The sequence below is a fragment of the Dendrobates tinctorius genome, unplaced genomic scaffold (genome assembly GCF_039654945.1).
Source record: "Dendrobates tinctorius isolate UK_male_01 unplaced genomic scaffold, ASM3965494v1 ptg000134l, whole genome shotgun sequence".
NCBI classification, from domain to species: Eukaryota; Metazoa; Chordata; class Amphibia; order Anura; family Dendrobatidae; genus Dendrobates; species Dendrobates tinctorius.
Genome location: NW_027361802.1, coordinates 6,322,468 through 6,610,825, shown reverse-complemented (window position 1 = coordinate 6,610,825; position 288,358 = coordinate 6,322,468).

Below are 288,358 nucleotides of genomic sequence, written 5' to 3'. Positions count from 1 at the left end.
CCGCACAAAATTTGCAGAAAATACGCAGGAAATCTGCACTAAATCCGCAGGTAAAACGCAGGTCATTTTAACTGCGGATTTAGCTAAATCCGCTTGGAAAAATCTGCAGCAGAATCCGCAACGTGTGCACATACCCTACTGGAATGTCCTGCATGAGTCATGTTGCATTTGCAGAGCCCCTGATGTGCCTAAACAGTAGAAACCCCCACAAGTGACCCCATTTTGGAAACTAGACCCCCGATGGAGCTTATCTAGATTTGTGGTGAGCACTTTGAACCCCCAAGTGCTTCACAGAAGTTTATAACGCAGAGCCGTGAAAATAAAAAAATCGCTTTTTTCCTCAAAAATGATTTTTTAGCCCGCTATTTTTTATTTTCCCAAGGGTAACAGGAGAAATTTGACCACAAAAGTTGTTGTGCAATTTGTCCTGAGTACGCTGATATCCCATATGTGGGGGGAACCACTGTTTGGGTACATGGGAGAGCTCAGAAGGGAAGGAGTGCCGTTTTGGGATGCAGACTTTGATGGAATGTTCTGCAGGCATCATGTTGCGTTTGTAGAGCCCCTGATATGCCTAAACAGTAGACACCACCCACAAGTGACCCCATTTTGGAAACTAGACCCCCAAGGAGCTTATCTAGATGTGTGGTGAGCACTTTGAACCCCCAAAATTAGACCCCCAAAGTAGATGTGCAATTTGTCCTGAGTATGCTGATGCACCATAAGTTGGGGTAAACCACTGTTTGGGTACACGTCTGGGCTCATAAGGGAGGGAGGTGGTGCCATGTCGCATTTGGAGACCTCCTTGCTTACCTAAATAGTGGAAACCCCTCAAGTCTAGCTCCAACCCTAATCCCAACACATCCCTAACCCTAATCCCAACCCTAACCCTAACCCAACCCTAACCCTAATCCCTAACTCTAATCTTAACTCTAATCTCAACCCTAGCCCTGATCCTAACCCTAATTCACACCCTAACCCTAATTTTAATCCTAAACCTAATACTAACCCTAACCCTAATTCCAACCCTAACCCTAATTCTAACCCTAACCCTAACAGAAAAATGAAAATAAATATATTTTCTTTATTTCATTATATTTCACTAACTAAGGGGGTGATAAAGGGGTGTTATTTACTATTTTTTATTTTGATCACTGTGATAGGCTTTATCACAGTGTTCAAACTGTATGTTGAATGAATGAATGAAATCTGCCGGCCGGCAGATTCGGTAGTCGCACTGCGCATGCGCCCGCCATTTTCTTCCCTAAAGAAAATGGCGGTACCCACCAGGGAATGCAGGAGGGCCCCAGGACCACCGTGAGGTCCCGGGGAGGATCAGGGACTCTATTTCTTTTTCCTCTGATGTGCGATCACATCAGAGGAGAGAGAAAGTAAATGCAAAATCGCGGCTTTTTGTATTTTTTTTGCAGTCGCTGTTGTACGGTTAATAACGGCGATCGCAAAAGGAGTGTTGGTAAAAACCGACCCGAATCATGTTCTCCGGGGTCTCCGCTACCCCTGGCAGCCAAGACACCAGAGGAAATCTGACTCTGGGGGGGCATTAAACACTTTTTCCACAGCGTCATTAGGTAACGGCGCTGTGGATTAGGTGCCCCTAACTATCGCCATTAATTTCATGGCCAGCAGCTCCCTGTCGCCAATGGAGTAATGAAAAGGTCTTAGAATAGAAGAAGCAGGGATGCTTCCGACCTTGAGCATCCTTTTGTAAAGGACTGCTCCTGCACCGGCGGAAGAAGCATCTACCTCAAGGATAAATGGCTTATCCACATCGGGACGGTGTAAAATGGGAGCGCCTGCAAAGTGGGACTTTATGGAGGAGAAAGCCTTAGAAACCTGTTCGGTCCACGCCTTAGGATTAGCTCCTTTTTTCGTGAGAGCAACCAAAGGAGCTACCAGAGTGGAGAAGTGGGGTATAAACTGACGGTAATAATTAACAAACCCCAAAAAGCGCTGCACCGCTTTAAGAGAATGGGGTTCCTGCCAGTCCATAACCGCTTGCAGTTTGGCCGGATCCATAGCCAACCCCTGAGCCGAGATGACGTAGCCCAGAAATGGCAAGGACTCCTGCTCAAACTGACACTTCTCCAGCTTGGCGAACAGGGAATTCGCCCGCAGGCGGTCGAATACCCTGCAGACATCTTTCCGGTGGGTGGCCAAATCTGGCGAAAAGATGAGGATGTCATCCAGATAGACCAGCACCGAGGTAGAAAGCATGTCACGGAAGACGTCGTTGACGAAGTCCTGGAAGACAGCGGGCGCATTACAAAGGCCGAAGGGCATGACCAGATATTCATAATGGCCATCCCGAGTATTAAAAGCTGTCTTCCATTCGTCTCCCTCGCGAATACGGATCAGGTTGTATGCCCCTCGTAGGTCTAGCTTTGTGAAGAGCCGCGCCCCACACAACCTTTCAAACAACTCGGAGATCAACGGGAGAGGGTACTTATTCTTTACCGTGATGGCATTGAGACCCCGGTAGTCGATGCAGGGGCATAACTCTCCGCTCTTCTTCTGAACGAAGAAGAAGCCTGCCCCAGCCGGTGACACCGACTTCCTGATAAAGCCCCGCGCCAGGTTCTCCCGGATATATTGGGACATTGCCTCTGTCTCCGGGAGAGACAATGGGTAGACACAACCTCGAGGAGGTTCTGTGCCCGGCAGGAGGTCAATCGGGCAATCACAGGGACGGTGCGGCGGGAGCGTCTCCGCAGACTTCTTAGAGATGACGTCCGCATATTGATGGTAAGGTTCAGGAAGCGTGGAGCGATCTGTAGGCAGCTCTGTAGACGCTACCTGAAGACTGTCCCTTAGACACCTTCCCTTGCAGTCCTTGCTCCAGCCCAGTGTTCTCCCCGACGCCCAATCAATGTGAGGGGAGTGACAACGAAGCCAGGGAACCCCGAGGAGTACCTGATCGATGCCATGAGGCATGATAAGCAAGGACATGGTCTCCCGATGTGAGGGGGACATGGCGAGACCGAGTGGGACCGTCTGATGGGTCACTTGAGATGGCAATGGTGCCCCATCCACCACCCTGATGGTCAGAGGTTGTGGGAGTAATACCAGGGGGATAGATCGACTCTAGGCAAAACTCCAGGACATAAAGTTCCCCTCGGCCCCGGAGTCCAGAGTAACCTCTGCCTCCCAGGTGGAGGAACCATTATCCAGAGTACCCCGGAATACCGGCTTAGGTGAAAAGGGCTCCATCTGGGACTGGCCACCACCTACAACCATGGAACGGGGTCGTCCCTTTGGCCGCTGAGGACATGTGCCAGCTGAGTGGCCATAGTGTCGGCAGTGATAACAGCGCACAGAGCCCCGCACCTGACGTGGCTTAGTACCGGTGCGAGATACCTCCATGGGCTCGATGGAGGTAGGTTCCTGTGCAGAATGGCTCAGCGGTTCGGTAAAAGTGGGAGCCAGGTTAATCTTACGTCTGGATTGAGTCCTCTCCAGCCCGCGCTCCGTGAACCGGAGATCAATACGGGTGGAGACGGAGATCAATTCCTCCAGAGTTGTGGGAATATCTCGGGTGGCTAGAGCATCCTTGACGTGCTCAGCTAGGCTTCTCCAGAACACTGGGACTAACACTTTGTCCGGCCACTCCAGTTCGGAAGCCAATGTCCGAAACCGGACAGCATAATGGCTAACCGAGAGTGACCCTTGTGTTAACGCTAACAGTTGGAGAGCCGTATCGTGCGTGACCCGTGGTCCCAAGAAGACCTGCTTCAGAGCCGCGAGGAACTGAGCAGGCCCCTGAACCACGGGATCATCACGTTCCCACAACGGTGTGGCCCACTGCAATGCCCAGCCAGCTAACAAGGAGACAATAAAGCCCACCTTAGCCCGCTCTGTAGTAAACCGTGCAGCCAGCAACTCCAGGTGAATGGAGAACTGACTGACGAATCCCCTACAGGTGGCGCTTTCACCCGAAAACTTATCGGGGAGCGGGAGGGAAGAGATTGTTGGCGAGGGCAAAAGTGTGGGCACACGTGAGACGGCCTCAGCGACTGTCTGGGCGGCAGCTAGCGCAGCATTCGCAGCTGAGTTGGTGCTCTCGATAGCCACCAACCTGCTCTCCAGCTGCCGGATGTAGCGCTGCAGCTGCTGCACGTCTGCCATTGTCAGCCAGACCCTGGCGCTAGTGTAATGTTAGGACGGCGGAACGCACCAAATATAAAATAACAGGAGGTGCGTTCGCCGCCCGGAGTCCACCGTGCGGTAGGTGACAAGACCGCTGCTGAACAATGGCAGATGCACCTAATCAATGAGGTACTGCGCTCGGGTTAACGTCACCCGAACGCTAAGGACGGCTCTGTTCTGGCACAGAGTCGCAAGAGACAATGTGATGCCGAGACGCGGCTCTGTTAATGTCACAGAGGCCTGCGTGTGGCGTCGCAACAGCGACCAAGAGTAGCTGCGGTTAGTGCAGCGCAGCGGCAGGTAAAGCCGCAGACGTCGGCGCTGAGACACAGGCGCCGACGGACGCTAGTGTAGGCGAGGATCACGTGGCGTGTAGCTTGCCACAGGCTGAGACTGACTATCCAACTCTCTGTCACCATTCGTAATATCCGAGGGAAGGGGTTTCATAATGCATCAGTCACCAGTCCACACATCCATCACCATACACACACAGCATAATATGCTACACTAGCGCATCGCCGAGCCGCCATGCGGGCTTTTTATAGCGATGCGCTTCCGGGACCTTCCATTAGCTTGGGAAGGACCAATCAGATCCGACGTAGGACCTGAGCATTTGACCCCTGCTCTCCAGTGAGAGGTCAAGTTGCGGGCATGCCCAGTAGCACGGCATGAGGACTTAGCCTCAGGAGCAGTTCCCTGCAGAGCAGGTTGCGCTGCTATTGCTGCACCAGAGGTGGCAGCAACATCCACGCTGTCAGAGTGAGTTTGAGCAGCAAGCCTGGCTCGCCGTGTTTGCTGAGCAACACCTGGAGCGGTCGAGGAAGAATGGGAGACCGCAGGATGTCTGGCTCTGGACTCCCGCTGTGCAGTGCCAGGAATCCAACGCCTAACATTGGGATTCACAATAATAAAGCTTCGACTTCTGTCCTTGTTGTGCCACTGCCCAATGTGTAGACATAGTGACTTCAAAACATTAGCCCTAGGAGCTGTATCATGGTTGACACAGTAAGGAGGCCTCAAGAGCCAGACAATTATGAAAGTAGACTACTAGCTTGGTGTGTCCAGGCATAGCCATAGTGTCTCTGAAAATTAGCACAAGGGGCTGTATCATAGTTGATAAAGGAAGCAAGGCAGGTCTGAAGGGCCAAACAATTATGACAAAGCTAGGACTAAAAGCATAGAGGTTGCAGTGTCCAGGCATAAGCCATAGTGTCACCAAAAATTAGCCCAAGGGGCATGATACCATGGTTGATGAAGGAAGAAGGTTCTCACTCTTATCACAAGAGCCTCTGATGGGAAATATTAATTAACGTAACAGTGTTTTTAGCTTATTGTTATTGACCATGAGGTACATGTGGCAAAAGCCGGATTTGAAAACATGTCTAAGAAGAAGAAAAGGGGCTTGTACGGGAAGGGATGGTCGTGATCACCAATTTAAAAAAAATAACGTTTTGGGTGACTTTAGGTTGGGATACTGTCATCTGGAGTTGGGATTTCCCTCTGTAGCATGAGGTGTCCCCTCAGTACCACTGAAAAAGAAGTCCTCTCCCTCATCATTTTCATCATCATCTTCATCCCCCAATGTTACCTGATGATATTGGCTGGGCTGGGTAGGATCACCCATTGTGAAATCTTGCTCCATACCCAGCTGCTGGGCACATTAAGATTCCATTTTTTTCTTCTGCAGTGATTTTTGCAGCAGACATAGCATAGGGATGGTAACGGTGATAATAGCCTGATCACCGCTCACAAGCTTGGTGCAGTACTCACAGTTATCAAGCACCTCACAAATATCAGTAATCCACACCCACTCGACAGTTGTTATGTGTCTTGGCTGAGTCTCAGTGTGACGGGCATGTTTAAGCTGGTATTCAGCAAGTGCCCTCACTTACCCTTGCCAACATATGATATGTGGAGTTCCACCGTGTTGGCAGGTCACAAATGAGTCTGTGGTTTGGCAAATTAAATTGCTTTTGAAGCTCTGTGAGACCGGCAACAGTGGTTGAGGAATAGCAGAAAAGGGCGCAAATACGGCGCACCTTCTCAAGTAGGTACGGTAAGTCAGGGTATGTTTTTATAAATTTCTGCACTGTGGTGTAATGACCACTGTGTCCGCTAGGGGGCGCTGTGTGGATGTCCCAAGAGAGAGGATGAGTGGCAGAATATGAAAGGACCTTTATGTATCTCAAGGTGGGTGTCCTTGAGATGGAGACTGATGCATGTGTTGAGCAGCAGTGATACTGCTGCGGTGCTGTGTTATTGTGTCAGGGAGAAGTCACCAGGTAACTAGGGAGATGGGCAGTCCTAGTTACCTACAAACCCACCCAGGGGGTGTGTTTAGTACAATAAAGTAAAAGACTGAGTGTGTGAAAGACCTGTGATGAGATCATAGCCATGTGACCCGGTGGGCATGGCTATGGATCATATATGGTGGCCAGGGTAGGTCAAATGAGGTGAATGTAGGGACCTGGTTGGTCCAGTGTGGAAGGTCCTGCTAGGAGATGTGTCTCCTGGCACACAGCATGAGAAGTGGCTGTGTGGAATGGCTGCCAGCGTCAGAGAGTTCCCAGAGGAAGGAAAGGAATGTTTGCAGTGAGCTGTAGCAGCCATGAGGTAAACCCTGACGGGGTGAGAAGTCTGTGAGGCTGAAGAGCCTGAGTACTGGACATTGAGACCCTGTGTGACCACAGGCTTAATAGAGGGAAGCTCTGTAATGGATGATATGCTGGTGATATGAACTGTATGTTATTGGTCACGGTTTATGCTACATAATAAACCGCAGGGACTGATATGGTTTTATGGAAAACCTGTGCCGGATGTGATTATTGGGCTGCCAAGCGAGAATCCCCTACCCGAATGACAGCGCTACCTCACAGCACCAATAGGTTCACCACGTGAGCCATACATGGCACGAGTACCAGCTTCCCGAGCTTTAAAGCCGCCACCAGGTTGCGGCCATTGTCGCAGACAACCAGACCAGGTTGGAGTTGCAGTGGGGAGAGCCACTGATCGGTCTGTTGTTTTAGTCCTTGCCACAGCTCTGCTGCAGTGTGTGGTGTTTCACCTAAGCAGATCAGCTTCAGCAAAGCGTGTTTCAGCTTTGCCGATATGCTGCTGCACAGCTCCCAACTTGGGAATGATGTGGAGGGTAATTCAGCATAGGATGATTGGACGTATATGATGAGGCAGAAACCCTGACTGAGGTTGGGCCCACTATTCTTGGCAGGGGTAGGATATGCGATGGTCCAGTTTGAGACTTTGTCCCACCCTCCACCAGGTTGAGCCAGTGTGCCGTGACTAGTGTTGAGCATTCCGATACCGCAAGTATCGGGTATCGGCCGATACTTGCTGTATCGGAATTCCGATACCGACTTCCGATATTTTTTCAATATCGGAATTCGGCATCGGAATCGGAAGTTCAAAGTTGATTGACGGCCTGACGTCATCATGATGCGCGGTGTGTGCGCATCATGATGCGCCGTCATTTCGGGCCTTCCGGGGGTCTCTGCCGGCCTGCCGGGGGGCTGTGTGGACTGCCCGGGGTCGGTACCGGCCTGCCGGGGGGCTGTGCCGGCCTGCCGGTGGTCTGTGCACCCTGTGGGGCTCTGTACCGGCCTGCCGGGGGGCTGTGCCGGCCTGCCGGTGGTCTGTGCACCCTGTGGGGGTCTGTACCGGCCTGCCGGGGGGCTGTGCCGGCCTGCCGGTGGTCTGTGCACCCTGTGGGGGTCTGTGCCGGCCTGCCGGGGGGCTGTGCTGATGTCCAGGGGTCTGTGCAAGCATCGTCCGATGGGACTACAAGTCCCATCTGGCGATGCCTGCTACCATGACAGTGATTGACACATTAGCCAATGATGGGACAGTAGTAGTCCCATCATCCGGCTAATGTGTTAAATGTTAAAAAAAAAAAAAAAAAATACTACATACATACTACATACATACTACATGCTACATACATACTACATATATACTACATGCATGCTACATACATACTACATGCTACATACATACTACATATATACTACATGCATGCTACATACATACTACATGCTACATACATACTACATATATACTACATACATACTACATACATGCTACATACATGCTACATACATACTGCATGCTACATACATACTACATACATACTACATACATACTACATACATACTACATGCATGCTACATACATACTACATACATACATACTACATGCATGCTACATACATACTACATGCATGCTACATGCATGCTACATACATACTACATGCTACATACATACCACATACATACTACATACATGCTACATGCTACATACATACTACATACATACTACATACATACTACATGCATGCTACATACATACTACATACATACTACATGCATGCTACATACATACTACATGCATGCTACATACATACTACATGCATGCTACATGCATGCTACATACATACTACATGCTACATACATACCACATACATACTACATACATGCTACATGCTACATACATACTACATACATACTACATATATACTACATGCATGCTACATACATACTACATACATACTACATGCATGCTACATACATACTACATGCATGCTACATGCATGCTACATACTACATGCATGCTACATACATACTACATACATACTACATGCTACATACATACCACATACATACTACATACATGCTACATGCTACATACATACTACATACATACTACATACATACTACATGCATGCTACATACATACTACATACATACTACATGCATGCTACATACATACTACATGCATGCTACATACATACTACATGCTACATACATACCACATACATACTACATACATACTACATGCTACATACATACTACATATATACTACATGCATGCTACATACATACTACATGCTACATACATACCACATACATACTACATACATACTACATACATACTACATACATACTACATGCTACATACATACCACATATATACTACATACATACAATACATCCATACAATACATACATAGACATACAGTACATATAACATAGAGTAACATACTTACCAATACTTGTCACATTGTTCCCCGAAGCCATTGTCTTTTCCGGAATAAATATTAACATAACAAACCACAAAAATACTCACCCACGATCCGAAGCAGTCCACGAGTGTGTCCCATGACGATCTTGGGTAGAGAACTGCAGCATCAGATGATGCTGCCGTTCTCTACGGGCTGCAGGAATCCAATGACGGAAGGTAGGTATCCTTCCGCACTGTATTCCTCCGCCACTTAAAAAAAAAAAAAGTCCCTAGTCTCACTTTATGCCATTGCTGCGTGGGAATTTCCCACACAGCAATGGCATAAAGTGAGACTAGGGACTTTTTTTTTTAAGTGGCGGAGGAATACAGTGCGGAAGGATACCTACCTTCCGTCATTGGATTCCTGCAGCCCGTAGAGAACGGCAGCAACAGCTGATGCTGCAGTTCTCTACCCAAGATCGTCGTGGGACACACTCGTGGACTGCTTCGGATCGTGGGTGAGTATTTTTGTGGTTTGTTATGTTAATATTTATTCCGGAAAAGACAATGGCTTCGGGGAACAATGTGACAAGTATTGGTAAGTATGTTACTCTATGTTATATGTACTGTATGTCTATGTATGTATTGTATGGATGTATTGTATGTATGTAGTATATATGTGGTATGTATGTAGCATGTAGTATGTATGTAGTATGTATGTAGTATGTATGTAGTATGTATGTGGTATGTATGTAGCATGTAGTATGTATGTAGCATGCATGTAGTATATATGTAGTATGTATGTAGCATGTAGTATGTATGTAGTATGTATGTGGTATGTATGTAGCATGTAGTATGTATGTAGCATGCATGTAGTATGTATGTAGTATGTATGTTGTATGTATGTAGTATGTATGTAGCATGCATGTAGTATGTATGTAGTATGTATGTAGTATGTATGTGGTATGTATGTAGCATGTAGTATGTATGTAGCATGTATGTAGCATGCATGTAGCATGCATGTAGTATGTATGTAGTATGTATGTAGTATGTATGTAGCATGCAGTATGTATGTAGCATGCATGTAGCATGCATGTAGTATGTATGTAGCATGTAGTATGTATGTAGCATGTAGTATGTATGTAGCATGCATGTAGTATGTATGTAGTATTTTTTTTTTTTTTTTTTAACATTTAACACATTAGCCGGATGATGGGACTACTACTGTCCCATCATTGGCTAATGTGTCAATCACTGTCATGGTAGCAGGCATCGCCCGATGGGACTTGTAGTCCCATCGGACGATGCCTGCACAGACCCCCGAAGCCTGCACAGACCACCGGCAGGCCGGCACAGCCCCCCGGAGCCTGCACAGACCACCGGCAGGCCGGCACAGCCCCCCGGCAGGCCGGCACAGCACACCGGAGCCTGCACAGACCACCGGCAGGCCGGCACAGCCCCCCGGCAGGCCGGCACAGACCACCGGAGCCTGCACAGACCCCCTGGCAGGCCGGCACAGCCCCCCGAAAGGCCCGTACAGACCCCAGAGAGGCTGTACAAGGCAAAAACAGGGTTTTTCTTATTCCGATACCGGAAGTCCCATAGACTTGAATGGGACTTCCGGTATCGGAATCGGCGATACCGATACTTTTTTTAAAGATCGGCCGATCCATTCCGATCCGATACTTTGAAGTATCGGACGGTATCGCTCAACTCTAGCCGTGACAGAGATGTATCGTCCTTGGCCACAAGTACTTGTCCACGTGTCTGTAGTAAGGTGGACCTTCCCGGTTATGGTGTTTGTGAGAGCACGCTTTAGATTGTTTAAGATGTGCTGGTGTAACGAGGGGATGGCACAGCGGGAAAAATAGTGCCGGTTAGGAACCGAGTATCGTGGGGCAGCCACAGCCAAAAGATTATGGAAAGACTGTGTCCCCACAAGCCTAAATGGCAGCATCTTCACGGCTAGCAACTTGGCAATGTGTGCGTTCAGTATTTGTGCTTGTGGGTGTGTGGCTTGGGATTTACGCCTCCTTTCATACATCTGGGGCACAGACAATCTGACTCTTTCCTGGGACAAACAAGTGGATGAGCTTGTTGTGGCCTGTGTCTGTGCAACCGAAGCTTGTGAGCAAGAGGTATGATGATCACCCACTTCCTGCCCAGCAGATTGGAAAGGATGTATCACAGGTGTCATGGTCACGTGTGACTGGACACAGGGCCTCCAGCAGGGCGAATTTATATGACACGCGTGACCCTGGATACACCGCCTCCAGTAGGGCGACTTTAAATAATAGAACGTGCAGCTGGATACACCGCCTCCAGCAGGCGAATTTCAGTAGTACATGTGTGTCTGGATACACCGCCTCCAGCAGGGCGAATTTCAGAATAAAGGGGAAAACCAGGAAAAGAATTACAATGGTGGCCCTGTGACATGGAGACCTCCTGCACTCCCCTGAGTCAGTGTCTCTACACTCCTAACGATCCCTAGGCCGGATCCGCACCGGGCGCCGATCAGGATACCTGAAATCCCTAGCTCGCCCTAAACCAATCCCTTACTAGTGAAGTGGGCGGTGCAGAAACTAATCCCACCACTGCACTAAAGCACACATTGAGGAAAGTCACAAACAGGGAAACACCACTTAGCTTTGCTCTGTTGCTAATGCTCCCAGCAACAGAGTCCGACACCTGAGTGCATCTTTTCCTCCAACCGGATCCAAGTCCCACATCTGAGTGCAGCTTTACAGCAACAGAGTCCAGCAACTGAGTGCAGCTTTCCAGCAACAGAGTCCAGAATCTGAGTGCAGCTCTCTTCCAGCAACAAAGTCCAGCATCTGAGTGCAGCTTTCACCGTAGCTGCCATTCCACCAAGCTTTTCAAGAACTCATCGCTGACACCATTGCTGCCACTCCAGGATTCTGACTGAGCTGCCCGGGACTCTTCTCAAGTTCCTTTCTACACCAAGGATGGTTGGAAAAGACCAATATTACCAACAGTGAGTGAAACCACTTGCTACACCTTTATAGGCAGGACCCAAGGAATCACACCTGCTTCATTATCATGTGCAATAACACTAACCACCACCGGAGGCAAACTAGAACAAAGACACCACTGTGTAATGACCCTAATGGCCACCGGGGGCAAACCTAACTCTAAGCAACCAGCTCAAAGGATAAGAAAAGTTACTTATTCAAAACCTGTCATATCCAACCTGGATCATGACAACAGGTGATATGGCAGTGGTTTGACCCACAGTCGCAGATACTGATTTGGTACCCTGCTGTTTAGCCCACCGACTAGGGTGCTTGGCTACCATGTGTTTCTGCATAATGGTGGTGCTTTGGTTGCCTTTGCCCTGGCCTCTGCTCATCTTCATATGGCAGACACTACAGAGGACAACATTTGGTTCAGAAGGACTATTGGAAAAAAATTTCCAGACAGCGGCTGAACGCACCCTTGCCTTGACTTGTGGCACAGAGGGATTGCTCTTGGCAACAGTTGACACACTTCACACTCTGTACAAACCAGTAGCCCTTGGTGCATTTGTTGGTGCTACGTATCCACCTTCTTCCTCTGTGCTGCTGTGCTGGCTATTCATGCCAACGGTCCAGGTCGAATCGGTGGTGTCATCATCGACCACCTCGTTGTCCATGTCATGCTCCTTCCGTGTTGATATTGGCGACTGGCCAGATGGAAGGTAGCACTACAGCCTAGTACTACTTTGTGTTTTACAAACAGCACAAAAAAATTGCCCAGAGGCTTAAGGCAAGATTACACACCCCAGTCAGTCACCACGCAAGACAGCCGTGCTGCCACTAAAAAGTTGCCCTGAGGTTTAAGGTGAGATTATGCACCCCAGTCACCACACAAAACAGCGGTGCTGCCACTAAAAAATTGCCCTGAGGTTTAAGGTGAGATTACGCACCCCAGTCACCATACAAGACAGCAGTGCTGACTGCGTGTCAGTTGTGCAGTACTGTGCGTGCGTCCTAATCGCTGTGAACACAGCACTGCAACAGCACAAAAAATCTGCCCTGCAAGGGTAAATGATACCCAAGAATAGCTGGGAAAACTATCACTAATCAGTCAATGACCTTATACTTTCAACTCTGACAAGAGCTTTTGGGCTTTAAAGAGGATTTTTGGATGATTTGCACCAAAAAACACATCTCTCCCTAGCAGCTGCTCACACTCTCCCTACACTAGCTGTGTTCTGCATGCAATGTGCAGAAAATGGCGGCGGCAGGGCTTAGATAGAGCCAGGCTATTATGACTCATAGCCTATGATGCTGGGCGGCCAGCCAATCATAGTAATGCCGCCAACAACCAAGAAGGCTGCGGCATTTCTGTGAATGGCAAATGCTGGGTGGGATATCCGAGTAGTGCAAGGTGAGTAGTGAAATACTCGCTATGTTCCGAATACCGCGAGTACTTCACTACTCGCTGAGTACCGAATACCCACGATTATGCTTGCTCATCCCTAATTAGGATATGCAGCAGAGTTTTTTCCTGCAAATCCTGAATGTGTGCACAATTATCCACTTATGTATCTAGGTTCTGGTTGAAGATTTTTTTTTATTACTTTATTTTTATGGCCAATCATCCTTTCTCTGAGGGTTTAGCTGGTTTAGCCCACATTGCTTTTCATCTAATTATGATCATGCATGGCTCCTCTAGGTTGGATTGTCAACAACAGCATTACTATGATAATGATTGTGTTGTTGTCAATATAATATTTTAACTATTTTTTTAATCAGTTTCCATTGTGCTTTGGTGCACATCAGTGTATAAAAAATGTGAAAGTTATTTCTCTTTGAAGAACTGGATGCAACGAACAAAAGAGCAAAAATGAGTCATCACTATTGATCAGGATCATTTGTGTGATCCAGATCATGTGATGATCACGTCACAAATATAGATGAGTGAAGCCGAACTGTAAAGAGAGAGAAATTTTCCAGCTCCAAAATTCAGGTCCCCATTGATTTCTATGCGGTCTGGTTACAGTTCTCTTAGCCAAACCAAACTTTGGACTAGTTCAGTCGAACTCTATGAATGCGAACTTCCATGGGTCTGTTCTTGCCTAGCCATGAACATAAGCTATTTATAAAGTTTGACTTGTTTCTTTGTTTGCATTGTTGGATTAGTTTCTTTGTATGTACCTGAGGAAGAAATTAGACCAATTTGAAAAAACTTGTCAACAAGAATTTATTTTTATTTTTTCACTTGTCTAGCACTGACATGATCATTTCGAACAGCACCCTACATAATCAGCTGTTTTCTCCCATTCCCATAGTGTAATCCATAAACAGTGGAAGCTTGAAACCATTTTAAATTTACCAGATTTATCAAAGTGGTTCATGCTGCTTGATAACTCGGGTGTATTTCGAAATTCTTTTGTCTAAGCTTACACAAACTTTTAGATTACATACTTTGCACCAGGAATGTGGGCCATAAATTTGTTGCTTTTTTGGTTCTCAATGTTGTAAGCTACACCATGCCTCTTTTCATGACACCCCTTTTTTCAGAAACATCAGTCCTCCTTGTTGGGCAAGGCACAGAGAGTGTTCAAAATTAATGATAAAGATGATGCAAATCATGAAAGACAGTTTTTGATAAAATTATCACACATTTAGCTTGACAAATGTAAACCTTTGCTTTTCTTAACGAGAATAATGTCAAATAGTGCTTATAGATTTTGAACCTTTGTGCATAAAGTAAATAACAGTGATATATCAAATTTGGTTAAGGTGAAAGTGTTTTTGTTTAGAGAACTTGCATTCTAAGGTCTTTTGAAATGTTTGTGATCATGAGTTTTCCTTTTGAATATATAACTAGATCTTCCTTTTGTTTGTTTCTTAGCTTATGCAAAGGTAATTTGTCCCTTATGACCTAACAGATACACCGCTAACCACATCCATAATGAAAATCAATTTTACAACACGACTAAGCAATCACCTGTCTTTTTTTCTTTTAAAGTGCTCAACTCTTCAAAAAAGAGGACCTAAGTCTGATTATATTGCCACATGCCTTAATGATCATGCAGACTTGATCATTTAAAAGCTTTTCTTTAAGCAGCTTTTAGAATGATTTTACTATTTATTAACATTATGACACGCATTTCCAGAATTCAGTGTAAATGTTCTGTCACAAAGTCATTACTAATTTTAATCTCTTAGCATGGAGCAAGGCTTTCAACTTTCAAAATTTCCTGGGAGTAATCTCTTTTTTAGGGTACCTTACCCAGTCACATATTCAAAGGTGTAGGTTACCATGGGACGTTTGCGGAGGACATATGTCTGTAAATGTAAAATATTATTATCCTTTCCTGGGATACAACTGCAGTAGCGCTATGTAAGTATCAATTTATCTCGCCTATTGCTGTCCCCTTGTTTTCAACACTAATTTAACCACTCTGAATATATAATCCACAGCCTAAAAAGGCCAGTTACATTTTTGCTAGTCCCTTGATTATCATCCTGTGCAATGCTCTTGTAAGAAGATAGTCCGGACTGGGGGTACCTCTCTTGCGCCAGTTCCGGAAATGTTGGGGCAGTTACCATTGTTGCCCAGGGGAAAGCTTTCCAACCTGGACCGAACTTTGCACTTAACAGCAGGGGACGGGTCTTTAATAAAAGGCGCTGTGCACGAGAAAGGTAGAGGAGACTTTGGAAGGAAGACAGAGTGCAAGGTTGGTGCTCCGTCCCTCGAGTATCATGATAGCGCAGGCCCGCGCTGTAGACTCTCTGCATACAGGGACACTAACTGTGGACAGCAATCTGCCATGTGCCCGTTGTCTCACATCACAGAAAGTTGCAAACTCTTTGGGCTGCCTAAGACAGACCAGGTGACTCTATTAGAACTGTGTAATTCCTCACCCGCCTTCTGCGGCCGAGCTGAGACACGCTCCAACAGTAACAGATTGCTTTGCATTCCATACGATGATCCGTGGATCAAGGACCCCGCTTAGGACAACGAGGACTCACCGCCATCACTGGGAACTAGACCCCCAACTTCTTCAGGACGACACCGGAAACATCACGCGCCACTTGCGTGGGTGCCACTGTTGGAACCTACACCTCTGCAGTCAGGAAGCCGGCGGACTGATAAGTTAACCCTTTCAAGAACAGTTGCTTTACCTTATACCTCACCCTGTACCCATACCGTGCTAATACCACCTCCCTTACTCCCTTGATTAACCCAATATCTTCCTGCATGGAGTATACCTCTGTTAATAAATCTGTTAACCCTTGCTCTGCTTCCTGTCCATCACTGCATCCTGCTACCTGTTCACACTCTCTTAGGTTGACATCACTGACGCATATATATTGGCTGGTATACTGTAATGGTTAAGAGAACAGCCTACGACATGAGAGACTAGGGTTCAAATGCAGGTTCTGTCCTGTTGGGAAAATAAATAATAATAATCTTTATATAGCGCTAACACATTCCACAGCGCTTTACAGTTTGCACATACTTTCATCACTGTCCCTGATGGGGCTCACAATCTAAATTCCCTATCAGTATGTGTGTGGGAGGAAACTGGAGTGCCTGGAAAAAACCCACGCAAACACGGGGAGAACATACAAACTCCTTGCAGATGTTGTCCTTGGTTGGATTCAAACCCAGGACTCCAGTGCTGCAGCAAGAACATACAAACTCCTTGCAGATGTTGTCCCTGGTTGGATTCAAACCCAGGACTCCAGCGCTACAAGGCTGCAGCGCTAACCACTGAGCCACCGTGCTGCCCATAAATTAAATAGACTATATACCAAGGCTCCTAACACTATAATACCTACCTTAGGTGGCTGTTATAGCGTATTGGTTAAAGCCAGGTGGGGTTTGTGCAGTGAGACAGATAGGCAGGGACCACAGGAAAGTTCAAAGCAAAGTTTCTTTAAGATCCAAAAGAATCTTACAAAGGGAAAATAATGTTATCCTCCGGATAACATCAGACAGGTCCTGGGAGTTCACAGCCGATGACTAACGTCAGAACGATGAAGTGAGTTAATTGGGTGTGAACTCCCAGGACCTGTCTGATGGCACTGCAAGCAGGAGAACTTTCTCATGGTGCAGTGCGGTCAGACAGAGAATAGGAGCTCAAAAATCGGACAACACTTGCATGGTCCGAGTGCTGTGCGATTTTTTTTTTTTTTTTTTTCTGTACCCACAGGCTTGCATTGGCGAGTCTTGGTGCCAATCACAGCCTGTTGTGATTTTACATGCACATCCAATACGCCTGAGAAAAAAACGCTGACCGATAGATTAACCCTAGGCTGAGTGCTATGTGATCTTTTCTCGCATAGCACTCCGTCATATTAAACTGTAGTGTGACTCCAGCCTAACACTTACAAAACTTAAAAAAAGTTCTGCACTTGAATAGGGGGCCTGAACATCCAGTGTTTGCCACTCTGCTATGTGCATGACAGTGCAGCAAACACTGCCTCTCATAGGCAGTAAAAGCTTTACCGCCAGTCAGACCACTCTGCTATGTGCATGACAGTGCAGCAAACACTGCCTCTCATAGGCAGTAAAAGCTTTACCGCCAGTCAGACAGCTGCAGTTCCCACGCTGTCAAATGACATTGTGACCCCACAGCTGCAATTGGAGGCAAAAAGTTTCCATCTGGTAACTGACGTTGGTTATCCATCAGCCGGCGCCTGCAATCTAAATAAATAATTTAAAAAAAAAAAACACAAACCAAGCTACCCTGGAAGGGGCGTAACTAAGCAGCTACCTTGGTGTTCACTGGAGCCTCTGATGGTGAGGTCAGGCTTGTGCAGCAAGTAGCTGCCAGGTGCCATTCCAGGGTGGTGTCTGGCTGTGACTGCTGATCCCACTGAGGGGCTGGATTCTGCGAGCAGGTGCGGGCTAGTACAAACTGACACAACGGGTACTATAGCAGGCATGGCTTGAGACACTGTCAGGCAGGCGGGCGTGGCTGAGGCACTGTCAGGCAGGCGGGCACGGCTGAGGCACTGTCAGGCAGGCGGGCACAGCTGAGGCACTGGCAGGCAGGAACTGACTCGGTTGTGACAAGACAGAGACACGGACTGGGACGAGTAGGATATGTGAACAGGTAGGGGCTGTTCACACTGGAGGTGCAGGAACTGGTTCCAGAAGAACAGAACATAGACAGAAATAAATGGTATGAGGGAACAGATAGAGAACAGTTCACACAGAAGATGCAGGAACTGGTTCAGGAAGGATGCAAACATAAACAGGAATGAAGGGTATGAGGAAATGGGTAGAGAGCTGTTCACACAGAAGATGCAGGAACTGGTTCAGGAACCAGCACAGACGGGTAGGACAAGGATCCACAGGATACGGAATGGAAATGGAGTAGAACCGCAGGATTGTGGCACAGAGAAGAACTGCAAGAAATGGAGCAGGGTAGAACCGCAAGGATGCGGAGAGAAGCTGCAATTTGCAGCAAGAGGCTCTGCAGCAGCGGGTGCCACAGAAAAGGAGAGCAGAGCAGAACCGCAGGTACGCTGAGAGAAACTGCAGTTTGCAGCAAGAGGTTCTTTTGCAGCAAGAAGTTCTGCAGCAGCAGGTGCCACAGAGAAGGAGAGCAGAGCGGAACCACAGGTATGCGAGGGGGGGTTGCAGCAAGGCATTCTGCAGCAGCAAGAACGAAGCAAGGCAGAATCACAAGGTATGTGGAGAGAAGCTGCAGAAAGAGGTTCTGCAGCAGGTGCGAAGCAAGGTGGGACCGCAAGGTATGCAGAGGGAAGCTGCAGCAAGAGGTTCTGCAGCAGCAAGAGCAGAGCGGAGCGGAACTGCAGCAGCAGCAAGACAGAAGTAGTAAAAACAAGAGTACCCAGAGCAGGGAAGGAAAGACCACAGACTAGGATAAAACAGACACACATATAGGACAGAGTTCAGACTAGGCAACGCACAGAGCAAGGCACAGAGACAGGGATAAGACAGACACAGGTATAGGATGGAGTTCAGACAAGGCAAGGTAGGAGTCAGTGCACAGGTGTCATGATCCATGTTTCGATCTGTGGCAGATCAGCGCTCATATATAACCATTTTTTTCTTTCAACCCTTTGGCTTAATGTTAGTTTTGCCCCCGGTGGCCCCCGTTGTTACTACAACCTTGGTTGCTTTGCTAATGGGGTTTTGCCCCCGGTGGCCGCTGGGGTTACTACACGTTTAAGTTAGCCAGCAGGTGTTACTACCCCCTCTCCTTCCTATAAAAGGTTGTCAGGTGCTCTGGATCACTGTTGGTTATACTGTTTATTCTCTATCCAACCTTGGAGGAGAGAGGAGCTATTTGGAGCAGTGCTGTTGCAGATCATCTGAGAGCCTTGGTGCTTCAGCTGGAAGCTGTGTCCAAGTGCCGTACTCTGCTGCCTCAGGAGCATTGGCAACAGAGCAAGCTAAGTGTTGCTTATTTTTCCGTCTGTTGTTTTCCTTGGTGTTTATTAGTACAGTGGTGGGACCAGTGTCCGCACTAGCCAGTTCCCTAGTAAGGGATAGGTGCAGGACTAGTGAGGGACTGAGGTATCCTGATCGGTGACAGGTTGAAAGAACCTGTATAGGGAACGTTAGGAGTGTTTAGGGACACAGCATCAGGAGAGTGCAGGAGGTGCCCACGTGCCCATTCCCTATTATAGGGCCCACCATTGTAATTGTGTTCCCAGTGTCCCCTTGTTTGTCTTGTTGTTTTATTTACCGACCGATCAGCTGGTCATGTCACACAGGGCAAGTCACTTCGTGACAACAGGAACAAGGACACAGACCAGGGTATTCTGCCTCCTAGTGGGCAGAACGAGAAATGCGCAAGGCACAGAGACAGGGGTACAGAGATCAGGATATTCTGCATACGGGTGAGCAGAAAACATTGAACAAAGCATAAGGAAACAGATCTTGGTATGAAGCTCCCAGAGCAGGCCGAGACAGGACAGGACCTGGCAACTCAGCACTGACTGAGTAAAAACATGCAAAACACAAGCCGTGGAGACACCATCACATGTTTCTCAACGCAAGCAATGACTAGCCAGGTCTTTCCCCGGGAAGGAACAACCATGGGAAGGGCAGTCTCCAATGAAGGAAACCACCTATGCCAAAACATGGTATCCATCCACAGACAGCTGTTTCGGGGTATTGCCCCTCATCAGTGTGGAGTAGGAAACTGGCCAGTAGGAGCAATGCCTAGCAGAAGACTGTGAAAAATGAGGATGAATGAACTAATGGAGATCAACATCCAACACGCGGAGACACCATCACATGTTTCTCAACGCAGTGATTCTAGAGCAATGCCCCCATCCCTTATGGGAAATATGTAAAAACATGCAAAACACAAGCCACGGAGACACCATCACATGTTTCTCGACTCAAGCAATGACTAGCCAGGTCTTTCCCCGGGAAGTTACAACCACGGGAAGGGCAGTCTCCAATGAAGGAAACCACCTATGCCAAAACATGGTATCCATCCATAGACAGCTGTTTCAGGGTATTGCCCCTCATCAGTGTGGAGTAGGAAACTGACCAGTAGGAGCAATGCGTAGTAGAAGACTGTGAAAAATGAGGATGAATGAACTAATGGAGATCAACATCCAACACTACGGAGACACCATCACATGTTTCTCAACGCAGTGATTCTAGAGCAATGCACCCATCCCTTATGGGAAATATGTAAAAACATGCAAAACACAAGCCGCGGAGACACCATCACATGTTTCTCAACGCAAGCAATGACTAGCCAGGTCTTTCCCCGGGAAGGAACAACCACGGGAAGGGCAGTCTCCAATGAAGAAAACCACCTATGCCAAAACATGGTATCCATTCACAGACAGCTGTTTTGGGGTATTGCCCCTCATCAGTGTGGAGTAGTAAACTGGCCAGTAGGAGCAATGCATAGTAGAAGACTGTGAAAAATGAGCATTGCTCTAGAATCACTGCGTTGAGAAACATGTGATGGTGTCTCCGCAGTGTTGGATGTTGATCTCCATGAGCTCATTCATCCTCATTTTTCACAGTCTTTTACTAGGCATTGCTCCTACTAGCCAGTTTCCTACTCCACACTGATGAGGGGCAATACCCCGAAACAGCTGTCTGTGGATGGATACCATGTTTTGGCATAGGTGGTTTCCTTCATTGGAGACTGCCCTTCCCGTGGTTGTTCCTTCCCGGGGAAAGACCTGGCTAGTCATTGCTTGCGTCGAGAAACATGTGATGGTGTCTCCGCGGCTTGCGTTTTGCATGTTTTTACATATTTCCCATAAGGGATGGGGGCATTGCTCTAGAATCACTGCGCTGAGAAACATGTGATGGTGTCTCCGCAGTGTTGGATGTTGATCTCCATGAGTTCATTCATCCTCATTTTTCACTGACTGAGTAAAGGCATTGCTCAGGCAGCTTCCATCAGGTGGAGCTGCCCTAAATACTAGAGGCCTCTTGGCAATTAGCTGGGAACACCATAGGCAGGTTGCACACTGATTATATAAGAACAAGAGAGTGCCGGCGCCGCCTCCCTCTGCACACAGCCGGGAAGGATGCAGAGAGCAGGCAGGAGGCAAGAGGCATACAGCATGGAGCCGGCAGCAGACAGAACTCATAGCATGGCCTGGAGTAGTGAGTAAGTTAGATGGGGATGGGAAGCCATGCAGTGATGCCAGCAGGGTTGTTATACTGTGTTTGCTTTTTTAAGCAAAAAAGTAAAAGTGTGTTTTTTTTTTTATTTCAAAAGACTTTATTCTGTCTGTGTGTTTTATTTACAATGCAACTATAGGCTTAGTAATGGAGAGTTGTCTTATAGATGCCTTTCCATTATTAATCCATGGGCTTGATGTCAACAGACAATACAAGGGTGACATCAACCCCACAAATATCAACCCCACTTGCGACCGCCACAGGGCAAGTTGGAAGTGCCAGGAAGAGTCAGAATAGGGCCATCTGTTAGGCGTCGGGTTCCTGTCACTGCACAGCAGGAATCCCGAGCCTTGCATCCTACAGTCTGCCATTCCTCTTTGGCCGCAGAGGAACCTGCTCAGCAGACTCGTCGATCCCAGCGCTCTGCTCAAACCAGCTCTGTGGGTTTGGTTGCTGCTGCCACCTCTGGCCCAGCTATAGCAACGCAAGCTGGTCAGCAGCAAGCTACTCCAGGGACTAAGTCCTACTTTCGGTCCACCGATCATGCCTGTGGGACGATCTCTCATTGGAGATCAGAGGTCACATGCTCAGGTCCTTCTCCAGCTCGGATTGGACCATCAGAAAGGTCTGAAAGGTCCCGGAAGGATGCTGATATACTGTAAAAGGTTTGCATGGCCGCTCGGCCATGCGCTTGTATAGACTCAGCATATTATGCTGGCTTTTAACCTCACTTGTATGGATTAAGTGAATAAAGGATTTGCATTTTCACTATATCATGGAGCTGGACATTCATCTTTATTGCTTGTATAGACTGCATTATCAGACTATGAGGAGTGAGTGTCGTATGCATGTACAAATGTCTCTGGTGAATGACTCATTAAGAAACCCCTACCCTTCGTATGCATGTGTTGTGCAGCCTAGCCTGGTAAGCACCCAGGCTTAGGTGTAGGTAGGACAGAGTCTGAGACAGGCATCAGTGTCCACGGTGCACGTGATCGACACTCCATAGTCAGCATCTATAGTGGCGTCCACAGGTGCGACGCAGCGTGCTCAGAAGGTCTAGATGAACCATCAGAGCACGCTAGGGTTGTAAATCCAAAAGTTAGGAAAGAAAAATTAAAAGAGGTAGGAAGTAACCGACTTTAACGACCTTCTGACAAAAGATGAAGAACAAAAGCAATATGTCCTGCAAGTTGGAAGCAAATGCCGAGCATTATATTCTGACGTTTCAAAAACTACTTTAACAGAAGCTCTAGAATAGATTAGATAACTATGTAAAATTATCAACTCATGTAGGTTAGCGTGCGCTGATGGTTCATCTGTGCTACTGAGCAATTTATTAGCCATTAACAACTTTTCATTGTCTGTAATGGTGGGATCAAAAAACGATAATCCCACCAACTCTGCATTCAAATACCACAAATGGTTCGAAAATTTGGTCAGGGCTATTTCTGCAATGTTGTCTAACAGACTATGCAAAATACCTAAATTTTAAAATACCTCAATTTGGATTTTTTTAAACTTTGAGCGACGAGCGGCACGGGTTAACGTCGTTTGATCGAGCTCAAATTTTGGCTCTCTCAATATCTGGAAAGGGGAATCGTTTTGTGGGGTCCAGACGAACAAGATTGTGACATTTTTTCCCCCCATATGAGATCCGGTCACCCTAGTGTACACCCAAATTCCGAGGTGCATGACGGGAAGTACAGAGAGATGACAGCTCCTGCAAATTATGTTATCATGCCCACAGGGGCATAATAATGTGTAAGGAGGGGTGACTAGAAGAAGCAACTAGCGCCCAATCAACTAGTATAAGCCATCATTAACATAGGAAAAGGAGACAATATAAAGGCTTTTTAAAAAACCTTATTTGTACAGAAAAACATTAAGCAGGAATTGTTTGGCAGGGAATATACTCACAAATAAATGAATGCTGATTGGTTGGAGGGCATTGGGCACCTGTGTCATGTTCATGGTTTGTGGAACCACTGTGCCACAGACTGTGGAGAGTCTGGAGGGGTGTAAATAAGCAATCACCTGACTATTCACTAGAGCCTCTGATGGTGAGGTTCGACTTGGCTCCCAATGAATGCCAGGTACCACTCCAAGGCAGACCAACGGTCGCCCAGCAGCTGGACTCAAAGAACCAACTGGATGAAGCAGCTGACAGAGGTCGCGTCAGAGACAGAGTTTGAATCAGAGTGTGCAGCTAGGAGGATTTTCTTCAGAGTGCAGCAATTGGGATTTGCTTCAGAGTGCAGCAAGCAGGATTTGCACTTGGAGTACAACAGGCAGGATTTGCACTTGGAGTACAACAGGCAGGATTTGTACTTGGAGTACAGCAGAACAAGCATTTTTCAGATCTGTATCACAAGAAGAAACAGAAAAACACGAAGAGATCCAGTACTTAATTAAAATATCAAATTTTTATTGAAATATTATTAAAAGAATTTTAAAATAACAAAATGCCCAGTAGGAGGCGCTCAAAAACACCAATTCATAATATAGTCACATAAGTAATGCAATAGCACAGCTACAAATAAATCCTGACTCTAACAGTTATACTCCTTATATTATAATTAATATATATCTATCATCTCCATAAATTTACATAATATGTATAGCAGGATGTAAAAAATACAGGCAATCAGATCAATACTTACAATTCAACAAATCGCCTAATGTCTCAGAATAACTGTGATTGCCTGAAGAAGAAGCTAAGGCAAAACGTGTGTTGGGGCAGGAGGCAGCGCCATTCCTAGTCAGCACAGTCAGCAGCGTCTTTTCCTCACAGGTACAGTCTGTCCCTAAAAAAAATTTCAGTCTGGCTGGTTTTTGCAACAGCATTACAAGAGACTAGGTTCAGACAATCACAGTTATTCTGAGACATTAGGCGATTTGTTGAATTGTAAGTATTGATCTGATTGCCTGTATTTTTTACATCCTGCTATAGATAATATTTAAATTTACGGAGAAGATATACTCCTTATATTATAATTAATATATATCTAACTGTTAGAGTCAGGATTTATTTGTAGATGTGCTATTGCATTATTTATGTGACTATATTATGAATTGGTGCTTTTGATCGCCTCCTACTGGGCATTTTGTTATTTTAAAATTCTTTTAATAATTAAAATATCAAATTTTTATTGAAATATTCCAGTACTGGCTCATCACCTGGCTCTGTCTCTTCTACTTCACCAGCACAACAACCTTCAGTCATAAATTCTTCACTTGGTTAAAGAGGAATTTTCTTCAGCTCCTGACGTATCTTCTCCTAATATCAGCACTGTTGTCGTTTGCTGTGAGCATCCTATTTTTACCAAGTGGAATTAGCCAACCACAACCTTCTGGAAATGGTACCCTGGACGTCACGCTCCCTGATTATACCTTCAATACTCTGTACATGATGTTGTTCACCTTCCTTGGATGCTGGCCACCCTTCATCATTAGTTACCTCTCAGCTGGATTCACTGCTTCATTTCTGCTAGCACACATTCGGAACATGAAACAAGGAGTGTTGGGCTTTACCTGCCCTCAGATGAAGATTTACGTCAATGCTGTCAGGACAATAACTCTGCTCATTCTGCTTTCTGTATCTTATTATTCGGTAGCAATCTTTGGTTTAATAATCCCTTTTAAATTGGATGATCTGCATTTGCTTTACTGGCTCTTTGGGGTATCCTACCCAACAATAGAAGTCGCCATCATCATCCAGTCCAACTCAAAGCTTAGAAAGATGCTCCAGAGCTGGTGCTCATCTACATGTAGGAAGATGTGAAATAAACAAATAAAGATCAATCCAGGATGTGGAGGAGGGGTGTAAAAATCTAACAGAAGACTGAGAGTTGGGAATAGACAGTAAAATGAATTAGATGACCAAAAGTGATGGATTTCCACCTGTGTGGCTGTCATATCATGCTGGGTAGCCAGTAGTTGGAGACCTGCCGTCCACGTAAATCTGATGCTACAATATGTCCTTCAACACTTGAAAATGTTTGGTATTAATACAATTGTCTAATGCTGAGTTGATTAATTTATGGTCAGGGTAGTATCTCCGCATCTGAAAAAAATGGTCCTATTATTCTGGTAAGACTTTGATCAGAGTGACATCAGTTTTTCTCAGACATGGAGAGAGAAAAAAGATTCTCCACCTTTTTCATTCTGTCATCCAAGTGAGGTCCGATTATTTTCACGAACCCATAAACTTGCATTGCCGATTTTGAGGGTTCAAAATCAGACATGTCTCAGAAACCAAGCATTGGACATGTACCCTATAGAATATCATAGCTACGAATACTGTGAAATCCATGCATAGCACTCCTCCAAGAAAGTGAATTATTTTATGTATCAGAGGAACCACATGTGACTTTCACCCTAGTGAGTAGAAGTTACGATTATGGCTCCTCCTGATTTATTGTAACTCACGCTTTGTTATGAATAGAGTTGAGCGAAACGGGTCGAAAAATTTCAAAAGTCGCCGACTTTTGGCAAAGTTGGGTTTCATGAAACGAAACCCGACCCTAGGATGAGGTCGGCCACGAGGTCAGCGACTTACACGCCAAAGTCGCGTTTCAAAAGTTTGTTTTGCACTCTTTTTCAGCCAATCAGGATCCACGGACACTGTGGGCAACGTGATGACATAGGCACGGGTCACCACCATCTTTCAGAAGGGCATGCAAGTGATTGGCTTGCTTTGGTGGGCGTCACAGGGGGTATAAAAGGGCGTGCACGCCGACCGCCATCTTACTTCTGCCGATCTTAGCATAGGGAGAGGTTGCTGCTGATTCTGTAGGGAGAGTGTTAGGCAGGGAAGAAGAAAAAAAAACTGCTTCTGCTGCTAGCGATTGTGCCTGTACTACACACCAGTCACTGTGTGTGCAGTGCAAGGGGAGGCTATATTGTGGTGTATCAGTGGTGTTTGTTGTTGGGCTGCCTTCTAAGGCTTCCTGACAGCTGCATTGCTGTTTACCCACTGCTCTGCAAACTGCTTTTTTAAAAGCAATCCCAATTTTTTTTTTGTCCTTCTGAGGTACTGAGCTGCAAACTGCTTTTTTAAAAGCAATCCCAATTTTTTTTTTTTGTCCTGCTGAGGTACTGAGCGTGCATGTTTTCACACCATACAGCAGTGTACGCTCCTCACACAGTACCGTGTAACGGCTGTTATCACAGCCACAGTGAAGCTATCTGTGTCACTCTGTGAGAATAAGTCGAGGACATGTTCTGTTCTTACAGACCTGCACTCTAGGGAGATTCCTACTCTGCCCAATTCTACATAAACCTTGTAGTTTGTGATACACTAGCCAATTTCTGCCTGTGACATAGCGCTGTGATATTCAGTGGGCCTCACACAATCCAAAAGTGTCCAGTGTCCACAAGTGTCTGCAGAAATTCAAAATCTCCCTTATCCTCTAGTCACTTTGGTCACAGCTGTGCCATCGAGCCTGTGACATAGCGCTCAGATATTCAGTGGGCCTCACACAATCCAAAAGTGTCCAGTGTCCACAAATGTCTGCAGAAATTCAAAATCTCACTTATCCTCTAGTCACTTTGGTCACAGCTGTGCCATCGAGCCTGTGACATAGCGCTGTGATATTCAGTGGGCCTCACACAATCCAAAAGTGTCCAGTGTCCACAAGTGTCTGCAGAAATTCAAAATCTCCCTTATCCTCTAGTCACTTTGGTCACAGCTGTGCCATCGAGCCTGTGACATAGCGCTCAGATATTCAGTGGGCCTCACACAATCCAAAAGTGTCCAGTGTCCACAAGTGTCTGCAGAAATTCAAAATCTCACTTATCCTCTAGTCACTTTGGTCACAGCTGTGCCATCGAGCCTGTGACATAGCGCTCAGATATTCAGTGGGCCTCACACAATCCAAAAGTGTCCAGTGTCCACTAGTGTGAGCAGAAATTCAAAATCTCACTTATCCTCTAGTCACTTTGGTCACAGCTGTGCCATCGAGCCTGTGACATAGCGCTCAGATATTCAGTGGGCCTCACACAATCCAAAAGTGTCCAGTGTCCACAAGTGTCTGCAGAAATTCAAAATCTCACTTATCCTCTAGTCACTTTGGTCACAGCTGTGCCATCGAGCTTGTGACATAGCGCTCAGATATTCAGTGGGCCTCACACAATCCAAAAGTGTGCAGTGTCCACAAATGTCTGCAGAAATTCAAAATCTCACTTATCCTCTAGTCACTTTGGTCACAGCTGTGCCATCGAGCCTGTGACATAGCGCTCAGATATTCAGTGGGCCTCACACAATCCAAAAGTGTCCAGTGTCCACTAGTGTGAGCAGAAATTCAAAATCTCACTTATCCTCTAGTCACTTTGGTCACAGCTGTTCCATCGAGCCTGTGACATAGTGCTCAGATATTCAGTGGGCCTCACACAATCCAAAAGTGTCCAGTGTCCACAAGTGTCTGCAGAAATTCAAAATCTCACTTATCCTCTAGTCACTTTGGTCACAGCTGTGCCATCGAGCCTGTGACATAGCGCTCAGATATTCAGTGGGCCTCACACAATCCAAAAGTGTCCAGTGTCCACAAGTGTCTGCAGAAATTCAAAATCTCACTTATCCTCTAGTCACTTTGGTCACAGCTGTGCCATCGAGCCTGTGACATAGCGCTCAGATATTCAGTGGGCCTCACACAATCCAAAAGTGTCCAGTGTCCACAAGTGTCTGCAGAAATTCAAAATCTCACTTATCCTCTAGTCACTTTGGTCACAGCTGTGCCATCGAGCTTGTGACATAGCGCTCAGATATTCAGTGGGCCTCACACAATCCAAAAGTGTCCAGTGTCCACAAATGTCTGCAGAAATTCAAAATCTCACTTATCCTCTAGTCACTTTGGTCACAGCTGTGCCATCGAGCCTGTGACATAGCGCTCAGATATTCAGTGGGCCTCACACAATCCAAAAGTGTCCAGTGTCCACAAGTGTCTGCAGAAATTCAAAATCTCACTTATCCTCTAGTCACTTTGGTCACAGCTGTGCCATCGAGCCTGTGACATAGCGCTCAGATATTCAGTGGGCCTCACACAATCCAAAAGTGTCCAGTGTCCACTAGTGTGAGCAGAAATTCAAAATCTCACTTATCCTCTAGTCACTTTGGTCACAGCTGTTCCATCGAGCCTGTGACATAGTGCTCAGATATTCAGTGGGCCTCACACAATCCAAAAGTGTCCAGTGTCCACAAGTGTCTGCAGAAATTCAAAATCTCACTTATCCTCTAGTCACTTTGGTCACAGCTGTGCCATCGAGCCTGTGACATAGCGCTCAGATATTCAGTGGGCCTCACACAATCCAAAAGTGTCCAGTGTCCACAAGTGTCTGCAGAAATTCAAAATCTCACTTATCCTCTAGTCACTTTGGTCACAGCTGTGCCATCGAGCCTGTGACATAGCGCTCAGATATTCAGTGGGCCTCACACAATCCAAAAGTGTCCAGTGTCCACAAGTGTCTGCAGAAATTCAAAATCTCCCTTATCCTCTAGTCACTTTGGTCACAGCTGTGCCATCGAGCCTGTGACATAGCGCTCAGATATTCAGTGGGCCTCACACAATCCAAAAGTGTCCAGTGTCCACTAGTGTGAGCAGAAATTCAAAATCTCCCCTGTCCTATAGACACATTGTACCTTGATTTACATTACTATATAGTTTGTTGGATTTTGTCTACATTTCTACCAAAAATGAGGAAGGCTGGTGGAAGAGGCCGTGGAATTGGGCGGGGGTTGGCAGCTGGTAATAATGGTGTTGGTGGTGGATCTGATGGTAGTGGCAAGAGCAAAATAGGACCGAATGCAGGAGGTGTTGAGCCTGCGTCATCGTCTGGCTCCATAAGGCTTCGAAGGCTTAGTTTTCTAGGTGTTGGCAAACCGCTTTTAAAGCCAGAGCTTCAGGAAAAAGTTTTGTCTTACATTGCTGACTCAGCCTCCAGCTCTATCGCCTCCTCTTCTTCTGTTGTAAAAAGTAAAAGCACTGAGTCGTCATTGCAGGCTCATGTTCATGAACCACACCTTTCCTTGTGTCCTTCACCCCAACCAAGATTGAAGGATGACGCAGGCCATACTACTGATTACTTCATGGAGCTGTTTTCACATACCATGCCTGGATTATCAAGTCAAATGGTGAATTACCCAGGCCAAGATGAATCTGACATGGAGTGCACTGATGCACAGCCGCTGATGGATGATTCTGCTGGTACATTCACTCAGAGCACTACATTGTCCTCGCAGTGTACAGAGCCAGATTCTGACCCTGATGAGACTCAGGTGCCCCTTCCCGCACACTATACCACCAGACACGGTGACACTGAGGAAGGTGCACATGACATTGAAGAGGAGGTGATGGATGACCCAGTTGTTGACCCAGATTGGCATCCATTGGGGGAAGAGGGTGCTGCTTCCAATAGCTCAGATGAGGAGCATCCACAGCAGACATCAACATCGCAACAGCTGTTATCTGGCAGGCCCGGAGCACTCCAAAGACAGGTTCCAGAAATCAAAAGAGTTGCTGGACAGCTTGTCCAGAGGGTCAAAAGATCACAGCGTGCTAGGCCGCAAAATGTCTGCCAAAGTAGGAAGAGTGCAGTGTGGCACTTTTTTGAGCAAAATCCTCATGATCAGGCCAAGGTTATCTGTAAGAAGTGCGCAAAGACCTTTAGCCGAGGGAAAAATCTGAAAAATTTGAATACCAGTTGCATGCTTAGTCATTTAAACACCATGCACTTGCAAGCGTGGACACAACACCAAACCTCAAGTGCCACATGTGCAACTGATCACAACGAAGGTAGTCAGCAACGCTACATTGTTTCCCCCACTGTAAGCCCACCGGTTAGCACAGCAGCAAATGTTGAGGTGTCGTTGCAAGGCCACAGCAGTCAGGGAATCCCACTGTTATATCAACGAAAGACTGATTCTAGGCCATCAGAAAGAACACCAACTCCATCACCATCATCAACCCTCTCTCAGTCCGTCCTGTCCACCGCTACTTCCACCATATGCAGCTCTCAAGTCCAGCTCACCCTCCCAGACACTATGAGTAGGTCAAGAAAGTACTCAGTCTCTCATCCGCGTACACTGGGTTTGAACGCCCACATTGCCAAACTAATCTCGTTTGAGATGATACCCTTTCGGTTGGTGGAAAGCGCAGCTTTCCGCGAACTCATGGCCTATGCAGTACCTCGCTATGACCTACCAAGTCGCCACTTCTTCTCTCGCAAAGCCATCCCAGCCCTCCACCATCATGTGAAAGACCGCATTGTCCATGCACTCAAGCAGTCAGTGAGCGGAAAGGTGCACCTCACAACTGATGCATGGTCCAGTCGGCATGGCCAGGGCCGTTACGTGTCCATCACTGCGCACTGGGTTAATGTGGTGGATGCAGGGTCCACAGGGGACAGCGGTGGTGGGACAGTGCTGCCTAGCCCACGGTATAGGAAACAGTTGGCTGTAGGCGTTCGACCCTCCTCCTCCTCCTCCTCCTCCTCCAGAAGCGAAAGCTCATCCACAGAGCGCAGTCGTACGAGCACTCCATCTGCACCTGCCACTGTTGCATACAAGGTGTCCCCCTATCGAGCAGCTAGTGGAAAGCGTTAGCAGGCTGTATTGCAGATGATGTGTTTGGGCGACAGACACACCGCCGAGGTGCTGGCCGAGTACTTGAAGCGACAAACTGAGTCATGGCTGGGCAGTGTACATCTTGAGGCAGGCAAGGTAGTTAGTGATAACGGCCGTAATTTTGTGGCAGCCATAGCCCTTTCAAAACTCAGCCACATACCTTGCTTGGCTCACACCTTGAACATAGTGGTGCAGTGCTTCCTCAAAAATTGTCTGGAGTTAACAGCCCTGCTCCAGAAGGTGCGAAGACTGTGCGCGCACATCTGCCGGTCGCCTGTACACTCCGTTCGTATGCAGAAGCTGCAGCGATTGCTCCACCTTCCCAACCACCGCCTCATTATCGACATTGCAACAAGGTGGAACTCCACCCTGCACATGGTGGAGCGGCTGTGCGAGCAGAGGCAGGCCATAATGCATTTGTGGGAGGATACATGGCCAGGCACTTTGAGAGCAGACATGGAGTTAACAGGTGTGCAGTGGTCGAAGCTGAAAGACCTCTGTAAAGTCCTTCAGTGTTTTTAGGAATGCACACGGCTGGTAAGCGCAGACGACGCCATCCTAAGCATGAGCATCCCACTTATGCGTCTGCTCATGCAAACTTTGACACACCTTAAGGAGCAGGCTTCTGCAGCCAATGTTGATGAGGAGGAAGAGGAGGAGGGAATCCTTGATGACATTCAGCCATTGTCTGCTCAGGGACCTCTCCTGGACGAGGTGGAGGAAGAAGAGGAGGAGGAGGATGGGGATGATTACTTAGGGGAGGAGGATGCATCTCGTGGGGCAAGTGAAAATGTTGGCGTGGCAAGGTCTGGTACAGGGTTTGTGCGTGACTGGAGGGATGTGGATTGGCAAGAAAGTGCTCCTCCAACCAGCACTCGCAGTGCATCACTGACATCGGGAATATTGGCCCACATGTCAGATTATGCCTTGCAGATCCTAAAAAGGGACCCCCGCATTGCCAAAATGATGAACGATGACGACTACTGGTTGGCCAGCATCCTGGATCCACGCTATAAAGGCAAATTACAAAACATCATGCCACAGGAGAACCTTGACCTAATATTGGCTAATAAACAAGCAACTCTGTTAAATCGGTTGCTTGAGGCATTCCCAGCACAGCGGTGATGGTTCTCACACGAGCCGTACGGGCCGGGGTCAGCTTGGCAGAGGTGTTCGTGGTGCACACAGCAGAAGTGGCGTTGGAGACAGGGGTTTCATGACAATGTTGTGGACTGATTTTTCAAGTACCGCTCACACAACTGGTAATACTGCATCGATGGAAAGTGACAGGAGACAGCAGTTGTCAACTATGGTTACAAACTACTTTTCCTCCCATATCGATGTTCTCCCACACAGGTCATTCCCCTTTGACTATTGGGCCGCTAAACTGGACACCTGGCCTGAATTGTCCCAATATGCCTTACAGGAGCTCGCTTGCCCAGCTGCAAGTGTGCTATCGGAAAGAGTCTTCAGTGCAGCTGGATCAATCCTGACAGAAAAAAGGACCCGTCTGTCAACCCAAAATGTGGATTATCTAACCTTCATTAAAATGAACCACGCATGGGTTTCCAAGGATTTTGTCCCACCTTCCCCTGATGACACATAGGGTGACAGAAAAATGGCTTGCTTTGGTCCACCTCTTCCTGGGACTTGACCTATTTCACCTTTTGCATCAGCTGAATGTCCAACATCAACATATGCCACTTTCTAAAACTCCCTAACTGTGCTGCCTCCCCCCCCATGGCCGGGGTCACCACCTAGCGCACGAAACTGTGCGAGTGCCGATGCCCTGGACAGGTGGGTAGGCCGACTCTTGGGCGCGGGCACTGGCACAGGGTCCCTCATAGTGCAATCAAGTGTCTCTGACGGTGGTGGTGCACACCCGCCGTCAGACACACCGCCGTACTATGAGGGGCCCAGTGCCAGTACCGACGCCCACGAGTGGGTCCCCCTTGCTTGGGCAGGGCCCCAGCATTTGCAATCTTTACCTCTCCCTGCTCCTCCGCTGTGTAGTCTGGGCCGTCAAATCCATACTGTGCCTGACACCGTTTGAGCCTGTCTCCTGATGTATAGACATATATTTTGAATGTGTACGCTATCCATACATGTTATCTGGGGATACGGTACCCTTTCTCACCTTTGTGCAATCACGTGCAATCCATACTGGGCCTAACACCGTCTGAGCCTGCCTCCTGATGTATAGACATATATTTTGAATGTGTACGCTATCCATACATGTTATCTGGGGATACGGTACCCTTTCTAACCTTTGTGCAATCACGTGCAATCCATACTGGGCCTAACACCGTCTGAGCCTGCCTCCTGATGTATAGACATATATTTTGAATGTGTACGCTATCCATACATGTTATCTGGGGATACGGTACCCTTTCTAACCTTTGTGCAATCACGTGCAATCCATACTGGGCCTAACACCGTCTGAGCCTGCCTCCTGATGTATAGATATATATTTTGAATGTGTACGCTATCCATACATGTTATCTGGGGATACGGTACCCTTTCTAACCTTTGTGCAATCACGTGCAATCCATACTGGGCCTAACACCGTCTGAGCCTGCCTCCTGATGTATAGACATATATTTTGAATGTGTACGCTATCCATACATGTTATCTGGGGATACAGTACCCTTTCTAACCTTTGTGCAATCACGTGCAATCCATACTGGGCCTAACACCGTCTGAGCCTGCCTCCTGATGTATAGACAAATATTTTGAATGTGTAAGCTATCCATACATGTTATCTGGGGATACGGTACCCTTTCTAACCTTTGTGCAATCACGTGCAATCCATACTGGGCCTAACACCGTCTGAGCCTGCCTCCTGATGTATAGACATATATTTTGAATGTGTACGCTATCCATACATGTTATCTGGGGATACGGTACCCTTTCTAACCTTTGTGCAATCACGTGCAATCCATACTGGGCCTAACACCGTCTGAGCCTGCCTCCTGATGTATAGACATATATTTTGAATGTGTACGCTATCCATACATGTTATCTGGGGATACGGTACCCTTTCTAACCTTTGTGCAATCACGTGCAATCCATACTGGGCCTAACACCGTCTGAGCCTGCCTCCTGATATATAGACATATATTTTGAATGTGTACGCTATCCATACATGTTATCTGGGGATACGGTACCCTTTCTCACCTTTGTGCAATCACGTGTAATCCATACTGGGCGTGAGAACGGCTGGCGAGCTGTTAAGCAAGCTACAGCACCTGTGGTTTGCATACGTAAGTTTTTCATTTTTTCAGGAATGACGGTTAGGCCTAATTCCGGAACTGCGGTTTACCTGCACTTACTGGGAAATCATCGTTCGCGGGTAATAATTGTAATCAGTGATCCCCATCACTAATGTTGTTCAGCGGGTTATCTGCACCTGTAAGCGACAAACGCTTGCCTTTTCAGTGTAGCGCACATGCAGCCACGGACATGTAAGGGCATGACACACCAGTTATTGGCCAATCTCATGTGCCAGAGCCTCACGTGTCCCTCTAGTAAGCCAGACTCGGACCGCGGGGCATGACGGAGTCTCGTTCGTTAATGGAATTAAGCTTGCAATGTGTGCATCTGTTCTGTAGCTGGCATGGTTGAGGTTTCCAAGGTGGAGTCGAATTTAACCGTAGGCTCCACTCCTGGTGGTGCCCTTCTGGACATTCCTTTAAGGTTCAGCTTTGCAACCATACTGCCCACGTAAAACAAACACTTTGCCTTCATGAACGCTGTTTGGAGGATCATGACTCGTGGGAATAACGCCGCCCAATCAGTTAACCTGCTAGAGAGATCGTTCGTTGCTCCCAAGCATGACATCACACTCCCTAGGAAGAAGGTAATGCCACTGTGGCGACCGTACTCCTGGGGGCGACACAAGTGCACTGATGCCCAGCCACTGCTCGATGAATCTGCTGGTACATTGACCCAGACCACTACATTCCCCTCGCACGCTACACGGCCTGAATCTGACCCTGATGAAACTCAGGTTACCCTTCCCATATACAGTTCCATCTTACACGGTGACAAAGAGGAAGCTGCAGATGAAAGTGCAGGTTCGGCCCACCCGCCATCAGACACACCACCGTACTATCAGGGGCCCTGTGCCAGTGCCGTCGCCAACGAGTGGGCCCCCCCTGCTTGCTCAGGATCACAGCACTTGCAAAGTTGAAATACTGTGCAGTGAGATGGAAGATGGGGACGACGAGGAGTCCAGACAAGTACAGGGATTCCCTAGCGAGGAGACTTATTTGATTGTTTTCAATGTTGGGACAGCAATTTTTGGGGAGCACTATACTCTGGAGAATGATAGATGGGGCCCACCATACACTGGAACATTCCAAAGGTGGACATCAGACACTGGAGCAGCATTTACAGGGCCCATTATACACTAGAGCATTAGAAATGGGGCCCATTATGTTTGGAGCATTATTTGGGCCCATAAGACAGTGGAGCTTCATCCATGGGGACCAACATATACTGTAGCATTATGTGGAGCTCATCATATACTGTTTCAAACATTTTATGGGACCAATGATTCTGTATGGAGAAATAGATGGGCCTCGTCATGAGATGTAAAAAGTGAAGTATTTTTCATTGTACTATACCGCTATATCTCTTCCGTATCGGAGCATGATGAGTTGTGGTATGTGTTAAAGGGGCGCTCTTTCGCCCAGGGCACAGGAAAACCTGGAGCCAGCCCTCCCCCCCACAACTGTAGCCAATTAACCCCCATTTTTCAGTGCGTAACTTGTATTATGAAGTTGATTAAGGTTGACAAGCTTAAGTAAGAAGAATTGATGCTTTTGGCATTCAAATGGGCACTGTTGGTGTGTTTCCTGTCCTCCTCTCACTGCCGACTTTTATTCCCCATTGACTCACGAAACGAAACGCGACCCTAAAAAACCAAAAGTCGCTCAACTCTAGTTATGAAGTAATCTGATGTTATGATAAAATTTGATGTTCATTTATTGCCAAAATACATTAAAGAAGCAAGAGATGTTTGTAATTATTAATAGATATTGGAAAACTGATATAGTCAGAATTCCTCATCTGGGTCAATGCGTGCTTGAGGTTCAGAGGCATAACGATCATGGTGGCAGAGGGTGGGACCATGACCAGGTCCATGCAGGAGGGAGGCCGGCCGACGCCAACACCTATTTCACCTGGATGTGAGTCCAAGGACTCACATCCACCTGAAATGTAATGTGGCACAGTGACCTGCCGAGTCCCTGCATTGCAATACATACCACGGGTCATACGGAGGCCGACAGGTGACAGTGTCATGTAGCCGTAAATTGTGCGTCGCTCATTGAAAGCAAGACTGTCAGCTGCCGGTCTTTGTGCTAGCTATAGAGGAGTACGCCGCTCATCTTGGGAATGGCTGAACATACTGTAAGAAGCAGCATTTGTTTTTTAAAATGTGTTAGAGGAGAAGGTTGAACATTATTCCAGAATGAGCCCAAGTGGTGGACATTATTACTGGAATGGGACTGGATGGGGACATTGTACTAGGATGGAGGATATTATTACTGGAGGGTGCCAAGGATGGGTAATATTATTACTGAAAGTAGCCAAGAATGAGGAACATTATACCAGGATGGAACCAAGATGGGGACATATATTAATATATTAGTAGAAAGTGCCCAGGATGTAGGAGATTATACTAGGAAGTGGCCTGGATGGGGACATTATTAGAGGAAGGGCCTTAGGATGGTGGACATTGTAGCAGGAAGGCTAATGGATGTAGGACATTATTATTAGAAGGGGCCCTGAATGGGGAGCATTCTTATTAGAAGGGGCCAATGGTATTATTACTGGAATGGTCGCAAGATGGTGGACATCAGTATCAGTAGGGGCACAGGAAGGGTGACAGTACAGGATGAGATACGTTATTAACCTCATGTTTTATAATGGATTTGAAACTGCAAGAAAAATTAATTGAAACACAATAAATGATATAATACTAAAATGATATTGAAAACACCTGCAACATAAAACATATACAAGTATAAAAGATAGCAGCAGATGTGTAATGTATCATATAATACATCAAAAGTCAATGTGATGTAAACAATAACAGCGTGTTACGTTCAGCCTCCATATTTATGGGAGAACTTCCACCACCCTCTAAACATAGGCTCAGAATGACAGGAGAGTCTCATTTACACCCTGCAGCTTCATTTAGACTCCACTGTTCTTTGTCGAATCCTACCTTTTATATCAGCCTCCTAATACATATGAAGTCTCTGGATAGAAAGCTAAGATGAGCACAGATATTTCTAGAATCAGGACAAGTGTCTGTGCTGTGCACACGTCCTAATGTCGAGAACATGGTCTGGTACCTTTCCATCCAAAGGCAAAAACAAAGCTGCAACTAAGAATATAAAGTCAGGTTTATTGTGAAGATAATTCCAAAAAAGGAGGATCAGACAGACTGATGATTGTTAAAGAAGATAATTCTTACTCCATAACTAAGCTGCGAGTGAGGGGCGCTTGAGACACTGTTACTAACACATAGAGACGTCATCAAGCAGCTTGACTCGACTGCAGGAGGAACGTGTGAAGATTCCAGAAGATTTATTTTCCTGCTGAAATCATGTAGTTTGAAAGTGACGATCAGTCTTTTGATACTTGAATTCTTGTAGTTATGCCCAAATACATTACGTAAAAAAGACTTTTTGGAACCAGAGATGCAAACACATGAGCTTCTGGGATGGCTGACAAACAGTGAATGAGTAAGAAGAATAAAGAATGGAGGAGATACATCAGAACTAGAAGGAGATACAGGGAGAGAGGAAGGACAAACCTCTAAAGAGGGACAATAAAATGACAATGGCAGTTTACATGTGAGGAGAGGTATACATAATAGAAAACAAGTACAATAATCTTGAACAAAACAAGTCACCTACTGGACCAGGAGGAGAGAGGACCCTTCCCGCGAGGGCTCACAATCTACAAGGACTGAAGTTTTAGCGGTCACAGAGCTGACCTTTGGACGTGCAGCAAGCTGACTACGGATCTTATATGCCTGAACCTCTCCTGAAAAGGGTGAGTAAATTCTAATTTATTCTTCTAACAATAACCCGGATAAGACCCTATTGCGCTTTTTGTTCCTCTAGTTTAATTGCAATCTACAAGGGATGGGTGAGGATACAGTAGATGAGCACAGAGCTGGTCATATGGTGGATCGGTGGTTACTGCAGGATTCCTTTTGAATGTTGCCACATTAGGCGAGAGTTTGATATGTTGGGTAGAGAGTCCCAGAATAGGGGGGAAGCGCGGGAGAAATCTTATATATGATTGTGGAAAGAGTAGACAAGAGGGGAGTAGAGAAGGAGATCTTGTGAGGATCAGATGTTACAGTCCCTTTCCATAACCTTTATGCAGAGGTGTAGCTAGGGGTTCAGCTCAGGGGGGGTGAAAAACCTGAGTGGGCCCATAACCAGTAACCCTGATTACAACTCAGGTGGTACACCCAGTGGGTCCCCTCAGAGCAAGGGGCATGGGGCAACCGCACCCTCTGCCCCTCTGGTAGCTATGCCACTGCCTTTATAAAACCAAAGGAAAAAACAATGTTTTTTCCTTTGGTTTTGCTTGCTTTTATGGCCAGTTTGAACATGCTTTTACATCATGCATGTCATTCAAGTCTACTCCAGTTCAGTTTTTTTTTTTTTTTTTGCCACTGCCTTTATGTATTATTTGTCCTCTCTTGCAGGTGCCACCTTGTTGTCTTCACTTGTAAAAATAAACCCCATTGACCCAAGGTTGTCATCACATGACAATAATGAGTCCATGTTGTCAGGGGTTTCTTGCTGCCACTTACCGTGAGTCAGATTCTCCTTCACTCAGCAATGCTGTGGGCATGGCTGAATGTAATTGATGTGACCAAGGTGTAGAGGTAAGATTTTCCCTTTAAATTGATCAGATCAAAGAGTCCACTCCTGACCTTGCAAATGATCGGTTGGTCTGACCATCTAGGATGATGTACACCTTTGTGGTTTAATTTGCTTGATCCTCGGGATGCACGTTCACCGGTCATATCTTTGCACATAATTTGCACCAGAGGCCTTCTCCGCAAACTTCTGTGCATGAGAAGATGCTGTGGTAGGACTCACTGTTTGCTCTGCATCCTCCCTGTCATGCCTTGTGATGGGAGAAGGCGAAAGTGCTGCAGAGTTAGGTTGGGATGGATGTAGCGCTTGTATGTGGTCATTAATGTCACACTCCAAACACTTAATAGTAATTTCATAGTCTTTAGCAAAGTGTTCAATGGAAGCGCAAGATCTGTAGCATACCCCAAAGTTCTTTAGAAGCTCCTTGTGTTCCTGGAGCAGTTTCTTTCTGAAGCCGATGCACTTCTTATGAATGGGACACAGTCTATTAGGGTTTTCAACCTTTTCACATTTGTTACTCTTGTCTGGAGCTGATGATGTACTGAAGGTATGAGAAGAACATCAGTCGTTTTCCCTGACACTGGACCTCTGTGGTTTCTGTTATTAGATCATGGACTCTCTTATTTATGAGATGATAAACCAGGACCTCTGGGATCTCTGAAGCAAACATTTGGGTCAGTCCTACATTCTGCAATAACTTTTATAAGCCCACTGATGTAGGAAAACGTAGGAAAATAACTTGGTCTTCTCTTTTGTATCTTGGCCCAAGTGTGGTCCACTTTTCTTGAATATTGTATGACAGCTAAGAAAATATTGGGTCTCCCCCATGAGCAGTGTCCAGGTAGCTGAGGCCAGGTAGGTCCATGTCTCCTTTGGCCAGCTGGATCTCTAACAGTAGGTGGCTGAGCTCTAAGAATTCTCAGTGGTTCTTACAAGATATTTTTGGAAAATCCTGTGGCTTCAGGACTACCATAGCTTTGTTCTAGTCTCTTCCATGCAGCTATGAGATGAACTGTTGGATTACTGATGTGGACAGTCTCTTGACCCCCTCTGTGAATTGTGGTCTGAGCTACTGATCAGTAGATCTAGTTCTTCAGCAGCAGTGATGGCGAGGTGACTAATTGCGGTTCTAAAGGCACATTTCCAACCTCTATAGTTCTCAGGTTATCATCAAACCTTATGAGACCAGTCTTAGTACTGTAAGTTCACGATGAACCATGTACCTTGCTAGACCTCTCAGTTTTTTTTATATTTTTGGAAAGACAGTTGCTAGCTGAGTGGTATTCATATGATTGGTAGCGTCCTGACACAGAGATGTGGAAAGTATGGTGCAACATTGGCCTTTAGTCCAGTGACTGGTTTGATGTGCATAGTTTCTGAAACATGTGGACCTGGAGCAGTGTGGTTGTCCAGAGTATGATGGCTTGCCCACATATTGGCTTGCAAATGGAGTCTGTGTATTTTGTGTGGGGAGGTGCAGGGGACTGGTACATTCTGGTGTATGAGGGAGGTTCAGGATGAAGTGTTGGCAGTACATTGAACCGACCTTGAATGCAGGATGCAGGAGAAGGATCTTTATCCTGTTGCCTTGGAGGAATGTCTGTGTTGTTAGGAATGATTGTTGAAGACAAGGGTGCCTCGTTTTGGCTTAGTACAGAGTCTCTTGTATGATTCAGAGGGTGTCCTGTATCAAGATCACTTAAACTGGTACTTTCTCTTTGACTACCATTGATAGCTTGTTCTAGGATCTGTAACCTTGCCATGGCTGCGGCATGCTCACATTACCTAACCTTCTCCTCAGATCTGTTCCTCCACATACAATCCTTTTTCTCCAGACACACACCCCACATCATGTCCTATCCTGCTCCCACCTTCTAATGCTCTGTCTACTACTCCTCATTGCTTGCGACGTATCTCCAAATCCTGGCCCTCTTTAACAAATCCCCACACTCATTTCTAACACCCTGCCATGATCTTCTACACGTCTTCACAACCATGATAACCTCATACCCATTCATCCAGCCCCCACTCCCCCAAACCCCTTACTTGGAGCCCTATGGAACGCACGCTCTGTCTGCAATAAGCTATCATTTATCCATGACCTCTTTATCACCAACAAACTCGCCTTCCTTGCCATCACTGAAACCTGGTTCACTCCCTCTGACACAGCCTTTCCAGCTGCGCTTTCCTATGGTGGATTCCATCTCTCTCACACCCCTCGCCCCAGCAACAAACATGGTGGAGGAGTTGGGTTGCTCCTGTCTGATACCTGCTCCTTTACCCCAATTCCTCTGCCACCCTCCGCTACTCTTCCTTCGTTCGAGGTGCACTCCGTCCGCATCCATTCCCCCTCCAACTGGCTGTCATCTACCGCCCCCCAGAACTAGCCATTGCCGCCTTTCTCGACCACTTCACCACCTGGCTACTCCATTTCCTTTCTGCTGACATCCCCACCATCATCATGGGTGACTTCAACATCCCCATTGACACTTCCACCCCGGCTGGCTCTAAACTTCTATCGCTCACGGCTTCCCTCGGCCTCACTCAATGGTCCTCTGCGGCCACTCACAAAGATGGTCACATGCTGGACCTTATCTTCACCCATCTCTGTTCCCTCACTTACCTCAATAACTCACCCCTCCCCCTGTCTGACCACAACCTACTGACATTCTCTTCCCTCTCCTCTCCTACTGCGCAACCCCCACTCCATAAACTCACTCACCCTCGCAGGAATCTCAAACACCTCAATTTACAATCACTTTCTGTGTCCCTTCTCCCTCTTACAGACATAGCTTCCCTTCATGACACAGATGCTGCTGCCACTTTTTATAACACCACAATAATAGCAACCCTTGATTCGGCTGCCCCCCTCACGCAGAGCAAAACTCGAATAATCAACAGGCAGCCCTGGCTGACCAGCCTGACCAAAGAACTAGCGCATACAAGCAGTCCCTTGCCAGCTTTAAGTCCACGCTCTCTGCCGCAAAACAAACTTACTTCGCATCTCTCATATCCTTCCTGTCTCACAACCCTAAACAGCTCTTCAACACTTTCAATTCTCTACTCTGTCCCACAGAACCTCTTCCCTCTCCTCTCATTTCTGCTGAAGACTTTGCCTCCCTCTTTAAGCAGAAGATCGACACGATCAGACAAAATTTTGGCCCGCAGCCCCCAATGCCTCTCTTAGCCGCTCAGCCCTGTTCTGCAAAAGCCAGCTTCTCCACCATGACAGAGGATCAGCTCTCCACCCTTCTGTCAAGATAACACCTCACCACTTGTGCCCTCGACCCACTCCCGTCCCACCTCATCCCTAACTTGACCACAGTCTTCATCCCATCTCTAACACACCTCTTCAACCTTTCACTTACAAATGGTGTCTTTCCCTCATCCTTCAAACATGCCTCAATCACACCCATCCTCAAAAAGCCCTCCCTTGACCCATCCTCTGTGTCTAACTATCACCTGATATCTCTTCTCCCTTATGCCTGAAAACTACTGGAACAGCATGTATATCTTGAACTGTCCTCCCACCTCTCCTCCTTCCTTCTTTGACCGGTTACAATCTGGCTTCCGACCACATCACTCAACTGAAATTGCCCTAACTAAAGTCACTAACGACTTACTAACCGCCAAGAGCAAGCGACACTACTCTGTCCTCCTTCTCCTGGACCTAGCCTCTGCCTTCGACACCGTAGACCATTCCCTCCTGCTACAGACTCTCTCATCTCTTGGCATCACAGGCTTGGCCCTATCCTGGATGTCATCATACATAACAGACCGAACATTTAGTGTCTACCTCTCACTCACCACCTCCTCACCTCGCCCCCTGTCTGTCAGTGTTCCTCAAGGCTCTGTCCTAGGACCCCTACTATTCTCCATCTACACCTTCGGTTTGGGACAGCTTATAGAATCCCACGGTTTGCAGTAACATCTCTACGCCGATGACACGCAGATCTACCTTTCTGGACCCAACTTCGCCTCCTTACTGACTAAAATCCCACAATGTCTATCTGCTATTTCAGCCTTCTTCTCTGCTCTCTTTCTCAAACTGAACATGGACAAAACAGAATTCATCATCTTTCCCCCATCTCACTCTACCCCTCCACCAGACCTATCCATCAATGTCAATGGCTGCTCTCTATCCCCAGTCCCGCACGCTCGGTGCTTTGGGGTGATCCTCGACTCTGTGCTCTCTTTCAAACCACATATCCAAGCCCTCGCCTCCTCCTGCCGCCTCAAACTCAAAAATATTTCCCGGATCCGCTCATTCCTCAACCACGAAACCACAAAAACACTAGTGCATGCTCTTATCATTTCCCGCCTCAACTACTGCAACCTCCTACTCTCTGGCCACCTCTTTAGCACTCTGGCACCACTCCAGTCCATCCTACACTCTGCTGCCCGACTAATCCACCTGTCTCCCTGCTATTCCCCAGCCTCCTCCCTATGTCAGGCCCTTCACTGGCTTCCTATTGCCCAGAGGATCCAATTCAAAACCCTAACCATGACATACAAAGCCATCCACAACCTGTCTCCTCCATACATCTGTGACATGGTCTCCAGGTACCTACCCGCACGCAACCTTCGATCATCTCAAGATCTCCTTCTCTACTCTCCCTTATCTCTTCTTCCCACAACCACATACAAGACTTCTCCCGTGCTTCCCCCATACTCTGGAACTCTCTGCCGCAACACATCAGACTCTCACCATCAACATAAGCCTTCAAGAAGAACATGAAGACTCACCTGTTCCAAAAGGCTACAACCTGAAATGATCCTCAGTCTACTGAACCACCGCACGACCTGCTCTACCCTCTCCTACTGTATCCTCACCCATCCCTGTAGACTGTGAGCCCTTGTGGGCAGGGTCCCCTCTCCTTATGTACTTGTGTGTCCCTTGTCTTACACATGTTTATTATACTTTTCTATATTTCCCCTTTTCACATGTAAAGCACCATGGAATAAATGGCGCTATATAAATGCATAATAATAATAATAATACTGGATCTCTTCATGTTTTTCGGTTCCTTCTTGTGATACAGATCCGAAAAATGCTTGTTTTGATATTGTTTGCAAGTGCCAGATAAAAACATTTTTTGGACTAATTTTTCGTATATATATTGGAGTACAGCAGGCAGGATTTGCACTTGTATGCCACCTTACACAACCTAGACTGAAACAGGAAGGTTGCTCAAGCCTCTCCCCAGTGGAGAGGAAGCAATATATACATAATGCCTCAAAACCATTGACTGGGGAGGAAATAGCAAGTGCACACACTGGCCCTTTAAGAGGGCGCGAGTGCTTGCGCATGTGCCGTTAGAACATGGCCAGAGGCCCGACTGGAAGTGCTGCTTCGGGAGCAACTGCAGCATGGGTGAGTGAACTGACACGCCGGGAAGCTGGCATGGTGCTAACAACCTGACAGGTTCCCTTTAAAGCTAGTCTACAGAAGTAACAAAGTAAACTTGCATAAATATATATAAAGGAAAGGAAATGTTTTTCAAAACATATATGTATGTGTATATATGTGTGTGTGTGTGTGTGTCTGTATATATATATATATATATATATATATATATATATATACATATACACTGCTCAAAAAAAATAAAGGGAACACTTAGACAACAGAATATAACTCCAAGTAATTCAAACTTCTGTGAAATCAAGCTGTCCACTTTGAAAGCAACACTGATTGACAATGAATTTCACATGCTGTTGTGTAAATGGAATAGACAACAGATGGAAATTATTGGCAATTATCAAGACACCCTCAATAAAGGAGTGGTTCTGCAGGTGGGAACCACATACCACATCTCAGTACCAATGCTTTCTGGCTGATGTTTTGGTCACTGTTACGGCTGTAGCTAGTGAGAAAGAGGACAGAAAAAGGTAGCCGGAAGTGGACCCTCTGGGTCACGGTTCCAGAACCCCCGGGGGCGAGTACCCAGGTGAAGACCACCCCCTATACGGGAGCATTAGGGACAAACCTCCAGGGGATAGAACCGTGACAGCCGGAACCAAAGGGGCGACTAGGTAAAAATAGATTGGTAAGGAGGCACAGCAGTATCCGTAGAGTTTGGACACCAAGACACGCTGGGAGCAGGCAAGGTACCGGTCAGGAGAGCCAGGGAACACAAGGACTGGAGGCTGCAATAGAGAAAGAGCACAATGAGGAGTAAGGAGGAGAGGGATGGAGCACAGGATGGTGCAGAGGGGGACCAGGTGGAGGCAGGGAAAGGACAGGGAGGCACAACAGTACCGGAGGCAAGGAAACCCAGGACACAGAGGGCTCAGACAGAGACTGCGCAGGCAGAGCGCAGCAAACAGGTACAAGGAGTAGAAGCAGACAGACACACAGGAGAGGGGGCCTGAAGATACAGCGAACGCCGCACGGGGCAGGGTCACCGCATGCGATAATCAGGCGTCTTACCTGTCCCGACGCCAGGGATATGTAGTGATGGCGGCAGCCATGTTGGGGGCGAAGCCAGTGCATCACGCTACCCATGAGGCAGTGCGCCGGGAAGCTAGGCTGTGGGAAGGTGCTGGAGCCGGAGACCGGGCGCGGGGACGCGCTGCAGGACAGGAGCATGCCGGGTGGAGCGCGCCGAGGGGTGAGGGGATGCAAAAGTCACTTTTGAATGTTGGTTGTGCTTTCACACACGTGGTAACATGAGACAGACTCTACAACCCACACAAGTAGCTCAGGTAATGCAGCTTATCCAGGATGGCACATCAATATGAGCTGTGGCAAGAAGATTTGCTGTGTCTGTCAGCATAGTGTCCAGAGGTGGGAGGCACTACCAGGAGACAGGCCAGTACACGAGGAGATGTGGAGGGGGCCGTAGGATGGCACTGAAATAGCACAAAAAGAGGACTTAAAAATCCACCAATAATACAAGAAAACAGCAAAAAAGCTGAGAGGTTTAACCATCCAGACCTCCAGACAAATGCACTATCAGGATGCAGTGGACCCATATAATTGAGATGGCAACACAGGTGCAAGAATACCGATGAAACAACCGCTCACAGCCGTAGGCCGTAGGAGGGCAACAACCCAGCAGCAGGTCTGCTACCTCCGCCTTTGTGCAAGGAAGAACAGGAGGAGCACTGCCAGAGCCCTGCAAAATGACCTCCAGCAGGCCAAAAATGTGCATGTTGAATAGATAAGTGTGTGACAGCTCTAGTATGTGCCAGAGTAGGTTCCCACACCATGCATGTGTCTGCACAAACTGCTAGAAACCGACTCCATGAGGATGGTCTGAGTGCCCAACGTCCACAGATGGGGGTTGTGCTCACAGCATTACAGTCGCATGATGAAAGTTCAGTCATATGGATTCCGTTCATCCTACTTTTAGGGAGCAACAACAGGCCGAATATTTATACTCGAAGGGTATGTTTCCACAGTCAGGAAATGCTGTGTGTTTGACGCTGCGTACAGCCGCAGCATCCAGATGTTACAGCACAGTGGAGGGGATTTCATGAAACTCCGTTTCCACTATGCGTTAAGAGATGCAGGCGGCAGACTCGCGTAAATGGACAGGCGGCGCGTCTTTCCAGAACGCAGCATGTCTGTTTACAATGCGTCGCCACTATGGGACACATAGCAAGGGGTCAATTACCTGAACAAATTTGGCAGATGGATTTTATTGGTCCACTCAGTGAAAGCAGGGGATGTAACTACATTTGTACAGCTGTAGATACATATTCAGGACTACTGATTGGTTTCCCCTGCAAAGCAGCTACACAATGGAGTACACTTAGGACTTTAGAGATTATTACCCAATATTATGGTGTTCCATTACAAATACAAACTGACAATGGGTCACACTTCACTGGCCAACAAGTAAAAGACTATGCTAATGAGCATAATATTCAATGGGTATATCACATGCCATACTATCCACAAGCTGCAGGGTTAGTGGAGAGAATGAATGGGATCTTGAAATCAACATTAAAGAAAGTGCACGGTGTAGAAGGAGAATATGGCCAGTGGAGAGACAATTTAAGTGAGGCATTACAAATCATTAACAACAGGCCTATTACTGATTCCATGACACCACTAATGAGGATGCTGACACCAAACAGTACATGAGGCACATGTGGTACATACAATTACCTGGTGGAAGATAACTCAAGATGCCAAAATCCCTGAGAGGGCAACTCCTTTGTCTGCGGGATTAGATCTCAGTGCAATAGAAGTGATTGTTGTACCTCCAGGTAAGACTGTTCCAATCTCAACGGGATTAGGGTGTCAGATACCCAAGGGACATTATGGTCAGTTGGCCACTCGCTCTAGTTTTGCTCTAAAAGGGGCAGTGGTGGTAGGAGGAGTCATTGATGCTGACTATCAAGGGGAAATTAAAGTCCTCATAATAAATTTGGGAATAAAGCCATTGGTTATTGCTAAAGGACAGAAAATGGCTCAAATGTTGGTGATTCCAATTGATCTTGCTCAATCAATTGAAGGACAAGCTCCTCTAGAACTGTCTATGAGGGGGGATAAAGGATTTGGGTCATCTGATGTGACCAATGTTGGAGCAAAAATTTGGGTACAAAATAGGCAAGGACCGCCATCTGCGGCGGAGGTTATTGCCATTGGGAAAGACCGTACCCTATTGATCATGAGACCAGGGCAGGAAAAGTGGGAATACATCCCACAAGAAAAATGTTACTTGCGAGAATAACTCTCTTTATTTAAATTTTAGATGCTTGTACAGTGGTGCCTTGGAATCCTTGGAGGGCTGTGTTGGGTCGTTGATACATGGACCCCCGGAGTTAAGTTGACTACAGAACAGGTGCCTCCCTTGCCAAGGCCTGGAGATTGGAATGTTTATAATGTATCAAATAATGGAACATTGGTATTCAACGTGAACTTGACGCTAATAAACACAACAGCATCGTGGATGTATGGGCCGCTATATGAAGAACCCCCACCCTATGACTATCCAGGACGACAACCATGGCCTTTTACAGTGCTAATGAATGGCACTGGAACTGTACAAGTTGCAGCAGAAGAAAATATTGCTTGCTGGGAGGAAGACATAGACAAACTGTTAATGAAACCTCCAAATGTTGGAATAAATTGGACAGTATTTGCTAATTATTCTGATAAAGGACTAAATGCTACGAATTTTAGTTTTCAGCTAAATAGAACTAAACTAATAGTATGTGCCAATATGACAAATAGGGTAATAGCTATTAACCCTAAGCCAAATAGGACGGATGGTGGTATATGGGGAGGAGTATCTAGCTTAAGACAGTACTTAAGAATAATTCAAACAAATGCTTCAAATAATTTTAACTTTGAAGCAGGGTCTAATATAAGTAAAGCTTTGAATTGGACCACTTGTACATTGCAGACCATATATCAAATGCAGCAGAAAACTGCAATGCAAACTCAATTAATGACAGGGAATGAAAAAGTTTGGAGGACCGTATTTAATAATACAATTTCAAAAACTTCATGGTTAAAAATTGAAGTCTTTAAAATGATTTGCAGTGATACAAGTTGTCAAGGTATATTATATATATACAATGTAACAAATCAACAAATAATGTGTAGGTATGTTGTATTACCATTTTTATTGGGGCCCCCAGGGTCACAATGGTTTTGGATGCCTACCATGTATGGTATGTATATTGATGTTAACAATAGAACACATGATTTAAGTTTATGTGAGGATACTTTGGACGGAAAGATTTGCAGATTACATTCTACAGTATATGAACCTTGTCTATTGCAAAATACCGTTAATATCTGTGAATTTACTGTTTTACCTATACGATTCAATTTGTTAGTAGAAATAGCTTCACAAGAAGTTTATGTGGTAACAGATACCCCTATAATACCAGATATGCAAACTCCCTTTGTGGGATGTTTGAAGGATGTATCCACAATACGATGGGAAAATCAGACATTCTTACTAACTCCTGATCAAGTTATACAAGAAACGGTTCAGTGGAACCCTAAACTTTTAGAAGTAAACAATTGGGAATTAAATATGACTAAATTAAGAGATGTTATTACGCATTCAGAAGAGGGTATAAAGATGCTCTCTGCTTTAAATAAAACAATACAACAGCATATAATTAGAACTACCATAGTTGTAGGAAAAATTGTAAAAATGGGGTCTATAATAGCTGATGCTACTTCTCATCATTGGTATGATATATTCATGGGTCATTCTCCCTCTGCTCAAAAGATGCTAAATTGGATCATTCACCCTGTGTTGGTACTTGCCATAATAGTTATGCTCCTTTCAATGTGGAATTGCTATATGGCATACAAAATATTCTGTAGGAAACCAAAAGTACTGATGGTGACCTATGGAAGAGGAAAATAATTCCGGTGCTCAAGGACCGATTGTGATACTTATGTGATATGAAAGATGTATGATTGATATTAGAAAAGGTATCCAGATGGTAGGTAGGTGATCACGGGTCTTTTTATTCCTTTTCAAAAGTATTCAGGACAACATTACAAGAGACTGGGGATTTGACCGCTGAATGACCTCTCTGAGTACATGATTACAACATGCAGAAGGAATGTGAAAAACAACCCTACAGCGCTTGTGTAACACGAGCAGAGCACGAGTTGAAATGTTCACTGCGTAGCTGTACAGCTTGTGTAAACATTACTTGCAGAAGTTGTAGTGCGCAGGACTAGATTCATATCTAGGAACAGTTTGTATATAACCGAGGGAATTTCCACTGGCGGGGAGGGACGTTCCAGGAGACTTATGGACGCATATCTTCTGTGATGGAGTTTTACGGGATATTTCCTCCTCGCCAATCGAGTCCCCCGATAGAGGAGTGATGCTACAATATCCGGTAATATGTTGATGTTTACTTTCTCTATGAATAGATGATGTATTGATCATGTAATGTTAGACTAGTGCTGCTAAAATTCATGTGGAAATTTTTATGTTAATTCATTAATATCTCTGATTTTAATAGAACAAAATACTATTGTTTTACTGAGCACAGACTTCTTGTCTCTTGCCTAATTAGTATATTAGTGAGCACTATGTATGTAAGGACCATAAGTCCATCATATTGGCTCGGTAAGACACCCGCTCATAAAAAAAATATTTAAATGCCTTTTAAAAATCATTGAACTTCCCTAATTCAGATCCTCTTTTCTGTTTGGCACTGTGTCACTCCATTGCAAAGATATTCACATTTGTTTCTTTCAGAGTTCACTATGTGAAATCCCTATTTGTAGTTCAACTGGGCATTATTGGCAGTCTTGTCTGGGAGTTTGCACTTATGTTCCTCCTTTTTAGATGCTGCCAATTACAGGCCCAAGGCTTCTGAGACTGATCGACTGTTATATGGGCTGTGTTCGCAGTGTCTGAAAGGAATTACGGTATACAGTTGTGGCCAAAAGTTTTGACACCCCTGCAATTCTGTCAGATAATACTCAGTTTCTTCCTGAAAATGATTTGCAAACACAAATTCTTTGTTATTATTATCTTCATTTAATTTGTCTTAAATGAAAAAACACAAAAAGAATTGTCCTAAAGCCAAATTGGATATAATTCCACACCAAACATAAAAAAGAGGGTGGACAAAAGTATTGGCACTGTTCGAAAAATCATGTGATGCTTCTCTAATTTGTGCAATTAACAGCACCTGTAACTTACCTGTGGCACCTAACAGGTGTTGGCAATAGCTAAATCACACTTGCAACCAGTTGACATGGATTAAAGTTGACTCAACCTCTGTCCTGTGTCCTTGTGTGTACCGCATTGAGCATGGAGAAAAGAAAGAAGACCAAAGAACAGTCTGAGGACTTGAGAAACCAAATTGTGAGGAAGCATGAGCAATCTCAAGGCTACAAGTCCATCTCCAAAGACCTGAATGTTCGTGTGTCTACCGTGCACAGTGTCATCAAGAAGTTTAAAGCCCATGGCACTGTGGCTAACTTCCCTAGATGTGGACGGAAAAGAAAAATTGACAAGAGATTTCAACTCAAGATTGTGCGGATGTTGGATAAAGAACCTCGACTAACATCCAAACAAGTTCAAGCTGCTCTGCAGTCCGAGGGTACAACAGTGTCAACCCATACTATCCGTCAGCATCTGAATGAAAAGGGACTGTATGGTAGGAGACCCAGGAAGACCCCATTTCTTACCCCGAGACATAAAAAAGCCAGGCTGGAGTTTGCCAAAACTTACCTGAAAAAGTCTAAAATGTTTTGGAAGCATGTTCTCTGGTCAGATGAGACAAGAGTAAAGCTTTTTGGGCAAAGGCATCAACATAGAGTTTACAGGAGAAAAAAAGAGGCATTCAAAGAAAAAAACATGGTCCCTACAGTCAAACATGGCGAAGGTTCCCTGATGTTTTGGGGTTGCTTTGCTGCCTCTGGCACTGGACTGTTAGACTGTGTGCATGGCATTATGAAGTCTGAAGACTACCAACAAATTTTGCAGCATAATGTAGGGCCCAGTGTGAGAAAGCTGGGTCTCCCTAAGAGGTCATGGGTCTTCCAGCAGGACAATGACCCAAAACACACTTCAAAAGCACTAGAAAATGGTTTGAGAGAAAGCACTGGAGACTTCTAAGGTGGCCAGCAATGAGTCCAGACCTGAATCCCATAGAACACCTGTGGAGAGATCTAAAAATGGCAGTTTGGAGAAGGCACCCTTCAAATATCAGGGACCTGGAGCAGTTTGCCAAAGAAGAATGGTCTAAAATTCCAGCAGAGCATTGTAAGAAACTCATTGATGGTTACCGGAAGCGGTTGGTCGCAGTTATTTTGACTAAAGGTTGTGCAACCAAGTATTAGGCTGAGGGCGTCAATACTTTTGTCTGGCCCATTTTTGGAGTTTTGTGTGAAATGATCAATGTTTTGCTTTTTGCTTCATTCTATTTTGTGTTTTTTCATTTAAGACAAATTAAATGAAGATAATAATACCAAAGAATTTGTGTTTGCAATCATTTTCAGGAAGAAACTGAGTATTATCCGACAGAATTGCAGGGGTGTCAATACTTTTGGCCACAACTGTATGATCCCAGTGAAGACTGTGAGGAAACACACAGTTAGGCCACATGCACACGTTCAGTATTTGGTGAGTTTTTTACCCCAGTATTCTGTAAGCCAAAACCATGAGTGGAACGGTCAGAGAAAATGTATAATAGAAACATTTGCACCCCTTCAGCATTTATATCCTGGTTTTGGCTTACAAATACTGGGGTAAAAAACTCACCAAATACTGAAGTGGGCATGTGGCCTTAAAAGATTTTCCAAAGTGTGCTTCAGAAGTAACTAATGTGAATATCTCTGCAATGGAGTAACGCAATGCGAAACTGAAACAAGCTGTAGAATCGGGAAATTTTGCAAGGTATTTGGCTCAAATTTTCCACCATCAAAAAGGCTGTAGCAATAAATATTCATCCATAATCTGTTGCATTTGCATCCTGTATATAATGCAGACACATAAAGATTTCCAAAGTTAATGTGCAAAATTTTTTTTGAAAATTTTTATTACAAAACCTACACTTCTTTGACTAAAGACCATAAATTAAATGAACCATTTTTTTTTCTTTTTCAATTACCTGTTGTCCCTATAAATGTCACTGTTTGCATCCCCATGTAATTACCTTTAGCATGGGATTGCTCTTTAATCATTATCACTGACAGATAAAAGTAAACTTGTTGACTTTCAAGTACATAGAACAAAATTAAACAGCAGTGCAAGATTCTATTGGCATCCATCTCTCATTCTCCTCTCATTACCTAATGGGCAAAACAGATTGATCTGCCATTTCACAATTTGTCATCCTGTTCAGTGAGCTGTTGTCAATCAGTTTCGAATGACAGCTACTTTGTCAAGAGCAAAACTGTCATTACATAGGGAAATGATTTTTTGTGACCGTGCGAATTGAAAGTTAATAAGATAAAATAGAACATTTTTTTCTAAAGGTGTGAATGATAGCTAAAGTCACAAACATGTTACTTTAATAAAATACAGTGAGGAAAGCATGTTTTGTAACTCAAAATGACCTGTAGTTGACTGTATACTGATGGATATATTATTTAAGTTATGATATTATATATCAATATTGTGCTTCGAAGTATTCCAAAAATCCTAATATTTCAAAGCGGTTTACAAATTTTGTTCCAAATTCCTAACATTTAGTATAATTTTATTATAATTGTCGACATAAACGAAATATTAAGATGATGATAACCTATGTCTAGATTGGGAGCCATTTAAAAAAAATAATATATATATATATATATATATATATATATATATATATATCATTACATACTGTTCAAAACAGGTTTTTATATGTATTTTTACAATTTTTTTGGAATTTTTTTTATATCATAATATGTATTCACTACTTCTTGACACATGACGTGCTATTATATCAAATGTTGGGTCCATCATTCTGATCAATGCAATTAAATAGTATTGATTGCTTGTCATGGCAGCCGGGGTCCTGCTAAAACACACTGGATAGAACTCCTGCAAAGACCAGCCTGTGGTTGGCATTCAAAAAGATTGTTTTACTAAATATTTGCAGCATAACGTATAAGTGATGGGACAAGCACTAGTTGAAGTCTCCTAATGGCCTAAAAATGAAGTAAAAATGTAAAAACTTTTATAAAAAACATAAAAAGAATATAAAAATTAAACTCATTCACACTTTTTTCTTTTTAAAAATAAAAAATAAAGAAATAATGACAGCAATGATATTTATTTTCTATGTCAATAAAAGTCTATCAAAATGTAAAATTAATTAACTCAATTAGTAAACACCTTAACAAGAAAACAAATCAAAATACCAGAATTGCATTTTTTTGGTCAGTCATCGTAACTCTGCAAGTTTCAAGTAGTAAGTCACAGGAGGATGCGGCTGCACTCACTTATCTGCAATGTCTATCACCCCTACTGGAACAAAACGTCATCATGGGGCAAGGATGCAGTCACTTACAATTTATTGCATCACTCCACTCTGAACATGTCCTGGATCCATGCTGATCCAAGCGATGAAAAAATAATTATTTTTTATATAAAGTAGCTTTTATTGCATAAAAACCTCAAAACACAAAAAAAATTAATGAGGTATCGCTGTCATCATACTGACCCAAAGATTAAAACTGCCTTATCAATTTTACCACACGCGGAACGGTATAAACGCCCCCCAAAAGAAATTCATGAATTGCAGGTTTTTGTTCATTCTGCCTCACAAAAGTTGGAATAAAAAGCAATCAAAAAATGTCATGTGCCCGCAAATGGTACCTGTAAAAACGCCAACTTGTCCCGCAAAAAACAAGACCTCACATGACTCTGTGGGCCAAAATGTGGAAAAATTATAGCTCTGAAAATGTGGTGACGCAAAAAACATTTTTTGCAATAAAAAGTGTGTTTTAGTGTGTGACAGCTGCCAAGTATAGAAACCAGCTATAAAAACCTGCTATAAATAGTAAATCAAACCCACTTTATCACTTCCTTAGGGAAAAATAATAAAATGAAAAAATGTATGCATTTCAATTTTCCCATTAAGTTTAGGGTTTGGTTAGGGTTGGGGCTAAAGTTAGGGTTAGGGTTGGGGCTAAAGTTAGGGTTAGAGCTAGGGTTTGGATTGCGGTTACAGTTGGGATTAGGGTTAGGATTAGGGTTAGGGTGGGGGTTAGGGGTGTGCTAGGGTTACGTTTGTGGTTAGGGTTATGGTTAGGGTTGGGATTAGGGTTAGGGCTGAGTTGGGGTTAGAGTTGTGGTTAGGGTTGGGATTAGGGTTAGGGGTTTGTTGGGGTTAGGGTTGTAGGTAACTTTATGGTTAGGGTTGAGATTAGGGTTAGGGGTGTTTTTGGGGTTAAGGTTGGAGTTAGATTTGAGGAGTTTCCACTGTTTAGGCACATCAGGGGCTCTCCAAATGCAACATGGCATCTGATCTCAATTCCAGCCAATTCTGCGTTGAAAAAGTCAAACGGTGCTCTTTCTCTTACGAGCTATGCCATGCGCCCAAACAGTGCTTTACCCCCACATTTGGGGTATCAGCATAATCAGAAAAAATTGCACAACTAGGGGTCCAATTTCTTCTGTTACCCTTGAGAAAATAAGAAATTGGGGGCAAAAAGATAATTTTTGTGAAAAAAATATGCTTTTTTATTTTTACGGCTCTACATTATAAGCTTCTGTGAAGCACTTGAGGGTTCAAACTGCTCACCACACATCTAGATAAGTTTCTTAGGGGGTCTACTTTTCAAAATAGTGTCACTTGTGGGGGTTTCCACTGTTTAGGCACATTAGGGGCTCGCCAAATGCGACATGGCATCCGATCTCAATTCCAGCCAATTTTGCATTGAAAAGTCAAATGGTGATTCTTCCCTTCCGAGCTCTGTCATGCGCCCAAACAGTGGTGCTCCTGCAAATGTAATGTATCAACATACTCAAAACAAATTGTACAACAACTTTTGGCATCCAATTTCTCCTGATACCCTTGGTAAAATAAAACAAATTGGATCTGAATTAAATATTTGTGAAAAAGTTAAATGTTCATTTTTTTTAAACATTCCAAAAATTCCTGTGAAGGGTTTATAAACTTGTTGAATGTGGTTTTGAGCACCTTGAAGGGTGCAGTTTTTAGAATGGGGTCACTTTTGGGTATTTTCTATCATATAGACCCCTCAAAGTGACTTCAAATGTGATGCGGTTGCTCAAAAAAATGGTGTTGTAAAAATAAGAATTCACTGATCAACTTTTAACCCTTATAACTTCCTAAGAAAAAAAATTGGGGTTCTAAAATTGTACTTATGTAAATTAGACATATGTGAAATGTTACTTATTAAGTAATTTGTGTGACATATCTCTGTGATTTAAGAGCATGAAAATCCAAATTTGGAAAATTGCGAAATTTTCAAAATTTTTGCCAAATTTCTCTTTTTTTCCCCAAAAAAACGCAAGTCATTTCAAAGAAATTTTACCACTCTCATGAAGTAAAATATGTCCCGAGAAAGCAATGTCAGAATCACAGGGATCCATGGAAGCATTCCAGAGTTATTACCTTAATAAGGGGACAGTGGTCAGAATTGTAAAAATTGGCCTGGTCATTAACATGCAAACCACCCTTGGGGGTAAAGGGGTTAAAGGCAATATGGATGAAATGTATGCAAACTTTTGACTTTGCAGTAAGTAATAAAAATGCCATAAAGCATTCTCTGCCTCATTATTCTGGCATTTGGCAAATTTTAATTACTATGATAATCCTAATTGACATTAAAAAGGAAATTTTTATTCTGATTTCATGTCAAATATTGAGAAAAAAAAAAAAAAAAATATATATATATATATATATATATATATATATATACACACTTTTTGGTGGATCAGAAGACAGCAATGATAATAGATATGGCAGTGCCAAGTGACAGCAACTTCAGAAAGAAGGAATATGAAAATCTGAAGAAATACCAGGTCCTCAAAAGAGAACTGGAGAAAATGTGGAAGGTGAAGGAAACAGTGATTCCAGTGGTGATAGGAGCACTTGGAGCAGTGACCCCTAAGTTGTAAAAATGGCTACAACAGATCCCAGGAGCAACATCTGATCTCTCTGTCCAGAAAAACGCAAAGCTGGGAACAACAAAGAAACAACTAAGAAAAGTGAACTGCCAATTTTGCTTTACCCGCATTATTCCGTATTGTGCTGTGTTTCTGTTACTGTGCTGTGTTTCCGTTTTCCTCTTAGCCATTCTTGGGTGTTATTAGCTATGTGTTTTGGGTCATTATCCTGTTGCAAGACCCTTGACCTGCGACTGAGACCAAGCTTTCTGAGACTGGGCAGCACATTTCTCTCTAGAAGCCCTTGATCGTCTTGAGATTTCTTTGTACCCTGCACAGATTCTAGACACACTGTGCCAGATGCAACAAAGCAGCCCCATAACATAACAGAACCTCCTCCATGTTTCACAGTAGGGACAGTGTTCTTTTCTTCATATGCTTCATTTTTCCATCTGTGAACATAGAGCCGATGTGCCTTGCAAAAAAATTCCATTTTTGTCTCATCTGTCCATAGAACATTCTCCCAGAAGCTTTGTGGCTTGTCAACATGTACAGTCATATGTTAAAGTTTGGGCACCCCTATTAATGTTATCCTTTTTTCTTTATAACAATTTTGGTTTTTGCAACAGCTATTTCAGTTTCTTATATCTAATAACTGATGGACTCAGTTATATTTCTGGATTCAAATGAGGTTTATTGTACTAACAGAAAATGTGCAATCTGCATTTAAACAAAATTTGACCGGTGCAAAAGTATGGGCACCTCAACATAAAAGTGACATTAATATTTTGTAGATCCTCCTTTTGCAAAAATAACAGCCTCTAGTCGCTTCCTGTAGCTATTAATGAGTTCCTGGATCCTGGATGAAGGTATTTGTGACCATTCCTGTTTACAAAACAATTTCAGTTCAGTTAAGTTTGATAGTCGCCGAGCATGGACAGCCCACTTCAAATCATCCGACAGATGTTCAATGATATTTAGGTCTGGGGACTGGGATGGCCATTCCAGAACATTGTAATTGTTAGACTGGGTTTCCTTTCTCCATCTCAGCTTATTGACCTGCTTATTTGTCCTTAGGACGGGAGTCACGTGCTGACCCTACACATCGGTATGTGACCCCTAAAACTTTCTTTTATATTCTTTCTTTCAACATACCTTGCTATTCCTTAACCTATACCTTCTCTCAGTGGTCACTATAGGTACCGCTCCAGCAGCTGGACTACAAAGGCAAACCTATACCACCTATACACACACCCCTAAAACCAAGGACCAAGGTATTTACACCTTATGCCTTAATATTTCCAAGAGCACCCCTTACACACAGCCTCTTTAGATGACCTCACCCTCACTCCCACTCCACTTCACTGTCCCCTAATGCCCCTTCTCAACACAACCCACACACTCATGCCATTCATCTCCTACACTGTCCCATTTACACCTTCACCCAATTCCTCTGCCCAACCTCTCACACGTACACCGTATCACACCACAATACACACTCACTGGCCTCACATCACTATAGGTCCATACATACCTTCACAAAGGATGCATGACACTGTCACCACAATATAAATCACTTATCACTAGGTTTTTTGTTTTATAAAGTTTATACACTGATTTTTGTTCTTTTATTGTATATTCTGTAGTCATATCCCTGATGAAAGCTCGAGATGTAGAGCTGAAACGTTGGATTGTAACACCATCTTTTTCCACAAAAAATAAAATCACAACAAAAAAGACTGTCGTTGCAAAGACTCTACTTTCATGTCATTAGAGTGCCGGGGCTACTCCTATACTTTAAACAAAATTTGACCGGTGCAAAAGTATGGACACCCTTATCATTTTCTTGATTTGAACACTCCTAACTACTTTTTACTGACTTCCTGAAGCACTAAATTGGTTTTGTAACCTCATTGAGCTTTGAACTTCATAGCCAGGTGTATCAAATCATGAGAAAAGGTATTTAAGGTGGCCACTTGCAAGTAGTTCTCCTATTTGATTCTCCTATGAAGAGTGGCATCATGGGCTCCTCAAAACAACTCTCAAATGATCTGAAAACAAAGATTATTCAACATAGATTTTCAGGGGAAGGATACAAAAAGTTGTCTCAGAGATTTAACCTGTCAGTTTCCACTGTGATGAACATAGTAAGGAAATGGAAGAACACAGGTACAGTTCTTGTTAAGCCCAGAAAAGCCCAGAAGTGGCAGGCCAAGAAAAATATCAGAAAGGCAGAGAAGAAGAATGGTGAGAACAGTCAAGGACAATCCACAGACCACCTCCAAAGACCTGCAGCATCATCTTGCTGCAGATGGTGTCACTGTGCATCGGTCAACAATACAGCGCACTTTGCACAAGGAGAAGCTGTATGGGATAGTGATGCGAAAGAAGCCGTTTCTGCAAGCACGCCACAAACAGAGTCGCCTGAGGTATGCAAAAGCACATTTGGACAAGCCAGTTATATTTTGGAAGAAGGTCCTGTGGACTGATGAAACAAAGATTGAGTTGTTTGGTCATGCAAAAACGCGTTATGCATGGAGACTAAAAAACACAGCATTCCAAGAAAAACACTTGCTACCCACAGTAAAATGTGGTGGAGGTTCCATCATGCTTTGGGGCTGTGTGGCCAATGCCGGCACCGGGAATCTTGCTAAAGTTGAGGGTCGCATGGATTCAACTCAGTATCAGCAGATTCTTGACAATAAGGTGCAAGAATCAGTGACGAAGCTGAAGTTACGCAGGGGATGGATATTTCAGCAAGACAATGATACAAAACACCGCTCCAAATCTACTCAGGCATTCATGCAGAGGAACAATTACAATGTTCTGGAATGGCCATCCCAGTCCCCAGACCTAAATATCATTGAACATCTGTCGGATGATTTGAAGTGGGCTGTCCATGCTCGGCGACTATCAAACTTAACTGAACTGAAATTGTTTTGTAAACGGGAATGGTCACAAATACCTTCATCCAGGATCCAGGAACTCATTAATAGCTACAGGAAGCGACTAGAGGCTGTTATTTTTGCAAAAGGAGGATCTACGAAATATTAATGTCACTTTTATGTTGAGGTGCCGATACTTTTGCACCGGTCAAATTTTGTTAAAATGCAGATTGCACATTTTCTGTTAGTACAATAAACCTCATTTGAATCCAGAAATATAACTGAGTCCATCAGTTATTAAATATATGAAACTGAAATAGCTGTTGCAAAAACCAAAATTGTTATAAAAAAAAGGTTAACATTAATAGGGGTGCCCAAACTTTAACATATGACTGTAGTTTGGCAAATTACAGTGTGGCTTGTTTATGATTTTTTCAAGAACGATGTCTTCCTTGGTTGTCTCCCATGAAGTCCACTTCGGCCCATACAACGACGGATGGTGTGATGTGACACTGATGTTCCTTGAGCTTGAAGTTCACCTTCAATCTTTTTAGAAGTTTTTCTGGGCTCTTTTGTTAACATTCGTATTATCCGCCTCTTTGATTTATCATCAATTTTCCTCCTGCGGCCACATCCAGGGAGGTTGGCTATAGAACCCTGGAACTTAAATTTCTCAATATTATGTGCAACTGTAGTCACAGAAACATCAAACTGCTTGGAGATGGTCTTATAACTTTAAAGCTGGTTTCACACTTGCTTTTTTTTGCAGCGCGTTTTTCCCGCAAAAAAACGCATTGAAAAAACGCATACAAAAGCATACAACTGCTGCATTTTTTTCAAGCATTTTTATGAGCATGCATGAAAAAAACGCAGCGTTTTTATGCGTTTGTATGCGTTTTTAGTGTGTTTTTACCGCGTTTGTGTTTTTTCCAAACATTAGGTGGCCCCTCACACTGACCCAAACCATGACTTTACTAACCCTAACCCTGACCCTAACCCTAACCCTAACCCTGACCCTAACCCTAACCCTAACCCTGACCCTAACCCTTAACCAAACCATACTTAACCCTAACCCAAACCCTAAACCCTAACTAACCCTAACCCTGACCCTAAACCTAACCCTAACCCTAACCCTGACCCTAACCCTAACCCTAACCCTGACCCTAACCCTTAACCAAACCATACTTAACCCTAACCCAAACCCTAAACCCTAACTAACCCTAACCCTGACCCTAAACCTAACCCTAACCCTAACCCTAACCCTGACCCTAACCCTAACCCTGACCCTAACCCTTAACCAAACCATACTTAACCCTAACCCAAACCCTAAACCCTAACTAACCCTAACCCTGACCCTAAACCTAACCCTAACCCTAACCCTAACCCTGACCCTAACCCTAACCCTGACCCTAACCCTTAACCAAACCATACTTAACCCAAACCCTAAACCCTAACTAACCCTAACCCTGACCCTAAACCTAACCCTAACCCTAACCCTAACCCTGACCCTAACCCTAACCCTAACCCTGACCCTAACCCTTAACCAAACCATACTTAACCCTAAACCCTAACTAACCCTAACCCTGACCCTAAACCTAACCCTAACCCTAACCCTGACCCTAACCCTAACCCTGACCCTAACCCTTAACCAAACCACACTTAACCCTAACCCAAACCCTAAACCCTAACTAACCCTAACCCTAACCCTGACCCTAACCCTAACCCTGACCCTAACCCTTAACCAAACCATACTTAACCCTAACCCAAACCCTAAACCCTAACTAACCCTAACCCTGACCCTAACCCTGACCCTAAACCTAACCCTAACCCTGACCCTGACCCTAACCCTAACCCTAAACCCCCTTAACTAACCCTAACTCTAACCCAAACCCCTAAATTCCATGGTTAACAAAAAAAAACGCATGTGCAAAAAAACGCATACATAAGCATGCCAATGCGCACATATGTGCACCCATAGACTATAATGGGTGTCTTGCTGTAAAAAACGCATTGCGCGCGCATGCGTTTTTTTGAGGCAAGTCAGACGCACCGAGCCCGAGCGCATACCGCAAAAAAACGCATGCGCGGAAAAACGCGTACAAACGCATGTGTATGCGCACATAAGCGCATCCCATGCAAAGTATAGGAAAAAAAAACGCATGCGCTATTTAGCGCTAAAATACCTCGAAAAAAAACGCAAGTGTGAAACCAGCCTTACCTTTAACATGTTTGGCTATAAGTTTCTTTCTAATCTCCTGAGAAAACTCTTTCCTTTGCTTTCTCTGGTCCATGTTGAGTATGATACACACCATGTCACAAAACAGCACAGTGAGTATCTGTAGCCCTCTTCACAGGCCCACTCACTGATTCCAAGATTGTAGACACATGTGATGCTTATTTGTGGACACACCTTGATTTGACAGGTCCCTTTGGTCACATTTTCAGGGGTATCATCATTTCTGTCCAGGCCTATTTCATGAGTTTTATTTTTTTAAAAATTCTGTGGAAGCATGGTTGAAATGCAAAGTCTCACATTCATTTGTACATTTTCATAGATTTTTTATTTTGTTATTACTTTTGTCAGATTCAAGTTATTTCTGTGACCATTGTGGGTTTTTCTGTCATTAAACGAGGGATACCAAGAATTTTGACCATGTGTGCATATATATATATATATATATATATATTTATGCCCCAATTTTTTTTGCTACCTACTTTTTATAACATTTGAGCATATTTTATGGTACTCCCCTGAGAGGCACTAAAATTATTTTTTATTTTTCTTATTGGAGTTTAATTATCATTAATAAAGCTTTGGATATTTTATGGATCTCTTCATATTTTCTGGAGCTTCCAGGGACCAGAATTTGTGCTTATGTTTGATTTGAAATGCCATTTGGTTTACTTTAGTGGACATTTTTTGTGTTAATATGTATGAGTAATGTGCCTAAAAATATTTTTACTCTACCTTTGTGACTGGGCTAAAGCTCTTTAAAAGATTTAACTGCTCATTCCAATTACAGAACCTCTAAATTATCACGGATGGCTATTCTGTCCCGCTACATCAACTGCTGACTCAGTTGATAAGTGGTTAATTTGCTTAACTCTTGCTTTCCTTGGTACAAGTTTATCAGGTTGCCTATCCGGAATAGAAACCTGATTCTCCATTACACATGTGTATTCAGCAACCCCGCCTGTGGGTGGTTTGAGATTGGATGGCTGAGAGTGCCTCCAGCTCCATTACTTTGTGTTCCAGCAGGTCCCCTCTTAATCATGGTCCCAGTTCGAACAAACAAAAAACTAGAAATGGAGTACAAATCTATTATACCTAGCAGAATTTACGCTTTGGGCCCCTGGTACCAAAGCAACAACATTGGAGAGGCGTTAAAGGGCAAAGTGGTTGGGACTGGCGATAGCAAGCCTCGTAGCAGACCGCTATCTGTATACCAAAGCAAACTCAGAGCTTTCTATCTGTGGCTGCTCTACTGTACGCTATTGAAGATAAAACTTTGGCTCTATGGCTGAAATTTGTAAGCTACTTTGGTAGGGGTATTCTGCCCCATGCTGTGTGGATGACATTTCTAAGCTGATAATATAGGGGTACTCTATCCCATACTCTGTGGATGAAATATCTAAGCTGCTAATGTATGGGGTACTGTGCCCCTTGCTCTGTGGGTGAAATTTGTAAGCTGATCATGTTGGGGTACTCGGTCCCATGCTCTGAGGGTGAAATTTGTTTTCTGCTAATGTAGGAGTACCTTGTCCCATGCTTTTTGGGTTAAATTTCTAAGCTGATACCCTGTGGGTGAAATTTGTAAGCTTCTAATGTAGGGGTACTGTGCCCCATGTTTTGTGGGTGACATTTGTAAGCTGCTTCTGAGGGGGTACTGTGTCCCATGCTCTGTCAGTGAAATTTGTATCTAGACTTGAAGTAGCTAGCCTAAGTCGCTGTGAGGGCACTGTTAAAATTGTTATGTTATTCATTTACTTCCTATTTTATGATGATTGCTATAGTGACAAAATGTATTTAAGTCATTTCCATACTCCCATTTGTTTGCAGGGCAATTGTCCTGCTTTTACTCCATTTAGCTTCTTTTTCAGCCCCCTAGCCTTGACTATGAACATTTTACAGCACCGAAATTTGAGTCCCTATTGACTTCTATTGGTTTTGTGTTTGGGGACAAGTTCGAGGTCAAGTTTGAACCACAATCAAACTTTTTACTGTATGTTCGCTGAACCCGAAAAATCCGTACATCCACGGGTTCACTCATTTCTACTCGTGAGAGGTTCAAGATTAATGAATACAGTGTGAGCACTGGAAAAGTAAAGTAGGTTTGACATTGGATCTGTAATATGATTTGTTGCTATAAGCAACTGCTTAACTTTTTCTTCATTCTAATTTTAATAAATCTCTTCCATGTGCGAACAAATTGCTCATTTCCCCTTGAGTTCTTGTACCTGACATAACAGAAACTGATAATAATTCATTCAGATGGTAGTAATGTGGTTTACATGACTTTTTAAGTTTTCTTCAGACAATCTTACAGGCCACAATGCTGATGGATTTTCTCTCTTTTGGGATAATAAATAGCTTCAAGATAGGACGCTAACAGCAACTACAGCCAAAGGCCCTTTTTGTTGATGTACTCGCATGAAATGAGTTTATAACCTTTCTTTATATACCATTGTTAATAATGCTACAAGGTGTATTGTCCTTTTGTGTTTTTTTGCTCCTATTTTATCTAGAAAATGTAACCTGTGTGAATTCTTTGTCTGATTTTGCTTTAGAATGACATGCTATACTTTCTTTTCAATGGATGTAATGGAACAATTTTGTCTGAGATTATTTTTGACACATTCTTGATGTACATCTGTTTTTATGTTTAAATCAAGAACATTGCTTTTGCTTTGGAATATGTGCTACAATGTGTTTATTCATGCTTACTTTAGACGGACGTCTTTTTGTGTGCATATTTTTTGAATTGATTTGTTGACTACTTTCTGCTTTAAAAAGCAGTCCCAAAGAGAACATAGATGAAAGGGAGAAAAGTGAAAGAAAATTGCAGGAGTATAATAGAAGCTCTATTCAAAGATCCTTCTATCAGAGGTTAAAAGAACAGACATTTGCTTCAAATACTTATTTTGCTATTTTCAACTAGAGACCAGAATAATACTCTTTTATGTTATTTCTCATATCCTAATTTCAAGCATATGCTTACTTTGTATATTTTGCATTTCTTTGTATTTGATTATTTAATGCACATGCTTACACATATTTACAGACAGTTTTTCTTGCGATAACAACAAACTGTAGTTGATTGCTTATGTGAGTGCGGTCTGAAAGCTATTTTATAAAACCTAAACCTTTTATTATAAACACGGAGCATATATTTTTAAAGTAAGTGTATTCATCTTAACAACTCATACCTGGGTGTATTGCATCACTTTTAGGATTTTACTGTACTTGATTAAAATTTTACTAAGTATATATTTGCTACTAAACAATTAACTGAACTGCTTAAATGATTACTTACTTAATAAGATTTTTTTTTTACCAATACTTCAAAGAATAGTTTTTGGTAGCAACTACTATGAGTTTCGAAAAAAGCACTTTTTAAGAAAATAATTGCAATAATAAATGTTTTTAAAAAGTAAATCTACATTTGATGTTTGCTTTTTTACATCCTAAGTCTTTGCAGGAGAAGTATATCTGCAGCTTACCTACAGCAAAATCCACGGAGTGGGGTTCCCCACCTGATGCCACTAAGTCTGCAGATATACCACAGAGTCACCCTCCTCCTCTTCCTGCTCTGACACCATAGTACAGTCCATGTGCACCTCTGGTATCTGAATCTCATCAGGATCACTGCCAACCCAGGTGATTAACATCTGGATTCTGCTCAGACCCTGCTTCGTCCGGCCCTGGATACATGAAAACATTTTGGGCATCGGTGCAGATGCTTTACTCCTCTGGATTATGTGATTTTTTTAGATTTTTTGGACCAGAATGGTGCATCTGAGGATCCCCACAGTTGGTTGGGGGTTTAGAAATTTCTGATGCAGGGGGAACAAAGGGTGATTGGGTGCCTCTTCTGATGATTGTACTGTGTGGGATGTTAAGATGTAGGAAGAAGAGAAGATGCCACTTGATGCAGAACTTGCCATCCACTGAAGTACATACTCTTTCTGAGCCTCAACCAAAAGATGTACCACTGTGCGGCTGCCAAAGAAAGGGAGTCGAGTAGCCCATTCAGTAACAGATGATGTCTGATGTCTTTGGATAGGATAAGATGGTGTTTGTTGAGTTGAGCTTTCACTCCTAACCCCAGTACATGTCAAACACCAAACCCTTCACCCTTCTATCATGACATCGCTTTTTCACACACATGTTGTATGTACCCTTCCCATCTTTTAACCTGCTGTTTCACAACCTTTGGCCCAGAACTGTCAATCACCTTTCACTAAATTAATAATCACCATTTAGTTTATTGATAAGTATAACAGTGTTGTGCAGGCACACTAACGATTTTGACGAGCAAATGTGGCCTCAGGATTCCTCACTGTCACACACTTTTATCCCAAGCAATTTTGATAAGCAAATGGGACTTCCTGGCTAAACCCCAATAATAGACATAACAATTTTTAATAGGAAACGTGATCTCCTGATTCCTCATTGTAACACAATTTAATATCAAACAATTTGGATTAGCAAATAGTGACTCATGGCTGAACCCCTATATTAGGCCTAACTATATATAAGAGGAAATGTGACCTCCTGATTCCTCACTGCATCACAGTTTTATCACAAATGATTTGGACTAGCAAATAGAGACTCCTGACTGAACCTCTATATTAGACGTAACGATTTTTAAGAGGAAATGTTGCCTCCTGATTCCTCTTTGCAACATAGTTTTATCCCAAATTATTAGGATTTGCAAATGCGGCCTCCTGGCTGAAACACTATTTCATGCCTAATGAATTTTAAGAAGAAATATGGCCTTCTGATTCCATTAGGCCTAATGATTTTTAAAAGGAAATGTGGCCGCCTCATTACTCACTGCAACAAAGTTTTTGCCCAATTTTAATTAGCAAATGGGGCCTCCTGAGACTGCAACACACTTTTAGCACAATCTAGTTAAACACTTGAAGATTAATTTAACACAAGACAGGATTTTATCTAGCTAACCGACAAGTTCACCTTCAGTAGCAGCACCAGGAGTGGCCTCTCTGCACTGTAACACTGAGAAAATGGCGAAAGCAAAACAAGATGTCCTCTTTTTATATGGACAGGGACATGTGACTTCGGCAGCCAATCACAGAAGACTTTTTGTTATGACTTCGTGGATGGTTTCTGCGCCATGATTGGCTGACGGAATGTTCACACGTTAAGTTTTTAAATAAAAAAATGAAAGAAAAAAATTACACTCCACAGCTGCTCTTACCTAGACACATTCCCTCTCCTCGTAAAATACATGGCCATGCTCATCACACAGCACCACTATCCTAGACAATGTCAAAACAAAAGCGTTAGTGGAAAAGTGATCAATTACCAAACTGAGACCGAATTTTGCCAGCTTTGAGGAAAAATGCCCGGGAAAACGAACACAAATCTGAATGTGCTACGTTTGTGCCAAATTTGAGATTGGTTTATGTTTTCCGAACATGTTCACTCATTTCTAGCCTTAAGCTGGTGGCACCCGTGAAGGTTAGCAAGCTCACGCACGTAAATGCTTGCCACACATGCTCAGTTTGGTAGTTCAGCAGTTTATTAGAACCTACCTAGATTTGATGCTGAGCTTCTGGTCAAGGTACACCACGTCAGCACCAATATCTGCAAATTGGCTGTAGCTACCGGTGCTCTGGCAGTGCTGCATCAGTACATGCAAGTGCCAGCTCACAGGCTGGTGTTCAACTTGCCCGCATTGTGGAACTCCACACTGCACATGCTGGCAAGGCTTTGTGAGCAGAAGAGACCAGTTGTAAAGTACCAGGTCCAACACACCCATTGGTATTCTGGTCAGCCTCCGCACATATCAACTGAAGAGTGGGCATGGATAACTGGCATTTGTACAGTTCTCCAAGACTTTGAGGACTCTACTAAGATGGTGAGCGGCAACTAAGCCATAGTCAGTGCAACAATCCCATTTCTTTGCCTACTTACACAGTTTCTGCTCACAAATAAACATGAAGCTAGGCATGCAGATGAGGTGTAGATAGAGGTAGATAGGAGACAGTAAGATACTGTCCAGCCCAGCCTTATCTCATCTGCTCAGGGTGGGCAATCAGTAGGTGGACTCTGAGGAGAAGGAGAAACAGGATCTGTTGGCTAAAACAACAGAGGCTAGTACCCACACAACCTTTGTCCTTTCTCTCCTACATGAATGGGCTGAGGAGGGGATGAGAAGGAAGAGGAGGAGGAGATGCAAAGTTGTCATCATGGTGGACACAGGGAAATGTTGGCTGTAGCGAGTTTGGTATACATGGCTGACTTTATGCACCAATGCCTTTACTGTGACCCTCATGTTATATTTAGCTTGGTTAAAAAAGAGTACTGGTTGTTCACCCTGCTAGACCCATGTTACAAGGAGAAATTTACATCTCTCCTTCCTGAGGTGGAGAGGTCTTCTTAAATGTTTTGCTATAGTAGAAGATTATTGTTAAAAATATGTTGAAAAACTTCCCATCAGACAACACTTGCAACAAGGAGGACGCTTCTCTATGCCGAATCACAGAGGAGAGGCAAGGGAGACATACTGCAGTGGCAGGGGTACATTGTCAAAGGCCTGGGCCAATTTCATGACACCATCCCAACTTCCATGGCCTGATTACTGTGTATTTTTGACAAGGAGGGGAAAGTTTTTGAAGATGTCAAGCAATACCTTGTCCATCAAACCAGCATACTCTCTAATTCCTCTAATACCTTCAACTATTGGTTTCCAAAGCTTGGCAGCTGGCATGAGGTGTCCCTCTATGACTTGGAGGTGTTGTGCTACCCTGCTGCTAGTGTTTTGTCTGAGCAGGTTTTTATTGCCACCGGTGGATCATAACAGACAGGCGTTTCAATTGTTAACATAGATTGCTGACAGACTCACTCTGATAGAAATGAACAACACCAGGATTATCCGACACTTTTCTACACCACCAGATAACAGCAGCACATAAAGTGCTTTTAATATTCAATATTTGACTGAGACCTGCCAGTTGTTGCCTTTAAGAGTGTAGAGTTTACCTTTCTTATAATGTTTTCATGGCTTTGCACTTTGTGAGTATAGGAATACATCAACAACACTTTAAAAATAATTATGTTCCAATTTTTTTTGTGGATTCAGTTAGTCATCCATACATTTTAATGCAGTTATTGATATAATATGGTGTTATGTAAACTCCAAAAAGCATTAAAAAAATTTGCTGGGTTAAAATTCTCACCCATACATTATTCTGTGGTCTGGGGTACGTTTCTGTGATTTCTAAACCTTCAAAAAGCATTCAAAATGTATCTAGATTTAATTACTCATCCATAGAGTATTATATGTTCTTAGGCACATTTTGGTGGTATCTAACTCTACCAAAAATTATAAAAAAATGTATTGGTATTATATTGCTCATCAATAGAATATTGCATCGTCTTGGTTACATTTTGGTGGTATAGAACCCTCCCAAAACTTGTAAAAAAAATTATCGGTATAATATTTCTCATCGACACAGTACAATTTAGTAGTATATAACCTTCAAGTAAATTGTTTAAAAATGTATCTATATTATATTGCTTATCCATTACATCTTCTTGGGTACTTTTTGGTGGTATCTAATCCTCAAAAGAAACATTCAAAGATGTATCAGTATTGTATTCAAAGATGTATCAGTATTGTATTACACATCTATAGAGTTTAACATATTCTGGGTACATTTTGATGGTATACTGTACAGTTGTGGCCAAAAGTATTGACACCCCTGCAATTTTGTCAGATAATACTCAGTTTCTTCCTGAAAATTATTGCAAACACAAATTGTTTGTTATTATTATCTTCATTTAATTTGTCTTAAATGAAAAAACAAAAGAGGGTGGACAAAAGTATTGGCACTGTTCGAAAAATCATGTGATGCGTCTCTAATTTGTGTAACTAACAGCACCTGTAACTTACCTGTGGTACCTAACAGGTGTTGGCAATAACTAAATCACTCTTGCAGCCAGTTGACATGGATTAAAGTTGACTCAACCTCTGTCCTGTGTCCTTGTGTGTACCACATTGAGCATGGAGAAAAGAAAGAAGACCAAAGAACTGTCTGAGGACTTGAGAAACCAAATTGTGAGGAAGCATGAGCAATCTCAAGGCTACAAGTCCATCTCCAAAGACCTGAATGTTCGTGTGTCTACCGTGCGCAGTGTCATCAAGAAGTTTAAAGCCCATGGCACTGTGGCTAACTTCCCTAGATGTGGACGGAAAGGAAAAATTAACAAGAGATTTCAACGCAAGATTGTGCGGACGTTGGATAAAGAACCTCGACTAACATCCAAACAAGTTCAAGCTGCCCTTCAGTCCGAGGGTACAACAGTGTCAACCCGAGGGGCGTGGCCTGGGCTCTGAGCATGTAGGAGGCAAGAGCTCTAAGCTCCCACAGTCACACACTGAAGCAACAAAAAAGCGTGCAAAGGGTTAACAAAAAAACCCATAGTGGATCCTATTCTATTCCTGAAACTCTGGTGCACATTCTGAGCCTCAAACTAGGACCCTGGTCCAAAGGAGACCAAAGATATGAACTTTTAAAAGTTTGGGACAGTAGTGGTGTAGGAGAAACAGAGGGACATCACCCTCCCACCATTTGCCTTCCTGGAAGTGACTGGAGTGCTACTGTGGGCTGTATATAAGCCAGGACTGATCTGGAGGTTCATCGCCAGTAATAAGGACAATAAGGACTTTATTTGGAATCCTCCCGGTAAGGCACAACTTGATTCTAACTGACTGCAATGTTTTTTGCCTGCAGGGTGTAGAGGATAATGGCACTGCTGCGGCGGAGGGATACGGAACTATGCACAATCTCCCCTCTGGATTTCTGACTGAGTGCCGCCGAAATCAGGAAGTTCCACGGCCAGTGTGAGGAGAGCAGGGGCAGAGGAGCTGAGCTGGACCCTTTCTGGACTGACACACCGAGGATATAAGCAGAGGACACCGGCGGGGACTACTTTCTTGTCACAGAGCAGAGAGGCGGAGGGATACCACTGGACCCATTGAACAGACATCAGAACGGCTAAGAACAGCATTCCACAGCCACATTGAGGATCGGACAGGGGGCGACAAGCACAGGGGGAGTCTCTGAAGACAGCAGAGGTGAGGCACATCCGAGTTTGGGCCACTAGATTTGGCTGCTGATTAGTGCTCACAGCCGCAATAGGCTTCAATGAGAAGTAGATCCGACCGCTCCCAGCTTCCAGCCTGTCAGCACTGAGTAGACCTGACGTCACAGGCCCTGCAGCGTTCAGTCAGCGGTCTCCCCTGTGACAGGCACAGATACACAACCTGAAACACCTCAAAAAAATAAAAATTTAGGGGGCAACATTAAACCCCCCCTCCAATTGAGACTCTTACGGAGGAAATGGACACTTCCAAATCAAACAAAAGGAAGGGACCAGGCGATCAGGAAAACACTGGGAGTCTCTCATCTGAGGACTCCGACAGTGTCTCAGCTGACTATACTCCAAACACAAGCCCTGAAAGGCAGAAGCCTAGGAGGGATAATGGAGGTCCATTCTGTTCATTTGAGGTTCCTACTCCATCCATTAACTTGGGGGAATACAAGGGGTCCAACAAACAAGCCACTGAAGGATTCATGGCGGATCTCTTCCAGTCCTTCAGTGATGCCCTAAAAGTAGGGTTTGAGACTCAGGCCAAGGCCCTACAGGAAACTTGCAGAAATCTTAGCCAAAAGGTTGAGAAATATGAGGTAAAGATGGTACAGGCAGAGAGGGATATAGTTTACCTCTCAAAGGAAAATTCACTCCTCAAAAAGGAGGTTATTTCCCTTAAAAACAAATTGACGGATCTGGAAGACCGAAGCAGGAGAAATAACTTAAAGATACGAGGTATCCCTGAGTCGGTCTCCCAGGCAGATCTCTCTGATTACACCAAAAATTTGTTTAAAAAATTATCGCCAAAATTGACAGAATTAAGTCAATATCGATCGTATACACCGCCTCCCACGTCCCAAAGGGGTCCCACAGGAAAAACCCAGGGACACTATCCTCAGGGTCCATTTCTTTGAAACCAAGGAGAAGGTTTTAAAATCTTTGCGAGAGGAGGTTCACCTCCTGAGCCTTATAAGGATCTTAAGATTTTCCAAGACTTTTCCTTCAGAGCTCTGACCTCTAAACTTAGGGAACTTAGAGTGTCATATAGATGGGGTTTCCCTACCAAGCTTTTAGTCTGGTATAAAGATAAACACTACCCCATCTGTACTCCACACGAGGGTCAGAAGTTTCTTAAATTCCTGATGGATGAGCCATCCTTTAGAGATAGGGATTAGGATTGATCTTTGTCTTATGTTTGAATTTATTTGGGGGTCACTATTATTTCCTTTTCCTGAACATGAATATTAGTACCCGTAATTACAGTTTATCGTTGTCACTGTTGGAACTTGCCACTTAATTTTTTTCTTGTTTTTCCCCCGATCTAAGGTGAGACACCAACCAGTTTGGAGTCCTCCAGGAGAACTCTCAAGTTCTTAATTTTTTTTTTCTGTATTTCATTGTTCTATTTGTTTCCCTTTCCTGTTTTGATATTGCATTCTTACGATGAAAATTTTATCGTACAATGTTAGGGGGCTCAACAGTCCGAATAAGAGGTATGCGGTATGGAAGGAGATCAACCAAACCCGGGCCGAATTGGTATGCCTTCAGGAGGTTAAACTGGCTTCCAATCGACACCCGGTCTTCCAGCACAAGAACTTCCCACACATGTACAAGTCACTCTCCACAAAGAAAAAGGCTGGGGTCATCACATTGGTAGGTGGCACCGTTCCTTTTCAGCTCATCAAAGAAATACCAGACTCCTTGGGCAGGTTTCATATTCTCATATGCTTACTCCATGAAAGGCCATGCACAATAGTGAATGTATACGCACCCAACAAGGGACACATTCGTTTCTTCAACAAGCTTATCAAAAAAATCGACAAAGTTAAAACAGGCGAACTCATCTTATTGGGCGACTTTAATATTGTCCCAGATAGCAGCATTGATTCATCCTCTTTAGTTGGCCACAAGGTCCCAGCTTTAAAAAACTGGTTAATTCAAAATGAGCTTTATGATGCTTTCCGCTGCTTGAATACATCGTCACGTGAGTATTCCCACTTTTCAGATGTACATAAGACAACTTCCAGGATATATCTTCTACTTACTAACATATTCACTCTGTCCAAAATTAAGGACATTCGCTTCATGCAGAAGTCCATCTCGGATCATACCCCGGTTCTCATTGACTTCCTTGTGGGTCCTCCCCCTGACAAACCATTCCTCTGGAAGCTTACCTCAGCTTTGCTATATATACCAGAGTACAAACAAGAGATAGAAAATGCTCTCTTAAACTACTTCAAGGAAAACGTACCTGGTGAAGTAGATCAGTTCACGGTCTGGAACGCCCATAAAGCGGTCCTGAGGGGGTGTCTTATGCAAATTCTTTCTAAACATAAGAAGAGAAATAGGGAAAATATTACAAACCTACAGGCCCAAATTAATGATCTAGAGAAAAAACAAACAAACTTAAAAGTTCCTTCCCAGACGGTTCAGGCTGAGATTTTGAGACTTAGACAGAGTTTGAGATCTGAAATCTACCAGGAATATGATGCAGTCATCAAAGCATCTAGGTACAAATCGTATGCCTCTCTTAACAAGCCTACCAGGTTTATGATGAGGAAATTAAAAAGAGAAAGAATTAAAAGGAGAATAAATAAGATAGTATCTCCCTTGGATGACCCCAAAACTCACCCTAGGGATATTGTCAACTCGTTTGCAGAATTCTTTAAAAATCTCTATAACCTGAAAGATGACCCCCAACTCGAATTTTGTAGATTCTTTTCTACAGAGTATTGATCCACCAAGAGTCGATGAGCTGGACTTGAGTTATGTCAATAGCCCCTTTACAGAGAGAGAAATTGTTGACGTTATCAAGAAACTGCTGTCCCAAAAATCACCAGGGCCAGATGGCTTCTCTGGAGACTACTATAAATCCTTTTCAAAAGTTCTGGTTCCACAGCTGGCTTCCGTCATTGATCTAGCGTCCATTCGGGGTTCCTTCCCAAAGGAGATGCTAGAGGCAGCAATTATCATGATTCCAAAGGAGGGGGGAGACCCCGAGAGGATACAGAGCTATAGGCCAATATCGCTCATAAATAGCGATATTAAAATCTACTCAAAGATCATTGCAAACCGATTAAAAAACATCCTTCCACGTCTGTTGGCGGATGATCAAATAGGCTTTACAAAGGGCTGCCAGGCCTCAGACGGAACTAGAAGGGTGTTGAATCTGATAAATTTAGCGAACAACCTGAGAACCCAAACTGCTTTTCTGGCACTGGACGCCGAGAAGGCGTTTGATAGGCTAAACTGGCTTTACATAAAAGCAACTCTCGCTAGATTTGGCTTTGATGAGAAGTTTCTATCAACAGTCTTCGCCTTGTACTCGTGTCCTAGTGCCAGGATTTATGCAAACAATTTCCTCTCCGACCCGTTCAACATTACCAATGGCACGAGACAGGGGTGCCCCCTGTCCCCCCTTCTATTTGTGCTTGCCATAGAGCCCCTAGCCGAAAAATAAGAATAAACAATGATATTAAAGGCTTTGAACTGCCATCACAAAATTTTAAAATTGGATTATTCGCAGATGATCTATTCCTCACGCTACTGGATCCTGCAAACTCCATTAAAGCCCTTTGAGTTGAACTAGAAAAATTCTCTAGAGCATCTTATTTTAAGATAAACCCAAACAAATCAAAATTTATAACTCTAAACATGAAACAATCTGAAATTAACAAAATAAAGGCCCAAACCCAGTTCATTTGGGAGGAGAAAGAGATTGTCTATCTAGGGATTAGAATAGCTGGATCAATCCAAGCCACAGTCAGGGTCAATTTAGACAGCATTATAAAGACTATTACAGGCGATCTATCCTTTTTGGCTCAGCTAGAGACTTCCATCTTTGGGAAGATTCTGGCAGTCAAAACTTCTATCCTTTCCAAAATTTTATACATATTTAGGACTTTACCAGTTAGCTTTCCGCACCAAACCATTGATAAAGCTCAAGAGCTCATCCGACTATATATTTGGAAAGGTAAAAAAGCAAGAATATCTGTACACTTGATGTACAAAAATAAAAAACATGGGGGCGCAGGACTGACCAACATATACGCTTATTATCAGGCCTCGCTCATCAAACAGAGCTGGCACTGGTTTACTGAAAACATGACGCATCCAGCTTGGTATGGCTTGGAGAGAGATGCTAGTGATAGAGGTTCCTTGCAAAAGCTTTTCTTTCACTTCCTTCTGCAAAAGCCCAGTGCGAACTCATCTCATCCTATATTCCGGCCGATAATCTCAGCCTGGAGGGATCTCATTAAGCCGACTAAAAATATCCAAAAAGCAGAGCAAATCTTAAAGTTGCCTCTATCTTCATTGGCACTGATGGATGATCTCCCGATACCGGAGGTTTGGGGGAAATCTGGAATTAAAAGGGTGGGGGATGTTTTTAGTGGAGTGGAGTTCCTGAAATTCGGTGAGATGAGGGTTAAATATAATTTACCGTCATCTGAGCTAGTCTTTTACACCATGTTGAAAGACAGAATTTGGAAATTCATAAAAGGGAAGACTTTGAATTATGAAATGCTATCTTCACTATTGTGCAACCTTAAAAATAAAAACCTCTGAAGTCTGCGTAATTTGTATAGATCTGTTGTCAAAGACCTAACGTGCCACAAAAACATATACATGAAGAGATGGGAGTCCGATTTTGGTGCTGATATCCGTCTCGAGAACTGGAACGATGCCATCAAAAACACTTACAATTCCAACATATCAATGGGTCTTCATGAGAGTTATTTCAAATTGTTAAATAGGTGGTACTATACCCCGACGAGGTTATCGCATTTTAACACAGATCTATCTTCCTTGTGCTGGAGAGATTGTGGACACCAAGGAAACCTCTACCATATTTTCTGGGGTTGTTCAAAAATCAAAAACCCCTGGCTTCAAGTCACACAGCACATTAACCTCATTGCTAAGGACTTCACAATTACACCCGAAAGAGCACTTCTTTCATTAGACATGGAACAATTTGATGATTCGGTAAGACACATTATCATACACATCCTCTTAGTGACCAAGACCATGTTAGCACAATGGTGGAAGAAAGCAGAGGTTCCCAAGTTTTCAGGCATACTTGACAAGATAGGCCAATACAGCGATTTAGAACGCAGATTTGCGATTAACAACAATCACATTCACAAATACTCAAAAAAATGGAAGACCTGGAACAACAAATTTCATATCAAATAGACTTAACAAGAGGCACTATATTTTGAAGTTTAAACCTGGGTGCTTTAGTACTGGGATGCTGTATCTCCTTCCAAGAATGTTACCCCATAATAAGGATTGTCGATTTTTTTTTCTTTTATGTTGTTATTCGATATATGTTATTCTATGCCTATTTGTGGGTTTTCTAGCTTTTACATTTTTTTTACGTACCTGTACAAGGTTGTTTATTCCCCACTCCCTTCCCTCCCTTCCTACCTTCCTTTCCCTACCCTGTTTATTTCTAAAAAAAACAATAAAATTATTTGAAAACAACAGTGTCAACCCGTACTCTCCGTCGATGTCTGAATGAAAAGGGACTGTATGGTAGGAGACCCAGGAAGACCACACTTCTTTCCCCGAGACATAAAAAAGCCAGACTGGAGTTTGACAAAACTTACCTGAAAAAGCCTAAAACGTTTTGGAAGAATGTTCTCTGGTCAGATGAGACAAAAGTAGAGCTTTTTAGGCAAAGGCATCAACATAAAGTTTACAGGAGAAAAAAAGAGGCATTCAAAGAAAAAAACACGGTCCCTACAGTCAAACATGGCGGAGGTTCCCTGATGTTTTGGGGTTGCTTTGCTGCCTCTGGCACTGGACTGCTTGACTGTGTGCATGGCATTATGAAGTCTGAAGACTACCAACAAATTTTGCAGCATATTGTAGGGCCCAGTGTGAGAAAGCTGGGTATCCCTCAGTGGTCATGGGTCTTCCAGCAGGACAATGACCCAAAACACACTTCAAAAAGCACTCGAAAATGGTTTGAGAGAAAGCACTGGAGACTTCTAAGGTGGCCAGCAATGAGTCCAGACCTGTATCCCATAGAACACCTGTGGAGAGATCTAAAAATGGCAGTTTGGAGAAGGCACTCTTCTAATATCAGGGACCTGGAGCAGTTTGCCAAAGAAGAATGGTCTAAAATGCCAGCAGAGCATGGTAAGAAACTCATTGATGGTTACTGGAAGCGGTTGGTCGCAGTTATTTTGGCTAAAGTTTGTGCAACCAAGTATTAGGCTGAGGGTGCCAATACTTTTGTCTGGCCCATTTTTGGAGTTTTGTGTGAAATGATCAATGTTTTGCTTTTTGCTTCATTTTCTTTTGTGTTTTTTCATTTAAGACACATTAAATGAAGATAATAATACCAAAGAATTTGTGATTGCAATCATTTTCAGGAAGAAAGTGAGTATTATCTGACAAAATTGCAGGGGTGTCAATACTTTTGGCCACAACTGTATAACCCTCAAAACAAGTAGTCAAAATTTTTATGGTATTATATTTCTTATTCATACAGTATTACATATTATTTAGCACATTTCAGTGGTATACATAACACTACAAAAAAGCAGTGAGAAATTTGTCTGAATTCAATTACTCATACATACAGCTTTTTATCATTTCTGTAGAATCTACTTGTTGTGAAATTTCATTGGTTTCAAATGAAAAACAAAATTGACCTGCTACAAACGTACACTTTCTTAATATATTAATGAAGCCATCTGGTTTTTGCCTTCCAGGGTGTATAGATGACCCTGCTTGTTACATTTGAAAGGTTTTGCACTCTGCATATTGTTTAGGAGTGTAGAAGTACCACAACTATACTTTGCTCACAATATTTGAATGAGGCTCTGTTTAAACATGGGAACTTTACTGAACTTGATGAGGGTAATATACGTGGGATAATGAGTACACAGTCTTAATTTCATTCACAACAAGAAGCCTTTTCACTGACATCATTTCCTTCCACTGTATTCTTCTCCAAAGCTGCTATAGAACACTGTTTTGGCCTACTTCATCATAGTCCTGTTCAGCAAGTTTCTCTACACCCACCCAGCGGCTCAGTGTCCTATCGTTATGGATCTATTGCTTGTGACTCTCACTAGTCCCACAGTCTCAGTCCTTTTTCAGTCTGTACCTTCAGCATTTATCAAGCTCAGGGCTTCTTGTAACATGTCCTCCTATCCAAGGACCCCTTTAAAGTAGAAGGCCATTCTGTCAGTTCCTAGTCATGCTACCTCATTGTCCATTTGTCTGCTTTGTTGTAGTTAACGCAAACAATAGCACTGCACACTTGTCACTTCTTCCGACTCTAACTCTTCTCTAGCTAACCTCAGGAAGCAGGTCACTTGCACTAGCACTAAGCACTCCCCCTATGGGCTGGTACCAAAATTATCTCTTTTCCTGACCCTCAGTCTGTTGCTGGGGAAACATACCCTTTCATCTACATTCTGTTAGGCATCGAGTTCCCGCCATTGCACAGGGGGGATCTCAAGCCATGTCCTCTATGGTCTCCCATTCTTCTTCGGCCGCAGAGGTTCCTGCTCAGCAGAGATGTCGGTCCCAGCATCTTGTTGAGAATAATGCTATGCATTTTGTTGCTGCTGCCACCCCAGGTTCAGCTATGGCATTCAGCATTAGTCAGCATCGAGCAGACGCTCCTAGGACTAAGTCCTGCTTTTCTCCATCTGAGCATGCCCGTGAGACGACCACTCATTGGTGGTCGGAGGTCACATGCTCAGGTCCTCAAGCAGCTTGGATTGGGCAATCAGCAAGGTCTTGCAAGGCTGCAGTTATAAAAGGATTGCATGGCCGCACGGCCGTGTGCTAGTATAGGCCATGTGGAGTGAGTGTTGTATGCACATATGAATGTCTCTGGTGAATGACTCATTATGAAACCCCTACTCTGGGCATGTATGTGTTGTTCAGCCTTGCCAGATAGTGCCTAGGCTGATAGTGCAGGTAGGAGGCAGAGTCAGGGACTAGCTTCAGCCCCAAATAGTGGCTTTGCCTGTACACCACTGGGCACTCGGTCTGCACTCCACGGTAGCCAGCGTCTATTAGTGGTGTTTGCAGGTGGAACGCCGCACTCTTAGTGGGTCTAGAGGGACTCTAACCTGGTGTCTTTGGGGCAGAGTTCTGTAACTGTACACTAGCGCTCACTTTGCCGAGCTCTGTGAGCTTTAACAGGCTATGACATTTATATTCTGTGGTAGTGCGGTTCTGTGTTAGCTACAGAGTCTGCCTCTGTACACACCGGGTAACCTTAACCCGCATGTGTTCTTCTATTATACCGCCATATAGTGTCCACCATTACTGGGCAGCAGGTAACATCTCTGCATGGTGGACCCCGGACTGCGAATGCACCTTATTACTACCTTCTTATTATTTGGTTCTGATTACACATCACTAGAGTTGAGCGATACCGTCCGATACTTCAAAGTATCGTATCGGATGGTATCGGCCGATCTTTAAAAAAAGTATCGGTATCGCCGATTCCGATACCGGAAGTCCCATTCAAGTCTATGGGACTTCCGGTATCGGAATAAGAAAAACCCTTTCCTGCCCTTCTACAGCCTCTCTGGGGTCTGTACGGGCCTTTCGGGGGGCTGTGCCGGCCTGCCAGGGGGTCTGTGCAGGCTCCGGTGGTCTGTGCCGGCCTGCCGGTGGTCTGTGCAGGCTCCGGGGGGCTGTGCCGGCCTGCCGGGGGGCTGTGCCGGCCTGCCGGGGGGCTGTGCAGGCTCCGGGGGGCTGTGCCGGCCTGCCGGGGGGCTGTGCCGGCCTGCCGGTGGTCTGTGCAGGCTCCGGGGGTCTGTGCAGGCATCGTCCGATGGGACTACAAGTCCCATCGGGCGATGCCTGCTACCATGACAGTGATTGACACATTAGCCAATGATGGGACAGTAGTAGTCCCATCATCCGGCTAATGTGTTAAATGTAAAAAAAAAAAAAAAAAAATTACATGCTACATACATACAACATGCATACTACATACATGCTACATTCATACTACATACTACATACATGCTACATACATACTACATATATACTACATGCATGCTACATACATACTGCATGCTACATACATACCACATACATACTACATACATACACTACATGCATGCTACATACATACTACATATATACTACATGCATGCTACATACATACTGCATGCTACATGCATGCTACATACATACTACATACATACTACATGCTACATACATACCACATATATACTACATACATACAATACATTCATACAATACATACATAGACATACAGTACATATAACATAGAGTAACATACTTACCAATACTTGTCACATTGTTCCCCGAAGCCATTGTCGTCTACGGAATAAATATTAACATAACAAACCACAAAAATACTCACCCACGATCCGAAGCAGTCCACGAGTGTGTCCCACGACGATCTTGGGTAGAGAACTGCAGCATCAGCTGTTGCTGCCGTTCTCTACGGGCTGCAGGAATCCAATGACGGAAGGTAGGTATCCTTCCGCACTGTATTCCTCCGCCACTTAAAAAAAAAAAGTCCCTAGTCTCACTTTATGCCATTGCTGTGTGGGAAATTCCCACGCAGCAATGGCATAAAGTGAGACTAGGGACTTTTTTTTTTTTTAAGTGGCGGAGGAATACAGTGCGGAAGGATACCTACCTTCCGTCATTGGATTCCTGCAGCCCGTAGAGAACGGCAGCAACAGCTGATGCTGCAGTTCTCTACCCAAGATCGTTGTGGGACACACTCGTGGACTGCTTCGGATCGTGGGTGAGTATTTTTGTGGTTTGTTATGTTAATATTTATTCTGTAGACGACAATGGCTTCGGGGAACAATGTGACAAGTATTGGTAAGTATGTTACTCTATGTTATATGTACTGTATGTCTATGTATGTATTGTATGAATGTATTGTATGTATGTAGTATATATGTGGTATGTATGTAGCATGTAGTATGTATGTAGTATGTATGTAGCATGCATGTAGCATGCAGTATGTATGTAGCATGCATGTAGTATATATGTAGTATGTATGTAGCATGCATGTAGTATATATGTAGCATGTATGTGGTATGTATGTAGCATGTAGTATGTATGTAGTATGTATGTGGTATGTATGTAGCATGCAGTATGTATGTAGCATGCATGTAGTATATATGTAGTATGTATGTAGCATGTAGCATGTATGTAGTATGTATGTGGTATGTATGTAGCATGTAGTATGTATGTAGCATGCATGTAGTATATATGTAGTATGTAGTATGTATGTAGTATGTATGTAGCATGCAGTATGTATGTAGTATGTATGTAGTATATATGTAGTATGTATGTAGCATGTAGTATGTATGTAGTATGTATGTAGTATATATGTAGTATGTATGTAGCATGTAGTATGTATGTAGCATGCATGTAGTATGTATGTAGTATTTTTTTATTTTTTTTATTTTTTTTTTTTTTAACATTTAACACATTAGCTGGATGATGGGACTACTACTGTCCCATCATTGGCTAATGTGTCAATCACTGTCATGGTAGCAGGCATCGCCAGATGGGACTTGTAGTCCCATCGGACGATGCTTGCACAGACCCCCGGACATCAGCACAGCCCCCCGGCAGGCCGGCACAGCCCCCCGGCAGGCCGGTACAGACCCCCACAGGGTGCACAGCCCCCCGGCAGGCCGGCACAGCCCCCCGGCAGGCCGGTACAGACCCCGGGCAGTCCACACAGCCCCCCGGCAGGCCGGCACAGCCCCCCGGCAGGCCGGCAGAGACCCCCGGAAGGCCCGAAATGACGGCGCATCATGATGCGCACACACCGCGCATCATGATGACGTCAGGCCGTCAATCAACTGAACTTCCGATTCCGATGCCGAATTCCGATATTGAAAAAATATCGGAAGTCGGTATCGGAATTCCGATACAGCAAGTATCGGCCGATACCCGATACTTGCGGTATCGGAATGCTCAACACTACACATCACACTATACACAGCACTGATGTCTTCAACAGGGAGCAGGGCAATATGTCCATCTGCTTACAACAGCAGCACATAAACTGTTTTTAAACTTCAAAATTTGAATGAGGCCCTCCAGTTGTTGCCTTCAAGGGTGTACTGATGACCCTCCTTAGATTTCTTTTCTGGCTTTGCACTGTGTGCAGAGCCATTATGAGGGCAGAAGTACCATAACTACACTTTCAGTGTAGAAGTATGACAAGTTGTTATACTTCTATACCTCTACACTGAAAGTGTAGTTGGGGTACTTCTGCCCTCATAAAGGCTCTGCACACAGTGCAAAGCCAGAAAAAAAATTTAAGGAAGGTCATCCATACAACCATAAAGGAACCAACTGGAGGGCATCATTAAAATATAAAGAAAGTATTGTTGTCATTGTTGTGAGACTTCTGAAAAGCCTGCAGAGTTCCGCAAATAATAAAAATCCACAAATGTGAACATGGACGTATCATCAATGTCCAGTGCACAACACAACAACCAAAATATCAATTGAGTTCGTTAAAAAGTCATATTTATTAATATAATCTAAAAAATAAATGAACCAATTTCATAAACAATTATTTATAAGGTGCCTCACAATAATGAAAAAAAGCCACCAAAGCACAGAAAAATTAATAAACATTATCACGATCCCGCCGCTGACACCGGTATGTCACGGACGGAGGGATGTGATGCACTGCTGGCACATGGCTATCACAGGCGCAGGGGGGCTTATCTTAGTTATCCCACCGCTGTCACCATGTGACAAAAAAAACAGCAAGATACTCTTGCCCTAACAATTTATCGCAGGGGGGTTATTTTGGTTGTCCCACTACTGCTAATAATCTTCCACGAACTGCGAGGATTTGTGGATCTCCCACTTTTCAGTTCCACTTTGGAACTAGCAGCTCTCCGGCACTCCCTTATCCTCAGGTCAGTCAGGGAACAACACCTAGGATAATTAGCCGCCGAACGGGCTGCTTGTTGTGCACGGCGATTAGGCTGCTGCAGTGAGGGAATTATTAATGCTTTGGCCGCAGCCACCTAATCAGCATATAAGTCTCTTCCGTCACTGCCAGCTAGCCCAACCAACCAAAAAACACCACACCGCCACCAGCTCCAGATTTCTCTGCTTAAGTTATAGACTTAATAGAGGGGTTCGAAGCCAATCCAATCAGTAGCATAAATATCTTAAAGGCATGTGTTTGCTTCTAGAGCATGAAGGCAGACTAATAAGTTTTAGAATTTATTCCCAAAAAAGGTGGGCAGTGATTACACAGATAAAAGTTGTTACAAAATTGAGACATTAGATATGTACAATGCAAATATAAAATAAACGGGATTAAAAGCAGAAATCAGACTTACAGTTGCTTAGATGGTCTTAGGCAGAACCATGTGGTGGGGGAGGGGCAGCCAGCCACACGTCTCCACTCATCTGAGGGTTCTTTCAGCATGGACTCTGCAGCTCAAATGACTAACCCCAGGGAGAGAATGCCTTATAGATCTGGGTCCATGACATCATGAAAGAGGCGGTCTAGGGATGTTACTCCCCCTGTTCTAGGAGCACAATTCTGAATACAAAACTTATAATAACCATATCACTCAGAGGGTACCTCATATAAAAAAGCACATGGTATCATTTTTTGTAGTTCGTTGAATATAATAATTCAAAACCAAACATGCAGTAGTTATGACACACCATTTAGAAGGAACCCATTTCTCAGTTTCTGGGGGTGCTAGAACTTCGCAAGAGCCACCGTAGTGAAGCTGGATCAGCGCATATCACGGAAATGTCCGTTTCATTTTTCTGTCACGACCAGAGTCCGCGTTAGGCTTCTTTTAATATTTCCCAAAACTGAATTGGCCTCATGGCTTCAAACAAATACATTCTTCCCCCTGCCTTTGTAGGGAGGGAGGGAGTGGGAAGAGAGAGAGAGAATCTGCACTGGAGTCTCAGATTCCACAGAGTTGCAGGCAGAGAGACACTGGTGTGTGTGAAAGGGCTGTGGGGGAGGAAAGAGGAGGGGGTCACCTCTGCAGCATGTGGCAATCAGAAATCTAATCTGAAGTGTAACAATGGGAGATTCTGGTAGATTCCAGAAGTCATACCTTACAGATATATCGGACAGTATCATTACACCTTCCCCTTTTAGAGTGCGCTGTTGAGGCATAACCTGACCATAATCCACCATGCGCACCTCAGCGGGTTTTCCCCGGCGGGACAACCCATCAGCATTACCATGCTCGCTGCCCTTTTTGTGTTGTACTGTAAAGTTGTACTGTTGAAGGGCAAGGCTCCAGCGGAGCAACCTTCTGTTGGTTCCGGACACTGTGTGCAGCCAGCTCTGAGGGTTGTGGTCAGTTACCACCGTGAAGGTGCGCCTGTACAGGTAGGGCTGCAAATGTTGCAGTGCCCACACCATGGCCAGGCACTCCTTCTCGATGGTGGAGTATGCCACTTCCCTTGGCAAAAGTTTCCGGCTCAGGTACAACACATGGTGCTCCTGGTTCCCCGAGTCGACCTGGCTGAGCACAGCACCAAAGCCAAACTCGCTGGCATCGGTCTGTACCAGGAACAGGCGACTGCTGTCGACTGCTTTCAACACTGAAGAGTTGCACAGGGCTGTTTTCAAAGCTTGGAAGGCTGCCTCGCAGCCGGCCATCCAGTTAACTGTTTGGGGTAGCCTCTGCTTGGTGAGGTCGGTCGAGGGTTTTGCAAGGGGACTATAGTCCTGTACAAACCGCCTATAGTACCCTGCAGTGCCCAAGAAGGACTTCATCTGTTTCTTGGTCCGGGGCTTGGCCAGGATACGATTGTGTCCACTTTCTCCGGCTCCGGACTCATGGAATCCCAGCCTACCTGGTGCCCCAGTTAGTGGACATCGCTCATGCCCATCTGGCACTTTCCAGGCTTGATGGTCAGGCCTGCCTGGTGAAGACGCTTGAGCACCTCCTGGAGATGCTGAAGGTGTTCCTCCCAGGTGGAACTGAAGACGGCGATGTGATACAAGTACGCCAAAGCGTACTCCTCCAGTCCCCAGAGCAGGTGGTTGACCATCTGCTGGAAAGTGGAAGGGGCATTTTTCATTCCGAAGGGCATGACTGTGGACTCGTACAGTCCAAAGTGGGTGATAAAGGCGGATTTCTCCTGTGCCTCAGGGCTCAGTGGAATCTGCCAGTATCCCCGACTCAAATCCTTGATGGATATGTATTTTGCTTTTGCCAACCGCTCAAGCAGATCCTCGATACGTGGCATCGGGTGTGCATCAGAGGTTGTGATGGCGTTGAGCCCTCTGTAGTCCACACAGAACTGGGTGGTACGATCCTTTTTGGGAACGACAACTACAGACGAGGCCCACGTGCTTTTTGACTGTTGAATCACCCCCAGCTGTAACACCTCATTGATCTCTTGGCGCATGACCTGTTGCACCCCCTCAGAGATCCGATAAGGTGCTCGCCATAGTGGGGCGTGATTCCCGGTGTCCACCTCATGAACCGCTAACTCCATCCTCCCAGGTCAGATGGTGAACACGGCCCGGAAGGGTTCAAGGGTGGCCAACAACTGCGACCGCTGGGGTACGGTTAACAAATCACTTATCTCCATGTCCTCAATGGACCCAAAGTCCTTGGCTTGGGCCAGCATGTCCAGAAGGGGATCTTCCTCCCCATCCTCGGGCAGGTTGCAGACTGGTAGGATGCAGGCTTCATGTTCGTGGTGCGCCTTCAGCATATTGACGTGAACGGCCTTGCGCCTACCCCGAGCATGGTCATGTGTGACCACATAGTTGACCGGGTTGAGCTGTTGGTGGACGACGTATGGGCCTTCCCAGGTTGCCTGAAGCTCATCCATTGGTATAGGGACCAACACCCACACCTTTTGACCCACATGGTAGGTTATCTCCCGGGTGATCTGGTCATACCAGTGCTTCTGGTCCGCCTGAGCCTGCATCATATTGTCATGCACCAACTGTGTCAAGGTCTGCATCTTGTCATGAAAGAGCATGACATAATCCACGATGGACACTTCTGTGGGGTTTGGCTCATCTTCCCAGGATTCTCTTATCAACCAAAGGGGTCCCCGGACTCACCTGCCATACAGGAGCTCGAAGGGGGAGAACCCTGTCAAGGCCTACGGAACTTCTCTGTAAGCGAATAGCAGGTGTGGGACGTACCGCCCCCAGTCGCGCCCTTGGGTCGCAACCAGCATGCGGAGCATCTGTTTGAGGTTACCATTGAAGTATTCACACAAGCCATTGGTCTGTGGGTGATACGCACTCGATACCAGGTGCTTCACCTGCATTTTCTCACAGAGAGCCTCCATTAGACAAGACATGAATTGGGTCCCTTTATCGGTAAGCATCTCCCTGGGAAATCCTACCCTTGAAAAGATGGTCACCATTGCATCAGCCACCTTATCTGCCCTGGTTGAAGACAGAGCTACTGCCTCTGGGTACCAGGTAGAGTAGTCCACCACGGTGAAAATGTATTGCTTTCCAGAGCTGCTGGGGACGGCCAGCTGGCCTACAATGTCCACCGCGATTCTCTGGAAAGGCTCCTCTATCACTGGCAAAGGGATAAGGTAAGCCTTAAGAGCAGGCCCCGCCTTGCCCACTCTTTGACAGGTGGTACAGGTGCGGCAGTAGGTTGTGATATCTGTCCCCATCTTGGGTCAATAGAAGTGTTGAGACAGCCGTGCCTTTGTTTTGCTGATCCCCAAGTGTCCAGCAAGTGGAATCTCATGGGCGATCCGCAACAACTCAGTTCTGATCTGATAGGGAACGACCAGCTGTCTTTCCCTCAACCACTCCTTTTGGGATTCTCTGGGTACTGTCTCCTGATACAACTTTCCTCGTTCCCAGAACACCCTCTCCTTATCAGACTCGGAGGTGGGTGTCTCGGCGAGGTCTCAATTTCTCCAGGCTCGCATCTGAGTGCAGAGTGGCCTGGAACTCCTGGCTGGAGGCCGACAGAAGTGACGTCAGGGTTACCTCCTCACTTGGACCCTCTGGAACCTGCTCTGGGTTCGCCTCTTGTTCAGTTTCTCTTGTGGCAGAAGAGGGTCCAGAAGGCAGGGCGCTACCTACGATCAGGGCACTCTGACTGCGCGTGACAGCTGCTTTGTATGCTGTTTCCCTGGGGATTTCTACAGACCCACCAGTTGGCGCTGCTATGGGCTCTACCTCCCCATCCACCCACAACACTTCAGGTGCAGTGCTACTCATGGGCCAGTTACCTTCCTCGGTGGCACTGGTCAGTTGCAGGGCATCACCTTCCTCATGGTTCCCATGCACCTCCCCATTTCTTTGAGCACCGACGCTTGCTCCTGTTAGGGGTTCCTCAGCCATCTCACTCCGCAGAGCGACGGGGCTGAGCACTTTGGTAACTGTGGACACATCTACCGTTTCGAAGAAATGGTTAACAGGTTCAGTCCGCAGAGATACATCATCATCATTCCTAAGAACAGAATGGTTATCAAAATTCTTTGGTACATTTACACCACCATCAGCATCATTCCCTGGGAGAGAATGGTTATTAGCTGCATCACTACTCATCAAGGCATTAGCAGGTAACACATTCAGTTTCCCATCATCATCATCATCATCATCAGGGTTAACGTTACCCTTATCAGGTTGGGAAGGGGTGTCAGGGACGTAGTATGCAACCATCCTCCCCAAGTCAGTCCCCAATAAAACATCAGTGGGCTGGTTTTCGGACACTCCCACTTCCCTCACCTCGCTCCCAGCACCCCAATCAAGAAATACCAGGGCCATTGGCAAGGGACAGTGGGTACCCCCGATCCCGGTGACATTCAGGGCTTTCCCCTCAATAAACTCTTCAGGAGCCGCCAGTCCAGGAAGGATGAGGGTTCGTTCAGCCCCGGTGTCCTTGAGGCCTTTAGCAAAATGGGCCTCCACCTGGATGTGCTGAACGTTGTTATCAATCCTCCCAACCACATCTCCCACCAAAAGAACAGAGGCATTGGGCCCAGAGGCCTTGGCTGGGGGGTTCTTCGGCCTTTCCGGACAGGTGACACTGATGTGACCAGTCCGATTGCAGTTGAAACACTGGCGACTGTCAGTAGTAGGCCTGGTTTTGGCAACAGGGACAAGGCCTCTGGAGGTACAGCTGGTAGGGGCACTGAGGTTGGTTACAGGCTTACCCCCTCTCCAGCTGGTGGTGACTGGCCTCTGTGTCTCTGGCTTCCGGTTGGCCTCATAGTTGTCGGCGATCTGCGTGACTTTGTCCACATTCATTGGTTCTCGGTCCAGGATGAACTGTTGGACCTCCGCTGGGCAGAGATGCAGGAACTGGTCTTTAATCATCAGGTTGCTCCTGCTACTGCCACAACCCCTGTTTGCTGTCATCTAGTGCAACCTTTCATTTAATGGTACAATCTCTGCTCCTGCTACTGCTACAAACCCTGTTTGCTGTCATCTAGTGCAACCTTTCATTTAATGGTACAATCTCTGCTCCTGCTACTGCTACAACCTATGATTGCTGTCATCTAGTGCAACCTTTCATTTAATGGTACAATCTCTGCTCCTGCTACTGCTGCAACCCCAGTTTGCTGTCAGCTAGAGTTGAGCGACTTTTGGTTTTTTAGGGTCGAGTTTCGTTCGTGAAACCCGACTTTTCCAAAAGTCGGGTTGAGCAAGATCGGCCGATTATAGGGAAAAGTCGGGGTCGTCCCGAAACACGAAACCCAATGTAAGTCAATGGGGAATAAAAGTCGGCAGTGAGAGGAGGACAGGAAACACACCTACAGTGCCCATTTGAATGCCAAAAGCATCAATTCTTCTTACTTAAGCTTGTCAACCTTAATTAACTTCATAATACAAGTTACGCACTGAAAAATGGGGGTTATTTGGCTAAAGTTGTGGGGGGGTAGGGCTGGCTCAAGGTTTTCATGCGCCCTGGGCGAAAGAGCGCCCCTTTAACACATACCACAACTCATCATGCTCCGATACGGCAGAGAAATAGCGGTATAGTACAATGAAAAATACTTCACTTTTTACATCTCATGACGAGGCCCATCTATTTCTCCATACAGAATCATTGGTCCCATATAATGTTTGAAACAGTATATGATGAGCTCCACATAATGCTACAGTATATGTTGGTCCCCATGGATGAAGCTCCACTGTCTTATGGGCCCAAATAATGATCCAAACATAATGGGCCCCATTTCTAATGCTCTAGTGTATAATGGGCCCTGTAAATGCTGCTCCAGTGTCTGATGTCCACCTTTGGAATGTTCCAGTGTATAGTGGGCCCCATCTATCATTCTCCAGAGTATAGTGCTCCCCAAAAATTGCTGTCCCAACATTGAAAACAATCAAATAAGTCTCCTCGCTAGGGAATCCCTGTACTAGTTTGGACTCCTCGTCGTCCCCATCTTCCATCTCACTGCACAGTATTTCAACCTTGCAAGTGCTGTGATCCTGAGCAAGCAGGGGGGGCCCACTCGTTGGCGACGGCACTGGCACAGGGCCCCTGATAGTACGGTGGTGTGTCTGATGGCGGGTGGGCCGAACCTGCACTTTCATCTGCAGCTTCCTCTTTGTCACCGCATAAAATGGAACTGTATATGGGAAGGGTAACCTGAGTTTCATCAGGGTCAGATTCAGGCCGTGTAGCGTGCGAGGGGAATGTAGTGGTCTGGGTCAATGTACCAGCAGATTCATCGAGCAGTGGCTGGGCATCAGTGCACTTGTGTCGCCCCCAGGAGTACGGTCGCCACAGTGGCATTACCTTCCTCCTAGGGAGTGTGATGTCATGCTTGGGAGCAACGAAGGATCTCTCTAGCAGGTTAACTGATTGGGCGGCGTTATTCCCACAAGTCATGACCCTCCAAACAGCGTTCATGAAGGCAAAGTGTTTGTTTTACGTGGGCAGTATGGTTGCAAAGCTGAACCTTAAAGGAATGTCCAGAAGGGCACCACCAGGAGTGGAGCCTACGGTTAAATTCGACTCCACCTGGGAAACTTCAACCATGCCAGCTACAGAACAGATGCACACATTGCAAGCTTAATTCCGTTAACGAACGAGACTCCGTCATGCCCTGCGGTCCGAGTCCGGCTTACTAGAGGGACACGTGAGGCTCTGGCACATGAGATTGGCCAATAACTGGTGTGTCATGCCCTTACATGTCCGTGGCTGCATGTGCGCTACACTGAAAAGGCCAGCGTTTGTCGCTTACAGGTGCAGATAACCCGCTGAACAACGTTAGTGATGGGGATCACTGATTACAATTACTACCCGCGAACGATGATTTCCCAGTAAGTGCAGGTCAACCGCAGTTCCGGAATTAGGCCTAACCATCATTCCTGAAAAAATGAAAAACTTACGTGTGCAAACCACAGGTGCTGTAGCTTGCTTAACATCTCGCCAGCCGTTCTCACGCCCAGTATGGATTACACGTGATTGCACAAAGGTGAGAAAGGGTACCGTATCCCCAGATAACATGTATGGATAGCGTACACATTCAAAATATATGTCTATACATCAGGAGGCAGGCTCAGACGGTGTTAGGCCCAGTATGGCTTGCACGTGATTGCACAAAGGTGAGAAAGGGTACCGTATCCCAGGATAACATGTATGGAAAGCGTACACATTCAAAAGATATGTCTATACATCAGGAGGCAGGCTCAGACGGTGTCAGGCCCAGTATGGCTTGCACGTGATTGCACAAAGGTGAGAAAGGGTACCGTATCCCCGGATAACATGAATGGATAGCGTACACATTCAAAAGATATGTCTATACATCAGGAGGCAGGCTCAGACGGTGTTAGGCCCAGTATGGCTTGCACGTGATTGCACAAAGGTGAGAAAGGGTACCGTATCCCCGGATAACATGTATGGATAGCGTACATATTCAAAATATATGTCTATACATCAGGAGGCAGGCTCACACGGTGTTAGGCCCAGTATGGATTGCACGTGATTGCACAAAGGTGAGAAAGGGTACCGTATCCCCGGATAACATGTATGGATAGCGTACACATTCAAAATATATGTCTATACATCAGGAGGCAGGCTCACACGGTGTTAGGCCCAGTATGGATTGCACGTGATTGCACAAAGGTGAGAAAGGGTACCGTATCCCAGGATGACATGTATGGATAGTGTACACATTCAAAAGATATGTCTATACATCAGGAGGCAGGCTCAGACGGTGTCAGGCCCAGTATGGCTTGCACGTGATTGCACAAAGGTGAGAAAAGGTACCGTATCCCCGGATAACATGTATGGATAGCGTACACATTCAAAAGATATGTCTATACATCAGGAGGCAGGCTCAGACGGTGTTAGGCCCAGTATGGCTTGCATGTGATTGCACAAAGGTGAGAAAGGGTACCGTATCCCCGGATAACATGTATGGATAGCGTACACATTCAAAATATATGTCTATACATCAGGAGGCAGGCTCAGATGGTGTTTGGCCCAGTATGGCTTGCACGTGATTGCACAAAGGTGAGAATGGGTACGGTATAACAGGATAACATGTATGGATAGCGTACACATTCAAAAGATATGTCTATACATCAGGAGGCAGGCTCAGACGGTGTCAGGCCCAGTATGGCTTGCACGTGATTGCACAAAGGTGAGAAAGGGTACCGTATCCCAGGATAACATGTATGGATAGCGTACACATTCAAAATATATGTCTATACATCAGGAGGCAGGCTCAGACGGTGTTAGGCCCAGTATGGCTTGCACGTGATTGCACAAAGGTGAGAAAGGGTACCTTATCCCAGGATAACATGTATGGATAGCGTACACATTCAAAATATATGTCTATACATCAGGAGGCAGGCTCAGACGGTGTCAGGCACAGTATGGATTTGACGGCCCAGACTACACAGCGGAGGAGCAGGGAGAGGTAAAGATTGCAAATGTTGGGGCCCTGCCCAAGCAAGGGGGGCCCATTCGTGGGAGTCGGTACTGGCACTGGGCCCCTCATAGTACGGCGGTGTGTCTGATGGCGGGTGGGCACCACCACTGTCAGAGACACTTGATTGCACTATGAGGGACCCTGTGCCAGTGCCCGCGCCCAAGAGTCGGCCTACCCACCTGTCCAGGGCAACGGCACTCGCACGGTGTCGTGCGCTAGGTGGTGACCCCGGCCATTGGGGGGAGGCAGCACAGTTAGGGAGTTTTAAAAAGTGGCATATGCTGATGTTGGACATTCAGCTGATGCAAAAGGCGAAATAGGTCAAGTTCCAGGAAGAGGTGGACCAAAGCAAGCCATTTTTCTGTCACCCTATGTGTCATCAGGGGAAGGTGGTACAAAATCCTTGGAAACCCATGCATGGTTCATTTTAATGAAGGTTAGATCATCCACATTTTGGGTTGACAGATGGGTCCTTTTTTCTGTCAGGATTGATCCAGCTGCACTGAAGACTCTTTCCGATAGCACACTTGCAGCTGGGCAAGCGAGCTCCTGTAAGGCATATTGTGCCAATTCAGGCCAGGTGTCCAGTTTAGCAGCCCAATAGTCAAAGGGGAATGACCTGTGTGGGAGAACATCGATATGGGAGGAAAAGTAGTTTGTAACCATAGTTGACAACTGCAGTCTCCTGTCACTTTCCATCGATGCTGTATTACCAGTTGTGTGAGCGGTATTTGAAAAATCAGTCCACAACATTGTCATGAAACCCCTGTCTCCAACGCCACTTCTGCTGTGTGCACCATGAACACCTCTGCCAAGCTGCCCCCGGCCCGTACGGCTCGTGTGAGAACCATCACCGCTGCTGTGTGCTGGGAATGCCTCAAGCAACCGATTTACCAGAGTTGCTTGTTTATTAGCCAATATTAGGTCAAGGTTCTCCTGTGGCATGATGTTTTGTAATTTGCCTTTATAGCGTGGATCCAGGATGCTGGCCAACCAGTAGTCGTCATCGTTCATCATTGTGGCAATGCGGGGGTCCCTTTTTAGGATCCGCAAGGCATAATCTGACATGTGGGCCAATGTTCCCGGTGTCAATGATGCACTGCGAGTGCTGGTTGGAGGAGCACTTTCTGGCAAATCCACATCCCTCCAGTCACGCACAAACCCTGTACCAGACCTTGCCACGCCAACATTTTCACTTGCCCCACGAGATGCATCCTCCTCCCCTAAGTAATCATCCCCATCATCCTCCTCCTCCTCCTCTTCTTCCTCCAACTCGTCCAGGAGAGGTCCCTGAGCAGACAATGGCTGAATGTCATCAAGGATTCCCTCCACCTCTTCCTCCTCGTCAACATTGTCTGCAGACGCCTGCTCCTTAAGGTGCGTCAAAGTTTGCATGAGCAGACGCATAAGTGGGATGCTCATGCTTAGGATGGCGTCGTCTGCGCTTACCAGCCGTGTGCATTCCTCAAAACACTGAAGGACTTTACAGAGGTCTTTCAGCTTCGACCACTGCACACCTGTCAACTCCATGTCTGCTCTCAAAGTGCCTGGCCGTGTATCCTCCCACAAATGCATTATGGCCTGCCTCTGCTCGCACAGCCGCTCCACCATGTGCAGGGTGGAGTTCCACCTTGTTGCAATGTCGATAATGAGGCGGTGGTTGGGAAGGTGAAGCAATCGCTGCAGCTTCTGCATCCGAACGGAGTGTACAGGCGACCGGCGGATGTGCGCGCACAGTCTTCGCACCTTCTGGAGCAGGGCTGTTAACTCAGGATAATTTTTGAGGAAGCACTGCACCACCAGGTTCAAGGTGTGAGCCAAGCAAGGTATGTTGCTGAGTTTTGAAAGGGCTATGGCTGCCACAAAATTACGGCCATTATCACTAACTACCTTGCCTTCCTCAAGATGTACACTGCCCAGCCATGACTCAGTTTGTTGCTTCAAGTACTCGGCCAGCACCTCGGCGGTGTGTCTGTCGCCCAAACACATCATCTGCAACACAGCCTGCTGATGCTTTCCACTAGCTGCTTGATAGGGGGACACCTCATGTGCAACAGTGGCAGCTGCAGATGGAGTGCTCGTACGACTGCGCTCTGTGGACGAGCTTTCGCTTCTGGAGGAGGAGGAGGAGGTTGGAACGCCTACAGCCAACTGTTTCCTATACCGTGGGCTAGGCAGCACTGTCCCACCACCGCTGTACCCTGTGGACCCTGCATCCACCACATTAACCCAGTGCGCAGTGATGGACACGTAAATGCCCTGGCCATGCCGACTGGACCATGCATCAGTTGTGAGGTGCACCTTTCCACTCACTGACTGCTTGAGTGCATGGACAATGCGGTCTTTTACATGATGGTGGAGGTCTGGGATGGCTTTGCGAGAGAAGAAGTGGCGACTGGGTAGGTCATAGCGTGGTACTGCATAGGCCATGAGTTCGCGGAAAGCTGTGCTTTCCACCAACCGATAGGGCATCATCTCAAACGAGATTAGTTTGGCAATGTGGGCGTTCAAACCCAGTGTACGTGGATGAGAGACTGAGTACTTTCTTGACCTACTCATAGTGTCTGGGAGGGTGAGCTGGACTTGAGAGCTGCATATGGTGGAAGTAGCGGTGGACAGGGTGGACTGAGAGAGGGTTGATGATGGTGATGGAGTTGGTGTTCTTTCTGATGGCCTAGATTTAGTATTTCGTTGATATAACAGTGGGATTCCCTGACTGCTGTGGCCTTGCAACGACACCTCAACATTTGCTGCTGTGCTAACCGGTGGGCTTACAGTGGGGGAAACAATGTAGCGTTGCTGACTACCTTCTTTGTGATCAGTTGCACATGTGGCACTTGAGGTTTGGTGTTGTGTCCACGCTTGCAAGTGCATGGTGGTTAAATGTCTAAGCATGCAACTGGTATTCAAATTTTTCAGATTTTTCCCTCGGCTAAAGGTCTTTGCGCACTTCTTACAGATAACCTTGGCCTGATCATGAGAATTTTGTTCAAAAAAGTGCCACACTGCACTCTTCCTACTTTGGCAGACATTTTGCGGCCTAGCACGCTGTGATGTTTTGACCCTCTGGATAAGCTGTCCAGCAACTCTTTTGATTTTTGGAACCTGTCTTTGGAGTGCTCTGGGCCTGCCAGATAACAGCTGTTGCGATGTCGATGTCTGCTGTGGATGCTCCTCATCTGAGCTATTGGAAGCAGCACCCTCTTCCCCCAATGGATGCCAATCTGGGTCAACAACTGGGTCATCCATCACCTCCTCTTCAATGTCATGAGCACCTTCCCCTGTGTCACCGTGTATGGTGGTATAGTGTGCGGGAAGGGGCACCTGAGTCTCATCAGGGTCAGAATCTGGCTCTGTACACTGCGAGGACAATGTAGTGCTATGAGTTAATGTACCAGCAGAATCATCTATCAGCGGCTGTGCATCAGTGCACTCCATGTCAGATTCATCTTGGCCTGGGTAATTCACCATTTCACTTGATAATCCAGGCATGGTATGTGAAAACAGCTCCATGGAGTAATCAGTAGTATGGCCTGCGTCATCCTTCAATCTTGGTTGGGGTGAAGGACACAAGGAAAGGTGTGGTTCATGAACATGAGCCTCCAATGACGACTCAGTGCTTTTATTTTTTGCAACTTCAGAAGAGGAGGCGATAGAGCTGGAGGCTGAGTCAGCAATGTAAGACAAAACTTTTTCCTGAAGCTCTGGCTTTAAAAGCGGTTTGCCAACTCCTAGAAAACTAAGCCTTCGAGGCCTTGTGGAGCCAGACGATGACGCAGGCTCAACACCTCCTGCATTCGGTCCTATTTTGCTTTTGCCACTACCATCAGATCCACCACCAACACCATCATTACCAGCTGCCAACCCTCGCCCAATTCCACGGCCTCTTCCACCAGCCTTCCTCATTTTTGGTAGAAATGTAGACAAAATCCAACAAACTATATAGTAATGTAAAACAAGGTACAAGGTGTCTATAGGACAGGGGAAATTTTGATTTTCTGCACACACTAGTGGACACTGGACACTTTTGGATTGTGTGAGGCCCACTGAATATCAGAGCGCTATGTCACAGGCTCGATGGCACAGGTGTGAAAAAAGTGACTACAGGATAAGGGAGATTTTGAATTTCTGCAGACACTTGTCGACACTGGACACTTTTGGATTGTGTGAGGCCCACTGAATATCAGAGCGCTATGTCACAGGCTCGATGGCACAGGTGTGAAAAAGTGACTACAGGATAAGGGAGATTTTGAATTTCTGCAGACACTTGTGGACACTGGACACTTGGATTGTGTGAGGCCCACTGAATATCAGAGCGCTATGTCACAGGCTCGATGGCACAGGTGTGAAAAAAGTGACTACAGGATAAGGGAGATTTTGAATTTCTGCAGACACTTGTGGACACTGGACACTTTTGGATTGTGTGAGGCCCAATGAATATCAGAGCGCTATGTCACAGGCTCGATGGCACAGGTGTGAAAAAAGTGACTACAGGATAAGGGAGATTTTGAATTTCTGCAGACACTTGTGGACATTGGACACTTTTGGATTGTGTGAGGCCCACTGAATATCAGAGCGCTATGTCACAGGCTCGATGGCACAGGTGTGAAAAAAGTGACTACAGGATAAGGAAGATTTTGAATTTCTGCAGACACTTGTGGACACTGGACACTTTTGGATTGTGTGAGGCCCACTGAATATGAGAGCGCTATGTCACAGGCTCGATGGCACAGGTGTGAAAAAAGTGACTACAGGATAAGGGAGATTTTGAATTTCTGCAGACACTTGTGGACACTGGACACTTGGATTGTGTGAGGCCCACTGAATATCAGAGCGCTATGTCACAGGCTCGATGGCACAGGTGTGAAAAAAGTGACTACAGGATAAGGGAGATTTTGAATTTCTGCAGACACTTGTGGACACTGGACACTTTTGGATTGTGTGAGGCCCACTGAATATCAGAGCGCTATGTCACAGGCTCGATGGCACAGGTGTGAAAAAAGTGACTACAGGATAAGGGAGATTTTGAATTTCTGCAGACACTTGTGGACACTGGACACTTTTGGATTGTGTGAGGCCCAATGAATATCAGAGCGCTATGTCACAGGCTCGATGGCACAGGTGTGAAAAAAGTGACTACAGGATAAGGAAGATTTTGAATTTCTGCAGACACTTGTGGACACTGGACACTTTTGGATTGTGTGAGGCCCACTGAATATGAGAGCGCTATGTCACAGGCTCGATGGCACAGGTGTGAAAAAAGTGACTACAGGATAAGGGAGATTTTGAATTTCTGCAGACACTTGTGGACACTGGACACTTGGATTGTGTGAGGCCCACTGAATATCAGAGCGCTATGTCACAGGCTCGATGGCACAGGTGTGAAAAAAGTGACTACAGGATAAGGGAGATTTTGAATTTCTGCAGACACTTGTGGACACTGGACACTTTTGGATTGTGTGAGGCCCACTGAATATCAGAGCGCTATGTCACAGGCTCGATGGCACAGGTGTGAAAAAAGTGACTACAGGATAAGGGAGATTTTGAATTTCTGCAGACACTTGTGGACACTGGACACTTTTGGATTGTGTGAGGCCCACTGAATATCAGAGCGCTATGTCACAGGCTCGATGGCACAGGTGTGAAAAAAGTGACTACAGGATAAGGGAGATTTTGAATTTCTGCAGACACTTGTGGACACTGGACACTTTTGGATTGTGTGAGGCCCAATGAATATCAGAGCGCTATGTCACAGGCTCGATGGCACAGGTGTGAAAAAAGTGACTACAGGATAAGGGAGATTTTGAATTTCTGCAGACACTTGTGGACATTGGACACTTTTGGATTGTGTGAGGCCCACTGAATATCAGAGCGCTATGTCACAGGCTCGATGGCACAGGTGTGAAAAAAGTGACTACAGGATAAGGAAGATTTTGAATTTCTGCAGACACTTGTGGACACTGGACACTTTTGGATTGTGTGAGGCCCACTGAATATGAGAGCGCTATGTCACAGGCTCGATGGCACAGGTGTGAAAAAAGTGACTACAGGATAAGGGAGATTTTGAATTTCTGCAGACACTTGTGGACACTGGACACTTGGATTGTGTGAGGCCCACTGAATATCAGAGCGCTATGTCACAGGCTCGATGGCACAGGTGTGAAAAAAGTGACTACAGGATAAGGGAGATTTTGAATTTCTGCAGACACTTGTGGACACTGGACACTTTTGGATTGTGTGAGGCCCACTGAATATCAGAGCGCTATGTCACAGGCTCGATAGCACAGGTGTGAAAAAAGTGACTACAGGATAAGGGAGATTTTGAATTTCTGCAGACACTTGTGGACACTGGACACTTTTGGATTGTGTGAGGCCCACTGAATATCAGAGCGCTATGTCACAGGCTCGATGGCACAGGTGTGAAAAAAGTGACTACAGGATAAGGGAGATTTTGAATTTCTGCACACACTAGTGGACACTGGACACTTTTGGATTGTGTGAGGCCCACTGAATATCAGAGCGCTATGTCCCAGGCTTGATGGCACAGGTGTGAAAAAAGTGACTACAGGATAAGGGAGATTTTGAATTTCTGCAGACACTTGTGGACACTGGACACTTGGATTGTGTGAGGCCCACTGAATATCAGAGCGCTATGTCACAGGCTCGATGGCACAGGTGTGAAAAAAGTGACTACAGGATAAGGGAGATTTTGAATTTCTGCAGACACTTGTGGACACTGGACACTTTTGGATTGTGTGAGGCCCACTGAATATCAGAGTGCTATGTCACAGGCTCGATGGCACAGGTGTGAAAAAAGTGACTACAGGATAAGGGAGATTTTGAATTTCTGCAGACACTTGTGGACACTGGACACTTGGATTGTGTGAGGCCCACTGAATATCAGAGCGCTATGTCACAGGCTCGATGGCACAGGTGTGAAAAAAGTGACTACAGGATAAGGGAGATTTTGAATTTCTGCACACACTAGTGGACACTGGACACTTTTGGATTGTGTGAGGCCCACTGAATATCAGAGCGCTATGTCACAGGCTCGATGGCACAGGTGTGAAAAAAGTGACTACAGGATAAGGGAGATTTTGAATTTCTGCAGACACTTGTGGACACTGGACACTTTTGGATTGTGTGAGGCCCACTGAATATCAGAGCGCTATGTCACAGGCTCGATGGCACAGGTGTGAAAAAAGTGACTACAGGATAAGGGAGATTTTGAATTTCTGCAGACACTTGTGGACACTGGACACTTGGATTGTGTGAGGCCCACTGAATATCAGAGCGATATGTCACAGGCTCGATGGCACAGGTGTGAAAAAAGTGACTACAGGATAAGGGAGATTTTGAATTTCTGCAGACACTTGTGGACACTGGACACTTTTGGATTGTGTGAGGCCCAATGAATATCAGAGCGCTATGTCACAGGCTCGAGGGCACCGGACTATGGGATGGAGGATATGTATGATGGGTATATGGGCACGGGACAATGGGATAGATGATGTGTGATGGGTATATGGGCACGGGACTATGGGATGGAGGACATGTATGACGGGTATATGGGCTCGGGACTATGGGATGGAGGATGTGTGATGGGTATATGGGCACTGGACTATGGGATGGAGGATATGTATGACGGGTATATGGGCACGGGACTATGTGATGGTGGATATGTTTGATGGGTATATGGGCACGGGACTATGGGATGGAGTATATGTATGATGGGTATATTGGCATGGGACTATGAGATGAAGGATGTGTGATGGGTATATGGGCACTCGACTATGGGATGGCGAATATGTATGATGGGTATATGGGCATGGGACTATGGGATGGATGATGTGTGATGGGTGCATGGGCATGGGACTATGGGATGGAGGATGTGTGATGGGTATATGGGCACTCGACTATGGAATGGAGGATATGCATGATGGGTATATGGGCACGGGCCTATGGGATCATGGATATGTATGATGGGTATATGGGCACGGGACTATGGGATGGAGGATAATTATAATTTGCTATAACTAACCACAGTTAGTTACTATGCCCGGGCAGCGCCTGGCTCTTCAGTCAGTGCATTATAAAATTGATCTTCTATTTTCTATGAGATCTGTAGGCATAGTAAGATATATGGATACGAGTCATTTGCATTGATGTGGCATCCAGTTTAATATGGCAGTCATTTTTATGCCTATCATCTTTATTTTTATGTCTGAAAATATAGGAATCATTAAATCTAAAACAATACCAGCTTTCTAATTTACAAATCTATTCAGTTTTGTGAATACTTGTGTCAATATAGAAAAGTTTCGGTAAGTAATAGTACATTTTGCTTCTTATTTCAATGTGTCTATATTTTACACAATGAATGGAAATGACTAAAATCTAGAAATGAGCAAATCTCCAGAAATATGATTCAGGCAGATTCTTTCAATTAAGGGAGGAAATTTGATTTGCAGTGAATAAAGTCAGTGTGAATTGAATTTGCCAGGAATAGGTTAACCCCTTCCCGACCTGTGACACAGCGTATGCGTCATGAAAGTCGGTGCCAATCCGACCCATGACGCATACCCTGTATCATGACTTCAAAGCCCCCCTGCGGGTCGGATGACCGGGGTCAATGAAAGGTCACCTGACCCGCAGATACGGGGGCTTTGTAATTCACCACAGTGGGCGTGGCTTCGCCCCCACGTGGCTATGATTGCTCTGATTTGCTGTTAAAAGTGAAACAGCCAATCAGAGCGATAGTAATATTTCATCAATGAAAATTGATGAAATATTACAATCCAGCCATGGCCAATGCTGCTGTAGCTTCAGACTTGGCTGGAGGCACCGATCCGACCTCCCCCACCGGCGATCACCCCCCACCACTGAATGACAGCAGTGATCTGCTGCCGCTGTCATCATCTGCCCCCCCTCCCATTCCCTCCGCTCCCCGCCAGCTTCCGATCCCCCCTCACCCCCCTGGTACGTCCTGAGTCCCCCTGTCGCTCTTGGTGTCCCGCGGGTCCAGATCGTGGGAGCCTCCATCTTGGAAAATGGCGGGAGCATGCGCAGTGCGCCCGCCCGAATCTGCCTGCTGCAGATTCCATTCTTTCATTTTGATCACTCTCACAGTGATCAAAATGAAATAAAAAGTAAATAAACCCCCCTATTATCACCCCCATAGGTAGGCACAACTGATAAAATATAGAAAATATTTTTATTTTTCCATTAGGGTTAGGGTTGGAAAGAGGGTTAGGGTTAGGGTTGGAAAGAGGGTTAGGGTTAGGATTGGAAAGAGGGTTAGGGTTGGAAATAGTGTTAGGGTTGGAATTAGGGTTAGGGTTGGAATTAGGGTTAGGCTTGTGGTTACGGTTATGGTTAGGGGTGTGTTGGGGTTAGGGTTATGGTTAGGGTTGGGATTAGGGTTAGGGATGTGTTGGGGTTAGGGCTATGGTTAGGGGTGTGTTGGGGTTAGTGTTGAAGTTAGAATTGATGGGTTTCCACTGTTTAGGCACATCAGGGGGTCTCCTAACGCGACATGGTGCAACCATTGATTCCAGCCAATTTTGCGTTCAAAAAGTCAAACGGTGCTCCCTCCCTTCCAAGCCCCGACGTGTGCCCAAACAGTGGTTTACCCCAACATATTGGGTATCAGCGTACTCAGGAAAAATTGCACAACAACTTTTGGGGACTAATTTCTCCTGTTACCTTTGGGAAAATAAAAAATTGGGGGCTAAAAAATTATTTTTGTGGAAAAAAAATGATTTTTTCATTTTCACGTCTCTGCATTATAAACTTCTGTGAAGCACTTGGGGGTTCAAAGTGCTCACAACACATCTACTTAAGTTCCTTGGAAGGTCTAGTTTCCAAAATGGGGTCACTTGTGGGGGGTTTCCACTGTTTAGGCACATAAGGGGCTCTGCAAATGTAATGACGACTGAAGACTATTCCATCAAAGTCTGCATTTCAAAACATCACTACTTCCATTCTGAGCCCTGACAAGTGCCCAAACAAAGGTTCCTCCCCACATATGTGGTACCAGCGTACTCAGGATAAACTGGACAGCAACTTTTGGGGTCCAATTTCTCCTGTTACCCTGGGAAAATAAAAAATTGCGAGCTAAAAAATCATTTTTTGAGGAAAAAAATGATTTTTTATTTTCATGGCTCTGCGTTATAATCTTCTGTGAAGCACTTGGGGGTTCAAGGTGCTCACCACACATCTAGGCAAGTTCCTTATGGGGTCTAGTTTCCAAAATATGGTCACTTTTGGGGGGTTTCCACAGTTTAGGTACATCAAGGGCTCTGCAAATGTAACATGATGCCCGCAGACCATTCCATCAAAGTGAGCATTTCAAAATGTCACTACTTCCCTTCCGAGCCCTGACGTGTGCCCATACAGTGGTCATCCCCCACATATGGGGTATCAGTGTACTCAGGACAAACTAGACAACAACCTTTGGGGTTGAATTTATCCCGTTACCCTTGTGGAAAAAAAAATTGCCGGCTAAAAATCATTTTTTTTGAGGAAAAAAATGATTTTTTATTTTCACAGCTCTGCGTTATAAACTTCTGTGAAGCATTTGGGGGTTCAAGGTGCTCACCACACATCTAGATAAGTTCCTTGGGGGGTCTAGTTTCCAAAATGAGGTCACATGTGGGGGGTTTCCACTGTTTAGGCACACAGGGGCTCTGCAAATGTAACATGACGCCCGCAGACCATGCCATCAAAGTCAGCATTTCAAAATGTCACTACTTCCCTTCCGAGCCCCGATGTGTGCCCAAACAGTGGTTCCCCCCCACATATGGGGTACCAGCGTACTCAGGACAAACTGTACAACAACTTTTGGTGTCCAATTTATCCTGATACCCTTGTGAAAAAAAATTGCGGGCTAAAAATCATTTATTTTGAGGAAAAAAAATGATTTTTTATTTTCACGGCTCTGCGTTATAAACTTCGGTGAAGCACTTGGGGGTTCAAGGTGCTCACTATGTATCTAGATAAGTTCCTTGGGGGGTATAGTTTCCAAAATGAGGTCACATGTGGGGGGTTTCTACTGTTTAGGCACACAGGGGCTCTGCAAATGTAACATGATGCCCGCAGACCATGCCATCAAAGTAAGCATTTCAAAATGTCACTAATTCCCTGCTGAGCCCCGACGTGTGCCCAAACAGTGGTTTTCCCCCACATATGGGGTACCAGCGTACTCAGAACAAACTGTACAACAACTTTTGGGGTCCAATTTATCCTGTAAGCCTTGTGAAAATAAAAAATTGCGGACTAAAAAATATTTTTTTTAGAAAAAAAAAATATTTTTTATTTTCACAGCTCTGCGTTATAAACTTCTGTGAAGCACCTGGGGGTTCAAAGTGCTCACTATGCATCTAGATAAGTTCGTTAGGGGGTCTAGTTTCCAAAATGGGGTCATTTGTGGGGGAGCTCCAAAGTTTAGGCACACAGGGGATCTCCAAACACGACATGGTGTCCGCTAAGGATTGGAGCTAATTTTCATTTCAAAAAGTCAAATGGTGCTTCTTCCCTTCTGAGCCCTGCCGTGCGCCTAAACAGTGGTTCCCCCTCACATATGGGGTACCAGCGTACTCAGGACAAACTGTACAACAACTTTTGTGGTCCAATTTCTCCTATTACCCTTGTAAAAATAAAAAATAGCGTGCCAAAAAATCATTTTTGAGGAAAAAAAATTATTTTTTATTTTCACTGCTCTACGTTATAAACTTTTGTGAAGCACTTGGGGGTTCAAAGTGCTCACTACTAGTGTTGAGCATTCCGATACCGCAAGTATCGGGTATCGGCCGATACTTGCTGTATCGGAATTCCGATACCGACTTCCGATATTTTTTCAATATCGGAATTCGGCATCGGAATCGGAAGTTCAGTTGATTGACGGCCTGACGTCATCATGATGCGCGGTGTGTGCATCATGATGCGCCGTCATTTCGGGCCTTCCGGGGGTCTCTGCCGGCCTGCCGGGGGGCTGTGCCGGCCTGCCGGGGGGCTGTGTGGACTGCCCGGGGTCTCTGCCGGCCTGCCGGGGGGCTGTGCCGGCCTGCCGGTGGTCTGTGCACCCTGTGGGGGTCTGTACCGGCCTGCCGGGGGGCTGTGCCGGCCTGCCGGGGGGCTGTGCTGATGTCCGGGGGTCTGTGCAAGCATCGTCCGATGGGACTACAAGTCCCATCGGGCGATGCCTGCTACCATGACAGTGATTGACACATTAGCCAATGATGGGACAGTAGTAGTCCCATCATCCGGCTAATGTGTTAAATGTTAAAAAAAAAAAAAAAAAAATACTACATACATACTACATGCATGCTACATACATACTACATGCTACATACATACTACATATATACTACATACATACTACATACATGCTACATACATACTACATGCTACATACATACTACATATATACTACATACCTACTACATACATGCTACATACATACTACATGCATGCTACATACATACTACATGCTACATACATACTACATGCATGCTACATACATACTACATATATACTACATACATACTACATACATGCTACATACATACTGCATGCTACATACATACTACATACATACTACATACATACTACATGCATGCTACATACATACTACATATATACTACATGCATGCTACATACATACTACATGCTACATACATACTACATATATACTACATACATACTACATACATGCTACATACATACTGCATGCTACATACATACTACATACATACTACATACATACTACATGCATGCTACATACATACTACATGCATGCTACATACATACTACATGCTACATACATACCACATACATACTACATACATACTACATACTACATATATACTACATGCATGCTACATACATACTACATGCTACATACATACCACATACATACTACATACATACTACATACTACATATATACTACATGCATGCTACATACATACTGCATGCTACATACATACCACATACATACTACATACATACTACATGCTACATACATACTACATATATACTACATGCATGCTACATACATACTACATGCTACATACATACCACATACATACTACATACATGCTACATATATACTACATGCATGCTACATACATACTACATATATACTACATGCATGCTACATACATACTACATGCTACATGCATGCTACATACATACTACATACATACTACATGCTACATACATACCACATATATACTACATACATACAATACATTCATACAATACATACATAGACATACAGTACATATAACATAGAGTAACATACTTACCAATACTTGTCACATTGTTCCCCGAAGCCATTGTCTTTCCGGAATAAATATTAACATAACAAACCACAAAAATACTCACCCACGATCCGAAGCAGTCCACGAGTGTGTCCCACGACGATCTTGGGTAGAGAACTGCAGCATCAGATGATGCTGCCGTTCTCTACGGGCTGCAGGAATCCAATGACGGAAGGTAGGTATCCTTCCGCACTGTATTCCTCCACCACTTAAAAAAAAAAAAGTCCCTAGTCTCACTTTATGCCATTGCTGTGTGGGAAATTCCCACACAGCAATGGCATAAAGTGAGACTAGGGACTTTTTTTTTTTTTAAGTGGCGGAGGAATACAGTGCGGAAGGATACCTACCTTCCGTCATTGGATTCCTGCAGCCCGTAGAGAACGGCAGCATCATCTGATGCTGCCGTTCTCTACCCAAGATCGTCGTGGGACACACTCGTGGACTGCTTCGGATCGTGGGTGAGTATTTTTGTGGTTTGTTATGTTAATATTTATTCCGGAAAGACAATGGCTTCGGGGAACAATGTGACAAGTATTGGTAAGTATGTTACTCTATGTTATATGTACTGTATGTCTATGTATGTATTGTATGAATGTATTGTATGTATGTAGTATATATGTGGTATGTATGTAGCATGTAGTATGTATGTAGTATGTATGTAGCATGCATGTAGCATGCAGTATGTATGTAGCATGCATGTAGTATATATGTAGTATGTATGTAGCATGTAGTATGTATGTAGCATGCATGTAGTATATATGTAGTATGTATGTAGCATGTAGTATGTATGTAGCATGCATGTAGTATATATGTAGTATGTATGTTGCATGTAGTATGAATGTAGCATGTATGTAGTATGTAGTATGAATGTAGCATGTATGTAGTATGGATGTTGTATGTATGTAGCATGTAATTTTTTTTTTTTTTTTTTTTTTTACATTTAACACATTAGCCGGATGATGGGACTACTACTGTCCCATCATTGGCTAATGTGTCAATCACTGTCATGGTAGCAGGCATCGCCCGATGGGACTTGTAGTCCCATCGGACGATGCCTGCACAGACCCCCGGAGCCTGCACAGACCACCGGCAGGCCGGCACAGCCCCCCGGCAGGCCGGCACAGCCCCCCGGCAGGCCGGCACAGCCCCCCGGAGCCTGCACAGCCCCCCGGCAGGCCGGCACAGCCCCCCGGCAGGCCGGCACATCCCCCCGGAGCCTGCACAGACCACCGGCAGGCCGGCACAGACCACCGGAGCCTGCACAGCCCCCCGGCAGGCCGGCACAGCCCCCTGGCAGGCCGGCACAGCCCCCCGGCAGGCCGGCACAGCCCCCCGGAGCCTGCACAGACCACCGGCAGGCCGGCACAGACCACCGGAGCCTGCACAGACCCCCTGGCAGGCCGGCACAGCCCCCCGAAAGGCCCGTACAGACCCCAGAGAGGCTGTACAAGGGCAGGAAAGGGTTTTTCTTATTCCGATACCGGAAGTCCCATAGACTTGAATGGGACTTCCGGTATCGGAATCGGCGATACCGATACTTTTTTTAAAGATCGGCCGATACCATCCGATACGATACTTTGAAGTATCGGACGGTATCGCTCAACTCTACTCACTACACATCTAGATAAGTTCCTTAAGGGGTCTAATTTCCAAAATGGGGTCACTTATGGGGGAGCTCCAATGTTTAGGCACACAGGAGCTCTCCAAACGCGACATGGTGTCCACTAACGACTGGAGCTAATTTTCCATTCAAAAAGTCAAATGGTGCTCCTTCCCTTCCGGGCCCTGCTGTGCACCCAAACAGTGGTTTATGACCACATATGCGGTATTGGGGTGCTCAGGAGAAATTGCCCAACAAATTTTAGGATCCATTTTATCCTGTTGCCCAAGGGAAAATGAAAAAACTGAGGCTAAAAGATAATTTTTGTGAAAAAAAGTACTTTTTTTACGGATCAATTTGTGAAGCACCTGGGGGTTCAAAGTGATCACTATGCATCTAGATAAGTTCCTTGGGGGGTCTAGTTTCCAAAATGGGGTCTCTTGTTGGGGAGCTCCAATGTTTAGGCACACAGGAGCTCTCCAAACGCAACATGGCAAGCGCTAAATATTCCAGTATATTTTCCATTCAAAAAGTCAAATGTGCTCCTTCCCTTCTGAGCCCTGCCGTGCACACAAACAGTGGTTTATGACCACATATGAGGTATCAGTGTACTCAGGAGAAATTGCCCAACAAATTTTAGGATCCATTTTGTCCAGTTGCCCATGTGAAAATGAAAAAAATGATGCTAAAAGAAAATTTGTGTTGGAAAAATTAAAATGTCCATTTTTCCTTCCATGTTGCTTTAGTTCCTGTGAAGCACCTGAAGGGTTAATAATCTTCTAGAATGTAGTTTTGAGTAGCTTGAGGGGTGCAGTTTTTAGAATGGTGTTACTTTTGGGTGTTTTCTGCCATATAGACCCCTCAAAGTGACTTCAAATGTGAGGTGGTCCCTAAAAAAAATGGTTTTGTAAATTTTGTTGTAAAAATGAGAAATCGCTGGTCAACTTTTAACCCTTATAACTTCCTAACAAAAAAAAAATTGTTTCCAAAATTGTGCTTATGTAAAGAAGACATGTGGGAAATCTTATTTAGTAACTATTTGTGTCACAAAACTATCTGGTTTAACAGAATAACAATTCAAAATTTGAAAATTGCAAAATTTTCAAATTTTTCGCCAAATTTCTGATTTTTTCACAAATAAACGCAAAAATTATTGACCTAAATTAACACTAGCATGAAACCCAATATGTCGTGAAAAAACATTCTCAGAATCGCTGGGATGCGTTGAAGTGTTCCAGAGTTATTACCTCATAAAGGGACACTGGTCAGAATTGCAAAAAATGGCCAGGTCATTAAGGTCATTAAGGCTGGGTCACAGTGGCGGATCTTAATAGGGGCGGATTGCGAGTTCATCCCGGGCCCAAGGTTTTTTGGGGGCCCAGGGGCCAATCCGGAGCCACCGCAACGCAATTTTGGCTTCCCCCAATAGTCGCGTGTCGCGGCAATTGTCAGCGGCTGCGCTGCGCTGAATGGCTGGCTCAGTCACCTGATCCTCCTCCCCTCTCCGCGCTCATTCCGGCCAGCAACTGGCATCACGTGGCTGCATCAGAGTGACGCTGGCCACTCACACTCTGGCAGCGGCTCCTCTGTTCCCTCCCCTTCGTTGGTGTCCATAGATACAGCGAGGCCCGGCAACTGACAGCCCAGCCGACACCGTGTATCACAGGAGGAAGAAGAACTCTCTGGTGCCTGGTGGACAGTGTTGCAGCAGCAGCAGCACTGCCTGTTCCTCACCTCTCCGAACTTGGGGGTAAGTCGCAGCAGGGTGGGACGGAGGTATGTCATGACTGACTCATGTGGATGTGGGGAAAAACACTCTTTGCTATACATGTATTTTAGCCCTATGTTGATTGCTCATTAAATATTATAAATTGAATGTACATTTCCTGCCTATTGATGATTACCCTCTAAGAGTACACCGCATAACATCTGGGCCTCCGTCCTTGATCGCAGGCACACGTGTTTTAGCCCTTAGTTGCCTACCACATCTTTCTCTCACCTACTTTATGTGGATGTGGGGGGCATGGGGGGGGATGGGGGCCATGGTCAAGAGGGGTGCCGGGTGCCCAGACTTTAGGAACAGCCTCGGACCAGTGAGCAGTGCACTGCATGCATTATGTAATGTAACCCATTCAGGTCCTCACATCACGTCCCCTATGGCCAGGTTCACGTTGGGCGATTTTGTGCGTATTGGCCGTAGGCCTACAGCTTATGTGCAACGTCTTTTTAGGCCATGTCCACACGTGGCGGAATGGTGGCGGGTTTTCCGTATGGACCCGCAGCAAACCAAGTGCTGCGGTCCGTACGGCTGTCAATTCCCCCACGGGGACCGCAGCGCTCAGCTAGCTGTATTTATGCATTATGGTTTCAAACTGCACAGGTGAGAGATCCTTTTCAAAACTTAAACAAATTAAAAATGAGTTGAGGAGTCAAATGGGACAAGACAGACTCAATCATCTCTTTTTAATGAGCATTGAACAAGAGTTTTTGAAGAGTCTAGACCTCTCAGAAATCATCAATGACTTTAGCACCAAAAAATCTCGCCGAAAAAGTCTGTGAGCAGTTTATGATCTTCAGTGTCAAAAAAAATCCGAGTTTCTAGTTCATTAAGAAATTGTTGCCTGTGCTCATTGCACTTTTCCTGTTAGGCTACCACCCACACAGATATACATCTCTATAGATAAATAATTATGTTGAATTATTGTTTAATATTATGTTTACATGTTCTTATTTGCACTTACATGTGGTACGGTGAATGTAGCCTTATGTTTACCTTGTATGAAGAAATACAGGCTAGTATATACCACATTATATATTTTGACTGTTGATTTTGAGGAATATTTAATATTATTTATATTGTTTGACCATACAATACAATTTCTTGTGAGAAAAAAGTAATTTTTCTTTGTTTTTATGGTCTAATAAATGTTACAATTTGTATACCTAAATATCAGCATATGCAGTGTTTTTGTGAGAAGAGCCACAAAATTTTGACAGAAAATGTTTTCCTGGGAAGGGGGGTACAGGGGCCCAGGTTTTATGAACAGCCCCGGGCCCATGGTCCACTTAATCCGCCACTGCTGGGTCATGAAGGGGTCATGAAGGGGTTAAAAAAACTCTTATAGTCACATCTCTTCAGCCCTCCCCACATATTTCCCTCTGCCACTCCTCTTCCTCCTGATCTGCTCCTCTATCTTTTTTAATCAGCTTCTGTTCCTTCTTTATCTCGCTGCAGTCTTCCAATGTTCCCCACTGCTGACTAGGCCTCACTCCTCAGTTAATCACATAGGATGCGTCGCATGTCATTGACATGGGTTGCAACTGAAATGATTGAGTGAAATATAGACATTTACTACACTTTCAGGCGACAAGAGGGAGAAGAAAGATAAGAGAGAGCCAATTATAGAGTGTAGGATGAGAGGTAGCGGTGGGACAGGACAGGTATTGAGAGGACCAAGGATAGTATAACAGTTTATTGTTTATTTTTAAATCCAGCCACTTTATTAGATTCAATCAAAATGAATTCTTAAAAATTCAGATTTTGCAGAATCAAAAATTTGTGGGAAATTTATAGCAAATTTGATTAACTTAGAATGAATTCACTCATCTTCACTTGAAACAATACAACATTAACAGGCAGCAAATAGGTGAAAGTTCGTGCAAATATGAGTTACATGTAACTTGCTGAAAAAAAGCTTAATGCATGGTATGTAGAATATCAAAAAATATTCACTCCCGTGGAGAGACAGAGAAAGAGAGAGAGAGAGTGCATGTTAAAATATTTGAAGTATTCTGATCCTAATGTAATGTAATCCTTACATTAGTTTCCATTATTCTATTGATTTAGTTGCTGAAGTTAGCTCACCAGCTTTCAGTAAAAGCCATTATCCTATACAACCTGTCTGTCTGGGAAGCACATTATTGTTCTATTTTTTCTCTCTATTCACATCAAAGTGAAAGTAACTTATGCTGCTAAATGAAAGAAACCACAATGGTTGGTTTGATTTGTGATAGAAATGCTTCCTGTTAATTGAGCATCTTAATGACTGTTGAGTATTTGTGTTCTATATATAACTACAGCTTTGATTTTTCAATGTCACCTTGAGTTTGATGCTAGTCAATTTTTGCCAAGTACGTAAGGTTTACATTACTCAACTCAAAGTTTATTCAGTACTGTGTAAAAATTTTAGGCACGTGTAGCAAAAATGCTTTAACCTCTTACTGACATATGAAAAATACAGTTACGTCATATGCCGGATCCCTGCACTCCATATGGGGTCAGGAACTGACCCTGAATCTTTCTTGGCAGATGATGAGTGTGAATTTCATCCATCACCCGCCGCTCAAAGCCGCTGTAAATCACTGATAGCAATATTTAGAGCACATCGGGGGGGCATGTCATTCCATGAGCCTTCTGTGCAATCACGGGATGCTGATGGGATGCCATGATGGCTGAGGATTTGTTGAAGATCCACGTGCCTGTCATGATGCTTCTCCTGTGAACTCCAGCTTCTAGCTAGTGTTCATAAGGGACCCTGATTTTTTTTTTATACCAAGCAATATTATGGTATTGCTGTACATAGCAAAAGCGATTTGATGATGACAGGTTCAAGTACCCAAAGGGGACAAACAAATACAGTGAAAAGTAAATAAAATGTTTTAAAATAAGCAAAATCTAAAAGTTCAGTTCACCCCCATTATTCTCCATTAACAATAAATAGAGAAAAATACACATATTGGTATTGTTATAACAAAGATAAGATTGAGGACTGTAAACAGACACCTGTTATGAACGGCTCCATCAATTTCAAAATTCTATTTCAAAGTGCTATTTCTAAGGCTAGTTTCACACTTGCTTTTTTTTGCAGCGCGTTTTTCCCGCAAAAAAACGCATTGAAAAAACGCATACATAAGCATACAACTGCTGCGTTTTTTTCAAGCATTTTTATGAGCATGCATGAAAAAAACGCAGCGTTTTTATGCGTTTGTATGCGTTTTTAGTGCGTTTTTACCGCGTTTGCGTTTTTTTCCAACATTTTTAGGTGGCCCCTCACACTACCCAAACCATGACTTTACTAACCCTAACCCTGACCCTAACCCTAACCCTAACCCTTAACAAAACCATACTTAACCCTAACCCAGACCCTAACCCTAACCCTAACCCTGACCCTAACCCTTAACCAAACCATACTTAACCCTAATCCTGACCCTAACCCTGACCCTAACCCTAACCCTAACCCTGACCCTAACCCTTAACAAAACCATACTTAACCCTAATCCTGACCCTAACCCTGACCCTAATCCTTAACAAAACCATACTTAACCCTAACCCTGACCCTAACCCTAACCCTGACCCTAACCCTAACCCTAACCCTGACCCTAACCCTAACCCTAACCCTAACCCTGACCCTAACCCTTAACAAAACCATACTTAACCCTAATCCTGACCCTAACCCTGACCCTAATCCTTAACAAAACCATACTTAACCCTAACCCTGACCCTAACCCTAACCCTGACCCTAACCCTAACCCTAACCCTGACCCTAACCCTAACCCTAACCCTAACCCTGACCCTAACCCTTAACGAAACCATACTTAACCCTAATCCTGACCCTAACCCTGACCCTAACCCTTAACAAAACCATACTTAACCCTAACCCTGACCCAAACCCCAACCCTAACCCTGACCCTGACCCTAACCCTAACCCTAAACCCCCTTAACTAACCCTAACTCTAACCCAAACCCCTAAATTCCATGGTTAAAAAAAAAACGCATATGCAAAAAAACGCATACATGAGCATGCCAGTGCGCACATATGCGCATCCATAGGCTATAATGGCCATTGTTAGCGCAAAACGTGCGCATATGTGCGCATGCGCTTTTTTGCAGGGCCAAAAAATGCAACATGCTGCGTCTGGAAAATACAAACGCACACCCCAAAAAAACGCAGCGCATGAAAATCGCATACATGCGCTTACAAGCGCGCAGGTATGCGCACCCATGTTAAATATAGGGGAAAAAACGCATGCGCACATATGCGTTTTTTTCCAGCGCTAAAAAACGCAAATGTGAAACCAGCCTAAGTACTGTTGAATTAGACTAGAATTGGACTGGAATTGACTGTAAGGTAATGGACTATAACACCACAACAATGTTTCGCCTTCTTTTTACTATCACCCCCATACTACTCTATTTCTCCCTAACTCCTGCAATCCCCCCCAGTAAGAAACTATTCATCTCCCCCTCCATTCTCCCCAGCCACCTAACCTTCTCCTCACAACTGTTCCTCCCCATACAATCCTTTTTCTCCAGACATGCACGGCCACATCATGTCCTATCCTCCTCCCACCTTCTAATGCTCTGTCTACTACTCCTTATTGCTGGCGACGTATCCCCAAATCCTGTCCCTCCTCAACACATCCCTACACTCACTTCTACCACCCTGCCACGATCCTCTACACATCTTCGTAACCATGACAACCTCATACCTATTCATCCAGCCCCCACTCCCCCAACCCCCTTACCTGGAGCCCTATGGAACACACGCTCTGTCTGCAACAAGCTATCATTTATCCATGACCTCTTTATCACCAACAAACTCTCCTTCCTCGCCATCACTGAAACCTGGCTCACTCCCTCTGACACAGCCTCTCCAGCTGCGCTTTCCTATGGCGGATTCCATCTTTCTCACACCCCTCGCCCCAGCAATAAATGTGGTGGAGGAGTTGGCTTGCTCCTGTCTGATACCTGCTCCTTTACCCCAATTCCTCTGCCACCTTCCGCTACTCTTCCCTCATTTGAGGTGCACTCCGTCCGCATCTACTCCCCATCCAACCTCCAGCTGGCTATCATCTACCGCCCCCAGAACTAGCCATCTCCACCTTTCTCAACCACTTCACCACCTGGCTACTCCATTTCCTTTCTGCTGATATCCCCACCATCATCATGGGCGACTTCAACATCCCGATTAACACTTCCACCTTGGCTGCCTCTAAATTTCTATCGCTCACGACTTCCCTTGGCCTCACTCAATGGTCCTCTGCGGCCACTCACAAAGATGGTCACAAGCTGGACCTTATCTTCACCCATCTCTATTCCCTCACTAAGCTCAATAACTCACCCCTCCCCCTGTCTGACCACAACCTACTGACATTCTCTTCCCTCTCCTCTCTCACTGAGCAACTCCCGCTCCATAAACTCGCTCACCCTCGCAGGAATCTCAAACACCTCAATTTACAATCACTCTCTGAATACCTTCTCCCCCTTACAGACATAGCTTCCCTTCACGACACAGATGCTGCTGCCACTTTTTATAACACCACAATAACAGCAACACTTGATTCGGCTGCCCCCTCACGCAGAGCAAAACTCGAACAATCAATAGGCAGCCCTGGCTGACCAGCCTGACCAAAGTACTGAGACGGGTTTCCAGGGCCACTGAGCGGAGATGGAAGTGAACCCATTCTACTGAGCACTTCAACACATACAAGCAGTCCCTTGCCAGCTTTAAGTCCACGCTCTCTGCAGCAAAGCAAACTTACTTCGCATCTCTCATATCCTCCCCGTCTCATAACCCTAAACAGCTCTTCAACACTATCAATTCTCTACTCCACTCCACAGCACCTCCTCCCCCTCCTCTCATCTCTGCTGAAGACTTTGCAGAAGATCGACACGATTAGACAAAACTTTGGCCCGCAGCCCCAATGCCCCTCTTAACCGCTTAGCCCTGTTCTGAAAAAGCCAGCTTCTCCACCATGACAGACAATCAGCTCTCCACCCTTCTGTCAAGATCACACCTCAACACTTGTACCCTTGACCCACTCCTGTCCCACCTCATCCCTAACTTGGCCACAGTCCTCATCCCATCTCTAACACACCTCTTCAACCTTTCACTTACAAATGGTGTCTTTCCCTCATCCTTCAAACATGCCTCAATCACACCCATCCTCAAAAAGCCCTCCCTTGACCCATCCTCTGTGTCTAACTATCATCCGATATCTCTTCTCCCTTACGCCTCAAAACTACTGGAACAGCATGTATATCTTGAACTGTCCTCCCATCTCTCCTCCTGTTCCCTCTTTGACCGGTTACAATCTGGCTTCCGACCGCATCACTCAACTGAAACTGCCCTAACTAAAGTCACTAACGACTTACTAACCGCCAAGAGCAAGCGACACTACTCTGTTCTCCTTCTCCTGGACCTGTCCTCTGCCTTCGTCACCGTAGACCATTCCCTTCTGCTACAGATTCTCTCATCTCTTGGCATCACAGACTTGGCCCTATCCTGGATCTCATCATACCTAACGGACCGTACATTCACTGTCTCCCTCTCACACACCACTTCCTCACCTCGCCCCCTGTCTGTCGGTGTTTCCCAAGGCTCTGTCCTAGGACCCCTACTATTCTCCATCTATACCTTCGGCTTGGGACAGCTCATAGAATCCCATGGTTTGCAGTATCACCTCTATGCCGATGACACGCAGATCTACCTATCTGGACCCGACCTCGCCTCCTTACTGACTGACATCCCACAATGTCTGTCTGCTATCTCAGCCTTCTACTCTGCTCGCTTTCTCAAACTGAACATGGACAAAACAGAATTCATCATCTTTCCCCCATCTCACTCTACCCCTCCACCAGACCTATCCATCAATGTCAACGGCTGCTCTCTTTCCCCAGCCCCGCATGCCCGGTGCCTTGGGGTGATCCTCGACTCTGCACTCTCTTTCAAACCACACATTCAAGCCCTCGCCTCCTCCTGCCTCCTCAAACTCAAAAATATTTCCGGATCCGCTCATTCCTCAACCACGAAACCACAAAAACACTAGTGCACGCTCTTATCATCTCCCGCCTCGACTACTGCAACCTCCTACTCTCTGGCCTCCCCTCTAGCACTCTAGCACCGCTCCAGTCCATCCTACACTCTGCTGCCCAACTAATCCACCTGTCTCTCCGCTATTCCCCTGTCTCCCCCCTATGCCAGGCCCTTCACTGGCTTCCTATTGCCCAGAGGATCTAATTCAAAACCCTAACCATGACATACAAAGCCATCCACAACCTGTCTCCTCCATACATCTGTGAGATGGTCTCTAGATACCTACCCGCATGCAACCTTCGATCATCCCAAGATCTCCTTCTCTACTCCCCCCTTATCTCTTCTTCCCACAACCGCATACAAGACTTCTCCCGTGCTTCCCCCGTACTCTGGAACTCCCTACCGCAACACATCAGACTCTCACCATCAATGGAAACCTTCAAGAAGAACCTGAAGACCAACCTGTTCTGACAAGCCTACTGCCTGCAATGATCCTCGGTCTACTGAACCACCGCATGACCTGCTCTACCCTCTCCTACTGTATCCTCACCCAGCCCTGTAGACTGTGAGCCCTCGCGGGCAGGGTCTCCTCTCCTTATGTGCTTGTGTGTCCCTTGTCCCTTGTCTTACACTTGTATATTAGTCTTGTATATATTACACTTGTCTATATTTCCCCTTTTCACATGTAAAGCTCCATGGAATAAATGGCGCAATATAAATGCATAATAATAATAATTGGTCACCGAGGAGGATTGCAGGAACAATTTTCTTTTTTTTTTTTTTTCTCTTTTTAAGCCACCAGAAAGCCAGAGAGGTTGGAAACTAAGCGGATTGCTGACCCCTGATCCTATCAACACAACTAGCAGTAGCCATGGAGCATTTCTATGATGCCTTAGATGCCTTGGCACAGCCGGAGAACTAACTAAGCCTAAAGTCAGAAAGGTGAAATCTAAACTGCCCCGGAGCAGATCCCCAAAGGAATAGACAGCCCCCAAACATATATTGTCAGTGAGACAAGATGAGACACAAACAAGGGCAGAGAACAGACTGAGCAAATGGTGGGACCCAAGCTGTCTAGACAGGACAGAAAAGATACTGTCTGCAATCATGCACAAAACCCTAAAAAAATCCAACACATCTGATATATAAAAAACCTGAGGCCACGCGACCTCACCCCCGCTAGATAAGCACTCTGGTATGAACTGGAAGCAAAGCAAAAGAAACTAACATAACAGGGACTGAACCAACTGACACAAGCTGTAACATATGAGCGGGGCCCAATGCTGCCCCCAGCAGGCAGTATGCCGAACCCTAGCAACAAAGCAGAAAGCAAAAAAAGGCACAACAAGATTAGATGCAAAGGACTAGAAAAAGAATCACTTAACTGAACCATGCAGATCAGGCAGGAGACAAAAGAACTCCAAATGCACAATGAGGAAATCACCAGCAACCAGCAAGGGAAACCTGCTCAATTATATGCTCCCAGCCAGTTATCCCAGGTTCCCAATTATCGTCATCCGGTGGCAAACTTCAATCAACCTGGCCAGCTGCACTACTCCCAGTAACCACCAGAGGGAGCAGGGGGAGCTCCGGCTCAGAAGTCCGAGCAAGGGAATTCACAACAGACCCCCATTTGACACATTCAATTTTTTCCCCACTTTCCTTCTGAAAATTTGTGGTGTATCTTATTGTCTGGTGCATTTTATAGTCTGAAAAATATGGTATATTTTCTCTAAGTTAAAGAAAAAGATTAGCTTACCCCTCAATCCTCCAGGAGCCCAAGCACGGAAGATCTGTAGTTGCAGCAGGGAGTTCAATCAAAAGAGAAAAAAGATCCAGCTCTTGGGTCCTTGGAAATTCATCATTTATTAGAAAAACTTTTAAAACTCCAATTTCATAACAAAAGCATAATCATATACATCCACATGGATGATAAGCAGACGCGGTTCAAGCTCATAAGCTCTTATTCATTGCTTGACATGAAAAATTTCCTTTGTTAGCTATATATGCTAGTGCCTGTTACCACAGGTGAAACATCTAACAATCATTAGTAAATGCCTGTTCCACAATAATGAATAAACATATTAACAGACTTAAGCATAATGTAGACCGTGAATAATATCCCTGAAACACCAAGTGTAAAAAACAACCAAAAAAATATATATTAAAAATTAAAAACTTATTAAATCTTGCAGAAAAAAGCAACATAATACTCAAACATAATGATATGTCAAATCATGTTTGATGTTCATACCCATAGGGGTTCTAGTCTTCAGGGTGTATATCCACCAAGAATCTCAGTTTAGTAGTTTCCTACGGTGATCACCCCCCTTAATGGTTTTGCAACCTTTTCTAGCCGTATAACATTGCATAACCAACATCCAAAAGTGACCAAAACATCAGCCAGAAAGCATTGATATTGTGGTCTGTGGTCCCCACCTGCAGAACCACTCCTTTATTGAGGAGATTGATTGTCAATCAGTGTTGCTTCCTAAGTGGACAGTTTGATTTCACAGAAGTTTGATTAACTTGGAGTTATATTCTGTTGTTTAAGTGTTCCCTTTATTTTTTTGAGCAGTCTATTATTTTTGTTAAGAAAATCAAGAAAAACATTGGCGGTCTTCTCAGGCCCATCCCATATCAGGAGGAGTTCGTCAAAATAACCACCATACCACCTGACATGGGACGAGAAATCAGAGGCAGCGTTTAAAAAGATAGTTTTTTTCCCAAATGGCCATGAATATATTAGCAATGGCAGGTGAAAATCCAACACCCATCGGGGCTCCCTGATTTTGGAAAAATATTTCTGATTAAAAGAAAAATATTTGTGGGTTAGCAAAAATTCCATTGCTATCAAAATAAATTCATTAATGGCCAATGTATAATTACTATGAATTTTTAAGAAAGATGATAATGCCACAATTGCCATTGAATGAGGGATACTTGGATATAGACGAGCCACCTCACAGGAAAGCCACTAACATTAATTAGGCCATTTAGAACCACTCAGTGATGAAATGACATGCTTAGTGTCTCTCAAAAAAACTGGAGCATTCCTAACCAATGGCTTCAAGTGCACGTCCAACCAAGAACTTAGATTCTTAGATTGGGTTTATGAATCTTTGGAAGAGAATGGAGAATGGGTATAATCGGGCAAGAGATTAGCAAATCCTCAGCAAGATTCTCCATAATAGCACCCATATTAACCCCTTCCAGAAGTAATTTTTTAAAATGTCAGAAACATTTTTTGTATGGTCCATGTCCAATTCAAGATACATAGTATTGTCCGCCAACATCTCCAAATTTAATTTTTCATATAAACTTGTCTCAAGTAATACCACCGCTCCACCCTTATCCGCTTTTCTGATCATAAGGTCTTTATTAGGCAACAGTTCCTCCAAAGCTTTTTTCTCCTTCAGTGTCAAATTAGAAAAAACAAGTCCTTTCTCAATAATCTCTTGGAAAATCATCAAGGACTGGATGGCATGATTGTATAGGGTAAAAATATGGATTTTTTTTCACCCTAAAAAAAGAGTTCATGTTAACATTAATCTCCAAGGAATCAGCAGCTTAATGTTGCAATGTCAAGATAGGGCATTGTTCCTGAAAATCATTAAATTAAGTTTTTAATTTTTAATATATATATTTTTTTGTTGTTTTTTACACTTGGTGTTTCAGGGATATTATTCACGGTCTCTGTTATGAAGTTGGAGTTTTCAAAGTTTTTCTAATAAATGATGAATTTCCAAGTACCCAAGAGCTGGATCTTTTTTCTCATTTGATTTTCTCTAAGTGTTTCAGAGAAAAATATATCTGTTTGCAATTTTGCAGCCAGACCTCTTGATAATACTGTCTGTTAATTAAGCAGGATGACCCAGGTAGCAAGTTCTTTTTAAACATGATGAAATTACATGCGAGTATTAGCGATAAGCGAACACTAAAATGCTTAGATGCTTGTTACTCAAACCGAGCAATTCCTAATGCTCTAACGCTGATTTCAAGTAACGAGTATAATGGGAGTCAATGAGGAATCAGAGCATTTTTCCAGCAGCCAATACAAGCAAGACTGATGGGCAATGAAAAGAGTTGGAATGGATCGAAAAAGTGCTGAATGGAAGGAGAGCAGCATGGGAAGGATTCTTGGAAGCTTCTCTGACTCCCAGATCACTGCTGAGAACAATGGTGTCACAGTTTTAGTTTACTTAAAGAACTGACCATAAAAGATTCAAAATCAAAGAGAAATTGGAGTTTACAGGAAAAAATGTTAAACATTTTTTCCTGTTTAATGACTTGTGTATAAGGCAAAATTTAGAAAAAATTAAAAAAAAATAGCTTAACTAAATCAAAACTGAATTTTTTTTATAAAAAAAAATGGAAATTTCAGTGAAATTTATGAAGGAAGCAAGAAATTATAAAATTAAGGGACTCAGATACACCTTGTATTAGACAAAAAGACTGGCCTTTTACCTCAACATATTTATCTAATTATCCCTGTTTTGCCCATGCAAAATTTTCTTCAAAACCAGGACCCTCATAACATCTATTTACACACATTCTACATGCGCTTAATAGCCCTCTGTGTCAGTACACATATTGGTTGGTGATGGATTCATGCAGCATTAAGTGAATACCCTATTGATTATATTGATGGCTGGACAGTTCAATACAAGCAATTGTTAGCATCTACCTTTCATCTCTCAACTAATTCCTCATAGATTGTAAGCTTACGAGAACAGCCCACATTCCTTTTGCGGTAGTTATTGATTTATGTGATTATTGTTAATCTGCAATGTCTTATTGTCTGTACAAGGCTTCACTGAAATGTAAAGTGCTGCAGAATATGTTGGTGCTATAGAAATAAAATAATCATTATTATTATAAAGGAGACCTTAATACATATCCTGTTCAAATTGTCAAGTAGTGCTACTATTTGACTCATAAAGGCTATTCACTAAGTGCAAAACCAGCAAAAAATTACAAGCAGGGCCATTAGAGTTGAGCGAAACGGGTCTGTCAGATTCAAAAGTCGACGACGTTCGCCAAAGTCGGATTTCAGTGAGCAAAACCTGACAATAGCGTAAAGTCGGTCATGCGGTCGCCAACCTGACCGCCAAAGTCACGTTTCCTATAATGCTTTTAGGCGCCTTTTCTCTGCCAATGAGCAAGGACGCACACTGTGGGCAATGCGATGACATGGGCAGCGGCCACCTCCATCTTAGAGAAGGGCATTGCAGTGATTGGCTTGCTTTGTGTGGTGTCACAGTGGCTATAAAAGCCCTGACCGACGACCGCCATTTTACTTCTGCCGATCTTAGCATAGGGAGAGGTTGCTGGCTGCCACTGTTTCTCAACAGGGAGAGTGTTAGACAGGAAAGAAAAGAGATAGGCAGGAAAGAAAAAACATTCTGTGCTTCTGCTGATAGCAATTGTGCTGCACAGTTAGTGTGCAGTGACAGGGGAGGATTTTTTGGTGTGCAGCAGCGCTGGTTATTAGGCTGCCTGATAGCTGCATTGCTGTGTGCACATTGCTGTACAGACTGCTTTTTACACAGCACTCATACTTTTATTCTTTTTTTCTGCACAGTTACTGAGCGTTCATTTTTTCCCACACCGTCTAGAGCTGTACGCTCCTCACACACTGCCATGTACCGGCTGCAATCATGGACAAATACATGCTATCTGTGTGTGACTCCGTAAATAATTATATGGAGATTTACATTTTTCCATACACCATATAGAGCTGTCCGCTTCTGATACAGTACCGTATATCTGCTCTTTGGATTAAGGTCAAATCCATACTGAGACAGCGTGTGTGTGTGACTCCGGAAATAAATATACAGAGATTTACATTTTTCCATACACCTTATAGAGCTGTACGCTCCTTACACACTACCGTGGACCGGCTGGTGTCACGGACAAATACATGCTATCTGTGTGTGACTCCGGAAATAAATATACAGAGATTTCCATTTTTCCATACACCGTATAGAGCTGTACGCTCCTCACACACTACCGTGTACCGGCTGGTATCACGGACTAATACATGCTATCTGTGTGTGACTCCAGAAATAAATATACGGAGATTTACATTTTTACATACACCATAGAGACCTGTCCGCTTCTGATACAATACCGTATATCTGCTGTTTGGATTACGGTCAAATCCATACTGAGACAGCGTATGTATGTGACTCCGGAAGTAAATATATGGAGAAATACTTTTTTCCATACACCATATAGAGCTGTCCGCTTCTGATACAGTACCGTATATCTGCTGTTTGGATTACGGTCAAATCCATACTGAGACAGCATGTGTGTGTGACTCCTGAAATAAATATACGGAGATTTACATTTCCCCTACACCGTATTCAGCTGTCAGCTTCTGATACAGTACCGTATATCTGCTGTTTGGATTATGGTCAAATCCATACTGAGACAGCATGTGTGTGTGACTCCGGAAATAAATATGCGGAGATTTCCATTTTTCCATACACCGTATAGAGCTGTACGCTCCTCACACACTACCATTTACCAGCTGGTATCACAGACAAATAAATGCTTTCTGTGTGTGACTCCGGAAATAAATATACGGAGATTTACATTTTTACATACACCATAAAGAGCTGTCCACTTCTGATACAATACCGTATATCTGCTGTTTGGATTATGATCAAATCCATACTGAGTCAGTTTGTGTGTGACTCCAGAAATAAATATATGGAGATTTACATTTTTCCATACACCATATAGAGCTGTCCGCTTTTGATACAGTACCGTATATCTGCTGTTTGGATTACGGTAAAATCCATTCTGAGACAGCATGTGTGTGTGACTCCGGAAATAAATATAAGGAAATTTGCATTTTCCCCTACACCGTATTCAGCTGTCCGCTTCTGATACAGTACCGTATATCTGCTGTTTGGATGACGGTCAAATCCATACTGAGACAGCGTCTGTGTGTGACTCCGGAAATAAGTATACAGAGATTTAAATTTCCCCTACACCGTATTCAGCTGTCCGCTACTGATACAGTACCGTATATCTGCTGTTTGGATTACGGTCAAATCCATACTGAGACAGTGTGTGTGTGTGACTCTGGAAATAAGTATACGGTCCTCATATATTACCATATATCTGCTGGTATTTATGGTACATTTTCCCAAACATGAGGAAGTATGGTGGAAGAGGCTGCAGACATGGGTGGGGGGGCAGCTGGTACTGATGGTTGTGGTGGTGTATCTGCTGGTTATGCCAAAAGCACAATAGCAGCTAAGGCAGGAGATGTTGAGCCTGCTTCATCGACTGGCTTAAGAAGGCCTGTAAGGTTCCCTTTTCTGGGACTAGGTAAACCGCCGGAGCATCAGGAACAGGTTTTGGCTTACATTGCCAAAACAGCCTCCAGCTCTATCGCCTCCTCTTCTGAAGTTTCAAAAACTGCAAGCACTGAGTCGTCAGTGCAGGCTTCTGGTCAGGAACAACACCTTTCCTTTTGTCCTTACACCCCCATCAAAAGTGAAGGATGCGGCAGGCCACACTTCAGATTACTCCATGGAGCTCTTTTCACATACCATGCCTGGGTTATCAAGTCAAATCCTGAATTCCCCAGTCCAAGATGAATTTGACATGGAGTGCACTGATGCACAGCCACTGCTAGATGATTCTGCTAGTACGTTGACCCAGAGCACTACATTGCACTCGCAGTCTACTGAGCCAGAATCTGACCCTGATGAAACTCAGGTGCCCCTTCCCGCATACTATACCACCTTACACGGTGACACAGAGGAAGGTGCAGATGAAATTGAAGAGGAGGTGATGGATGACCCAGTTGTTGACCCGGATTGGGATCCATTGAGGGAAGAGGGTGCTGCTGGCAATAGCTCAGAAGAGGAGAAGGATCTGCATCAGGCATCGTCATCGCAGCAGCAGTTATCTGGCAGGCCCGTAGCTGTCCAAAAACGTGGTAAAAAAACAAAAAGAGTTGCAGGACAGCTTGGCCAGATGGTCAAATTAGCACAGCGTGCAAGCCCTGAAAATTTATACCATAGTAGGAAAAGTGCAGTGTGGCACTTTTTTGACCAAAATCCTATTGATGAGGCAAAGGGTAAGAAGTGTGAAAGTACCTTTAGCCGAGGGAAAAATCTGAGAAATTTGAATACCAGTTGCATGCTTAGACATTTAACCACCATGCACTTGCAAGCGTGGATGGACTACAAAACCTCAGGTAGCACAAGTGCACCTGCTCCGACTGAAGGTAGCCAGCAACGCTCCATCACTTCTCCCACTGAAAGCCCACCCGTAAGCACCCCACCAGCAAGAAATGTTGAGGTGTCGTCGCAAGGCCAAAGCTGTCAGGGAATCACAATGTTTTTGCAATGAAAGACTGAATCTAGGCCATCACCACCACCACCATCACCATCACCAACCCCCTGTCAGTCCGTCAGGTCCACTGCTAGTTCCCCCATATGCAGCTGTCAAGTCCAGCTCACCCTACCAGACACTCTGAGTAGGACATGAAAGTACTCATCCTCTCATCCGCATACACTGGCTTTGAACACCTACATTGCCAAAATGATCTCATTAGAGATGATGCCGTTCCATTTGGTTGAAAGCGAAGCGTTCCGAGAGCTCATGGCCTACGCTGTCCCACGCTATGACCTACCCAGTCGGCACTTCTTTTCTAGAAAAGCCATCCCTGCCCTTCATCTGCATGTGAAAGCCCGCATTGTCCATGCACTCAAACAATCAGTGAGTGGAAAGGTGCACCTCACAACAGATGCATGGGTCAGTAGACATTGCCAGGGGCATTATGTGTCCATCACTGCGCACTGGGTTAATGTGGTGAATGCAGGGTCCACAGGGGACAGCAACCATGGGACAGTGATGCCTAGCCCATGGTATAGGAAACAGTTGACTGTAGGCGTTTGACCCACCTCCTCCTCCAGAAGCGAAAGCTCATTGACAGAGCGCAGTCGCGCGAACACTCCATCCGCAGCCGCCAGTGTTGCACACGAGGTGTCCCACTATCGAGCAGCTAGTGGTAAGCATCAGCAGGCTGTACTAAAGTTGATGTCTTTGGGCGACAACAGACACACCGCAGAGGTACTGGCCGACTACTTGCAGCGAGAAACTGAGTCATGGCTGGGCAGTCTATATCTTGAGCCAGGCAAGGTAGTCAGTGCTAACGGCCGTAATATTGTGGCGGCCATAGCCCTTGCAAAACTCAGACACATACCTTGCCTGGCTCACACCTTGAACCTGGTGGTGCAGTGCTTCCTAAATAATTATCCGGAGTTAACAGCCCTGCTTCATAAGGTGCGAAGACTGTGCTCACACATCTGTTGCTCGCCTGTAGACTCCAGTCGTATGCAGAGGCTGCAGCAATCGCTCCACCTCCCCAAGCACCGCCTAATCATAGATGTTGCAACAAGGTGGAACTCCACCATGCACATGGTTGAGAGGCTGTGCAAACAGAGGCAGGCTGTAATGCCTTTGTGGGAGGATACAGGGGCAGGCAGTTTGAGGGCATACATGGAGTTGTCGGGTGTGCAGTGGTCAAAGCTGAAAGACCTCTGTAGAGTCCTTCAGTGTTTTCAGGAATGCACACGGCTGGTATGCTCAGACGATGCCATCATAAGCTTGAGCATCCCAGTTATGCATCTGCTCATGCAAAATTTGATGCACATTAAGGATCAGGCGTCTGCAACGGAGGATGAAGAGGAGGAGGAGGAGGGAAGCCTTGATGACACTCAGCCATTGTCTGTTCAGGGAACTGTCCTGGACGAGGTGGAGGAAGAAGAGGAAGAGGAGGAGGAGAAGGAGGATGAGGGGGATAATTATTTTGGGGAGAAGGATGCTTCTCGTGGGGCAAGAGAAAATGTTAGCTAGCCAAGGTCAGGTACAGGGCTTGTGCGTGACTGGAGGAATGTGGATTTGGCAGAAAGTTTTCCTCCACCCACCACTGTCAGTGCATCATTGACACCTGGAACATTGGCCCACATGTGTGATTATCTCTTGCGGATCCTAAAAAGGGACCCCCGCATTGTCAAAATTATGAAGGAGGATGACTACTGTTTGGCCAGCATCCTCGATCCATGATATAAAGGCAAATTACAGAACATCATGCCACAGGATAACCTAGAGCTAATATTGGCGAACAAACAAGCAACTCTGGTAAACCATTTGTTAGAGGCATTCCCAGCACACAGCAGCGGTGCAGGTTCTACCACGAGCCGTACTGGGCCAAGTGGAAGAGGTGTTCGTGGTGCACACAGCCGAACTGGCATTGGAGACAGGGGTTTCATGACCATGTTGTGGACTGGTTTCCCGAGGACCGCTCACACGACTGTTAATACTGAATCGATTGCAACAGACAGGAGACAGCAGTTGTCAACTATGGTTCAAAATTACCTCTCCTCCCCTATCGATGTTCTCCCTCACAGTTCATTCCCTTTTGACTACTGGGCCTCTAAACTGGACACCTGGCCTGAATGGGCACAATATGCCTTACCGGAGCTCGCTTGCCCTGCTGGTAGTGTGCTATCAGAAAGAGTCTTCAGTGCTGCTGGATCAATCCTGACAGAAAGAAGGACCCGGCTGTTGACCCAAAATGTTGGTGATCTCACCTTCATTAAAATGAACCATGCCTGGATTTCAAAGGATTTTGCACCTTCTTCCTCTGATGACACATAGTTTGCCAGCAAAATGGCTCGCTTTGTCCTCCTCTTCTTCTGACTTCTGCAATTCCTCCATTTGCAGCTGCTGAACGTCCAGCCTACACCTCAACATATGCCAGTATGCCAGTTGGGGGCCCACTCTTGGTGACGGCACTGGCACAGGGCCCCTCACAGTACGAAAAGTCTCTGACGGTGGGGGGGCCCACTCACCGTCACAGACACCGTCGTACTATGAGGGGCCCTGTGCCACTGCTGTCGCCCACGAGTGGGCCCCTCCTGATTGCCCAGGGCACCAGCACTTGCAATACTTACCTCTCCCTGATCCACTGCTGTGACCTCTTCCGTGTTTCCTGACAGTGACATTCATATCAGAGAGCGTGATGATGTCACGTCTGTATGCCCTCTGCCTGAACAGTCCAAGTGCAGAGAGCTGGAAGATGGTGACGCTGAGGAGTCTAGAGTAGAGCAGTGCCCAGTGAGGAGAGGTATTTCATTTTTTTAATGTTTGGATCAATATATGAGGAGCATTATACACTGGAGAATTATATATGGGGCCCATCATACACTTGAGCATCATAGATAGGGCCCATTATTCACTGGAGCATCATATGGGGCCCATTATATATGGAGCATTATATGGGCTCATCATACACTGAAGCATTATAAATGGGGCCATCACACACTGGAGCATCATCCATGGGGCCCATCATACACCTGCGCATTATAAATGGGGCCCATCATACATCTGCGCATTATAAATGGGGCCCATCATACACTGGAGCATTATAAATGGGGCCCATCATACACTGGAGCATTATAAATGTGACCAATCACCCATCATACACTGGAGCATCATATACAGGGCCCATTATACACTGGAGCATTATTAATGGGGCCCATTAATATGGAGCATTATACACTGTTTGCATAATTATTATTAGGCAAGTTGCATTTGAGAGGATTCTTTTTATTATTGAACAACAACTATATTCTCTATCAACCGAAAAGACTCAAAAATATCAAAGCTTAATATTTTTGGAAGTTGGAGTGGGTTTTTTTTTAGATTTGGCTATCTTAGGAGGTTATCTGTTTGTGCAAGTAAAAAGTGGGGTTTTTTTTAGATTTGGCTATCTTAGGAGGTTATCTGTTTGTGCAAGTAACTATTACTGTGCAGAATTATAGGGCAACTTAATAAAAACCAAATATATACCCATCTCACTTGTTTATTTTCACCAGGTAAACCAATATAACAACACAAAATGTAGAAATAAACATTCCTGACATTCAAAACCAAAAGAAAACAAAAGGGACCAACATAGCCACCTTTCTTTATGATGGCACTCAAAAGCCTTCCATCCATACATTCAGTCAGTTGCTTGATCTGTTTACGATCAACATTGCACCACAGCCTCCCTGACACTGTTCCCACTGGTGTAATGCTTTGACTCCCTGTAGATCTCAGATTTTATGAGGGACCACAGGTTCTCTACGGGGTTCAGATCAGGTGAACAAGGGGGCCATGTTATTATTTTTTCTTCTTTTAGATCTTTACTGGGCAGCCTCGCTGTGGAGTATTTGGATGCATGAGATGGAGCATTGTCCTGCATGAAAATCATGTTGTTCTTGAATGATACCGACTTCTTCCTGTATCACTGGTTGAAGAAGGTGTCTTCCAGAAACTGGCAGTAGGTCTGGGAGTTGAGCTTCACTCCATTCTCAACCCAAAAAGGTCCCACAAGTTCATCTTTGATGATACCAGCCCATACCAGTACCCCACCTCCACCTTGCTGGCGTCTGAGTCAGAGTGGAGCTCTCTGGCCTTTACTGATCCAGCCTCGGGCCCATCCATCTGGCCCATCAAGAGTAACTCTCATTTCGTCAGTCCATAAAACCTTACAAAAATTTGTCTTAACATATTTCTTGGCCCAGTCTTGACGTTTTATCTTATATTTATTGCTCAAAGGTGGTCATTTTCCAGCCTTCCTTACCTTGGCCATGTCCCTGAGTATGGTACACCTTGTGCATTTTGATACTCCAGTAATGTTGCAGCTCTGAAATATGGCAAAACTGGTGTCAAGTGGCATCTTGGCAGCTTCACGCTTGATTTTCCTCAATTCATGTGCAGTTATTTTGAGCCTTTTTTTATCAACACGCTTCTTGTGACCCTGTTGGCTATTTGCCATGAAACGCTTGATTGTTCAGTGATCACGCTTCAAAAGTTTGGCAATTTCAAGACTGCTGCATCCCTCTGCAAGACATCTCACAATTTTTGACTTTTCAGAGTCCGTCAAATCACTCTTCTGACCCATTTTGCGAAAGGAAAGGAAGTTACCTAATAATTAAGCAAACCTTATATAGGGTGTTGATGTCATTAGACCACACCCCTCCTCATTACAGAGATGCAAATCACCTGATTTACATACTTGGCAGTTGGCTTTCATATACTGTGGAGCTCATCATATACTGTATGGAACATTATATGGGACCAATTATTCTGTATGGAGCAATATATGGGGCTCATTATTCTGTATGGCGCACTATGTGGTGGCCATAATACTGTATGGAGGAATATACTGTACGGTTTTTGAGCTATTGTAGAATTTAAAATAGATATCAGTCATGTCAAGTAACAAGTGAAGTATTTGTCATTGCACTATACCAATATTTCTTTGCCGTATCAGAGCATCATGAATTGCGGTATGTGTTAAAGGGGCCCACTGACACTCTTTGGCCCGGGGCACACGAAAACCTTGAGCCAGCCCTACCCCCCCACAACTTTAGCCACATAACCCCCAGTTTTCAATGCGTAACTATTATTATAAAGTAAATTAAGGTTGACAAGCTTAAGTAATAAGAAATGATATAGTTGGCATTGAAATGGGCACTGTAGGTGTGTTTACTGTCCTCCACTCCCTGATGACTTTGCTTCACCATTGACTTGCATTGGGTTTTGTGTTTCAGTTGGACCTCTGACTTTTCCTGATATTCAGTCGATTTCGTTCGACTCGACTTTTTGAGAAAGTCGGGTTTCGCGAAACCCGACTCGACCCTAAAAAAGGCAGTCGCTCATCTCTAAGGGTCATCCATACACCATTGAGGGTACCAACTATAGGTACTCATTCAAATATTATGAACAATGTATAGTTGTGGTACTTCTACACTCAGAAAAGCTATGCACACTGTGCAAAGCCTGCCAAATATTAAAGCGGGGTCATCCATACACCCTTCAAAGCACCAACTGTAGTACCTCATTCAAATATTGTGAACAAAGTCTAGTTGTGATACTAATACACTCATCAAATCTCTGCACACAGTGCAAAGCCTGCCACAAAATACAAGCAGGATCATCCATACACCCTTCAGAGAATCAACTGTATAACCTCATTCAAATTAAGAAGGTGTAGTTGTGGTACTTCTACACTCATAAAAGCTCAGCACACAGTGCAAAGTCTGTCATAAATTACAAGCAGTCTCTTCCATACAAACTTCAGAGCACCAACTGTAGTACCTCATTCAAATATTAAGAAAGTGAAGTTACAGCACTTCTACCCTCATACAGGCTCTGCACACAGTGCAAAGCCGGAAAAACTTTATAATGAGGGTCATCCATAGACCCTAGAAGGCAACAACTGGAAGAACTCATTAAAATATTGAAGATTAAAATCACTTTATATGCTGCTGTCATCTGTTGATGTGGAAAATTTGAGGCAAATCTAAGCTTTGCAGAACTGAAAGAATGGAGTAAGCCATAAACCACTAAAGATTACAGACTACAAAAATTTTATTGATACAAAAAATGACATCTATATATATAAAACTGAGTGTATGTATATATGTGTGTGTGTATCGAGAAACGCCCACTACACATAGCCCCGCTCACTTCGCATAGCCACACTCACTCCACATGCAGAATACACCGTGCAGCCTTTCTGGGAATGATGCCGTGTGGTTGGATCCCTACAGCCCGTGATCTGCAATCAAGTACCAGATGACATTGGCTGAGGGGAGGACAATGCATGGAGGGGGGCTATGGCATGAGGAGGGCACCAGTTACCTGAGTCATTGTGCTGCAGAGCTGTCCACTGACTGTGGAGTTGCAAATGTACACTCCACTTACTTTGTACAAGAGCGGCGCTGCACATGCTCAAGAGTCTCCCCTATTGCTAGCATGCCTTCCTGGAAAATAGTGGTGTAGCGTTTAGTCACCCAGAGCACAATATAAAAATGGCCTGGATTCCTCACTGCAAGAGGGGATTGTAGTAGGCAGATGTAGTCTGTGTGCGTAAGTACAGGCAGCCCAGCACTGATGTCCTCCCTACCTTGGCAGCAGGCTGGGTATGTCCCCCTGACTAAAACAGGCAGAAGAGTTAAAGAGTAGTGATGAGCAAGCACTAAAATGCTTGGGTTTTCATTGCTCGGGTCAAGCAAATTGGAATACTCGGGTACTCGAACTGAGCAACGAGCCCAATAATAGTCTATGGGAAATCCGAGCTTTTTGCCACCACCCCCCTACCAGAGGTCTTTCTAGGGTATCAAAACATCGGACATGTATGGGAACAGTGCACAAATGACATGGGAACATCATGGGGAAGGCCCCTGGAAGCATTTCTGACTCCTAGGTCACTGCTGTGACCAATGTTGTCAGAGAGTGACGCCACTTTTACAGGCGCACAGTAAAATACAAAAAAAAAGAAACTAAAATGGATTTTACAGGGGAATATATTAAGGGATATCCTTTCCAGGGTAATAATTTGTTTGTAAGGCAAAAGAAATAAGACACAAAAAATATTCCTCCACTACTTTGGCTATGTTAACACGTAGCGTTTTTTATGCATTTTTCAACTTTACCATTGCTTTCAAACAATACAAATGCATTTACTTAGAAATGTAATTGTAGCATTTGACAACCTTAGCTGGCCATGTGGTGTGTGATACATCATCAGACACATCTTGTTTCATTTATGAAGGAGTGACTCTTAAAGTCACAAAGCCTGTTTTTATAGGGGCATCAGTTGGCATTACTATTCTTAAAGAGCCATTATTAAACAGTGCGTCTAATATACTGTTATTGCCTATGCATTGAGTGGCTGGGCTGCCAATACCCGTTTCCCGAGAAGTACAGGATGACCTCCTGAAAAAATGTTCCCATTATAAGAAAATGGGTCTCCCATAGTGTTTGCCTATGCAATGAATGCAAGGGCTCCTTTGCCCCAAAGTTACACGTACCCCAATAACCCTTGGAACTGACATCCTGAATGGCCACATGAAAGAAAAGTTCCCATTATTTTTTATTTGGCACTGCGATACTGTTAGTCTATGCTTTGAATGCAAGGCCCGCCCTGCCACAAAATCACATGCACCCCAATAAGCCTTTGAACCCACGTACTGGATGGCCACAGAAAAACAAAGTTCACATTATTCTTTTGGTACTGCCATACTGTTAGCCTATGTATTGAATGCAAGGCCAGCCCTGCACCAAATGCACAAGCACCCCAATAAGCCTTTGAACCCACCTACTGGAAGGCCACAGGAAAGCCAAGTTCACATAATTCATTTGGCTCTTCCATACTGTTATCTTATGCATTAAATGCAAGGCTAGCTTAGACACAAAGTTACATGCACCCAAATAACCCTTTGAAATGACATACTGGATGGCCACAGGAAAACCAAGATCACATTATTCTTTTGGTACTGTCATACTCTTAGCCTATGCATTGAATGCAAGGCCTGCCATGCACAAAAGTTACATGCACTCTAATAATACTTTGAACCCACGTACAGGAAGGCCACAGGAAGGTCAAGCTTACATAATTTTTTGGTACTGCCATACTGTTTGCCTATGCATTGAATGCAAGGCCTGCCCTGCACAAAAGTTACATGCACTCTAATAATACTTTGAACCCACATACAGGAAGGCCACAGGAAAACCAAATTAACATTATTCTTTTGGTACTGCAAAACTGTTAGCCTATGCATTGAATGCATGGCTGTCATTGGCAAAAAGTTACATGCACCCCAATGACCCTTTGAACCCATGCACTGGAAGGCCACAGGAAAACCAAGTTCACATTATTCTTTTGGTACTGCCATACTGTTACCCTATGCATTGAATGCAAGGCCTGCCTTGCACAAAAGTTACATGCACCCCAATAATACTCTGAACCCATGTACTGGATGGCCACAGGAAAACCTAATTCACATTATTCTTTTGGTACTGCCATACTGTTAGCCTATGCATTGAATGCATGGCTGTCATTGGCACAAAGTAACACGTACCCCAATGACCCTTTGAACCCACGCACTGGAAGGCCACAGGAAATCCAAGTTCACATTATTCTTTTGGTACTGCCATACTGTTACCCTATGCATTGAATGCAAGGAAGGCCTTGCAACAAATTCAAATGCACCCCAATAAGCCTTTGAACAGAAGTACTGGATGGCCACAGGAAAACCAAGTTCACATTATTCATTTGGTTCTTCCATACTGTTAGCCTATTCATTGAATGCAAGGCCCGCCTTGGCACCAAGTTACACGCACCCCAATAACCCTTTGAACCCTCGTTCTGGATGGTCACAGGAAAACCAAGTTCACATTATTCTTTTGATACTGATATACTGTTAGCCTATGCATTGAATGCAAGGCCCGCTTAACAGCAAATTTACATGCACACCAATAAGCCTTTGAACCCAGGAACTGAATGGCCACAGGAAAGCTAAGTTCACATAATTCATTTGGTTCTTCCATACTGTTAGACTATGCATTGAATGCAAGGCCCACCTAGACACAAAGTTACACGCACCCCAATAACCCTTTGAAACGACATACTGGATGGCCACAGGAAAACCAAGTTCATATTATTCTTTTGGTCCAGCCATACCGTTAGCCTATGCATTGAATGCAAGGCCTGCCCTGCACCAAAGTTACATGCACCCCAATAATACTTTGAACCCATGTACTGGAAGGCCACAGGAAAACCAAATTCACATTATTCTTTTGGTACTGCAATACTGTTAGCCTATGCAGTGAATGCAAAGTCTGCCCTGCACCAAATTCACCAGCACCCCAATAGGACTTTGAACCCACGTGCTAGATGGCCACATGAAACAAAAGTTCCCATTATTTTTCATTTGGTTTTGCCATACTGTTAACCTATGCATTGAATGTAAGGCCTACCCTGCACAAAAGTGATACGCACCCCAAAAAGCCTTTCAACATACGTATTTGAGGGCCTCATGACACAAATGTTCCAATTAGAAGGAAGTGAGTCTCCCATATTGTTTGCCTATACATTGAATGCAAGGCCTGCCCTGCCACAAAGTTACATGCACCTCAATAAGTCTTTGAACCCATGTACTGGATGGCCATAGTAAAACCAAGTTCACATTATTCTTTTGGTACTTCCATACTGTTAGTCTACGCATTGAATGCGGAAGAAAATGGAATGGGAGTACAAAATGAATAATATGAAGTGGATTTTCCTGTGCCCATCCAGTATGTGGGTTCAAAGGCTTATTGGGGTGCCTATGACTTGGTTGCAGGGCAGGCCTTGCAGTCAATGCATAAGAAAACAGAATGGGAGTACAAAATGAATAATGTGAAGTGGATTCTCCTGTGCCCATCCTGTATGTTGCTTGAAAAGCTTATTTGGGTGCATGTAACTTTGGGGCAAGCTAGGCCTTGCATTCAATGCAAAATTTTTTCTGGAAGCCCTCCTGTTCCTCTCGTGAAAGGGTATTGTGGTGTGTCATAATTCTTGGCAGCCCATCCAATCACTGCATAGGCAATAACAGTTTAGAAGACCCACTGTTTAATAATGGCCCTTTAAGAAGATTAATGCCACCTGATGCCCCTGTAAAAATAGGCTCTGTGACTTTGAGTCCCTCATTCATAAATTAAACAAGATGTGTCTGCTTATGTGTCACACACCACATGGCCAAATAGGGTTAGTAAATGTTACAATGACATTTCCCAGTGAATGCATTTGTATTGGTTGAAAGCAATGTTAAAGTTGAAAAATGCTTCAAAAACGCTGTGTCTGAGCATAGCGCAAGTGGTGGAGGAACATTTTGGTCTGGGGTTAATTATTTTGCCTTATGTACAAGTCATTAACCTGTAAAGGATGTACCTTAACATATTTCCAAGCAAATTTCGTTTAGGTGCATCGGTAAAAATGGCATGAAACTCTGACAACATTGTTTAAAGTTGTGAACTAGAAGTCAGGAATGCTTCCAGGGGCGAACCCCATGATGTCCTCATGTCATTTGAGCAGTGTTTCCATCATTTTCAGATGTTTTTAGACTTTAAAAGGACCTCCGGGGGGATTGCGGTAAAAATGCTCGGGTCTCCCATAGACTTACATTGGGTACATTGTTCTGTCTGAGTGCCCGAGAATTCCAAATTGCTCGACCCGAGCAACGAGCACCCGAATATTTTAGTGCTTGCCCATCACTAATTTCTACATTTCTGTTTTTTTTCAGTCAATCTGGAATTTTTGAATTTACCAAACGGCTGCAATGAAAGAAAGTGAAAAATTTAAAGGGGTCTGAATACTTTCTGTACAAATGTAAGTAATTATAACCTCCTTTGGATCTTGACAATTGAAGCCAATCAGCAAATTCAAGCATCATATTAGAGTTTAGCACTGCAAAATTAGTTAAGTTCAACTATTTTCATCAGTTATCCTATTTGGCTGTAGAACAGTGTTACTTGTTTATTGATGCCCTGAAAATTGACATTAGTTTTTTTTCTCCAGATTGCCTTGCTTTAATCCACTGGTTTATCAAATTTTGATCTACTGTTATCAATTCCTGGGTTTATAGTAGTTACTGCAAATTGATGACTACTTTAAGGACCAAAACACTTGAATCTGACTGGGAGAAATCACAACCTCTTTTGAGGGTTGTCGAGAAGTAGGGGAAGCATCTTCTGTTGTCAGTGTCAATTTCGGCCAAGTGTTGAAAAAAATGTGTACGTTAAATTGTGGCTACACCTTTTTTTCTAGTAATTTCTTGAACAATATAGTAAAATTCAATCTCCAATCTGCATAAATCATGCCTACCCAAAAATGTTTTTAAGTTTATTCATGCTTTCCTATGTAGCATCCATACGTATTTTTTTAAGAAGACTAAAGTAACATTTAAGGTCACATTAGAAGATTCATTGATCTTAGGAATGTGTATGACATTAATATATAATTGCATGTGTACATGATGCATAATTGTGTGTTCTTATCCATGGCCATGTACTGAATATAATTTCTTCCAATTATTTTCCATTTAATTTTATGTTTTTTTTAAATTTATTGACCAAATTATATCATTTCAATTTTGAAAGTTTGTTTTTCCAAAGCTCTGCTAGAAATGTAAACTTTTCAAATCCCTCCACAGAAAGCTATCAAGTCGTTGTTGTACAAACAATCAATGTGTTTTATTGGATATAAAATTACAATTTGATGACCGCTGGGAAACACAAATGGCATGAGCTATTTTTCACACCAACATTGATTTTTATCTTTATATTTCACATTACATTTTAGAAATCTTTGGCTCAGGGTTACAGTCAGTTCCCAAATGCAAAGTATATTCAAAGTTGAAAGTATGGTACAGTATATTACATTGTTAATATTTTCTGGTTCTGCATATATTGCTATAGTTTCAATGTAAAAAAATGACAGTAAATATAATGGCTTAGCTAATATTTTATTATTAATAATTTGTTTTAAATTATATAAAATTTACAGCAACATCTTTTATCTTATAAAGTCAATGTGTAGGAATTCTTCAAGCATTTAAAGGGATTGTCAAGTCTAAAGCTACAAGTCTGCACACTGTATGCGACTGCAGACTTGTGAATCCTCTTATCTCATGTATTGTGCACTCGGGGGATTCTCGGGTGCCCGTACTGGGAGTGGCAGTCTTATGAATTCAGTTATGCCATATGCATACTCCAGACCACATTCCGACTACAGGCTGTGGCGTCACTCATTTCATTTGTATTGAGAGAGGCTGGAAGCAATCTGGTCAGAATGTGGCCAGGAGTATGCATATCACATACTTGAGGTCACATGACTGATGTACCCGGACCAAGCATTAGAGAATTCTCGCAGCATGCAGTGCTTGCAATGTGAGGGTTCACAAGTTTCCAGTCACATAGGGACTGCAGACTAGTAGCTTTAGACTGGGCAACCCCTTTAAGTTACAATTCAAAAGAACCATAAAGTAGTAAACTAGCTAGAAATGAGAGCATCTTTTGGAATTTGATTGGAAAATACATTATTATTATTATTATTATTATTTATTATTATAGCGCCATTTATTCCATGGTGCTTTACATGTGAGGAGGGGTATACATAATACATACAAGTACAGTAATTTTAAACAATACAAGTCACGACTGGTACTGGATGAGAGAGGACCCTGCCCGCAAGGGCTCACAATCTACAAAGGAATGGGTGAGGATACAGTAGGCGAGGGTAGAGCTGATCGTGCAGCGGTTTGGTGGATCGGTGGTTACTGCAGGTTGTAGGCTTGTCGTAAGAGGTAGATCTTCAGGTTCTTTTTGAAGGTTTCCATGGTAGGCGAGAGTCTGATATGTTGTGGTAGAGAGTTCCAGAGTAGGGGGGATGCGTGGGAGAAATCTTGTATGCGATTGTGGGAAGAGGAGATAAGAGGGGAGAACAGAAGGAGATCTTGTGAAGATCGGAGGTTTCGTGCAGGTAAGTACCGGGAGACGAGACATGTGAGATAGAGGAGCAAGAGAAATGACCCCGTTGCCATAAGAACTTGCACACTACAGAGGAGAGAGACTTACCCAATGACTCTGGAACAATTCTCCCATTCAAACTTTGTTCCACTTTGAACTGATGCTCTCATATAGACTAGGTACTGACCACCATAGTATAAGGTATGATAAACTGTAAGATGTCATAACTGAAGGGCATTATGGGAATGTGTACGCAATAAACCAAAATTATATGAGTCCACTCTCTGACATACAGGTATATACTACATACAGGAGAGATGACATACAAGTATATACTATATACAAGAGGAGATGACATACAAATATATACTATATACAGAAGGAGATGACATACAGGTACATACTATATACAGGGGAGATGACATTCAGGTATATACTACATACAGGAGGAGATGACATGCAGGTATAAAATATATACAGGTGGAGACGACATACAAGTATATACTATATACAGGAGATAGCACACAGGTATATACTATGAACAGGAGGAGATGACATACAGGTATATACTATATACAGGAGGAGATGACACATATATGCACTATATACAGGGGAGATGACATACAGGTATACTCTATATACAGGAGGAGATGACACACAGGTATACACTATATACAGGAGGAGATGACATACAGGTATATACTATATACAGGGGAGATGACATACAGGTATATACTATATACAGGATAAGATGACACACAGGTATTTACTACACACAAGACAAGATGACTCACAGATATAAACTATATACAGGGCATGTGCGGTTGCCATGGGCCCTGCTCACATGACTGGGATGCTGGTTTATACACTTCCTGCTTTGGCTGACTCATAGAGGGGATGTTCACAGAGTGTGGTAACGCCCCGACTGACTTCTGCAAGGTTTTTAAAGCCCCTTGGATCACTGTGTGTCACTTCCCCTGACGAAGCCGTACAGGTTACGGCGATACGCGTAGGGTAATGGTCCTGGGTATGGCATCCGTGTATCTGTATTTTCATTGCGGCTATTGATCGTTTTATGGCAGTTTTTGATACTATGTGTTTTGGCACCACTGATATGTGGAGGGTTTAACTGTTTCCCCCCTTTCTTGCTATCTGGGCTTATTAGGGTCCCGGTATGAAAATTATATAACATGGATTTTTGTGTGTGGTTGCTCCAATTCATCTATGGGCTGGGCTTAGTCTAGGGTTATAGAGTCCTCATGAGCCTAGGAATAGGGAGGGATACTGCTATAGTGCCACAGTGTTGCTGGATCATATGCTCACATTATATGTGCTTATATGTATGATATTTATGTGTTGATATGTATTATGGGTACTATGAATGCCATAGCTTTTTGATTTTATCATGTTTTTATTGTGTATAACTCTTTTGTATCAATAAAAATTACTTATTTCAGTCTTAATTATAATTGGTGCAGTGTGCGCTTTTTTGCAGTGGCGCTTTCTCTCCTTTTTTTTCTTTTCCTATTGTTATTATTCCACTGCTGCGGCACCTGGCCATATCATTGATGTTGCTACTGTGCACAGCTGAGTGCGCCCATAATTCCACCTTGTATTTAGGACACATAATTAAGACTCATATAGATTTGACAAATGACACTAAGCAGACTGATTTTCCACCTCCTTTGCCTTCAGACTAGGAAACTGGCAACCCAGTGACAAATGAATACCCTGCTCTTGTCCCCTTAGGAACTGGTCCTACTTTGATGATGATCATATCAATGCCAGGGGGGAAAGAGGCAGAATTTTTGATTGACACTGGGGCAGCCGGGACTGTGGTGCACAAAGACTTGATAATGCCAGACATGATTACTAATGAGATGGTGGAATGTGTTTGGGTAGAAGGACTGGTGACTGAAGCTTCTCTGACTAAACAGATAAAACTAAAACTACGAGCGAGCCAAGATGTGCTTGCTAAGCTTAATGTTAGTGAGAATACTCCTATGAATTTGCTGGGAGCAGATGTGTTGAGTGCCATCCAGGCCACCATACAATACTCTCCTGAGGGTATTGAAGTCATAAGTCCCCTCTCAGAAAAGCACTCATCTAAGATTGCATCTTGCAGCAATGGTGTATATGACAAATTCAGTGAAAGTAGCACCCAATACCAGAATATCTGAGGACAGGGAAATGAGTAAGGATCCATACACCATTGATGTGGGTCGGCTCCCCTTCCCCCATGGGCAGGATTAAATTAAAGAGGGGGAACTACTCCCCCTTGTTTAAGACAATACCCCTTAAGCCTAGCCAAATCAATGGCCCTGACCAGGGATATAAAATAATATTTCAAGACAGGGGCTCTGTAACACCCCCTTGTATCCAATTAAGAAAAAAGGACTCAAAGGTTCCCCTGACACTTACAAAATGGTCCATGATTTGAAAGCTGCTAATGATGTTAGAGAGTGTGACATCGATTTTTCCTAAACCACACACCTTACTGTCTCAGATCACAGTGACCTCTACATTTTTCACAGTCATGGATTTGGAAAATGCATTTTTCTGTCCACCTTAATCCTGTCAGTATCTTTTTGCCTTCACTCATGAAGGGAGACACTACTGTTGGAGGGTCCTCCCACAAGGAGGAATGACCACCTGTGTATGGCCGGACAGCTCAGACTTATATGTGCTCTACTAATTCCTAAGTATGTCACTCTCAAAATATGTAATGTTCTGAATTCAGCCACGCATCTGCCTGGGGATTCAGAAAAGGGTGAATTTGTGACAGTATTAACAAGTGTGGAAGAGTACTCTGACATGACGCATGAACATGACTGCGTTGTGGCAGCTGTGGCACCATAACTGTTTACAGGTAATCCGCCATTTACAGTATATACAAATTTGTGGCATTATATGCTATTTAGTTAATCAAAACATGACAAATCCAGCTCAACGAACTTGTGAACAAACTTCTTCTTTACTCACCAAAAAGTCCTCAGCAGAGGGTAAATCAACATCACTGACAGTTACATGATATGCGGCATCGACGCGTTTCAGGTGGCTTAGCGCCCTTAATCATGATTTGTTCACAAGTTTGTTGAGCTGGATTTCGCATGTTTTGATTGCTTCACGCTTTGACATAGCGTTCCCTGTGCTCCGAACACCTAAGGATGTCTTCTATGGTGAGCTGGACTTTTTTCTACTATGCTAGTTAATGCCTTAGCTTTTCTTGTCAACTGCAGTAGACTTATGCGCTTTGCACTTTCAAAAAATTTGTTTTAAACAGGCATACTGTTGGTCATCATTTCTTGGTATATCTTTGTAACTATATTTACACACAATATTTTTCTACTGCTACAATACTATTGGTCCCTGTTCAGCTGTAGTGCTACAATAATTTCTGGCTCACAAATGAGCGTTTTGGGCTTATTTTGTGTTTTTTTAAGTGTTTTTATCATTGCTGCATTTTTGATCCAATAAAGAATCTTTTTGTACCCTATAGTTCTGTGTGCACCCTCCCTTCTTATATGTTTTGATTTTTGGCACTGAACTTCCTGAACTTCAATATTCAGTAATCCTATATGTCAATGCCTATATGATACCTGATTTATATAACTTAGTTTAAGTGGCATTTGTTTGTCTGGGGATTTATTTTCGTTTCATTCAACGTACATGACTGCGTAGAACTGATGAGTCAGGAGGCAGTGGGTTCTGCACATGTTCATGATAAACCTGTTCCTAATGCAGATTTTGAGCTTTTTGTTGATGACTCCAGATATAACCAGGTTCGACGATTCTACACTGGATATGCAGTAGCATCCTCCCATGAGGTAATCTGAGCTTAACCACTCTCTCCTCACATGTCAGCACTACAGGAGGCAGAGTTGAAGGCACTCGCTGAGGCATGTAGAGCTGCTGCAGGTAAAGTTGCTAACATTTATTATTATGGCCCTTTCTGGAGAAGCATAGCTTTTCGTGCATCAGTAGTTAAGTCTTTTTAAAATGCAGAGCTGGTGAAGCAATTAATGGAGGCATTGATGTTACCAGTCCAGGCTTGCATAATCAAGGTGAAAGCATACACAAAATGTGGCTCCCTGAAAGTAGAGGACAATAGAAGGGCGGACGAGGCTGCTAAAGTAGCAGCAAGGCAGCCTAGGAAGCAGAGGACGGTGGCGAGGAGTCAGCGAATTCCAGTCACGGTGAGCCTAGATGTCCCGGAATTCTTCAAGCAACAGGCTTCCCCATCAAAGAAGGAGCACTAGGGGAAAATGAGGGCTGAACTGAACTGAAATGGTGTATGGGAAAATAGGGATAAATTGTCTTCACCAAGGTGCCTGTTCCCAGTGATGGCGCAAGCAACACATGGCCCCACTCATGCCTCAAAACGCCCTGGTTTCAGTTATGCAGCCACAAAAAAGTGCAGTCCTGGCTCACCTGTGCACAGCACTGCCTAGGTAAAACAGTAAAAGTCCCTAAAAATGTGATACCAAGGCTTCTCTACCCATTTCAGGGACTGCAGATTGACTACATACAACTACCCAAGGTATGAGTGTATGAATATGTCTTAGTATGTGTAGATCGGTTGGCCGGACTAGTATCATCTAAAATGTGCTAATGCTAAAACAACAATTAAACTAAAAAATTAAAAAGATCATGGCAGAGAGAGGAAAGAAATGGGTAGAGGGCTTATCATTTGCACTCTTTTCAGTCAGACACACTCCAAATGAAAGGACTTGTCATTGTTTGAAATCCTGTTTGGTAGTGCCCCAAAGAAGAGTCTATACTTCCCATAGGTACTACAAATGCAACACGGTGCTAAGCAGACATGCATGGTTTAATGGCCCGTTCCAAGTCCAGCTGACCACATCCACCTCAGTGAAACTTGAGGGAAAGTCCACCTGGATCCACGCCAGTCACTGCAAAAAGGTCACTTCACTGAGAGAATGACTGTTCTACTAATCAGTTTGCTGGGAGTAGCAGGATTATTGCCCCATACAGAGACAGTGGATAATTTTTTAAGTATGGACTGGGACAGCAAACTTATTTGACATCATGCTTTTTTTTATAAAGGACATGGAAGGAGAAAAACCAAAAGACTGTTGGATCTGTACACACAGTCCAGTATCTGCAAGGACTAAGCCATACTTAGCCTTACCTCTGGAGCCATGGAAGGTATTAATACCACACTGCATACACAATGAGACCTGGACTCCATCTAAATTTGGGAAAAGATTTGCCCAGTGACTTATCTGCCTTATTGACTATAGGCAGATGAGTAACTAATTCTTGGTTTCATTTAAATATAAGATGACTTAAGAGACTCCTGGTGGGGGTATTTTACAGACCTGCATGAAGATTTTATTGTTTATTGCTTTATGTAGCCTAAAAAGCCCTGATATATGTATTACCCAACTATTGAATAATGTATGTGGAAAAAAAAATCTAATGCTGAACCTTCAATAGTGTATGAGACCTCAGATAACGACTGTCGATGGGGGAATTGGATGTCCACAATGAGGGTGGATGTGCGAAGCAGTTAGGAAGCCCCCTTATGGGTACTAGATCCATGAGACAGTAGCTCCTTTGTATCCATCAACTAACCTTGTGGCAAAAGGTTATACCATTTACAAAAGGGGGAAATTGATTTAGAAGGTTTAATGTTCTTCCTCCATGTTTAGGAATTTGTTTTCTTATTAGTTAAACTAATAGTCTCATATTCAAGGATTTTATACTTTTTATCTCAGCATTCTTGTGTAAATAAACAGAAAAAATGACTTGCTCACAGCAAGTGTGCATCCTTTTTCTCCAAGTGCTCTTATTTAAGGGCCTTATCTCTTCATTTGGCCTCACTGGTGATTCGGCACATCTGACTTTAGGTCAGAACAAAAACAGCTATAACAGTAGATCTATATTTGACCATAGCCATTGATGGACCAAACAAAAACAAACAAAATAACGTCAAACAAAACATCAAAATCAATCATATGGTCGTTATAATAGGGATTTTCAAATAAGTACACTAACCTCATCACATCTAGGTACTCTATGAAATTAGATATACAGTTTATATTGTTACAAAATCTTTTTTTAAGTTGTTTTGAGAGGATGCTTTAATATTTCTGTTCATATTGATTATTCTGTTAATTGTATAACATACTGAGAAATCTCTAGACATCTCTCTGCACATAGCAAAGCAAAATAATACTTTCCACATTGTAATTTTCAATTATACATTTTACAACATATATAATGACATTTTCTAATTACTTAACTATTTGGAAACAAATTATCGAATTGTAGACAACAACTTGAATTTTATCAAAGTGGCACAGCGGGTACCAACTTTCATTTCACATATTTACAATCACATCATTCAGCATCACTTTCTAATGTTAACATTTCCTTTTTTCCTTCTAAATAAATAATTTCATAAATTCCCTTTGGTTAACCAAAACATGCAATTAGCTTGCAGTAATATTTTTACAGTTTCTAGCACTGAAGATATGTTTTGCTATGTAGTGATTAAGATTTATCATACATTGTGCTTGCTATGCGTATTTTTTATATAATACTTTTGAAAATCAAGGAGATTTGTGTTTTTTCCTTTTTTAAACTTTTAAGACTAGATAACCAAAGTGGAACATATGTCCTGATATGAAATTTGTCCCATTGATAAAAACACTAAAGCTTTTACTTTGAACAATATTATGAAATTTGCAGTTCCTGGAAAATTCTAACAATGCATCGGTCACAGGAGGGTGAAATTTCCTCAGATGCAACCAAGTGGGCTTTGTCGTAAAGACTTGCATCTATCACATCACATGGTAAAGCAGAGCCAATCATGATGGACTCTCATAGCCTGTATAAAAGTCTACGCAGGGAATGTGGCAGCTATTTTAGAGTGATTTTAGGACAGAGAAAATTTGTCAGAGCTGAGGACAATATGGAATATATGATGCATCACCCATCTCAGTCTCAAGTAGAGTGATGCTACCTCTATCAGTGACACTGTCAATTTGAGTCAATGTTCTGCACAGAATAGTCTGGCTTATAAGAAATTACTATAAGCGGTAATTTTTGATCAAATTTTTAATTTAAAAATAGTCTGTAAGGGCACTTTGTCTTTAAATGGGCTATTGGTTAATACTGGGTTGCCAACCTTTTCTGTGAGGTCACTTGGTTTTAAATAGGACAATGTAAGCATTAAAAAAATGAAAATGATTGGATACAATTCTAACAGATTTCAGATGTTATACATATCTTTTCAGGGCAATTGAAGTCCCGGTGATTAGCAGTGTATTTATTCGCCAAAAATAAAATGTTTGGGAAAAATTAGCTGAACTTGGTGAATTAGAATTTTTAAATAAATGATTTTTCTCTACTCTCTAGTCACTTTTTTTTACCCAGTTTCTCACTTAATAGTTGTTTTGACCTGCCAAAGGTCTATTTGGTGCTCAGCAATATATCTGTTGCCCACGTTAAATCGAACCTATATTCTTTCCGATCTCCTGGTGTTCTCCTGCTTACTAGGTCTAGAGGGTGTTTCAAGGACTATAGAGTGAATAACAGAACTAATGCATTCAAAACATATGCTGATTCCAGCAGTTTTTAACTTGAGTGTTAGCCCTAAGCCTCCACAGCCAATGAGACAGTTTTGTTCCAGTGATTGGCTGATTCAGTTAGTGACATTTATGGCTGCAGCCTACTGAAACAGACTAAGGCACCTTTTTAAATGCTTAGGAAGCGTTTCCAGCTGTTTTTTGTTAATTCTAATTTTCTGAGATAATGATTTTGGGTTTTCGTTGGCTGTAAGCCATAATTATCAACATTTACAGAAATAAACTCTTGAAATAGATCACTCTGTAATGACTATATAATGTATGAGTTTCACTTTTTGTATTGAAGAACTGAAATAAATTAATTTTTGATGATAGTCTAATTTTGTGGGAAGCACCGGTATAATTGAAATGAAAGAAATTTGTTAAAATTATTGTCAAGATTCCAAATGTTTTGGTCAGTATATCTCTTCTATGCAGAAATCGTGTAATATAATTATATGGGCATGAGGCAAAGGGTGTAATTTCTACAAATAATTTCCTTTTAGTGATGGATACTAAAAAGGTGACTAACCCATTATGATATTTGTGCTGTCATGTTTGAGGCTACAAGGGATCCAGGGAATCACCAGGACAGTGGTGAAATCGTAATCCCCTCTGTTGGGTTCATCTAAGGCTGTGTTCACAAGCAGGTTTTGCTACGTTTGTGCTACAATTTTTGCTGCGTTTTTGCAGTCTCTTGTGCATGTTGATAAAATTTAGTGTCCCAATAAAAAGAATGATTTAACTTCTTAAGGTTTTTGCGCCAAAAACTCAGCAAAAACTGATACCTGCATTTTTTCAGCATTTTTGCACTTACCCATTGTTTCCTATGGGTGAAAAAATGCTGCAAATAGACTGAAAAAACACTGAAAGAAGTGAGATGATGACGTTTGAAAAACACTCTGCAGTTTTCCAAATAAGTCAGGAAGATAAAACCAAGGTGTGGGCGTGAGATTTCTGACATATCATAGACTTTGCTGCTACTGTAAAAGCTTAAAATTTGCATGAAAAAAGCAGCAAACACGCAAAGTGAGAGCAAAGCCTAAGGTTGAATGCATGTGTTGACGAAGCACTATCTGAGTTCACTTTGTCAGTTCTAATGCCAGAATGTTATCTAGAGGTAGTATTGAAGTGTTAACATTTCATGTTATGGAGGTGTTATCCAGTCAAGATTTGGTGATGTATTGCATTCACAGTTTGATGGTGCTATATCAACAATCTAGAGGTGCAAAAAAGTCACAATGTGGAGACGTTATCCAGTCACGGCATAGTGTTGTTATTTTGTCATGGTATGATTGTGTTGTCTAGAGATGGCATATTGGCATTATCCATTATTGGTAGCATGTAGTTAGCACTGTTGCTTTTCGAGACTGGGGTCCTGGGTTCAACTCCCACCAAATACAACATCTGCAATGAGTTGTAAGTTCTCCCCATGTTTATCTTTGGAGTGTGGTAGGAAATTAATGCATAGTGATAGGGAATTTGTGAGTTCAATGGGGACATTGAAGATCTCTTCAAAGTGCTGTGGAATATGATGAGGCTTTATAAATAAGTATTAATCCAGTCATGGTACGGTGGTGTTATCCAGTCACAGTATGGTATAAATTTGGTAATTTAGAGGTTCAGAATGGGGTGCACTGTGTTTTCCAAAACAGCATAGTAGAGACTTTGAGAGCATAAGGCACACAACAAAACAACAAAGCCTAATGTGAAAATTAATATGAGCATTAACATTTATTATTCATGCCACTGATGATTATGTATGAAGCATCACTACTGATGGTAATGAATAATAGTTTCAATATTAAGTTCCTCTTTTTGAACACACTGACCAATTATCATTAGGACCACTCAGAAACAAGTGAATCATAACAATAAGTGATGAGCGTATGAGTACCTCAATGAGTCTGCATTTTGGCATCTTCAGCTGTAAATACCTTGTTGTATACTGGTCAAACAAATACAACTTTATTTTTATGCATGTTACATTTTGAATTTTTCTTTCCGAACAAATAAGGTAACATTAGTTTTTCAAGTTTATTCATATTGCAATTATTTTTTTTTGTAAAATTGGCCTTTTTTTTAAAGAAAGTAAATGCGCAATATGTATTTTTCCACCATTCTGCAATGGATATTCAATCACATGACAAGGCCATTGTTAATATCACTGTGTCATAAATGTGGCTTTGTTTACAATTGACAGACTTTTTTCTTTACCTGTCAGTAGAGTTGAGCGAAACGGGTCGAAAAAATTCAAAAGTCGCCGACTTTTGGCAAAGTCGGGTTTCATGAAACGAAACCCGACCCTAGGATGAGGTCGGCCACGAGGTCGGCGACTTACGCGCCAAAGTCGCGTTTCAAAAGTTTGTTTTGCGCTCTTTTTCAGCCAATCAGGATCCACGGACACTGTGGGCAACGTGATGACATAGGCACGGGTCACCACCATCTTTCAGAAGGGCATGCAAGTGATTGGCTTGCTTTGGTGGGCGTCACAGGGGGTATAAAAGGGCGTGCACGCCGACCGCCATCTTACTTCTGCCGATCTTAGTATAGGGAGAGGTTGCTGCTGATTCTGTAGGGAGAGCGTTAGGCAGGGAAGAAGACAAAAAAACTGCTTCTGCTGCTAGCGATTTGGCCTGCACAACACACAAGTCACTGTGTGTGCAGTGCAAGGGGAGGCTATATTGTGGTGTATCAGTGGTGTTGGTTGTTGGGCTGCCTTCTAAGGCTTCCTGACATGCTGGCATTGCTGTTTACCCACTGCTCCGCAAACTGCTTTTTTAAAAGCAATCCAATCTCCCTTATCCTCTCGTCACTTTGGTCACAGGCAGCTGTGCCATCGAGCGTGTCACATAGCGCTCAGATATCAGTGGGCCGCACACAATCCACAAGTGTCCAGTGTCCAAAAGTGTACGCAGAGATTCAAAATCTCCATTATCCTCTCGTCACTTTGGTCACAGGCAGCTGTGCCATCGAGCGTGTCACATAGCGCTCAGATATCAGTGGGCCGCACACACTCCACAAGTGTCCAGTGTCCAAAAGTGTACGCAGAGATTCAAAATCTCCATTATCCTCTCGTCACTTTGGTCACAGGCAGCTGTGCCATCGAGCGTGTCACATAGCGCTCAGATATCAGTGGGCCGCACACAATCCACAAGTGTCCAGTGTCCAAAAGTGTACGCAGAGATTCAAAATCTCCATTATCCTCTCGTCACTTTGGTCACAGGCAGCTGTGCCATCGAGCGTGTCACATAGCGCTCAGATATCAGTGGGCCGCACACAATCCACAAGTGTCCAGTGTCCAAAAGTGTACGCAGAGATTCAAAATCTCCATTATCCTCTCGTCACTTTGGTCACAGGCAGCTGTGCCATCGAGCGTGTCACATAGCGCTCAGATATCAGTGGGCCGCACACAATCCACAAGTGTCCAGTGTCCAAAAGTGTACGCAGAGATTCAAAATCTCCATTATCCTCTCGTCACTTTGGTCACAGGCAGCTGTGCCATCGAGCGTGTCACATAGCGCTCAGATATCAGTGGGCCGCACACAATCCACAAGTGTCCAGTGTCCAAAAGTGTACGCAGAGATTCAAAATCTCCATTATCCTCTCGTCACTTTGGTCACAGGCAGCTGTGCCATCGAGCGTGTCACAAAGCGCTCAGATATCAGTGGGCCGCACACAATCCACAAGTGTCCACTGTCCACAAGTGTACGCAGAGATTCAAAATCTCCATTATCCTCTCGTCACTTTGGTCATAGGCAGCTGTGCCATCGAGCGTGTCACATAGCGCTCAGATATCAGTGGGCCGCACACAATCCACAAGTGTCCACTGTCCAAAAGTGTACGCAGAGATTCAAAATCTCCATTATCCTCTCGTCACTTTGGTCACAGGCAGCTGTGCCATCGAGCGTGTCACATAGCGCTCAGATATCAGTGGGCCGCACACAATCCACAAGTGTCCACTGTCCACAAGTGTACGCAGAGATTCAAAATCTCCATTATCCTCTCGTCACTTTGGTCACAGGCAGCTGTGCCATCGAGCGTGTCACATAGCGCTCAGATATCAGTGGGCCGCACACAATCCACAAGTGTCCACTGTCCACAAGTGTGTGCAGAAATTCTAAAACTCCCCTGTCCTATAGACACCTTGTACCTTGTTTTACATTACTATATAGTTTGTTGGATTTTGTCTACATTTCTACCAAAAATGAGGAAGGCTGGTGGAAGAGGCCGTGGAATTGGGTGGGGGTTGGCAGCTGGTAATGATGGTGTTGGTGGTGGATCTGATGGTAGTGGCAAGAGCAAAATAGGACCAAATGCAGGAGGTGCTGACCCTGCGTCATCGTCTGTCTACATAAGGCCTCGAACGCTTAGTTTTCTAGGAGTTGGCAAACCGCTTTTAAAGGCAGAGCATCAGGAAAAAGTTTTGTCTTACATTGCTGACTCAGCCTCCAGCTCTATCGCCTCCTCTTCTTCAGTTGTAAAAAGTAAAAGCACTGAGTCGTCATTGGAGGCTCATGTTCATGAACCACACCTTTCCTTGTGTCCTTCACCCCAACCAAGATTGAAGGATGACGCAGGCCATACTACTGATTACTCCATGGAGCTGTTTTCACATACCATGCCTGGATTATCAAGTCAAATGGTGAATTACCCAGGCCAAGATGAATCTGACATGGAGTGCACTGATGCACAGCCGCTGATGGATGATTCTGCTGGTACATTCACTCAGAGCACTACATTGTCCTCGCAGTGTACAGAGCCAGATTTTGAACCTGATGAGACTCAGGTGCCCCTTCCCGCACACTATACCACCATACACGGTGACACAGAGAAAGGTGCACATGACATAGAAGAGGAGGTGATGGATGACCCAGTTGTTGACCCAGATTGGCATCCATTGGGGGAAGAGGGTGCTGCTTCCAATAGCTCAGATGAGGAGCATCCACAGCAGACATCGACATCGCAACAGCTGTTATCTGACAGGCCCGGAGCACTCCAAAGACAGGTTCCAAACATCAAAAGAGTTGCTGGACAGCTTGTCCAGAGGGTCAAAAGATCACAGCGTGCTAGGCCGCAAAATGTCTGCCAAAGTAGGAAGAGTGCAGTGTGGCAGTTTTTTGAACAAAATCCTCATGATCAGGCCAAGGTTATCTGTAAGAAGTGCGCAAAGACCTTTAGCCGAGGGAAAAATCTGAAAAATTTGAATACCAGTTGCATGCTTAGACATTTAACCAGCATGCACTTGCAAGCGTGGACACAACACCAAACCTCAAGTGCCACATGTGCAACTGATCACAACGAAGGTAGTCAGCAACGCTACATTGTTTCCCCCACTGTAAGCACACCGGTTAGCACAGCAGCAAATGTTGAGGTGTCGTTGCAAGGCCACAGCAGTCAGGGAATCCCACTGTTATATCAACGAAAGACTGATTCTAGGCCATCAGAAAGAACACCAACTCCATCACCATCATCAACTCTCTCTCAGTCCGCCCTGTCCACCGCTACTTCCACCATATGCAGCTCTCAAGTCCAGCTCACCCTCCCAGACACTATGAGTAGGTCAAGAAAGTACTCAGTCTCTCATCCGCGTACACTGGGTTTGAACGCCCACATTGCCAAACTAATCTCGTTTGAGATGATGCCCTTTCGGTTGGTGGAAAGCACAGCTTTCCGCGAACTCATGGCCTATGCAGTACCACGCTATGACCTACCCAGTCGCCACTTCTTCTCTCGCAAAGCCATCCCAGCCCTCCACCATCATGTGAAAGACCGCATTGTCCATGCACTCAAGCAGTCAGTGAGCGGAAAGGTGCACCTCACAACTGATGCATGGTCCAGTCGGCATGGCCAGGGCCGTTACGTGTCCATCACTGCGCACTGGGTTAATGTGGTGGATGCAGGGTCCACAGGGGACAGCGGTGGTGGGACAGTGCTGCCTAGCCCACGGTCTAGGAAACAGTTGGCTGTAGGCGTTCGACCCTCCTCCTCCTCCTCCAGAAGCGACAGCTCGTCCACAGAGCGCAGTCGTACGAGCACTCCATCTGCAGCTGCCACTGTTGCACACGATGTGTCCCCCTATCGAGCAGCTAGTGGAAAGCGTCAGCAGGCTGTGTTGCAGATGATGTGTTTGGGCGACAGACACACCGCCGAGGTGCTGGCCGAGTACTTGAAGCGACAAACTGAGTCATGGCTGGGCAGTGTACATCTTGAGGCAGGCAAGGTAGTTAGTGATAACGGCCGTAATTTTGTGGCAGCCATAGCCCTTTCAAAACTCAGCCACATACCTTGCTTTGCTCACACTTTGAACCTGGTGGTGCAGTGCTTCCTCAAAAATTATCTGGAGTTAACAGCCCTGCTCCAGAAGGTGCGAAGACTGTGCGCGCACATCCGCCGGTCGCCTGTACACTCCGTTCGTATGCAGAAGCTGCAGCGATTGCTCCACCTTCCCAACCACTGCCTCATTATCGACATTGCAACAAGGTGGAACTCCACCCTGCACATGGTGGAGCGGCTGTGCGAGCAGAGGCAGGCCATAATGCATTTGTGGGAGGATACACGGCCAGACACTTTGAGAGCAGACATGGAGTTGACAGGCGTGCAGTGGTCGAAGCTGAAAGACCTTTGTAAAGTCCTTCAGTGTTTTGAGGAATGCACACGGCTGGTAAGCGCAGACGACGCCATCCTAAGCATGAGCATCCCACTTATGCGTCTGCTCATGCAAACTTTGACGCACCTTAAGGAGCAGGCGTCTGCAGCCAATGTTGATGAGGAGGAAGAGGAGGAGGGAATCCTTGATGACATTCAGCCATTGTCTGCTCAGGGACCTCTCCTGGACGAGGTGGAGGAAGAAGAGGAGGAGGAGGAGGATGATGATGGGGATGATTACTTAGGGGAGGAGGATGCATCTCGTGGGGCAAGTGAAAATGTTGGCGTGGCAAGGTCTGGTACAGGGTTTGTGCGTGACTGGAGGGATGTGGATTTGCCAGAAAGTGCTCCTCCACCCAGCACTCGCAGTTCATCATTGACACCGGGAACATTGGCCCACATGTCAGATTATGCCTTGCGGATCCTAAAAAGGGACCCCCGCATTGCCAAAATGATGAACGATGACGACTACTGGTTGGCCAGCATCCTGGATCCACGCTATAAAGGCAAATTACAAAACATCATGCCACAGGAGAACCTTGACCTAATATTGGCTAATAAACAAGCAACTCTGGTAAATCGGTTGCTTGAGGCATTCCCAGCACACAGCAGCGGTGATGGTTCTCACACGAGCCGTACGGGCCGGGGGCAGCTTGGCAGAGGTGTTCGTGGTGCACACAGCAGAAGTGGCGTTGGAGACAGGGGTTTCATGACAATGTTGTGGACTGATTTTTCAAATACCGCTCACACAACTGGTAATACTGCATCGATGGAAAGTGACAGGAGACAGCAGTTGTCAACTATGGTTACAAACTACTTTTCCTCCCATATCGATGTTCTCCCACACAGGTCATTCCCCTTTGACTATTGGGCCGCTAAACTGGACACCTGGCCTGAATTGGCCCAATATACCTTACAGGAGCTCGCTTGCCCAGCTGCAAGTGTGCTATCGGAAAGAGTCTTCAGTGCAGCTGGATCAATCCTGACAGAAAAAAGGACCCGTCTGTCTACCCAAAATGTGGATGATCTAACCTTCATTAAAATGAACCACGCATGGGTTTCCAAGGATTTTGTCCCACCTTCCCCTGATGACACATAGGGTGACAGAAAAATGGCTTGCTTTGGTCCACCTCTTCCTGGTACTTCACCTATTTCGCCTTTTGCATCAGTTGAATGTCCAACATCAACATATGCCACTTTCTTAAACTCCCTAACTGTGCTGCCTCCCCCCCCATGGCCGGGGTCACCACCTAGCGCACGACACCGTGCGAGTGCCGTTGCCCTGGACAGGTGGGTAGGCCAACTCTTGGGCGCGGGCACTGGCACAGGGTCCCTCATAGTGCAATCAAGTGTCTCTGACGGTGGTGGTGCACACCCGCCGTCAGACACACCGCTGTACTATGAGGGGCCCAGTGCCAGTACCGACGCCCACGAGTGTGCCCCCCTTGCTTGGCCAGGGCCCCAGCATTTGCAATCTTTACCTCTCCCTGCTCCTCCGCTGTGTAATCTGGGCCGTCAAATCCATACTGTGCCTGACACCGTCAGAGCCTGCCTCCTGATGTATAGACATATATTTTGAATGTGTACGCTATCCATACATGTTATCCGGGGATACGGTACCCCTTCTAACCTTTGTGCAATGACGTGCAATCCATACTGGGCATAACACCGTCTGAGCCTGCCTCATGCTGTATAGACATATATTTTGAATGTGTACGCTATCCATACATGTTATCCTGGGATACGGTACCCTTTCTAACCTTTGTGCAATGACGTGCAATCCATACTGGGCCTAACACCGTCTGAGCCTGCCTCATGCTGTATAGACATATATTTTGAATGTGTACGCTATCCATACATGTTATCCGGGGATACGGTACCCCTTCTAACCTTTGTGCAATGACGTGCAATCCATACTGGGCCTAACACCGTCTGAGCCTGCCTCATGCTGTATAGACATATATTTTGAATGTGTACGCTATCCATACATGTTATCCGGGGATACGGTACCCTTTCTAACCTTTGTGCAATGACGTGCAATCCATACTGGGCCTAACACCGTCTGAGCCTGCCTCATGCTGTATAGACATATATTTTGAATGTGTACGCTATCCATACATGTTATCCGGGGATACGGTACCCTTTCTAACCTTTGTGCAATGACGTGCAATCCATACTGGGCCTAACACCGTCTGAGCCTGCCTCATGCTGTATAGACATATATTTTGAATGTGTACGCTATCCATACATGTTATCCGGGGATACGGTACCCCTTCTAACCTTTGTGCAATGACGTGCAATCCATACTGGGCCTAACACCGTCTGAGCCTGCCTCATGCTGTATAGACATATATTTTGAATGTGTACGCTATCCATACATGTTGGGGATACGGTACCCTTTCTAACCTTTGTGCAATGACGTGCAATCCATACTGGGCCTAACACCGTCTGAGCCTGCCTCATGCTGTATAGACATATATTTTGAATGTGTACGCTATCCATACATGTTATCCAGGGATACGGTACCCTTTCTAACCTTTGTGCAATGACGTGCAATCCATACTGGGCCTAACACCGTCTGAGCCTGCCTCATGCTGTATAGACATATATTTTGAATGTGTACGCTATCCATACATGTTATCCAGGGATACGGTACCCTTGTTAACCTTTGTGCAATGACGTGCAATCCATACTGGGCCTAACACCGTCTGAGCCTGCCTCATGCTGTATAGACATATATTTTGAATGTGTACGCTATCCATACATGTTATCCGGGGATGCGGTACCCCTTCTAACCTTTGTGCAATGACGTGCAATCCATACTGGGCCTAACACCGTCTGAGCCTGCCTCATGCTGTATAGACATATATTTTGAATGTGTACGCTATCCATACATGTTATCCAGGGATACGGTACCCTTTCTAACCTTTGTGCAATGACGTGCAATCCATACTGGGCCTAACACCGTCTGAGCCTGCCTCATGCTGTATAGACATATATTTTGAATGTGTACGCTATCCATACATGTTATCCGGGGATACGGTACCCCTTCTAACCTTTGTGCAATGACGTGCAATCCATACTGGGCCTAACACCGTCTGAGCCTGCCTCATGCTGTATAGACATATATTTTGAATGTGTACGCTATCCATACATGTTATCCAGGGATACGGTACCCTTTCTAACCTTTGTGCAATGACGTGCAATCCATACTGGGCCTAACACCGTCTGAGCCTGCCTCATGCTGTATAGACATATATTTTGAATGTGTACGCTATCCATACATGTTATCCGGGGATACGGTACCCTTTCTAACCTTTGTGCAATGACGTGCAATCCATACTGGGCCTAACACCATCTGAGCCTGCCTCATGCTGTATACACATATATTTTGAATGTGTACGCTATCCATACATGTTATCCGGGGATACGGTACCCCTTCTAACCTTTGTGCAATGACGTGCAATCCATACTGGGCCTAACACCGTCTGAGCCTGCCTCATGCTGTATAGACATATATTTTGAATGTGTACGCTATCCATACATGTTATCCGGGGATTCGGTACCCTTTCTAACCTTTGTGCAATGACGTGCAATCCATACTGGGCCTAACACCATCTGAGCCTGCCTCATGCTGTATAGACATATATTTTGAATGTGTACGCTATCCATACATGTTATCCAGGGATACTGTACCCTTTCTAACCTTTGTGCAATGACGTGCAATCCATACTGGGCCTAACACCGTCTGAGCCTGCCTCATGCTGTATAGACATATATTTTGAATGTGTACGCTATCCATACATGTTATCCGGGGATACGGTACCCCTTCTAACCTTTGTGCAATGACGTGCAATCCATACTGGGCCTAACACCGTCTGAGCCTGCCTCATGCTGTATAGACATATATTTTGAATGTGTACGCTATCCATACATGTTATCCGGTTATACGGTACCCCTTCTAACCTTTGTGCAATGACGTGCAATCCATACTGGGCCTAACACCGTCTGAGCCTGCCTCATGCTGTATAGACATATATTTTGAATGTGTACGCTATCCATACATGTTATCCGGGGATACGGTACCCCTTTTAACCTTTGTGCAATGACGTGCAATCCATACTGGGCCTAACACCGTCTGAGCCTGCCTCATGCTGTATAGACATATATTTTGAATGTGTACGCTATCCATACATGTTATCCAGGGATACGGTACCCTTTCTAACCTTTGTGCAATGACGTGCAATCCATACTGGGCCTAACACTGTCTGAGCCTGCCTCATGCTGTATAGACATATATTTTGAATGTGTACGCTATCCATACATGTTATCCGGGGATACGGTACCCCTTCTAACCTTTGTGCAATGACGTGCAATCCATACTGGGCCTAACACCGTCTGAGCCTGCCTCATGCTGTATAGACATATATTTTGAATGTGTACGCTATCCATACATGTTATCCGGGGATACGGTACCCTTTCTAACCTTTGTGCAATGATGTGCAATCCATACTGGGCCTAACACCGTCTGAGCCTGCCTCATGCTGTATAGACATATATTTTGAATGTGTACGCTATCCATACATGTTATCCAGGGATACGGTACCCTTTCTAACCTTTGTGCAATGACGTGCAATCCATACTGGGCCTAACACCGTCTGAGCCTGCCTCATGCTGTATAGACATATATTTTGAATGTGTACGCTATCCATACATGTTATCCGGGGATACGGTACCCCTTCTAACCTTTGTGCAATGACGTGCAATCCATACTGGGCCTAACACCATCTGAGCCTGCCTCATGCTGTATAGACATATATTTTGAATGTGTACGCTATCCATACATGTTATCCGGGGATACGGTACCCCTTCTAACCTTTGTGCAATGACGTGCAATCCATACTGGGCTTAACACCGTCTGAGCCTGCCTCATGCTGTATAGACATATATTTTGAATGTGTACGCTATCCATACATGTTATCCAGGGATACGGTACCCTTTCCAACCTTTGTGCAATGACGTGCAATCCATACTGGGCCTAACACCGTCTGAGCCTGCCTCATGCTGTATAGACATATATTTTGAATGTGTACGCTATCCATACATGTTATCCGGGGATACGATACCCTTTCTAACCTTTGTGCAATGACGTGCAATCCATACTGGGCCTAACACCATCTGAGCCTGCCTCATGCTGTATAGACATATATTTTGAATGTGTACGCTATCCATACATGTTATCCGGGGATACGGTACCCCTTCTAACCTTTGTGCAATGACGTGCAATCCATACTGGGCCTAACACCGTCTGAGCCTGCCTCATGCTGTATAGACATATATTTTGAATGTGTACGCTATCCATACATGTTATCCAGGGATACGGTACCCTTTCTAACCTTTGTGCAATCACGTGCAATCCATACTGGGCGTGAGAACGGCTGGCGAGCTGTTAAGCAAGCTACAGCACCTGTCCAGACAAGTACAGGGATTCCCTAGCGAGGAGACTTATTTGATTGTTTTCTATGTTGGGATAGCAATTTTTGGGGAGCACTATACTCTGGAGAATGATAGATGGGGCCCACCATACACTGGAACATTCCAAAGGTGGACATCAGACACTGGAGCAGCATTTACAGGGCCCATTATACACTAGAGCATTAGAAATGGGGCCCATTATGTTTGGAGCATTATTTGGGCCCATAAGACAGTGGAGCTTCATCCATGGGGACCAACATATACTGTAGCATTATGTGGAGCTCATCATATACTGTTTCAAACATTATATGGGACCAATGATTTTGTATGGAGAAATAGATGGGCCTCGTCAAGAGATGTAAAAAGTGAGGTATTTTTCATTGTACTATACCGCTATTTCTCTGCCGTATCGGAGCATGATGAGTTGTGGTATGTGTTAAAGGGGCGCTCTTTCGCCCAGGGCACATGAAAACCTGCAGCCAGCCCTCCCCCCCACAAATTTAGCCAAATAACCCCCATTTTTCAGTGCGTAACTTGTATTATGAAGTTAATTAAGGTTGACAAGCTTAAGTAAGAAGAATTGATGCTTTTGGCATTCAAATGGGCACTGTAGGTGTGTTTCCTGTCCTCCTCTCACTGCCGACTTTTATTCCCCATTGACTTACATTGGGTTTCGTGTTTCGGGACGACCCCGACTTTTCCCTATAATCGGACGATCTTGCTCGACCCGACTTTTGGAAAAGTCGGGTTTCACGAAACGAAACGCGACCCTAAAAAAGCAAAAGTCGCTCAACTCTACCTGTCAGGTTTAATGAGGATTATTTATTTTTGCTTTGAACTTTCTTATATTTTCCCCAAGACCTTGTTATGTTTTTGCCTATTTTTTTTCTGTTACTTATTTACTTTATAGTTGGATCTGCTATTACAGATATAGATACAGCATAAGGCAGGTTTTACATGGAGAATCCAGTACTGGAGACATCAGTGTCCGCGTGTATAATACTTATAAATCACAATATCCTACTGAAAAATTAAATCAGAATAAAGGACCAATTGGTATAAATAGCAAAATTTTTTTATTCATAAAGAATTAAAACAGTACAAATAGAGAGATGCACATATCAATAAAGGGACGTTATAGGCCCATTTTATTCCATACACCAAACACTGAATAAATACACCATTATGAAAATAGTAATAAATAATGGATGAACAATAGCTGCAGAATCCCTTATTCTATAAAAACATACACAATAATGTGAACATCCACAAAAGTGTGAAAGCTGTGGAATTTGTAATGTATCTATAAATTAGTGCAATAAGGATTCTGATTAAAATGGAAGCTCTCAGACCTATGTAGCCACTGCAAATTGCCGAAAACCGCAAGGGGTCTAAATTACGGCGATGCCCATGGATTTAATCTGAGCCAAAGTGCTAGCCATCCCCATGGCAGTATCACCCTTTGTTGGCGGCATGAAATCCGCTCTCACAATGAAACCCATGCAACGGCATAATGGCAGTGGTCATATAACACAGAAACAATTTATATAATAGAGCAAAGCAGCCATTACCAATGATGGATATGGAGTCTCCTCAGGCGTCCCTCTGCCCCGACGCGCGTTTCGCCTTTGCTTCAACGGGAGGCCTCCCAATGGCTGCTTTGCTCTATTATATAAATTGTTTCTGTGTTATATGACCACTGCCATTATGCCGTTGCATGGGTTTCATTGTGAGAGCGGATTTCATGCCGCCAACAAAGGGTGATACTGCCATGGGGATGGCTAGCACTTTGGCTCAGATTAAATCCATGGGCATCGCCGTAATTTAGACCCCTTGCGGTTTTCGGCAATTTGCAGTGGCTACATAGGTCTGAGAGCTTCCATTTTAATCAGAATCCTTATTGCACTAATTTATAGATACATTACAAATTCCACAGCTTTCACACTTTTGTGGATGTTCACATTATTGTGTATGTTTTTATAGAATAAGGGATTCTGCAGCTATTGTTCATCCATTATTTATTACTATTTTCATAATGGTGTATTTATTCAGTGTTTGGTGTATGGAATAAAATGGGCCTATAACGTCCCTTTATTGATATGTGCATCTCTCTATTTGTACTGTTTTAATTCTTTATGAATAAAAAAATTTTGCTATTTATACCAATTGGTCCTTTATTCTGATTTAATTTTTCAGTAGGATATTGTGATTTATATCAATAGTTATGGTATTTATTTTTTGATTATGGAGGCAATTTCATAAGTGATTTATGTGTATAATACTTGTAGAATAGGTGTGGCAACCATGTGCCGCCCGTGTGCCGCATCAGTACCACACATACCAGCGCCTGTAAAGGAGCAGTACGGTTAACGCTATGTTTGGGGCTGGTGGAACGCACCAAATGATAAAAGATGGTACTATGGTGCATTCGCAGCACAGGGTCCACCGTGCAGAGATGTTAACTGCTGCTCGGTAATGGCGGAGATATAACAAGTACACACGGGTTAACTTCACCTAGTCAATATAAGGTAGACCCTGTTTCTTCACAGGGCCACAATACTGCAGAATGAATGCTAGTGTTTTGGTAACAGGACCCTGCCCCAATGACACAGGGTTAAGGTCCCTCTAGACCCACTAGCGTTTGGCGCCGCAACTGCGGAGCCAGAATACACTAAACTAAAGATAAAGCAGCCAACGTACTTACAGCGCCACACTGTCGGATGTCACTAACCAGCCTATGCATAGAACTGGAAAGCGCTGTATTTGCGCATGGCGCTGCTCTGACGGTCGCTGCAGTAGACGCAGTACAGTAGTGCCTTGTGCTGGATGGCGCAATCAGGCGCTAAGTGTGGTACTGGGGACTGGGTGCACTGTGGCACATTAGCAAAACCACTAGTAGGAGCTGACTTTAACTCCAATACCCTAAGCACATACACAACCAGAGGGAGGGAGTGTTAATGAGTGAGTCACCTGAACGCACGCATCCATCTTCACACACGCAGCTACAAATTACTGTCTATACTAGCGCATGGCCGAGTAGCCATGCGAACCTTTTATAGCAGCGTCCTTCTGGGACCTTCCCTGTGGGCCAATTGGGGAAGCAACAGGACCTGAGCGTTAGACCCCCTGACCTCCAATGAGAGGTCGACCCATGGGCATGCTCAGTAGCCCAAAAGAAGGACTTAGTCCCAGGAGCTGCTTGCTGCTGGCTAGTGCAGGTTGCTATAGCTGACCCCGGGATGGCAGCAGCAACCAAACCGACAGCACTAGCTGGGGCAAGGCGCCGGGATCGAAGTCTTTGCTGAGCAGCCTCCTGTGCGGTCAGGACTGAATGGGAGACAGCAGAAGGCAAGGCTCAGGATTCCTCCTATGCAGAGGCAGGAACCTGACGCCTAACATGCTGTTCCCCAGTGCTGGTTGCTGAAGATGGCTCTCATCTTTTGCTCCTGCTATGCTGGCGATCAGTACTAGCAGGGGAGATTGTTGAGAGTTACATTCAACTGATAACAGCTAAAGCAGGTGGTAACTGATGGAACTATTACTCCCATCAGCCTACACCTGATGCCTCTAATAACAGTGAGAGCAGGTGGCGGCTGATGGGAGTATTCATCATCCACCGCCTGAGCTACAAATAAAAATATAAATAAACTGGCGAGGGTTCCCCTGTATTTTTAATAACCAGGCAGGCAAAAATGAAAACTGCGGGTTGCAACCCTCAGCTGTCATCTTCAGCAAGGCTGGTTAACAAGAATAGAGTGGTCCCCAGCCTTGCTAAAGCAGACAGCTGTGAGTTGGTATTCTCAGGCTGGTAAGGAGCCATAGATATTGACCCCCCAGCCTAAAAATAGCAGCCCGCAGCAGCCCAGAAAAGGCGCATCTACTAGATGCATTACTTCTGGCACTTTGCTCTGCTCTTCCACTTGCCCTGTGGTGATGGAAAGCGGGGTGATATTTGTGGGGTTGATGCCACCTTTGTATTGTCTGGTTACTAATCCTATAATTGCATGGTAAATAAACACACAGTAAGTTGAAAGTCTTTTACTTGAAATAAAAACAAAACATGCTTTTTCATTTTTATTTAAAAAAGCAAACACAGTTATACTCACCTATTTCCCATTCTATTGGACCCCTCGTTTCCTGTAATAAAACGAAAAAAAAAACAACCATATCCCTCATCTGTCCAATGTTCTGCCCCATGCTGTAGTCCATGTATCGGGATTAATAGTTTTCAACCTGGACGATGCCAAGATGTGATTGTCCAGCCTGTAAACCACTGATGAATTAGCAGCTGCGAGCACAGCAATGACATTATCGAGGTTACCACAGCTCACTGCGGTGGCGTTCCCAGTTGGACTGACGTGCGCTGACCTCAGCACTGTGAGAAAAATACACTGAGTTCACCACAGTTCAGCTCAGTGAGTCCACTGCATATGTTTGATCTGCAGTGAATAAACTGAGCTCAACTGCAGTAAACTCAGTGTCTTTTTCTCATGGTGCTGAGGTCACCACAGTTCAGCATGGCTGGGAACTCAGTGACATGCGCTAACCTCGATGATGTCACCACTGGTCACAGATGCTGCTCTCGCAGCAGCTAATTCATCAGTGATTCTCAGCCTGGACGGTCGCATCTTGGCACCACCCAGGTTGAAAATTATTTATCCCCAGACATGGATTACGGCATGGGACAGAATGTCTGACAAGTGAGGGATATTGTTGTTTTTTTTTTATTTTTGCTTTATTACAGGAGATGTTGGCTTAAATGGAATGGGTATTAGGAGAATACAACTGTGTTTGCTATTTTTAAATAAAAAATGGAAAAGTATGTTTTGTTTTCATTTCAAACTAGCTGAAGAGCCTGGCGTTGCTCAGGCATAGTAACTAACTGTGGTTAGTTATAACAAATTATAATGATTATATTGCACATAAAAACTTTTCACATCATATATTCAACACTACAGATTTGCAACACAAATTAACTAAACAATTACCTAAGTATTGATAGTATTTTATTTCCAACTCATTCAGGGGCCTTTTGATAAACAGATTTTTGGCAGTTCCAACTCTTGAACAGGCCATGTAAAGTGGACCATGAGAAAAGCTTGGAGATTGCAAATCGATCCCTACTACTTTCAAGGACTGTCCCTGAGCTTTGTTAATGGACATTGCAAATGCCAGTCAAAGTGAAAACTGGAGGTGTTTAAAATAAGAAAGGGAAATCAGAAGGCATGAGTGGAATTCTTGGAATGAAAATGTCCTCTCGTTTGGCACATCCTGTTGCTGAGCCGTGTATCTAATCTTATCCTGTGTGATACCGTCTGCTGAGCTGTGTATCTAATCTTATCCTGTGTGATACTGTCTGCTGAGCTGTGTATCTAATCCTAACCTGTGTGATATTGTCTGCTGAGCCAAGTATCTAATCCTATCCTGTGTGATACAGTCTGCTGAGCTGTGTATCTAATCCAATCCTGTGTAATACTGTCTACTGAGCTGTGTATCTAATCCTATCCTGTGTGATACTGTCTGCTGAGCCATGTATCTAATTCTATCCTGTGTGATACTGTCTGCTGAACCGTGTATCTAATCCAATCCTGTGTGATACAGTCTGCTGAGCCATGTATCTAATCCTATCCTGTGTGATACTGTCTGCTGAGCCATGTAGCTAATCCTCTCCTGTGTGTTACTGTCTGTTGAGCTGTGTATCTAAACCTATCCTGTGTGAAAGATGCTTAGTGATTGGTTGCTATGGGACTGTTGCTCATAGCAACCCATTACAGTTCAGCTTTCATCTTTTAAACAGCTCTGGTGAAATGAAAGATGCTTAGTGATTAGTTGCTCTGGGCAACACAGGCAGTGCACCTGTTGTGGTCAAAAACATGTGCCTATGGGACTATGGAATGAAGGATGTGTGATGGGTATATGGTAGTGAACTATGGGATGGAGGATGTGTGACGGGTATATGGGTATACGGGCACAGGAGGGTGTGATTCATTTCTGTCATGTGCTCTCTGCTCTTTTCTGGGGGGCAGACAACGGCTGGGAACTTAGGTTCCCAGGGATGCTAAATTTCTCCCACCTGGTCAGTGTCTGCTGAGGTGTTGTGGAGTGGGAAAACTGTTGCTCATAGCAATCAGTCACAGCTCAGCTTCTTTTAAACAGCTCTGGTGAAATGAAAGATGCTTAGTGGTTAGGTGGGGCTATGTGAAGTGGGCATGGCTGATACACTCATTTTTATACATATAGATGAAAGACTTAATACTTGCTGTGTTTATTTTCCATGCAACTATAGGATTAGTAATGGTGAGGTGTCTTAATGATGTCTCTCCATTACTAATCCATGGAATTGATGTCACCAGTAGTGATGAGTGATTAGTGAAATATTCGGATTCGGGAAAATCGGCACAAATAATTTCTAACATCCGTGTATTCGTACCAAATAACGAATCCAATGCTAGTCAGCGGGAAAGCTGATTATTTTTCTGCTTGACTCAACAAACAGGTCTGGGAGTGCATGAGTGAAAGATTGAATTTGATGGAAATGAGCGAAAACAAACTGGGAACAGCACGGAGAAGATGACTGCATGCCTTTCTTACTCACATATGGTATCTGGGAATAATGTTGTCAGAGTTCGCCGAGTATATCCAAGGTTGCTCGGCTGTCACGATTAGTGTTGAGCATTCCGATACTGCAAATATCGGGAATACTGGAATCGGAAGTTCCCATAATGCAATGAGCCAGTGCTGTGGCTGTGATTGGCTGCTGAAATGATGTCATCATGATGCTCTGTCTGTGCGCATCATGATGCGCGGTCTGTGCGGGCCTGCCGGGGGTCTGTGCAGGCCTGCCGGGGGTCTGTGCAGGCCTGCCGGGGGTCTTTGCAGGCTGCCAGGGGTCTGTACGGGCCTGCCGGGGGTCAGTGCGGGCTGCCGGGGGTCTGTACGGGCCTGCCGGGGGCCTGTGCAGGCTGCTGGGGGTCTGTGCGGACCTGTCGGGGGGTCTGTGCGGGCTGCCGGGAGTCTGTGCGTGCCTGCCGGGGCTTGTGTGTGTGTGCAGGCATCGTCCGATGGGACTACAAGTCCCATCGGGCTATGCCTGCTACAATGACAGTGATTGACACATTAGCCAATGATGGGACAGTAGTAGTCTCATCATCCGGCTAATGTGTTGAATGTAAAAAAAACAAAACAAAAAAAACCATACATACTACATATATACAACATTCACACAACATATATACATACTACATACATACTTCATATATACTACATTCATACAACATACATACATACTACATACATACTACATATATACTACATTCATACAACATGCATACATACATATTACATACATACTACATATATACTACATTCATACAACATACATACATACATAATACATAATACATACATACTACATATATACTACATTCATACAACATACATACATATATACTACATACTACATACATACTACATACAAAACATTCATACATTCATACAATGCATACATATAGACATACAGTACATATAACATAGAGTACATACTCACCATCACTTGTCACTTTGATCCCCGAAGCCAGTGTCATCTCACTGTAAAAAATATTAAAATAACAAACAACCGATATACTCCCTGATCCGCAGAAATCCACGAGTGTCCCACGACGATCTCCTGCAGAGCATCACTGAGAGGTTACTATAGTTCACTGGTCTCACTTTATGGCAAAAGCTGCATGGGAACTTTCTCACACAGCAATGCCAAAAGTGAGACTAGGGACTATTTTTTTTACAGTGGCGGAGGAATACAGTGCGGATACCTACCTCCCGTCATTGTATTCCTGGGGCCTCTAGAGAGTGGTGGCATCAGCTTATGCTGCTGTTCTCCACGAGAGATCGTCGTGGGACACTCGTGGATTTCTGTGGATCAGGGAGTATATCGGTTGTTTGTTATTTTAATATTTTTTACAGATGACACTGGCTTCGGGGATCAAAGTGACAAGTGATGGTGAGTATGTACTCTATGTTATATGTACTGTATGTCTATATGTATGTATTGTATGAATGTATTGTAAGTAGTATGTATGTAGAATGTATGTTGTATGTCTGTAGCATGTTTTATGTATGTTGTATGCATGTAGTATGTACTATGTATGTATGTATGTTGTATGAATTTAGTATATATGTATGTAGTATGTAGTATGTATATATGTTGTATGAATGTAGTATATATGTAGTATGTATGTAGTATGTATGTATGTTGTATGAATGTAGTATATATGTAGTTTGTATGTAGTATGTATGTATGCTGTATGAATCTAGTATATATGAAGTATGTATGTAGTATGTAGTATGTATGTATGTTGTATGAATGTAGTATATATGTAGTATGCACTATGTATGTATGTATGTTGCATGAATGTAGTATATATGTAGTAAGTATGTAGTATGTATGTATGTATGTTGCATGAATGTAGTATATATGTAGTAAGTATGTAGTATGTATGTATGTTGTATGAATGTAGTATATATGAAGTATGTCTGTAGTATGTAGTATGTAGGTATGTTGTATGAATGTAGTATATATGTAGTATGTACTATGTATGTATGTTGTATGAATGTAGTATATATGAAGTATGTATGTAGTATGTAGTATGTATGTATGTTGTATGAATGTAGTATATATGTAGTATGTACTATGTATGTATGTTGTATGAATGCAGTATATATGAAGTATGTAATGAGTATGTAGTATGTATGTATGTTGTATGAATGTAGTATATATGAAGTATGTATGTATTATGTATGTATGTATGTTGTATGAATGTAGTATATATGTAGTATGTATGTAATATGTAAGTATGTATGTTGTTTGAATGTAGTATATATGTAGTATGTATGTATGTTGTATGAATGTAGTATATATGAAGTATGTATGTAGTATGTATGTATGTTGTATGAATGTAGTATATATGTAGTATGCACTATGTATGTATGTTGTATGAATGTAGTATATATGAAGTATGTATGTAGTATGTAGTTTGTATGTATGTTGTATGAATGTAGTATATATGTAGTATGTATGTATGTTGTATGAATGTAGTATATATGAAGTATGTATGTAGTATGTATGTATGTTGTATGAATGTAGTATATATGTAGTATGTACTATGTATGTATGTTGTATGAATGTAGTATATATGAAGTATGTATGTAGTATGTAGTTTGTATGTATGCTGTATGAATGTAGTATATATGTAGTATGTACTATGTATGTATGTATGTTGTATGAATGTAGTATATATGAAGTATGTATGTAGTATGTATGTATGTTGTATGAATGTAGTATATATGTAGTATGTATGTAGTATGTATGTATGTTGTATGAATGTAGTATATATGTAGTATGTATGTAGTAAGTAGTATGTATGTTTTTTTTTTCATTCAACACATTAGCCGGATGATGGGACTACTACTGTCCCATCATTGGCTAATGTGTCAATCACTGTCATTGTAGCAGGCATAGCCCAATGGGACTTGTAGTCCCATCGGACGATGCCTGCACACACAGACCCCCGGCAGGCCCACACAGACCCCCGGCAGCCCGCACAGACCCCCGGCAGCCCGTACAGACCCCCGGCAGGCCAGCACAGACCTCCGATAGGCCCGTACAGACCCCCGGCAGCCCACACAGACCCCCGGCAGGCCCGCACAGACCCCCGGCAGCCCGCACAGACCCCCGGCAGGCCCGCACAGACCCCCGGCAGGCCCGTACAGACCCCCGGCAGGCCTGCACAGACCCCCGAGAGGCCCGTACAGACCCCGCCCGCACACACAGACACGCACAGTGTCCACCCACGCACCGCCCACACTCTTTCTCCCTCCCGAACTGGATGTGCAAGTAAAGAGAGGGGTTTTTTTAATTCCGCTATTTCTGTCCCATTAAGTTGCATGGGTTTCCGGTATCGGAATCGGCGACACCCGATACTTTTTGGATATCGGTCCGATCCAATCCGATCTGATATTTCCCAATATCGAAAATATCGCTCAAAACTAGTCACGATTCATTTTGGATCAGTGGCAGATTTGGCGTTTCATATTAAAACTTTTTTCTTTCAGGCCATCGGGGGCAATGTCAGTTTTTTACCCCGGTGGCAGCTGGTGTAATTACATTGCTGCTGAGTTTGCTGGTTTTGGTGATACAGGTCCTTTTGGATACCAACCATGCTGAAGACAGGAGCTTTTTGGTGCAGTGGTGCTGCAGCTGAATGCTGTGATCTGGTGCCTTACGCTGATGTGCGGAGCATTGCAGCAGAAAAAGCTAAGTGTAGTTTTTGTGTTTCCTATTCCCTGTGGTGTTTGTCTTACCTTACCTTGTGTTGTCTTCACTTGCCAATTCCCTACTTAGGGATAGGAGCAGGGCAAGTGAAGGTTTAGGTATCCTGCTCGGCGATGGGTTGAAAAACTCATATAGGGATGGTAGTAAGAGCAGGGCACATCCTCAGGTGATTGCAGGATGTGTCCATTTCTCCGTTCCTATCGCAAGGCCCACCATTGTTAAAGTTTTCCCGGTGTGGTTTTGGTTTTGCCGTTTAGTGGCCAACCGATTGGTGGGTCGTGTCACACTGGGCCAGTCACTACGTAACATCGGCGGGAGCTCGGGTCCCCGCCCTGCATGTTTGGCACTCTTTGAGAGCCAATGAACATGCAGGGATTTTCTGTCATACACTGTAATGCCACAGCCATATTGGTTGTGGCATTACAGTGTTTGGCTGGCCGCACAGCATCATCAAGTCTATATCAGATCTGGCGCCGCCATGCACAGTCTGCTCTGGAATCACCTGTTAGGTCTTCCCGAGTCTAGTTGTTTTTAATGGCTCTGCCAATAACCCCAAAAAGGTCATTTGCACCACCTGCCAGGCCAGCATCAGTAGGGGTAACAAAACTACCAGCCTGACCACCACTAGCATAATCAGGCACATGGCAGCAAAGCACCCAACTTTGTGGGATGAATCCCAGGGTCCAGGAACAGTGTCTGTGGGTAATACCACTGCTTCCTCCACTGTTGTGCGTGCAAGCCAATCTCCTGTCCATGGTGCATGCTAAGATGCCTCCTGCAATGTGTTACTGACTGGTGGAGCACAACTAATTATAAATACGTAGCAACAAGGTGCGTTCGCAGATTGAGGTCCACCGTGGAGAGATGATAACTGCTGCTAGACAATAACAGACGGAATATGATAAGAGATAGCCGAACACAGGCGGGTTAACCACTGACCCGGTGTGTGCAGGAACAAACTCTGTTACTTCACAGAGTTCGCCCTTGCAGGCATAGAGGCTGTGACCTTTTATACCTCACAGGCTACGGTTAGGAGAAGGCTACTGACGTGACAGAACATTGACCCCGAAATGCAGGAACAGTGCCCCACAAGGCTCAGTCGCGTACGGAACCGCTACAGCGGTGTCAGGGATAGTCCCTTAGTCCCTTAAGAAAAGCAGCACCTTGTTAACCGTTACAGGATGCAACAAACTATTGCTTACCGCTCTGAGCGAGTGCAGCGTGTGCACTGGCAGTCGTCACTAACCAGCCTAAGCTTAGCACTGGAAAGTGCACTATCTGCGCACGGCACCGCTCTGATAGATGCTGCGGTACCAGCGGTTTTTTGGTGCCGTCTGCTGATTGGCGCCCTCAGGCGCTAATGGAAGAGAGACACTGAGTGCACTGTGGCGCTAGGCAGTGCCAGTATTCGGTGCTGACTCAACTCTAGAACCATAACTCATACACAACCGAGGGAGGGAGACTTAATGAGTCATTCACCTGTCTCAAACATCCATCAAAATACACACCACAATAGCAGTAAGAATAAGTCTCTATATTAGCGTATGGCAGGGTGGCCATGCGAACCTTTTTTAGTTGCAGTCTTCCGGGACCTTCCTGGTGGTCCAATCGGAGCAGCAACAGGACCAGAGCACGTGACCTCCGACCTCCAATGAGAGGTCGTCCCATGGGCATGCTCAGTAGGAGAAAAGCAGGACTTAGTTCCAGGAGCATCTGTTTGCTGCTGACTCATGCATGGCCCAACAGCTGAGCCTCGAGGAGTAACCAGACACCTAGTATTAGCCTGGGCAAGACGCTGGGACTGATGTCTCTGCTGAGCAACCTCCTCTGTGGCTAGAGAGGAATGGGAGACCACAAAAGGCAAGGCTTGGGCTTCCTCCTGTGCAAAGGCAGGAAGCCGATGCCTAACACAATGCACCAAAGCGCAGTACTGGAATCAGTCACTAGATAGGGTACCTGATGCCTTAGTGTAAATAGACAGTGTATATTGTTAACTGTAGGAGGAGTTCACTGGAGGGTAAGGCAGGAACAGTATCCTAGTCAGTTCAGAAGGGGCACTAAGGAGTCCATAGAGCTCGGGTGGGCATAGAGCCCAAGCTACCCAGTAGCTCTGTAACGTTAAAGTAAAGGACCCAGCCATCCAGGGTACAATGGACAGAAGTGCAGCATTGCAGCAGTGTGACAGCAATGGGGAGCAGAAGTGAAAAAGAGGTCCTGAAGAGTACAGGGATGCAGGTTGCCCATCATGTGGCAGCTCATCACATGGGCTGATGCCATCAGATCTGGGGAAAAATGGCTGAGGGAACCCCCAAGTGCAGTCTGGACAGGGAGGATGCTGTGTTATCGCAGGAGCCGGGACATCCCGGGCACGTACTGGGGGACCAAGGATGGAGTGCAAGGAAAGTGAAAATGGAAGCTGTTTGGAACCCTATGCAAATTATTTCTCTGATAAGGAAGGATGTGCTGTGCAAAGAGGGAAAGTAAAGTTCTATGTTTTCAGTTTGATATGGACTCTGTCTCTTGTTGTGCAACAACACTACCAGTGGAACTTCAGCCATACGAGTCGCCGATGGAGTCTGGACTGACCGCTTCCCTGTACCTGGGAAGGAGCACTGCCGGCAGCTGCCTGAGCAGGAACATCAGCAGAAGCTGAAACCTTTCTGTTGGGAGCTGGAGCTGGAAACAACGACTGCCTTGGAGGAGCTCACGATGGAAGTTAAGGTCAAGCCAAAGTGCCATCTACAGGAACCGGTACCTCTTCGCCCGGAGCCACTTACTCAGCATTGTTGGGGACCGGAACCAATGACTGTCCTGAAGGAGTTTGCGCCAGAAGTGGAGGAGACTGGACTGGAGTGCACAGCTGCCTTGATGGAGGAATCCAACAGTCGCAGGATGGGCACGGCAGAGATCCTGTACCAGGAGGTGGTGAGTGCACCTTGGTCTTTAACCCCTGATGGCTAGTCCATGCCCTGACCCCTCACCCCAGAAGTCTGGCCTGTCACTCGGCCTCCCATCCCAGGTAGTGAGTCCCTGCATAGCAGTTCACACCTCAAGGACTGCCCCCACCTCACCAGACCCAGGAGGCCAGACAGTGGAACTTCAGCCAGCCTGATGGGACCTTGCCGGTGCAGAAGGTATGCTGGAGACAGTATTTTCATGTGACGGGAGACCAGGGCGCACTAAAGCACATACTATCAGCCACAACTACAGCCCTGGCCCTCCCTCACACAAGCGCAAATACACAGTCAATGCCCCATAGGCCACACTACTAAATTCACACATTTCGCGACTGCTTGCACTCAAAATGTTGCCTTTTAGGCTCATGAAGATGGAAGCTTTCCGCAACCTGTTGGCGGCAGCCATCCCTCGGTACTCGGTCCCCAGCCACAACTATTTCTCCTGGTGTGCTGTCACCGCATTACACAAGCACGTGTCCCACAACATTAGCCGTACCCTCAAAAATGGAGTTACTGGGAAAGTCCACCTAACCACAGACACGTGGACAAGTACTTGTGGGCAGGGACACTACATCTCTCTGACAGCATACTGGGCTAACATTGTGGAATCCGGGACCCAGTCGGACCTTGGGATGGAACACATCCTCCCGATGCCAAGGATTGCAGGCCGTATGTCAATTAGGGTTGCCCCCAGTCTACAGCTCCAGCACCTCCTCCTCTTCAGCCTCCATCTCCAAAATGACCACATCAGTCACAAGCTGGTAGCATTGCAGCACTGTCTCAGCCAAGCAGCATCAGGCTGTGATAAAGCTAATATGCTTAAGTGACAAACCACACAATGCTGCAGAGTTATGGACAGCTCTGAAAGAGCAAGCAGATCTGTGATTGACACCGCTGATCCTACAGCCAGGCATGGTCATGTGTGACAAAGGCCAGACCTGGTGGTAGCTCTTAGGCAAGGCGAGCTCACACACGTACTGTGCCTGGCCCCTGTGCTTAATCTCATGGTTCAGCAGTTTCTCAAAACCTAGCCGGAGCTGCCGGAAATGCTTGTCAAAGTACATCACCTGTGTGACCATTTTAGAAAGTCATTTACAACTTCTGCCGCCCTAGCCTTGCTTCAGCAGCATTTGCAGTTTCCGTCTCACTGACTGGTGTGTGATGTCCTCATGCATTGGAACTCTCACTGCAGATGTTGGAAAGGATTTGTGAGCAGAAGAGGGCAGTTGTTGACTACCAGCATCAACAAGGCTGCCGGTATTCAGTTCAGACTCCACACATAAGACCTCAGGATTGGACATAGATGTCAGACATATGTACCATCCTCCAAAACTTTGAGGACTCCACCAAGATGGTGAATGCCAATGACACCATAATTAGCGTCACCATCAAGCTTCTTTGTGCTCTGAAACGCTCTCTATTCACAATCAAATAGGATGCATTGCAGGCGGAGCACGAGGAGATGAACCAAGGAATCATAGAGGGTGTTTACACACAGCCCAGCCTCATCTCATCCCAATGTGGATTGGGTGACAATGAGGAAGAGGAGGAGGAGGAACAGGAGCTAGTTTCATGCTCTATAGACGGTACTACCTGCACAATTGTCATATCGTCTGTTCAGTATGTATGGCCTGAGGACAGGGAGGAGGAGAGCATGGTCAGTCATCCTTTTGGTGAGGACATGGAAGTCTTGCCTGTTAGCAGTCTGGCATGCATGGCTGAGTTTATGTTACGCTGCCTTTCCCATGACCCTCGCATTCTCAAAATTTTGGGTGACAGTCATTACTAGTTGGTGACACTTCTAGACCCACGCTACAAGGAGAACTTTTTATCTCTTATTCCTGAGGCGGACAGGTCCACTAAAATGGGTAGTACCAGAAGGCCCTTGTTGTGGAATTATTAAAAAAATTCCCATCTGAAAACGCTGGCAGCAGAGGTCACAATTCATTGGACAAACAAGGAGTACAGGCCATAGAGACACAACTCCAGTCAAGCAGAGGCAGAGGAATACTGGCAAAATTCTGACAGAGTTTTCTCTGACCGTTCCATCTCACAGGCCCTGAAGAGCAGGGAACTCTCACAAGGAGTGCAAAGTTTTGGAAGATGCTCAGGGAGTATCTGTCATGGTCTGCTGAGTTTCTGGGATTAGGTGGTCTTAGGGTTAACCTGGATAGCCTCACTCTGATATTCTGGGAGGCTTCTTATAGCCTAATTGTGGGGCCATTCCCTGTCACTTATACTCTGACACTTGGCCAAGTGTGTTTGACCCTGTTGTGCATGTGCCAGTGATTTGTGCTTGTGCTACATTTCGTCTGTCTGGTTCTGATTTGGCTGTGTCCTGGTTACGATTTTTTCCTGCCCCTTTTGTACTGTGCTGCCCTCACTGTGCATGACCCCTTGGCTACATCCTGACTACCCTCTGCCTGCTCCTCTTGTACTGCGCTGCCCTCTCTGTATATGACCCCTTGGCTACGTCCTGACTAATCATTCTGTCTAATCCTTTGGTACTGTAGTGCGATCACGTGCTTTGACCCCGGCCTGATCTGGTTTATGTCCCTGTCTATGTCCCTTGGTAACTTTGTCCCGTAGTTACGCTTCTAGGAGTTTTCCGTCAGCTCCTAGCTTTCCGGAGCTTTGGCCATGCCCCCAGCAGTCACATGCTTCAGGTCCTGTTTGTCTGAAGCATGCATCTTCACCTCTGCTGCCCCACTCCACAGGTATCTTTGGGCACAGTTTGTTTTACTCAAGGCATGTGCACTGGCTCAGTGAGCAAGTGCAGTGTTGTGTTCCTGACAGTACCTTGCTGACCATACCAACATCCACCGTGATTCCTCTGTGCCTTATAATTATTGGGTATCTAAGCTGGACGCATGGCATGAACTGGCTCTCTACGCCTTTGAAATCCTGGCCTGCCCTGTCGCTAGTGTTTTGTCAGAGCAGGTTTTTAGTGCCGCTAGTGGAATTATAACTGATTAGCGCATCCGTCTGTCAACTGAAAACGCTTACAGGCTGACTTATAAAAATGAACAAGGGCTGGATTGGGCCAGACTTATCAATACCAACGAATTATAGCAGCATAACATAAACTCAAATCCAGTGTCTTTTTTTGGAAGGTCTATTCCCATGCACCTCTTCACACCCAAACATGGGTATATGCTTCCTGATTTTGGCTATTTGTTTTTGTTCTACTCCTTATCCTCATCCTCATCCTTCACCACCATATCACCAGGGTGACTGTGGTCCATGATGCAAGACCCATATAATTTTTTTAAAGGATGTTTATGTCGCCATTAAAAAAAAAAATGGTTATACAGTATGTTCATGTATAACCCCCAGGGGTAAATGTTTGTCAGCCCATATGCTTAGTGCATGGGCATTACAATTATAGGAGATCCACTCCTTTCTAATGTCAACATTTTTTTATGTGCCCCTCCTCCACATTGCCCTTGCATTCACTGCATAGGAAAACAGTATGGGAGACCCACTTCCTAATAATGGGAAGATTGTTTTCAGGAGCCCCTCCTATACGTCTCTTCAAAGGGGTATTAGGGTGCATCCAAATTTTGCATGCACAATAATAATATAGGACACACACCGTTTAATAATGGGAACAACAAAGCATAGCCAGCTGATGGCTCACTAAGAATAGTGAGGGCCGACTGCTGGCCCTTTAAGAAAAGTAAAGGCCACCTGATGGCCCTATTAAAATAGGCTTTGTGACTTTCAGATTCCCTCCTTTAGGCCGGAGTCACACTAGCGATAAAATCAGACGAATGCAATGCGAAAGAAAAAATTGCCTTTCATTCGTCCCAATGTTATTCTATGTTGCTGCTCCCATCATGCGTTTTTTTATCGGATGAATTCCTCGGACCGAGACAATCGCAGCATGCTGCGATTGTCACCGATTTTCGGATCGGATTCGACAATGCAAGTCTATGGATGCGATTAAAAATCGCATTGAAAACGCACCACACGTGTGACTTGCGATTAAATCACAAGACTTCTCCAGGTCAACAGGAAAAAGCATCAGGCATTGACATTGGATGTCAATTTGATGCTTAGATGCGAATAAAATCGGTTCATCGCCGGAAAATCGGATGACAGACGGATCCCTGGACAAGAAATCTTTGTGCGATTTTGTACCGTAAAAATTGGACCGATTTTTTTATTCATTGTGTGTGACTCCAGCCTTATAAATAAAACAGGATATGTCTGATGTGTCACACACCACATAGCCAGATAAGGTTGTAAAATGTTAAAATTACATTTCACAGTGAATGCATGTGTCTTGGTTGAAAGCAATGCTAAAGTTCAAAAATGCATAAAAAAACTCTATGTTTGAACATAGCCCAAAGTGTGGAGGAGCATTCTTGCTTTTGGTTATTTATTTTGCATATTTCCCAGGATAATCCATTTTTGTTTAATTTTTGTATGTTTTATTGTGAATCTGTAAAAGTGGCGTAAGACTCTAACAACATTGTTCACAATAGTGACCTGGGAGTCAGAAATGCTTACATGCTGTTCCCATGTAATTTCAGCACTGTTCCCATTAATTTACGCAATTTCAAGTTCCTCTGTAGACCGCCGGGGAGGGCTGCCGGAAAAATGCTCGAGCTTCCCATAGACTTACATTGGGCTCATTGCTCGGGTTGAGAACCCATGCAACGAGCACCCGAGCATTTTAGTGCTCGCCAATCACTTTAGTGCTCACCAATCACTAATAATTACATGTATTAAATGCAAAATTAAACCAAAAAATATATGTGAGGGCTCTTACTTCTACATTTGGAAGGTCCCTCCCTCATGTTAAATAGTTAGCAAGATAGTGGAATACATATTCCCCATTCCTTTACAATGCCATTTCAAATTTGCCCAATTGAATTTTGGGCTTTGCCCATGTTAGGCGTCAGGTTCCTGCCTCTGCACAGGAGGAATCTCGAGCCTTGCCTTCTGCGGTCTCCCATTCAGTTCCGACCACAGAGGAGGCCGCTCAGCAAAGACGTCGATCCCGGCGTCTTGCTCAGTCGAGTGCTGTCAGGTTGGTTGCTGCTGCCACCTCTGCTTCAGCTTTAGCAATCTGCACTAGCCAGCAGCGAGCAGCTCCAGAGACTAAGTCCTTTTTGCAGCCTACTGGGCATGCCTGTGAGACGACCTCTCATTGGAGGTCGGAGGTCACATGCTCAGGTCCTCAAGCAGATCGGATTGGCCATCAGGAAGGTCCCAGAAGGATGCTGCTATAAAAGGTTCGCATGTCCGCTCGGCCATGTGCTAGTATAGAGAGTATTATGTTCTTGTGTGTATGATGATGGATGCATGTTTCAGGTGACTGACTCCTTATGATTCCTTCCCTTTGGTTGTGCATGTTAAAGGGTTATCAGAGTAATAGTCAGCGCCTAGTGGTGACATTGCCTGCGTGCCACAGTGCATTTCGTTCTCTGCACAATGTGTTAGCACCAGATTGTGCCGTCCAGCACAAGGCACTACTGTACCACATGCACAGCAGCGTCCGTCTGAGTGGCGCCATGCGCAATTAGTGCGCTTTCCAGGCCCAAGCTTGGGCTGTTTAGTGGCATCCGCCACAGCGGCCCTGCATGCACATCGTGCGTCCAAACATTTGGTTGCTCTTTTCTGGCTCCGCGATTGAGGTGCCGAACGCTAGTGGGTCTAGAGGGACTCTGATCCCGTGTCCTTGGGGCAGAGTTCTGTTACCAATACACTAGCGTTCACCGTGCAGTATTGCGGCCCTGTGAAGCAACAGGGTTTGCCTCCTTTAAACCGGATGAGCTTAACCTACATGTATTTGCTACCAATAATTAGTGTCCGCCATTACCGAGCAGCAGGTAACATCTCTGCACAGTGGACCCTGGGCTGCGAACACACCATTTACCATCTTTATTATTTGGTGCATTCCGCTAGCCCTAACAGCCCGCCGCCACCACCACCATGTCCACCGCCATGTCATTATGCGGCCATCGCTTGCAATATGCAGAGTGCCAGAAGATGCCATGAAACCTGAATTTGGAAATGAGCTTCCCATAGACTTATATTGGGCTCATTGTTCGGGTCGAGCACCCATGCAACGAGCACCCGAGCATTTTAGTGCTCGCCAATCACTAATAATTACATGTATTTAATGCAAAATTAAACAGAAAAAATATTTGTGAGGGCTCTCACTTCTACATTTGAAAGGTCCCTCCCTCAAGTTAAATAGTTAGCAAGATAGTGGAATACATGTTCCCTATCCCTTTACAATCCCATTTCAAACATGCCCATTTGAATTTTGGGCTTCGACTGCCACCACCACCACCATGTCCAGCGCCATTTCATTTTGCGGCCCTCACTTCACATTTTCAGAGGGTCAGCAGGTGCTGTGAAATCTGCAATTTGTAAGCTAAACAGTTCATATTTACTACCGGATCCCAATGGAACAACTGTTAAAGCAGGTGAAGCTGCTGTAAGGTTAATATAATATAAGAGTTGGGAGAGCGGTATGGTCAATGTCAGGAAATTGGATTTCACCAGACACCAAAATCTTTAGAATTAAGTTCTGAATACAGTATATGCAAGCAAGGGCCTCTATTGTCAGTCTGTCAATCCTGAAACCCATATCAGGAATCAAGCGTCATTTTATTTGGAAGCAGCCTCCTCAAAGGAAGGAGACAGGAGTGCCATTGACCAATCTGCACAAGCCTACGCACTTCTTCTGGAAACTACCCAACCAGGCAGAATGTATATGTTGCATGGTTTTGAGCAACAATGGAGTAATTACATGATATGTTCCGGATAGTGTCGAGGTCTGTGGCGTGTATTACTCAGGTGACAGGCAGTGCTACAGAGCTCAGGTAAAGGTCTTAGCATGGCAATGACCATGATCCAATATGTGTAATACTGCAGCCTGAACGTGTCTGTGGAGTGTATTAACCCAGTCTCTTAGACCTGCTTAAAATATGCTCAAAATGGCCAATACCTCACCAGCATTTTTTTGTAAGGACCCAAATTTAGAAAATGTAAAGGAAGCAACGATTTACCAAAGAGACTAGAAAACTCTGCAATGGTCTTTGCCCAGCACAGGACAATGTGAATTGCTAACGAATATGTATGCCCTATCTTAGTAACAATTTGTGAACAGACATATATGCTGACAAGAGACAACTGAATGCTGTGCTGGGACAACGAACTGAACGTGGTTACTGACTGTTGTGTCTGTGCAACTACCAGTTGTGGACAGGAAGCATCAGCAACTCCTTCCTGGATAACAGATTGGGAAGGACTCAACACAGAGGAAGGGCCCGTGGTTTCACTATCAGACACAGATTTTGTATCCAGGCATTCATCCCACATATTGAGGTGCTGTGAAAATGAGTAGTATACAGTTAGGTCCATATATATTTGGACAGAGACAACATTTTTCTAATTTTGGTTCTAGACATTACCACAATGAATTTTAAACTAAACAATTCAGATGCAGTTGAAGTTCAGACTTTCAGTTTTCATTTGAGGGTATCCACATTAAAATTGGATGAAAGGTTTAGGAGTTTCAGCTCCTTAACATGTGCCACCCTGTTTTTAAAGTGACCAAAAGTAATTGGACAGATTAAATAATTGTAAATAAAATGTTCATTTCTAGTACTTGGTTGAAAACCCTTTGTTGGCAATGACTGCCTGAAGTCTTGAACTCATGGATATCACCAGTCGCTGCATTTCCTCCTTTTTGATGCTCTGCCAGGCCTTCACTGTGGTGGTTTTCAGTTGCTGTTTGTTTGCGGGCCTTTCTGTCTGAAGTTTAGTCTTTAACAAGTGAAATGCATGCTCAATTGGGTTGAGATCAGGTGACTGAGTTGGCCATTCAAGAATATTCCACTTCTTTGCTTTAATAAACTCCTGGGTTGCTTTGGCTTTATGTTTTGGGTCATTGTCCATCTGTAGTATGAAATGATGACCAATCAGTTTGGCTGCATTTGGCTGGATCTGAGCACACAGTATGGCTCTGAATACCTCAGAATTCATTCGGCTGCTTCTGTCCTGTGTCACATCATCAATAAACACTAGTGACCCAGTGCCACTGGCAGCCATGCATGCCCAAGCCATTACACTGCCTCCGGCGTGTTTTACAGGTGATGTGGTATGCTTTGGATCATGAGCTGTACCACGCCTTCGCCATACTTTTCTCTTTCCATCATTCTGGTAGAGGTTGATCTTGGTTTCATCTGTCCAAAGAATGTTCTAACAGAACTGTGCTGGCTTTTTTAGATGTTTTTTTGAAAAGTCCAGTCTAGCCTTTTTATTCTTGATGCTTATGAGTGGCTTGTACCGTGCAGTGAACCCTCTGTGTTTACTTTCATGCAGTCTTCTCTTTATGGTAGATTTGGATATTGATACAACTACCTCCTGGAGAGTGTTGTTCACTTGGTTGACTGTTGTGAAGGGATTTCGCTTCACCATGGAGACTATTCTGTGATCATCCACCACTGTTGTCTTCCGTGGGCGCCCAGGTCTTTTTGCATTGATGAGTTCACCAGTGCTTTCTTTCTTTCTTACTCAGGATGTACCAAACTGTAGATTTTGCCACTCCTAATGTTGTAGCAATTTCTCAGATGGGTTTTTTCTGTTTTTGCAGCTTAAGGATGGCTTGTTTCACCTGCATGGAGAGCTCCTTTGACCACATGTTTCCTTCACAGCAAGCACCACACCTCAAATCAACTCCAGGCCTTTTATCTGCTTAATTGAGAATGACATAACGAAGGGATTGCCAACACCTGTCCATGAAATAGCCTTGGAGTCAATTGTCCAAAAACTTTTGGTCCCTTTAAAAACAGGGTGGCACATGTTAAGGAGCAGAAACTCCTAAACCCTTCATCCAATTTTAATGTGGATACCCTCAAATGAAAGCTGAAAGTCTGAACTTCAACTGCATCTGAATTGTTTTGTTTAAAATTCATTGTGGTAATGTCTAGAACCAAAATTAGAAAAATGTTGTCTCTGTCAAAATATATATGGACCTAACTGTAGCAGTTATTACAAGATGTAGAGATAGAGAGTACAAGATTCACCATTGCATAATGTACAAAGGTTTCAAAAAGTAAAAAAAAAATTACCCACGTGGGGTATACATAGATGAAAACTAAGTATTTGTTGCAGAAGCAGGAGGAGGAGGATGTGATTTTCTGAACAAAATGGTTTTGGATGGTTAGGAATGCACACTAAGACAACTTCATTTGGCCTGCATTTACATAATGTTGCTGTCATCCATAGGGCTTACAAAGTTGGAGGAAATCCAGCCCTTGTTCAATTTTAGAAGAGTCAGTCTGTCTGCATTTTTGTGACTAGCGTCAGCTTACGCTAAGTTGTTTTCCTTCTTAGACTGGACCCTCTGGGCCGTGGCACCCACCCACCTAGGGCGAGCTGGCCTAGTGAGAACCCACCCCGTGTACAGGGAGTGTCAGGGGCAAGACCAGGGGGGTGAGCCACCACGGCAGCTGGACCAGACGGCCGGCTCAGGGAGACGCTATTGAGTGCCTGGCAACAGGACAAACAGGATATGAAACATAAGCGAGGTCAATAGAAAGAAATAGAGAATCAAATGCAGGGCACAAACGGTGAAACATGGCAAGGTGCATACAAGGGCACGCCAAATGTTCCAGACATAACATGTGCAAGAAAACATACCAGAGTCCCAGGCAGGGTACGTGTTAGGGATCACACAAGAGTTCCTAGAAGAGATGCGTGCTAGGACACGCCAGAGTACAAGACAAGGTGCGCGCCGAGAGACACGGCAGAGTCCAAGGCAGGGTGTGTGCAAGGAGACATGCCAGGGTCCAAGGCGGGTGCGAAGGCATCAGACTTCAGAAGACTGGCAAGGACTGACAGGATCCAGGCATCAGGATGTAGTCATCTGGTTCCGGACCTCAGGCAGTGGTCGGCAGGCTTCGGGAATCCGGCAAACAAACCAGGATATGAGGCAGGATGCGTGCTAGGTGACACGCCAGGATCAGGTTCAAGGACAGAGGCCTACGCATGCCGAGGGGCATGCCAGGGACAGGTACAAGGACGGAGGCCTGCGCGTGTAGAGGGACACGCCAGGGACAGGTACAAGGACGGAGGCCTGCGCGTGTAGAGGGACACACCAGGGACAGGTTCAGAGCAGAGTCCTGTGTGTGCAAAGGAACACGCCAGGGTCAGGTTCAAGGACTGAGGCCTGCGTGTGCGGAGGGCACGCCAGGGACAGGTGCAAGGACGGAGGCCTGCGCGTGTACAGGGACAAGCCAGGGACAGAGTTTAAAAGCAGAGTCCTGCGCATCTAGAGAGGTATGCCAGGGTCAGAGTACAAGGCAAGGTAAAGACTAGGACCTGTGCATGCAAGAGGGCATGACAGGGTACATGGCAAAACCTGCGCATACTTTACAGAAGCATGGGGAAGCAAGCCATGGAGCAGGCGAGGACCTGCGCGTGCTATAGAGAGCACATAGAGCACAGTGCAGATGCAGCGTGAAGTGCAAGGAAGCACAGGGAGCATGGATGGGGCACTGGCTAGCTGATCGGTCTGCAGCACTAACAGGTGGGCAAGACTTCAGCGAACCCGGCTGAGGCATAGTAGGTGACACAGCTGTCACTGACCGACGAGCACAGCTGAGGCACAAGCAGGCGGGCACAGCTAGGGTGGGCACGGCTGAGGCACAAGCAGGAGGATAGGAAGGCCAGGCGCATGCAAAGGGCACATGGAGCAACAAAGCAAAGCAAGACAAAAAACAAGGCAGAGCTAGGCAGGTACGGAACACGGAGCGGAAACTTAGGCAGAAACACAGAGTCAGATCAGAGCGAGAACAGCGGAGCGTAGGCCGAAGCCCAGAGCCGGACCAAGGCAGAGCCTTGGGACTAGTCAGAGAACATGCCAGAGTGCACCATAGATCAAAGAGCAGGAATGGTGTGTGAGGCAGGTGGCAGGTGACAGGGCACCATAGGTCAGAGTAAGGGAGAACAGGCAAGAACAGAGAACAGAGGAGGGAACACAAGAGTGAGCAAAGCGAAGGCAAGACATGGCAGAAACGGGCAAGGCAGAGAACACCAGAAGGACAACAAGTCCAAGCAGGACAGGAACGAACATGGCACAATGGACAAACATAAGACAAGGCACGGGACTAGAGACAGAGTACAAGCACAGAGCATGTGCAGAGACGCACGACAGAGCAAAGTGCAGGGGCACAGAATACAGGAGTGACCCAGCAGGCCAAGCAGCCATGCAGGGAAGCAACACGATACTCAGGCCCTGACCATAGGGAGGGGCGGTCTGATATAGCACTATAGCACCAGTACTTCTGGGTCAGGACCAGGGAGGGACTTTGGGTTCAGATCCTCCAGGATCATAGAGAGCATCGCTAGAACAGTCTGGGTAGAAACATTGAGGAGGTCACATGATCAGGGGTTTCCAGGAATACAGTGGATTGCAGAATCAGAGCAGGGCTGAAACTTAGGAAGGGTCACATGATCAGGGGTTTCCAGGAATACAGCGGATTGCAGAATCAGAGCAGGACTGGAACATAGGAAGGGTCACATGATCAGGGGTTTCCAGGAATACAGCGGATTGCAGAATCAGACAGAGACGGATGGTTACCCAGCAATAGCGTGCAGCCAAGTGGTAAGGCACGTGTGCACACTGCTCCAGGCATCTTGCGTCATAACAGACATGGCAGACATGACAGACATGGCGGACATGACAGTACCCCCCTCCTTAAGCCCTCTCTTCCTGGGGCTGGAAAGAAGAAAAATAAATTCTTCGGCAGAATCCAGAGTTTAGTACAAGCCACTCCAAATAACGTTGATCCGACGTCTGAAACAAGCACCTGCACCGGTCAAGATTCAAGATACAGGAGCTGCGGACGAGACATGGAGATCCAGTGGGGAGGACCGCGGGTAGACAAGAAAATCTTCTTACTCTGGCTGCCATCATTTCCAAACGAGTTCAGAGGACAAAGGCCGGGTCCGATTCACATCAGAAGAGTGGCCGGGGTACCGCCATTTTCCAAGCGAGTTCAGAGGACATAGACCAGGTCAGATTCTTCATCCGAAGAGAGGCCGAGGTACCAGCGGAGTCCATGGCCTGAGTAATCTGTGACGAGCGTCAGCTTATGCTGAGTCGTTTTCATTCTTAGAGTGGACCCTCTGGGCCGTGGCACCCACCCACCTAGGGTGAGCTGGCCAAGTGAGAACCCACCCCCTGTACAGGGAGTGTCAGGGGCAAGACCAAGGGGGTGAGCCACCATGGCAGCTGGACCAGACAGCCAGCTCAGGGAGACACTATTGAGTGCCAGGCAACAGGACGAACAGGATATGAAACATAAGCGAGGTCACAGGATTTCTTCAGCAAACGTGGTTACACACTTTAATCAGATACAAGGCAAAAACAGAGAATCAGATGCAGGGCACAAACGGTGAAACACGGCAAGGTGCATGCAAGGGCACGCCAAATGTTCCAGACATAACAAGAAAACATACCAGAGTCCCAGGCAGGGTACGTGTTAGGGATCACACAAGAGTTCCTAGAAGGGATGCATGCTAGGACATGCCAGAGTCCAAGAAAAGGTGCGTGCCGAGAGACACGCCAGAGTCCAAGGCAGGGTGGTGCAAGGAGACACACCAGGGTCCAAGGCGGGAGCGAAGGCATCAGACTCCGGAAGACTAGCAAGAACTGACAGGATCCAGGCATCAGGATGTAGTCATCTGATTCCGGACCTCTGGCAGCGGTCAGCAGGCTTCGGGAATCCGGCAAACAAACCAGGATGCGAGGCAGGATGCATGCTAGGTGACACGCCAGGATCAGGTTCAAGGACAGAGGCCTGCACATGCTGACGGGCATGCCAGGGACAGGTACAAGGAAGGAGGCCTGCACGTGTAGAGGGAAATGCCAGGAACAGGTTCAGAGCAGAGTCCTGCGAGTGCGAAGGAACACGCCAGGGTCAGGTTCAAGGATGGAGGCCTGTGCATGCAGAGGGCACGCCAGGGACAGGTACAAGGACGGAGGCCTGCACATGTACAGGGACACGCCAGGGACAGAGTTCAAAAGCAGAGTCCTGCACATGTAGAGAGGTACGCCAGGGTCAGGGTACAAGGCGAGGTAAAGACTAGGACCTGTGCGTGCTAGAGGGCACGGCAGGGTACATGGCAAAACCTGTGCGTACTTTACAGAAGCACAGGGAAGCAAGCCATGGAGCAGGCGAGGACCTGCACATGGTATAGAGAGCACATAGAGCACAGTGCAGAAACAGCGTGAAGTGCAAGGAAGCACAGGGAGCATGGCTGGGGCACTGGCTAGCTGATCGGTCCGCAGCACTAAGAGGCGGGCAAGACTTCAGCGAACCCGGCTGAGGCATAGCAGGTGACACAGCTGTCACTGACCGACGAGCACGGCTGAGGCACAAGCAGGCAGGCACAGCTAGGGTGGGCACGGCTGAGGCACAAGCAGGAGGATAGGAAGTCCAGGTGCATGCAAAGGGCACACGAAGCAACAAAGCAAAGCAAGACAAGAAACAAGGCAGAGCTAGGCAGGTACGGAACTCGGAGCGGAAACTTAGGCAGGAACACAGAGTCAGATCAGAGCGAGAACAGAGCTAGCAGCAGAGCGTAGGCCGAAGCTCAGAGCCGGACCAAGGCAGAGCCTTGGGACTAGTCAGAGAACGTGCTAGAGAGCACCATAGATCAAAGAGCAGGAATGGTGCGTGAGCCAGGTGGCAAAACAGGGCATCATAGGTCAGAGCAAGGGAGAACAGGCAAGAACAGAGGAGGGAACACAAGAGTGAACAAAGCGAAGGCAAGACATGGCAGAAATGGGCAAGGCAGAGAACACCAGAAGGACAACAAGTCTAAGCAGGACAAGGACGAACATGGCACAACGGACAAACATAAGACAAGGCACGGGACAAGAGATGGAGTACAAGCACAGAGCGTGTGCAGAGACACACGATAGAGCAAAGTGCAGGGGCACAGAATACAGGAGCGACCCAGCAGGCCAAGCAACCATGCAGGGAAGCAACAGGATACTCAGGCCCTGACCATAGGGAGGGGCGGTCTGATATAGCACTGTAGCACCAGTACTTCCGGGTCAGGACCAGGGAGGGACTTTGGGTTCAGATCCTCCAGGATCATAGAGAGCATCACTAGAACAGCCTGGGTAGAACCATTGAGGAGGTCACATGATCAGGAGTTTCCAGGAATACAGCGGATTGCAGAATCAGAGCAGGGCTGGAACATAGGAAGGGTCACATGATCAGGGGTTTCCAGGAATACAGCGGATGGCAGAATCAGAGCAGGACTGGAACATAGGAAGGGTCACATGATCAGGGGTTTCCAGGAATACAGCGGATTGCAGAATCAGAGCAGGATGGAACATAGGAAGGGTCACATGATCAGGGGTTTCCAGGAATACAGCAGATTGCAGAGTCAGACAGAGACGGATGGTTACTCAGCAAGAGCGTGCAGCCATGAGGTAAGGCGCGCATGCACACTGCTCCAGGCATCTTGCGGCATGACAGACATGGCGGACATGACAGACATGGCGGACATGACAATTTTCGATTGATAGGCATGTGCGCCTATCCGTTATGATTGCACCTGTCAAGCTAAAAACCCGTTCAGACAACACACTGGCAGCAGGGCATAAAAGGAGAGGTTGGGCCAAATGTGGAGTTTGGACAACCAATAGTTAAAGGGCACTGAGGAGTCAGGAAGGATGCTGGTATGGTCAAAAGGGGAAGAAGGTGGACCCAGGCAACTATAGGCCGGTGAGTCTGACTTCTATACCAGGAAAGATCTTTGAACAAATTATTAAACAACATGTATGTCAATACCTGGATAAGAATGAAGTGATTAAACAGAGTCAGCATGGGTTTGTAACTAATAAGTCATGTCAGACTAACTAAATTTCCTTCTATGACGGTATCACTGATTGGGTGGATCAAGGAAATGCTGTAGATATAGTATATCTTGACTTCAGCAAAGCATTTGACAAAGTCTTTCATACAATCCTTATTGAAAAAATGATTAAGTATGGAATGGACAAGGCAACTGTTAGGTGGATTCATAACTGGCTTAGTGATCGGACCCAAAGAGTGGTCGTAAATGGCTGCACATCCAGTTGGAAGAATGTCTCAAGTGGGGTACCACAGGGCTCTGTCCTGGGCCCTGTATTGTTCAACATCTTTATCAACGATTTAGATGAAGGAATTGAGGGTAAACTGATTAAATTTGCTGATGACACAAAGCTAGGAGGGATAGCTAATACTAGAGAAGAGAGAGAGAGGATTCAAAAAGATTTAAATAAACTGGAGAAGTGGGCAGCAACTAACAGAATGGTTTTTAACAGGGAGAAATGCAAAGTACTACATCTGGGCAATAAAAATGAAAAAAGCATATATAGAATGGGAGGAATAGGGCTAAGTGACAGCACATGTGAAAAAGACTTGGGTATACTAATAGATCACAGACTGAATATGAGTCAACAGTGTGATGCAGCAGCAAAAAAGGCAAATGCAATTCTAGGATGTATTAACAGAAGCATACAGTCTAGATCACGTGAAGTCATTATTTCCCTCTACTCCTCTTTGGTCAGACCTCATCTGGAATATTGTGTCCAGTTTTGGGCACCACATTTTAAAAAAGACATCAACAAACTGGAGCAAGTTCAGAAAAGAGCGACCAGAATGGTGACCGGTCTGCAAACCCTGTCTTATGAGGAAAGGTTGCAGGATTTGGGAATGTTTAGTTTGCAAAAGAGAAGACTGAGAGGAGACTTAATAGCTGTCTACAAATATCTAAAGGGCTGTCACATTGTAGAAGGATCAACTTTATTCTCATTTGCACAAGGAAAGACTAGAAGCAATGGGATGAAACTGAATGGGAAGAGACACAGATTAGATATTAGAAAAAACTTTTTGACAGTTAGAGTGATTAATGAGTGGAACAGGCTGCCACGAGAAGTGGTGAGTTCTCCTTCAATGGAAGTCTTCAAACAGAGGCTGGACAGACATCTGACTGGGATGATTTAGCGAATCCTGCTTTGAGCAGGGGGTTGGACCAGATGGCCCAGGAGGTCCCTTCCAACTCTACGATTCTATGATTCTATGATTCTATGATTCTAATTAAGCAGTCCTTCACCACCTTGGTGAATGTCTTCCTGGTCGTAGTTACTCCCACATAAAGTATAGCCCTTGCTGATGGGACAGTGTCATCAAAATGGACCAGTTGGTGGACATCCCACCCCCCCGAGTTGCACTTGGTGTGTGTGGCCCTCCCCTGTAATCCTTGTGAATGAAATGAGGTGGTATTAATATATCCTTACCTGGCAGCAGAGCTTTTTCACCCTAAGTTATACTGGTGCCCCCGCTCCGCGTCGGCTATCCCTTACTGACCCCTACAATTACACCCCAATATCAAGAAATTGAGGGAGATAAACACAGGGGCCTTTTCCGGAACAAGGAATCACCAATAATACAAAAACATCCTTGACAAACCCAGGTGGTTTTCAAAAAAAAAATCCCCAATTAATAATTTTTGGCCAGAGTGTGACAGGTTAAAGAGAACTTCACTCAATGCTGGCTGTATCTCATCAAATTTCAAAGAAATACATAACAGGGGGGGTAATAGAAGAGCCAGATGTTTACCACATTTACTATCAATCAAATAGTGACCTCCTCATAGTCCCATCATATAACCATTAATGACTTGCGAGGTCTCAATTTGAATATAATCACATCTGCTCCCTACAGTGGCGTAGCGTGGGGGGCGGGGGGATGGTCCACCCCAGGCGGCACAAGTGTGGGGGCAGCAGGGCAGCAGCAGCAATTTCTCTCTGTGGGAGAAGCGCAGAGGCAGTGAGGCACAGTGAAGTGCAGCGGCGGGCAGGGAGCAATCACAGCAGCTCCGCTGCCTGCAAGAGGGAATAGCAGGAGCAGAGCTGCAAGGGTCCGTCCTGCTTCCTGCCCGGATGCTGCGCTTCCTGTTTGACACAGAGAAGCGCCGCTGAATGATGTCATCATTCAGCGGCCGCTGCTGTGTGAGCGAGGAAGCGCGGGCGATGCTGCGGACAGGTGAGAGGAGAGAGGTGGTGTCTGTGTGTATGTATGTCTGTGTGTGTATGTATGTCTGTCTGTGTGTATGTCTGTGTGTGTGTCTTTGTGTGTGTAGGTTAGCCTGGCCCTGGAGGAGATGGGGACATGAGAAGACTGTGATGGGGAGAGAAGGCCATAATGCCTGGGCCTGGGGTGATGGGAGAAGGCCATGAGGGGGTAATGGGAGAAGGCCATGATGGGGGTGATGCAGAGAAGGCAATGATGGGGAGAAGACAATGATGGGGTGATGGAGCAAGCAATGATGGGAGTGATGGGGAGAAAGCAGTGATGGGGTGAAGAAGAAGGCAATGATGGGAGTGATGGAGCACGCAATGATGGGGGTGAAGGAGCAGACAATGATGGGAGTGATGGAGCAGGCAATGATGGGGGTGATGGAGCAGACAATGATGGGGTGATGGAGCAGGCAATGATGGGAGTGATGGGGAGAAGACAATGATGGGGTGATGGAGCAGGCAATGATGGGAGTGATGGAGCAGGCAATGATGGGGGTGATGGAGCAGACAATGATGGGAGTGATGGGGTGATGGAGCAGGCAATGATGGGAGTGATTGGGTGATGGAGAATGCAATGATGGGAGTGATGGGGAGAAGACAATGATGGGGTGATGGAGCAGGCAATGATGGGAGTGATGGTGAGAAGACAATGATGGGGTGATGGAGCAGGCAATGATGGGAGTGATGGGGAGAAGGCAGTGATAGGGTGAAGGAGAAGGCAATGATGGGGAGAAGGCAGGGGTGGGGGTGATGGGGAGAAGGCAATGATGGGGGTGATGGAGAGGGCAATGATGGGGTGGTAGGGGGAAAATAAATGATGATGGGGTGGTGGGGGAGAATGCAATGACGGTGGTGGTGGAAAGGGCAATAAATGGGGGTCGTGGAGGAGGAGGAAATGATGGAGGTGGTGGAATGGGCAATGATGGGAGTGATGGGGGAGAAAGCAAAGATAGTGGTGGGGGAGAAGAAAATGATGGAGGTGGTGGAGAGGGCAATGATGGGGTGGGGGAGAGGACAATAATGGGATGCGAGGGGAGGAGGACAATGAGGACAATGTAATCCCTTATTACGTACCATCCTCTCTAGTTATATATGATGCCGTCCCTTATTATATAGCTTCCTCTGCTGTTATGTACAGTGCTGTCTCTTACATAGTGTATTCTTGTTAATTTTGTTATTTACAGTGCCCTCTTTTATTACATAGTCCCCTCTCTTTTTAGATATAAAATGACTGCTGATCGAGGAGTCGGTGACCAAACTACCAGTCCATCAGCTCCTCCATTAGAAAGGAAGCTTTCCAGTGCTCCATCAGCCATCATTGCATTATACAGCTAACAAGACAGGATGGTATGTAATAAAAAACAGGGCTCTATATAATCCAATATGTAAGGTCTGTCACATTATTAAAAATTATTATTAAAAAAGCCAATAGGTCTTCATCCAGCATCATCAAGCTAATACATACATACATATATATATGTAGAGAACTGCAAGAAGATGAAAGTCTAGAAATAATAACAGCAGAGTTAGTAGCAGACTAAAAATTAGATCTTTGAGTGTAGTGTGGGTTCTTCGGATGCTTCCGGATTATCAACGACCAAAGGGGCGGCAAATTTTTCGACCATTCCGGGCGCCACAAACAGTTGCTACGCCACTGGCTCCCTAATGTGTAAATCAATCTCACCGCCATAAATCATAGCAAAAAGAAATGTCTTTGACATACTACACAGAGTCAAACATTTAGTGTCCTCACCAGGAAGAACACTAACCATCCTCTCCTCCTTACTACACATTTCCTCCTTCTCTTCCTCCTTTTCTGGCCATCCATGCTGAACGGGCCTGAAGCATGGATTAGGAATCCCCTTTGTAGGGCAGAGCAAAAGCTCCTGTTCCTCCTCATTCTCCTCCTTCTGTTCCTCGTCATCACCTAATGTGGCCTGAGAATAGTGTGTGTGGCTGGGCTGTGTGGTATCAGCCACTGTAAAATCTTGCTCCATAACCAACTGCTAGGCATTCAAAGTTTCCTCTTTGAGATTCTGCAGAGAACATTTTAATAGACAGAGCAGCGGAATAGTTATGCTCATAATAGCATCAAAACATATAAAATACACACCAATGAATAATAATAATTTAAAAATAAAATATTATGGTGATATAATAGTAAAGTAAAATACCCAGTATTCAATGATGTGTCAAGTTGAATGGCAAAACCATTCCAAAAGAGTATACCCAAAGAAAGGAAACCTTAGACATGAACTAAATAGATATATTATAGACCAGACAATATGGTGGAAGATAAAATACCTTTATTATTTTTGGTAAGTAGTATTCTACATAAAAGAAGTGCTTGTGCACACAAAAATTGTAAATGGACAATAAAATCTTGGATATATAAACTCACCAGCATACAAGAATATATATAACTAGCTGAAGAGCCCGGCGCTGCCCGGGCATAGTAACGAACTGTGGTTAGTTATAGAAAATTATAATTATCCTCCATCCCATAGTCCCGTGCCCATATACCCATCATACATATCCACGATCCCATAGGCCCGCACCCATATACCCATCATACATATCCTCCATCCCATAGTCGAGTGCCCATATACCCATCACACATCCTCTATCCCATAGTCCCATGCCCATATACTCATCATACATATTCTCCATCCCATAGTCCCATGCCCATATACCCATCATACATATTCTCCATCCCATAGTTCCATGCCCATATACCCATCATACATATTTGCCATCCCATAGTCGAGTGCCCATATACCCATCACTCATCCTTCATCTCATAATCCCATGCCCATATACCCATCATACATATCCTCCATCCCATAGTCCCATGCCCATATACCCATCATACATATCCGCCATCTCATAGTCCCGTGCCCATATACCAGTCATACATATCCTCCATCCTATAGTCCAGTGCCCATATACCCATCACACATCCTCCATCCCATAGTCCCATGCCCATATACATATCCGCCATCCTATAGTCCCGTGCCCATATACCCGTCAAAAATATTCTCTATCCCATAGTCCAGTGCCCATATACCCATCACACATCCTCCATCCCATAGTCCCGTGCCCATATACCCATCATACATATCCACCATCCCATAGTCACGTGCCCATATACCCGTCATATATATCCTCCATCCCATAGTCCAGTGCCCTCCATAGTCCAGTATCCTCCATTCCATAGTCAACCATTATGACATCATAATGAGCGGCGGCAGGGCTTGCAACCTTTGATGACATCAGCATCGCCATGGCAACCATTGTGACATCATAATGAGGGGCGGGGCTTGATACGCACACACTGCTTCCCCAGTATGCAAATAGGGGCATTATGACATCACAATGAGGGGCGGGGCTTGACGCGCACACACTTTTTCCCCAGTATGTAGATAGGGGCAAAATTGTTTGGTGATTTGGAATGCGCGTGGTTAAAATTTCGCCTCACAACATAGCTTAGGACGCTCTCGGGGTCCAGACGTGTGACTGTGCCAAATTTTGTGGCTGTAGCTGTGACGGTGCGGATGCCTATCCCGGACATACACACATATACACACACACACACACACACACATACATACACACTTTGAGCTTTATATATTAGATAGCAATTATATTCAAAAAGAGACAGGGGGCAGCACAGACCACATAGGGCTTAAAAACATGTAATAATTAACAAAGTGACCAGTGCAAAGTGTGCTTACTTGTAATGACAAACTTGTCATATTACATCCCAATAATATATATTTCAATAAATAGAAGAATACTATAGTATCACACAAAATAAAAAGTTAATAATAAGGTGCAATAGTGCGAATTTGTGCAAAATCAAGATCAAGATGTGCCAAAAGGATAAGCCCTGCACAGGGACGTGCTGTGGTATGGTAAATGGTATAATGTAACAAGTACCTGGGAGAGATTGGTGAGCATGCACAGCGCACCCCAACGTGCGTTTCGGTATAACTCCTTCGTCAGGGAGTGTGTGTATTCCACATAACCGAGTATATATATAGGGACCCAGTAATAGGGGTGAGAGGAGACCCGAGAGCAGGCGGTGCATGTACACCCGAGAATTCCCGAAGTCCGCGGCCCTGGCGTCAGGTGACCGATGACGTCGGGTACACGTGACCGTGACCCAGCGTCTCGGAAACCATGGAGACGTCGGAAGCCGAGGATGGCAGGGACGCGGGCGGCACATGCGCACAACTCGGATCCACTGTCACCTATGATTTTACATGTTGTGGGATTGAAACACTAAGTTAAGTGTTAGTAAAGGAGACGACTTAATTATTACAATGCATAGCAAGTGAAGGTAGCAGCAAATAAAAGAAGAATATACAAAAAACAAAATGTTGGAAAGAAAAGAAAAAATAGATCATATAATAATAAAGAGGTAATAATTTTTCATATATTGATACAATATAATTAAAATAAAAAATGAATATCAATCATACATAGATCGCACATATATGTATATTATCGTTACCCCAAAACATAACACATATATATAGAGTTGAGCGAAACAGGTCGTCAGATTCAAAAATCGCCAACTTTCGCCAATGTCAGGTTTCGCCAATCGAAACCACACCATAGCGAGAGGTCGGCCATGAGGTCGCCGATCAACGCACCAAAGTTGCATTTCCAAGGATGCTTTCAGCGCCTTTTCTCACTCAATGATGGAGGACACACACTGTGGGCAACACGATGACATGCGCAGCGGACAGCTCCATCTTAGAGAAGGGCATTGAAGTGATTGGCTGGCTTTGTGTGGTGTCACAGTGGGTATAAAAGGCTGTGAACGCCGACCGCCATCTTACTTCTTCCGATCTTACAATAGGGAGAGGTGCTGCTGCTGATTCTGAACAGGGAGAGCATTAGGCAGGGAAGAAAAAAAAACTGCTTCTGCTGATAGCGCTTTTCACTGTACAGTTAGTGTGCAGTGAAAGGGGAGGATTTTTGCTGTGTGCAGCAGCGCTGGTGGTGATTAGGCTGCCTTTTAAGGCTACCTGCTAGCTGCATTGCTGTGTGCACACTGCTGTTCAAACTGCTTTTTTCAAGGCACTCCAACTTTTATTATTTTGTCCTGGTGAGTTACTGAGCGTTCATTTTTTCACACGCCGTCTAGCGGTGTACCCTCCTCACACACTACCGTGTACCGGCTGGTATCACGGACAAATAGAAGCCATCTGGGTGTGACTCTGGAAGAAAAAGCCGAGGAGTTTGTCCGTTTTTCTAGACCTACACCTTAGAGTTGTCCGTTTTTCAAACAGTTTTGTATATCTGCTGTTTGATTACAGTAAAAACTAGACAGAGACAGCATGTGTCAGTCCGTATACAAATACACGGAGCTTGACAATTTTCCATAAAGACACGTCTAGCGGTGTACGCTCCTCACACACTACCGTGTACAGGCTGGTATCACGGACAAATAGAAGCTATCTGCGTGTGACTCTGGAAGAAAAAGCCGAGAAGTTTGTCCGTTTTTCCAGACCTACACCTTAGAGTTGTCCGTTTTTCAAATAGTTTTGTATATCTGCTGTTTGATTACAGTCAAAACTAGACAGAGACAGCATTTGTCAGTCCGTATACAAATACACGGAGCTTGACAATTTTCCATACAGACACCGTCTAGCGGTGTACGCTCCTCACACACTACCGTGTACAGGCTGGTATCACGGACAAATAGAAGCTATCTGCGTGTGACTCTGGAAGAAAAAGCCGAGGAGTTTGTCCGTTTTTCCAGACCTACAACTTAGAGTTGTGTCCGTTTTTCAAACTGTTTCGTATATCTGCTGTTTGATTACAGTCAAAACTAGTCAGAGACAGCGTGTGTCAGTCCGTATACAAATACACGGAGCTTTGCAATCTTACATGTACACACCGTACAGCGGTGTACGCTCCTCACACACTACCGTGTACCGCCTTCTAGCACGGACAAATAGAAGCTACCTGTGTGTGACTCTGGAAAAAAAAACTGAGGAGTTTTTCCGTTTTTCCAGACCTACACCTTAGAGTCGTGTCCGTTTTTCAAACAGTTTCGTATATTTGCTGTTTGATTACGGTGTAAACTAGACAGAGACAGCGTGTGTCAGTCCATATACAAATACACGGAGCTTGACAATTTTACATACACACACCGTACAGCGGTGTACGCTCCTCACACATTACCGTGTACCGCCTTCTAGCTCGGACAAATAGAAGCTACCTGTGTGTGACTCTGGAAAAAAAACTGAGGAGTTTTTCCAGACCTACACCTTAGAGTTGTGTCCGTTTTTCAAACAGTTTCGTATATCTGCTGTTTGATCACGGTCTAAACTAGACAGAGACAACATGTGTCAGTCCGTATACAAATACACGGAGCTTGACAATTTTCCTTACACACATCGTATAGAGCTGTCCAATTCTCCAACAGTATTGTATATCTGCCGTTCGCATTACAGTCACTTTTATACCTAGTCAGCGTGTGTGTGTGACACTCCGTAAATACGTATACGAAGATTGGTAGTTGCACAAAAATCGTATACAGCTGTACACTTCTGATACAGTTCCGTATATCTGCTTGTTGGATTTCGGTCCAATACATACTGTGAGAGCGTCTGTGACTAACATAATATATACGCTGATTTAATACACCTTACACAGCTGGACGCTCCTCATACAGTACCATCTCTCTGCTGGTATTTTTGGTACATTTTCCCAAACATGAGGAAGTATGGTGGAAGAGGTCGCAGACATGGGCAGGGGGGCGCAGCTGGTACTGATGGTGGTGGTGCATCAGCTGGTTCTGGCAAAAGCACAATAGCAGCTAAGGCAGGAGGTGTTGAGCCTGCATCATCCTCTGGCCCAAGAAGGCCTGTAAGGTTGCCTTTTCTTGGAGTAGGAAAACCGCTTTTAAAGCCGGAGCATCAGGAACAGGTTTTGGTGTACATTGCCGAAACAGCCACCAGCTCTATTGCCTCCTCTTCTGAAAGGTCGAAACCTGCAAGCACAGAGTCGTCAGTGCAGGGTTCTGGTCATAAAAAACCCCTTTCCTTGTGTCCTTCACTCCCACCAAAAGTTAAGGATGCAGCAGCCCACACTTCAGATTACTCTATGGAGCTCTTTTCACATACCATGCCTGGATTATCCAGTCAAATCCTGAATTCCCCAGTCAAAGATGAATCTTACATGGAGTGCACTGATGCACAGCCACTGCTAGATGATTCTGCTGGTACATTGACCCATAGCACTACATTGCCCTTGCAGTCTATTGAGCCAGAATCTGACCCTGATGAAACCCAGGTGACCCTTCCCGCATGCTATACCACCTTACACGGTGACACAGAGGAAGGTAAAGAGGAAGGTGCAGATGACTTTGAAGAGGAGGTGATGGATGACCCAGTTCTGGACCCGGATTGGCATCCATTGGGGGAGGAGAGTGGCCCTGGCAATAGTTCAGATAAGGAGAAGGATACGCAGCAGGCATTGACATGGCAGCAGCGGTTATCTAGCAGGCCCGTAGCTGTCCTAAAATGTGGAACAAAAACTAAAAGAGTTGCAGGACAGCTTGACCAGATGGTCAACTTAGCACAGCGTGCAAGGCCAGAAAATGTTTACCATAGTAGGAAGAGTGCAGTATGGCACTTCTTTGTCCAAAATCCTACTGATGAGGAAAAGGTTACCTGTAAGAAGTGCGGAAGGACCTTTAGCTGAGGCAAACAACTCAGAAATTTGAATACCAGTTGCATGCTTAGACATTTAATCAGCATGCACGTGCAAGCGTGGATGGACTACAAAACCTCAGGTAGCACATGTACACCTGCTCCGACTGAAGGTAGCCTTCAACGCTCCATCGCTACCCCCACTGTAAGACCACCGCCACCATTAAGCACACCACCAGCACTAAATGGGGAGGTGTCGCCAAAGCACTCAGGGAATCACAATGATTTTGCAACACAACACTGAATCTAGGCCATCACCGCCAATACCATCACCAACCCCCTCTCACTCCATCCGGTACACTGCTACTTCCCCCATATGCAGCTCTCCAGTCCAGCTCACCCTACCAGACACTCTGAGTAGGACAAGAAAGTACTCATCCTCTCATCCGCGTACACTGTGTTTGAACGCCTACATTGACAAACTAATCTCATTAGAGATGATGCCCTACCGTTTGCTTGAAAGCGAAGCTTTCCGTGACCTGATCGCCTACGCTGTCCCACGCTATGACCTACCCAGTCGGCACTTCTTTTCTCGAAAAGCCATCCCTGCCCTCCACCGGCATGTGAAAGACCACATTGTCCATGCACTAAAACAGTCAGTGAGTGGAAATGTGCACCTCACAACGGATGCATGGTCCAGTCGGCATGGCCAGGGCCATTACGTGTCCATCACTGTGCACTGGGTTAATGTGCCAGATGCAGGCTCCAATGGGAACAGCGGCAGTGGAACAGTGCTGCCTAGCCCATGGTATAGGAAACAGTTGGCTGTAGGCTTTAACTCCTCCTCCTCGTCTATCAGTGAAAGCTCATCCACAGAGCGCAGTCGCACGAGCACTACATCCGCAGCTGGCAGTGTTGCACATGAGGTGCCCCACTATCGAACAGCTAGTGGTAAGCATCAGCAGGCTGTGTTAAAGATGATGTCTTTGGGCGACACCAGACACACCGCAGAGGTACTGGCCGACTACTTGCAGCGACAAACATAGTCATGGCTGGGCAGTCTACATCTTGAGGCAGGCAAGGTAGTCAGTGATAACGGCCGTAATTTTGTGTTAGCCATAGCCCGTGCAAAACTCATACACATACCTTGCCTGGCTCATACTTTAAGCCTGGTGGTGCAGTGCTTCCTTAATAATTATCCGGGGCTAACATCCCTGCTCCATAAGGTGCGAAGTGTTGTGAGCTCATTTTCGGGTTTGCCTCTGGCTTCTGGTGAGGGTTATGGAGCTGGCTGTGCTGACAGAGGAGTAGTGAGTTCTCTATCTGGACTCCCTCTGTTGGTGAAGGGAGGTAATGAAGCTGATCTAAATGGCAGACACCGGCCACCTGAGGAAGAGGACTGTGATTGGACATCAGGAGTTTCTGATTGGATTTAAAGCAGCTGACTCCCTAGTTTCTTGCTGGTGATTTTTCCTGACTGTGGCTCCTGGTTTCCAGTTTGGTTCCTGCCTTCCTAAAGTTAAGTTTTCTCTGATAATATTCATATGAGTTTTTGTCTGGTTTACTTAGTTTTTGTGTTCAGCCAGCCCTGGCTGGGACTGGGCTGAATCCTCGTTTTGTCTCTGATCAGTTGATCTCTTTTGCTCTGTCTTCAGAATATACCTGAGTGCTGATATAGTTATTTGAAGTCTAGCGACTTCAGGGCCTTTTTCTATCAGACGTGTTGGACATTCTTTTTGGCAAGGTTTTTTGCGTGATTGCAGACAGCAGCTTTTCTTTCCTGTCCTTTCTAGTTAGCGAGGGCCCCATCGTTTCCTCAGCCTATCTTTCTACCTGTGTCTGTGTTTTCATCTTGTTTCACTGAAAATACATGTTGGGGGCTGTCTATCGCTTTGGGGTCTGCTCTGGGGCAGTTTAGATTTTCCCTTTCTTTAGGCTTCTTTAGTTCTCCGGCCGTGACGAGGCGTCTAGGACCACCGTAGGCACGCTCCACAGCTACTGCTAGTTGTTGTGGATAGGATCAGGGGTCTGCAATCTGCTAGTTACCAACCTCTCCGGTTTTCTGGGCTTAGCTTGCTTTTTGTTTTTTCCTCCTCAGTGACTCATTCATAACAGCGAAGACTGTGCTCGCACATCCGTCGCTCGGCCACACATGCCAGTCGTATGCAGAAGCTGCAGCGATTGCTCCACCTCCCCAAGCACCGCCTAATCATAGACGTTGCAACAAGGGGGAACTCCACCCTGCACATGGTTGAGAGGCTGTGCAAACTGAGGCAGGCTGTAATGCATTTGTGGGAGGATACACGGGCAGGCAGTTTGAGGGAAGACATGGAATTGTCGGGTGTGCAGTGGTCAAAGCTGAATGACCTCTGTAAAGTCCTTCAGTGTTTTGAGGAATGCACATGGATGGTAAGCAGAGACGATGCCATCATAAGCATGAGCTTCCCACTTATGTTTCTGTGCATGCAAAGTTTGACGCACATTAAGGATCAGGCGTCTGCAGCGGAGGAGGAGGGAAGCCTTGATGACAGTCAGCCATTGTCTGGTCAGGGAACTGTCCTGGACAAGGTGGAGGAAGAAGAGGAAGAGGAGGAGGATGAGGATGAGGGGGATGATTATTTTGGGCAGGAGGATGTTTCTCAGGGGGCAAGAGAAAATGTTGGCGTTCGAAGGTCAGGGACAGTGTTTGTGCATGACTGTAGGGATGTGGATTTGCCAGAAACTGCTCCTCCACCCACCACGGGTAGTGCATCATTGACACCTGGAACATTGGCCCACATGTGCGATTATGCCTTGCGGATCCTAAAAAGGGACCCCCGCATTGCCAAAATGATGAGGGATGATGACCACTGGCTGGCCAGCATCCTCGATCCACACTACCAAGGCAAATTACTCAACATCATGCCACAGGAGAACCTAGAGATAATATTGGCAAACAAACAAGCAACTCTGGTAAACCGTTTGTTTGAGGCTTTCCCAGCACACAGCAGCAGTGCTGGTTCTCCTACGAACCATAGTGGGCACAATGGAAGAGGTGTTCGTGGTGTACACAGCAGAAGTGGCGTTGGAGACAGGGGTTTAATCCCTTCACCCCCAAGGGTGGTTTGCACGTTCATGACCGGGCCAATTTTTACAATTCTGACCACTGTACCTTTATGAGGTCATAACTCTGGAACGCTTCCATAGATCCCGGTGATTCTGACATTGTTTTCTCGTGACATATTGTACTTCATGTTAGTGGTAAAATTTCATTCAAATAACTTGCGTTTATTTGTGAGAAAAACGGAAATTTGGCAAAAATTTTGAAAATTTCGCAATTTTCCAACTTTGAATTTTTATGCCCTTAAATCACAGAGATACGGCACACAAAAAACTTGATAACTAACATTTCCCACATGTTTACTTTACATCAGCACAATTTTGGAACCAAAATTTTCTTTTGTTAGGAAGTTATAAGGGTTAAAAGTTGACCAGCGATTTCTCATTTTTACAACACCATTTTATTTTTAGGACCACATCACATTTGAAGCCACTTTGAGGGGTCTATATGATAGAAAATACCCAAAAGTGACACCATTCTAAAAACTGCACCCCTTAAGGTGCTCAAAACCACATTCAAGAAGTTTATTAACCCTTTAGGTGCGTCACAGGAATTTTTTTGAATATTTAAAAAAAATGAACATCTAACTTTTTTTCACAAAAAAATATTTCAGGTTCAATTTTTTTTATTTTACCAAGGGTAACAGGAGAAATTGGACTGCAAAAGTTATTGTGAAATTTGTCCTGAGTACGCTGATACCTGATTTGTGGGGGGGGAACGACTGTTTCGGCGCATGGCAGAGCTCAGAATGGAAGGAGCGCCGTTTGACTTTTTCAATGCAAAATTGGCTGGAATTCAGATTGGACGCCATGTCATGTTTGGAGAGTCCCTGATGTACCTAAACAGTGGAAACCTCCTACAAGTGACCCCATTTTGGAAACTAGACCCCCCAAGGAACTTATGTAGATATGTGGTGAGAACTTTGAACCCACAAGGGTTTCACAGAAGTTTATAACATAAAGCCGTACAATTAAAAAATCATATTTTTTCCACAAAAATGATCTTTTCACCCTCAATTCTTATTTTTCCAAGGGTAATAGCACCCTAAAAGTTATTGTGCAATTTGTCCTGAGTATGCTGATACCCCACATGTGGGGGTAAACCACTATTTGGGCACATGACAGAGCTCGGAAGGGAAGCAGCGCCATTTGACGTTTTTGGCTGGAATTGAGATCGGACACCATGTCGCGATTGGAAAACCCCTGATGTACCTAAACAGTGGAAACCCCCACAAATGACCCCATTTTGAAAACTAGACCCCCTAAGGAACTTATCTAGATGTGAGGTGAGCATTTTGAACCCCCAAGGGCTTCACAGACGTTTATAATGCCAGGGCATGAAAATAAAAAAATCGTATTTTTTCCACAAACATGATCAATTAGTCCCCAATATTTTTATTTTCCCAAGGGTAACAGGAGAAATTGAACCCCAAAAATTGTTGTCCAATTTGTCCTGAGTACGCTGACACCCCATATGTGGGAGAAAACTACTGTATGGCCACACATCAGGGCTCGGAAGGGAAATAGTGACGTTTTGGAATGCAGACATTGATGGAATGGTCTGCGGGTGTCATGTTGCGTTTGGAGAGCCCCTAATGTACCTAAACAGTGGAAACCCCCACAAATGACCCCATTTTGAAAACTAGACCCCCTAAGGAACTTATCTAGATGTGAGGTGAGCACTTTGAACCCCCAAGGGCTTCACAGAAGTTTATAATGCCCGGGCATGAAAATAAAAAAATCGTATTTTTTCCACAAACATGATCAATTAGTCCCCAATTTTTTTATTTTCCCAAGGGTAACAGAAGAAATTGAACCCCAAAAGTTGTTGTCCAATTTGTCCTGAGTACGCTGACGCCCCATATGTGGGAGAAAACTACTGTATGGACACACGTCGGGGCTCGGAAGTGAAGCAGTGACGTTTTGGAATGCAGACTTTGAGGGAATGTTCTGCGGGTGTCATGTTGCCTTTGGAGAGCCCCTAATGTACCTAAACAGTGGAAACTGTTATGATTGAGTCACCGTAGGAGGCAAAAACAGAAATGCTAGCTAAGTCCTGAAAACCAGAGAAGTTGGCAACTATCAGATTGCAGACCCCTGAACCTATCAACACAACTAGCAGTAGCCGTGGGGGGTTCCTACGATGACCTAGACCCCTCGATCACAGCCGGAGAGATACATAGGCCTAAAGAAGGAAAGGGGAAATCTAACTGCCCCAGAGCAGACCCCAAAGCAATAGGCAGCCCCCCACATATAATGACGGTGAAGCAAGATGAAAACACTTACACAGACAGAAAGACAGGCTGAGCAAAGACGGGGCCCAAAAACTACCAAGATAGGAACGGATAGGAAGGCTGCTGTCTGCAATCTGCCAAAACCCTATCAGAGACAAAACCCAACAAGCTGATATAAAAATGGCCCTGAAGCAACTAAGCTTCAAAAACTAAATCAGCGCTCAGGTACTTTCAGAAGACAGAGCTCAAGGAACACTGCACACTCCAGCAGGGAGTGGCAGAATCCAAAAAGCAAGAAAAACAAAAACAAATCTTAGATGCAAAAGGCAAAACAGAAAACTTAGCTTTAGGAGAGCATGAATCAGACTGGTGTCCAAGAGTCCACAGAGAAATCACCCGCAGGGCAGAAAGGGCGTAGGCTGCCCTAAATCCAGTCAGTGACTCCACTCAGCCAATCGTCTTCATTAGTCCCAGGTGTCTGATAATCAGGCTCACTACCTTCCTTCACTAGAATAGGGAGTTCACCAGGCCTCAGTGACGGAGGGGAAAATGAACTCACAACAGGAAATCCCCACAAATGACCCCATTTTGGAAACGAGACCCCCTAAGGAACTTATCTAGATGTGTGGTGAGCACTTTGAACCCCCAAGGGCTTCACAGAAGTTTATAATGCCCGGGCATGAAAATAAAAAAATCGTATTTTTTCCACAAACATGATCAATTAGTCCCCAATTTTTTCATTTTCCCAAGGGTAACAGGAGAAATTGGACCCCAAAAGTTGTTGTCCAATTTGTCATGAGTACGCTGACACCCCATATGTGGGAGAAAACTACTGTATGGACACACATCGGGGCTCGGAAGGGAAGCAGTGACGTTTTGGAATGCAGACTTTGATGGAATGGTCTGCGGGTGTCATGTGCGTTTGGAGAGCCCCTGATGTACCTAAACTATTGAAACTCCCCACAAGTGACCCCATTTTGGACACTAGACCCCCCACGGAACTTATCTAGATGTGTGGTGAGCACTTTGAACCCCCAAGTGCTTCACAGAAGTTTATAACGCTCGGACGTGAAAATAAAAAAAATATTTTTTTCCACAAAAATGATATTTTTGCCCCCAATTTTTTATTTTCCTAAGGGTAACAGGAGAAATTGGACCCTAAAAATTGTTTTGCAATTTGTCCTGAGTAGGCTGATACCCTACATGTGGGGGTAAAACACTGTTTGGGCGCATAGCAGAGCTTGGAAGGGAAGGAGCACCATTTGACTTTTTCAACTCAGAATTGGCTGGAATTGAGATCAGACGCCATGTTGCATTTGGAGAGCCCCTGATGTGCCCAAACAGTGGAAACCCCCAATTCTAACTCCAACCCGAACCCCAACACACCCGTAACCCTAATCTCAGCCCTAACCCTAACCCTAGCCCTAACCCTAACCCTAACCCTAGCCCTAGCCCTAACCCTAACCCTAGCCCTAAACCTACCCTAACCCTAACCATAACCCTAGCCCTAACCCTAACCCTAATGGAAAAATGGAAATAAATACATTTTTTTATTTTATTATTTTTCCCTAACTAAGGGGGTGATAACGGGGGTTTGATTTACTATTTATGGCGGTTTTTATGTTTGGCAGCTTTCGCACGCTAAAAGACGCTTTTTATTGTAAAAATAGTTTTTGCATCACCACATATTGAGAGCTATAATTTTTCCGTATTTTGACCCACAGAGTCATGTGAGGTCTTATTTTTTGCGGGACGAGTTGACGTTTTTATTGGTACCATTTTCGGGCACGTGACTTTTTTTATCGCTTTTTATTCCGATTCTTGGGATGCAGAATGAACAAAAACCAGCGTTTCATGAATTTCTTTTGGGGTAGTGCATTTACACCGTTCCGCGTGCGGTAAAATTGATAAAGCAGTTTTATTCTTCGGGTCAGTACGGTTACAGCGATACCTCATTTAGGTCGTTTTTTTATGTTTTGTCGGTTTTATGCAATGAAAACTATTTTATATAAAAAATAATTATTTTTGCATCACTTTATTCTGCGAGCTATAACTTTTTTATTTTTTCGCTGATGATGCTGTGTGGCAGCTCGTTTTTTGCGGGACAAGCTGACGTTTTCAGCGGTACCAGGGATATTTATATGCATCTTTTTGATCGTGCGTTATTACACTTTTTGTTTGGTGGTATGATAATAAATAATTATTTTTTGCTTTGTTTTTTACTTTTATTTTTTAAGGGGTTCGCTAAAGGGGTTAACTAATGGGACAGTTTTATAGGGCGGGTCGTTACGGACACAGCGATACCTAATATGTGTACTTTTATTGTTTTTTTTTTTTTATTTCCAAAAAATGGATTTATTTGGGGGAATATTTTTTTTTTTCTAATTTATTTGCCGATTTTTTTTTTTATTATTTTAACACTTTTTTTATTTTTTTTTTAACTTTATTAAATAGTCCCAGGTGGGACATCACTGTCCTGTGACAGATCGCTGATCTGTCACATCACAGATCACTGTGACAAATCAGCAATCTGTCACAGGCAGTGCCGAAGGCTTCCTCATGCCTGCGCTTTGCAGGCACTGAGGAAGCCAGCTTCCTGTAGGCCCCCGAAGGCCCCCGTCACCATCTTGGATTCGGGGGCCTACAGGAACGGAGCCCCCCGCAGCAGCACTGCACATTGTGCTGCCGTGGGGGGCTCAGGGAAGCACGGAGGGAGCCCCCTCCCTGCCGATGCTTCCCTTTAACCCCCGGTACACCGCGATCATGTTTGATCGCAGTGTGCAAGGGGTTAACGTGTCGGGGGTGGTCCGTGACCGCCCCTGACACATTGTGCCGGGTGTCAGCTGTGATAATCAGCTGACACCCGGCCGCGATCAGCAGCGCTCACCACGTGGGCGCCGCTGATCGCGGTAGACGTACTATCCCGTCCATGGGCATAGGGGCCCGTGTCCCATGGACAGGATAGTACGTATGATGTCAGGAAGGGGTTAATGACCATGTTGTGGAATGATTTCTCAAGTACCGCTCACTCGACTGCTAATACTGCATCGATTAAAAGTGACAGGAGGCAGCAGTTGTCAACTATGGTTACAAGCTACTTTTCCTCCCATATCAATGTTCTCCCTCACAGGTCATTCCCCTTTGACTATTGGGCCTCTAAACTGGATGCCTGGCCTGAATTAGCACAATATGCCTTACAGGAGCTCGCTTGCCCTGCTGCTAATGTGTTATCTGAAAGAGTCTTCAGTGCTGCTGGATCAATCCTGACAGAAAACAGGACCCAAAAAACGGATTAAAAACACATGTGACATGCATAAGTGTGAACAAGTCGGTAAGGCTGGTTTCACATTAGCGCTTTTTAAATCAAACTTTTCGGATTTTGGCATGCACGGCGCACCGTCAAAAGTGCGCAGCGCAGGTCAAAGCGCGACTAGCGCACGGCCTGCGCACGATCTGCGCACCCTATGCTAAAGATAGGGTGCGCCGATCGCAGGCGCCGCTGTGCGCTAGGAGGCGGCGCTACAAGCAAGGGGCGGGAACGCCGGGCAGAGAGCCGGCTCGGGGGCGGAGCTACCCCCGGCCGTGCGTGCGCTTAAAAAGCGCTAATGTGAAACCAGCCTAAGACAATGCTCACACCACCCACTAACTGAGACACAACAAGAAAACAGATTTGCAAAAATACTCTGCAGTAAAATATATGACAGTAAACAGCAAGTATTGGATAACAAATACAGGGTATTTAGTCGATATGTTTTTTTGCAAAAAAATGTATACCAAGCTGCTTCACCGCGTCAAGGTAACCCGTATTGAAGCAGTCCCTGTCTAATGTATTTAAAACCTGAACATCTGAACAGTGTCTAAAATGAAAAGGATTCGGACAGGTGCTTCTTAGTATGGGCTTGTGGTGCAAGACAGTTCTTTTGTGCATGCCAAGAGAGGGGTGGGGTCTCTCAAACCAAGGAAAAAATGGATTAAAAACACATGTGACATGCACAAGTGTGAACAAGTCGGTAAGACAACATTCACACCACCCACTAACTGAGACACAACAAGAAAACAGATTTGCAAAAATACTCTGCAGTAAAATATATGACAGTAAACAGCAAGTGCTGGATAACAAATACAGGGTATTTAGTCGATATGTTTTTTGCAAAAAAATGTATACCAAGCTGCTTCACCGCATCAAGGTAACCCGTATTGAAGCAGTCCCTATCTAAAGTATTTAAAACCTGAACATCTGAACAGTGTCTGTTGTGAGTTCATTTTCCCCTTCACCATTGAGGTCTGATGAACTCCCTCTTCTGGTGAAGGAAGGTAGTGAGGCTGATTACCAAGCACCTGGGTATGATGATGATGACTGGGTGACAGAAATTGCTGACTGGATATAAGGCAGCCGACGCCCTTCTGCCTTGCTGGTGATCTCTCTGAGGGATTCTAGGTGACCAGTCTGATTCCTGCTCCTCTAAAGCTAAGTTTTCTGCACTGCTTTTTGCATTTGTGTTTTGTTTTGTTTTGCCTTGTTTTTCTGAATTTCTGCCATTCCCTGCTGGGGTGAGTTGAATTCCTTTTTGCTGTCTTCAGAAAATACCTGAGTGCTGATATAGTCTTTTTGAAGCCTAGCGTCTTCAGGGCCTTTTTCCATATCAGCCTGTTGGCCCTTGTTTTGATAGGGTTTTTGGCGGATTGCAGAAAGCAGCTTTCCTATCCTGTCCTATTTAGTTAGCTTGGGCCCCATCATTTGCACAGCCTTTCTTTCTATCTGTGTGAGTGTTTTTTCATCTTGCTTCACCGTCATTATATGTTGGGGGCTGCCTATTGCTTTGGGGTCTGCTCTGGGGCAGTTTAGATTTCCCTTTCTGTCTTTAGGCTATGTAGTTCTCCGGCTGTGATCGAGGGGTCTAGGGCACCATAGGAACCCCCTACGGCTACTACTAGTTGTTGTTGATAGGTTCAGGGGTCTGCAATCCGATAGCTGCCAACTTCTCTGGTTTTCTGGACTTAGCTAGTATTTCTGCTTTTGCCTCCTACGGTGACTCATTCATAACAAGTGTCTAAAATGAACAGGATTCGGACAGGCGCTTCTTAGTATGGGCTTGTGGTGCAAGACAGCTCTTTTGTGCATGCCACACAAGAGAGTGGTGGGGTCTCTCAAACCATGCTAAACCATCCGTTTTTTCCTTGCCTTTTTTAATCCGCTTTTTCCTTGCCTAGCATGGTTTGAGACCCCACCTCTCTCTTGTGTGGCATGCACAAAAGAGCTGTCTTGCACCACAAGCCCATACTAAGAAGCGCCTGTCTGAATCCTGTTCATTTTAGACACTGTTCAGATGTACAGGTTTTAAATACATTAGATAGGGACTGCTTCAATACGGGTTACCTTGACGTGGTGAAGCAGCTTGGTATACATTTTTTTGCAAAAAAACATATTGACTAAATACCCTGTATTTGTTATCCAACACTTGCTGTTTACTGTCATATATTTTACTGCAGAGTATTTTTGCAAATCTGTTTTCTTGTTGTGTCTCAGTTAGTGGGTGGTGTGAACGTTGTCTTACTGACTTGTTCACACTTGTGCATGTCATATGTGTTTTTAATCCGTTTTTTCCTTGCCTAGCATGGTTTGAGAGACCCCACCCCTTTCTTGTGTGGCATGCACAAAAGAGCTGTCTTGCACCACAAGCCCATACTAAGAAGCGCCTGTCCGAATCCTGTTCATTTTAGACACTGTTCAGATGTTCAGGTTTTAAATACATTAGATAGGGACTGCTTCAGTACGGGTTTCCTTGACACGGTGAAGCAGCTTGGTATACATTTTTTTGCAAAAAAACGTATCAACTAAATACCCTGCATTTGTTATCCAGCACTTGCTGTTTACTGTCATATATTTTACTGCAGAGTATTTTTGCAAATCTGTTTTCTTGTTGTGTCTCAGAAAAAAGGACCCGTCTATCAACCAAAAATGTTGATGATCTAACCTTCATTAAAATGAATCATGCGTGGGTTTCAAAGGATTTTGTCCCACCTTGCCCTGATGACACATAGGTTACCAGAAAAGTGCCTCTTTTTTTTCCTCCTCTTCCTCGGACTTGCCCAATTACGCCCTTTGCAGCAGCTGAATGTCCAGCCAACACATCTACATATGTCAATTTTTAAACCTCCCTATCTGGGCTGCCCACCTCTCCCCCAACGGCTGGGGTCAAGACCAGGCCCACCCGGGCAAATGCCGCTGCTCTGAACAGGTGGATGGGTCCACTGATGGCCGACGGCAATGGCACAGGGCCCCTCATAGTACAATGCAGTGTCTCAGACGGTGGGAGGGCCCACTCGCCATCAGACACACCAGCGTACTATGAGGGGCCCTGTGCCAGTACCGTCAACCACGATTGTGCCCCCCTGCTTGGTCATGGCCACAGCACTTGCAAGTTGCAATACTTACCTCTCCCTGCTCCACTGCTGTGTAGTCTGTGCAGTTAAATCCTTCACAGGGAGGGCCACTAGAAATTTGGTGTATTGATCAATGATGGTTAAAATGTAGCTATGGCCTGTCCTGCTGGCCTCTACCTTCAGATGATCAATGGCTACCATTCGAAATGGACGTCAACTTACAAGCGGATGCAGTGCTGGTTTATGATCACCTTTCACAGTTGTGATAGTCACAGACGTGTGACATTCCTGCCACCATTTTTCAATGTCTCCTCTCATGCCGATCCAATAAAATCACCTACGGCCTGTGGCTTCTGTCTTTTGTACTCCAAAATGACCAGACACATCATGATAGGCAGTGAGGACCATGGGTACATCTCTCCCTGTGATCACAATTTGATGGAGACGAGTAACGGTGACATGATCCACGCTACTGTGATAAAGCAATCCTTTCTTCACAAAGAACCTTTCTCACTTTCTCCACAGACACAGTAATTGAGGGTCTGCATCGCCTCTGCAACATCTACCGGGAGGTTTTCCCGCGATGATTAATTCTAAAATTTCTGCTAACACTCGACTTTGCGTCTATACTTGTATACATGTAGTTTCCAGTAGCGGAGATTCTTGACTGGCTTACTGAGATTGAAATATATACGAAGATTTAAAAGTACCACAACACTGTATACTGGTGTACGCTATGAATACCTTTCCCTTTTTCTACTTTTATAATTCTGGTGTAATACATAGTGAGCCTGTGAGTGTCTGTGTCTGACTCAGGAAGTATAGACGGAAATTTAACCCTAGACTGGACACACCCGGTATGTGCTGATACAGTACCTTGTTTCAAAAATTTGTATTAAGGTATCATCTGTAGGATAACCAACTGTGGGGGGGGACCCTCTTCTTGCCACAGACAAACACGAGACTGAGACAGAGTTTGTATTGAACAGGTCCGTTTTTAGTGCCCATCCTTCTGTCGACAACAGCAATTCACCACAGACGTTTCACATTTCTCTGTACACAGGCCCCGGTACCTTCACGTCCTTTGTAACTATAATCGTGGCGTCCTCTGTGGCTCTTCCACTGTGGCTGGTCTAGGCCCAACCACCACAGCGCTGCACCAGTCTGAGCACACCGTCCGTATGATAGCCCCAGGCTGTTTTCGTCTGCGGCTACCATCCTCTGGGCCACCCCCCGTGACCGCCTCAACTGTCAGTCCTCTCTGGAGCTTTTCCACTGTCTCTATTTCCTCAGCAGAACTTCCTCTTTACTGTGCTCCCTTCGCTGACTGTCTCTTCCACAACCTTCCCTCAGCCTTTTATACTTCCAGGTCTGCTAACTCCGCCCACCATCACCTAACAGTTTCTCTGACCAATGGCAGTTATTCAGTCCCACTCCTACACTCTCCACTGCCCTCCAATGGGCATGCTAAAACACTGCACCCTTTCTCTTTATCTTAGCGGTTTCACACCTACACTGCGCTACACCTCTGCTTCTCACTACAGGCTGGTTTGTCTGTCAGTCCACCTTCCCTACATCATCCATAGTGAGTGAGCGTGTGTGGGTTATGACTTCTATATATACAGTGAATTGGAGAAACAAATTTTCATACTATACTCGATACAGCTTGTATCTTGTTATACAGTACCTTTGTTCGACATTTAGCATTACGGGCAAATCCATACTGTGTAAGCATCTGAGAGTGACTACGGGACTATTTATATGGAGATTTCAATTGTACACTAAAAAATATATACTTGTTATCTTGTTATCCAGGACTAGAGTTGAGCGATACCGTCCGATACTTCAAAGTATCGTATCGGATGGTATCGGCCGATCTTTAAAAAAAGTATCGGTATCGCCGATTCCGATACCGGAAGTCCCATTCAAGTCTATGGGACTTCCGGTATCGGAATAAGAAAAACCCTTTCCTGCCCTTGTACAGCCTCTCTGGGGTCTGTACGGGCCTTTCGGGGGGCTGTGCCGGCCTGCCAGGGGGTCTGTGCAGGCTCCGGTGGTCTGTGCCGGCCTGCCGGTGGTCTGTGCAGGCTCCGGGGGGCTGTGCCGGCCTGCCGGGGGGCTGTGCCGGCCTGCCGGGGGGCTGTGCAGGCTCCGGGGGGCTGTGCCGGCCTGCCGGGGGGCTGTGCCGGCCTGCCGGGGGGCTGTGCAGGCTCCGGGGGTCTGTGCAGGCATCGTCCGATGGGACTACAAGTCCCATCGGGCGATGCCTGCTACCATGACAGTGATTGACACATTAGCCAATGATGGGACAGTAGTAGTCCCATCATCCGGCTAATGTGTTAAATGTAAAAAAAAAAAAAAAAAAAAAAAAATTACATGCTACATACATACAACATGCATACTACATACATGCTACATTCATACTACATACTACATACATGCAACATACATACTACATATATACTACATGCATGCTACATACATACTGCATGCTACATACATACCACATATATACTACATACATACTACATGCATGCTACATGCTACATACATAACACATATATACTACATGCATGCTACATACATACTACATGCTACATACTACATATATACTACATGCATGCTACATACTACATGCTACATACATACTACATGCATGCTACATACATACTACATACATACTACATATATACTACATGCATGCTACATACATACTACATGCTACATACTACATGCATGCTACATACATACTACATGCTACATACTACATATATACTACATGCATGCTACATACATACTACATATATACTACATGCATGCTACATACTACATGCTACATACATACTACATATATACTACATTCATACTACATACTACATATATACTACATACATACTACATACATACTACATGCATGCTACATACATACTACATGCATGCTACATACATACCACATACATACTACATGCTACATACATACCACATATATACTACATACATACAATACATTCATACAATACATACATAGACATACAGTACATATAACATAGAGTAACATACTTACCAATACTTGTCACATTGTTCCCCGAAGCCATTGTCTATTCCGGGATAAATATTAACATAACAAACCACAAAAATACTCACCCACGATCCGAAGCAGTCCACGAGTGTGTCCCACGACGATCTTGGGTAGAGAACTGCAGCATCAGATGATGCTGCCGTTCTCTACGGGCTGCAGGAATCCAATGACGGAAGGTAGGTATCCTTCCGCACTGTATTCCTCCGCCACTTAAAAAAAAAAAAGTCCCTAGTCTCACTTTATGCCATTGCTGTGTGGGAAATTCCCACACAGCAATGGCATAAAGTGAGACTAGGGACTTTTTTTTTTTAAGTGGCGGAGGAATACAGTGCGGAAGGATACCTACCTTCCGTCATTGGATTCCTACAGCCCGTAGAGAACGGCAGCATCATCTGATGCTGCAGTTCTCTACCCAAGATCGTCGTGGGACACACTCGTGGACTGCTTCGGATCGTGGGTGAGTATTTTTGTGGTTTGTTATGTTAATATTTATCCCGGAATAGACAATGGCTTCGGGGAACAATGTGACAAGTATTGGTAAGTATGTTACTCTATGTTATATGTACTGTATGTCTATGTATGTATTGTATGAATGTATTGTATGTATGTAGTATATATGTGGTATGTATGTAGCATGTAGTATGTATGTGGTATGTATGTAGCATGCATGTAGTATGTATGTAGCATGCATGTAGCATGCATGTAGCATGCATGTAGTATGTATGTAGTATGTATGTAGTATGTATGTAGCATGTATGTAGCATGCAGTATGTATGTAGTATATATGTAGTATGTATGTAGTATATATGTAGTATGTATGTAGCATGCATGTAGTATATATGTAGTATGTATGTAGCATGCATGTAGTATGTATGTAGCATGTAGTATATATGTAGCATGCAGCATGTATGTAGTATGTATGTAGTATATATGTAGTATGCATGTAGTATGTATGTAGTATGTATGTAGCATGTATGTAGTATGTATGTAGTATATATGTAGTATGTATGTAGCATGCATGTAGTATGTATGTAGTATGTATGTAGCATGCAGTATGTAGCATGTATGTAGTATGTATGTAGTATGTATGTATGTATGTAGTATGTATGTAGCATGCAGTATGTATGTAGCATGTATGTAGCATGTATGTAGCATGTATGTAGTATGTATGTAGTATGTATGTAGTATGTATGTAGCATGCAGTATGTATGTAGCATGTATGTAGTATGTATGTAGTATATATGTAGCATGCATGTAGTATGTATGTAGCATGCATGTAGTATTTTTTTTTTTTTTTTTTTTTTTTAACATTTAACACATTAGCCGGATGATGGGACTACTACTGTCCCATCATTGGCTAATGTGTCAATCACTGTCATGGTAGCAGGCATCGCCCGATGGGACTTGTAGTCCCATCGGACGATGCTTGCACAGACCCCCGGACATCAGCACAGCCCCCCGGCAGGCCGGCACAGCCCCCCGGCAGGCCGGTACAGACCCTCACAGGGTGCACAGACCACCGGCAGGCCGGCACAGCCCCCCGGCAGGCCGGTACAGACCCCGGGCAGTCCACACAGCCCCCCGGCAGGCCGGCACAGCCCCCCGGCAGGCCGGCAGAGACCCCCGGAAGGCCCGAAATGACGGCGCATCATGATGCGCACACACCGCGCATCATGATGACGTCAGGCCGTCAATCAACTGAACTTCCGATTCCGATGCCGAATTCCGATATTGAAAAAATATCGGAAGTCGGTATCGGAATTCCGATACAGCAAGTATCGGCCGATACCCGATACTTGCGGTATCGGAATGCTCAACACTATCCAGGACCTTTTTTACAACATTTTTGATTATGGTCAAAACCAAACTGAGTGAGCGTCTGAGGGTAACTACGGAATTATGTATACCGATATTTTCAGTTTGGCCAACACTGTATACATATAATCCCTATAAAAACAACTTTTATTTCATATAGTTATAAAAACCACCCGTTCCCAGTGAAATATTGGCAAATGCCAAAATATAGACCTAAACTGAGATGCTGCAAGGCCCTTTAATAAACTCAAAGTTTATTGTAGGGCCTTGCAGCATCTCAGATTAGGTCTATATTTTGGCATTTGCCAATATTTCACTGGGAACGGGTGGTTTTTATAACTATATGAAATAAAAGTTGTTTTATAGGGATTATATGTTCACTTTTGGTATTGCTAATTCCTACAATATTGGATTCTTTTTACTAAGCCAACACTGTATACAGCAGAACGCTTCTGATACAGTAACCTTTTAAGCTATTTAGATTCTGGTGTAATCCATAATGAGCCTGTAAAGATTTGTCTGTTACTCCGGCAATATATTTGGAAATTTAAGATTACCCCAACACTGTATACAGCAGCACGCTTGTGTTACATAACCCATTTACAGCTTTTCATATTCTTGTGTAATCCATACTGGGCCTGAGAGCGTTTGTGTCTGACCCCTGAAGAAATGTATACGGAGAATGAGAATGTATACACTATACTTTATATACCTTGCATCTGGTGATATTGTACCCTTTTTCAACTTGTTATTTTATTGGGTAATCCATACTGAGCACGTGAGCGTCTGTGTATGCCTTATGAAATATATACGGAGATTTACTGTTATCCATAAACTGTACAGAGCTGTACGCTTCTGATACAGTACCATATATCTGCCTGTAAGGCTCCCTTTTCTGGGAGTAGGTAGACTGCTTTTAAAGCCGGAATATCAGGAACTGTTTGTGGCTTACATTGCTGAAACAGCCTCCAGCTCTATCGCCTCCTCTTCTGAAGTTGTAAAAAATGCAAGCACTGAGTCGTAACTGCAGGCTTCTGGTCAGGAGCAACCCCTTTCCTTGTGTCCTTCACCCACACCAAAAGTGAAGGATGTGGAAGCACACACCTCAGATTACTCCATGGAGCACTTTTCACATACCATGCCTGGGTTAATTAAAAATAGGGCCCATCATGTACTGGAGCATTGTAAATGGGGCTGATCAGACACTGGAGCAGCATCTAAGGGGCCCATTATACACTGGAGCATTACAAATGGGGCCCATTATATAAGGAGCATTATTAGGGCCCATGATACACTGGAGCATCATCCATGAGGCCCATCATGTACTGGAGCATTGTAAATGGGGCAAATCAGACACTGGAGCAGCATCTAAGGGGCCCATTATACACTGGAGCATTACAAATGGTGCCCACTTCAAAAAGGGAACAAAGCTCAAATTCTCATTAAGGCCGAGGGCAGAAACTGTATTAAGTGTCAAAATCCATCTACTTTCTAGTCTAGCAAGGGCATTGCCAATATCACCACCTCTTATGTTATGTGTGATTCTATCAATGCCAATCACACGTAACAACGATGCATCACAATTATGTTTTATTTTAAAATGCCTCGGCAATGTTTTAAGTATAGAGAGATCAACAATATCTTTGGCTGCACTTATACCAAGTATGTGTTCGCGTACCAGCACTTTCAATTGTCTAGTTGTTAAACCCACATAGATTAACCTGCACGGGCAACTTGCGTAGTAAACTACCGCCTTAATGAGAATTTGAGCTTTGTTCCCTTTTTGTAAACCTTAAATAATTTTTAATGGATTCGTCTTTAAAAAATTATTTTTAATGCCGGTTTTACTTCCCCTGTTTTTATCTTCATTTATTTTTACCATATGTTTTAATATTAATATTTTTCATTTTTTTCTATTCTAGTGGCCTGTTTTACTGATAATTGCATTTTTGTGAGTCCTCTATGACGGATGAAGTGTAATGACCTTGAACAAGCCCATATTGGATTCGTGAAGAGTGAAGACATATTGATTAAAGATATATAAGATAAATGTGCTTAATTTTGGAGATTTAGTAATTTTAATTTATTATTTTTTTGCTGTGTTCATATGACATCTATATATATGTTTATCATGCATTAACACATATTATTGCATTGATTTTGATATACCTCGTGAATTTTTTTTTGATCTATGGTCTGATATATAAAAATTGTCTGTAATGTTGTATGTATATATGTATGTACTTAATGTATATGTGTATATGTATATCTGCATAAATTTAGATCTGCATATGATTTTGTGTTGGTAGCGTATATAATTAATATCAATTATATCATATATATAATATTAATTGTATTTTTATTATTTATTTCTTTATTGTTATTTTGATTCATTTTTATTTTATTCATTTTTTATTTAATATCAATATTTTTTATTTTTATTTTTTACTTTTTATTTTTCATTTATTATTTAATTTGTTTATTTTCTATTTATTTTTATTTTATTTAATTTATTTACATTGTCCAATTATTATTATTTATCATTTATTATTATTTTATAATTTTTTATTATTATTCTTTATATTTTATTTTTACTTGTATTATTTTTCATTTATTATTTCTCTTAAATGTATAATTTATTATTTGTTAATGATAATATAATACATATATGTGTTATGTTTTGGGGTAATGATAATATACATATATGTGCGATCTATGTATGATTGATATTCATTTTTTTAATTTAATTATATATCAATATATGAAAAATTATTACCTCTTGATTATTATATTATCAATTTTTTCTTTTTTCTTTTCTTTCCCACATTTTGTATATTCTTCTTTTATTTGCCGCTACCTTCACTTGCTATGCATTGTATTAAGTCGTCTCCTTTACTAGAACTTAACTTAGTGTTTCAATCCCACAACATGTAAAATCATTGGTGACAGTGGATCCGAGTTGTGCGCATGTGCCGCCCGCGTCCCGACCGTCCTCAGCTTCCGACGTCTCCATGGTTTCCGAGACCCTGGGTCGCGGTCACGTGTACCTGACGTCATCGTTCACCTGACGCCGGGGCCGCGGACTTCCGGAATTCTCGGGGGTACATGCGCTGCCTGCTCTCGGGTCTCCTCTCACTCCTATTGCTGGGCCCCAGTTATGTGGATTACACACACTCCCTGACGAAGGAGTTATACCTAGACGCACGTTGGGGTGCGCTGTGCACGCTCACCAATCTCTCCCAGGTACTTGTTACATTTTACCATACCACAGCACGTCCCTGTGCAGGGCTTATCCTTTTGGCACATCTTGATCTTGATTTTGCACAAATTGGCACTATTGCACCTTATTATTAACTTTTTATTTTGCATGATACTATAGTATTCTTCTTCTATTTATTGAAATATATATTATTGGGATGTAATATGACAAGTTTGTCATTACATGTAAGCACACTTTGCACTTGTCACTTTGTTAATTAATTATTACATGCTTTTAAGCCCTATTTGGTCTATGCTGCCCCCTGTCTCTTTTTGAATCTAATTGCTAATATATATATTCTTGTACGCTGGTGAGTTTATATATCCAAGATATTATTGTCCATTTACAATTTTTGTGTGCACAAGCAGTTCTTTTATATAGAATACTACTTACCAAAAATAATAAAGGTATTTTATCTTCCACCATATTGTCTGATCTATAATATATCTATTTAGTTCATGTCTAAGGTTTCCTTTCTCATAATAGCATCGTCAGCTCTCACCATCTTGGTCCAGTACTTAAAGTTTTGAAGAACCTCACATAAGTCAGTGATCCACACCCACTCAGCAGTCTGGGGGCTGTGTGTTACTCTGACGGGCTTTGAGAAGCTGGAATTTAGAGACTGCTCTCTGCTGCTCAATAAGCCTTGCCAACATATGGAAGGTCAAATTCCAGTGTGTAAGGAGGTCACAAAGCAGTCGGTGATGAGCTAAATTAAAGCCCTGCTGCAGTGAAACTAGACTGGCGAAAGCCTGAGATGACTTTTGGAATGTGCGCTAACACGGTGTACCTTGGCAAGTAGGTCAGGCAAGTAAGGGTATGTTTTTAAAAATCACTGTACTACCAAGTTCTGCACGTGGGCGATGCAAGGAACATGTACCAGCTTGCCGAGCTTTAAAGCCACCACCAAATTAAAAACATTATCGCACACAACTAGAACTGGTTGGAGGTTCAGCTGGGAGAGCCTCTGATTTGTCTGTTCTTTTATCCCTTTCAACAGCTCGACAGATGAGCTTCAGCAGAGCGTGCTGCTGCTTAGCCAAGGCAGTGCTGCAGATTTCCCAGCTGGGGAGTGATGGGGAGGCTAGCTCTGCAGAGGATGAGGAGGAGGAGGGACAGAAAGTGGAATATGAGGAGACTGAAAACCTGATGGAAGTTTGACAGACTATTCTTCGTGTGGGTAAGATGTGTAATGTCCCAACCTCTGACTCTGTCCAAGACTCCACCAGGTTAACCCAGTGTGCCATCCGGGAAATGTATCATCACTGTCCACGAGGACTTGTTCATGTTACTGTCGTTAGGTGGACCTTCCCTGTGACTGCGTTGGTGAGAACATGTCTAATATTATGTAACATGTGCTTATGTAATGCGGGGACAGCACACCGGGAAAAATAGTGTTGGCTGGAAATTGAGTGCTATGGGGCTGCCACCGCCAAGAGGTCATTGAAAGACTCAGTTTCCATAAATCAAAACGGCAACATTTCCAGGGCTAGCACTCTGGCAATGTGGGTGTTTAGCATTTTGACCTGTGGGTGTTTGTGTTGATATTTCTGTTTTCTATTAAGCGTCTGGGGCAGGTACAACTGAACGCTGCACTGGGACAACAAACTGGATATGGTTGCTGATTGTTGTGTGTTCAACCGCTGATTGTGGGCAGGAAGCAGATTGGGAAGGCTGCAACACAGGGGAAGGAGCAGTGGTTTGAACCTCATACACAGATTTTGCACCCAGGTGTTCTACCCACCTACTGGGGTGCTTGGCTGCCATGTGTTTTTACATGCTGGTGATACTCTGGTTCTTGCCTCTTCTTAGCTTGGTTTGGCAGATACTGCAAATTACAGTTGTTTTTTTTTCTGAAGGACTTTCTTCAAAAACTGCCATACAGGGGAACAATGCACCTTTGGCCTATTATCTAGCTGAGTGGAGAGGCTCTTTCGAAACAGTTGATCGAGTTCTACCTCTGGTCAATCCTCTACCTCTTCTTGTCTGTTTTCTTGCTACGGATCCATCCCACATCAGCTGACATGTGCCCCTAACAGCCGCTGATGGAATCGCAATCCACCCATGGCTGTTAACATGTTAAATGCTGCTGTCAATCTCTGACAGCGGTATTTAACATGAATGTGCTGGAAGCACATCACTAATCCTGTCCATTGGTGCTCATGTCACATGACCACAGTTCAACGATGGGTTGGAATGAAAACCTAACCTAACGTCTGAAGCAGAACCCTGTGGTTGTTATTACCAGATTGCTATAAGTGCAGCCCAGCAGTTGGCACTCATAGCAAGTGAGCATTTCTGCTACAGGTCTGATGCTCCGCTCTGTGCAGCACAAGCGAGCAGATGATCACAGCTTCTAATCTCCCATAGAGACTATTGAAGCAAGTGTAAAGTAAAATAATGTTTTTAAAAATATTAAAAAAAAGATAAAAAATTCAAATCACCCCCCCATTCAAAATAAAATAATAATAAAAAAATACACTAATTTGGTATCGCTGTGTTCAGAATCGTCAGGTCTATCCATATATAAAACGGATTAATCCGATCGATAAATGACATAATGAGAAAAATAGTCAAAAAAACAGAATTATATTTTTTGAATATTGAAATAAAATGCAATAACAAGCGATCAAAAGATTGTATCTACACCATAAAGGTATCAATAAAAACATCAGCTCGGCACTCAAAAAATAAGCCCTCAAACAGCCCCAGTTCATGAAAAATGGAGACGATACAGGTCTCGGAAAATGGTGATATGTCTGTACTCTCAAGACAATATGCTTCTCATCCACTAAACATTGCAGCTGTAAAACACAGGGTGAATCCAAGAGATGTTTGACTGGTATAGCTGTGGAGTGGCAGCTACCTGGAAAAGAGCAAGGGTTTTACCAGGAAAATTCAGCTGAGATGCAATTACAATAAAAGTAAAATTGACTCAGGTAAGGTAATAGATCTTGAAGCTGAAAAATGTTGAAAAAAAAATGTTTAAGTTTGTTCCCACACCTGGCAAGGTTGGCTTTTAGAGTGTGAACTCATGCAACTCTTTCGCAATATACAGTATAATCAAGGTGGTTGGTCATCAATTGTGGTAAAACTTGGACATTTGAGAGATAAATTTCATTGTAACTGGATGACTGAACCTATGTTTATTGGGTACGTCAAAGAGAATTGATAATGCAGGAAAGTAGAATTTGCATGGAAATCAACAGGATGAAAAGGGTGCTAATGACAATGACATGGCACTTCTTGCAGATGCAAACTGATTACCAATAAGATTAATATGAGGAGAAGGAACACAATTTGAGCCTTGCTGCTCTTTCTGAAGACTTTTCTTCCCCCAAATAAACAGGTGATGCCATTTAATACTGACAGAGTTCAGTTCAAAATGTCATGTAATGCAGGGTTTCACTGTGCTTAGAGCCAAAGAGGGCTATTCAGTCATTCAAAAGAGAGATATATCTATAAATACATTAAGAGGGATTGTCCACTTCTGGACAATTGCTATTAATTGCTCCACTGACAATAATAAAATAAATAACTAACAAATTAAAGCTGCACTCTGAAATGCTGTAGTATGTAAACAATGAATATATGAAATTAGAACTGCATTACTGCTGTAGAAAACATGATAATAAATTAAAGTACTTAGCGCACAAATTGGCCAATTCATGTCAGCCCAACACCAGCAACAAAGTGTACAACTTTTTTGGGACTCTAAACCCAGCACAATGCCTCTTAACCCCTTAACCCCCAAGGGTGGTTTGCACGTTCATGACCGGGCCAATTTTTACAATTCTGACAACTGTTCCTTTATGAGGTAATAACTCTGAAAAGCTTCCATGGATCGCTGTGATTCTGACGTTTTCTCATGACATATTGTACTTTATGCTAGTTGTAAAATTTCATTCATATAACTTGCGTTTACTTGTGAAAAAAATGGAAATTTGGCGAAAATTTTGAAAATTTCGCAATTTTCTAAATTTGAATTTTTATGCCCTTAAATCACAGAGATACGGCACACAAAAAACGTAATAAGTAACATTTCCCACATGTTTACTTTACATCAGCACAATTTTGGAACCAAAATTATTTTTTGTTAGGAAGTTATAAGGGTTAAAAGTTGACCAACGATTTCTCATTTTTGCAACACCATTTTATTTTTACGGACCACATCACATTTGAAGCCACTTTGAGGGGTCTATATGATAGAAAATACCCAAAAGTGACACCATTCTAAAAACTGCACCCCTTAAGGTGCTCAAAACCACATTCAAGGAGTTTATTAACCCTTCAAGTGCTTCACAGGAATTTTTTGAATATTTAAAAAAAAATGAACATTTAACTTTTTTCACAAAAAAATACTTCAGGTTCAATTTTTTTTATTTTACCAAGGGTAACAGGAGAAATTGGAATGCAAAAGTTATTGTGCAGTTTGTCCTGAGTACGCTGATACCTGATATGTGGGGGGAACCACTGTTTCAGCGCATGACACAGCTCAGAAGGGAAGGAGCGCCGTTTGACTTTTTCAATGCAAAATTGGCTGAAATTCAGATCGGACGTCATGTCATGTTTGGAGGACCCCTGATGTACCTAAACAGTGGAAACCCCCCACAAGTGACCCCATTTTGGAAAATAGACCCCGCAAGGAATTTATCTAGATATGTGGTGAGAACTTTGAAACCACAAGGGCTTCACAGAAGTTTATAACGTACAGCGGTACAATTAAAAAATCATATTTTTTCCACAAAAATGATCTTTTCACCCCCAATTTTTGTTTTCCCAAGGGTAACAGGACCCTAAAAGTTATTGTGCAATTTGTCCTGAGTACGCTGATACCCCATATGTGGGTGTAAGTGACTATTTGGGCGCATGGCAGAGCTCAGAAGGGAAGCAGCGCCATTTGACTTTTTTGGCTGGAATTGAGATCGGACACCATGTCGCGTTTGGAAAGCCCCTGATGTACCAAAACAGTGAAAACCCCCAACAAATGACACCATTTTGGAAACTAGACCCCTCAAGGAACTTATCTAGATGTGTGGTGAGCACTTTGAACCCCCCAGTGCTTCACAGAAGTTTATAACGCCTGGGCGTGAAAATAAACATGATCTTTTAGTCACCAATTTTTTTATTTTCCCAAGGGTACCTGGAGAAATTGCACCCCAAAACTTGTTGTCCAATTTGTCCTGAGTATGCTGATACCCTATATGTGGGGGTAAAACACTGCTTGGACGCATGGCAGAGCTTGGAAGGGAAGGAGCACCATTTGACTTTTTTTCATGCAGAATTGGCTGGAATTGAGATCAAACGCCATGTTGCATTTGGAGAGCACCTGATGTGCCCAAACAGTAGAAACCCCCCCAATTATAACTCCAACCCTAACCCCAACACACCCCTAACCCTAGCCCTAACCCTACCCCTAACCCTAGCCCTAAACCTAGCCTTAATGGTAAAGTGGAAATAAATACATTTTCTTTTAATTTTATTATTTTTCCCTAACTAAGTGGGTGATAACGGGGGGTTTGATTTACTATTTATGGCGGGTTTTTATTTTTGGCAGCTGTCGCATGCTAAAAGATGCTTTTTATTGTTAAAATAGTTTTTGCATCACCACATATTGAGAGCTATAATTTTTCCATATTTTGACCCACAGAGTCATGTGAGGTCTTATTTTTTGCAGGACGAGTTGACATTTTTATTGGTATCATTTTCGGGCACGTGACATTTTTTGATCGCTTTTCATTCCGATTCTTGGGATGCAGAATGAACAAAAACCAGCGTTTCATGAATTTCTTTTGGGGGGTGCATTTACACCGTTCCGCCTGCGATAAAATTGATAAAGCGCTTTTATTCCTCGGGTCAGTACGGTTACAGCGGTAACTCATTTAAGTCTCTTTTTATGTTTTGGCGCTTTTATGCTATGAAAACAATTTTATATAAAAAATAATTATTTTTGCATATATTCTGCGAGCTATAACTTTTTTATTTTGCTAATGATGCTGTGTGGTGGCTCATTTTTTGAGGGACAAGATGTCGTTTTCAGCGGTACCATGGATATTTATATGCGTCTTTTTGATCGCGCGTTATTGCACTTTTTGTTCGGCGGTATGATAATAAATCATTAATTTTTGCTTCGTTTTTTATTTTTATTTTTTAAGGGGTTCGCTAAAGGGGTTAACTAATGGGACAGTTTTATAGGGCGGGTCATTATGGACGTGGCGATACGACATATGTGTACTTTTATTGTTTTGTTTTTTTTATATTTCCCAAAAATGAATTTATTAGGGAATATTTTTTTTTTTATTTATTTAGCGATTTTTTTAAAATTATTTTTACACTTTTTTTAACTTTATTACATTGTCCCAGGGGGGACATAACTGTCATGTGACAGAACGCTGATCTGTCACATCACAGATCACTGTGACAGATCAGCGATCTGTCACAGGCACTGCACAAGGCTTCCTCCTTGCCTGCGCTTTGCAGGCATGAGGAAGCCAGCTCCCTGCAGGCCCCCAAGGTCCCCATCACCATCTTGGATTCGGGGACCTGCAGGGATGGAGCCCCCCGCATCAGCGCTGCACATTGCTCAGGGAAGCATGGAGGGAGCCCTCTCCCTGCCGATGCTTCCTTTAACCCCCTGTACACCGCGATCGTGTTTGATCATGGTGTGCAAGGGGTTATCGTGTCGGGGGCGGTCCTTGACCGCCCCTGACACATTGTGCCGGGTGTCAGCTGTGATAATCAGCTGACACCCGGCTGTGATCAGCGGCGCTCACCACGTGGGCACCCCTGATCGCTGTGACGTACTATCCCGTCCCTGGGCATTAAGTCCCAGGGCACATGGACGGGATAGTTCGTCACATAACAGAAAGGGGTTAATAATAAAATTAAAACACTGCTTACCACATCGACCAAAAATGTTACTCTGATGTCGACACTGTGTTCCCAGGTTGTCACGTGTCATTGTTGTGCTATTGTTATGGCTCGAGGCCATTGTAGACAGTCAGCAGCCTTTATTATTCCATCAGAGCAAAGTTCCAATTATCTGGTGCCGATTGGCTGCAGTAATCACAAGATTATAAAAATGCATTAAAAAACTGCTGTATTTGAATTCACCCACAGACTTTTATAACATCTTTTGGTTCGATAAATATGGTCCATTGTGTTTCGACACTGCCCCATACTCTATGATTGCTGTCATTTCATGGATCATGATTCTCATTTGTGGCAAAACATCCTTTTAATCTTTTTTGTGTTTTAACCCCTTCATGACATATGAAGTATAGGTATGTTATAGGTCATGCATCCCCTTTGATGCGGGCTCCGCATCTTTTCCGGGACATGACAGCTGTCATGTGTCCCTAACAGCCGCGGGTGGAATCGTGATCCTACCAGGGCTATTAACATGTGAAATTCCGCTGTCAGTATATAACAGTGGCATTTAACATGCTATTACCAGAAGCGTGTCACTGCCCTTTGGCCCTCCTGTCACATGATCACAGGGCGCCAATAAGTTGGCATGACAATCGAGGGTCTGCAGAAGACCCCTTTGCTTGTCAGTGCTAATCTGCTATGATAGCCGCCCAGTGGCTGGCGTTCATGGAAGATGAGCATTTCCGCTACACATAGCAGAAGTCCTGCTATGTGTAGCACAAGCAATCAGAAGATTGCATTGTCAAGTCTCCTAAGGAGACTATTGAAGCAAGTAAAAAGTAGAAAAAAAATGTTTGGAAAAATATTAAAACGTATAAAAGTACTGAAACTGAATATTGCAATGTGGAATCATGGTCTTAAATTACTTAAAATGAGCCCTAAAATCATTTGTGTACAAGATCTGAGACTATGGAATGTAATATACTTAGAATGCTGATATCAACTATAAGTGGAATTGGTCTTTCCCTTTGAGTGATTCAGGGATGTTTTTCTCAGGTAATTGTATATATTACTGACATACAACATTTCAGCTTCATCCCATTGTGGATTCACATAAAATATATCTGCTGTATCTTAGAAAATATGATCAATAATTATAATTGAGGCATATACTTTGAGATTTGGATTTCTGACTGCATATTTTCTTTCTGTTCACGAATTCAGGATGTTATGCCTGACTTTAAACATTTAGCAGCAGCACCTGTCATGACCTAGCTATATCGCATTGCTAGGCTTTAATGAGATCTCAAAGGTTTATTATATTGCTTACCGCACTTACTCATTCATTTTCTTGTTTTTGCCAAGAAAAGCAAATTCTTCAAATTCAAATGTTAATTTCACATTTAAATCCCAGGTTTAGGCCTCTAAAACATTGCATTCAAGATATCAAATACATATACAACAGAATCAGGGAAACAACGGAGGAGGAAAAATACAGTTGGTTGAACAAACCTGTTTTGGAGAGAGATTGTGAAGGAGGTTCAACAGTAAGAAAGCAGAAGCAATTAAGCTAATGCAAGTCGGGTGTCAAAAGGTTATAGATATTTCAAGAGTCTGAACAATTTACCGTCTGGAAAAAGAGAAGAGCTCTTGCATAAAATGTCTCCCAGTTCAGATTTATTATGCTTTTAGTTGTGTTATATGCGATACAATTAGCAGGAGGTGCCAATAAGACTTTTTTCCCCAAGGACATGGTCATACCATTGCCATCTGTTATTAATTACATTGTCCTTTCCACAGCTTGCTAAAGGGGAAAAGTTGTTCTTTAAGATGCACCTACAGGTTTCCTTAGCTTAATTTGTAACACAGAACAAGAGGAAATGAGTTCAAAAGATCTTAGAAAACACTGACAGGATATTGTCACTGAAAAAAACAAAATGCAAAAATACCGTATTCATAATCTTTGTTAATCAGTAAGTCATAGATTTTGGGCTAAAATTATAAAAGTGAAAAAAAATTGCGAGGGATTCAGTATTAAAAATTCCTAATATAACATTTACTTCATTATGTCAATATGATATTGAGCAGTAATTATGAGGATTTTAAACAGGACATATAGCGGGGGAAACGAGTTTTGAACACGTCACCAATTAGCTGAGTAAATATATTTCTAAAGGTTCTAATCACATAAAATTCTCACCAGATGTCTGTAACAACTCATCCAATCCAGACAGACAAAGAAATCAAACCGTAGATTTCTATAAATTAGGTTATGTGTGATAATAAGAGATGACACAGAATAAGTATTGAACACGCTTGCTGAAATACAGCTCTGGCAAAAGAGACCACCACATCAAAACCCTGTCATGGTCAGCCCATTCTTCAGGCCTCAACCCCATTGAAAACCTCTGGAATGTAATCATGAGGATAATGGATAGTCACAAGCCATCAAACAAAGAACTGCTTACATTTTTGCAACAGAAGCAGTATGAAAGACTGGTGGCAAACATGCCAAGACGCAAGAAAGTTGTTTTTAAAAATCATGGTTATTCCACAAAATATTGATTTCTGAACTCTTCCTGACTTAAAACCTTAGTATTGTTGCTTCTAAATGATTATGCACTTCTTTTCTTTGCGTTATTTGAGGTCTAAAAGCACTGGGTTTATTTTTTAATTTTGTCCATTTCTCCTCTTCAGAAAAAAAAACACCAAAATTTATTGCTTGGAAATTCGGAGACATGTTGTCAGTAGTTTGCAGAGTAAAAGAGCAATATACATTTTTCTCCAAAATATACCTATGAAGAGAAAAATCAGACAAACTGAACATTTGGAAGTGGTCTCTTAATTTTTACAGAGCAGTATATTTAATACTTCATACAAAAGCCATTTTTGGTTATGACAGCTTCTAGACACCTCCTGCATGGAGAAACTAGTCACATGCATTGCTCAGGTGTGATTTTGGCACATTCTTTCATGCAAACATTCTTCAAATCCTCAAGATTCGATGTACTCTGAGCTTTAATTTCTTCCCTAAATTTTCTATTGGATTCAGGTCAGGTGATTGCCTGGGTCATTCTAGCAGCTTTATTTTCTTTTTCTGAAATCAGTTGAGAATTTTCTTGGCTGTTTTTCTGTATTTGCATAATAATTCTAATTGCAATACATTAAATTCATTCTACTGATGTTCACTATGCTCATGACTTTTTGTTTAAAGGAATTGTTAAGGGAATTTTTGGAGACTTGAAGTAAAACAGTTTTAGATATGCAACTCAGCTTGTACAGCAACCCCACGTCTCTTACACATAAAAAAGTGCTATCTTTTTAAAAAAATTATATTTGAAATTAGAATTTTCTGACTTCACTCAATTTTTCCCCCAAAATCTGATTTACAGCTAGTTTTAGTGAATGTCAATACTTGAAAGCTTGTAATTGCTCATAAAATACATGTGGGGGAGACAAATCCCCTCCTTACTGGGTCGGCCTCCCAGGGCTAGCGGTGACCCGGTCCGTGGCCCTGGGCGCCCAAGTAATGGGAAGATGTGGTTAGATGAATAGTTCGTGACGCCACCTCTGGTGTTCGGCAAGGGAGATGTTAAGCCGATGCTGCAGACAGATCCACTGGGACTGATGGTATGGTGCAGCAAAGATGTAATAGCTCCCCACAGGTGAAGCTATAGTCCCAGGGCAGTGTAGATGTGGTTGGCATGGGGATGTAGCAGTGCCATAAGGGTAGGAAGCAGACAAGACACAGCGGGGTGCAATTTCTGTACCTTTACTTGATAACTGCAGTCCAGGGTCCTGATTACAGATGGTAACGGAGCAGGCTAGCCTGGAAGCAATTCAGGGATTCTCTCTCATCAGATGGGCTGTGCAGTCTCCTTCCTAGCGCCTATTTGAATGAAGTACTCCAAGCACTGAGTTACACTGAAGTTCCTCCTGTCAGATGTTCCCAAGAACCTTACTTGCACGGCAGACAGCTGTAGCCTATCTCGGGGGCTCCTATCTCCTGAGTCCCGGCTCTCTATCCAAGCTGCTGTTGTGCCCTCAAGTCTTAGAAGGGAGTAGGGCATTTACAGCCTCCTACTCCTCTGGTATCTGTTGTAGGACCATTAGTATCCATACAACTGTGGAGACCAGGCTCCAGTTCATGCGCTCTCACTGTGAGGGAGCTCTCCTTTCCTAGCTCAATCTCCAGCTTCACTCTACACGTCTGCACACTTCACCCTCTGCAGACTAACTGACCACTCCTTCCTCTTGGCCCTCAGAGAGCACTCATCCCCTTAATCCAGGTTCAGAGCTCCCCCTGCTGGCTTGGAGTGGAACTGTGTTGCGTGTATGGATTGACTGCGAGAGAGACCCATCATTGTCTCTAAGCTTGGCATTACCCTCCCCTGGAGGAAGGCAAAGCCACTGTGGCAACCATACCCCTGGGGGCATCACATTCCCCCCTAGGGCAAGTCAGCACTCCTGGGCTGAACAAAACATAAAACGTAAAAGCAGTTAAGCAATATTAAAAATGAAAAAGTTACAAAAACCAAGAGCTTCAAAAATGGTCCTATGATAATAAGTCAAAGCATCAATGTCCATGGTCCATTCGTGGGCAAATGGTGAAATATTTACAGAGAAAGTTTTTGACCACACACAAGTCCTGTGGTTCAGTGTCCATAAAACAAATTCCAAAGGAAACTCTTACAGGTTACCTGTAGGCACAAAACTTGAAAAACAGTTACATATTTACACATACACAATTTCAACATTTACATTTATCTATATACGATATCTGATGGGTGGTACTTGTGTAATGCGGGTAGACCTGCGTAATACTGGGGTAGTGGGTAATGTACTAGATACACTACTGGGGGTTCTATGTAACACAGGGATACTAGATTGTCTGTGAACGCTTAGTCTCTCCAGGGGCACAACAGGTTCACCACTGGCAGGGCGAGGGTTCTCTGGCTCCAATGCTGGTGTGGCATCTGCTACCTGATTTTCCCGATCCTCATGATTTCCGTGAGTTACATCTTCCTGTGCTACCAATTGAGGAAACAGCAACACTGGCACCACTATAACATCGTTCACTTTAGTCCAATTCGCAGGGAATTCCCCAAGCATTGTGCTGACCTTCTCTTCTTCAACTATGGGCTGGACGTTATCAGGTTATTCTTTTCTTTCTTTTAACTGGTCAGGGCATAACTTCAAATGATCTCTCGATACTGCTGCTGAGGTCTCTCCTCCATCTTTACTAACAAGGCATATCTTAGTATTATCAAAGTTCGAGGGCAGAATGGTATAAGGTTCAGCTTCCCATTGATCATCCAATTTGTGCAATCTTCTCTTCCTTTTCAAGACTTGCTCTCCCGGCGACAAAGGAATGGCAGGTGCATTTTGATTGTAAAGCTTCTCCTGCTTTTGTCTTGCCTGAGCCAGACTCCTGTCCACGCATTCTTGAACTCTCCTGTACTGTTGCTGCCTCTCCATGTCCCAATCAGCATCTGGTGACGCTACTTCAGGTGTCAGGACTCCCATGTCTAAGTCAATGGGCAGCTTACCAGGTCTTGCTCTCATTAAATAGGCCGGGGTACAGTTGGTAGAGTTCACTGGAATATGGTTGTAGAGGTCTACCAAATCAGGCAACTTTTCTGGCCACAGATTCCTCTCCTCCAAGGGCAAAGTCTTCAGGAAGTCAATCACTACCTTGTTCATCTTCTCGCACATGCCATTGGTCTGTGGATGGTACGGTGTTGTCCTGATCTTCTTACAACCATACAGGTTACAGAATTCTTGGAACACTTCTGCCTCGAAAGCTGGACCTTGATCCGTAAGCACTCTTTCTGGATACCCATGTGGTCTACAGAAGTGCTGCTGGAATGCTCGGGCTGCCGTCCTGGCCGTCTGATCTTTGACAGGCACAACTACCAGGAATCTTGAGTAGTGGTCCACAATGGTAAGAGCATAGATGTAGCCTGACCGGCTTGGAACCAGCTTCACATGGTCCAGGGCTACCAACTCAAGGGGCTGCATGGTGATGATTGGCTGTAGAGGAGCTCTCTGACTGTCTCGATCCTTCCTGCGCAGGTTACATTGTCCACACTCCCGGCACCTCCTCTCAATGGCTTTCCTCATACAAGCCCAGTAGAACCTCTCCCGGAGCAATGCTTCCAACTTCTTCCATCCGAAGTGTCCAGCTCCATTGTGGTATGCTTCCAGGACCATTGATGCCTCTCTCTTTGGGACTATCACCTGCCAAACCAGCTCATGAGTGCGGTCATTGATACTCCTCCGACAAAACTTCCCTTCATAAATGAATAGTCAGCCTCTCTCCTTCCACAACTGCTGAGTTTCTTCAGGAGCATCCGACTCTGGACGTAAGTCAGCTCGTGTCAGCAGCTCCTTCACCAGGCAGACTGCAGGGTCACTATCTTGTGTTTCTGCCCAATCATGATGGGGCAATGGATTCAGGGTGATCTTCTTCAAGCCAGACCATCGGTTTCTCAGTCCTTGAGCACGTTGGGCCGCAAGTGGCCGGTGGAAGGTAGGCAATTCTATTTCCTCAAGAGCCTCAGGGTCTTCTCCTGCATCTGGTAGGTTAGGCATTCTGGACAGCGCATCAGCATTGGCATTCTTGTGCCCTGCCCAGTACTTGATGGTAAACTCATAGTTAGATAGCTGAGCCATCCATCGCTGTTCCAGTGCACCTAGTTTTGCAGTGTCCAAATGCGTCAACGGATTGTTATCCGTGAAAATAGTGAACTTGGCAGAGGCTAGGTAATGTTTGAACCTTTCGGTGACAGCCCAGACTATGGCAAGGAACTCCAGCTTGAAAGAACTGTAGTTGTTAGGGTTCCTTTCGGTGGGGCGCAGCTTCCTGCTGGCGTAGGAGATCACTCTTTCCTTTCCATTCTGTACGTGCGACAGTATTGCTCCTAGTCCCACATTGCTGGCATCAGTGTACAGCACAAAGGGTTTGTCATATTCTGGGTAGGCCAGAACTTCGTCACCGGTGAGAGCCATCTTCAGCCGAGTGAAGGATCTCTCCAACTCTTCAGTCCATTCAAAGGTAGAATTTTTCTGCTTGGTCTTCTTGGATTGCCCCACCAGAAGATTTTGCATAGGGGTGGCTATTTCAGTAAAGCCCTTGATGAATCTTCAGTAGTAGCCTACCAGTCCAAGGAATTGGCGTACTTCATGAAGGTTGCTGGGCTTCGGCCAGTCCCGGATGACTGTGACCTTGTCAGGATCTGGTGCCACACCTTCTGCACTGACCACATGACCGAGGTACTGTACCTTGGGCTTCAGGAGGTGGCATTTGAAAGGCTTCACCTTCAGGCCAAAATTGGACAAAGCTTCAAACACTTCAGCCAGGTGTTCCAGATGATCTTCATAGGTTTTGGAGAAAACAATGACATCATCCAGATACAACAGGACCGTCTCAAAGTTCATGTGTCCCAGGCAGCACTCCATCAGCCGTTGAAATATTCCTGGAGCAGTGCAGAGCCCAAATGGCATATAATTGAACTCACAGAGACCCATTAGAGTGGTAAATGCTGTTTTCTCCTTGTCTGCCTCTGCCACGGGAACCTGCCAATACCCACTGGTGAGATGCAAGGTGGAAAAGTAATTAGCAGTTTTAAGTGCAGCTAATGATTCCTCAATTCTGGATAATGGGTAGGCATCTTTATGTGTAATGCTGTTAATTTTTCTGTAATCAACACACCTTCTCATGGTACCATGTTTTTTCTTTACAAACACTATTGGAGCTGCCCAGGGGCTACAACTGTCTCTGATGACCCCTGCCTCCTTCATCTCTCTCAACATACTCTTAGCACATTGGTATTGTATTGGGGGTATAGGTCTGTACTTCTCTTTTATGGGAGGATGGTCTCCAGTGGGGATATGATGTTGAACCTCTTTTGCCTGCCCAAAATCTAGTGGGTGTTTGCTGAATACCCGCTCATACTCTTGTGTCACTCTGTAAACCTCGTTTTTCTGATATGAAGGTGTAGAGTCAGTTCCCACCTGCAGTTGCTGGCACCACTCCTCTGGCTGCTTCACAGAGCCACTGTCCTCCACCTGATCGGATGAGACCAAGGGCTCTGCTGCCTGCAAAGAGTTGTTATTGGCAGTGAGCAGCTTAGCAACTGTGGCGTACCGAGGTATAATGGCCTCCTCTTCCCCACAATTCAAAAGGCGTACAGGTACTCTCCCCTTTCGTACGTCAACCACCCCTCTGGCTGTCAGGACAGTGGGAGTGCTCTCGGAGTAAACTGGTTCTACCAACGCCTGGTAATCTCTCCCTCTAAGGCCTATAGCTGCCAGACACCAAACCAACATTTCACATCTGGGGGGTATTGCAATGGGGAAGGGGTCACTCACTCTGACACTGCCAATTTCTCAGCCAGAGAGTTCTACCTGTTGTCTTGGCATCAGGGCTCTGATCTCCTTCTGCAGAGCTCGTTGTTCACTGGAACCAGCAGTCTCAGCCACCTGTTGCAACAAGACAATAACCTCGGACAGACAGTTTTCAGTTACATTTGTACCAAGAGTAATCATGGGATTACGTTCACGTCGATAAATATCAACAACTATTAAACCTTGAGACTTTAGCTCTACCCGCCCCACTTTAACAGTAATTTCTTTACATCCTATCTGCGGTAAAGACTGACCATTACTAGCAACTACTATCAGTTCATCAGTGGGGCCACTGGTAAGTTCTGAATCAGCCCAATATCTTTTGTTCAGAATGTACGGCATAGTGGTCACCTGGGAGCCAGTGTCCAGCAAAGCGTTCATGGGGATGCCATCAGTCACCACAGGAAGGATCGGTCTCCCTCCCACATACTTGGCTCTCCAGTTCCTTGGGCCTGGGGATACTAATCCTGGGGGTTGGCCCTCTGCCCCAGGGGTTGCTCGTTTAAAGGACAATATCTTGCAAGATGACCGGCCTTATAGCAGCGATGACAGATGGGACGTCCGTCCTGGTCATAGCGAACGTTGTTCCTCCCTCGAAGTGGCGGGGCTCTCCTCCTCTGGAGCCACGGGACATCCTCTGGACTGGAAGCAAGCTGGATCTTTTCCTTGGAGGACATCTGCAGGGACTGCACGGTTTTAGTAAGTGCAGCCATTCCTTTGGTCAACTCCTGGACCTGAAGACGCAGCTCTTCAGTTGGATCTTTATCCAGAGTCTGTGCATCAGCCTCCACAGGGATGGAAGGAAAAGATGTTGCTTCCTGATGGTAGGTGATCGCTGGGCGCCTAGGGGGCACTGGACAGCTGTCAGTTGATTCCTGCAGTACCCGAATAGCCCTGTCCTTAAAATCAGCAAAGTCCAGATCAGGGTTTTGCAGGGTTATAATACGCAACTGTCCTCTGTGGGTACTGGATAGGAGTCCTTCAATGAACTGCTCCTTTAACAGCTTATCCTCGTCCTTCACACTATCAAGGATCAACTTGCCAGTTTACGGTGGTTTTCTTTTTTTGGCCTGGGTGAAACTGTACTTATGTACTATTTAGCAAAAAAAAAAACACATTTGTCGTATTGGTATCTCCGTGCCAGCTCATATCTGTGCGTGCTCAAAGTTTGGCCAGTTTACGTCAGTTTTCTTTTTTTGGCCTGCATTATTTTAAAAAACAGGCCACATTTTACAGTGGGGTCTATCTGTGACACACCTCACACATCCCTGTGATAAAAATTTTGGGACTGTAGGCCGGTACTCCAGTGTTTTCCTGTCTGGAACTCAAGTTATATACAGCATTATGTTGCATAAATTTAAAAAACAGGCCACATTTCACAGTGGGGTCCATCTGTGACATGCCTCATACATCCGTGTGCCAAAAATTGAGGCATTTTAGGCCTAACTTCCCTTTCCTGGGCAGTGTGTCACTCTCGTTATATCCAGCAGTCTTTTTTATCTATAAACTTAAAAAAAATTAATACAGTCTGTTATCTCAGTCTGTTATCTCAGGCTGAGGCCTGGTGTATCTGTGATGGAAAAATCTTTGCTTCGCAGGTATACGTTGCATAGTTCTGTCTGCTAGTCTTGTTCTACTCATTATTTTGGGTTTTCAAAAATTAATACAAAACCTAAAAAAAATTAATACAGTCTGTTATCTCAGTCTGTTATCTCAGGCTGAGGCCTGGTGTATCTGTGATCGAAAAATCTTTGCTTTGCAGTCATACCTTGCATAGTTTTGTCTGCTAGCCTTGTTCTACTCATTATTTTGTGTTTTCAAAAATTAACACAAAACCTAAAAAAAAATTTGTAAAGTCTGTTATCTCAGGCTGAGGCCTGGTGTATCTGTGGTGGAAAAATATTTGCTTCACAGACATAAATCAATTTTTATTGAGCTTTTCAAATATTTCAGTAGTCCATTTAAAATGGGCAAGGGACGGGGACGTGGATGTGATGCTGATGGTGCATGCAGAGGACAAGGCCGTGGCCAAGCTGAAAGTGGGCAACAGCAAAGACCCATATCTTCGCGCTCGACCTTCCTGTCCCAGTTTCTAGGGGACCGCAGCACACCACTATTGAAGCCAGATCAGTGTGAAACAGTTGTTGGTTTGATAGCGGATAATGCTTCCAGTCACTTAGCCACCACCACCATGTCTTCCACGTGGTCAAGTCTGAGTAGCCGTGAGTGTGGACCGGATATTACTCACCCTGATCCTCCTTCCTCCCACCATGCCGAGTATCCTGAGCCAACTGATCCCACACTCGGACACTCCGAAGATCTGTTCAGTTTTCCATTTGGAGTTTCGTGCTTCTCGCCGGTCCACTTGAAGTGGGGCAAGATGATAATCCATGTAGCGATGCACAAATCTTTGAGCAGCCATGGTCACAAGAGGTGGACCATGATGAGACACAATTGCTGGAAAGTCATGAGGAGTAGCAGGGTGCGGATGTGAAAGACAAGGTGGTGGATGACATAGTGACTGACCCAACCTGGCAGGAGGACATGCAGAGCGAGGATAGCAGCACACATGGGGAAGGAGGCATATCACCTCAACAATCAGGAAGAAGCAGTGTGGTGGCCACAGACAGAAGGCGTGCATCCGTTCCCCGTAACACCAACATGATGAAAGTTGCCATTCCAACTGTTAGATCTTCCAGAGTCTGGTTATTTTTTAAAGAATCTGCCGATAACCCCAAACAGGCCATTTGCAGCACTTGCCATGACTGCATCAGCAGGGGTAGCAAAACTACCAGCCTGACCACCATCAGCATGATTAGGCATATGGTAGATAAGCATCCAACTTTGTGGGCCGAACCCCGGGCTCCAAGAACACTGTCTGCAGGAGACAACACTGCTTCTTCCACTGTTTTGCGTACAAGCCAATCCCCAGTTCACTGTGCCTGTGAAGATGCCTTGGGCCCTGCACCTGTTGCCCACAGTCAACCAGCACCATCATCAAGCCCATCAACATCCTTGTCCCAGCCCAGCCTTCAGTAGTCTATACCCAAGTCATTGGAACACAAGCGGAAATACCCAGCCCATGCCCCACAGGCCACAGTACTTAATTCGAACATTTCTCATCTGCTTGCGCTTGAAATGTTGCCTTTTAGACTCGTTGAGATGGTAGCTTTCCTCAACCTGATGGCGGCCGTCTCAACATACTCGGTCCCCAGTCGCCACTATTTCTCCCGTTGTGCCATATCGGCATTACACCAGCATGTCTCCCAAAACATTACCTGTGCCCTCAACAATGCTGTTGCTGGGAAAGTCCACCTAACCATGGACATGTGGACAAGTGCTTGTGGGCAAGGATGGTATATCTCACTGACGGCACTCTGGGCTATCATAGTGGAAACCGGGACCCAGTCAGACCTTGGGATGGAGCACATCCTCCAAACACCAAGGATTGTGGGCACTATGTCAATCAGGGTTGTCCCCACAGTCTACAGCTCCTGCACCTCCGCCTCCTCTTTAGCCTCCATCTTTAAAATGAACACATCAGTCAGAAGCTGGAAGCACTGCAGCACTGCCTCAGCCAAGCGGCAACAGGCTGTGGTGAAGCTAATCTGTATAGGTGACAAACCGCACAATGCCAAAGAATTGTGGACAGTGCTGAAAGAGCAGTCAGATATTTGACTGACACCACTGAACCTACAGCCAGGCATGGTCGTGTGTGACAATGGCCGGAACCTGGTGGCGGCTCTTAGGCAAGGTCAGCTCACAAACACGTACCTTGCCTGGCCCATGTGCTTTACCTCGTGGTTCAAATTTTCTCAAAAGCTACCCGGAGCTGCCGGATCTGCTAGTGAAAGTACACCATCTGTCTGCCCATTTTAGAAAGTCAGCTACAGCTTCAGCCGCCCTTGCCAGGCTTCAGCAGCTTTTGCAGCTTCCGGCTCACAGACTGGTGTGTGATGTCCCCATGTGTTGGAACTCTACACTGCATATGTTGGAATGGATTTGTGAGCAGAAGAGGGCAGTTGTTGACTACCAGCATCAACAAGGCCATCGATATTCAGTTCAGACTCCACACATAAGAACTCAGGAGTGGACATGGATGTCAGACCTATGTACCATCCTCCAAAACTTGGAGGACTGCACCAAGTTGGTGAGTGGTGATGATGCCATAATTAGCATCACCATCCCTCTTCTCAGCATTCTGAAAACCTCTCTGCTCACAAGGAAAGAGGATGCATTGCAGGCAGAGCATGAGGACATGGAGCAAGGAACCATACAGGGTGATTACACTCAGGCTCATGTCATCGCAACATGGATTGGTAGACAATGAGGAGGAGGAAGGACAGGAGCTACTTTTATGCGCTATAGACAGTACTACAAGTACAGCTGTCATACCGTCTGTTCAGCGGGGATGGCCTGAGGTCAGGGAGGAGGAGGATGAGGAGGACAGCATGGTCAGTCATCTTGTTGGTGAGGACACGGAAGTCTTGCCTGTTAGTAGTCTGGCATGCATGGCTGACTTTATGTTGTCCTGCATTTCCCGTGACCCTTGCATTATAAAAATTTTCGGTGATACTCATTACTGGTTGGTGACACTTCTAGACCCACGCTGCAATGAGAACTTTCAATCTCGTCTTCCAGAGGCAGATAGGTGTACAAAAATGTTGCTGTACCAGAGGCCCCTTGTAGCGGAATTACTGAAAAAATTCCCATGTGAGAACACTGGCAGTAGACGTCAGAGTTTGTGGTACAACCAAGGAGTCCAAGCGAGATAGACAGAAGTACAATCCAGCTCAGGCAGGGGAGCAATGGCAAAGTTCTTGGACAGTTTTCTCAGACCCTCCCGTCATGGCAGCACAGAGGCAAGGGGTGCTGTCACAAGAAGTGCAATGTTTGGGAAGATGCTGAGGAAGGACCTTGCAGATCATACAAACATCCTCCAGGATTCCTCTGTGCCTTTTAATTATTGGGTATCCAAGCTGGACACGTGGCATGAACTGGCTCTCTACACCTTGGAGGTCCTGGCCTGTCCTGCTGTTAGCGTTCTGTCAGAGCGGGTTTTTAGTGCTGTTGGTGGAATTATAACAGATAAGTGTATCCGCCTGTCAACTTACAATGCTGACAGGCTGACTCTTATAAAAATGAACAAGGGCTGGATTGGGCAAGACTTCTGTACACCACCGAATGAAAATGGCGAAACATAACCTCAAATACATTGTCTTTTTTGTGGAGGTGTAATCTCATGAAAAAAATGTTTCAGTTCACCCCTTATCGTCCTCCGGACAGCAGGAACAACACCGACGCACGGAGTCGCCTTGGCCTGGCGGATCCAAGTCCAAACATACGGCAATCTCCAGCAATCTCAGGCGGGAAGGTAGTTATAAAAATTTTCCTTTATTTCTTTTCGTTAAAAGAACATGTTACAGGTAGTGGATACCCCAGTGGATTGTAAAAAATCCAACGCGTTTCAACTCAAAAGAGTCAAAAGAGTCTGACTCATGATTAAGACTCTTTTGAGTTGAAACACGATGGATTTTTTACCATCCACTGGGATATCCACTACCTGTAACATGCTCTTTTAATGAAAATAAATAAAGGAATATTTTTATAACTACCTTCCTGCCTGAGATCGCTGGAGATTACTGTGTGTTTGGACATGTAATCTCAGCAGTGGCGTAGCAACTGTTTGTGGCGCCGGGGGCAGTCGAAAAATTTGCCGTCCCTTTGGTCGTTGATAATCCGGAAGCATCCGAAGAGCCCACACTACACTCAAAGATCTAATTTTTAGTCTGCTACTAACTCAGCTGTTATTATTTCTACATTTCTAGACTTTCATCTTCTTGCAGTTCTCTCTATATTTATATGTATTAGCTTGATGATGCTGGATGAAGACCTAATGGCTTTTTTAATAATAATTTTTAATAATGTGACAGAAAAAAAACAGAAAGTATATGGGGAGGAGATGTACGAGGACACGTATATGGGGGGATGTACGAGGACACGTATATATGGATATGGGGGATGTACGAGGACACATATATGGGAGATGTATGAGAATACTTATATGGGGGATGATTATTGCATTAGGACACCTGTGGTGTGATGTCTATGTGGCATGTGACAGCTGTCTGTGGCTTCTCCCGTACAGATGTTGGTGGTGCATTCTCCGGTAATGGCCGCTGTGCACCCAGCAGCCTCTCCCACAAGTCCCCCCATACCATGCTCCCCAGTATCCCACCTCACCCCGTGCAGTACTGTCCTACCCTTTTCCTCTCGCTCCCAGCCGGGGCAGCAGCACCGCCATATTCTTTCCTCCTCCCGGGAGCATCAATAGGGCGGAGCCTCTGCAGCTGATACGGTGCCAGGACGGGACAGAAAACCTAGGAAAGCAGAGCTGCTGCTGTGCTGACACATGTGCAGAATGTACACACACACAGGCGTACACACACAGATGTATACACACACACAGACACACACAAACACAGGCGTACACACACACATAGGTGTATATACACACACACACAGACACACACACACAGGCATACACACACAGGTGTATACACACACACACACAGGCATACACAAACACAGGTGTACACACACATAGGTGGATACACACACACACAGGCGTACACACACACACAGGTGTATACATACACACACAGACACACACACACACATAGGTGGATACACACACAGGAGTACACACAAACACATAGGTGTACATACACACACACACAGTGTGGCTGCAGGCACAGATCCTTTCACTGCTGCACATGGTGAGACACAGGCAGCGGTGTTGGTGGCACATAACTGCACACAATGGAGGCAGACACACACCCAGCACAGCCTGTGATGAGGATGACAGCTGCCTGCACACAGGGCTGCCGGGGGCAGCCGCAGACCACCTTACCCCAACCCCGCACTCACCAGCTCACTGCTTGGCTCTTCCTAACATGGCTCCTTGTGTGCATCACATTCCTGGCAGCCGCGCACCATCCCACCATGACAGTCCTCCAGTGCAGCGGGGCTGACGTCAGCACTGCCTCTGCCCAGTGCAGCGCCGCTCACTGAGGGTCCAGGCGGCAAGGAGGGAGAAGCTGCTAGGTAGCAGGGGTACAGCGGCTCCCGATAGGTGGAGGAGAAGGATGGAGGAAGGGTGGGAAGAAGAGGCTGCATTACCCCCTCCCTGCTCAGCCCCGCAGGCCGAAATGTACAGTCAGTGAGTCCAGGCTCCGTGCTTCTCCCACAGAGGAGAGGAATTGCTTCTGCTGCCGCGCCACCCCCACACACGTGCCGCCTGAGGCGGACCGCCACCCCCACCCCCCATGCTACGCCACTGAATCTCAGGCACCTCTTCACAACCACACATGGCTAACCACTTCCTGATTTGGTCTGTTTGGTGTTTTCCTCCTCCTTATCCTCATCCTCATAATCCACAACCAGTAGAACACTAGGGTGAACATATTCCGTGATGCAAAAGTCACTCAATTTTTGACAAAGGTGTTTTTATGATGCCTGTTCCTAATTTGAAACCAAAACAAATGTTACTCCCCCAGGGGGAATTGCCATAAAAATGAGATGTATGTATATTCTTCCCATTTATTCTTATATTTTCCAGTTTTACTATCTCTGGACCATCCTCTTAGGACCTAGTGTATACCTCTACAATAGAAAAATATTGAAATACTATTACATTATATTATATATTAATTTATATCCCTATCTCTGAGCTGTTGCTAGGTACAAACATATCTTGTTGGACACATTCTGGCTTCATATCTATGAACCTATGTTCGCCCCTCCCTTTCATTATTTTCTTTCATAGGTGGATTCACATTTTTTATTTATTTGTTTGATTTCAGTATGATTTATCATCATGTCTCCTCATTCTCCACCAATAGATCACCAGGGTTAACGTGTTCTGTGCTGCTACAGGCAATCCAATTTTTGGCAAGGGTGTCTATGATGCCCATAGTATATTTTTTTAAAAATGTCCCCCCCATGGGGAATTGTTTGTCAGCCCAGGCACTGCGTGTATGGGCATTACAAGTCTAGGAGACCCGATCATTTACATTGGGTCTAGTTTTTAATGAGACCTTCATCAATGTCTACTCATTCTCCACCACTAGATCACCAGGATTAATGTGTTCTGTGCTGCTACAGGCAGTCCAATTTTTGGCAAGGGTGTCTATGATGCCCATAGTATATTTTTAAAAAATGTACCCCCCATGGGGAAATGTTTGTCAGCCCAGAAACTTAGTGTATGGGCATTGCGAGTCTAGGAGACCCGATCCTTTACATTGGGCCTAGTTTTTAATGAGGCCTTCATCAATGTTTACTCATTTTCTGCCAATAGATCACCAGGGTTAACATGTTCTGTGCTGCTACAGGCAGTCCAATTATTGGCAAGGGTGTCTATGATGCCCATAGAATATTTTAAAAAATTGTACCCCCCTTGGGGAAATGTTTGTCAGCCCAGGCACTGAGTGTATGGGCATTACAAGTCTAGGAGACCTGATCCTTTACATTGGGCCTAGTTTTTAATGAGGCCTTCATCAATGTCTACTCATTCTCCGCCACTAGATCACCAGGGTTAATGTGTTCTGTCCTGCTGCAGGCAGTCCAATTTTTGGCAAAGGTGTTTTTATGATGCCCTTTAATAATTTGAAGCCAAAACAAATGTTACTCCCCCAGGGGAAAATATCATAAAAATGAGATGTAAGTTTATTCTTCCCATTTATTCTTATAGTTTGCAGTTTTACTATCTCTGGACCATCCTCTTAGGACCTAGTGTATACCTATACAATAGAAAAATATTGAAATGCTATTATATTATATTTTAATTTATATCCCTGTCTCTGCCGCTGTTGCTAGGGACAAACATATCTCGTTGGGCACATTCTGGCTTTATATCTATGAACCTGTGTTCGCCCCTCCCTTTTATTATTTTCTTTCATAGGTGTATTCACATTTTTTATTTATTTGTTTGATTACAGTATCATTTATCATTATGTCTCCTCATTCTCCACCACTAGATCACCAGGGTTAACGTGTTCTGTGCTGCTACAGCCAGTCCAAATTTTGACAAGAGTGTCTATGATGCCCATAAAATATTTTTTATAATTTTACTCCCCATGGGGAAATGTTTGTCAGCCCATACACTTAGTGTATGGGCATTTCGAGTCTAGGAGACCCGCTCTGTTAAATTGGGCCTAGTTTTTAATGAGGCCTTCCTGAACGTCTCATCATCCACTGCCATTAGATCAAGAGGGGTTAATGTGTTCCATGCTGCTACAGCCAGTCAAATTTTTGGAAAGGGTGTCTATGAGCCCCATAAAATATTTATAAAAAATGTACCCCCTATGGGGAAATGTTTGTCAGCCCATAGACTTAGTGCATGGGCATTATGAGTCTAGGAGACCCGCTCCTTTTTAATGGGACATTTTTTTAGGAGGCCCTCCTCCATGTTTCTTCCACGGGGGATTGGGGTGCGTGCAAATTTGAGCCAAGGTGGCCCTTGCATTCAATGCATAAGGAAATTGTATGGCAGGACCATCTGAAGACTGTGAAGTGGGTTTTCATGTGGCCTTCCAGTATCTGGGTTCAAAGGCATATTGGGGTGCATATGACTTGGTAGCAGGGCAGGCCTTGCAGTCAATCCATAAGATAACAGAATGGTAGTACATAATGAATAATGTGAAGTGGATTTTCCTGTGCCAATCCATTATGTGGGTTCTAAGACTTATTGGGTTGCATATGACTTGGTAGCAGGGCAGGCCTTTCAGTCAATCCATTAGAAAACAGAATGTGAGTACAAAATGAATAATGTGAACTGGATTTTCCTGTGCCCATCCAGTATGTTGGTACAAAGGCTTATTGGGGTGTATATGAGTTGGTAGCGGGGCAGGCCTTGCTGTCAATGCATTAGAAAACAGAATGGGAGTACAAAATGAATAATGTGAAGTGGATTTTCCTGGGCCCATCCTGTACCTCGGTTCTAAGGCATATTGGAGTGCCTATGACTTGGTAGCAGGGCAGGTATTGCATTCAATGCAACATTTTTTAGGGAAGCCCTCCTGGATATCTCGTGAAAGGGGTATTGGGGTGCGCCGTAATTCTTGGCAGCCCATCCACTCACTGCATAGGCTATAACAGGAGACCCACTGTTTAATAATGGCCCTATAAGCAGATTAAAGCTGCCTGATGCCCCTGTAAAAATAGGCTCTGTGACTTTAAGAGTTCCTCCTTCATAAATGAAACAAGATATGTCTGCTTATGTGTCAAACACCACATGGCCAGCTTGGGTTGGTAAATGTTACAGTGACATTTCCCAGTGAATGCATTTGTTTTGGTTGAAAGCAATGTTAAAGTTGAAAAGCGCTTCAAAAACGCTGCATCTGAACATAGCCCAAGTGGTGGAGGAACATTTTGGTCTGGGGTTAATTATTTTGCCTTATATACAAGTCATTAACCTGGAAAGGATGTAAATTAACATATTTCCCAGCAAAATCCGTTTTGGTTTCATTTTTGTATGTTTTTTGATGCACCTATAAAAATGTCGAGAGACTTTGACAACATTGCTTACAGCTGTGACCTAAGAGTCTGAAATGCTTCCAGGGGCAATCCTCATGATGTTCCTGTGTCATTTCAGCAATGTTTCCATCATTTTCTGAGGTTTTTAGACCTTAAAAGGACCCCCAGTGGGATCGCAGAAAAAAATGCTTGAGTCTCCCATAGACTTACATTGGGCTCATTGCTCGGGTCGAGTATCCGAGTATTCCAATTTGCTTGACCCGAGCAACGAGCACCCAAGCATTTTAGTGCTCGCTCAACACTAGTTATCACACTTGGAGTTATTGAGTTTGGAAAAGCGAAGGCTTAGGGGTGATCATATTACAATGTATAATTATATGAGGGGACAGTACCTTTCTAATGATCTTTTTACTCTGAGACCTGTAACGGGGACAAGGGGGCATCCTCTACATCTGGAGGAAAGAAGGTTTAATCCTAAATACAGTCGCAGATTCTTTACTGCAAGAGCAGTGAGAATTTGAAACTCTCTGTCGTATGAAGTTGTAATGGGTCATTCACTACTAAAATTTAAGAAGGGATTGGATGCCTTTCTTGAAAAGTATAATGTTACAGGGCATATATACTAGATTCCTTGATAGGACGTTGATCCAGGGAACTAGTCTGAGAACCATATGTGGAGTAGGGAAGGAATTTTTTTCACCAATGTGGAGCTAAGTGTTTGCCACACAGGTTTTTTGCCTTCTTTTGGATCAACATGTTAGGCTATGGGTTCAACTAGATGGACCTAAAGTCTCCCTTCAACCTTAAATACTATGTTACTATGTAAATTTAAAGGCATCTGAATAGTTTCCATACCCACTGTAGGGTTCCCCTATAAAATCTAGCTAGCAAAGACTAGGCAGACAGCTGCGAGCTGATATTAAAAGCCAAGGAAGGGGCCATTGATATTGGCCCTCTCCCACACTAAAAACAACAGCTCTCAGCCGCTCTCAGAGAAGGTGCATCTGTAAGATACCCCAAATCTGGTGCTTAGTCTTTCCTTGTGCAAATGAGAACAAAGTTGATCCTTCTACAATGTGACAGCACTTTAGATATTTGTAGACAGCTATTAAGTCTCCTCTCAGTCTTCTCTTTTGCAAACTAAACATTCCCAAATCCTGCAACCTTTCCTCATAAGACAGGGTTTGCAGACCGGTCACCATTCTGGTCGCTCTTTTCTGAACTTGCTCTAGTTTGTTGATGTCTTTTTTAAAATGTGGTGCCCAAAACTGGACACAATATTCCAGATGAGGTCTGACCAAAGAGGAGTAGAGGGAAATAATGACTTCACGTGATCTAGACTGTATGCTTCTGTTAATACATCCTAGAATTGAATTCTTCCCATACCCACTGTAAGTCCATTGTTCTAATTGTGTGGTTCAGCCACAATTCCACATTTCAGAATTTCAATCCTTTGTGCTAATTGTGCGGTCCACCCACCAGTCCACATTTCAGCATCTAAATCCTTTGTGCTAATTGTGTGGACCAGCCACCAGTCCACATTTTTAGCAAATAAATCTTTTGTGCTAATTGTTTCTTCCAGCCACCAGTCCACATTTCAGCATATCAATCCTTTGTGCTAATTGTGAGGTCCACCCACCAGTTCACAATTCAACATATAAATTCTTTGTGCTAATTCTGTAGTCCAGTCACTGGTCCAAATTTTTAGCATATAAATCCTTTGTGCTAATTGTGTCCTCCAGTCACCAGTCCACATTTCAGCATATCAATCCTTTGTGCTAATTGTGTGATGCAGCCACCAATCCACATTTCAGCATCTAAATCCTTTGTGCTAATTGTTTGGTCCAGCCACCCACCCACATTTCAGCATATAAATGTTTTTTGCTAATTCTGTGATCCATGTGATCCATCCTCACTATTTTAGCAAATAAATACTGATTGCTAATTTAGTAACAGGTGACTGACAGGTTTGGGCCTAGAGTTGTGAAACACACAGTTAGAAGAGGGGAAGGGTATATCAACATGAGTGGGAAAAAACTAGAACATGGTGGAAGGGGCAATAGGCATGATGTTCAAGGTGTATGTGGGGTAGGTGTTAATGCTACTGAAAGCTCTACTGAACAAACACAGGCTCATCCTATCCATAGACTGGCAACTTCTGTTACTGGATGGGCTACTCGACTCCCTTTGGCAGTTGCACAGCAGTACACCTTGTAGATAGTTTTTTGAAATGTGGAGATTCAAAATTGAGTCTCCATCTGGTTGGTTGCCCATAGTGGACGGGGTGTCAGAGCCCCATTATACTATTTCCTCTCTGTGAAAATTGATGCCACTTTAGTGGTGTGTGCCAATAATTTTTTGAAATGTGGATACTCCAAGTTGGGTATCCATCTGGGGGGTTGTCTGTAGTGGAAGAGGTCTCAGAACACGAGGCCTACATCTGTCACTCATTTACCTCTAACTGATCAATTTGTAAGCCAGAAAAGCTGGGCGAGGCCCTGTCCCATTCATCCATGCTGCGCCATTATAAAATTTCTACTGTGGGTCAATTGATGCCACTTTTACTAGTGTCTGTCCCTAACTTTTTGAAATGTTTGGACTCCAAGTTGGGTCTCCTTTATGTGTGTTGCCTGAATTTAACAGGTTCCCAGCACAACAAGCCTACACCAGTCCCTCACCCACCTCTTGATTTCAACTTAATTTCAAAGCTGTAAATGCTGGCCCAGATCCTGTATCATGCATGGCTCATGCCTGACTGCTAACAATATTAGTAATACAAAGCTGATATTTGTGCCACCTGAGCGTGACTGAGCAGAAAAGAAGTATGAACTGTTGCATGTGGTATCAGGGCTCTCAGCACAGCAGGCTTAAACCGATCCCTCACCCACCTTTTAATTTCAACCTAATTTCAAAGCTGTAAATGCTGTCCCAGACCCTGTCTCTTGCATGTCCCATACCTGACTGCTACACAGTTATAAAATTTCTACTGTTGGTCAATTAATGCCACTTTTCATGGTATCTGACCCTAATTTTTGGAAATGTATTGACTCCAAGTTGAGTCTCCTTCATGTGTGTTGCCTGAATTTGGCAGGGCTCTCAGAGCACCAGACCTACACCTGTCATTCATCCACCTGTTATTCATCAATGTTTAAGCTACAAATGCTGGTCTAAATTCTGCTCCAGGCCATGTCCCATGCATCCATGCTGCACAATTATACTACTTGTACTCTGGGTCAACTGATGCCACTTTTCCTTGTCTGCCCCTAATTTGAGCTGTTTTGGCAGCTATTCGACCCCCTGAAGGTGTTATCTATGAGATGAGATTGATTTTGCCTCCCATTGAATTCAATGGAGTTTGGATTAGTTTGGTGATCTGTTCAGCGAACTGTTGGGCGAACATCTGGAAGTTTGCCAACCTGAGCCAAACCAAACCTTAAAACGTTCACTCATCTCTACACACATTTTGATAACTTTTTTTTACATTTTTGTTTTCAGTGAGTTGAGCAATAGATTATAAATTCTTTGGAGTGTGAGTTAATTAATTTTATATTTTAAGTGATTGGACTATTATATGCTCAATGTTACAAAAATGTACTAAAAAAGGTTATTTTTTATTTTTTTCTATTTGTGTTCAGAAAGGCAAAAGGAGGGTGATTCAAACATTTTTTAATATTTAGAAAGAAAATGTACTACTTTTTATATTTTGTAGTGCAACTAAAACTTGAACCTGTGATTGTCTTTTTGTGATAATTACAGTATATACTGCATTAATTTTGGAATTACCATATATAGTGAAATTAGCAATCTTTTACAATGAATAAAATAGTGGTAAGTAGGACCTTTTGAAGGCCCCTGTCCACTTTGGTAGTGCGTGGACACCCTGAACAGAGATAGTCAGCAGCAAGTAAATGGATAGAAAGCTATGATTAGAGCTAACTCCAGTTGCATAAAACAGTCAGCATCTCCCTACATGGAGTTAGCTAAATAAAACACCAGGACCTATACTTGACATATGATGTACTTGTACATCTTATGTTTGAAAGAGGATAATTAATACTTCCACCAATTTCATTTTTTTCATCACTTAAATGTATCTAAAATGAAAATTTACCTTTTTAATTCACTTATTTAGTTCTTTTTTGTTTTGCTTATGCAGCATTTCTTCAAACATAGATATAGAAACAATTGATCAGCTCAGAAACCTTTTATGTCCTTCAATGTAAACATTTAATGCAGGAAGACTATGTAGGGAGGAGGACCCCCACAGAGTGTCCGGGCTGGAACCAAAGGGGCCGCCATCTGAGTTCCTAAGGAAACAGTACCCAGAGAACAGAGGAGGAGAGTGGACTGTTGAGAGTGACAGAACAGCAAGGGGAGGGGCGAGTATAAAAGGGACAGGGAGAGTGCAGAGGAGTCAGTTGGTGATACGTCAGACACGGAGCAGGAAACGGAGGGGGCGTGAGAGAACGGGAAGGACACTGACAGTTCAGAGAAGAGACCAGCAGCAGAGGGTAGATACGCAGTGGCACTCAGGAAGGAGGCGCCGAGCTTACCGACAGGGGACTGCATCTTCACCCCGCTGAGCTCGAGCCCTCCACAGCCTCTCCGCTCCCTTTCCCAGCTACTGCCATCCCCCTTCAGCCCACGGTTGCGGCCTGCCCGATGCCACCCACGGATGCTGCTGTTTCACTTCAGCCCGTGGTTGCGGCCTGTCTATCACCGCTCACAGCCGCCTTCACCTCGCTGCAGTTAGCAGTTGGGGCCGGTTCCTCATCAACAGAGACACTCTGCACATAGCCCCAGGCTGTGCACGTGGCCAGTAAACCACCCCTTTTGAGCACTGAACACAACCCTGCTTGGGGACAGGAGTCCCACTGAACTCGCTAACAAGCGCAGCCCCGCTGTTACAACAGGGGGTTACTTCATCTCAGGACTCCATCAGGGCCTGTTGTGCCCCAACTCCTCCTGGGCGCTGGAACGCCTAAGACTACTCCAAATCTTCAGCCGCTGGGCCCAGCGGCTGCGACACCAAGGCAGCCTCATCAAAGATGCCACAGCAGCCTCATCAAAGATGCCACAGCAGCCTCATCAAAGATGCCAAAGCAGCTTCACCAGCAACGCAGCTTCCACAGAGATGCCGAGGGACATCAGGACGGATAAGTGACATTATAGAGTAAAAAGACCATACCGTGGCCCCATAGTAACCGGCCTCTGCCGGGTTAGTCGTGCTCTTTTCAAATAGTGTTTGATTGTACTGAGTCCCTGCGAGGACAACTGTTGTTATCCCTTTTTGGTTGCTTAGTATAGCCCTATCGGCTTTAAATTATAAAAGTTTGCTTTTCAAAGTTCAACCAGTCTTGCGTCTCGTCACTGCATCCTGCGAACCTGCTGTTACCTACACTTGGCGTAGTTGGCAGGATGCAGTCTCCGAATGTGGACAATGACGCCCCAGACCAGGGCAGTGCCATGAACGCAACAGTTGATGAGGGCCCTTGTTCCAGCATTTCGTTGGGGGCTATGCTGAGCAACCTGCCTAGATTTTCCGGCTCCAATACCATGCTATGGAGCTGGATAGAGCGAATGCGGGGGCTCTTTTGAATGCACTCGATGACTCCTGACCTGGAAGCAGAAGTAGCTCTCATGGCATTAGACAGGGAGGCTCGGAATTCAGTGATGTTAAAACCCTCGTGACACCGCAACACCTTTGATAAGGTTTTGCAGATTTTAGAACAGACCCATGGTGACCCAACCAACGTGGGAGAGTTAAGAACCCGGTTGTTAAGTCGGATGCAGGGGGAGGGGGAGACCATCACACAGTATATGAATGTCCTCCAAGAGTTACACACGGCCATCGAAAGAAAAGACGGCATAGACGTAGGACCTGTTGACAGTACACTATGTGACCTGTTGGTGACTGGACTGCGGGACCCGTTAATAAAGCAGGCATTACGGGAGCAGATTAGAATGAATCCATGAGTAGACTTTTCCGAGGTGGGAAGTCAAGCATGTGCTCGAGAACAGGAGCAGGGAATGGCGGTCCCCGTGGGGAAGGTCCGGAGTGTGGAGGCTTCCCTGAGCGCAGTTGTGGAGCTTCAATGGGTAGAGGAAATGAAGCAGGAGTTGAAGAACATCCAGTGTTGTGAGTTCATTTTTCCCTTCACTATTGAGGTCTGATGAACTCCCTCCTCTGGTGAAGGAAGGTAGTGAGGCTGATTATCAGACACCTGGGCAGCTAGATGATGACTGGGTGGCTGGAATTGAGGACTGGATATAAGGCTGCCGACGCCCTTCTTCCTGGCTGGGGATTTTCCTGCTGGATTCTTGGAGACCAGTCTGATTCCTGCATCTCAAAGCTAAGTTTTTCTGCTCTGCTTTGTACTCTTCAGTTTGTTTTTGTTTTGCCTTGTTTTTTGGGAGTTCTGCCATCCCCGGCCGGGGGTGAGCTGAATTCCATTTTTGTCTCTGATCTGTTGATCTTTTGCTCTGTTTTCAGAATATACCTGAGTGCTGATTTAGTCTTTTGAAGCCTAGTGACTTCAGGGCCTGTTTTTCCTATCAGTCGGTTGGCTCATTTTGATAGGGTTTTTGCGGATGGCAGACAGCAGCTTTCCTATACTGTCCTATGTAGTTAGCTTGGGCTCCATAATTTGCTCAACCTATCTTTCTATCTGTGTTAGTGTTTTCATCTTGCTTCACCGTCATTATATGTTGGGGGCTGCCTGTTGCTTTGGGGTCTGTTTTGGGGCAGTTTAGTTTTTCCCCTTTCTGTCTTTAGGCTATATAGTTCTCCGGCTGTGATCGAGGGGTCTAGGGCACCGTAGGAACCCCCCACGGCTACTTCTAGTTGTTGTGGATAGGTTCAGGGGTCTGCAATCCGATAGCTGCCAACCTCTCTGGTTTTTCTGGACTTAGCTGGTATTCTGTTTTTTCCTCCTTCGGTGACTCATCATAACAATCCAGGGCGAGTTGGCTGAAGTGAAAAGAAGGACTGAGTCTGGGACTGGACGGCCTAGTTTCAACCCTGGTCCCTGGGGACCCCACCCCACCCAAGGCGGACAGACCTCGCAGATCCGGTGCTATGAGTGCGGGGACCCGGGCCACTTCGCCCGAGAGTGTCTGCGGCATGGAAAATACCCACCCCGGCGGCCATTAAACTAGAGGGCTCCGGGCTGCGGGGACGCCGCTCGGAGCCAGAAACCAATCAATCAATCAATCAAATTTATTATCGCCAAGTACATATTACATATATACAAGGAATTCTTTGTGGCAAAGAGGCAACATAATATATAACAACAGATACAACAAGTAACATCTAACAAGACAGATACAGTATATAGTCTACACATGACGATTTAATTGTTGAACAGAGAATGGATAGAAGCTGTTCATATGGCGGTTGGTGCTGCATTTGGGGACTCTGAAGCGACGTCCTGAAGGGAGTAGTTGGAATGAGGAGTGTCCCGGGTGAGAGGGATTGGATGAAATTTTCAATGCGTGGGATCGAATACTCTTATCATAAAGATCCTGGATTTTAGGCAGGGGGAACCTATAATTCTCTCTGCTGTTCTGAAAGTCCTTTGTAAGCGGAGTTTGTCATGCACAGTGGCTCCCCGATACCAGACTATCAGAGAGGAACAAATCACAGATCTGATGACAGCATTAAAGAATAAGATCAGCAGATTCTTAGACAAACCATATCTTTTCAGCTGACGCAGGAAGAACATCCTATGTTGTGCTTTTCTTATAACAGCATCCACGTTTTTCCCCCATTTAAGCTCATGAGAGATAACACCAAGGAATTTGGTCTCTGTGACCCTAAGAACCACTTCGCCATGGATGTAGATTGGAAGTATCTCATGTTGATCTTTCCTAAAATCCACAACCATCTCAGCAGTTTTTTTAGTGTTGAGTACAAGATTATTGGCTTTACACCAGTCACATATTCTTTCCACCTTACTCCAATACAAGTCTTCAGCATTTCCCCTGATGAGACCAATCAGTGTCATATCATCGGCAAACCACGATTAGGGGTGGTGGAAGTCCCGAAGATTTGGTCGCAAAGTGTCCGGTGGTATGGGCAGAAGTCGAGGGCCATGACGTCCGGTGCCTGGTGGAAACGGGGTCACAAGTAACAACTATGCCTGCAACTTATTTCTGGCAGAATTTCCCCGAGGCAGCGAGACCCCAGTGGGGGCCCATGATCAGACTAGTAGCCGCCAATCAACTACCGGTCCCTGTTGCCGGGGTGGTGTGGGTACAGGTGACGCTGTGCGGTAAATTCCTCGGCCGCAGAGGAGTGGTACTGACCCACAGAGAAACTGATAAACAGCACCCAGTCATTCTGGGCATGAACATACTGCGGGAGTTCAGCAACCTACTCCTCAATGATCCCACACATGAGACCTTGAAACAGTGGGGTTCCCACACGGCCCAAGGACAGGTATTCCAGCAGTTGGTGCGGGAAGCACGAGTCCTCCAGGACTGCCAGGAGGATGAGGCTCTGGGCAAAGTCATCGCGCAAGCGGCTCCCCTGCTTGTACTGCCCCTTGGACAGACAATGGTGGCCATGCCCATCCGAGCCCCGATGCCATTGGAAGGCATGGAGATGCAGGTGGAGCCATGCTACTTGGAGCGCTTACCCCCTGGCATACTGGTGGCTCGCTCCGTGACCACAGTGCAGAAGGGGACTGTCCTGGTGCGCTGTGTCAACCTTGAAGACCAAACATCACCCTGAAGCCCCGGACAGAATTGGCCAAGCTAGTAAGGCCTTTTGAAGAAGTACTACTGGCCCCTGCAGTTCAATTGAGAGCGCAATCCGAGGACCCCTGGGCAGTAACTATGCGTACTCTACAGGCTACCGAAATTTCAACTCAGGAAAAGGGTCGATTCATCCTGGAACAAATGTGGGCCTAACTCTCCGGACTAACCGCAGCCCAGCTCTCTCAGATAAAAACACTGCTCGGACAGTACCATGAGGTATTTGCTAGTAATAAGGAAGATTTTGGATGTACCACCACCATCACCCATGGAATTCCCACGGCAGGAGCAGCCCTCATCCGTGAATGATAATGACAGATTCCTCCACAACTCTACCAAGAGGTGAAAACTTTGCTGGCCCAAATGCTTCGAAAGGGAGTGATTCGAGAAAGCCAAAGCCCCTGGGCAGCTCCTGTTGTGTTGGTCCGCAAAAAGCATGGCACTTTATGATTCTGCGTGGACTATCGAAAGCTGAATGCTTGCACTATCAAAGACTCGTACCCACTACCCCGAATAGAAGAATCCTTGTCTGCCTTGGGGAAGGAGACGTACTTTTCTACTTTGGACCTGGCCAGTGGGTACTGGCAGGTACCCATGTCAGAAGAAGACAGGGCAAAGACGGTGTTCATACTTCCTATGGGGCTATTTGAGTTTAATCGAATGCCGTTCGGACTGGCCAACGCCCCGGGGACCTTTCAGCAGTTGATGGAGCGGTGTCTGGGAGATCTCAATTTTGAGGCCACGTTGATATACCTGGATGATATCATCATCTATGCTGCCACTTTTGAGGACCACCTGAAGCGGTTGGGGCAAGTACTCAGACGGCTGCAAAAGTATGAGTTGAAGGTAAAACCCCAAAATTGCCATCTATTTCGCACCCAGATCGAATATCTGGGTCATGTCGTCTCAGCGGAGGGCATAATGCTGTCCCGGGAAAAGGTTGCTGTCATTCAGGGATGGCCTACCCCCGAGACGATAAAAGACGTGTGGTCCTTCCTGGGGTTGGCCAGATACTACCGTCATTTCGTAAAGAATTTTGCATGCCGGGCTCGAGCCCTGCACGACCTGCTGAAGGGGGCTCCCGCTGGGGCAAATGGACAAAAAATCCAGTGGTGACAACCTCAAGAAGAGGCCTTCCAAGACCTTAAGGCTGCACTTTCGGATGCTCCGGTGTTGGCTTATGCGGATTTCTTGCAACCGTTCATCCTGCACACTGACGGGAGTCTTCACGGGCTGGGGGCTGTGTTGTCACAAGTTCAAGACGGCCGGGAGAGAGTGATCGCGTATGGAAGCCGCTCACTCCATGATTCCAAGTGCAGCCCTGACAATTACAGCTCCTTTAAGCTCAAGCTCCTCGCAATAGTGTGGGCCATGATGGAGCGGTTCACAGAGTACCTGGCGGGCTCCGAAGTAGTGGTGCAGACTGACAATAACCCGCTGGCCCATTTGGAAAACGCCAAACTGGGAGCTCTGGAACAAAGATGGATGGCGAAATTCACCTATAAAATTATCTATAAAAGAGGGGCCGAGAATGTACACGCTGATGCTCCCTCCAGGATTCGACATACAACCCCAGGGAAGAGTCGAGATGCCGAAATAGAAGGGGAAGAGATACTGTTCGCCCTCATCGCTGCCGTGCTTACAGCTGTCACCCAGGAAGTACCTCTCACGGAGACCCTAAGGGGCATGCTTGAACAATCCCGGGATAAGTGGATCCAACAGCAGCAAGAAGACGAAGAAATAGGGCTTCTCCGGAAATGGGTAACCGCTGGCAAATTGCCCACTGACTCCCAAAGGCAGACTTTGACTCAGGACATGTCGCTGATGTTATGACAATGGGAGAGACTGGTTATCCGAAAGGGACTATTGTATTATAAAATGACTTCAAGGAGCAACATCTATGACGATTTGGCAGGTAGTTGTGACCGGAGCTCAACTTAACGAACTGGCTCGAGAAGCCCACGAAAAAGGGGCTAATTTTGGAGCTCAAAAGACCTTGCAATGGTTGCAACAGAAAATTTACCTTCCACGCTTGCATGCTGTTGTGGACGAGACTTGCCGGACCTGTCGCCTATGCAAATTAGCTAAACCGCCCCCACAGTGAGCCCCAGTACAAACAATCGTGACCTCCACACCCCTCGAGCTTCTGACCGTGGATTACCTGACCATTGGTCCCACATTCCCGGGGTATGAACACTGCCTGATCATGGCAGGCCATTTTACTAAGTTCGCTGTGGTCACCCCCGCTTGAGACCAGACCGCGGAATCGGCCGCCTCTGCAATTTGTAAAAACGTTATACAAGTTTACGACTGTCCTCAACGGATACATTCTGATCAAGGAGCTTGTTTTTTGGGAAAAATAATGAAGGAACTACACCGTCTCTACGGTATTGACAAATCCCGGACCACGCCATACCACCCACAGGGAAATGGGACCTGCGAGTGATTTAATCGGACATTAATCCAAATGTTGCATACTCTGTAGAGTGATAAGAAGGCCCGTTGGCCCGAATATGTCCCTGAACTAGTATGGGTCTATAACAACCGAGTACATCGAGTTACCGGCTTTACCCCTTACACCCTGTTGTTCGGACGTGAGGACAAGGGGATCACGGAGGTAGAGTTGGACCCAGAGGAACCTCAGCCGTGGACTGGGGTATCATCATGGGTCCGAAATTACCGGCATAGGCTGAAAACTCTTCATCGAATCGTACATACCAAACTTCAAGACATAGAACACCCAGGAAAGAATTCATCTCTACCTACTGACCTCCAAAGCAGAGACCGAGTACTCGTACTAGACCAACGTACCAAGAACAAATTAGAGCCACGCTGCCTACCTGCATAGTGCATCAGAATATGCTACGCCCCTGTATTTCCACTGACCCAAAACAACCTGAACCTGCTCCTCAGGTCTCTGAATCATTGCCCGTGTTCTGGGACTCGGACGACGAAGAAGACTTACCCACAATAACCAGGGGCTCTCTACTCAATGACAAACCAACTGACACAATTAGCCAGCCCGAACCAGGTAGCCCACTACCGGCCACCACCCCAGAAGACTCCACCCTCGTTGAACTAAGAGGCTCCGAGTAGTTAACAGCCGGCAAACCCCCCCTAATGATACGAACAGGACCAGTTCGTATGACAACGAAAACTGACACCTCCGCAGACCAGCCCAAGTATACTGAGGCGCTCGCCCGAGGACTGGCAGGATGGGAGAGTGTAGGGTGGAGGACCCCCACAGAGTGTCCGGGCCGGAACCAAGGGGGCCGACATTTGAGTTCCTAAGGAAACAGTACCCGGGGAACAGAGGAGGAGAGTGGACTGTTGAGAGTGACAGGACAGCAAGGGGAGGGGCAAGTTTTAAAGGGACAGGGAATCGCGCAGAGGAGTCAGTTGGTGATACGTCAGACGCGAAGCAGGAGACGGAGGGGGCGTGAGAGAACGGGAAGGACACTGACAGTTCAGAGAAGAGACCAGCAGCAGAGGGTAGATACTCAGGAAGGAGGCGCCGAGCTTACCGACAGGGGACAGCCTCTTCACCCCAATCCCAGGTTACGATCTGCCTCCGGTCATCCTCGGCCATTACCGCTGAGCTCGAGCTCTCGCGGCCTGTCCGCTCCCTCTCCCGGCTGCTGCCATCCCCCTTCAGCCCGCGGTTGCGGCCTGCCCGCTGCCACCCACGGATGCTGCCGTTTCACTTCAGCCCATGGTTGCGGCCTGTCTATCACCGCTCACAGCCGCCTTCACCCCGCTGCATTTGGCAGTTGGGGCCTGTTCCTCACCAACAGAGACACTCTGCACATAGCCCCAGGCTGTGCGCGTGGCTAGTAAACCGCCACTCTTGAGCACTGCGACTCAACCCTGCTTGGGGATAGGAGTCCCATTGAACTCGCTAACAAGCGCAACCCCGCCTTTACAGCAGGGGGTTACTTCATTTCAGGACTCCATCAGGGCCTGTTGTGCCCCAACTCCTCCTGGGCGCTGGAACGCCCAAAGACTACTCAAAATCTTCAGCAGCTGAGCCCAGCGGCTGCGACGCCAAGGCAGCCTCATCAAAGACGCCACAGCAGCCTCATCAAAGACCCCACAGCAGCCTCCTCAAAGACACCAAAGCAGCTTCACCAGCAACGCAGCTTCCACAGAGATGCCGAGGGTCGTCAGGACGGATAAGTGACATTATGGAGTATAAGGACCCATAAACGGCCATACCGTGGCCCCATAGTAACCGGCCTCGGCCGGTTTAGTCGTGTTCTTTTCAAATAGTGTTTGATTGTACTGAGTCCCTGCGAGGACAACTGTTGTTATCCCTTTTTGGTTGCTTAGTATAGCCCTAGCGGCTTTAAATGATAAAAGTTTGCTTTTCAAAGTTCAACCAGTCTCGCATCTTGTCACTGCATCCTGCGAACCTGCTGTTACCTACAACTACACAAGCTCATAAAACAAAAAAAGCTTAAATCCTCCAGCACTTGAAAGAAATGTAAAAATCTTCTAGTTCTTAATTAATTCATGTGCATAAAAAAGACATGTGAAAAATCTGTAATCTGATGTTTCGAAAGATACCTCAATCTTAATTGACTGCCATTATTATTAAAATGAGTAGGCTTGGGGTATGTGCCCATGATGCATAGGGAACTGCTGCGCGTTTGACGCTGCACATTAATGGAGCATCAAATCCGCAGTGTCCAGCTGTCACAGTATAGTGGATGGGATTTCAAGAAATCCCATGTCCACTATGCGTACACAGACACCTACAGATGACTGGCAGAGATGGGCATGTTGCACGTGTTTCCAGACCGCAGAATGTCAATTTCTCTTACGGACATGCTAGTCTCCGCAAGAGAAATTAGATCAGTAGAATGTATTGGGATGTAGTAAATCCGCACGGTTCAGTGAAGGCAGGGCTTTGGATGCAGGGAACATATGCTGTGTCCAAAGCGCTGCTACTTCCAGATTGTGAGCGCCCGGCCTTACAAAGGTTTAACATTTTGTTGGTGCATCTGAATTAATAATTGTTACAGGCTGGCGGAACGCCCCAAATAGTAAAGATGGTATTTAGGTGCGTTCGCAGCCCGGGGTCAACCGTGCAGAGGTGTTAACTGCTGCTTGGTAATGGCGGACGCTATATGGCGGTATAATAATGGGACACACGGGGTTAACCTCACCCAATGTGTACAGAGGCGGACTCTTATCTCTCAGAGCCGCACAACCACCAAATAATAAATGCCGTAGCCTGTTATTGCTCACAGAGCTCGGCAGTGTGAGCGCTAGCGTATAGTCACAGAACTCAGCCCTTAGACCGAAGGACTGAAGTCCCTCTAGACCGCTAGTGCTCTGCACCGCGACTACGATGCCAGCAAGGGTTAAATCATGTGTGCAAGTGTGCACAGTGCCACCCAGGTGGACGCCACTAATCGCCCTGGGTTGGGTCAGGTAAGCCCACAGTTTGTGCAAGGCGTTGCACCGGCGTGGCTGTCACTTGCTGCGGTTCGATAGTGCCCTGTAGTGGGCGACACCATCGGACACTAGTGTGCAGATGGCTGGTATGCACTGTGGCCAATAAACTAGCCACTGACAGGCGATGATTCGGACTCTAAACCCTAACCACATTCGTATTATCAGAGGGAAGGGGTTTCATAATGAGTCAGTCACCAGATACATGCATCCATCATCATACACTCCAGACTATTTCAGTCTAAAGTATACTAGCGCATGGGCGAGCGGCCATATGAACCTTTTATAGCCACGGGCGTCTGGGACCTTCCTGGCTTCTCGGATGGGCCAATCCGAACACGAGCAGGACCTGAGCACGTGACCCTCGATCTCCACTGGGAGATCACTCCACTGGCATGCTCAGCGGCCCGACATGAGGACTTAGTCCCTGGAGAATCTCGCTGCTGAGCAGCATGCATTGTCATAGCTGTGCCAGAGGTGGCAGCAGCAAGCAAACCCACGGAGTTGGCCTGGGCAGAGCGCCGGGACCAACGAATCTGCTGAGCAGGCTCCACTGCGGCCGAAGAAGAATGTGAGACCGCTGGGTGCAAGGCTCTGGATTTCTGCTGTGCAGTAGCAGGATCCTGACACCTAACGATAATGATCCTGGTGATTTTAACCTTCTTTTGAGTTCTGGAGGATTTCATCTTTATTGGATTTATGCACACCTAAGCATCTTTAGAGTAAGAAAAGCTACATATTCTGTGTAGTCTATTTCTCCATTCAAATGTCTTTTCACCTGTCCTTACTTGATTTGTAATCCTACTAAAGGAGACAGTTGTAAACTGCTTAAAAGGCTTTTCTGGGGTTAGAATAATGATTTCATATTGTTAGGATTGGCCATCATTATCAGTTGAATTTTGACACTCAGCACCCCCCCACTTGTCAGCTGTTTAAAGAGATAAAAGTGACCGTGGAAGTAGGGCATTATTTGTTTACATCACTGTGTACCTGCATGAGCCATGGACATGTCAGGCCTTAGCTATGTGTTGTCCCTCAAGGTTCAGGCTGGCCAATTGCATAGGGGGTGACTTCCCTTTCTACTCTTACACACTCTCATGTCAGATCATCGTAAAAACCAGAGAGAGGGGATAATGTGCCTGCATGACACTGAGGAGACTGAATAGTGCCATGTACTCAGCCTCTCTTGTTACTTCCATCTCATCTTGTGCACTCAGTAGTCCTCAGTGTACAGCTGTCCAACTCTGGAGCCGCTGAAACTAGTGACATAAATTAAGTCCAGAGCTGACTGGCCAGTCAATGCTAAGCTTGCTTTCAGCTGTAGCCATTGAGCTCTGTTTCTTTAGGATGCCAACAGTCTACTTGCATGAAAAGGGAGCCTCAGGAAGGGAACATGTGCTGCACATGATTCTACAAGAGTCACCAGGGAAGTTAGGCAGCAATATATTGGAGAGAACCTCAAGTGGAGAAGATGGGCAGATAATATTGCCAAGGGATTGTGCTTAGCTGGAGCCGGAAGAGTGTCTCAAGCAGTGATGCTCACCAACTGCAAGGCTTGTGCTTCCCATCAGCCAAGAACAGAAGTCTACAGAAGAAAGCATGTAACTATAACAGTGTGTGATCTGCTATATGTTATTCATGTTTGCTGTGTAAGTATTCAGTGTAGTCCATTGCATAAATAAAATAAGCATTTATATATCAGCAATGCATCATATGTCTAGTGTAATAGTGGCATTAGTGCTGTATGTATTATATAGTATGTCCAGGATGTGAGTGTTGAATGTATTATAAAGTAACTCCAAGATGTGCTTATGTGTGATATATACTACGGTCACCCAGATAATTGTGCTTTCCATGAAAACTTTTATTAATCAAATGAGTTGCCAAATCAATTTAAAATTTAGTCCAGACATTGACAAGGTTCGAAAAATAAGATTTTTATTTGAAATAATAATTTTCTCTTTGAAACTTTGCTTTCATCAAAAAATGTTCCCTTTGCAGCAGTTACAGCATTGCAGACCTTTGGCTTTCTAGAAGTTAATTTGCTAAGGTAAGGCTGGTTTCACATTTGCGTTTTTTAGCGCTGGAAAAAAACGCACACCTGCGCATGCGTTTTTTCCCCTATATTTAACATGGGTGCGCATACCTGCGCGCTGGTAAGCGCATGTATGCGATTTTCATGCGCTGCGTTTTTTTGGGGTGTGCGTTGGGATTTTCCAGACGCAGCATGTTGCATTTTTTGGCCCTGCAAAAAAGCGCATGCGCACATATGCGCACGTTTTGCGCTAAAAATGGCCATTATAGCCTATGGATGCGCATATGTGCGCACTGGCATGCTCATGTATGCGTTTTTTTGCATATGCGTTTTTTTTTTAAACCATGGAATTTAGGGGTTTGGGTTAGAGTTAGGGTTAGTTAAGGGGGTTTAGGGTTAGGGTTATGGTCAGGGTCAGGGTTAGGGTTGGGGTTTGGGTCAGGGTTAGGGTTAAGTATGGTTTTGTTAAGGATTAGGGTCATGGTTAGGGTCAGGATTAGGGTTAAGTATGGTTTTGTTAAGGGTTAGGGTCAGGGTTAGGGTTAGGGTTAGGGTTAGGGTCAGGGTTAGGGTTAGGGTTAGGGTTAGGGTCAGGGTTAGGGTTAGGGTTAGGGTTAGTTAGGGTTTAGGGTTTGGGTTAGGGTTAAGTATGATTTGGTTAAGGGTTAGGGTCAGGGTCAGGGTTAGGGTTAGGGTTAGGGTTAGGGTCAGGGTTAGGGTCAGGATTAGGGTTAAGTATGGTTTTGTTAAGGATTAGGGTCAGGGTTAGGGTCAGGATTAGGGTTAGTATGGTTTTGTTAAGGGTTAGGGTCAGGGTTAGGGTTAGGGTTAGGGTTAGGGTCAGGGTTAGGGTCAGGATTAGGGTTAAGTATGGTTTGGTTAAGGGTTAGGGTCAGGGTCAGGGTTAGGGTTAGGGTTAGGGTCAGGGTTAGGGTTAAGTATGGTTTTGTTAAGGGTTAGGGTCAGGGTTAGGGTTAGGGTTAGGGTCAGGGTTAGGGTTAGGGTTAGGGTTAGGGTTAGGGTCAGGGTTAGGGTTAGGGTTAGGGTTAGTTAGGGTTTAGGGTTTGGGTTAGGGTTAAGTATGATTTGGTTAAGGGTTAGGGTCAGGGTTAGGGTTAGGGTTAGGGTCAGGGTTAGGGTTAGGGTTAGGGTCAGGGTTAGGGTTAGTAAAGTCATGGTTTGGGTAGTGTGAGGGGCCACCTAAAAATGTTGGAAAAAAACGCAAACGCGGTAAAAACGCGCTAAAAACGCATACAAACGCATAAAAACGCTGCGTTTTTTTCATGCATGCTCATAAAAATGCTTGAAAAAAACGCAGCAGTTGTATGCTTATGTATGCGTTTTTTCAATGCGTTTTTTTGCGGGAAAAACGCGCTGCAAAAAAAAGCAAGTGTGAAACTAGCCTAATCTGGGGAAATTTCACCCCATGCTTCCAGAAGCCCATCCAACAAGTTGGTTTTGCTTAATGGGCACTTTTTACGTACAATACGGTCAAGCTGCTCCCACAACAGCTCAATGGGGTTAAGATCTGGTGACTGCGCTGGCCACTCCATTACAGATAGAATACCAGCTGCCTGCTTCTTCGCTAAATAGTTCTTGCATAATTTGGAGGTGTGCTTTGGATCATTGTCCTGTTGTAGGATGAAATTGGCTCCAATCAAGCGCTGTCCACAGGGTATGGCATGGCGTTGCAAAATGGAGTGATTACCCAACCGGGGGGTTTTCGCCCCCTTTTAATTTTGTTTAGCCTGGGCACATCGCAGGTGAAGACTTGGACTGAGACCGCTGCAGGCGCCATCTCCCTCCCTCTCAGTAACGTCACCGCTATTAGCGTTTTTTTTCCTGTGATCAAAGTTGAACTAGACTGGTTTTAACTCTTATTTTGGGGCTGCCCCTTGTGGACTGGGGGGTCGGGGATCTCTTTTGTGTGTGTTTTCATTGGACACACTGCTGTGGAAGTTCCCCCCACAGACCGCTGGGCTCTGCTGCGCTGCGGATCCTCCTCCTCTGCCAGTGATGTCACTGCTATTCGGGCGGCGTCACAAAATACATTGGAACCCCCCTGTGACCTTCTATAGGTCTGCCCCTGTCTAAACGGGGGGTTTGCGCCCCCTTTTAACTTTATTTTGCCTGGGCACATCGCAGGTGAAGATTTGAATTAGGACTGCTGCAGGTGCCGCCTCCCTCCCTCCCAGTCACGTCACCGCTATATGCGTTTTTTTTCTGGGCTCAAAATTGAATTATCTATCCCCATTTATGGGGTTGCCCCTGGGGGACCGGGGGGCTTTGAATCTTTTTTTAATTTGTTTTACCAGGGCACATTGCCCAAGAAGTTCCTTTGTCAGCTCGCCCTGTTCCTCTATACTCTGGCTGCTCCTCCTCCTGTGACATCATCGCTGGACCAGGGCCTTCTTCTGAATGAAGTGGAGATCCCCAGTTGCATTGTCCTGACGTGTCTGACTGTGACAGGCACGGATCGCTGTATACTCCTGCTCCACAGGCTTCCTCACCTCTGCCTGTGACATCGCCGTTGATTGCAGCCTGTCTGGAAGCTGTGGGGGACTGCAGTCACCGCCTATGGTAGCGGCCATTTTATTGGTGGGTCTAGCGTCACAGCTGCTGGGAGCGCCATTTTCTTGGTGGGTTTGAACTCAATATTTGATGTTGCTTTATTTGCTGTTCTTGCATTGAAAAGTGTATACACATACTTCATCATACTGATTGGTATAGGGGATTGTTGCTCATTTAATATATAAATAACAAATATACTATATAATTAATATTAATTATTTAAAACTAAATAATAAGTTTATAAAGTATAATTATAATATTTAATATATAAATTGGAGGGAGAGGGGAGAGAGGAAACAGAAGAAACAATAATATTAGAAATAATAAATAAAACATAATAAAATACAAAAAAACAAAAAAATAAATAAAACAATAAATAAATAAAAAATTTTAGTAAAAATTGACGTTGGGTAGCAGTGGTCCCTAGCCGGTCACCTCAAAATAACACAACCCTATACACTTCTGTGACATTATCTCCCGGGTTAATTTATTTAATATAAAGTTACTATTCTACTTTTTCTCAGTTCTTGGTTATATCACTTGGCAAAATGAGTCATTTCAACTCAAAATTACATATGGCTAAAACTACAGGTGTCTCTAGAGGACAAAAGCAAAATAAAGAATCCAAGTCTCCTCTTGGTTCTTCCAGGGACACGTTTAATCTATTGAGGCCGCTTAAGTCCCGTTCTCCCATTGACAGAGACTGTTCGCAGCTTTCTACCGACAATTTGTCTCTCTCGTCGTCCACACATGGTGATGGTTTGACAACGTTAAGTGGAGATCTTCCTTCCTCAAATTCTCATACTTTCTTCCTCTTCAAAGAGGAAGGGTCCCTCGGGTGGGGGGAGTACGTGGTCTTCCAGTGCCAATTCCTCGGGGGAGAATTGTAGTTCTTCTTTCCCCAACCCTACTCCAAAAAAATCCAGGCTGAAACCTGAGGAGTTGTCTGGTGCCTTCCCTGGTGCTACAACCCTTGAGACATATATGAACACATTAGTTGAAAAACTTAGTGCCAGGATGTGTATCGACATGGCTAACCAAACAAAGCTTTTTCAAGACACTCTTGAACACTTTACTGCTCGGTTGGATAACCATGAGTTTAGATTGGGGGAATTGGAAAAATCACAAACGGTATCTCTAAAACACCATTTGGAGTCCAAGTCTGAGATACACCAGTTGCGACTTAAATTGGCGGATCTGGAGGACCGATCCCGCCACAACAATATTAAAATCAGGGGTATATCGAAAGATATTTCACCCGTCAAGCTTTCTGACTATGTTAAGTCAGTTTTTAGGAGGATGATTCCCAATCTTTCGGATACGGATCTTATCATTGATCGTCTTCCTAAGTCTCCTTCCATCCCTAAAGACCTACCCAGGGATGTAATTATGAAAATTCATTTCTACCACATAAAAGAGAAAATTCAGAATTTGGTCAGAATTAAGGGAGGCTTCCCGGAACCATATCACCATTTAAAGTTGTTTTCTGATCTATCTAAAGCAACTATGGAAGGTCGGAAACACTTTTGATCACTGACCTCCGTGTTGCGGGAGCGAGGCCTTCCTTATACAGTAAGTGGGGCTTTCCTCTATGCCTCTTTTTTAATTACAAAAGGAAGAATGCAAATTTTTTTTCACCTGAAGAGGGGTTCCAATTTCTGAAATCTCAGAGTGTCTTGTCTTCTGCTCCTACAGTTTCTTCTGCTGGTCCAGGACATGTCACCTGAGCCTATTGTGATGTGTGTCTATGGGTTATCTGATATTATATGATTTAATATTGTGCTTAGCTTGTATATTTGTCTATTTGATATAGGTGCGAATGAGGGTTTCCTTGGCCTTGCGCTGCACGGACTTTTCACCCGGCGCAAGTAGGAGAACCATTTTCTGTGGTTTCCCTCTTAGGGTTCTAACACTGTACAATTTTAAGTTTGTACTTATTCTTTGGTTATTTAGTTTTGTAGTGTTCTTTTTTTGACACTTTCCAGCTGGTGATTGTTTTTTAACGCCAATTTTTCTCTTTTTTTATGGTACTTACATTAGTTACTTATAATGTTAAGGGGCTTAATAGTCCAAATAGGCGTTTTTCCTTTCAGAGAGAAATTAATAAATCTGGAGCAGATATCGTGTGCCTCCAGGAGACTAAATTTAAAATTAATAATCATCCCATGTTTTCCCTAAAAAATTACCCTCATGTTTTTGAGGTCTCGGGTCCCTCTAAAAAGGCAGGTGTCATGACCCTAGTCAGGGACTCCTTGTCGTTCGAACTGCTGGGGGAATTGGTTGATGTGAACGGTCATTTTCATGTCCTTGTCTGTTCTATAGACTCCCAAATTTATACCATTGTCATTATCTACACTCCTACTAAAGGTCAAATTAGGTTTTTGAACAAATTACTAAAAAAACTTGAACCACTAAATAGAGGCATTCTTTTACTCTTAGGTGATTTTAACTTGGTACCCGATAATACGCTTGATGCCTCTTCTTCCCGTAGACTTAATTTCCCTTCTTTAAATAATTGGTTTTTCACTAATGAATTTTTTGACGTTTTTCGTTGTCTCAATTCCACCTCAAAGGAATATACATTTTTTTCTGACTCTCATTTATCTGCCTCTCGTATTGACCTCATTTTGTCAGACGTATTTTCTCTCCCTAGATTTTCCTCAGTTTCAATTGGAAATAAATCTTTTTCAGATCATGCTCCTGTTATTACCAAGTTGGTTGAGGGGCACTCAGTTAATAATCAGCAGTTGTGGAAGTGTAATGCTTCTATTTTTAAAAATCCTACTTACCATGAGGAAATATCTAAACCTCTCAATTTTTATTTTTCAGAAAATATATTTGATCCTTCCAAACCATTCCTCCAGTGGAATGCTCACAAGGCGGTTATACGAAGCACTCTTATTCGTATTTCCTCCCGTATAAAAAATTTTAACAGTCAAAAAATTAAAAATTTGCAGGCTTTGATTAAGGAGAAAGAGTTGGAATTGTCCTTATCTAAGAATCCTCCCTCTAGCTCCACATCTCTAGCTGATTTATCCCATCTTCGAAATGAATTAAGGGCCACAATTTTTTCGTTCTATGATTCGGCAGTAAAGCAAATCAAAATTTCATTATTACATGTCCCTGAATAAACCCACCCGTTTTATGTTTAATCGAATAAAGAAGCTTAGAGTACGCAACCGCATTGACAAAATTATTTCTCCTAAGAGATTATCCCTCACCCAGCCACAGGACATTGCAAATGAATTTGCGAAATATTTCAATCAACTGTATAATTTGAGGTCTGATCCCTCTCTTCCCGCTCCAGATGCGGACTCTATTAATAATTTTTTATCTTCGGTTAACCTTCCAAATCTCAACTCTGTGGACACAGATTTTTTATCTGCTCCTTTTATAGCTGAAGAGATTGATGACACCATTAGTCAATTAAAGTCATATAAAGCCCCTGGTCCCGATGGTTATAGTAACAATTATTATAAGTCTTTCCGTGACATTCTTGTCCCCCATTTAACTAAACTTTTTAATGCCGCTGCGTCCGTTGGTTCCTTCCCTAGAGAAAATATGGATGCTACAATCGTACTAATTCCCAAACCCAATACTAATCCTGATCAAATTCTTAATTATCGTTCCATTTCATTAATAAATACTGACCTCAAAATTTATTCTAAAGTTTTAGCTAATCGTCTTAATATTATACTGCCTAAATTAATTTACACAGACCAAATTGGCTTTATCAAACATCGGCAATCCATTGAAGGGACCAGATAAATAGCTGATAAATATTGTAAAGTTAATCAATTCCCAAAAACTTCCTTCTGCTCTAATTTCATTAGATGCAGAAAAAGCATTTGATCGCTTGAATTGGACCTTTCTCCAATGCTCCCTACTAAAATTTGGATTTAATTTAGACTTTATCACCAATATTCTGACCCTCAAGCAAAAATTTACATTAATAATCACTTTTCCTCCCCATTTCCAATTTCTAATGGTACCCGGCTGGGTTGTCCCCTCTCTCCATTGCTTTTTGCCCTTGCAGTAGAACCGCTAGCCCAATTAATCAGAGATCATTCCTCCATAGAGGGTGTTCGAACAGATCATCAGGAGTTTAAGATCAGTCTATATGCTGATGATGTCCTCCTGTCTCTCACTAATCCCTGCTCCTCTATTTCACATTTACAATCCCTTCTTCAAAAATTTTCCTCCCTTTCCTATTTTAAGATTAATGAGTCCAAATCCAAAATTTTCCAATTTAATCTCACCAATTCTCAAATCAGGAGTATAAAGGCTGTCTCTTCTTGGGGCTGGGCGGAGAGGGAAATGTTTATTTAGGTCTGCGGTTTTCTAGAAACCTTGGATCTCTGATTTCCACTAATCTTGATTCCCTAATTGCCTCCATTTCTAAAGGCCTTAATTTTTACGCGGACAAAAAATTATCCTGGTGGGGAAAATGTCTAGTAGCCAAATCAATATTCCTTCCCAAAATCCTTTATGTGTTCAGATCCCTTTCCCTGCTTGTTTCCACTTCTTATTTAACTAGTCTGCAAACACGCCTTGAATTATTTATTTGAGGAAATAAAAAGGCCCGTATTGCTTCGAATCAGTTATACAAACACAAGTTATGTGGAGGTATGGGACTGCCTTACATCTCAGCTTATTATTACTCTAATCTTATTAAGCAAAGTCTATGTTGGTGGTCAACTGGCCATATACCTTCATGGGCGGACTTGGAATTTTATTTTAATAAAAATTCCCCTCCTTGTTCTCTGATTTTGAATCTATTGACATCTAAGCATTTATCTCAGTCTAATCATCCAATTTTTATGGCTGCTATTGTGGTTTGGAGGAAGTTTTTTAAATTTAAGAGTGGTTTTTCTAGGATTCAACTCCTGTTGAGGCTTCCTCTCTCTTTTCTGGTCTCTGTTTATTCATTCGATTTGCATTCTACTTGGGCTGACTGGGGTATTTCTAAATTAAATGACATCTTTGATGGTCATAAATTTGTATCTTTTTCTCATCTTAATAATAGGGTTGGGGTTCCCTCCTCTGCTTTTCCACACTTTACTATGTTGAAAGAATTTTTGACTCCACTGGTGACTCGCTGCCCTCAGCTATCGGAGCCAGTGATCAATATTTTATGCAACTCAGGCCATAATATTTTTTGATCCACTCGTTATATCTACCGGTGGTTCAACAACGATTCTGCATTTATAAAATCCCCATATATGAAAAAATGGGAATCGGTTTTGAATTTTTCTGTTAACCCAGATGTTTGGGAACTGACCATGTCTCTAACCTATTCTACTACCATGTCTATGGCTCTTCATGAGTTCTACTTTAAAATCATATCGAGATGGTACTAGTCGCCATTTCATCTAGCTTTTATCAACCCTTCCACCTCCCCTCTCTGTTGGAGGGATTGCAGGTATCATGGTAGCCTTTCCCATTTATTTTGGTTTTGTCCACATCTTTGGCATTTTTGGGACGACATCTCTCTTATTCCTCATATTTTAAATCAATCAGATTTTTCACTGACTTCACAGTGCGCCCTGCTCTTGTTGGATGCAAGTCGTTTGATTCCTTCTGTTAGGAAATTGGTTATTCATTTACTTTTGGTTTCTAAAAATGAATTTGTGTTTTATTGGAAATCCACTAGAGTGCCCTCTTCACTCGATATTATTGCAAAGCTGACTTTACATAAGTCATATGAGCAAAAATTGGCGTTGCTGAATGGTTGTCTTCCTTCCTTTATAAAGAAATGGTCTCGCTGGCTGGAAATGTTTCCATGAGTTCTTCTTATTATTAATTATAGTCTGGTTGTGTTTTTTTATTTTTTCTTTCATGTGTCATGAATGCCTCATGATATTGCATTTATGTATGCTCTGTTATAAAATGTTAATAAAATTGTTTGGAAAAGGCAAAATGGTACTTCCAGCATCTTTTCTGTTGTTCTGCATTTCACAAATGTTCTTCTGTGTGATCCAAATATCTCAAACTTGGATTTTTCTGTCCATAACTTTTTTCCAATCTTCCACTGTCCAATGTCTGTGTTCTTTTGCCCATATTAATCTTTTCCTTTTATTAGCCAGTCTCAGATATGGCTTTTTCTTTACCACTCTGCCCTGAAGGCCAGGATCCCAGAGTCGCCTCTTCACTGTAGACGTTGACACTGGTGTTTTGAGTGTACTATTTAATGAAGCTGCCAGTAGAGGATCTGTGAGGTGTCGATTTCTCAAACTACAGACTCTAATGTACTTGTCTTGTTGCTCAGTTGTGCAGCGGGGCCTCCCACTTCTCTTTCTACTCAGGTTAGAGCCTGTTTGTGCTCTCCTCTGAAGGGAATAGTACACACAACTGTAGGAAATCTTCAGTTTCTTGGCAATTTCTCCCATGGAATAGTGTTCATTTCTAAGAACAAGAATAGACTGTCGAGTTTCACGTGAAAGTTCTTTTTTTCTGGCCATTTTGAGAGTTTAATGGAACTAACAAATGTTATGCTCCAGATTCTCAACTAGCTCAAAGGAAGATCAGGTTTATAGCTTCTCTAATCCAAGCCAAACTGTTTTCAGCTGTACTAACATACTTGCACAAGGGTTTTCAAGGGTATTCTAACCATCCATTAGCCTTCTTACAAAGTTAGCAAACACAAGGTACCGTAAGAACACTGGCGTGATGGTTGTTGGAAATGGGCCTCTTTACACCTATGAAGATATTGCATTACAAACCAGACGTTTGCAGCTAAAATAGTCATTTACGACATTAGTGATGTATAAAGTGTATTTCTGAATCATTTAATGTTAGCTTCATTGGAAAAAACTGTGCTTTTATTTCAAAGATAAGGAAATTTGTAAGTGACCCTAAACTTTTACACAGTAGTGTACTGTATATTATAAGCAGTGTGTGACTACCATATGTCATATATGTCCAGTGTATGATTGCCATGTATATAATACGTCCATCATGTGAGTGCTCAGCTATGGCCACTACAAAGTTGATGGAGCTCTGCTGTCCCGCTTTGCAACTGCCACTGGCAATACTAAGAACAGCTGAGCAATTTGATATTGATGACTTTTTGATAACCTATTCTTAGTACAGAATATCAATGTAAAATTAGAGGATGACTCCTTAAGATGTTCTCAAGTTATTAAATTGCTCTATAGGCAGCCGAGATCAAGCTGTCAATCAAAATGATGTCCGCAGTCCTTCTCTATCAACAGAGCAGGGCACAAAAAAAACTGCCACACTGTTAATGCAGCAGAGGCAGCTGAATCACTGACGGAAGCAGTCGGTGACCGCTCTGTACGGGCGAAGAACGGTGCCGCACACAACAGACAGGTAGTTAGCAACTACAGTTGTGGCCAAAAGTATTGACACCCCTGCAATTCAGTCAGATAATACTCAGTTTCTTCCTGAAAATGATTGCAAACACAAATTCTTTGGTATTATTATCTTCATTTAATTTATCTTAAATGAAAAAACACAAAAAGAATTGTCCTAAAGCCAAATTGGATATAATTCCACACCAAGCATAAAAAAGAGGGTGGACAAAAGTATTGGCACTGTTCGAAAAATCATGTGATGCTTCTCTAATTTGTGAAATTAACAGCACCTGTAACTTACCTGTGGCACCTAACAGGTGTTGGCAATAACTAAATCACACTTGCAGCCAGTTGACATGGACTAAAGTTGACTCAACCTCTGTCCTGTGCCAAGTTCAAGCTGCCCTGCAGTCCGAGGGTACAACAGTGTCAACCCGTACTATCTGTTGGCATCTGAATGAAAAAGAACTGTATGGTAGGAGACCCAGAAAGACCCCACTTCTTACCCCGAGACATGAAAAAGCCAGGCTGGAGTTTGCCAAAACTTACCTGAAAAAGCCTAAAACGTTTTGGAAGAATGTCCTCTGGTCAGATGAGACAAAAGTAGAGCTTTTTGGGCAAAGGCATCAACATAGAGTTTACAGGAGAAAAAAAGAGGCATTCAAAGAAAAGGACACAGTCCCTACAGTCAAACATGGAGGAGGTTCCCTGATGTTTTGGGGTTGGTTTGCTGCCTCTGGAACTGGACTGTTTGACCGTGTGCATGGTATTATGAAGTCACAAGACTACCAGCAAATTTTGCAGCATAATGTAGGGCCCAGTGTGAGAAAGCTGGGTCTCCCTCAGAGGTCATGGGTCTTCCAGCAGGACAATGACCCAAAACACACTTCAAAAAGCACTAGAAAATGGTTTGAGAGAAAGCACTGGGGACTTCTAAGGTGGCCAGCAATGAGTCCAGACCTGAATCCCATAGAACACCTGTGGAGAGATCTAAAAATGGCAGTTTGGAGAAGGCACCCTTCAAATATCAGGGACCTGGAGCAGTTTTCCAAAGAAGAATGGTCTAAAATTCCAGCAGAGCATTGTAAGAAACTCATTGATGGTTACCGGAAGCTGTTGGTCGCAGTTATTTTGGCTAAAGGTTGTGCAACCAAGTATTAGGCTGAGGTTGCCAATACTTTTGTCTGACCCATTTTTGGAGTTTTGTGTGAAATGATCAATGTTTTGCTTTTTGCTTCATTCTCTTTTGTGTTTTTTCATTTAAGACAAATTAAATGAAGATAAGAATACCAAAGAATTTGTGTTTGCAATCATTTTCAGGAAGAAACTGAGTATTATCTGACAGAATTGCAGGGGTGTCAATACTTTTGGCCACAATTGTAAGTGTCTCTGGTACGTGTGAAAACTGTCATCACACATACAAGACACACTGACATATGAAAGAGCCCTAAGAAAGTAAAGTTACTAGGGTCAGCATTACCTTCAATTTTAAAGATTAAATCAATAACAGAAAATGTTGTAATACATATATAAACCGTATCATAGGATTTCTAGATGTAGATTTAGAATCATGTGAAACAACTGTCTGAAATATGGGTCTGTAACCAAATACATCCTTAGTTTGATAATAGACAGTATTAAGTTTCTGTTGATGATTGATTTTTTTAAGCTAGTATATGTTAGGCACCGGGATTCTCCCGCTGCATGGGGTAGATCCCAAGCCTTGTCTGCATCTGTGGTTTTCCATTCAACTTTGGCCACTGCTGAGGATAGACGTCGCTCCCAGCGTCTTGCTCAGGCTCATGCTGTTCGTTTGGTTACTGCTGGCTCTCCAGTCAAGTCTATAGTAACCAGCGCTCTGAAGTCTAAGTCCAGAAATCACTTTACTGAGCATGTGAGCATGTCCGTGAGGTGGCATCTTCTCGTTGGTGGTCGGACATCAGCTGCTCTGGTGATGTGGCAGCTCTGAATTGGTCCACTGGTAAGGTCCTGTCCGACTGGACATGAGCATAGTGTATAAAATCCCCCAGCGGCGCACGAGGGCACGCTAGTATCATTGATATGTGGTTATGTGTGTGGAGACTATACCACTCTGCCTGCATGTGCTATTCGTCTGTCTAGCTTGGGACTGATCTTGTAGGTAGGCAGCTAGCATCAGTGGGGGGCAATTAGGCGCTTAGCATAGCATCTGAAGTTTGCAGAGCATGTCCAACCCATAGTTAGGGCTCCATACTCAGCGCCTGTTTCGTTACCATGTGCTACTGACACTGTTCTGTTGCAGAGCGGGTTTAGCCACATGCTTTGTCCTGTGACAGATAACAGGACTTGGCACTTAGTACTCGTTTTTACTGTTCCTCTCTGTGGAGTAACAGAGCTTGGAACTCTGCATTTTGTTCACACTGAGTGGCGTTAACTCAGTGTGTACGATCATTCGCTCGCTGTGTGCACCACCATTGTTCACACTAGCAGCAGTTTAAGGCCGGAGTCACACTACAGCAAGATACGGCCGAGTCTCGCAGGTTAAAACCAAGCTCTGGCACCAGGACTCCGGAGCAGAGCGTGCAGCTCCATGTATTGCTGTGCGGCTGCGGAGTGCCGGCGCCAGAGCTTGGTTTTAACCTGCGAGACTCGGCCGTATTACGCTGTGTGTGATCCCGGCCTAACATCTCTACAAGGTGGACTCCGGGTTGTGATTGCACTTTATAATTTATTTTAATTTCGTGTAATCCGCCAACCCTAACAGTATGACTTTGCATAAAACACAATTTTATTAATCACATTTTCTCCATCCTCAATGACTTATTACCAATTTTCTTATTTGAGTCAGAATTACTATTTTCTTAGCAGAAGACATCAAAGTCTGCCATGAAAATCCAATCAAAATTATAATTTGACAATAAGCTCTTATGGAGGAAAGGTGGTCATTCTTGTCTGATGTGGTTAACATCAGTTCAAAATTATTTTACTGTAGCTGCATAATAAAATTATAATGAAATATTTTTCCTCATCACATTCTATTTCTATTCTTTGAAATATATTTTACATCATGCTGATTCATTCAATTTGTCTGAACTACTAGAATACTTTAGTTTCAGAGAGAAAAGGGGGGAGACTTAGTTTTAAAAGTATTACAAAGTTTCCAACACATTTTCTGATGTTTCAGATAGTAGGATAGGTTATCTATATTAAGTGCCTTGAAAAAGTATTTAGATCACGGAAACGCTTCAAACTTTTTTCCACGGCACACCCGCAAACTTAGATGTATTTTATTGGGATTTTATGCTATATACCAACACAATGTTAAAAGTATTGGTGGAGTGTAAAATAAAAGATCCGTAGTTTTCTTAATATTTTAAAAATATAAATCCGAAAAATTTGACATGCATTTGTATTCAGCCCCTGGTAATCTGATACCCCTGAAAAAAAATCTAAGTCACCAATTGCTCCAGTAGTCACAAAATTAGTAAATGGAGTTCACCTTTGTGCAATTTATCTCATTCTAACTACAGTTGCTTTGTCAAGGCCTCAAAGATTTGTTTGCGAACATTAAGGATAAAACATCATCATGAAAACCAAGGAACACACTGAATAAGTCAGGGATAAAGTTGTGGAAAAGAGCAAGGCTGGATTAAATTATTTAAATAGCCTAAGCTCTTAAAATGTCACAGAACAGGGTTCAGTCCATAATTCAAAAAATGGAATGAGTATGGCCCATGGTCACTCTGAAGGAGCTGCAGTGATCCATAGCTCAAGTGGGAGAATCTGTCCACAAGACTAGTATTAGTCATTTACTCCACAAAACTGGACTTTTTGTAACAACGGCAAGAAGAAAGCTATTTTTGAAAACAAGTCATAGGAAGTCCCATTTGCAGTTTGCAAAAAGTCACATAGGGGACACAACTAGAAGATGCTCTGGTCAAATGAGAGTAGTAAAACTTATTGGGCTAAATGCAAAATGTTTTGGGTGTGGGAAAACTAACACTGCACATCACCCTGAAAACACCATCTCCACAATCAAACATGGTGGCAGCATCATACGGTGGGAATGCTTTTCTTGAGCAGGGTCAGAGAAGCTGGTCAGAGTTCATGGGAAGATGGATGGAGCCAAATGCAGGGCAATGCTGGAGAAAAACCTGTTAGTGATTGCAAAGAAATTGAGACTGGGACTTTGATACTGCCAAAGCTATAATGGAATGGTTTAGATAAAAAAATAGGAGCTAAATAAATATTTCTAAATTACTTTTGAAAAAGAAACTGCAAATGTCCAAAAAAGAAAAAGTGCTTAGAGGTAGTGTAATATTAGGAGTAACAATAAGTTATATAAATGACTTCACAGTATAAAAATAAAGTTATTTATAAAACCATAAGGAAAGTGGAGTAATCTACTAGGTCCATGCAGTTCCTTTAATAAAAGTGCAAGTGCTCAGATATGTGGAAAAGTTGGGAAAGAAGGACTATACAATGCACAATATGTGGCATAGAATCACAAATTACCCTGTAATAGTTACAAAAATCTGTCTTCTACAATCATAAGTAATAAATCATACAAAATAACTTCATAGTCATAAGAGATTAGTTCAAACCATGGTGTATAAAATGGCATTGTTTTTACCACAGTGAGCCTTTATGGTAGATGAAGGATACCCTATAGGGATGTTATATGCCTTTTAATGTATCATCTTTAGGTGATTGTATAGACGGCACAATTTAGCGACTGCCTACTTCTACTGTAGAGAAAGATTATTATTCTTAAGATTATTATACTGCTAACAATTGTACAAATAGGACCATTTCCTCTTCCTGCAATACATACTTGCTGTAGTTTTTAAAATATCTTTTTATCATGTTGAATTAATGTCACAAACCATTTTTGGATTTGTGGCAGCTCTGGTTTCACTAAGTTAAACTTTTTTCCTTTCAGGCCAGCGGGAGGTTAATGTCATTTTTTCCAAGGTGGCAACCTGGTGTTACTGCAGTGCTGCTGGGTCAGCTCATGTAGGTAGTGACCACTCTCACCATCCTTTATAGAGTCACCTGATGCATAAGCTGACTGTTGGTTATACAGGTCCTTTATGGAGACCAACCTAGCAGAAGCAGCTCTCTGGTGCCTGCCGCGTTTGGTGTTAAGAGTCCTGTTGCTGTTGAAATTTGCGGTGTGGAGCTTAGTAGTGGTGCATACAAGCTAAGTGTTGTGTTTTTTCTCCTAGTCCCTTTTGGTGTTTGTCACTTTCCCATGTGTGTACTATCTGCAGTGGCAAAGGCTAGTGCTTCTTGCCGGCCAATGCATTAGCCAGGGCAGAGACAGGTGACACTAGGGATTAGGTTCCTGACAGCGGCAGGGGGAAAGACCTGCATAGGGTATTAGCGGAGTGCAGGGACAGGCTCAGGCTGAGCTCTGGTGGTGACCATCTCTCATTCCCTATCGCTAAGACCTTCCTTTTGCTTTTTTCCATCCCATTGTGTGTGATTTGCGTCATCTGATGACTGACCACCCATTGGGATAGAGTCACACCGTGACAATTAATATAGATAATTTAAATTCTAAATATATTCAGCTTTGTGTCATTTTATTTTGTGCAGTTACTAGAATTGCACCACCAGTTGTTCTTGCCATTAAGCCCACTCTATGTACAGCTCTGCATAAAGACTAAACGGCTAATAGTGTTACATGAAATGATGTCTGGTTACCTTACTGAAAATGTGCCTACTGGGAGAAAAATTAGCCCAATTCCTTAAGGGAGTCACGACCTTCCTGTCATAGAGGCATGCCCAGCGTGGTTTCAGTCACTGTTCAACATGCAGTATTTCTATCACAGGGTTACCATGCCAGAGAGGAGCCAGAAAACTGCAGTGTCTGATGGTTGATGCTCCTGTGCTGAAAAGAAGCACTTCACCTTGTTGGGAGTTCTGGGAGTCTGAGCTCTCAACAGAGCACAGTTAGCCACTCCTATCCCCTATATAATCTTGGTACTGACTGACACACATCATCAGAGATAGCTTACACTGCAAGGCTTGAAGGATAGTAGTTAGTGGTTACATACGAAGGCGTTTGGTGGTTTTATCTTAGTAAGTTAGTAAGTGTGATTATTCCCTTTCCTTCTCCTACTTTGTTTTTTCCCCCATCCTCCACTCCCCGGTGCATTCCTGTTATATGTGAGTGTACATTTGTATGCCTGGTATTTTCAGTTGCCCCTGTTCATGTTGCCTTGTTCGTCTGGTTTGTGTACTGTAGTGCACAGCTGCTCCCCTCTTCACTGGGTGAGGGATAGTACAGACAGATGGCAAATACAGGAGATAAGGCAAGGTATGTGACCCAGGCATATTCACCTTCAGAAGAAACCCTGAGAATAGGGCGAGCTAGGGTTCCCCTTAGTGTTAGGGACAGGGAAGTAGCCCCTGGTCCCGAGACACCTCGTTAGGGCTGGCGGAACGCACCAAATAATAAAATGATAGTAAGGTGCGTTGGCAGCCCGGGGTCCACCGTGCAGAGGTGGTAAACTGCTGCTTTGTAATGGCAGACGCAATATGGCGGTATACAAGACCATACGCAGGTTAATAGTTACCCAATGTGTACAAGAGGGGACTCTGTTACGTCACAGAGCCGCACTACCATGGAACATAAATGCCGGAGTCTTTTAGAACTCACAGAGCTCGGCAAGGGAGCGCGCAGAATGCGGTCACAGAACCCTGCACCAAGGACATGGGGTCAGAGTCCCTCTAAACCTTCTGAGCACACAGCGTCACACCTGCAGACACCACTATAGACGTTGACTATGTTGGAGTGTCGAGCTAGTGCACCGTGGTGTGTAGAGGCACCGGTGGACACTGATGCCAGTCTCTGACTGCCTCTTCCTACACCTAAGCCTGGGCGCTTAACAGGCTAGGCTGCACAACACATGCATACCAAGGGTAGGGGTTTCTTAATGTGTCATTCACCAGAGACATTCATGCATGCATACAACACTCACCCCACATGGTCTAATCTTTTTCTATACTAGCGAATGGCTGGGCGGCCATGCTAAGCTTTTATAGTTGCAGGCCTCCGGGACCTTCCTGGTGGTCCAATCGGAGCACCAACAGGACCTGAGCATGTGACCTCCGACCTCCAATGAGAGGTCATCCCACGGTCATGCTCATTAGGAGAAAAGCAGAACTTCGTCCCAGGAGCGTCTGCTTTCCGCTGACTCATGCATGGTAGAATAGCTGAGACTGGAGGAGCAACCAGACACCTAGCATTAGCCTGGGCAAGATGCTGGGACCGACGTCTCGGCTGAGCAGGAACCTCTGTGGCTGCAGAAGAATGGTAGACTGTAGAGGACATGGCTCAAGACTCCCCCTGTGCAATGGGAGAAACGTGAAGCCTAACACACCTGGCAACAGAGTCTTGACAATTTCTTGGCTCAATGCTCTCCTCTGTATGTTAATCGACACCTTGATCTGCAGTGAATCCATGGAGAGCAACTTGTCAATCAAAGTGCTGGGGCTTACAGCCAATGCTCATTGTGTATTTAGCCATGACTGAAGCTGCTCTGGGCACACCTCTATGACCTCTTTCAAATTAATACTATATCTGACAATTAATGGCATTTGGAGACTTGACAGGTTCTATTTTTTGGAAAAGTATCATCAGAAAATATCCAATTGTTTAAATTATTTTTTTTGTGGTACATGAAGTTTTTGCTTGATATTTGAATTGGTAACTTTTAATTCCATATCATAATTATTATTGAAAATACAGCAGGTATATTATGAAAACAGAGAAGAATACAGTGACTGGTAACACCATTATTAACACAAGATCCACTATTCACTGCAGGTAATTTCACAAGTCTTCCTGTATTCCCTCCCCTCACAATTGGCTTTGTACAAGACAAGCTCTTTGCATACTTCAATACAAATTATAAGGTCTGATTATGTCTATTGATGCTAATATGCAAATGAGTTTACTGAAACAAGAGGGAGTATACAATCTAGTCCAGTGGCCAATGTAAAAATTGCAAGTTTTCTTCTTTTAAGTTTTAATATAGTTTGTGATATTGAAAAAAAAATTTCCAAAAATATTTTAAAAATATTTTAACACAAAAATCTGATTTAAACAATAGGTCATTTGCTAATTTCACATTCTCTTCAATAATTAAAAGGGATATGTAGAGCTCTGGAAAGAAAAAGAGTACTTAAACATCTTGCAGTGCCATTAAAGGGATGTTACAAGGTTGTTGCTATTTGATTTACTGAAAATACTCACAGAAAGCATGTTTGTGAGTGCAGTGTGATACTATAGAGGTATTGTTAATAAGCTAAATACCTCAGACTTTTTTAGCAAATGTATTTAATATCATACATGTGACTCGGGAAACAGAAGCTTTTCTTTCAGTGTTATTTTTTTCTTTGATCAGAGATTGTGAAAGATCTGTTTGCTTCTTATTGATTGAGTCCCGTAAATACAGCGCTATTCTGCATGCAAAAGTCTTTCTGATCAATGATTTTGATTAAGTAGACCTGACCAAACTATTTGCTTCTCATGAATTATGCTCTTCTGTGCAATACAATCTATTTGTAGAGTGGACCCTTGGCATCTTTTATTTAATGGGGAAAAAGAAGGTGTAGAGTTAATTAACTGCTTGTGCAAAAGAAATGCAAAAATAGAAAAAATGGAAAAATTGATACATACAACTAAGCAATGGAATACTACAAAGACAAAGGTCCCTATATTTAAATTGTGGGTCTTGGTGGGTTTTTCTTTGTTTATCTTGTTGGAGTCGATGGAATTGTTTGTACGAAATTCATGAAAATGGCATGTGCACGTCAAGAATTTTGTGCAAAATGAAAAATGTTTATTTCTTAACATTTTTAACAACTTTTTAGCTAAAAAATGACTTTACTTTTGTTCAGAAGCAGTGTTTGCCTCGCTGTATGGAGATTCCGTCAGCCAGTCAGGCACAGAAACCAGCTACAAAGACACAAGGACTTCTGTCATTGGCTGACAAAGTCACATGTCCCTCTCCATATAAAAAGCAAACATGTTGTTTTAGTGGCACCATTTTATCAGTGTAGCAGCGCAGAGAGGCTGCTTCTGCTGCTGCAAGTTGCCAGAGAGTTAGATAGGGGGTTTATTGTCTGCTACTTCAGCTAGATAGTATCCTGTGTGAAACTGATCTTCCAGCATCAAACTAGTTCATGCTAATATTGTTGTGCAGGAAGGATTCCACTTTTCCTAATCAAAATGGCTTGGGTTCATACTGTTTTGCAGGCACTAGGCCACATTTCCTAATCAAAATTGTTTGGGTTAATATTGTGGTGCAGGCACCAGGCCACATTTCCTAGTCAAAATCGTTTGGGCTAATATTGTTGTGCAGACAGGAGGTCACATTTCCTAATCAAAATTTTTTCCTAATATTGTGGTGCAGGCAGGGGGCTACATTTTCTAATCTAAATTGTTTGTGCTAATACTATGGTGCAGGCAGAAAGCCACATTTCAAAACCTAAATCCTTTCTGCTAATAGTGTGATTCAGACACCAGCCCACATATCTGAATCCTTTCTGCTAATAATGTTGTCCAGACACTGTATCTCAGCAAATAAATACTGATTGTTAATTTATTGCTAGGTGACTGACAAGTCAAGGCCTAGGGTTGTGAAACAGGTAATTAAAAGTGAGGAAAGGTATATTGCACATGAATGGGAAAAAGAAAGGTCATGGTGTAAGAGAGAATAGGCTTGATGTTCGACGTGTACATGGGATAGGTGGTAATGTTACTGAAAGCTCTACTGAACAAACACTGTCTCGTCCTATCCAAAGACAACTGATAACATCTGTTACTGGATGCGCTACTCGGCCCCCTTTCTTTGCCAGTCACATGTTGGTACACCTTGCAGATGATGGCCAGAAAGAGCATGTGCTCCAGTTGATGGCAAGAGCTGCATCAAGTGGCCTCTCCTCATCACACATAGTACAATCCTCAGAGATGGCACCCCAATTACCTTGCTTATCCCCACATCACAACTCTACAATTGCCCAACCAGCTTTAGGTAACCACAGACAGGCGAGTTTTCAGAGATGTTCACACATTTTATTCCATTGGCATCAGAGTTCAGGTCCACCGATTCACAGAATCGAGAGGAGGAAAGCATATGCATCAATGCCCAAATTTTTTCCTGTTGAATATGGGGCTGGATGAAGTAGGGTCTGAGCAGTATGCAGACCCTCGTCACCAGACATTAACCCCCAGGGGTTGAGGTGATCCTAATGAGATACCTGAGGTGCATGCCTACTGTACTATCATGTCAGGGCAGGAAGAGGAGGAAGGTGACTCTCAGGGTGAGAATACAGAAAGGATGACGATGAGACTCTACATCCCACTCAAGGTGAAATCAGAGGCATGCAGCTGAGTAGCTTAGCAGAGGAGGTAGAAGAGGAGGAAGACAAAGAGATTACGTTGAGATTGTCCACATAGACATGAGTGATTCAACTATGACAAACATCCTCAGTCACAACTTTGTCTATAGCCTGCAGCGTTCACTGGTCTGCAATTCACAGGGACGGCAAGGGTTGCCTAGCTTGGGCTTTTTCTGAGACTGCATAGGATGAGCCAATACACATTATCTGCCAACATCATTTGCCAACTTTTCAAAAAACTACTCAGTAGAGGCAAAAATTGCAATAATTTAACTATTACATGCATGAATCAGCAACATGCGTTAGTCTGGAAATCTCACTGCACTAAAAGGCGGCTAGAGGGCCTCGCCAAAAATCGACCATCCCATCAACTGCATCTGCTCTTTCTTCCTACTCCATCACCATGGCAACTGTTCTCACATAAGTCTCCCCTACCCCAGAACCTATATTTGTTTACCTTCTACAGTTATAGTGAGTGAAAGCCTGTCAGCTGTTACAGAAGTGTAGGACCTCTGCACCCTTCTGCACAGTTTTAAAATCACATATAGTAAAGAGAAAGCCAGCTCACTTAGTACTTGAAGTACAGCTTTCACGGAACCAGGTGGATCTACACCAGATAATGTGCTCAAGGAAAAAAAAAGTTGTTCCAGCATCTGGTAAAATAGTTCTCTCTTTATTTTAAGTCCATTAAAAATTTACAAAAATTACAAAAGTTGCATAGACAGGGCAAGGGAGCAAGATGCGTTTTGAATGCTCACTTGCTTTCTTTATCACAGCTACTGTGATAAAGAACATGATAGCTGTGATAAATAATGCAAGTGAGCGCTCGAAATATGTTGTTAGGGCTGGTGGGACGCACCAAATAATAAAAAGATGGTAATAAGGTGCGTTCGCAGCCCGGGGTTCACCGTGCAGTGATGTTGACTGCTGCTCGGTAATGGCGGACATTAAATGGTGGTATCGCACTGGAAACACGTGGGTTTAATGCCACCCAGTATGTAATAGTGACGGGCTCTGTTGCTTCACAGAGCCACGGTACCGCATAACACAGATGCTGTACCCTGTTAACTGTCACAGGGCACAGCAGAGTGAGCACTAGTGTATGGTTACAAGACTCTGCCCAAAGGACGTGGGGTAAGAGCCTCTCTAGACCCACTAAGCGCACAGCGTTGCATCTGCAAACGCCAAACATAGACGCTGGTTACTACCAAAGCACTACCTGGCAAGGATGATCAATACATGCATATCAAGGGTAGGGGTTTCATAATGAATCAGTCACCAGAGACATTCATACATGCATGCAACATACACTTCATATTGTCTATACAAGTGCACGGCCTTGTGGCCTTGCGTTCCTTTTATAACCGAAGCCTTCCTGGAGCTTCCTGATGGTCCAATCTGAGCTGCTTGAGGACCTGAGCATGTGACCTCCGACCACCAATGAGCGGTCATCTCAAGGGCATGCTCAGATGGAGAAAAGCAGGACTTAGTCCCAGTAGCGTCTGCTCACCACTGACTAATGCAGAATGCTATAGCTGAACCTGGGGCAGCAGCAACAACCAAACACATAGCATTTGCCTGAGCAAGACGCTGGGACCGATGTCTCTGCTGAGCAGGAACCTCTGCGGCTGCAGAAGAATGGGAGACCTCAGAGGACATGTCTTGAGATTCCCCCTATGCAGAGGGGGAAACTCAACGCCTCACATTTTCTCTCTCCTAGGGCCCCCCTTCCTTGGGCCTCGCTATGCTCAAAAGCTGCAATGAGCTGAGGAGCATGAATGTGCTCAATAGGTTCCCAGGTCCTGTCCTTTGTGCCATGCCCCTTCCAGTCCACCAGATGTACTTTTTACCACGTACCACCTTGCACTCAACAATGGCGTTCACCTCATAATTATCCGTAGATGAGCCCGATATCCCGACAGATGACTCAGAAAACCGGGACATGTGAAAGGGCTTTAGGAGAGACACATGAAAGGTGTCAGTGATACCTAGGCATGGTGGAAGGGCCAGATAATAGACCACAGGGTTAACTTGTTCCAGGACCTTGAAGGGAACTATACAGCGAGGCGCAAACTTAGTGGACTCAACTCGCAGCCTGATATTAGGAGCGGAGAGCCAAACTAAGTCGCCAGGAGCAAAGGTCGGAGCGGGGCACCGGTGAACATCGACGGAAGCCCTCATTCTCTCCTTGGAGGACCGGATGGCATCCTGTTTGCAATCCCAAATGTCACGTGCCTTCACCACCCAGTCTGCCACACTAGAGTCGGTGGAAGACACGGGCATGGGCACAGGGACACACGGAGGCTGGCTGTAGTTAAGGAGGAATGGGGTATGTCCAGTAGAGTCAGCAACGGTGTTGTTCAGCACAAACTCCGCCCAAGGTAGCAAGGATGCCCAGTCATCCTGCCTGGCCAAAACAAAATGTCGCAGATACGTGACCAGTGTCTGATTGACCTTGTCTACCAACCCATTCGTCTGAGGATGGTAAGCTGAAGAGAGATTCAGCTCAATGCTGAGTAGGCGACAAAGCTCTCTCCAGAACTGAGACGCAAATTGGGGACCCCGGTCACTGACAATTTTGTCAGGCATACCGTGTTGGCTAAGAAAAGTGCTTGATGAACAACTCCGCTAAGGCCTGTGCAGAAGGGGCACCAGGTGCACCATTTTGGAAAAATGGTCGGTGACAACCCAGATAATGGTGCAGCTACGAGACTTGGGTAAGCCCACCATAAAGTCCATCCCAACCATTTCCCAGGGCCTGTCTGCCACCAGCAGGGGGTAAAGTAACCCAGCAGGCCATTGTCAAGAAGTCCTATTCTTGGTGCAAGAGACACACACCCGAATATGGTCTCCGACATCACAGGCCATATGTGGCCAGCAGTACTTCATCGCCAGGAGCTCAGATGTCCTCTTCGTCCCAAAATGTCCACCCACCCTGGACAAGTGAGACTAAGAGAAAACCGCCGGTAGCAGATTAGGTGGCACAAAAGTCTTCCCCGGAGGCAAACAAAACCGGGACCATGTTCCTCAGGCTCTCAGAAGGGATAATTAGCCGAGGCTCCTCCTCCTTCTCTGATGACACTACAGAGAGGGAGAGAGTGTTGGCATGAATGTTCTTCTCCCCAGAAAGAAAGTGGAGGGTGATGTGGAACCTGGAGAAGAACAAGGACCATCTAGCCTGGTGAGAGTTTAGCCGCTGGGCGGATTGCAAGTAAGCCAAATTTTTGTGGTCGGTGTATACTTGAAAGGGATAGCGAGCCCTCTCTAGGAGGTGTCTCCATTCCGAAAAGGCCAACTTCATGGCTAGCAACTCCCTGTCCACGATGAAACAGTTACTTTCCGCCGGTGAGAAGGTCTAAGAAAAGATGAAGCAAGGGTGCTTCCGACCTTGAGCATACTTTCGGAACAGGACTGCTACAGCACCGACGGATGAGGCATCCACCTCCATAATAAAAGGTTTATCTACTGTACATTGAGGTGATGTAAAATGGGAGCGCTAGCAAAGTGTGACTTGATAGAGAGGAAGGCCTTGGAGACCTCCTCCGATCACAATTTGGGATTTGCTCCCTTCTTGGTGATGGCAACCAAGGGAGCTACCAAAGTTGAGAAGTGGAGAATGAATTGGTGATAGTAATTAATGAACCCGATAAAGCACTGCACCGTTTTGAGGGAATGGGGCTCCTGCTAATCCATCACTGCCTGTAGCTTGGCAGGATCCATGACCAATCCCTGGGCAGAGATGATATAGCTCAGGAAAGGCAAGGACACCTGCTCAAACACACACTTCTCCAACTTGGCATAGAGGGAGTTTGCCCGTAGGAGGTCGAAGACTTTGCAAACATCTCTCTGGTGGGAGTCTATATCTGGAGAGTAGATAAGAATATCATCCAGATAGACTACGACCGAGGTGATCAGCATATCTCGTAAGATGTCATTCACAAAGTCTTGAGAAAATGGAAATGGTCTTAGGAGTGCAGGAAAGAGACTCAGACAAGAGATGGGGTTAATCCACAACGCGTTTCGACGGAGGATCCGTCTTCATCAGGTGGAAGTTTATTAATGACATAGGGGATGGGGTATTTAAATGGGAGGCAGCCAATCACAACAGTCAAAACAGTCACATGTAGAGTTGAGCGACTTTTGGTTTTTAGGGTCGCGTTTCGTTTCGTGAAACCCGACTTTTCCAAAAGTCGGGTCGAGCAAGATCGTCCGATTATAGGGAAAAGTCGGGGTCGTCCCGAAACACGAAACCCAATGTAAGTCAATGGGGAATAAAAGTCGGCAGTGAGACGAGGACAGGAAACACACCTACAGTGCCCATTTGAATGCCAAAAGCATCAATTCTTCTTACTTAAGCTTGTCAACCTTAATTAACTTCATAATACAAGTTACGCACTGAAAAATGGGGGTTATTTGGCTAAAGTTGTGGGGGGGAGGGCTGGCTGCAGGTTTTCATGTGCCCTGGGCGAAAGAGCGCCCCTTTAACACATACCACAACTCATCATGCTCCGATACGGCAGAGAAATAGCGGTATAGTACAATGAAAAATACCTCACTTTTTACATCTCATGATGAGGCCCATCTATTTCTCCATACAGAATCATTGGTCCCATATAATGTTTGAAACAGTATATGATGAGCTCCACATAATGCTACAGTATATGTTGGTCCCCATGGATGAAGCTCCACTGTCTTATGGGCCCAAATAATGCTCCAAACATAATGGGCCCCATTTCTAATGCTCTAGTGTATAATGGGCCCTGTAAATGCTGCTCCAGTGTCTGATGTCCACCTTTGGAATGTTCCAGTGTATGGTGGGCCCCATCTATCATTCTCCAGAGTATAGTGCTCCCCAAAAATTGCTGTCCCAACATTGAAAACAATCAAATAAGTCTCCTCGCTAGGGAATCCCTGTACTTGTCTGGACAGGTGCTGTAGCTTGCTTAACAGCTCGTCAGCCGTTCTCACGCCCAGTATGGATTACACGTGATTGCACAAAGGTTAGAAAGGGTACAGTATCCCTGGATAACATGTATGGATAGCGTACACATTCAAAATATATGTCTATACAGCATGAGGCAGGCTCAGACGGTGTTAGGCCCAGTATGGATTGCACGTGATTGCACAAAGGTTAGAAAGGGTACCGTATCCCTGGATAACATGTATGGATAGCGTACACATTCAAAATATATGTCTATACAGCATGAGGCAGGCTCAGACGGTGTTAGGCCCAGTATGGATTGCACGTGATTGCACAAAGGTTAGAAAGGGTACCGTATCCCTGGATAACATGTATGGATAGCGTACACATTCAAAATATATGTCTATACATCAGGAGGCAGGCTCAGACGGTGTTAGGCCCAGTATGCATTGCACGTGATTGCACAAAGGTTAGAAAGGGTACCGTATCCCCGGATAACATGTATGGATAGCGTACACATTCAAAATATATGTCTCAGGAGGCAGGCTCAGACGGTGTTAGGCCCAGTATGGATTGCACGTGATTGCACAAAGGTTAGAAAGGGTACCGTATCCCTGGATAACATGTATGGATAGCGTACACATTCAAAATATATGTCTATACAGCATGAGGCAGGCTCAGACGGTGTTAGGCCCAGTATGGATTGCACGTGATTGCACAAAGGTTAGAAAGGGTACCGTATCCCCGGATAACATGTATGGATAGCGTACACATTCAAAATATATGTCTCAGGAGGCAGGCTCAGACGGTGTTAGGCCCAGTATGGATTGCACGTGATTGCACAAAGGTTAGAAAGGGTACCGTATCCCTGGATAACATGTATGGATAGCGTACACATTCAAAATATATGTCTATACAGCATGAGGCAGGCTCAGACGGTGTTAGGCCCAGTATGGATTGCACGTGATTGCACAAAGGTTAGAAAGGGTACCGTATCCCTGGATAACATGTATGGATAGCGTACACATTCAAAATATATGTCTATACAGCATGAGGCAGGCTCAGACGGTGTTAGGCCCAGTATGGATTGCACGTGATTGCACAAAGGTTAGAAAGGGTACCGTATCCCTGGATAACATGTATGGATAGCGTACACATTCAAAATATATGTCTATACAGCATGAGGCAGGCTCAGACGGTGTTAGGCCCAGTATGGATTGCACGTGATGGCACAAAGGTTAGAAAGGGTACCGTATCCCCGGATAACATGTATGGATAGCGTACACATTCAAAATATATGTCTCAGGAGGCAGGCTCAGACGGTGTTAGGCCCAGTATGGATTGCAAGTGATTGCACAAAGGTTAGAAAGGGTACCGTATCCCTGGATAACATGTATGGATAGCGTACACATTCAAAATATATGTCTATACAGCATGAGGCAGGCTCAGACGGTGTTAGGCCCAGTATGGATTGCACGTGATTGCACAAAGGTTAGAAAGGGTACCGTATCCCCGGATAACATGTATGGATAGCGTACACATTCAAAATATATGTCTCAGGAGGCAGGCTCAGACGGTGTTAGGCCCAGTATGGATTGCACGTGATTGCACAAAGGTTAGAAAGGGTACCGTATCCCTGGATAACATGTATGGATAGCGTACACATTCAAAATATATGTCTATACAGCAGGAGGCAGGCTCAGACGGTGTCAGGCACAGTATGGATTTGACGGCCCAGATTACACAGCGGAGGAGCAGGGAGAGGTAAAGATTGCAAATGCTGGGGCCCTGCCCAAGCAAGGGGGGCCCACTCGTGGGCGTCGGTACTGGCACTGGGCCCCTCATAGTACAGCGGTGTGTCTGACGGCGGGTGTGCACCACCACCGTCAGAGACACTTCATTGCACTATGAGGGACCCTGTGCCAGTGCTCGCGCCCAAGAGTCGGCCTACCCACCTGTCCAGGGCAACGGCACTCGCACGGTGTCGTGCGGTAGGTGGTGACCCCGGTCATGGGGGGGAGGCAGCACAGTTAGGGAGTTTTAGAAAGTGGCATATGTTGATGTTGGACATTCAGCTGATGCAAAAGGCGAAATAGGTGAAGTACCAGGAAGAGGTGGACCAAAGCAAGCCATTTTTCTGTCACCCTATGTGTCATCAGGGGAAGGTGGGACAAAATCCTTGGAAACCCATGCGTGGTTCATTTTAATGAAGGTTAGATCATCCACATTTTGGGTTGACAGACGGGTCCTTTTTTCTGTCAGGATTGATCCAGCTGCACTGAAGACTCTTTCTGATAGCACACTTGCAGCTGGGCAAGCGAGCTCCTGTAAGGCATATTGGGCCAATTCAGGCCAGGTGTCCAGTTTAGCGGCCCAATAGTCAAAGGGGAATGACCTGTGTGGGAGAACATCGATATGGGAGGAAAAGTAGTTTGTAACCATAGTTGACAACTGCTGTCTCCTGTCACTTTCCATCGATGCAGTATTACCAGTTGTGTGAGCGGTATTTGAAAAATCAGTCCACAACATTGTCATGAAACCCCTGTCTCCAACGCCACTTCTGCTGTGTGCACCACGAACACCTCTGCCAAGCTGCCCCCGGCCCGTACGGCTCGTGTGAGAACCATCACCGCTGCTGTGTGCTGGGAATGCATCAAGCAACCGATTTACCAGAGTTGCTTGTTTATTATCCAATATTAGGTCAAGGTTCTCCTGTGGCATGATGTTTTGTAATTTGCCTTCATAGCATGGATCCAGGATGCTGGCCAACCAGTAGTCGTCATCGTTCATCATTTTGGCAATGCGGGGGTCCCTTTTTAGGATCCGCAAGGCATAATCTGACATGTGGGCCAATGTTCCCGGTGTCAATGATGCACTGCGAGTGCTGGGTGGAGGAGCACTTTCTGGCAAATCCACATCCCTCCAGTCACGCACAAACCCTGTACCAGACCTTGCCACGCCAACATTTTCACTTGCCCCACGAGATGCATCCTCCTCCCCTAAGTAATCATCCCCATCATCACCCTCCTCCTCCTCTTCTTCCTCCACCTCGTCCAGGAGAGGTCCCTGAGCAGACAATGGCTGAATGTCATCAAGGATTCCCTCCTCCTCTTCCTCCTCATCAACATTGGCTGCAGACGCCTGCTCCTTAAGGTGCGTCAAAGTTTGCATGAGCAGACGCATAAGTGGGATGCTCATGCTTAGGATGGCGTCGTCTGCGCTTACCAGCCGTGTGCATTCCTCAAAACACTGAAGGACTTTACAAAGGTCTTTCAGCTTCGACCACTGCACACCTGTCAACTCCATGTCTGCTCTCAAAGTGCCTGGCCGTGTATCCTCCCACAAATGCATTATGGCCTGCCTCTGCTCGCACAGCCGCTCCACCATTTGCAGGGTGGAGTTCCACCTTGTTGCAATGTCGATAATGAGGCGGTGGTTGGGAAGGTGGAGCAATCGCTGCAGCTTCTGCATACGAACGGAGTGTACAGGCGACCGGCGGATGTGCGCGCACAGTCTTCACACCTTCTGGAGCAGGGCTGTTAACTCCGGATAATTTTTGAGGAAGCACTGCACCACCAGGTTCAAGGTGTGAGCCAAGCAAGGTATGTGGCTGAGTTTTGAAAGGGCTATCGCTGCCACAAAATTACGGCCGTTATCACTAACTACCTTGCCTGCCTCAAGATGTACACTGCCCAGCCATGACTCAGTTTGTCGCTTCAAGTACTCGGCCAGCACCTCGGCGGTGTGTCTGTCGCCCAAACACATCATCTGCAACACAGCCTGCTGACGCTTTCCACTAGCTGCTCGATAGGGGGACACATCGTGTGCAACAGTGGCAGCTGCAGATGGAGTGCTCGTACGACTGCGCTCTGTGGACGAGCTTTCGCTTCTGGAGGAGGAGGAGGAGGAGGAGGGTCGAACGCCTACAGCCAACTGTTTCCTATACCGTGGGCTAGGCAGCACTGTCCCACCACCGCTGTCCCCTGTGGACCCTGCATCCACCACATTAACCCAGTGTGCAGTGATGGACACGTAACGGCCCTGGCCATGCCGACTGGACCATGCATCAGTTGTGAGGTGCACCTTTCCGCTCACTGACTGCTTGAGTGCATGGACAATGCGGTCTTTCACATGATGGTGGAGGGCTGGGATGGCTTTGCGAGAGAAGAAGTGGCGACTGGGTAGGTCATAGCGTGGTACTGCATAGGCCATGAGTTCGCGGAAAGCTGTGCTTTCCACCAACCGAAAGGGCATCATCTCAAACGAGATTAGTTTGGCAATGTGGGCGTTCAAACCCAGTGTACGCGGATGAGAGACTGAGTACTTTCTTGACCAACGCATAGTGTCTGGGAGGGTGAGCTGGACTTGAGAGCTGCATATGGTGGAAGTAGCGGTGGACAGGGCGGACTGAGAGAGGGTTGATGATGGTGATGGAGTTGGTGTTCTTTGTGATGGCCTAGAATCAGTCTTTCGTTGATATAACAGTGGGATTCCCTGACTGCTGTGGTCTTGCAACGACACCTCAACATTTGCTGCTGTGCTAACCGGTGGGCTTACAGTGGGGGAAACAATGTAGCGTTGCTGATTACTTTCGTTGTGATCAGTTGCACATGTGGCACTTGAGGTTTGGTGTTGTGTCCACGCTTGCAAGTGCATGCTGGTTAAATGTCTAAGCATGCAACTGGTATTCAAATTTTTCAGATTTTTCCCTCGGCTAAAGGTCTTTGCGCACTTCTTACAGATAACCTTGGCCTGATCATGAGGATTTTGGTCAAAAAAGTGCCACACTGCACTCTTCCTACTTTGGCAGACATTTTGAGGCCTAGCACGCTGTGATCTTTTGACCCTCTGGACAAGCTGTCCAGCAACTCTTTTGATGTTTGGAACCTGTCTTTGGAGTGCTCCGGGCCTGCCAGATAACAGCTGTTGCGATGTCGATGTCTGCTGTGGATGCTCCTCATCTGAGCTATTGGAAGCAGCACCCTCTTCTCCCAATGGATGCCAATCTGGGTAAACAACTGGGTCATCCATCACCTCCTCTTCTATGTCATGTGCACCTTTCTCTGTGTCACCGTGTATGGTGGTATAGTGTGCGGGAAGAGGCACCTGAGTCTCATCAGGGTCAGAATCTGGCTCTGTACACTGCGAGGACAATGTAGTGCTCTGAGTGAATGTACCAGCAGAATCATCCATCAGCGGCTGTGCATCAGTGCACTCCATGTCAGATTCATCTTGGCCTGGGTAATTCACCATTTGACTTGATAATCCAGGCATGGTATGTGAAAACAGCTCCATGGACTAATCAGTAGTATGGCCTGCGTCATCCTTCAATCTTGGTTGGGGTGAAGGACACAAGGAAAGGTGTGGTTCATGAACATGAGCCTCCAATGACGACTCAGTGCTTTTAGTTTTTACAACTGAAGAAGAGGAGGCGATAGAGCTGGAGGCTGAGTCAGCAATGTAAGACAAAACTTTTTCCTGATGCTCTGGCTTTAAAAGCAGTTTGCCAACTCCTAGAAAACTAAGCGTTCGAGGCCTTATGTAGCCAGATGATGATGCAGGGTCAGCACCTCCTGCATTCGGTCCTATTTTGCTCTTGCCACTACCATCAGATCCACCACCAACACCATCATTACCAGCTGCCAACCCCCGCCCAATTCCACGGCCTCTTCCACCAGCCTTCCTCATTTTTGGTAGAAATGTAGACAAAATCCAACAAACTATATAGTAATGTAAAACAAGGTACAAGGTGTCTATAGGACAGGGGAGATTTTGAATTTTAATTTCTGCAGACACTTGTGGACACTGGACACTTTTGGATTGTGTGAGGCCCACTGATATCTGAGCGCTATGTGACAGGCTTGATGGCACAGCTGTGACAAAAGTGACTAGAGGATAAGGGAGATTTTGAATTTCTGCACACACTTGTGGACAGTGGACACTTTTGGATTGTGTGAGGCCCACTGATATCTGAGCGCTATGTGACAGGCTCGATGGCACAGCTGTGACAAAAGTGACTAGAGGATAAGGGAGATTTTGAATCTCTGCACACACTTTTGGACACTGGACACTTTTGGATTGTGTGAGGCCCACTGATATCTGAGCGCTATGTGACAGGCTCGATGGCACAGCTGTGACAAAAGTGACTAGAGGATAAGGGAGATTTTGAATTTCTGCACACACTTGTGGACAGTGGACACTTTTGGATTGTGTGAGGCCCACTGATATCTGAGCGCTATGTGACAGGCTCGATGGCACAGCTGTGACAAAAGTGACTAGAGGATAAGGGAGATTTTGAATCTCTGCACACACTTTTGGACACTGGACACTTTTGGATTGTGTGAGGCCCACTGATATCTGAGCGCTATGTGACAGGCT